General features: G+C 43.1%; 4 protein-coding genes across 9 annotated transcripts in view; all 4 read left to right on the forward strand.

Moving 5' to 3' along the window:
- ACVR1 (activin A receptor type 1) overlaps positions 1 to 27,653 on the forward strand; it is an 84,739-nt gene extending 57,086 nt beyond the window's left edge. For all 4 annotated transcript variants that reach the window (XM_077272922.1, XM_077272923.1, XM_077272919.1 and 1 more), the window contains exons 4-10: positions 1,580 to 1,797; positions 5,294 to 5,393; positions 8,550 to 8,696; positions 12,641 to 12,916; positions 14,690 to 14,887; positions 25,094 to 25,224; positions 26,338 to 27,653. In XM_077272922.1, coding sequence (XP_077129037.1) covers positions 1,580 to 1,797; positions 5,294 to 5,393; positions 8,550 to 8,696; positions 12,641 to 12,916; positions 14,690 to 14,887; positions 25,094 to 25,224; positions 26,338 to 26,472 — 1,205 coding nt within the window. In that variant the 3' untranslated portion in view covers positions 26,473 to 27,653. The remainder of the gene's footprint in view (positions 1 to 1,579; positions 1,798 to 5,293; positions 5,394 to 8,549; positions 8,697 to 12,640; positions 12,917 to 14,689; positions 14,888 to 25,093; positions 25,225 to 26,337) is intronic.
- Positions 27,654 to 58,218: 30,565 nt separating this feature from the next.
- ACVR1C (activin A receptor type 1C) lies at positions 58,219 to 138,709 on the forward strand. Of its 2 annotated transcripts, none has more exons than XM_077272924.1 (9): positions 58,219 to 58,412; positions 81,751 to 81,981; positions 120,086 to 120,328; positions 128,660 to 128,890; positions 129,263 to 129,430; positions 129,649 to 129,805; positions 132,304 to 132,428; positions 132,788 to 132,918; positions 135,106 to 138,709. In XM_077272924.1, exons 1-9 carry the CDS (start codon positions 58,334 to 58,336, stop codon positions 135,229 to 135,231), a joined length of 1,491 nt encoding a protein of 496 aa, XP_077129039.1. In that variant the 5' UTR covers positions 58,219 to 58,333; the 3' UTR covers positions 135,232 to 138,709. The 2 variants fall into 2 exon arrangements, with proteins under 2 accessions (XP_077129039.1, XP_077129040.1); XM_077272925.1 differs by having other exon boundaries at positions 120,089 to 120,328.
- Positions 138,710 to 145,084: 6,375 nt separating this feature from the next.
- CYTIP (cytohesin 1 interacting protein) lies at positions 145,085 to 206,233 on the forward strand. Of its 2 annotated transcripts, XM_077272926.1 has the most exons (10): positions 145,085 to 145,141; positions 146,287 to 146,352; positions 171,800 to 172,016; positions 181,004 to 181,059; positions 182,340 to 182,394; positions 183,880 to 183,976; positions 187,914 to 188,007; positions 193,083 to 193,149; positions 200,116 to 200,182; positions 204,739 to 206,233. In XM_077272926.1, exons 3-10 carry the CDS (start codon positions 171,843 to 171,845, stop codon positions 205,215 to 205,217), a joined length of 1,089 nt encoding a protein of 362 aa, XP_077129041.1. In that variant the 5' UTR covers positions 145,085 to 145,141; positions 146,287 to 146,352; positions 171,800 to 171,842; the 3' UTR covers positions 205,218 to 206,233. The 2 variants fall into 2 exon arrangements, with proteins under 2 accessions (XP_077129041.1, XP_077129042.1); XM_077272927.1 differs by lacking the exons at positions 145,085 to 145,141; positions 146,287 to 146,352 and having other exon boundaries at positions 171,596 to 172,016.
- Positions 206,234 to 214,774: 8,541 nt separating this feature from the next.
- On the forward strand, positions 214,775 to 236,858 carry ERMN (ermin). The gene is made up of 3 exons (XM_077275160.1): positions 214,775 to 215,208; positions 228,667 to 228,774; positions 235,764 to 236,858. The coding sequence occupies exons 1-3, from the start codon at positions 215,001 to 215,003 to the stop codon at positions 236,162 to 236,164; spliced, it is 717 nt and encodes a 238-aa protein (XP_077131275.1). The 5' UTR covers positions 214,775 to 215,000; the 3' UTR covers positions 236,165 to 236,858.
- The last annotated feature ends 8,530 nt before the right edge of the window (positions 236,859 to 245,388 follow it).

The following is a 245,388-nucleotide window of genomic DNA, read 5'->3' on the forward strand; positions in this document are numbered from 1 at the left end:
CGGCCAGTCCAGGCATCGCAAACTGTACTTGGACTGTGTTTCACGAATGCTTACATGTGGCCTTCAAACCTCAACGTAGCCAGTTTAGGTCTTTGAATTGTCATCTTCAGACAGGTTCGGAGAGAATGTATTGTTATAAGCTCATGCATATCTGACTTGGGGGAAACTTGTGTGTTGACCAATGTGGCAGTCTTTTATCATCCACCTTTTCTGGACTTTTAATGACAAATTATGTGCCTCCACTGCTTATGCAGCGCTGTATCTCCTACTCCATTATTAGTCCATGTCTAAGTTACCGTAAATTTGCTGTTGAGACCACTTGACGGCGACCAACATGCCATTAAAGCCCCAATAAAAGTAATGTTAGATGGTTGTCAGCAAAATGATAATTTGGCTTACAACAGCTGCTAACCCCTTAGTATATGCCCAATCAGGGCTCCGTCACCTCTTTTTATGAATTGAAGCACAAAGATTCTGCAGACTGCGGCTCCTGCTTTGTTGCATTCCACTTTGATTATATATTACATGTGCAAATATATTTTGATATTTGCATTTTTAATTTCCCAGTGGAGCATTGCATGTCCTAGAAGTCTCCTTACAGCAGATTGGCGCATTCTACAAGGAAAACCATTCCTCCTTTTGAGAGCCTATGTATAACATAGTCCCCCATTCATTTCATTGGGCTCTGGTTTCGAGCTCAGAATTGATTATTTAGCATTAGTGATGAGTGAATGTGCTGGGATAAGGGGTTTAATTGGAACTTAATAGCAAAGCCGCAAAAAGAGGACTACAAATCCTCCAACAATTCAAGAATTAATAGAGCAGAAAAGGGGCAGCAGTGTTTACCTGCCCAGGTCTCTGAACGAATGCACACCCCCATGTAGTAAAGATGGTGCAAAATACTAATAAGACCTGTGTTGCCGCCATCTTTACTACATGGGTTTGCTGCATCCTGACATCCTCGGACATATTTTTGGAGCACACCAAAGACGCTCTAACCGCGCATGAGCATGCTCCAATAACATCTCGTCCGAGCACGTTCGCTCATCACTTTCTCAACTTATTATAGGGGTTTCTCTTACGCCAGCTTGACACATCCGGCATTCTTGGTCAGAGTATGGACCGCTATGTACTAACCGGCCGGGGATAATCTAACTTGAACTCGACACCCTCGTATATGCCAGTGACTGTTGAGTTTGGGTCACGAGACTTGCGTCTGTCCTCCGATCATGAATGTTGGAAGGCGCCTTCTCATTCCACACGGCATTGAACGCCGCAGACACTTCATAGCGTGTTCATTGTCCCGTTGCTCTATGTGCTGACAAAAATAATGCAAAAACTATACAAAATATACAGGGCGCACATTCCATAGTAAGGATCATGCATCCCCGACACCGTTTACAAGCCAGCGTCACAGCAATTTTAATGGATAATTGCATTAATGTAACAGAGGTGAAAGCTCGATCTTTCAAGGACTCTTCACTGCTATATAGAACTGTGTGAAATCGAAGTTATTGCGCTCTGTGCCACACGACTTTCTCATACAAAGTCACTGAATATTATTTCCTATTTTATCTAGGGAAGTCGCTGCATGGCGAGGCGTTAAATTACAGCGTGGAGACCCTAGCGATATTTGTCCTGGCTCCTGTCATTGTTCTGGTGGTGCTTTCTGTTGTGGCCCTGCTGGTCTTCCGAAAAATTCAGCAACGTCACATGGAACGATTGAGCACTCGAGACGCAGAGTACGGGACTATAGACGGGCTGATCGCATCCAATGTGGGGGATAGCACGCTTGCCGTAAGTTTTTTTTTTTTCTGGACTCCTAAACTCTGAATTTTCACTTTTGAGAAAAGATACTTGAGCTCATTAGTGGTTGGGTAAAACGCTTCTCTGTGGATGCTGCTAAGAATAGCGGGGGAAGGAAAGCTATAACTGCTGTAAGCACGTTTTAGATTTCAAAAAGTGATTGTCGTTTTCCGACTCATTTTACCTATTTATTTAAAAAAGTAAACTCTCTATTTTTCCTAGAAGCTACTCTGCTCTTACACATTTTCCGTGTAAAAAAATAAATGGATTGTTTTGGTAGATAAACTTTGGCACTCAAAGAATGATTTGTAAAGTATGTTTTAACCAAAAAGAACCAAAAATGGAACAAGGTTCATCCAAAGATAAAACTGATAATATTCACACGCCGTTTCGGCTTAGCAAGGCCTTTTCCAAGAATTATCTGTGTACATAATAGATTAACATAGTAGATCAAAAGAATGTATAAACACTAGAAGCAATTCTAGTGTTTATGTTTATACTTTCTTTTGATCTACTATGTTAATGTGTCAATTTTTTTGTATCTATTATGTACACAGAAATTTCTTGAAGGCCTTGCTAGGCCAAATTGTCCTATGAATATTATATATTTTTTCTTTGGATGAACTTTTGTTCCTTTTTTTGGTCTTTTCGATTAAAAATTCTTTACGAATCATATTCTTTGAATGCCGAAGTTTATCTATTGTTTACATCTGAGCACCTTAAATATTTGTGATTCAGAACTCATTCTGCACCAAAAAAATAAATGGAGTGTGTCAGAACAAAATGACTGTTCAAACCAAGCACAGTTGGACAGTGCACCCTTGGTGTGGCCAAACGGATGTCAATCTTTCTACCTTCACTAAACCTTTTCCATCTATCTCCCTTCTGTGCTTCTCATAAGGCCAGATCTAGGAAGAGAAGGGTAAAGATAAATGGAAAACAAGTAGGTGGGAAAGTTGCAATGAGCCATTAGGCCATGAAAAGGGGGCCCCTGAGCGTCTGAGCTTGCTTTGAACGGTCATTTTGTGCTGAAAGACTCCTTTTAACACCAGACCTATTATAGTGAAGGAGGATGTGCTGTAGTATCAGAAGTAGCCCAATGATGGGAGGCAATTCTTCTAGATCAAATAAAAGCACTCTGGACTAACCCCATAAAGGGATAATTCATATACAGCTGTGTGGAAGTGTTTGCCCCTTTTTCTTATTTCCTATTCTTTTGCAGTTTTCTCACACTTTAAATGTTTCTGATCAGCAAAGAAATTTTAATATTAGACAAATATAACACAAGTAAATGCAATTAAATGAACATCTTTATTAAGGGAAAAATAAATACAAATCTACGGGGCCCTGTGTGAAAAAATGATTGAGCACCTCCCATAAATTAACTGTGTTTTATCATATCTTTGGTAAGCGGAGTTCAAATTCCCTAGCTACACGCAGGCCTGATTACTACCACAACTGTTCTCAAACAAGAAATCACTTAAAAGTGAAGTAGGCCAAAAGTTCCACAAAAGCTAGACATCATGCCGCGATCCAAAGAAATTCTGAAACACATGAGAAACAAAGTACTCTAGATCTATGAGTTTGGAAAATGTTATAAAGTAATTTCTAAAGATTTGGGACTCGAGCGAACCACAGCGCGAGCCATTATCCATAAATGGTAAAATATGAAAGTGGTGAATCTTCTCGGAAGTCACCGGCCAAACAAAAATTACCCAATGACTCATCCAAGAGGTCACAAAAGACCCCACAACAACATCCAAAGAACTGCAGGCCTCACTTGCTTCAGTTAAGGTCAGTGTTGTGTTCAAGACTTCACCATAAGAAAGAGACTGGGCAAAAATAGCCTGCATGGCAGAGGTCCAAGACGATAACCACTCAATAAGAACATAAAGACTTGTCTCAGTTTTGCCAGAAAACATCTTGATGATCCCCCAAGACTTTTGGGAGAGTACTCTGTGGACTGACAAGACAAAAGTCGAACTTTTTGGAAGGTGTATGTCCCACTACATCTGGCGTAGAAATAACACCTAATTTTAGAAATGGAACATTACATCAACAGTAAAATATGGTGGTTGTGTGATGGTCTCTGACTGTTTTGCTGCTCCAGAGTCTGGAAGACTTGCTCTGGTAAATGGAACCATGAACTCTGCTGTCTACCAAAAAACCCTGAGGTAGAATGTCCGGCCATCTGTTTGTAACCTCAAGCTGAAGCGCACCTGGGTTATGCAGCAGGATAATGATCCAAAACACACCAGCAAGTCCACCTCGGAATGGCTTAAGAAAAACAAAATTAAGACTTTGGAGTGGCCTAGTCAAAGTTCTGACCATAATCTGATTGAGATGCTGTGGCATGATCTTAAAAAGGCGGTTCATGCTTGGATACCTCCAATGTGGCTAAATTACAACAATTCTGCAAAAGATGAGCGGCCAAAATTCCTCGAGCGTTCTAAAAGACTCCTTGCCAGTGATCGCAAACGCTTGATTGCAGTTGTTGCCGTTAAGGGCAGCCCAACCAGTTATTAGGTTTAGGGGCCAAACACTTTTTTTTTCGCACAGGGCCCTGTAGGTTTGGATTTCTTTTTCCCTTAACAATTAAGACCTTCATTTAAAATTTTACATTTTATGTTTACTTGTTATCTTTGTGTAATATTTAAATTTGTTTGGTGATCCGAAACATTTAAGTGTGATAAATATGCAAAAGAATAGGAAATCAGGAAGGGGGCAAACATTTTTCACGCAACTGTATTGGAGATTTCTGGCTCCTTGCTCAATGCTTTCCATTCCATACCTCCCATAGCTTATAATGCATGCTTTCAATTCTCCTTTGAAGTTTATGGAAATTGTTCCAACGGGTCTGTATACCCTGTTCTACCGATAGATAAGACAAGAGCCCCACTGGTGGGGCCTCTGTGGATATACAATAAATATTTGGATGGTAAAATCCTTTAAGTATTAATACTTCCTGCTGTAATACCTCCCCCTATGGACAAGAATACGTGCCCGAATGGGTAGAAGAATGCTCATATATAACTGGATTAGCGTGTTTAAATAAGCGATCCATCCTCAATCTAAACATAACACACTTATATGATGGGTGAAGTTTCATCTCTGTAACTTTGTTGTTTATGTAGAGAACGGTAAAATAAACTCTCGAGAAACTAAAAAAAAAATTTTCTGTTCTTTCTAGTAAAATACAAAAGTTAGTTCCTACAAGCCACGCTAGATGAAATATGTGCTAGTAAAATGAAGGAAAAGACGTCCTATCGTTTTTGTCTAATCCTCATCATTTCTAGCAGTTTATTTAAATATTTATGTTAATGTTTTTGTCAAGAGTAGAATGTACAGTGCTGCCGCCTAGTGGCAAGAAAGAATGATCACTCAGTTTGTCATGCTTCTTGCCATTCCATTTGATAGTGACTTTTGTGCATTTTTCTTACTCATCAAATGCAGAAAGCAAAATTTGTCATCTTTAATATTTCTCTAGGATCTGCTGGATCACTCGTGTACGTCTGGCAGCGGGTCTGGGCTTCCGTTTCTGGTCCAGAGAACAGTGGCTCGCCAGATTACCCTTGCGGAATGTGTTGGTTAGTACCTTTTTTTTTTTTTTTCTCTTTTTTTTTTTTTTGGTAATGTTATGGATGAGAATGACCAAGGTCCACTTATTTTTTTTATATTCTCTTTTTTTTTTTTTCTGTATGTTAAATGTGAGACTTTAAAGCTATACATTGGGTGTGTCATAACTAAAAAAAAACCCTTCCCAATAAAAAGTATTTGGAAAAAAAAAAAAAAAAAACCCCTTCAATTTGCAGGAAAACCCAGCAATGTGTGTAATATTCCTATACAGCTGGATGTGCGCTAGCTGAAGTGTATTGCGCCAGCTCCCTGCACTGCGATACACCCTGCCGGCCGATCAGAGGCGGCACGTACCGGTGATGTCATGCGTCACCCATAGCAGGCATGCGCGTAGAATGCAGCTGCCGGCTATAGAAGAGAACGCTGCACGTTGTGGAAGAAGTTACAAAGATTTTTTTTTATTATTTTATTTATTATTTTATCTTTTTAAATGTGTTACAAACTGTTGCAGAACAGGGAACATTATTACAGGATGGGCCTGGGTGATGGACATTATTACTGGAAGGGGCACAGGATGGGGTCATTTGTACATTATAGGGGAGGGCAACACTTTTGTGTATTTATAGGGTTTGGAACGCTACAAGGGCTAATACATCTAACTAGCATGTAGATGGGGTCCAGAATCCATTTGGGTTTTTTTTTTGCATCAGGGTCCATGGAACTCTAGCTACACCACTGGGGTTTGGAGACTGATGGCTGGTCCAGAAATCGCGGTCTGTACACGGACTGTAAAACTAGTGGGGTAATATGGCCTAATGCATAGATATATTGGTTTCAGCAGAAAGATACTATTCATAGTTGTTTTACTTATAAATGGGGTCCTGAATGCTGGGTTATCCTCTATGCCTTAGTAGGGTATTTACTAGCATTAATCACAAAGATTCACTGGATTCTGGTCCTCCGGCCACTTTGGTAGTCTGTGACCTCTGAACCAGAGTCCTGCAAACGTCCTTCTACCTGTTGGCATACCCGGCGCCTCTTCTCATTAGTGAGCCTGATATGAAATCATGCATGGGTCACGTCTAGTGATGAGCCAATATACTCGTTACTTGAGATTTACCGAGCACGCTCGGGGGTCCTCCGAGTATTTTTTAGTCCTCGGAGATTTAGTTTTCATCGCCGCAGCTGAATGATTTACATCTGTTAGCCAGCATAAGTACATGTGGGGGTTGCCTGGTTGCTAGGGAATCCCCACATGTACTTATGCTGGCTAACAGATGTAAATCATTCAGCTGCGGCGATGAAAACTAAATCTCCGAGCACTAAAGAATACTCGGAGGACCCCCGAGTGTGCTCGGGAGATCTCGAGTAACGAGTATATTGGCTCATCACTAGTGATGTCACCGCAATGGGGTTGGTCCAGACCGCCTAATCGGAAGAGGCATCGGGAATACCAGCAGGTAGTCTGGCATCACGTGTGCGAGAAACTCGCACAAGTCTCACATCTCAATTCCTGGGACCGTAGTGTGCGGCTGCATGTATTTCTATGCAGCTGAGCGCTCCAGTCCCGAGTGCCGGCGGCAGTGTCGGGAATTGATGCGAGAGACTTGTGCAAGTTTCTCGTACGTGTGATCTCGGCCGTAGGAAGAGATTGGCGGGAGTCTGATACTGTAGTCACGGATTATCAAAGTTGCCACTAGACCAGGATCCTGCAAATTGTTTATTTTTTGTTAACAAAACCATTTAACCCCATTCAAGCAAATCATTTAGCACTTTTCAAAAGAAAGCGAGATATTTTATGTAAGCATCATACAACGCCAAGTCAATGAAAATATTAATTTAGAGTACAATGTTCTTGAGCCATGGCAAAAAAAAAATTAATTGCGTTTCTATTAAAAAGATTCCAAATTATTGCAAGTTGTGGCTCAGGCAGAAGATATATGGAAGGATGCACTGCTATTTACATACTTCACAGATCTGAATTATCTAAATAGCATTTGGCCTGTTTTTTGTTTTTTTTTAAAGTAAAGAACTTTTAAAATAGTTGTTTTTTAATAGGATAACTTTTACGTGTTCTGGATTTCTGCACGTTGCACCTGAAAGTCCTGATTCTTCATGACGCCAGCCCTAGTTTTAGGTAAAGTCAGAACAAGCGCTGACACAAAAGCTGCATTCTATTCCACCGCTTTATGAAGGACGCGCTGAGCAGCCAAGTCCTGTAACAAAGCGCTGGCACGGTCCCGGCTTCTTTCACTACTGTATACCTGCAAGGATTTTTCTATTGTGCAAAGCTCCAACATTTTAACGAGTGTCAGTTTATAAAATTCTTGGCAGGAGGGTTCAGGGTTTGCTGACACGGAGTGATAATGTAAGACGTATTACCATTCATTGCCTTTTTGAAATATGTGACAGTGCCAAGAGGTTCAGATTACAATGCTGGAGCGCCATTACTGAGGATTGGGTTTCCACTGTTCATAGGAGGTTGAGTTTTTTTTTATTTCGTGTGTCGTCCTGCAGATCATGGCAGAGATAAACTTTTGTTTTAGTGTCACCTAATGCACAAAATGGGGGATGAAGAGGCTCTGACTTTAACTCGGTCTTTCTTCCTTGTCAATGTGCAGCTACTATTGATGAGCGAATGTGCGAAGATAGTGTTAGCCGAGCATCCTCTTGTGCTAGCCGAGTGACTTGAACATATTTTTCAAGCACGTCAGAGTCCCGGTGGCTGTTCGACAGCGCAACACATGCATGGATTACCTGTTTTAGGCAATCCCTGCATGTGTTGTGGCTGTTGAGCAGCCACCGGGACTCGAACATATTCTTCAAGCACGTCAAAGTCACTTGGCCAGCACACGAGCATGCTCGGCTAACACTGTCTTGGCACATTCACTCATCACCAATGACAACCCCTTTTAAGTCCCATAAAACCAATGTCAAACCCTCTGTCTCCATATCTGATGGGTTCTATATGAATGACAAGTCTGATTGACGCTTCATTAACCCTTTTTATGGAAATGGCTTTATTTGCCATATTTGAAAGCTAAAAATGCAAAGCGTCAACTAGATTTAATTTTATGTGCATGGCATTAAATGTGAACCCATTAGGATGGCTCGGTGAGTTGCAAAAAATATAAATTGTTTTTATTTTTTTATTTTTTTTTTTCCAGGTAAGGGTCGTTACGGAGAAGTATGGCGAGGCCATTGGCAAGGAGAAAGCGTCGCGGTAAAGATCTTCTCGTCACGAGACGAGAAGTCCTGGTTCAGGGAGACTGAATTGTACAACACGGTGCTGTTAAGACATGAAAACATTCTAGGTAAGCGTTCCCCGGCGTGGTAACACATACGCTCGTACGCAAGTTCGCTGTCTGCTGCAGACTAAAGGCTTTGCTGCATTAAGTCCATGACATCCGGAATCTTGGACGCGTCCTACCGCCAACTGTAGATGGGTTATTGCGAGTGTCTCGGGATTCTTGGCCTGCTCTTTTGGGAAGATGGTTGAGCGTTCAGTTTGGGAGAGTGAGGATTTAATTAGCAGAAGCCCGTCCTGCATTCTCGCCAGATGGCTATAGCTGATGGGAATGCGAGGCAGCTCCTTGTTTTAGTAACTGTTTAATAGCAACTACTGTTAATGGAAAAGTACCAATCTACAGCTCCCCGAGCCTTGGCTCTGTCAATCTGGTGAGCATTCCGCTTTTTTTAATTGATATGCATGGGCATTGCCAGCTGGAAGCCTCATATTTCTTGAAATAATTTCAGTGAAAAGTAAAAAATTTAGATTTTAATGCCTTTTTTGAAAAAAAAAAAAATATATATATTTTACGGCTTTGGTGAACTGGGTGTGAGCTACGTTTGCCACTTGGTGAACTCAATCCTGCTGCGTTATTCTAAGGTGCAGTACTCCCTACTTCTTGTGCTGCACATCATGACCAGAGAGAACATGAAGATGATAGTAAAAAGTGTTTTTAGGTGTCAAAACCCCCTGCGGTTTAGTTAAAAATGGCACTATGCTTTTCACGGCTTCCCTAGGTCTGCTGTCAGTGAGCGGCTGCAGTGCTGCTGATGTAATGACAGACACCAGGAGCAGCAGCAGGAGCAAACACTGCCTTAGGTATCTTTCACACGTCCTGATATTTTCGGTACTAAAAAAAAGTGTGTTTAAATACATGTGGCAACCAGTCAGTATCACACGTACCATCACCTGGGAATCAGCAGTACTGTTCGCACTGATCCCCCAGCGCTGGATGCTGAAGACAGCTCACATCATTGTTCCCTGCACACACTGCGATCAGCAATAGCAGGGGAGAATGTTGAGAGTTCTTTTCAACTGAAAACTTTGAGAGCAGGCAGCGACTGATGAGAATATTCATCAGCCGCCACCTGAGCTATGAATAAATAAAACATTATGTTGGTTCACTTGTATTTTTGATAACCAGCCTGGCAAAACTGACAGCTGCGGACTGCAACTACCAGCTTTAGCAAAGCTGGTTATCAAGAATAGAGGTGTCGCCATGCTGTATTTTTAATTTTTTGAATAAATAATTAAAAAAATAATGGCGTGGGGTCCCTTCTATTTTTGACAACCAACCAAGCTAAAGAAGACATCTGGGGTCTCTGGAGCACCATAACCACAACAGTTCTTTCTCATTTCTCCAGACTTTGGGGAACCAGCATTCCCATGTCAAGGGTCTCAAAAAAAACCACTGGTAAAATTTTTCAACAAATGAAGGGAGACATAACTTGGATGAGTGACCCGGAGCAATTTAGAGCAGACTTCAAGGACATCCAAGCTCCCCAGGCCACCATAACCCAATAAAACCACCCTTTATTTAAAAAATTAGGGAGGGTGAGCGGGACTGTAAAACTGGTTTCTATGAGCGGGATTGACAAATGCCCTCCCCCTAACCTATCTTTTTATACCCCTTAACTGACCTGCCCCACTTTTCCCTCTAACCCAAGGTCATGTCATCCTCCGCCCATTATCTGGGCCAAGACTCGAGGCTTCTGTTTACTGAACCGACTTCACACCTTCATCCTTTTGTTTAACCCATCCCAGCATTCCAGACATTTTTGTTTTCTTCTCCTTCTCATTAGATTTTCCTTTATTCCCTATAAATATCCTTGCATGTTCAGACAGCAGAGCAGCAAAGCAAGAAATCGCTGCCTGCACTTAGGTTCCGGAAACGTATCATCACCACCCTCCAAAGAAAATCTGCAGACTGGAGTGTCTCCGCAGTGCCCTGGGCTCAGATCTCGCGTTCAGTATAATCTCCGCTCCACTTTGTCGCCCTATTTTACAAGCAGGATCTTACTGTCTGGGCATGATTGTGTACTGCTGCTGGTTCTCACTTTTTAATAGTGGGATTTAGGTTTTAACACCAAGCGTACCAGGAAACGGGAGGCGAGGTGCAGAATGAGTCTGTACTTGAGATTCAGCTCTTAAATATGCCACACTTGGTTACTGAGATTAGCCCAGGGATTAGACGTCTATGGAATAAAATGCTGCTTCTCTTAGGGTTTGTCTTACTTATTTTTTTTTTCTTGTTCTTGTATTTTTGCACTTTTATGGTTGGTTCTGTACATAGATATCCTCTGTTTATGCATTTGCATTATTTTTAGCACCCTGACACTCAATTTGCTACCCCATATGAGAGCAACATGATGTAGGGGCAGATACCCTGATTCCAGCGGATACACTTACTGGGCTGCTTGCTGCAGGTATGATAAAATCCCTGTTTTATCTGCTGCAGATCTATCAGTAGTTGGAATTCTGCCCTCTGGATTACCACGTCCCAAACCATTGCTTGACCGCTTTCTGCCAATAAGTGGTGGAGTCATAATACAGAGCCCATGAATGAATATGGAGGACTACCTGGCTGCAGGGTTACCAGTGCTAGTCATCTCCAGCTGATAAAACTGTGATTTTATCAGAAATAAAGCAAGCTGCCCACTTTGTTTGAATTTTTTGATGAATATTTTTTTTTTTTTTTTTTAGGACGGACAAACATTATTAAAACCATTTTGGAATAGATGTGATGTTTATGATCACTTCTTCTGTGTTTTTTTTTTTTTTTTTTGGGTGGAATTCAGCCCCACCTCCCAAAAAAGGAAAAAAAAATAGTGTATTTTATATTGCGATAGATCAGACTTTTTGGGATGCACTGATACAGAATTTGTTTGAATTTTTTTAATACTTTTAATGAAGGGAAAGGTGGTGGCTTTTATTTTTTAAATATTGAAAACCATGTTTATTTATTTATTTTTTACTTTTCACTTTTTTTTAGTCTCCTTTGAAACACAGTTTCTGGTTATTAACGGGGTGCCACAGGTACTTTTGTAATTGCACCACAGCTCACGGTCATGTTGAACGGTGCATCTCCATGGTGGCACTGTGAATGATGCCATCACAGATTGTGCTCCACCCGCGGCTGTTGGAGGCAGCGATTATCTGCCTGGTATGGAGTGGCCTCCTCTCTGAGCCCGCCTCATACGCCCACTCCCAGCCTTATTAATGGCCCTCTCATCTGTATCCATTGCTGTGTCCACCACCGGTCATCAACATCCAGCATCATGTGAGCGGCCACTCATCAGCTGCAACATTCACTTTTCACCTGATTGAAATAAATCTCATCATTCGTGAAATGTGAATCCCGCGGCTGATCAGAGGATGCTGATTGGCTGCATTGCTCACGTGATGTCACTGCCGGATGGTGATGTCAGGAGACTGCGGGGAAAAACGGCACTGAGCGCAGAGGAGCGGTGCCATTCCGAGAGGCGAGTATCAATTTTACCCTTTATTTTTTTCCCCCACCTCTTTGGGTCATTATTCAGAGCTTGGCCAGTGACGGATTAGCCCCTTTTAAGCTTATCGCGTGCCTGAGAAGCCAATCATATTAGAAGTATAAATGGGGCTCTTTAAATTTTGGAGACTTTTGCGAAGCCCCACAAATGCAAAAATGAATCTCTACATAGAGCCCTATGAATTTGACTCTCTACGATGTCTGTCGAATTCTGCAATGGAAATCAATTTAGTTTTAGCAACGTTTTGAAATGTCAGTAACGGCGCCACCCTTTATACATGGCTGCTTTAGGTATTGCAGCGTAGTTAATGCCGCATTATCAAACACAATCCATGGATAAAAAGTGTAATTGGATGTTGATAAAACAGCCTTTATTTTTTTCTAATCCCAGTAAACTCGTCATACGTGTTGTGAAATAGGATCCCGTGGAATCGTCTGATTCTCGCTGCTTTTCTTACCAGGTTTCATTGCCTCAGATATGACTTCCAGAAACTCCAGCACGCAGTTGTGGCTAATTACGCACTACCATGAAATGGGATCCCTCTACGATTACTTGCAAGTAACCACGTTGGACACGGTGACCTGTCTCCGAGTCGTCCTTTCCATAGCCAGCGGATTAGCACATTTACACGTGGAGATATTCGGTACACAGGGGAAGCCTGCCATCGCTCACCGGGATTTAAAAAGCAAGAATATTCTAGTTAAGAAGAACGGACAGTGCTGCATAGCCGATCTAGGTAACCTTCCCAGGAGTGTGACCAAAATAGTCTTCAAAGTGTGTTTTATCCATTTTGCTATAAGAAGACCAGCTCCATAATTTGCTTTGGATTGTCCCCAGAATAGTTTTGCTCAGTTATGCTGATCAAGATGCAATCATATTGTCAATTAAGCGATAAACCGCAGCTGGGAAAAAAAAAAATTTTCTTCATTATTTTCATATACATTATCTAGTTTTAATACTCTGAATGGCCACTAGATGGCAGTAATTATTCCTGTTATTATGCTTCCTTGGGTTTTGATGATTATAATTTTATTTCTATAGCGCCAACATATTCCGCAGAACTTTACATATGGAAGACCAAAAAAAAACTAAAGAAAAAACAAGACTGTGGGTTCAAACTGACCCTCATGCATCAACAGCAGCTATTTAAGTCTATTTTGTGTGTGCTTTCACTAGTTTGCACCACAATAATCAAAATAGCGCATATTTTTTATGTATTTGGCATAAAAGAAAAATGTGCTCCTGTTTTTTTTTTTTTATTGTAAATGTTCACAATACTTTCAACGAGCTGTAAGATGTTCCAAGTATTCCGCTGCCCAAATAAAAAAAAAAAAAATTACTTTGCAAAAAAGTTGCATTAGTCGAAAACATCTGTATAACGAAAACCACTGTCTAAAAACTAATTGATGGGGATTAAAAAAAAATTAAAAAAAATGGTGTAAAAATAGTGCATAATGAATTTGTTGCAAAAAATAAAAAGTGCTTGAAATCAAAATTTTTAAAACCCTCCCCCAATTAAAGGCACAAAAAGAATCTTGGGGCTGCAAGGTTACCGCAGAGTCATTCCTCTTCTGATGTCTTAAAGGATATAAAAATTGAGATCTATAGTAGAGCATATCTGACAAAGACAAAAACAAAAAAAAAAAAAGGCAGGGGGTAATTTTACGTCACTTAATGTTGCACAAAAAATCCACAGTTTTTTGTTTTATAGAGCTCTTAAAGGGGTTGTCCAGACTTGGGATACAAGTCTGCAGTCGCTCTATGTGACTGCAGACTTGTGAATCCCAGCCTCGCATGCAATACCCACTGTTAGGATTTTCCGTCGCTGGGAGCAGAGGGCACATGACTGCAAGTATGCGATTTGCACACATGTGGTCAGGTGCAGACTAGACTTGTGAGCTCGGACACGTCTTGTCGATATATGATATATGGCCGGATGCAAGCAAGTCGCATACTTGCGGTGACACGACTGTCCGCTCCGGGCGCCGGAGGATCCTCACAGTGCATGTGATGTGAGGATTCACAAGTCTGCAGTCACTTTAAGGCCAGACAACCCCTTTTAATATTTTAGTTATTTTTTAAAGTAATGCTGGTTACCCCCAACATTATCTGTTGGGGGACAGACAGGTGAGATGCCCCCATGAATTTTAAATGTCGGACGATCCCGCTGTTGTTGGAGGGTTTGTTCGACTTAAGTCAAAAGTGGCCTTTAATATGTCCCTTACTTTATTTTTGTCATTTACATTAATTTCGATCTTATTTTATTATACCGTGAAAATTCCTTTAATTCCGCATAAAATAATCTAGAGGGATTAATAGCCTGGCGCTTGTTTCCTGCAAAGACCTGCAATATAATGAATGTAGTGTGAAATCTCGAAAACAATCAGTTTATCGAATATCTGTAACATTCTATTCTCTCCCTCTGTTTCATGTAATCCAATTTTTTTTGTAATCCGCGCCTCCCGCCTCCTTGCGCTCCATTGGCTGACTCCGGGCTCTTCTCTTTCAGGATTGGCTGTGATGCACTCGCAATCAACCAATCAGCTGGACGTCGGGAATAACCCCCGAGTCGGAACCAAGCGGTACATGGCTCCTGAAGTCCTAGATGAGACCATCCAGGTGGACTGTTTTGACTCTTACAAAAGAGTTGATATTTGGGCTTTTGGCTTGGTCCTGTGGGAAGTTGCCAGACGCATGGTTAGCAACGGTAAGCTGCTGTTTCTGTTTTCGGTCTCGCACCACGTGTTGACACTTATTTATTTATTTCCCCCCACTCTGCTGGCTCAGACATTCTCAGAAGCGTTGGCTCACACGGCTATTTTGAACTCTTATAAAATGTTCCTTGTGTTTAATTCGGGGTCGAACTGTCACCCAGTTTTAGGGATTGTGTTACTGTTTGTGTTTTGTTGTTTGTCTGGCGTCTTGATCGTGCCAACTTGTAGAAGGTAGGAAAAAAAATTATTATTTTAGATGTAGCTGGCATGCATCATACCAAGTGAGCATAGAAAATGTATTTCTTAATGGGAAGTGATAATCAGAAAACAACTTATTGTTTAAATCGGGATTTTGATTTACATGTATATTTAAAAAATTGGCGTCTGTCTGTCTCGCGGTCCCAGCCCCAGTGTGAAAATTGCAAGATTTAACATTTTTATTTTTGATAATTGTGACATGAAAAGAAAATGACCAACATTTTTGTTCAAAATACATTTTAACACAAAAACCTGTTTGTTTTTTTTAATTTAAGAAAAGTCAATTTTCTGATGACGTTTCCATTTCAAGATTTACACTATAAAAATGTGTGTGTATAGAGATATAAATTAAAAAAAATAGAAAAAAAAAAAATAAAAATATATATATATATATATATATATATATATATATATATATATATATATATATATATATATATATATATATATATATATATAATATTTATTATGTATGTATGTACTTCCGTCTTCCTGTCTGTCTTTGTCGGCAACTTCCGTCACGGAAAACCCGCGTCTCTAATTGGTCTCGCCAGCTGCCTGTCATGGCTGCCGCGACCAATCAGCGATAGGCACAGTCCGATTAGTCCCTCCCTACTCCCCTGCAGTCAGTGCCCACTGCCCGCATACTCCCCTCCAGTCAGTCAGTCACCGCTCACACAGGGTTAATGCCAGCGGTAACGGACCGCGTTATGCCGCGGGTTACGCACTCTTTCGTTACCGCTGCTATTAACCGTGTGTGACCAAGTTTTTACTATTGATGCTGCCTATGCAGTATCAATAGTAAAAAGATCTAATTTTAAAAATAATAATAAAAAAACCTGCTATTCTCACCTTCCGTAGTCTGACGATGCGCTCGCGCCTGCAGGTTCCGGTGCGAGAAGGACCTGCCATAACGTCACGATCATGTGACCGCGACGTCATCACAGGTCCTGCGCGAGAAGGACCTGCCGTGACGTCACGGTCATGAGACCGCAACTTCATCAAAGGTCCTGCGCTCATACCAACCCTGGGACCGGAAGCTGCCGCGTGCACCGCACACAGGCGACAGGACTACAGGGGGCCCTCGGAAGGTGAGTATATGTTTATTTTTTATTTTTTTAACCTGTGACATACGTCACTGGGCAATATACTACGTAGCTGGGCAATATACTACGTGGCTCTGTGCTGTATACTACGTTGCTGTGCAATGTACTACATGGCTCTGTGCTGTATACTACGTGGCTGGGCAATATACTACGTGGCTGGGCAATATACTACGTAACTGGGCAATATACTACGTGGCTCTGTGCTGTATACTACGTCACTGGGCAATATACTACGTAGCTGGGCAATATACTACGTGACTGGCCAATATACTACGTCACTGGGCAATATACTACGTTACTGGGCAATATACTACGTGGCTCTGTGCTGTATACTACGTGGCTGGGCAATATACTACGTGGCTGGGCAATATACTACGTGGCTGGGCAATATACTACGTGGCTGGGCAATATACTACGTGGACATGCAATGGAATTATATACTTAACAAAAAAGTGTGAAACAATTGAAGTTATGTCTTATATTCTAGGTTCTTCAAAGTAGCCACCTTTTGCTTTGATGACTACTTTGCACACTCTTGGCATTCTCTTGATGAGCTTCAAGAGGTAGTCACCGGGAATGGTCTTCCAACAATCTTGAAGGAGTTCCCAGAGATGCTTAGCACTTGTTGGCCCTTTTGCCTTCACTCTGCGGTCCAGCTCACCTCAAACCATCTTGATTGGGTTCAGGTCTGGTGACTGTGGAGGCCAGGTCATCTGGCGTAGCACCCCAGCACTCTCCTTCTTGGTCAAATAGCCCTTACACAGCCTGGAGGTGTGTTTGGGGTCATTGTCCTGTTTAAAAATAAATGATGGTCCAACTAAACTCAAACCGGATGGAATAGCATGCCGCTGCAAGATGCTGTGGTAGCCATGCTGGTTCAGTATGCCTTCAATGTTGAATAAATCCCCAATAGTGTCACCAACAAAGCACCCCCACACCATCACACCTCCTCCTCCATGCTTCACGGTGGGAACCAGGCATGTAGAGTCCATCCGTTCACCTTTTCTGTGTCGCACAAAGACACTGTGGTTGGAACCAAAGATCTCAAATTTTGACTCATCAGATCAAAGCACAGATTTCCACTGGTCTAATGTCCATTCCTTGTGTTCTTTAGCCCAAACAAGTCTCTTCTGCTTGTTGCCTGTCCTTAGCAGTGGTTTCCTAGCAGCTATTTTACCATGAAGGTCTGCTGCACGAAGCCTCCTCTTAACAGTTGTTGTAGAGATGTGTCTGCTGCTAGAACTCTGTGTGGCATTGACCTGGTCTCTAATCTGAGCTGCTGTTAAAGGGCCACTGTCACCCCCTCCAGCCGTTATAAACTAAAAGAGCCACCTTGTGCAGCAGTAATGCTGCATTCTAACAAGGTGGCTCTTTTAGTTTTAGGTTCAAGTATACCCCCAAAAAAGCGATTTGATACTTAGCCACCATTGCTGTCTCTAGCCAGGGAGGCTGCTCCTCACTCCCCAGCTCGAAACGCTCCTCTGCCGTCACTCACATCTTCTTGGTCTTTCTGCGCCGCCCCCTCAGCGCTGTTTACGTTTTCAAACCGGCGCCTGCGCTGTGTAGTACTGTTCTGCGCAGGAATCCCAGTGCGGCCACCCACCTTTGGAATCCCAGCCCCGCACTGTGCATAATGCATAACACAGTGCGGGCCGCAGAAAGTCCAAGAAGATGTGAGTGACGGCAGAGGAGCGTTTCGAGCTGGGGAGTGAGGAGCAGCCTCCCTGGCTAGAGACAGCAATGGTGGCTAAGTATCAAATCGCTTTTTTTGGGGTATACTTGAACCTAAAACTAAAAGAGCCACCTTGTTAGAATGCAGCATTACTGCTGCACAAGGTGGCTCTTTTAGTTTATAACGGCTGGAGGGGGGTGACAGTGGCCCTTTAACCTGCGATTTCTGAGGCTGATGACTCGGATAAACTTACCCTCAGAAGCAGAGGTGACTCTTGGTCTTCCTTTCCTGGGGCGGTCCTCATGTGAGCCAGTTTTTTGTAGCGCTTGATGGTTTTTGCCACTGCACTTGGGGACACTTTCAAAGTTTTGCCAATTGTTCAGACTGACTGACCTTCATTTCTTAAAGTAATGATGGGCACTCGTTTTTCTTCACTTAGCTGCTTTTTTCTTGCCATAATACAAATTCTAACAGTCTATTCATTAGGACTATCAGCTGTGTATCCACCAGACTTCTGCTCAACACAACTGATGGTCCCAACCCCATTTATAAGGCAAGAAATCCCACTTATTAAACCTTACAGCGCACACCTGTGAAGTGAAAACCATTCCCGGTGACTACCTCTTGAAGCTCATCAAGAGAATGCCAAGTGTGTGCAAAGCAGTCATCAAAGCAAAAGGTGGCTAATTTGAAGAACTTAGAATCTAATATATAATTGCCTAGAATACTACTTCCTGCAATATGTGCCAACTTCCGTGGCTTTGTCCGGAGCTAATGTCCGGAGCTAATGTCCGGAGCTAATGTCCGGAGCTAAGTGACGTCACCAGTGTCCTACACCCAGGCAGAGCACAGGGGCCCCAGGCAGCATATGGGGCCCCAGGCAGAGCACAGTGGCCCCAGGCAGAGCACAGGGGCCCCAGGCAGCATATGGGGCCCCAGGCAGAGCACAGTGGTCCCAGGCAGAGCACAGGGGCCCCAGGCAGCCTATGGGGCCCCAGGCAGAGCACAGTGGCCCCAGGCAGAGCACAGGGGCCCCAGGCAGCATATGGGGCCCCAGGCAGAGCACAGGGGCCCCAGGCAGAGCACAGGGGCCCCAGGCAGCATATGGGGCCCCAGGCAGAGCACAGGGGCCCCAGGCAGCATATGGGGCCCCAGGCAGAGCACCGGGGCCCCAGGCAGAGCACAGGGGCCCCAGGCAGAGCACAGGGGCCCCAGGCAGAGCACAGGGGCCCCAGGCAGAGCACAGGGGCCCCAGGCAGAGCACAGGGGCCCCAGGCAGAGCACAGGGGCCCCAGGCAGAGCACAGGGGCCCCAGGCAGCATATGGGGCCCCAGGCAGAGCACAGTGGCCCCAGGCAGAGCACAGTGGCCCCAGGCAGAGCACAGTGGTCCCAGGCAGAGCACAGGGGCCCCAGGCAGCTTATGGGGCCCCAGGCAGAGCACAGTACATGGGGCCCCAGGCAGAGCACAGTGGCCCCAGGCAGAGCACAGGGGCCCCAGGCAGCTTATGGGGCCCCAGGCAGAGCACAGGGGCCCCAGGCAGAGCACAGGGGCCCCAGGCAGAGCACACACCAAATCTGAGGCCGAGGGGCCCCAGGCAGAGCACACACCAAATCTGAGGCCGAGGGGCCCCGCCCACCAAATCTGAGGCCGAGGGGCCCCGCCCACCAAATCTGAGGCCGAGGGGCCCCGCCCACCAAATCATTCTTACATTTGAATAAATAAAGTATATATGGATTCTAGACTCCCGATTCTTTAGAATCGGGCTGCCATCTAGTATAAGATAATTTCAGTTGTTTCACACTTTTTTGTTGAGTATATAATTCCACATGTGTTAATTCATAGTTTTGATGCCTTCAGTGTGAATGTACAATTTTCATAGTCATGAAAATACAGAAAAATCTTTAAATGAGAAGGTGTCCAAACTTTTGGTCTGTACTGTGTGTGTGAGTATGTGTGTGTGTGTGTGTATATATATATATATATATATATATATATATATATATATATATATATATATATATATATATATATATATATATATATATATATGTATATATATATATATATATATATATATATATATCTATATCTACAAGTTTGCTACTGCCATAATTATAATGACTTTAAGTATCCTATTACATTTCGTTTTTACTGTACAGTGAACAGGATTTGGATGTTTCGCCCCCAGCAGTTCACCTCACCCTCGGGTACGTTTACTTCACCTGTGGGAAGTTATACCATCCAGCTGCCATACCATCACTACAGATGACCCCTTTAACCCTTTACTGACCTCCGCTGTACTTTTACTGCGGAGGTCGGTACCCCCGTTTTGATGCGGGCTGCGGTGGTGAGCCCGCATCCAAGCCGGGACATGTCAGCTGTTTTGAACAGCTGACATGTGTCCGCAATAGCGACGGGTGGAATCGCGATTCACCTGCAGCATTTAACCAACGCTTACAAAAATATAAGTTTTAAATCACCCCCCTTTCTCCCCATTCAAAATAAAACAATAAAAAAAATATCAAACCTACACATATTTGGTATCGCCGCGTTCAGAATTGCCCGATCTATCAATAAAAAAAAAGCATTAACCTGATCGCTAAACAGCGTAGCGAGAAAAAAATGTGAAACGCCAGAATTACGTTTTTTTGGTCACCGTGACATTGCATAAAAATGCAATAACGGGCGATCAAAAGAACGTATCTGCACCAAAATGGTATCATTAAAAACGCCAGCTCGGCACGCAAAAAATAAGCCCTCACCCGACCCCAGATCACAAAAAATGGAGACACTACAGGTATTGGAAAATAGCGCTATTTTTTTTTTTTTTAGCAAAGTTTGGAATTTTTTTTTACCACTTAGATAAAACGTAACCTAGACATGTTTGGTGTCTATGAACTCATAACGACCTGGAGAATCATAGCGGCAGGTCAGTTTTAGCATTTAGTGAACCTAGCAAAAAAGCCAAACAAAAAAACAAGTGCGGGATTGAACTTTTTTTGCAATTTCACTGCATTTGGAATTTTTTTTTTACTGTTTTCTAGTACACGACATGCTAAAACCAATGATGTCGTTCAAAAGTACAACTCTTCCTGCAAAAAACAAGCCCTCATATGGCCATATTGACGGAAAAATAAAAAGTTATGGCTCTGGGAAGGAGGGGAGCGAAAAACGGGAAAGCAAAAACGGAAATTTTAAACTCGTGCTTCCTGTCCTGTAGGAATGACTTTTCAGCAGTCCCATTACCATCACAGACACAGCACTGCAATGACTGATCACACCTCTGTATAAAGTTGATAACACGGAACCTACCGCTCACAATGACGTCGTCCCCCCCTCACTGCATGATGCACTTTGCCCCTATTAGCCTGCTCATTAATTACTTCCAAGACCATTCACTATGGCTTTAGTAAGTTTAATGCTGCTAAGATTCGTGTCCTCAACAGGAGCGAAGAGTCTAATATTTGACCCAATTTGAAAATTGCAAGATTTTTTTGGTTTAAATCTAAATAGCGATATGAAGCACTAAAAGAAGAAAGACATTGAATATTTTTTTAAAGATGCATTAAATGTAACCCCTCCCATAATTTTAAACGTTGGGTTATAGAATTAGTATTTTAATTCCCTTGTTTCCCCGTTGTGATTTGTCCTATCTTTACAATGTTCTGGCTCAGTGTTAGCCTGTCATTGGGAACGTGCGGATTCTATTGTAAATCAATAGTGTTATCTATATCGAATGGTTTTTTCACACACTTGATAGTAGAGATGAACTTTGTCTTTGGTATAAGATAGGAATGATCTATTATATAGCTTTGTAAAACTAAAAAAAAACAATTCGTTTTCTAAATCTTGGCCGCCTTAAAAGCCATTTTTGCTTTGACTTTTTTAGGGTTCTTTTTAACCCCTCTGGTTTCTGGAAATGTATATTTTTCCTCTTGTTGTGCTTCTAGAGTGGGCGGGCACTTCCTGGTGTGCTCTGAGCCAATCAGATGTCTAGCCTTTTCTCCCCTCCCCTCTTATTGCATCTCACTCTTATGGAAGCAATACTGCGGCAGCATCCCCCTCCTATCCCTCCTACCCATGTCTGCTATGTATTGGAGCACACTGGGTGGATTTTTTAGGTGACCAAAGAGGTTTTTTAAATGTTTACAGAGAGTGCAGGCAGGTAATTAGACTACAAAAAAAAAATGCACATCTTCGACGGGCCGGTGGGTATCTGTAACAACGTGTGCTCAGGAGACAAAAAAATAAGCCCTCACCCAAAACCATATCCCTAAAAATGAAAACGTTACGGGACTCAGAAAATGGTGACACAAGCGAAATGTATTTTTGCTTGCAAATTTTCAATTTGATTTTTCACCACTTAAAGGGAACCTATCACCCCGTTTTTTAAAGATTAGATAAAAATAGTGTGAAATAGGGGCAGAGCTGGGCTTTACATTACTGCCTTTTCGGTGCCTTTACACCCCCGTTAGGCTGCCGAAATACCTTTGTGAAGTGGCCGTTTTCTGCTGTCACTCAAGTTGGTCAGGTCGGATGGGCGTGGTCACAGCGCTGTTTCTCCCCCAGATCAGGCTCATCATTACGTTGGTGGCGTAGTGGTGTGCGCATGTCCAAAGAGAAGATCCACTGCCCAGGAGATTCAAAACAGCGCGGTCTTCGCTATTCGCCGTTTACCGGTGGGCGCGGCCATCTTTCCTGTGGCCGCGCGTGCGCAGATGGAGCGCTCTGCTGCCCGGGGCTTCAGGAAAATGGCCGCCGCGATCTCCATCTGCGCACGCGCGGAATCCCGCGGCCATTTTCCTGAAGCCCCGGGCAGCAGAGCGCTCCATCTGCGCACGCGCGGCCACAGGCAAGATGGCCGCGCCCACCGGTAAACGGCGAATAGCGAAGACCGCGCTGTTTTGAATCTCCTGGGCAGTGGATCTTCTCTTTGGACATGCGCACACCACTACGCCACCAACGTAATGATGAGCCTGATCTGGGGGAGAAACAGCGCTGTGACCACGCCCATCCGACCTGACCAACTTGAGTGACAGCAGAAAACGGCCACTTCACACAGGTATTTCGGCAGCCTAACGGGGGTGTAAAGGCACCAAAAAGGCAGTAATGTAAAGCCCAGCTCTGCCCCTATTTCACACTATTTTTATCTAATTTTTAAAAAACGGGGTGATAGGTTCCCTTTAAATAAAAAGAAACAAAACAAACAAACAAACAAAAAACCGATACATGTTTCGTATCCGTGTACTCATATGGACCTAGAGAACCCTATTGCCAGGTCAGTTTTACCATATAGCAAACATAAATAAAAGTAAATAAAAAAAATAAACAAACAATTGCATTTTTTGCAATTTCATCACCCTTTGATTTCTTTTTTTCTGCTTTCAAGTGAATCGCATGATAAGTTGTACTTTTAAATGACACCATTCATTTTATCTCGCAAAAAAATAAGCCCTCATACGGCTATGTGGACGGAAAAATTAAAAGTTATGACTCTTGGAGTAAGAGGAGGAAAAATTGGAAAAATCACAAGTTTGCGAAAGGGTTAAATGGAAAAATAATAATAAAAAAAAAATAAATAATAAAATCCCTGAATATGTCCATATCTTTTAATTCAGTTAGACGGCATTCACCCGTGTTTTGCGTTGGGCCGGCCTCTGAGGCTGCGGAGTTTGGGTCAGGAGATCCGCCGCCGGTCCTCACAGACCCGGGCATATAAATCCGACTTTCTGAAATATGTGACATATACCCAGAGTTTCTATGTTGTTCTGTGCCCACAGGGAAAAAAATAAAAATGTTTGTCTATAGCCAACTGATTGATTTCCTTTGTGGTGAGGACATGTTGTGCTGATTTCCTTCCTCCTACGTAAGGACTGCTTATAAGGATGGCTTCAGGCTGGATTATGACCGTGGCTGAGGAGTATGGTGATCCCCTATGTCTTCCCTATACGAGTGCTTTAGACTTTTACATAATCCAGTAATTTGACATTTTCTATTCACTGAACTTAACCTTATAATTGCCAGATCAGCTTTGTATGCGCATGCGGCATTACGGAGCGGTAATATAGCTGGAACGGACTTCATATTTTACATGGATTTCATCTAGTAATGTACCATGTAAGAAACTCTTCTTGTTCTTACTACTTCAAAGGACTCTAGCTAATAAGTAACAGTAAATCCACAATGTGTAATCCCTGGGCTGTCTCATTAATGAGAATCCTCCATATCGCTGATAGGACTCCTGCTTATCTGCCTCACATTATGTATGTCCTTGAGAAGTCACATTTTTAAATTAAAGGGGTCATTCTCTGTGGCAGCTAATAATCTGGTCTTAAAGGGGTGGTCCTCTTAGGGCATATGGACATCCCAAAAGGAGGTGTCCTGCTAGGGACCCTCTTGTAAAAGCATGAATGTAATGCTGGCTCATCTCGCCCTATTGCATTAAATCCTTTGTCTGAGATCCCTGGCTAAATCTGCTTTTTCCTGAACTGGGACCAGGTGATGGTGACACTATGAATTACACCTGTGCAAGAAAGTGTCAGTGCGGTTAGTAGCTGCCCGATATGATCTCCAGGAAGAATGAGGCAGTGTTCACAAGCAACATTTTTTTCAAAGAGCAAATGGCTGCATATTTTTCAGAAATCTCATTTACTTTTTTTTTCCCCTGTCTGAATTTGAGAATTGCATTTTTCTTACTTTTTTTTTTTTTAGTCTGCAGATTGTCAATTTCTTTATCATTTTTTCTGTGTTTTTTCACTCAAATAAAGCAATGAGAGATTTTGCTGCGTTTTTGATAACGAAATCAAATTTTATTGAACGTGGACTGTAGATAAATCACATGTCTTCCTCACAATACACAGTTTTTACGTAGAGTTTTGGCTGCTGAAAAAAAAAACCCTTAGGCTTACGCATGCTATGACACCCAATTCACGTTGGCTGGTCCTATTGAAATCGGCAATTTTGGCCAACTACTGTGTTTGTCCAGCATTCTAGAGCGGGTGTCCACTTTTACTGATGTGAGGGTCCCCTATAAATCACTGATCAGCTAATGAGATCTCCCAACAATCAGCAGAGATGGCGTTCAATCTCTCTGCTGCGCCACCACCACCGTTATACAATCTGTGGTCATTTTATTAACCCAACATGTCTCCTAATTTCCAGGTATCGTCGAAGATTACAAGCCTCCTTTTTATGACGTTGTCCCCAATGATCCAAGCTTTGAGGATATGAAGAAAGTTGTCTGTGTGGATCAACAAAGACCAAACATTCCCAATAGATGGTTTTCTGACCCAGTAAGTATTTCACCCCCCCTCCTTTTTTTTTTTTTTATGTAGTATGAGTGATTTAGACACCTTCATGGACCATAATTGATAAAATGAGCAGATTTACAGGTATTTTTTGTACACGCTGGGGGCACTTCTGGGTCATCTTAGATGCATGGCAAATTGATTGCATTGCTTGAGAACAAATTGGAAGGACGTGCAATATTTCTTTCCATAGTCGAAGCAAATTTTATTTAATTTTTAAATTTGAACATTTTATTTAATGTAAGGTCTATTACAGAGTAATTTTTGTTAAAAAAATTTTTTTACCTTTTTAGGTGCATTTGGATAAAATCCCCTGTAGCCAAGATAGGAATTTCTATTCATCTATGGCATATCTGTAAGATATAAGTATCTGTAGGTGAGGGTCTCGGAGGTTGGATCGGTAGCTCTCTTGTGAGTGACGCCACCAGGAATGGAGAGGTGCCAACGGCCGCACATGAGTTCTGCGGAAGTTTACAAAATTGCTGAGCATGCTTGCACAAAAATTTTCAGTAAATGGAGAGACCTGCAAATGCGTGGCCAGTCAAGTGATGAGCGAGCGTGCTCAGCTAAGGTGTTATCCGAGCATGCTCGTATCCTAACAGTGTATTCGGCGTGCTTGAGTCGCTGCGCCTACATGTGTCGCGGCTGTTCAACAGCCGAAACACATGCAGGGATTGTCTAACAAACAGGAAATCCTATATGTGTTGCAGCTGTTGAACGGCCGCTGGACATGTAGGCGCGGCGGCTCGAGCATTTTTCTTGAACATGCCGAAAATACTCGATTAGGACACGAGCGTGCTTGGATAACATCTTTTCTGAGCACGCTCGCTCATCACTAGTGGCCACCTCTCTTCCCGGTATCCCCAGATGGGGCCCTGTTGTTGAGATGAAAGTGGAACCCACCACTATGCCCCTCACCTCTCTAATCCCTTGGTTTTCGGGGTAGATGCAGATCCTTTGGATATGCCAATGATGTCAGAGATGGGGAAAACTATTATAATTCTATAATGTAATGTGGTAAAGTGCAATATTATATTTTACACAGGCTTAGAAGAATGTAATATTACTAAATGGTTATTTTTTTTTTTCTCCACTCAGACGCTAACATCGCTGGCTAAATTGATGAAGGAGTGCTGGTATCAAAACCCATCGGCGAGACTCACAGCCTTGCGCATCAAAAAGACTTTAACCAAAATTGACAATTCCCTAGATAAATTGAAATCGGACTGCTGAAATGCCAGTATAAAAGATTAAAAAAAACAGATTCGGATACAGTGCTTGCTTGCCGAGGTGTAGACTTTTTTTAATTTTTTCCAAATTGCAATAGTCGAACTTCTACTGCCTTTTAAAGACAATCCTGCTATTGCCCTTCGGGATACGGCTTAAGGTTCCTCTACCGGTGACATGGCAGGATCTTGGCTATCAAGTTCTTTACAACAAAATAAATCCCTTAAAAACACTTGGAAAGATTTACACCCGTATAAATGAGCATGAGGAGTGGGGGGGGGGGGGTTAAGTTTTTTTGGACCGATCTGGGCATTAAAAGCTACATTTTTGGAAGTGGAAGAAACTGTTTTTACCGTGACGGCCCTCTCCGTTCCCAAGGATTTCACATGGATCTTGGCAGATTTTACTTAGCAATATTTCGTGTGCGTCTCCGTTCTATTGCACTAGAAATTCTTTGCATTCCTTGCTTGCACTGTAACAGTTTAATTTAATGACAGATGCCAAATATATGGTTGGCCGTGTACGGATCTGTGTTCTGACTTACACCAATTTATTTCTGGGGAATGATTTTTTTTTTTTTAAAGCCTGAAATACAAGTTGTCAGCATTAGCTGGATTTTACACGTGTACCGATGTTTACAATAATGCTGAACATAAGAATTTTTTTTTTTTTTGTAAACTATAAAAAAATAATAACTAAATTTATTTATTATTGGCGCACTTAAGTTTCCAAAAGAAAAACTGAACAGTGCAAATGGTTAGCGCTATATTATGTTTTCTTCCAGCTTTTCACAACTCCTTTTGTATCACTTTGATGATGAGGAATAGACTTTTGTTTCCCGTATGATCACGTTGGGATTTCACACTACTATTATTATTATTTCTTCTCCATCCTGAGAAGTGCGTGCTCTTGAGTTTAGAACTCTATATTTGGAATCCGCTGTCGCTCTCCTCATTCCCGCTCATGTTTTACTGACATAGGAAATAAGACATTTATGTTTTTACGTTTTCCATAGCGAAATTCTGGAGACGGGAATAGGAGGGGAGGAAGGTGAGATGCCTTTTTGTTTTAAGCGATATAATATGTCGCATTGTAAACTCTGCCAGAAAATAACTATTTTGTTTTAATCTACTTTTTGTATTTAGTAGTTATTTGTATAAATTAAATAGAATGTTTTGAAAACTAAATCTGTTTTTTTTTTTTTTTTTTTTTTTTTATTTTGCTGTATTAAATAAGAATATTATATATACATTTATTCTATTGCTTTTGTTTCACCACAATAATAATGTTTTGTTGGTTTCCAAATCGAGCAGTTTCTGAAATCCCTTCAATTGTCCAGCTAAGGCAAGGTTCATATCAGCATTACGGCCAGCTGGACTGTTACATATTGTACGTCTATTAAAATGTATGCCTCATCACATACAAGCTATAGAAAAGCATGGGCCTACTTGCCTCATTCCCCACAATAAGTTAAAACTGCTTTTGATGCTCATACAGATCCAGCAACTGCCTCAACAATTATCATGCTTTGTAACTTACCATTAACTTTTTTTTTTTTTTTTTTCTCGTAATCAGTGTTTTGCCAGCACTATAGGAACTGGAACTTCCTTTCTCTTACTGCCCAACATGCATTGCTCTTGCCATTATCCATTGGCTGCCAGCCCTAAATGGAAAGCCTGCCACTGTTATGACTGTAAGATGTTCCCGTTTGTCTAGACAGACACCAAATCTGTTTCTACGTCGTTTGAGACTAATTACACCCAAAGGCTTTGTTCAGACAGTTTTCTAGAGTGAATCCTTCTCAAAACACACTTTAAAAATAATTAAAAACTTCCTATTCATTTTTTATTGAAAATCCACTTTACTATTCATATCAGGAGTTTTTGATAATTTTTTTTTTCTAGGTTTACAAAACGCGTGGTGGAAAAATAAACTGCATGTCCAGTAGGATCCACTTCAAACTAGACACTGTCAAATCCAAAGGCTGAAGAAAAAAAAAAACACTGGGGACTTTCCCTTTAAACACAGAATCCTCATTAAGACGGATACCCCAGCTCTAAATCATCTTAGTCCAATGTGCCAAATACAAAGTAATTTCTTACATCCTGCACCCAGGGATAGATTGTATTGAAGGGAGTCTTGGCTAGCTTCGGGGGGGTCCTATGGCCGGATTGCCATCATTATAGTATTTTTCGCCACCATTGGCAGTGCACGTAGCCGGCAATAGATGGCTACAATGGTAGAATGGCGTCATTGCACTTTCTGATTTAGCTGGTAACCGTCCAGAAGAGAATAGAAGCGTCCCTGCGGAGATCATCTCAAGAGGCCCCATAGATTTAAGGTCAATATATATCCATCTTTAAAATTTAGATTGTTGTAGTCACCATTCAGACATTGAAACATGTCTTCAGATCATGTGAGATGTTTTTACTGCAGTTTACAGAATTCGTATTTTCCACGTACAAGATTATTCTGATCCGACATTGAGAGTGTCGTCTGAGAGTCATCAGATTTTCAAAGCTCATTATCAGACTGTAAGTTCAGGCCACTTTACCTGTGGTTTAAATATGGACACTAAAATGTACCCCCGTTACGACCATCGGAATAATGCCAAAGAATTTGCAACAAGTTCACGGTTACATTTTGACATTCCATTTGTCTGGTCCGTTCTTATGCAGAAAAATGCAGAATAGACCAAGAAAAATGAAACTCAGAAGGCGGCCTGTAATAATCAGTGCCGCGCCTCTGCTTCTATTTGCATCTGTTAGGCCACGGATCCGTTATTGACATTACCGTAATTCTGTTTCTGTTCCTAAAAATGGAACAGTCATATGAAATGTCAAAACGCAAGTGTGAATATCGCCTGATTCCTGCTGCTATTGAAATAGTTGTTAGATTTTTTTTTTTTTTATTATGGCCTGGGGATAACCTGGACCGAACTGACTTTACCCCCCAAAACCCATGGTCATATAAATTGAATCACGAGACATCCATGTTTGGCTGCCAAAAAAAGCAGTCTGCATGTCTTGGTTGTTTTTTTTTTTGTTGTTTTTGTTTCTCAATTCTGCAAAAAAAAAACAAAAAAAACTATATGCTATCTTGACATGAACCTAATATTTTAATATGTTGGATAATAAATTGAGCTCGCTATTTACTCTGCGATTTTGCTTTTCACCCTTCACTGTTTTACTTAAAGCTGCTACATTGCATTGCCATACTTTTTATTGGCTGCCTCATAAAGGTCAGGTCAAGATAGAACTGAACAGTGCCCAGCATCTTGGCAGACAGCACATTATTAATAGTGCAGACAAAGATACTGTTCTAGGTTGTTGCAAAATAAACTAATGTTATGTCCTTGTGTATTGAGAAACTCAGACTTTTATTTAGACCACTTGTAAATATTGCTGGCTTGTCTTCCTTCATTGCAAAATGCAGCTGCAAAATAATTAATTGATTTTTGGAGTTTTTTTTAATTTATTTTTTTACTTTACGTTTAGTAGGAATACCAACAAAATTACAAACTTATTTGTTCAAAATGTATTTTTTTAATATTTGACAGTATTTTTTATTTTGCATTTTTTTTATTTAGTTTTTAATTTTTTTAAGATAATTATAAAGAAATGTAATATTTCCTGCTGTTTACGCTGCTTAGATCCCAAATATATTTTTTCTTTATATTGCAATTTTATTTCCTAGTAATATAAAGTGGATAAGTTATTCTTCCCTGTAGAAAATTATATAATAGAATATTAGTATCCTTTCTAACAATTTTAATATATCCCAACAGAAATGCTATAATGTCTGCAACTCGCCTGGTGCTGCATCCGGACAGGATAAATGCAGCGGTGGCCATGCATGTGCTCGACTCTACATTTACATTTGAGTTATATAGTGTAAAATATTAAACACAAACTGTACTCCAGATATTTGCCCGCTGTGTTTTTGTCTGCAGCAGTGACAGCTCATTACTGCTGCAGTCAATCACTGAGCCCATCGGCTTGTGCAATCTACATCAGCAGAACTGCAGAGCTCTGATTGGCTACAACGATGATATGTGCTGTTGATGTGACTTCACCGCTGCAGCCAAAAACACACAAGCCGGAGGGTGACTATCTTTGCAATTTTACATTCCAGGAATCGTTTGGGGTCTACTTTTCTAAAAGTGGAAAATCCTTTTAAGAATGCAGTCGGGCAAGGGCATGATGTCACGGTGTCACACATCCATTTTTCCGCATCTGCACACTGATTCAAAGTTTAATGGAACCAGTCACACATATACAGTGGCCTGTAAAAGTTTGGGCACCCCTGGTCAAAATTACTGTGATTGTGAACAGTTAAGCAACTTAAGATGAAATTATTTCTAAAAGGCCTAAAGTTAAAGATGACACATTTCCTTTTGTATTTTAGGCAAAAAAACAAGATAGTGTCATGTTATACACTTTAAAAATTACAAAAAGAAAAATATGCTTATGCAAAAGTTTGGGCACCCTTGAGGAACTGTGTACTCAGATATTTTTGACCAATGTTTCAGGCCTTAATTATCTTCTTTAGGGTTATGGCTTGTTCGCTGTTATCATTAGGAAAGGCCAGATGATGCCACTTTCCGAGCTTTATAATAACCCAGCCTCCTCTAACAGTGTGCTAAAAAACAGTAGCCATAGGTTCTTTTAAGCATCTGCCTAGCACTCTGAAAATGGAGGAGGCCCACAAACCAGAAGAAGTCTATAAGAAGATAGCAAAGCGCTTAAAAGTTACTCTTTCCTCAGTCTGAAATGTAATTAAGAAACGGTAGTCAACCGAAACAGTAGAGGTCAAGATAAGGTCTGGAAGACTAAGCAAAATTTAGGTAAGCCCTGCTCATAGGATTGCTAAAGAAGCAAATCAGAACCCCTCGCTTGACTGCAAAAGACCTTCAGAAAGTTTTAGTAGACTGGAGTTGTGGTACATTGTTCTACTGTTCAGAGACATCTGCACTAATATGCCCTTCATAGAAGTCATAAAAAAAAAAACTCCTGCATCCTCACCATAAAATTCAGCATCAGAAGTATGCAAAAGAACATCTAAACAAGCCTGATGCATTTTGGAAGCAAGTCTTGTGCACAGATTAGGTTTAAATAGAACTCTTTGGCCACAATGATCAAAGGTATGTGTGGAGGAAAAAAAGGCACAGAAATTCAGGAAAAGAACCATTTAGTTATGTAGGTAGATCAATAATGCTTTGGGTTGTATTGCAGCCAATGGCACGGGGCACATTTCACTGGTAGAGGGAAGAATGGATTCAATGAAATTTCAACAAATTCTTGATGCAAACATAACACCATCTGTAAAAATAACAAAAAAAGCTGCAGTTGAAAAGAGGATGGCTTCTACAAATGCATAATGATCCTAAACACACGTCAAAATCCACAATAGACAGCCTCAAAAAGCGCAAGCTGAAGGGTTTACAAAGGCCCTCACAGTCCACTGATCTGCACATCATTGAAAATCTGTGTCTAAACCTCAAATAACCAGTGCATGCAAGACAACTTGGGAATATCACAGAACTGGAAGAAGTTCCAAGGAAGAATGGCCAAAAATCCCTCAAAGAAAAATTGAAAGACTCTTGGCTGTATTCAAAAAGTGTTTACAAGCTGTGATGCTTTCAAAAGGGGAGCAACGAAGTACTAACCATGCCAAATCTGCCAATTTTCTTTTTCGTAATTTTTAAAATATGAAAGATTAAAATATACACTGCTCAAAAAAATAAAGGGAACACTTAAACAGAATCTAACCCCAAGTAAATCAAACTTCTGTGAAATCAAACTGTCCACTTAGGAAGCAACACTGTTTGACAATCAATAATTTCACATGCTGTTGTGCAAATGGAATAGACAACAGATGGAAATTATTAGAAATTATCAAGACACTCAATAAAGGAGTGGTTCCGCAGGTGGGGACCACAGACCGCATCTCAGTACCAATGCTTTCTGGCTGATGTTTTGGTCACTTTTGAATGTTGGTTGTGCTTTCACACTCGTGGTAGCATGAGACGGACTCTACAACCCACACAAGTTGCTCAGGTAGTGCAGCTCATCCAGGATGGCACATCAATGCGAGCTGTGGCAGGAAGGTTTGCTGTGTCTGTCAGCGTAGTGTCCAGAGGATGGAGGCGCTACCAGGAGACAGGCCAGTACACCAGGAGATGTGAAGGGGGCCGTGCAAGGAGGAACAGGAGGAGCACTGGCAGAGCCCTGCAAAATTACGTCCAGCAGTCCACAATTGTGCATGAGTCTCCACAAACTGTTAGAAACCATCTCCATGAGGAGGGTCTGAGTGCTGTCATGGTTCCCAATGGCAGGGGAACGTCAGGACACATAAATAACGGACGAGCTCTTGGGTGATGGAATCTCGAGCTGACCGTGAGCTAAACCTACCACACAACTAATAGTGGCCGGGGGGCGTGCCTACGTTTTATCCCTAGACGTCTCTCGCCAGCCGGAGGACTAACTAACCCTAGTAGAGGAAAAAACAGACCTGGCTTACCTCTAGGGAAATTCCCCCGAAAAGGAGACAGAAGCCCCCCACATATATTGACGGTGAGTTCAGAGGAAAAGACATACGCAGTATGAAGGTAGTTTCAGCAAAGCGAGGTCCGCTTACTAGATAGTAGAAAGATACAAAAGGGAACTGCACGGTCAGCTGAAAACCCTTTTAAAATACCATCCTGAAATTACTTTAAGACTCATGTGTCAACTCATGACACCGGAGTGGTAATTTCAGCCCACAAGAGCTTCCAGCTACAGAGAATGATATAACTGTAAACTGGAACAAAAACTGCAAACAAACTTAGGACTAAGAGTCCAACTTAGCTGATCAGTAGTCTAGGAGCAGGAACATGCAACAGAAAGGCTCTGGTTACATTGATGGCCGGCAAGGCAATGGCTAAAGAGCAGGAATAAATAGGAACTCCCCACTACTGATGAAAACAGGTGAACTGAGAAAGAAAACACACCCGAGTCACCAGTACCACTAGCCACCACCAGAAGGAGCCCAAAAGCAGATTCACAACAGAGTGCCCGACGTCCACAGATCGTGGTTGTGCTCACCGTCAAAAACCGTGCAGGACTCTTGGCATTTGCCATAGAACACCAGGATTTGCAAATTCGCCACTGGCGCCCTGTGCTATTCACAGATGAAAGCAGGTTCACACTGAGCACATGTGACAGATGAGACAGAGTCTGGAGACGCCGAGGAGAGCGATTTGCTGCTTGCAACATCCTTCAGCATGACCGGTTTGGCAGTGGGTCAGTAATGGTGTGGGGTGGCATTTCTTTGGAGGGCCGCACAGCCCTCCATGTGCTCGCCAGAGGTAGCCTGACTGCCATTAGGTACCGAGATGAGATCCTCAGACCCCTTGTGAGACCATATGCTGGTGCGGTTGGTCCTGGGTTCCTCCTAATGCAGGACAATGCCAGACCTCATGTGGCTGGAGTGTCAGCAGTTCCTGCAAGATGAAGGCATTGAAGCTATCAACTGGCCCGCCCAATCCCCAGACCTGAATCCGATTGAACACATCTGGGACATCATGTCTCGCACCATCCACCAACGTCACGTTGCACCACAGACTGTCCAGGAGTTGGCGGATGCTTTAGTCCAGGTCTGGGAGGAGATCCCTCAGGAGATCATCTGCCGCCTCGTCAGGAGCATGCCCAGGCGTTGTACAGTAGGGAGGTCATACAGGCACGTGGAGGCCATACACAATACTGAGCATCTTTTCTTTGTCATGAGGCATTTCCACTGAAGTTGGATCAGTCTGTAATTTGATTTTCCACTTTGATTTTGAGTATCTTTCCAAATCCAGACCTCCATGGGATATTCATTTTGATTTACAAGGATAATTATTTTTTATTGTTCTGAACACATTCCACTATGCAATGAATAAAAATTTGCAACTGGAATATTTCATTCAGAGATATCTAGGATGTGCGATTTTAGTGTTCCCTTTATTTTTTTTGAGCAGTGTATATACTCACGCACAGTGGCATGTAAAATTTTGGGCACCCCTGGTCAAAATTACTGTTACTGTGAACAGTTTAGCCCTTTTAGAGATCATTTAATCTTCAACTTGCTTAAGTTTCACATTTCCTTTGTATTTCATGCAAAAAAAATTGTGTATTATATTTTTAACTGCATTCATGTCTTTTCAGTTGGTTGTTTTGCAGATCAGACTTGACCATTCAACTCTTAGTATATCTGCAAAAAACTGAAGATGTCTGTTTACCAATATTTTTCCATGTGTTTTTAACTGATCCATAGCAACAGGATGGTGCCCTGCCACCATACTGAAAAGTGCGGCTCGCAGGAGAAAATTAACTTTGTTCTTCCTGGGAGCCGCTGGCTTTCAGTCATACAGGTGTGTTGGCACTACAGTGCATCAGTGCAGAGCCGGCTGTCATCCACAATGTCGGGTGTGCTTTCACCCGCCATTCATAGGGCTGTGAGCCGTGATTATAGCCATGCCTGCACATCTGTATATCTGAAAACCCAGCAGCTCCCGGCTGCCGCACTATCAGTAGCAGCTGGGCTACTTTCTAATGCTATAAACCTGCAGATTAATCCTATATCTGCAGGTTAATATTGTTATACAATGTGACAGGTTCCCTTTAAACACCTTGGGTATTCATGTTTCAATAAAAATCAGAGTTCCATTTTAGTTAGGTTCCCTATATAAAATGGCATAATGACTGTCCGGCTATCTCATCTTCTTCAACTCAACGAGTACATAAGGTAACAAGTCTACCTATATTGCGCTTAATTGGAATGTGCATTACTCGTAATGTCATAGTTTTCATCCTGAGTTGTATCTGATGCACATTATCTACAGGCTGACTCTAACAATGGAATATAACAAATGCCAATTTAGGGGAAGAACATCAAGCTAGCAAACAGAGTTTTGAGAATCTTTGCAGGTTCAATTCAGGTACAATTTGACAAAAACAACAGTAAAACATTTACAGTCTGAAAAGAAGAAAAAAGAAAAAAGGTATAATAAGGACACAGAGAATACCAAATACTGCCGGGAATATAGATAATATGAGCAATACTGGGTTGATGGATCAAGGATATTGCCCCATAATCAGTAACTGAAATCTAATTAGTACCTATTGCAGATATAGTTCATGCAGTTTAGGAAGTATTAAAATTTACCTTCACTGAAACTAAGGGGCCGTAGGCCGATCACTAAAAACTAATTGATAGCACTATTCCTATTTCACCTAACTTTGCAGCGGGCACAGTGCAGTCGGGGGTGGGTGGTCTCTTGCCATTCACTAAACCCAGACTCATCCATCAGACACTATATAGAGAAGTATGGTTTGTCACTCCACACAACACTTTTAGGCCATGTTCACACAGTGCGTTTTTTACCGCGGAACCGCAGAGGTTTTGCCGCTGCGGTTCCGCAGCTTTTTTCCATGCAGGGTACAGTACAATGTACCCTATGGAAAACAGGAACCACTGTGCACATGATCCTGAATTTCAAAAAAAAAGCCACGCTGAATAGCTGCAGGAAAAAAGAAGGAGCATGTCACTTCTTTGTCCGAAACAGCAGCGGTTCTGCACCCATAGACCTCCATTGTGAGGTCAAACCCGCAGTAAAACCCGCAGATCAAAAATATATCTGCGGGTTTTATTGCGGTTTGTGGTGCAGAACCGCTGCAGCAGGAAGTGCGGGGAAGCGGCCGGAAGTGCGTGGGCGGAAGTGCTTGGGCGGAGAGACATGGAGGCATACCGTCGCATGGGGATCGTGTCGGCCGTTTGATTGATTTGGTATGTGTATGTGTGTCTGTGTGTGTGTGTGTGTGTGTGTCCCCATGCGACGCTAGTGCCACCATTGTGCTAAGTGGCCGTATGGGACTACTACTCCCATCCGGTATTAGGATGGGAGAGTTGTCCCTGTGTCCGGCGACTTAGCACAGTTGTAAAGTTACACAAAACACACACAATACACATACATGACACACAGTACAGTACATACAACATATAACACAGAGTATATACTCACCAACAGCACACTTGTAGGCGAAGCCCTCGATCCTCCAGGAAAAAATCACAAAATAAAAAATAAAATTCATACTCCCTGTCCGCAGAATCCATAAAACGAGTGTCCCACGCCGATCCCCTGCTCTCCGGCGATACACTGCCAGGAGCGAAGCTCCTAGCAGTGTATCGCGTACTGTTCCGGAGTTCAATGGCTCCGGCGTCTCGGTTAACGGCAGTACAGCTGCGTTGAACTTTCCCACGCAGCACTGCCGTTAAGCGAGAGTGCCGGGGTCAATGACCGCCGGTAAACTCGCTCGCGCATGTTCAGTGACACACCGACAGGAACTATGGCTCCTGTCAGTGTGTTATACGTTATATATATGTGTGATACGTGGCACTGAAATACGTGATACGTGGCACTGAAATACGTGATACGTGGCACTTAAATACGTGGCACTTAAATACGTGATACGTGGCACTGAAATACGTGGCAGTTAAATACGTGGCACTGAAATACGTGATACGTGGCACTTAAATACGTGGCACTTAAATACGTGATACGTGGCACTGAAATACGTGGCAGTTAAATACGTGGCACTGAAATACGTGATACGTGGCACTTAAATACGTGGCACTTAAATACGTGATACGTGGCACTGAAATACGTGGCAGTTAAATACGTGGCACTTAAATACGTGATACGTGGCACTGAAATACGTGGCACTTAAATACGTGGCACTTAGGCTATGTTCACATTTGCGTTGTGCGCCACAGCGTCGGCGCCGCAACACACAACGCAAACAAAAACGCAGCAAAACGCATGCACAACGCTGCGTTTTGCGCCGCATGCGTCCTTTTTTTGATTGATTTTGGACGCAGCAAAAATGCAACTTGCTGCGTCCTCTGCGCCCGGATGCGTGCGCTGCAGTGACGCATGCGGCGCAAAACGCAAGTGCGACGCATGTCCATGCGCCCCCATGTTAAATATAGGGGCGCATGACGCATGCGGCGACTCTGCGGCGCCCGACGCTGCGGCGCAGACCGCAAATGTGAACGTAGACTTAAATAGCTGGATAGAGCTGGATCCGCGGGCTGTGATCTGGCCTACGCTCAGCACTCTGCGGAGCGCTGTCATTCAAAACACGTCCACTCATTTTGGTGTTTAGTCCCAAAATGGAGGATGGAAGAAGAAAAGGGTTGGACAAGGAAATGACATCATTTCTTTTTTTTTTTTCCCCCACTGCAGTTAAAGCTTTATTTGTGTCAAACACAGACAACCTGCAGAGAAAACCGCATAAAAAACCGCGCTAAAAACCGCATAAAAAAACGCACCAAAAACTGCACCTGCGTTTTCTGCCAAGAGCTGCGGTTTTTAGTCCTGAAAAAAAGGAGGGAAATCAGGAACGTGTGAACATACCCTTACACAACTCTGGAGTCCAGTTGTACCAACTTTACACTACTCCATGCGACGGTCCACATTGTGCTTGGTGATGTACGGCTGCATGAAGCTCCCAGTGAGGGCACAGGTTTTGTGCTGATGTTAATATCCAAGGAGGTTTGGCAGTTACTGAGTCAGCAGAGCGGTGGTGACTTTTCTGCCCTCCGCTCCTCAGCTCTAGGCCCCCCGCTCTGTAACGTTGCGGGGTCTCCACTTCCTGGGTGAGTTTCTGCGGTTCCTTCCTATTCTCGATAATATCACTCACAGGTGATGGGGAATATTTAGAAGGGAACAAATTGCACTAACTGACTTGATGCAATGGTGGCTCCTTACAGGATCTGTGAGCTCTTTTGGAAAAAAACTTCTTTGTTAATAAAGGTGGACCGCATGATGTGGAAGAGGGACAGAATGAAAAACCTGAATTCAATGATTAGCGTGTGTCCCAATTCTTTTGTCCATATAAAGTACCTATAATATGTATTTACTTTTGCTAAGCTTTGCAAAACAAATATCTTTTTAACTGCAATATGGATCTAAAAGTGTATTCCGGGAACTTTTGGTGTTTTGGAATAACACAGGTAATTCATCTTAACAAATGAAGTAAAAGCTTTTCCATGAAGCGAATAGTTACCAGGGAAACAACCTTCACCTAATATGTGTAAATTGCAAAAAAACAAACTAAGAAGCCTGTTTTTCCTTCTAAAAGAACCAATGACTTAAAAGTGCAATGCACAAAGCATGTAAAATACAGGTCCAAATTAGCAAAGGATATGAGTAGGAAGGTGCAGCAAGGATAGATCAATATATTTTTCTGCCAAAGACAAAAAGATACGCCATTTCATACGTATCCAACATACTCATCTTCCGGCCTCCAACCTCTGACAAAAGACTATATTTAATGCTCATGGAACTTTTTAACAAGGTTTTCAAAGTTTTCATTTTGTCTGATTAGGCTGAAAGTAGAAAACAAGTTTCTGATGTCAGAGCTATAAGAGCATGATATAAAGTACATAATAGAGACTAAAAAACAGAGAAACAAAATATATATATATATATATATATATATATATATATATATATATATAACGTCCCTAATACCCTGCTCTGATTTTTATACACAGACTAACAAACTCTCTTTGTTGTACATTTTTGCCTTTTTTGCTGAATAGTCCTATTCTGATCTGTTAAATCTACATTTTTCAGAGGCAGTTGCTTCTCCTCCTTGATGCATACCCCTTCCTTCTTCTCCTTTGGGCTCTTGACTGGCCCCAACTGTGAATTATCATAAAGCTAAGGACAAATCAACTGTCCATCATGAACGCCTTCTTCCAAAATCAAAAATGGAGACTCCCACACATGGACATCACCGAATGGGGCTTATGAGAAGTAGATTGACTACATACAAGTGCTTCTCGCAAAATTAGAATATCATCAAAAAGTTAATTTATTTCAGATCTTCAGTATAAAAAGTGAAACCCATATATTATATAGTCAATACAAACAGAGTGGTCTATTTCAAGTGTTTATTTCTGCTAATGTTGATGAGTATGGCTTATGGCCAATGAAAACTGAAAAGTCATTATCTTAGTAAATTAGAATAATTAACAAAAAAACACCTGCAAAGGCTTCCTAAGTGTTTAAAAAGGTCCCTTAATTTGTTTCAGTAAGCTCCACAATCATGGGGAAGACTGCTGACTTGACAGATGTCCAGAAGGCAGTCACTGACACTCCACAAGGAGGGTAAGCCACAAAAGGTCATTGTTAAAGAAGCCGGCTGTTCAGAGTGCTGTATCCAAGCATATTAATGGAAAGTTGAGTGGAAGGAAAAAGTGTGGTAGAAATAGGTGCACAAGAAACCCGGGATAATCGCAGCCTTGAACGGATTGATAAGAAAAGGACATTAAAACATTTGGGGGAGATTCTCAAGGAGTGGATTCCTGCTGGAGTCATTGCTTCAAGAGCCACCACACACAGACATATCCAGGATGCGGGCTACAAGTGTCACATTCCTTGTGTCAAGCCACTAGACCACTGACCAATAGAGCCACTGACCAATAGACAATGCCAGAAGCTTCTTACCTGGGCCGAGGAGAAAAAGAACTGGACTTTTCTCAGTGGTCCAAGGTGTTGTTTTCAGATAAAAGTAAATTTTGCATTTCATTTGGAAATCAAGGCCCCAGAGTCTGGAGGAAGATTGGAGAGGCCACAATCCAAGCTGCTGGAGGTCTAGTGTGAAGTTTTCACAACCCGTGATGGTTTGGGGAGCCATGTCATCTGCTGGTGTAGGTCCACTGTGGTTTATCAAGACCAAAGTCAGCGCAGCCATCTACCAGGAAATTTTACAGCACTAATTGCTTCCCTCTGCCGACAAACTTTTTGGAGATGGAAATTTCATTCTCCAGCAGGACTTGGCACCTGTCCACACTGCCAAAAGGACCAATACCTGGTTTACAAACAACAGAATCACTGTGCTTGATTGGCAGCAAACTCACCTGACCTTAACCCCATAGAGAATCTATGGAGTATTGTCAAGAGGAAGATGAGAGACACCAGACCCAACAATGCAGACGAGCTGAAGGCTGCTATCACAGCAACCTGGGCTTCATAACACCTCAGTAGTGCCACAGGCTGATCGCCTCCATGCCACGCCGCATTGATGCAGTAATTGATGCAAAAGGAGCCCCGACCAAGTATTGGGTGCATTTACTGAACATATGGATCGCCCCCACGTTAAGGGCAATGGGGTACTCAGCACTGGGTCCTTCAGTGCTCTGCAGGGATGTCACGGTGGCCCGACCCGGTCCGTGGCCCTTTGGAGGGGCGTCCAATAAATGGAAATAGTTTTTATGATTTTGGGAAAGGTCTTTAAAGGGATAGTTCGTGACGCCACCTGTGGTGTTTGGTCAGCGTGACCGACGCTGCTTAGGGGTCCGCTGGGGTGATGTGATGGCAGCTAGATGGTATACCTTCCCACAGGTGAAGTGTATCCCCAGGGCTTCCCAGAAGAGTAGATGGTGATGGTGGAAGATGTAAGGCGCAGAGAATAACGAGGACACAAGGTTGCAGTCTCTTTACCTTTTACTGGAGGCTTCAGCATCCACAGTCCAGGGCACCGGATCACAGGGTAGGCAGAGTCCGGCCGATCCGAAGGCAAATCCAGAGTCCCCTTATCCAGGTGGAAATCAGTAGCCTTCCTACTAGCGCCTGTGTGTTGTAGTACCTCCCTGCTGAGCTTCCCGGTAAGGTCCTCACAACTCTTGTAGATGTTCTAGATGTTATTTCTTCCTCTCTGTCCCCCAGATGGTGTGGATAGGACAAACCCGTATGACTGATGGCCTGAGGTTTGTTTATAGGGACCCTAGAGACGCCCCGACCCCCACCAGTTGCCACTGTGTCTTCTTAGGTATTAAGGTCGGGCAGCCAACTTGGAATTGACTGTCCTGCTGGTCTCTCTAGTAAGGCATAGATACAATTACTCCCTCGGTGTTCCGGCCACAGGCTACACGCCTCAGAAGGAGGCAGCCTATTTCAGGGCAGAACTCCTCCTGGTGTTTTCTCCTTGTGCTATGACTTCGTTTCTCACCCTCTACAACACAGTTCTCTTCGTGTCCGTTCTCTGGGGCGCTGCACATACATTTCAGTAGACGAACATTTCGGATTTTAAATAATTTTTCAAGCTGGTGTTATAAAGTATTCTAATTTGCTGAGATAATGACTTTTCAGTTTTCATTGGCTGTAAGCCATAATCATCAACATTAACAGAAATAAACACGTGAAATAGATCACTCTGTTTGTAATGACTCTATATAATATATGAGTTTCACTTTTTGCATAGAAGAACTGAAATAAATGTAACTTTTTGATAATATTTTAATTTTGCGAGAAGCACTTGTGTTTGCTAAAGATGGAGGTTGTAGATCATTACCGCAAAAACAAGGCCAGGAGCTGTCTGTGGAACTGATCATGAAAATTTGACAGCAAAGATTAGTGTCAGGCTGCACAAACAGACAAGACAATAGGTTGTTTCCAAGTTTTGTAAACCAATTTATATCACTGGACACTGAGGAAAGAAAGTCTGAGCAATTATGAACACATATAAAGACTATTATTACTGAAAAAGCCAGAAAGACAAAAAAACAAGAGGCGGAAGAGACCCCTCTGCAGCCATGGTTAACATGAAAAACCCTAAAAATCATTGAAGAAATAAACGAATGGCAAAATATAACAAGCTGGACGCAGACAACATCAGTAAAAGACTAAAGACAGCCATTCGAGCAAAGAACTTTATTAGCGAAAGATATGTACAGAGATCGAAAATTAACATCTGAAGAGCAAGACCAGGAAGTCATACCAAAACTGGACAAGACTGGTGTTTTTATTCCTATTTTGTAGAGGGGAGATGCTAACTGTGAAAATTAATAGACAATTACGCTCATACCTAATGCAAGCAAAAAACATCTGAAGACGCTACAAAGACGGCTTACCTTGACAAAGAGCTGCCAGAGGAACAAGCAGGATTCAGAAAAGGCAGAGGAACAGGAGATGTAATTGCTAACATTACATGGATAATAGAAAAGGCCAAATAATACAACAAGGAGATGTATTTTGCTTCATCGACTACAGCAAAGCCTTTGACTGTGTTGATCACCAGAAACTTTGGAATGAAATGGATATGGGTGTGCTGAACCATCTCATCAGCCTCATTAGGAGCCTTTATATCTGCCCAGAAGAAAACAAACCACACTTTGACACAGCCATGGTTCAAAGTAGAGTAATGCGTCAGACGGTAGCAACAAGTGTAGATGGAATGAACGACTTATTACGGAGTGTCAAGATGGAAAGCTAGAACATGGGACTCCACTGAATACAAAGAAGATAAATATATTGACTACTGCCAGATACGACTGGACACAGTTGAGATGGACGGTGATGAACTGGAAGTTGTGAAGGACTTCAACCTACTTGCATCAATAATGACTCAATCATTTTGCTCATTTTTTGGGCGATGTTTACACCTATGAATGCTCATATGCGCTGCCAGTATATGGACAGTGAAATATGTCCTTCTGAACCTAATCTAAAAGCAGGTTATTTTGAAAGATCTGTAAGGAGGTGGACAAGTGAGGAGAGGAGTATAGTTGATACCTAGCTGAGTAACTGCAAATGAACACTGCCACCTGATGGCCAAAGTAAAGGAAGAATTATCTATAATCCCACAGCAATAGTTTGAAGATCAGGTCTGGTGACACCTGAGTCATAGTTACTAATTATAAAAAGCCTAGCCAGACCGAGAAGAGGCAGTTGGAGCCTGAACCTGTACCATGACAGGTCGTGTGGCTGCTAGGTGGGCTTACAGCCACGAACATCATAGAAGGGTTTTAAAGCAATCAGATCCTGGAGAAGGCTTGAGCTGTGAAGAAGATTCCTACCCCACACCAGTAGAAGATCCGTAAACAGCGCCAGTAGTTCCATAAGCAATGCCTGCAGAAGATTTGCACCCCGCACCAGTAGAAGAACGTGACCAGATCCTAACCCAGACTCTGTAGATGATCCAGCTGCAGCAGAGGACCCTTCCTGTGGGCCACTATTTCCAGCGTAGAAGTATAGTAGACCTGTCTCTGTGGTAATTTCCTGAAGAAGCCATAGGCTTTGAAACGTGTTGAATAAACCCCAAAGTGTATTACAACTATATCTGGATTCGTTCTATCACAGCAGCGCGGATATCATCCACTCATAGTTATTATAACAGTAACAATAGAAGTATGGTACAGGGTGTGGGCTGGGGAACCGAAACGGCCAGTGCGACAAACACATTGTATACCCAGTGACTCGCACATAGAGGACTTGTAGCCTAACAGGAAATATCGGTGACCCCCCTAGGGCCAGTGTAACGATCACAGGTATTTGCTGAGACTACGACATGGATTTCCTAGTATTGAGTGATGCCCGTAAGTTGAGGCATAAAGGCAAACAGTCTTTTAACTGCTAGATAACAAGAACAGTGTATGTAATATTATGTTGCATAAATATTGTAATTTTGTAATATTGTATTTAGTTGTATTACTGTCATAATATACTCTATTGACCCTGCTACTGTTACCCCCAATATAGTACTTACTTGTATATACTTATAGATAGATTTTCTTTCTGTGTCAGTTAAATAGTGTTGGTTAAGTACCACCGCCTCCTCGTTGTTATGTGGCACCGGGCGGTAGCGGTGGGCCAACATGTTAAATGAAGGTGGGGATCCCGGCTGGGTGTGTGGACTTGTGCGCTAGGGGTGCAACACCCTTGCAGGCCCCATGTCACCGATGATGTCTGTTGGCCAGGACCAGATATTGACCAGTTCAGTGAGGAAGACCACCAGTCAAAAATACACTTTTTACTGAATGATAACTTTTTGGGGATTTTGTACAGTAGATAGCGGGTACACACCTTGATAAACAGTTCCTTTCTCCTAATGCACTGGATCTCTGCCTTCACCGTTTCACCTTCCTTCACCACAACCAAGCTCAGTACTAAAATTCAGTTAGTGGGAGTCATATCCTTGACCCACGGTTCCATGTCTTCTTCTCCTCAAGGGATATATTTTTCCAATATGGCCGGTATTTATCTTCTTTGCTATTGATGCTTTTGACCTCCCGCCTACGGCATTCTCTTCGTTTCACATTGTTTAATCTTGGCCCGTTATCTTACTGAGTTATAAACCCATGGCCATACCACTAGGCATCCTCTCCCAGGATCTGTCTCTGACCACTCTGTCCTTCTCTTGGCTCCCCTTCATCTTGACTCCGGGTCATGCTAACCACTTTCTTGGTCTCCTCTCACTTCAGGACACCCACGTCATAAGCCACTGCTTGTATTCAGACTTTAGGTCAGTTTCTTATGCAAAATGTTCTACCCAGTGTAGGAAAAATTGGTTGAGTTGAAGATCATGAGTCCCCCAGCAAGACAATGACCCAAAGCTCACATCCAAAAGTACACAGGAATGGTTGGAAAAGAAAAAATGAACTGTTTTACAATGGCCAGCGATGAGTCCTCACCTCAATCCCATTGAAAAACTTTGGGGTGAGCTGAAATCTGCCATTGGGAAAAAGAACCCTGGAAACACTCAAGAGCTTGAACAAACTGCAAAGGAAGAGTGGGAGAAAAGTGTAAGAAGCTTATAGATGGCTACAAGATATGTTTGGAGGCTGTCGTCAATGCCAAAGGGTGTGTAACCAAGTATTAATTAGGGGTGCCTTTATGGCTGCACATGCTGTTTATTCTGTTTCTTCTTTGAAATTGCAACATGTAAGTTGAAAAACAATGTTTTGTTGTATTACTTTGGACCACTAATTAAAAAACCATGAGGATATAACATTGGTACATTTACATTTATTTCTGAAGATATTGTACAGTCTTTGAAAAAATGAAGGGGTGCCAATAATGGGTGACCAGCACTGTATGCAGATTCTTGCCATGTTACTGCATTGTTACTGTTTTGCTCCTAAAGATCTAAATTTTAATTTTTATTATTTTGTTAGTATTTTATAAATCCACCTTTTGGCTTTCAACACTGCCTGAATCCTTCTGGACATGCTCTCGATCGGATTTGAACATGTGTCGACTGAAATTTGATCCCAGGTCTCTTCTACACGTTTCCAAAGTTGGTACATACTGGACTTTCGTGGTATTGCTCCAAATCACCTGTTTCAAATCTTTAAATGTTCACTTTTCGTACTTGTTTGCAAACTCAAGCTGGCACTTTTTATGACGATATTGAAGTTGAGGCTTCTTCACCTTTTTTCGGCCACCATTCCAGAATTGTGTAATGTGCGTTGCTTTGTGCTTACATCAACGTCTATGATCTCACTATTACGAAGCATACAAACCAGCTCCACTGCTGTGTTTGTCGGGCCAGAACTGATAGATCTTGGGATGAGCCAACTTGTCTTTGATATTTTGCCTGGATGTCCACCTCTTGGCTTCTGAATGGATGGACGGACTTAATTTCATGTTCTTCCAACTGTCTTGGCGCTCAAATGATGCAGATTGACTGCTATCGATGAGCTGGATGATGCTGTTTCTCTTTTCTTGGGAAATCTTCTTCATGGCTTCGAACCAGTGACCTTTCGCTTGGGAATTTACCTATTAATACAAATGAGCTATTAGGGAATGTGAGAACAGGGTGTATTTTGTAGCATTCAGAAAGAAAAATATTTTTCCACCACCAGGAGCAAAACAGTAACAATACAGTGACATGACAAGAATTTGCATAATTAAACATATGCTAAATAGTTAAAAGTCAAATTTATGTATGAGATAGCCAAGATGATTGTCAATAAAATGATGGTAGTCTCATGATCAAAGCAGTAGTGGATGGTGAGATATGGAGCCTGAAAGTCAAAAGTTCTAAACATTGTTATCCTTTTGCTCTTCACTGTATGTATAGTCATATTATATTACTATTTGATTTTGGTAATATATCAGAAGATGACCATAAGTCGCCAATTTTAACTCTTTATCTTTGAAAGCATTTTCCTTAAAAAAAGTAACAATCTTACCAGTAAATAGAAGCCCTTGAGTTGGTCTCTTCCATCAGAAGTGTCTGACTGGTGATTTTTCTGCCAGTCTTATGGTTCATTTTTAGAACATATTGATATTTAAAGTTACACTTCAAATGATCTTCAAATGATCTATTGCTCAACATAAACACAAGATGATTCGTATAAATGCCATTCTTAGCAAGCTGCCAAGGATTGCAAGGAGTGTTAACGCAAACTGTTCATGTTCTTGGTCTCATGACCTAACATGGATTTACGATTCACTTTCTTAAAAGGTCTGTGCTGCGCTGGTGTTTTTATTACCATGTACTGCAAAAGAAAAAAAAGAAATAAATACAAAATATATAGCAGAGCTAGAAACGGTGCTTAGTAGCAAGGCCGCACTGCCGCGACACGTAAAAGTATTTGTGACCTAGGAGTGGCGAACCTTATTGCTCCAACTAATGTCATAGAGTTAACTTACAGTCATGCTTTTATATTCTATTTTTATAGAAATTAAAATTTTATTATCCTGCATAGATGTTAGGGGCTCACCTATTGAGGTGGATTCCCAAAAATGTAGGTCAGTGTGAGCATTATGGACAGATACGTTGGTGCAGCGAAGCTGGACTTCTATGGAACAGCGAAGACTAGTAGAGCAGGATAAGCAGGACAGAATATGGATCTATGAAGCTGGAAGTACTAGATACAGCAGAGCCAAATGTGCAGGCAATTGGTTATCAGGTAACTTGATAGCAGAGTCAAAGGTGAAGCCAACTCCAAGATCAGCTGCACTGAGCCTAGTTGCTGGATAGAAGTCAGGAGTAGCTGAGAAGATAATTCGACACCTGGCTGGAGCAGATCCAAATGGGAAGGGTGTCTTGACTCCTGGAAAGCTTAGAGGTAGCAGAGTGATCTACTACCTGAAAGCTCAGCCTAAACTGGCCTTAAATGGGAACTGTACTTTTAACAAACTTAACGTAAATAAAGTAAATATAAGAAACTTTGTAATATATCTAATTAGAGAGATCTGCTTTCTTTCCCACTTATACAGTGGGGCAAAAAAGTATTTAGTCAGTCAGCAATAGTGCAAGTTCCACCACTTAAAAAGATGAGAGGCGTCTGTAATTTACATCATAGGTAGACCTCAACTATGGGAGACAAACTGAGAAAAAAAATCCAGAAAATCACATTGTCTGTTTTTTTTATCATTTTTTTGCATTTTATGGTGGAAAATAAGTATTTGGTCAGAAACAAAATTTCATCTCAATACTTTGTAATAAATCCTTTGTTGGCAATGACAGAGGTCAAACGTTTTCTGTAAGTCTTCACAAGGTTGCCACACACTGTTGTTGGTATGTTGGCCCATTCCTCCATGCAGATCTCCTCTAGAGCAGTGATGTTTTTGGCTTTTCGCTTGGCAACACGGACTTTCAACTCCCTCCAAAGGTTTTCTATTGGGTTGAGATCTGGAGACTGGCTAGGCCACTCCAGGACCTTGAAATGCTTCTTACGAAGCCACTCCTTCATTGCCCTGGCGGTGTGCTTTGGATCATTGTCATGTTGAAAGACCCAGCCACGTTTCATCTTCAATGCCCTTGCTGATGGAAGGAGGTTTGCACTCAAAATCTCACGATACATGGCCCCATTCATTCTTTCATGTACCCGGATCAGTCGTCCTGGCCCCTTTGCAGAGAAACAGCCCCAAAGCATGATGTTTCCACCACCATGCTTTACAGTAGGTATGGTGTTTGATGGATGCAACTCAGTATTCTTTTTCCTCCAAACACGACAAGTTGTGTTTCTACCAAACAGTTCCAGTTTGGTTTCATCAGAACATAGGACATTCTCCCAAAACTCCTCTGGATCATCCAAATGCTCTCTAGCAAACTTCAGATGGGCCCGGACATGTACTGGCTTAAGCAGTGGGACACGTCTGGCACTGCAGGATCTGAGTCCATGGTGGCGTAGTGTGTTACTTATGGTAGGCCTTGTTACAGCTTGTTACAGCTCTCTGCAGTTCATTCACTAGGTCCCCCCGCGTGGTTCTGGGATTTTTGCTCACCGTTCTTGTGATCATTCTGACCCCACGGGGTGGGATTTTGCGTGGAGCCCCAGATCGAGGGAGATTATCAGTGGTCTTGTATGTCTTCCATTTTCTAATTATTGCTCCCACTGTTGATTTCTTCACTCCAAGCTGGTTGGCTATTGCAGATTCAGTCTTCCCAGCCTGGTGCAGGGCTACAATTTTGTTTCTGGTGTCCTTTGACAGCTCTTTGGTCTTCACCATAGTGGAGTTTGGAGTCAGACTGTTTGAGGGTGTGCACAGGTGTCTTTTTATACTGATAACAAGTTTAAACAGGTGCCATTACTACAGGTAATGAGTGGAGGAAAGAGGAGACTCTTAAAGAAGAAGTTACAGGTCTGTGAGAGCCAGAAATCTTGATTGTTTGTTTCTGACCAAATACTTATTTTCCACCATAAAATGCAAAAGAAATGATAAAAAAAACAGACAATGTGATTTTCTGGATTTTTTTTTCTCAGTTTGTCTCCCATAGTTGAGGTCTACCTATGATGTAAATTACAGACGCCTCTCATCTTTTTAAGTGGTGGAACTTGCACTATTGCTGACTGACTAAATACTTTTTTGCCCCACTGTAAGTCCCTTCTTCCTCTACTCTCTGCCTGCTGATCTCACTATCCACTTTGAAAAACAGCTCAAATTCTTCTTTCTCAGACACGATGGACTGATGCTTCACTGTGGTGTCATAAGACATAGCCCATTATACTTTATGGAGAAATGAAGGTGAGGAGGAGTGAGGAGCAGAGTGAGGAAACAGGCAGAGGGAAGCACAGAAAGATCATGAGCATGCTGAGCTCTTTAACAAGTTTTAGTCCCACCAGGGTTGGACACTGACAGCTTGGGGCCCCTATGCAAGACATGTGTCAGGGCCTCCTGCCTTTTATGGCGACAAAGCTACAGATATACAGTATATATAACCGCACACACATACATGTATGTATATTACATAGTCTTCTTTATTATGTATATTGCCATCCCTTATTACACAGTGCCCTCTCTTATTATGTACAGCTCCGTCCTTTACACATTGGATTATATAGAGCCATGTCCTTATTACATACCGTCCTGTCTTGTTAGATACTGTATATAATGCATTGACTGCTGATGCAGCATGGGAAAGCTTTTTTTCTAATGGAGGAGCTGATGGACTTGTCTTCTGGTCACCGGCTGCTCTGTCAGCAGTCATTTTATAGTCTAACAAGAGAAAGGACTATGCAAGAGACAGCACTGTACAAACAGCAGAGGAAGCTATATAATAAGGGATGCACTATATATAGCTAGAGAGGATGATACGCAATAAGGGACAGTGTTATACATAATAGAAGAGGAAACTATGTAACTAAGGACAGCACTATACAGAATAACTGAGTACACTATATACTAAGGGACAGTGCTATACATAAGTGAGTACATATATACTAAGGGACTGTGCTATACATATTAAGTGAGTACACTATATACTAATTGACTGTGCTATACATAATAAGTGAGTGCACTATATACTAAAGGACAGTGCTATACATAAGTTAGAATACTATATACTAAGGGACTGTGCTATACATATTAAGTGAGTACACTATATTCTAAGGGACTGTGCTATACATAATAAGTGAGTACACTATATACTAAAGGACAATGCTATACATAATAAGTTAGAACACTATATACTAAGGGACTGTGCTATACATAATAAGTGAGTACACTATATTCTAAGGGACTGTGCTATACATAATAAGGCTACATTCCTAAATCCGTTTGCAGAGTCGGTGTGCTGCCAGCTTTTACAGACGCATTGAGCATGTCCTATTCTGATACTTAAAATTGGATCAGAACAGGACACTATCTGACCTCATGGATCTTATTCTCAGATCCGTGATTTTCACGGATGTGTGAATGGACCTATAAAACTCTACGAGTCCATGTGCCGGAACATCATATCATACAAATGTAAGAATGTAGAATAAGAGATTTTACAGATAACGTTAATCCAAGTCATACAGAACAGATACAGAATAATAATAATATTTACATCCAGAAACTTACCACTGACGTTTTATCTAATTAGAGCCGCTTTCTGCTGTTTCTTCTCCATCTGGACAGACCTTCATGTCGACATCTCCCAGCCACGACTCGTCACAATGATCTTGAAAATAACAAGGTCACATACATTGTATACATACATGTGTCCCCCCTGAATACAGATCTGTACCCCACCATTAAAAATATAAAGTGATAAACAGCACTTTTCCCTCCATTAATTATAATCTCTGCCGCCCAATTAAAAAAATGATTGCGTCTGTGCCTCTCCCCAATTAACTTTAAGGCTTTGTGCAAATGGAAAATATGCAAGGCTTTACAGTACAGGAAAAGTGAATGAGATCCCTGAAGTCTCATGCACATGTTGCTTATTTTTTTCCTTGCAGATGATTAAAATCTGCATAATGTCAATTATTGCAGCGTTTTTCACCCATACTAATGAGTGGGGGAAAATATGAAATAAAAGCATGGCAAAAATGTGGAAAAATATAAATGTATTTTACCCAGCGTTCTTCCTGCCAACACATTAGGATATGCAGCAGAATTTTCCCCTGCAAACGCAGAATATATGCACATAGCCTTAGTCCCTGTCATGTGTCCCTGTACCCCCCCCCCATTCATTATAAGTACTTGATAGCATCAAAATGAATTTGGGGGTGGAAGAAAACATTATCAGGTACTGAGCATCCTCCACTACCTCCCAATTCATTACAAGTACCTGACAGCGTCTTCTCCCACCTTTCAGTTCATTATAAAGGATCCTTTGCACCTTACCGTCTCTTCTCCCACTCCCCATAAATTTTAAGTCCTCCGATAGCATCACAATGAATTGTGAGATGGAGGAGGACGTTATCAGGGGTTTAGCACCCTACTTCACCACCCGATTAATTTCATATCCATATCTAATGTCCTCCTCCCCATTCCCCTGTTCATCAGTCCATTATAAGTCCCCCTTCCTCACACCCCAATCCCTCAAATCCATCATTGCTCTCTCCAGCACCTCCATCATTGCCCTCTCCACCTCCATCATTGCCCTCTCCACCACCTCCATCATTGCCCTCTCCACCACCTCCATCATTGCCCTCTCCACCACCTCCATCATTGCCCTCTCCACCACTTCCATCATTGCCCTCTCTACCACCCCAATCATTGTTCTCCCACACCACTCACCTTTTTTCAGCATCATCATCACTGGCAGCTTTCTCTCCGACACAGGCGCTCGCTGAATGCTGACGTCATCCAGCAGTGCACCTGTGTCAGACAAAAAGCACCTGGCAGGAAATAGAGGCCTGATCCCTGCCTGCCACACATGAGGGCAATCTGGCCATGGGCCCCCCCCGGACCCGGAGAAACAGTCCAGATTTCCATCAGTATTAGATATCCTGCAGGAGCTCCCCTCCACCTCCGGGTCTGCCCCTGAGTCTCACACCAGAGCTGGATTCATATCTATACTTCTTACTACTGCTGTGGAAAGTAATCCATGTTACTGAGACTTGTCTCAGAGTGTTAACATAGAATGAAGAGCAGAACTCCCTCTTTGTGTGCTGTGCTGTGTACAACATCTGACCTCCTACCCCAGCTCAGGGTAGATAGCAGATTCGTAACAGAGTCTGTAGAAATGAAAACTGGTGAAAATGCAGAGGACAAAGTAATATTTTGGCCACATGTTGTGTTATTCCTCATGTACAGACACAGAATAGCTTACTCTGAATAATTAATTGAAATTTCCATTACAATTTAAAACAATTTATCACAGAACTTCCTTGGGGGCGTTTTCTCTTTCTCCTCGGAGGTGGGACAATCAAACCACGCCCACCAAAGTTCTGTGGTATACGCCCAGTTGGTTGAAGGATAAACTTGCACCATTCTAACTGGGGGCATAACTTTGGAATAAAGGGGCACGGAAGAAAAAGAAAAACTGTTCCAGAATCAGCGGAGCAGCTGCAATTGGACTCGGAGATACTTAGGCTGTCTATTCTTACCTTCTATAAAATACATAAATGGACAAAACTAAAGAAGAGGTGGTAAAGTTGATTGACCTGTAGATATTAGAGACTTGAAGGGAGAGTTCATTTTCTTACAGGGGACACATTTTATTTTGTATTGTTTGTATCACATGTTGAATGTAGACTATGACTGCAGGAATGAAAAATGAATTCACGTTGAAAAGTGAACATGGTCATTTTTCAAGAACAAGAAAAAGAATTGCCAAAGTCACCACTAAACTAGTGAAACCTAACCAAGATATGATGGATGAGAGAATCTAAATTGTTTCTTATGGCTGACTGCTTAAAAAAAAACGTCAGAATGTTTTCTTTTATGAAAAAAAGGAGAATTTACAGATCCTACATGGTAAGCAATGGTAACATTGACCTTTATCTATTTTCCATGCTGACCTATGGGGTCCTTGGCATTTTCACAGCTATGCAAGTTAGAAGTCCGAGGCAGAGAAGCGTTCTTCTTGTCCTACGAAATGTTTTTTGCCAACCACATGACAAATAAACCCCATTTACCATACACTAATGTACAAAAAATGTGAAAAAGTAAGGTGTTAGTCAACAGGGAGAAACTTAGAAAATAGAAAAACGCTTGTTGTATTGCTTAGAACAATGGGAGTGTTCCAGTTCTTACAAGAAATGTGAAATAGGGGTAAGTACAGCACTCAATGATCTCTTTCCTATATGCTTGTCCTACATGCCAAGAATCAGGGGAGAACATATCATTAGTGCAAAAAAGCACAGGGACCCAAGAGGTAAAGGGACCAATTTCCACCACCAAATATGGTGGAACTTTGCATTGTGATAAGCTATTGGACTGGAAAGTGCCCATATACTGTTCCTGCACATGGGCCCGTCTGTATCCGCCAATGCCAAGGATGACATTGGATAGCTATCCATGCCATAAAAGTGGCAGCACTTAATGCTGCTGTCTCCTGGGATCCAAGGACATAATTAGTAAGATTGGGTTGAGGGACATGTGCCCTGAGTACTGAGGGTCAGGTGGGTGCCAACAAGCCACCTGCTTTATTTAGGGTGTTCATGTACAGAGCTTGGGCAGTGAACTTAACAATTGTCCTGGAAAAAGAAAGGCTAGCTACAACTTTGCTAAAAAGTCTTTAACATGCCCCAAGGAACATTCCAGTTACAAGCCTAGTTTTAGTTTAATCAGATTTTATTGGTTATACATAACAAAACATAACCTAAAATACAAATACGGTAGTTTTATTCTTTTAAGACAGTTTAAATAAATCTCCCCAATATATCCTGGTTTAGATGAATTTGTAATTTTTTTTTTCGAGTCATTTTCAGTCTACTTGTCAAAGAGTCTGCACTTATTAGCGGCACTTTGCTCACAGAAGCAGTTCCCAGCTCAGGAATGGCGCAGTGATGGACACAGACAGGGAGAGGTTGAACTCAAACAGCTTTACTTGAAGTGTTTGCAGATTCTCACAAGGGTACAAATATTATGGTTTTACCGCAGAGTTTGTACAGTTTTTAATAGTTACTTATCAATAGAGAAGCATTGAGCTTGGTGGTTACACAATAACTGGAACAATCTCTGAGCTTGATGGTTGCACTACTTTACAGTGGCATAAAGCTTGAGGGTTCCACCACTTTAAAGTGAAAAACAGATTGGTGCTTGTAGCAATTAAAGGCCATCTGTCACCAGGTTTTTGCTATGTAATCTAAGTGCAGAAGGATATATGAGCTGAGACCCTGATTCCAGTGATGTGTCACTTACTATCTCACCACTGGTGGTCTCCTAAGCAGGATGGCACAGTCCATTTCAGGCCACTTTAGGCTGTTTCTCGCAACACTAGCCCATGGTCAATGATTCAGATCAGGTAATTCCTCTGGTTCTGAGATGCCGACATGTTGTCATCAAGAAGCGGTCCACAACCACTCACTATTTCCACGTCACATTCTCTGTAATCACTTTTTTGGCAGTCCTATGCAGGTCTTTTGCCATCTCACTCACCTAAATAACCAACATGCCCTCCGTCTGGCAGGATGCGCTTAGTCGCCCACTTTACCTATCTACCATCTTTTGCTTCTGACCATAAGGCGCCATAACTCCTGCATTATGTACTCTGGACCCATTTAGCACACAGGCGACCTGTGACCTCAAAAAGCCTGCGCACCCACCATACACAATATGCACTGAAGCTTACTTGCATCATATACTGTACGTATACATGCCTTCCCTGTATTACATGTTATGAGCTAATGCAAAGTCATTTAACCCCTTAAAAACACCCGCCAGCAAAGAATTGTGAAAAAAAAATTGACAAAAAAATGTTTTAACACACAAAAGAAAATAAAAAATAATAATGAAAAATGCAACAGTCACACATAAGTTCCAACATACCTATAATAGGTTTTAGGTGTGACTGTTGAATTTACTATCATTTTTTTTTTCTTTTTTTTCTTTTTCTTCACAGTTATTGCTTTAATTTCTAGCGATTGTTTATATAATTTTCATTTCTTTATTTTTATTATAAACTATTTATACGATATTCTTTTGTGGGTCTGGGTTTTGATACTCACCAGTGTGGGGACATAATCATTTCCTTGGATCACGGATTCTTTTACAAGTTTTTTTTATATACTTCTTGGTATGATCGCCTTAGGCTTCTTTCACACTAGCGTCTGGCTCGGCCCGTCGCTGTGCGTCGGGCCGACGTTCCCGACGCTAGCGTTGTCTCCGCCGCACAACGGGGGCAGCGGATGCATTTTTCCAGCGCATCCGCTGCCCCATTGTGAGGTGCGGGGAGGTGGGGGCGGAGTTCCGGCCGCACATGCGCGGTCGGAAAAAGCGGACCGTCGTGAGCAAAAAACGTTACATGTAGCCTTTTTTGCTCCCGACGGTCCGCCACTGCACGACGCATCTGTCGCACGACGGGTGCGACGTGTGTCAATCCGTCACAATGCGTCGCTTAATGTTAATCAATGGCGAAAAAACGCATCCTGCAAACACTTTTGCAGGATGCGTTTTTTCGGCAAAACGACGCATTGTGACGGAATGCAGTTAACGCCAGTGTGAAAGTAGCCTTAGAAAGAAATCAGAACGCGTTTCTGAATTAACACATGTTCATTGTTTTTCTACAACTTTCATATCATTGTTTTCATCAAAAAAGTGCCCACCACGTTTTTTTGGTTTCCCCTTATTTTTTGTCTTGCATCGCTTCTTTAAATTAGTAAAAATAGTCCGCGCCAGAGGTGTATCTAGCTTTTCCTGCACCCGGGGCAAAGGATCAGTTTGGCGCCCCCCCCCCCAACCTCCCCCATTTGAACCTTAACTCAATTGAAACTGTATGACCAAGCCAAGGTACATTCCCGAATCCCCATTATGTTAAAGGGAACCTATCACCCCGTTTTTTAAAGATTAGATAAAAATAGTGTGAAATAGGGGCAGAGCTGGGCTTTACATTAGTGCCTTTTTGGTGCCTTTACACCCCCGTTAGGCTGCCGAAATACCTTTGTGAAGTGGCCGTTTTGTCCTGTCACTCAAGTTGGTCAGGTCGGATGGGCGTGGTCACAGCGCTGTTTCTCCCCCAGATCAGGCTCATCATTACGTTGGTGGCGTAGTGGTGTGCGCATGTCCAAAGAGAAGATCCACTGCCCAGGAGATTCAAAACAGTGCGGTCTACGCTATTCGCCGTTTACCGGTGGGCGCGGCCATCTTTCCTGTGGCCGCGCGTGCGCAGATGGAGCGCTCTGCTGCCCGGGGCTTCAGGAAAATGGCCGCGGGATTCCGCGCGTGCGCTGCGCTCCCCTCCCTGTTATACTCACCTGCTCCTGGCGCGGTGCAGTCCGTGGTTCCCGGCACCGCAGCTTCTTCCTGTACTAAGGCTAGTTTCACACTAGCGTTAACTGCAATACGTCGCAAATGCGTCGTTTTGCCGAAAATACGCATCCAGCAAAAGTTCTTGCTGGATACGTTTTTTCGTCATAGACTAACATTAGCGACGCATTTGCGACGCATTGCAAAATGTTGCGTCCGTTTTGCGACGCTTGGGCGTGTGGTAGCGGACCGTCGGGAAAAAAAAAAGTTACATGTAACGTTTTTTGCTCCCGACGGTCCGCTTTTTCCGACCGCGCATGCGCGGCCGGAACTCCGCCCCCACCTCCCCGCACTTCCCCGCACCTCACAATGGGGCAGCGGATGCGTGGGAAAAATGCATCCGCTGCCCCCGTTGTGCGGCGGAGACCACGCTAGCGTCGGGAACGTCGGCCTGACGCACAGCGACGGGTTGTTCCCGACGCTAGTGTGAAAGTAGCCTAAGCAGTCACTGTTACCGCTCATTACAGTAATGAATATGCGGCTCCACCCCTATGGGAGGTGGAGCCGCATATTCATTACTGTAATGAGCAGTACCATGTGACCGCTCAGTACAGGAAGAAGCTAGGGCGCCGGGGAACCGGAGACCTGCAGGGACCGCGCCGCCAGGAGTAGGTGAGTATCTCAGTGTGGGGGCGGCAGAATGCAGCCGACGAGGAGCCTCCTTGGACCGCCGCATCATCAGGCGGCCCGCTGGCGCCCCCCTGTCGGCTGTGCCCGGGGCACATGCCCCAGCTGCCCCCCTGGATACGCCACTGGTCCGCGCGTACACTTTATCGCCAGCTTTCATGCCCAGAACCCCATTAATCCTGCTCAGACTCCGCTGAATTTGATGGACCTCCTTAGGTAGCCACAGCCAATGTGAGATAATTTGTCCAAAATCATTTAATCTTTTGAATTTGGCTGTCACCTACCAAAATCAGTTAAAAGTGCCCATTTTGATGCCAGCCCAGAATCACTTTGAATTTGATGGGGGTCACCCCTAGCCCTTTCTGGACAGTATTAGATTAGTGACCCAAAGCTATTTAACCCTTTGACAGAACTCGTAATTTATTCATATCAGTAAAAAGTATCCATCTGAGCCTTTGGGACACTGATCTCACAATGTCCAGCACACAGTACAGTCCAGGCTGGTCTATAGTGATTCCGAGCCTAAAAACTGGCATCACAGTAGGGAGATAATAATAGTAATAATTTTATTTGTATGTTGGTGCTATATAAATAAAATTATTATTATCTGCCTACTTTAATGCCAGCTTTTAGGCTCGGAATCACTATAGACCAGCCTGGACTGGACTGTGTGCTGGACATTGTGAGATCAGTGGCGCAAAGTCTTTAATCTTTGGTACAAAAGGAGCAGCACAGTGAACAGTCAGGAGTGAGAATGCAATTTGTTGTTTCCCCTGCTTTAACCCTTGCTTTTACCTGCTCCCCACGAAGAATGATGTCCATGTGTGTGGAATAAAGGACTTTTAATTCAAGGGATATGGGCGAGCGCTGCAGTTCTATCCCTGTTTTGTGAATACATTTTGTGCCAATTCTGTTTCCAGGCTGCCATTAACTTTATTTTCCTGCAGGTTATTGTCACTGATTAGTAAGGTAAGTTAGTGGCAGCTGGTAAATGTGCAAAAAACGTGCAAAAAACGTGCAAAATACGACTCAAAGTTCTGAATAAGAAACTGGACGAATTACAGGGCTGATGACAGGCAGGGGGCTGGTGACAGGCAGGGGGCTGGTGACAGGCAGGGGGCTGCCGGGTGACAAGTGACAGCCCAGACTGGGGAGGCGGAGCTGCTGGATGTGATCACTGCTCGGAAAGTGCCCGGGAGCTCCAGTCCTGCTGCCCCAGCGTCCTGCTCCTCAGCTCGGACACTTCAGCCCACCCGGCCGAGGAAGGCAACTGCCTGCAGATGCGGGGGCACCATGCTGACCTCCGGGCTCCCTCCCCTGCCCCGGGCAACGCTGCTCCTCCTGCTGCTGGGAGCTGCCACCTTGTGCACAGGTACTGTCCCTACTGCTGGTGACTGCGGGTGAGGGGACACAGCTGTGTATATGTGCACACATGGCTGTATAGTGTGTACTTTATATACCTGTGTATGGAGGCTACAGAGAGGCACAGTGTATACACATGTACGAAGCAGGGATATAAAACATGGGCACCACACATATATGGTACTACATAACCATGTCCTGTAGAAAGATACATATATACACTGTGTGTGTGTGTGTATATATATATATATATATATATATATATATATATATATATATATATATATATATATATATATATATATACTGTTCAAGAGAACACAGTCTATACATTTACTGGACAGTGATACACTATACAGTCACTGTACAGCAATAAACTACATGGACATTTACTATGCAGAAGATATAAATATATTACATTATATATACACGTTATATACTCCATATAGTCATATACTATACAGGGATATACTATATAGTCATATACTGCAGATATATTTGTACACATTTGTTCCATATACACATTCTATACATGAGCTATACAAGAATACACTATACATTTGTATACTGTACAGGGATTCGCTGTATACAGTTTTCTATACAGGGATACGCTATATAGTCATATACTGCAGATATATATACTGTATATACACACACATTATATACATGAGCTATACAGGGATATGCTGTACACAATTTTGTATTCAGGGATACACTATATAGTCATAAACTGCAGATATTTCTCTATCATCTATCTATCTATCTATCTATCTATCTATCTATCTATCTATCTATCTATCTCTCTATCGCTTATACATTTGTTAAATATATATATATGTATATATATATAAAATATACATGAGCAATACAGTACGCTGTATACAGTTTTCTATACAGTGATACACTATATATTTACTATTCAGGGATACAGATTACATACATGAACTATAAAAGATTCCATGTGTATACTGTAAACGTATCACTAATGTGTATGTGTGTAATATATATTTACTGTATTGTACTTGCATGTGTAGTAAAGGGATACATTTAATGCATAGATCATGTTTGTATATTCTATACATGGAGACACTATATTTACATATGGCTATAGCATACGTACAACTATATATTATTACACTACATCTATACATGTGCTACAATTGTATATACTATACACACAAGTGTATATATAATCTGCATAATCACATAGATAATACACACATGGCACATGTACATGACTGCAGTCTATTCGTTCCTCTATACATGGAGTATATGTGTTATCATTTTCCTCGGCATGAGCCGTATACGCTGCCTATATACTCCAGTCACGCAGGTTACCTATATGTTGTGGATCCTGTTTCCATCCTGCTTTATTATCTTTCCTTTTTCTTGGCCATGTAGCAGAGTTCAGAATCGCCGTCACCTTTCCTATCACTATGGATTGGTTTTTAATTGCACCTTATGCCTGATGATTGCTTGTTCAGGATTTCTGCGCTCCATTATCGGTATCGGTGAGGGTCCCAGCAGTCAGATTCTCTCCAATACACAAGTTATCACTTATCCAGAGGACTTTTAATGCTGCAAATAGCCCTTTATTGTGATCAGCACCTGCTAGTATATCGATAATTTGTCATGACATACTAATACTGCATTACGTGTGAATATCCAGCTTTCCTAGAGTCCTGAATGCCAAATCCGAAATGCAAAGTGAGGGGTGTTTTTTTGCATACTTACTTATTATTACTCTAGGAAAGCTGTGTGCCACCCATCTTTCCCAGGAACAGAATTAAAGTGGTTGTCCCCATTCAGAAAATCTTGGCCCCCATGCTTAAACAAACAAGTTGTGCTTTACTTACCATCTTTGCTGCTGCTCCTGCGGTCTGGTACAGGCTTGCATCGAGTCGACAGTGCGACAGCCAATCAGAGGCTCTGAGAGGGGTATTCCATGTGCTTGGGCAGGACCCCTCCACTCACTGATTGCTTGCCATGCTGCCCACTTAACGTTAGGTGCCATAGTCAACACCATGCACTGGGAAAAGCGGCAGTGGTGTTGGACCCACTGAGGGTAAGTGAAGCGCAGTTTATTTTTATTATAAAAAAATACATATAAAACAAACATATGTACAACTGTAGCTCCCCAAAAGTTGGGACTCTGCGTTAAATGTAAAGAAGACAAGAATGCAATCATGTGGAAATCTCTTATTGTCACATTTTATTCGCCACAGAACATTGAGCACAGGTCAGAAGATGAATGTTGGAAACAGTGAACTCATTTAGAAACTGAGGACAAAACTCATGTAAAAAAAAAGTTGGGACAGGGGTTAACAAGAAGCTTGAAAAGTAAGTGATACTAAGGCAAAACAGGTGGAGGGTCAATTTTTAGCTGTCACATGACTGTATATAAAAAGAGTATGTTAGAGAGGCAGAGTCTCTCAGAAGCAAAGGTGGTCAGAAGTTCACCAATCTGTGAACATCGGAGTCTAGAAAATGTGGAACAAAAATGTTTCTCAACATAAAATTGCCAAGACTTTGAATATTCACTATCTACTGCAAATAACATCATCAAAAGGTTCCGAAACTCTGGACAAATCTATGTGCATGAGAGACAAGCTCGACAGCCAGTAGTGATGAGCGAACGTGCTCCTATAAGGTGTTATCTGAGCATGCTCAGGTGCTAACCGAGTGTCTTCGGCGTGATTGAGTCCCTGCGGCTGCATGTCTCGTGGCTGTTCGACAGCCGTAACACATGCAGGGATTGCCTAACAAACAGACCATTCCTGCATGTGTTGTGGCTGTCGAACAGTTGTGAGCATATTGAAAGGCACCAGGGTCAGGAAAGGGCCCCTACAAGAACAATATATTGGCCCTTTGAGGCCCAATAGATCATCATAATGCACAATTCCACCTGCTTTGGAGGTAGCAGCGGCCCCTACGTGACCGCTCAGGTTCCACCAAAGATATGTCTGACCCTGAAAGGCACCTGAGCACTATACAGAGGTTTTAGAACAACACATGCTCCATCCAGACAATGTCTATTTCAGGAAAGGCCTTATATATTTCAACAAGACAATACTAAACCACATGCTGTACCCATCACAACAGCATGGCTCCTCAGAAGAAGATTTTGGGTGATGACCCGCCGGTCTCTAGGCCAGACATTTCACCGCTAGAAAATATTTGGTGCATTATGATATGAAATTCCGACAAAAACCCCGAACTGTGGAGCACAAAAATCCTACATAAGACAAGAATGGGACAACGTTCCTCTCCCAAAACTCCAGCAATTGTCTCCTCACTTCCCAGACATTTACAGACCGAAGTAAAAAGAAGAGGAGACTCTACACAATGGTGGACATTGCCCGGCTATAATGGTATAATAAAATATTTTACACAATGGCCCAACTTTTTTTGCAACGGGGGGTGTGTGTGTATATATATATATATATATATATATATATATATATATATATATATATATGTGTGTATAATGTGTATCTATATATACACACTGGTGCGCGTCTATGTGTGTGTATATATATATATATATGTGTGCGTTTATATATTATACCATTATATGCCATCAGTATAATCCACAAGTAGCAGGTTGCATTATGCTGGTGTGGACTGGCATGATCTAGCTGGTATTACTCAATTCATCAGCTTACAGTGCTGGTGGGGGGTGGTCAGTGGGTGATCGCAGCCAGTTGCAGTGGTCACTTCTATTTTTTATGCATTTCAGGCAATTTGCAAAGATCTCCGTTCATATTTTCATTGCTGAATATTTCTTCTTACTTGAACGTTGTGTTTTGAGGCTTTACCGGTGAGCACGAGCTATACATGATTAAATCTAGTGCTGTGGGGTGAACTCTGAGCCATAGTGTAATCTTCTTAAGGGAGAGAGCTTCTAAAAAAAGGTCAGAAACACCCGTGCATGGATGTGGAGTCCGTAGATGTGTGGTTATGTAAACACACAGGGCCTCATGCACCAACTTGTGGGGCGAGAATTGTAAGTTACAATGTTGTAAATATTATAAGAATGTACCAATCTAAGTATAATAATATTTACAACATTGTAACTTACAATCCTGTATCCTCTGTATCATCCTAAGGTATTTGTTCTCCCCCCAATATATCTATGCAGCAGAAATAAATGATTATATTAATATATGATGTTTATAGAGTTGGTGTGAATCAGTTTGCAGAATTTGCTTTATGCGGGAACGAGAGAGTAGAGCTGTTGTGGGGAAAGCACATTCTCCCCACTTTCTCTGCACAGTCGCACGTTTTCTCCCTGTGGTGTCATGTATTAAAGCCCCATAGCATCAGGGATGCAAAAGTTCTTTGGTTCTTCATTTACTAAGATATTTAGTTGGAGTGAGAGTCAGTTTTATCTTTCATTTTCCGACATTTGATAGTTTTTTTATTTTAATTTTCATGCCTCGTTTTAGGTCATTTATTTTTCTGTCTAGAAAGTAACAACTTAAAAGTATTGTCGCTATTTCTATTCTGCTCAGTAGTTAGGCAGGTAAGGCATCAATAAAGGGAATCGGACATCAGAAAATCGTCTGTTAACCTAACTCCATGCTCTTGCAGGCGATTGCATGATCATTACAATGGTGTTTGTAGGTAAACTATTCGTTTTGTGGTTTTTGCTACAGTTCTAAACTAAAAACTTGCTACTGTAGCGCCCCCACCGCCGCAGGGCCGAGGGGTACCCGGTACCGGACCTCGGAGTCTCTGCTCTGGGGTTGTCACGGCGGCTAGGCCCCGGTCCGTGACCCTGCCGTGGGGCGCACAGTTCTATAACAGGTGTGGATGATGTTAGTGGTGATGCGGTGCAGTAAATAACGAGGACACCAGGTTGCAGTCTCTTTACCTCTTTACTGAAGATCTCTGGGTCCTCAGTCCGGAATACGGTTCACCAGGCTGCGCAAGTCCGGCCGGTCCAATGGCACCTCCAGAGCTCACTTCACAGGTGGAAATCTGCGCCTTCCCCCTAGCGCTAGGTGTTGTGGTCCTCCCCTGCTGTGCTTACGGAAAGTCCCCACAACCGTTGTGTCTGTTTCTTAAGTTCCCTCACAACTCGATTAAATGATGTTCTTCTAATCCTCCGTCCCTCCCTGTTGTTCTGGTTGGGACGGCACCCGTTTGACGGGTAGGCTCAGAGCTCTTCCGGGACCCTAGAGTCGCCCCTCTCCACAAGGTGCCCCCCAAGACTTCATAGGTGATTTGTGTGAGACAGCCCGCCTTAGACTGACTGTCCTGCCGCTGTTTAGAGTATTGCCTGAAGCTGAATGTTATGATACTCCCTCGGCGTTCCGGCCACCGGTAGTGCGCCTCAGTAGGGTGTTGCTCCGGTCTTACAGCACGACCCCTACTGGTATTCTCCTATCGCTTGATCTCGTTTCTCACTCAGCACAATCTATCTCGCTTCTTAGTCCTTTCTTGGGCCCCGCCGCTTCCCGGAGCTGGCGCGGACCCGTTACGTTCTTTCCAATGCCAAGCCTCTGTCAGGATCCCACCCCTGACAGAGACCCTACTGTCTCTTCCTCCACAACACCCTCTGCCACCAGGTGTTGCTTCGTCCAATCCAGTCAGCTTTCTGATCTAACTTCCTGCCTGACCCCCAGTTTACCCACTATGGTGGGGAGTGGCCTAATGAATAGCACCCTTAGCTCCCCCCGGAGGCCCAGCTGTGAAATATATTGGTGTCTGTGATACCTGATCCGATGAGCTCCTTCAGTGCCATCAGACGCACCGTAGCTCCCCATAGTGGCGGAGCCACAGTACTGCAACGACCAGGACTCTGGGGCGCTGCACTCCCCCCTGGTTAAACACAGTACTCCGGGACTGGGAAGAAAACAACAATACAAGTTAGCAAAAAGACATACAATTTTGTTGAGTGCAATAACAATAAGTATACTTGAACAGAGCTTCCCTTTATGGGAGGTGAGGACACTTAAACGTTACAAACATGGTTAACATTATAAATTACAGGCTATAACTAACTCCTGTTACCCAACCGGGTATTCTACTAAGTGCAAAATTGTTGAACAATAATTTAACTTTGCCTTTAAGGACATACACTCTTAATCCACTAAAGACCTTCCTATAATCACATTATAAGGTAATTTAACTTTTACATTCTCCTTCTTTAAATCTGCAGGACCGCCTGTCCTATCGGCACCAGACCTACTGCCTCTCCTTTCTGTTACAGGACCGCCCCGTTCAGCCAGGGCCTACTGCCTTTTCAACTACTATACACAGTATAGAACATAACATTACTTTCAGTTTAAGAGCACTAAGTCATCTCTACATGACTCCTATGAGGACTCAGGGTTTACCTTCTATCCTAACTATCTATCAGCATTATCAAAACATTTTCTATTGAACATTAAGCCTTCTCATTATCTTTCTCTCTTTCTTTCTATCATGCATGCTGGACACCACGTCTATCCCTACGGGTCCACCGCATCCTTCTTCTATCTTTCACCTTTTTCCTCTCAGATAACATCCTTAACATTTCTTCACAATTAACCAGTTGAACACATATAACTTTCTCGTACAAACATTATCATCACTTTTCTCTCATCAACATTATTGCTACTTGTCTTAAGCAATATTACTACTGAAGTGCGGCAAATGAACATCCCCTTTAAGAGGGGACCAAGTCTCTGCGAGGTAGCGTATCTTCTCAAGCTACCAGTCCATACTCAGCAAAGGTTCCAGTGCGGTATCTTCGCAAAGAGTCCTTCTTTAAGTAAAACCAGTAGGGAGCGCCTTTAACAAGGTGCAAACTATATACAAGAAGTTCGGATCATGCACTGTTCATGATTTCAGCAGTTTTTAAATAACGTAGAAAAATAGGAAATAACCAAAAACAATAGGGATCCCGGGTCAACAAAGGGATCCCTTTAAGAGTTTACCCTGAACGGGTTTAGCAAAACAACAGGAAAACAGCAACTATTTACAGATTCATGGTATCGAGGTTTATTCTCTTGGTAGGTTGCCAGACATCAGCTGATGGTGGACACCTCCCGACCGTGCAGGCTTCAGCCCTTGGTCCACGGCTGATGCAGCGGTAGTTTGTTCCCTTTCTTTCCAGTCTTTCCATTGTAGGATCAAGTACCGCCTATATTGTTCCCAATTCAGCACGGCAATGGTGTGACCTTCTCGCCGGACTCCATCCAGCCCAATTCGGGGGGCCTCCCACCGGAGGATAACTCCCTCCGGGCTCACATCTACGAACTCCCCCGTCTGGGTCGGTGGCAGAGGTATCAGCCTCCCCGTTGCGCCGGGGGATAATACCCCTAGCCCCGCCAAGAGGAAACGGTTATTGTGGGGGCGGGGATCGATCGCAGGATCGGGATCGGTCGGGGGAGCAGGGACGCTTTCTATACCTGCGTCTGATGTGATTCCACCGATGTCGGTCCGTTCCATTAACGAGGACGCTGGAGTCGGCTGCAGCCCGGACCGCGGCTCCTCCCCGGCAGTCTCCGGATACGGCTCCGCTCCCCATAGCTCTTCTTCGGCTAGTTCCGAGATCGGGATAGGTAGGCTCAGCTCCGCTACCGGCTCCGAGGAACTCAGGTCCTCCCGCTGCGGTGGACGCGGGTCCTCTTCCGATGGATGAGGACAAGCCGGGTTCACCTCGCCGTTGTTCGGGCCCCCGCTGTTCATCGTCGCTGTCCGGCATTCGAGGGCAAGGCATGTATCTGACTCTGCCATTTCTCCAAGGTCGAGCTCCTCCTTCACCTCGTTCCCACCATCGCAAGTCAGGGGGCGGTTCTCTGCTTTGAGGCAGGTCATCGCTTTGCAACAAGAGGCGCAGGGGGCGATCACCGTTTCTGGCGCCACTTCGGTAGTCTCCTCCCATGGCACGCCCTCCTGCTTCTCTGGCGTAGCAATGGCGGCGGTTTTTTTGGCGGGAACTTTTGGCGGTAAATGGCACAGCACAGTCTTTGCAATAAAGTACAGTCCAAGCACAACAAATTACAGTTCCAAGGCACACATGACCTGATTCTTCAGGCTTAAGTAGATCCTGTTCGTGACGCCAAATTGTAGCGCCCCCACCGCCGCAGGGCCGAGGGGTACCCGGTACCGGGCCTCGGAGTCTCTGCTCTGGGGTTGTCACGGCGGCTAGGCCCCAGTCCGTGACCCTGCCGTGGGGCGCACAGTTCTATAACAGGTGTGGATTATGTTAGTGGTGATGCGGTGCAGTAAATAACGAGGACACCAGGTTGCAGTCTCTTTACCTCTTTACTGAAGATCTCTGGGTCCTCAGTCCGGAATACGGTTCACCAGGCTGCGCAAGTCCGGCCGGTCCAATGGCACCTCCAGAGCTCACTTCACAGGTGGAAATCGGTGCCTTCCTTCTAGCGCTATGTGTTGCGGTCCTCCCCTGCTGTGCTTACGGAAAGTCCCCACAACCGTTGTGTCTGTTTCTTAAGTTCCCTCACAACTCGATTAAATGATGTTCTTCTAATCCTCCGTCCCTCCCTGTTGTTCTGGTTGGGACGGCACCCGTTTGACGGGTAGGCTCGGAGCTCTTCCGGGACCCTAGAGTCGCCCCTCTCCACAAGGTGCCCCCCAAGACTTCATAGGTGATTTGTGTGAGACAGCCCGCCTTAGACTGACTGTCCTGCCGCTGTTTAGAGTATTGCCTGAAGCTGAATGTTATGATACTCCCTCGGCGTTCCGGCCACCGGTAGTGCGCCTCAGTAGGGTGTTGCTCCGGTCTTACAGCACGACCCCTACTGGTATTCTCCTATCGCTTGATCTCGTTTCTCACTCAGCACAATCTATCTCGCTTCTTAGTCCTTTCTTGGGCACCGCCGCTTCCCGGAGCTGGCGCGGACCCGTTACGTTCTTTCCAATGCCAAGCCTCTGTCAGGATCCCACCCCTGACAGAGACCCTACTGTCTCTTCCTCCACAACACCCTCTGCCACCAGGTGTTGCTTCGTCCAATCCAGTCAGCTTTCTGATCTAACTTCCTGCCTGACCCCCAGTTTACCCACTATGGTGGGGAGTGGCCTAATGAATAGCACCCTTAGCTCCCCCCGGAGGCCCAGCTGTGAAATATATTGGTGTCTGTGATACCTGATCCGATGAGCTCCTTCAGTGCCATCAGACGCACCGTAGCTCCCCATAGTGGCGGAGCCACAGTACTGCAACGACCAGGACTCTGGGGCGCTGCACTACCGTGTGCATAGAACCGCTACTCCGAGTTGTCAGGGCGCTATTGTATCCCAGTTGAGTCACTGAGTCACTTTCGCCCATTCCCTTTGATTGATTACTCCAGTCTGATGACATTTTTTAAATCCACCGGCGAGATCTGGGCTCAGATCGCCTCTATCATGAGCAATCAGTCAAGATTTATAAACCTCACCAAATTCATTGTGCATTAATTTTTTGGAATGGATGCTGTTCTGCAGTAGCCAGCAGCGGCTGCTACACACTGAATTCAGCTGCACTTTGCAGATACGCTCAAAGTGTTTATATCCTGAGTACAAATTACAGCTGATGAGTGGGGGTGCCCGTTGTCGAATCCCACCAATCTCCTGTGGATAGGTCAGCAATATGTTGTGCCCGGACAACCCCTTTATTGATCTGGCTGGCGTCTCCATACTGTCTCCATGCTGAGTCTACTTCGTAAGGTCAATAGTTAACTACTATAAGTTTACTGCTTAACGTAAAATGTCTCACTTCTGTTGTGATCATTGCATTTTTTATAATCTGAATTATGTGGTGGTTTTGCAACGTGTTCTCCCTGGTGGTCTAGTAGGTTTAGTATAATGTTTTCCGTCCCTTTGGGCATTGATGTTAGTTAAGTAGGTGTAAAATTCTCCTGGGTAGTCCAATGAGTCTAATTGTTTCCCTTATTAAATTATTAATGATGGTCTAATGGATTTAATCTTACTCCTGGAGGGCCAGTGGATTTAATCTTACTCCTGGTGGGCTAGTGGATTTAATAATTATCCAATTCGCCTGTGAATTTCATGACTATCCTTGTGGATTGGTGAGTTGAAAGACATTTGTAGCATACTACATAAAAGTCTAATGTTTTGGTTTACGGCCACTTGGAAATCAGAAGATTTACATTTTTAAACAAATTTAACCAAGAAAAGAGAAAATATTTCCTCCTGACATTTAGGCTATGTTCACATGTTGCTTTCTTTGCTGCTATTTTTCTGCAGCAAAAACCTGATCTCTTGGCAGTAAAAAAGCTGCAGCCAAAACGCCGGCTTTGCTGCCTATTTTGCTGCTTCTCTTGCTGCGTTTTTGCTGCATTTTTCAGCTTTGCTTCCACCTTGTAAGCATGAACAGTCGAAGGTGTTAAGGTACCTTCACACTAAACGACTTTGCAACGAGAACGACAGCGATCCGTGACGTTGCAGCGTCCTGGATAGCGATATCGTTGTGTTTGACACGCAGCAGCGATCAGGATCCTGCTGTGATATCGCTGGTCGTTGCTGAAAGTTCAGAACTTTATTTGGTCGTCAGATCGGCGTGTATCGTCGTGTTTGACAGCAAAAGCAACGATGCCAGCAATGTTTTACAATGGTAACCAGGGTAAATATCGGGTTACTAAGCGCAGGGCCGCGCTTAGTAACCCGATATTTACCCTGGTTACCATTGTAAAAGTAAAAAAAAACCACTACATACTCACCCTCTGATGTCTGTCACGTCCCCCGGCGTCCGCGCTGCTGCTCAGAGCTTCCTGCGCTGAATGTGTCAGTGCCGGCCGTAAAGCAAAGCACAGCGGTGACGTCACCGCTCTGCTGTTAGGGCCGGCGCTTACACAGTGCAGGGAAGCTGAAGGCGAGGGACACGACAGACACGGCAATGTAAGTATGTAGTGTTTGGGTTTTTTTACATTTAACACTGGTAACCAGGGTAAACATCGGGTTACTAAGCGCGGCCCTGCACTTAGTAACCCGATGTTTACCCTGGTTACCCGGGGACTTCGGCATCGTTGGTCGCTGGAGAGCTGTCTGTGTGACAGCTCTCCAGCGACCACACAGCGACGCTGCAGCGATCGGCATCGTTGTCGATATCGCTGCAGCGTCGCTTAATGTGACGGTACCTTTAGACCACCATTGCAAGACGTATATGAAACCATAAACCTTTTTGGAAAAAAGGGCAATTTGATCCAATTATGTAGGGGAAAAGGTATTTTATCTTTGAAAAAAAATAGTGTCTTCTGAAAAAAATGCTGGATTCATGTATGAAGTGCAACCGTGAAGTAAAGTTACATGAGATAATGAAAAAATACACAATTGCAAATGTAAAAACAGTGGGGGAAGTTGAATTGTGAGGGCATTGTTAGCTTAACACATTGGTAGGGCATTGTGTTGGTCAAGCATTGTTTACTTTTACACATTGGTCAGGCATTGAGTTGGCAGGGAATTGTTCACTTTCACACATTAGGGCATTGACAGGGTAGGACATTTTTTTTATCTCCAAACATTGGTAGGGCATTGAAATGGTAGGACATTGTTACCTACACACATTGGTAGAGCATTGAGTTGTCAGGGCATTGTTCACTTTCACAGATTGGTAGGGCATTGAGATGGTAGGACATTGTTTACCTACACACATTGGCCGGGCATTGAAATGGTAGGACATTGTTTACCTGCACACATTGGTAGAGCATTGAGATGGTAGGACATTGTTTACTTTCACACATTGGTAGGGCATTGAGATGGTAGGACATTGTTTACCTCCAAACATTGGTAGGGCATTGAAATGGTAGGACATTTTTTACCTGCACACATTGGTAGAGCATTGAGATGGTAGGACGTTGTTCACTTTCACACATTGGTAGAGCATTGAGATGGTAGGACATTGTTTACTTTCACACATTGGTCAGGCATTGAGTTGGCAGGGCATTGTTCACATTCACACATTGGTAGGGCATTGAAATGGTAGGACATTTTTTACCTGCACACATTGGTAGGACATTGAGATGGTAGGACGTTGTTCACTTTCACACATTGGTTGGGCATTGAAATGGTAGGACATTGTTTACCTGCACACATTGGTAGGACATTGAGATGGTAGGACGTTGTTCACTTTCACACATTGGTTGGGCATTGAAATGGTAGGACATTGTTTACCTGCACACATTAGTAGGACATTGAGATGGTAGGACATTATTTATCTGCACACATTGGTAGGACATTGAGATGGTAGGACATTGTTTACCTTCACACATTGGTAGGACATTGAGATGGTAGGACATTATTTATTTGCACACATTGGTAGGGCATTGAGATGGTAGGGCATTGTTTACTTTAACATATTGGCAGGGCATTGAGTTGATTGGGCATTGTTTACTTTCACACATGGGTAGGGCACTGAGTTGGTCACCATTGTTTACTTTCACACATATCACTAATTTAATTAAACTGTACTAGTATTAACAACCATGCTCATGTGTGGACACCAGGAAATTATGGTAAAATTTAAACTTGAGAAAATCACAAAAATAAATGCGTTTCACATACTGCTGTACCTGCATTTTTTTCCCCAACAAAAATATTGCAAAAATTGATAGCAGAGTTTTTTTTGCATTTTTTTATCTTACTAATTGCTTTCTATTGATGAAACAATGCTGCAAAAACACTGAAAGGATTCACATCCTACAGTTTTCAAAAACGCAGCAGGTCTCCAATTCAGTCAGGAAAAAAAACAATCATATGCATGAGATTTCTGAGATCTCATTGCTTTTGCTTGTACTGTAAAATGCAGCTTTTAATTTGCATAAAAAGATGAAACAAAAAAGGCTGTAAAAACTCACTGTGTGAGCATAGCCTTAGAGCTTAATAAGAGCTGTTCCTTGGATTTGGATCAGGAGTCAAAAAATGCACATACCGTAGGTCTGTGAGTAATAATAACATATGAAAAGGCTGATTTTAGCTTTGCTCAGTGAACATGTGGGAAATTGGACTTATAATATGGACATCAGAAGTCATAAAGATCTTTCTCTTGTTTGAGTATCACTTACAGAAAATTACTCCAGAGCTGCTCAACTTTTTATTTAGCCATAAATTCCTATCTAGAGTTTGCTCTTGTAAACACCCGCACAATGTGATGGCTATAGGGCACAGGGAGTGTTTTCTATGTGTCTTCATCTCCATGATATATACTTAGGTTGACTCAATTTTGCTGGTCCTGATCTCTATTGCCCTTGACTAATAACTACAGGGACAGAATCAGATGAAAGAGGCCCCTTGTACAAGACAGTATATGGGCCCCTTGCAGTGCAAAAGGTCATAATAATGTACAATTTCACCTACTTTGGAGGTAATAGTGGCCCCCTGACCTCTCAGACCCCTGTTTTGCTGCACAGGTTACATCATTCGTATGTCCGACCCTGAGCAGCTTTTATGTCAGCCATACATGGCACAAACATACAAAATGTATTCCTGCTCTCCAGCCTCTTTATACAGGTGCTTGTCACAAAACTTGAATATCATGAAAAATTAATTTATTTCAGTTCTTCAATACAAAAAGTGAAACTCATATATTATATAGAGTCATTACAGAGTGATCTATTTCAAGTGTTTATTTCTGTTTATGTTGATGATTATGGCTTACAGCCAATGAAACCCCAAAAGTCATTATCTCAGTAAATTAGAATAATTAACAAAACACACCTGCAAAGGCTTCCTAAGTGTTTAAAAAGGTCCCTTAGTCTGTTTCAGTAGCTCCACAATCATGGGGAAGACTGCAGACTTGACAGATGTCCAGAAGGCAGTCACTAACACACTCTACAAGGAGGGTAAGCCACAAAAGGTCATTGCTAAAGAAGCTGCCTGTTCACAGAGTGCTGTATCCAAGCATATTAATGGAGAGTTGAGTTGAAGGAAAAAGTGTGGTAGAAAAAGGTGCAGAAGCAATCGGTATAACCGCAGCCTTGAAAGGATTGTTAGGAAAAGGTAATTAAAAAATTAGTGGGAGATTCACAAAGAGTGTACTGCTGCTGGAGTCATTGCTTCAAGAGCCACCACACACAGACGTATTCAGGACATGGGCTACAAGTGTCGCATTCCTTGTGTCAGGCCACTCATGACCAATAGACAACGCCAGAGACGTCTTACCTGGGCCAAGGAGACAAAGAACTGGACTGTTGCTCAATGGTCCAAGGTGTTGTTTTCAGATGAAAGTAAATTTTGCATTTCATTTGGAAATCAAGATCCCAGAGTCTGGAGGAAGAGTGGAGAGGCCACAATCCAAGCTGCTGGAGGTCTGGTGTGAAGTCTCCACAATCAGTGATGGTTTGGGGAGCCATGACATCTGCTGGTGTAGGTCCACTGTGTTTTATCATGACCAAAGTTAGCTCAGCCTTTTACCAAGAAATTTTAGAGCACTTCATGCTTCCCTTTGTCAACAAGCTTTTTGGCAATGGAAATTTTATTCTCCAGCAGGACTTGGCACCTGTCCACACTGCCAAAAGTGCCAATACCTGGTTTATAAACAACCGTATCACTGTGCTTGATTGGCCAGCAAACTTGCCTGACCTTAACCCCACAGAGAATCTATGGGGTATTGTCAAGAAGAAGATGAGAAACACCAGACCCAACAATGCAGACAAGCTGAAGGCTGCTATCTAAGCAACCTGGGCTTCCATAACACCTCAGCAGTGCCACAGGCTGATCGCCTCCATGCCACGCCGCATTGATGCAGTAATTGATGCAAAAGGAGCCCTGACCAAGTATTGAGTGCATTTACTGAACATACATTTCAGTAATCCAACATTTCGGATTTTAAAATCATTTTTCAAGCTGGTGTTATAAAGTATTTTAATTTACCGAGATAATGACTTTTGGGTTTTCTTTGGCTGTAAGCCATAATCATCAACATTAACAGAAATAAACACTTGAAATAGATCACTCTGTAATGACTCTATATAATATATGAGTTTCACTTTTGTATTGAAGAACTGAAATAAATTAACTTTTTGATGATTTTCTAATTTTGTGAGAAGCACCTGTATATACCCGTGTTAAGATACTTTTTGGTACTTTTGGCGGTGTGGACATGTGCCAAATCCACTTGGAGAATGAAAGGTGCTTCATGCATTTGTATAAACAAGCATACGCAAGTACAAACAAGATGGAAATGTCCAGCCATCATACTGCTCAGGAAGGAGATGGGTTCTGTGTCCCAGAGATGATCATGCTTTGGTCTGACATGTGCCTATCAATCCAAGGACAAAAGCAAAAGACCTTGTGAAGATGATGGCAGAAGTTGGTAAGATTGTGTCAATATCCACAGTGAAACGAGGACTGCATCAACATGGGCTGAAAGGCCACTCTGCCTTAAAACATAAAAAAGCCAGATTAATGTTTGCAAATGCACACAGGATCAAAGACCTTAATTTTTAGAGACATGTCCTGGGGTCTGATGAAACTAAAATTGAACTTTTTGGGCATAATCGCTGCATTTGGAGGAAAAAGGTAGAAGTTTGGAAGACTAAGAACGCCATCCCAACTGTGAAACACGGGGGTGGCAGCATCATGATGTGGGGTTGTTTTGCTGCAGGAGGGACTAGTGCACTTCACAAAATTGATGGCATCATGAGAAAAGATGATAATGTAGCAATACTGAAGCAACATCTCAAGACATCAACCAGGAAGTTAAAGCTTGGGCGGAAATGGGTCTTCCAAATGGACAATGACCCGAAACATACTGCCAAAATGGTAACAAAGTGGCTTAAGGATTACAAAGTCAATGTTTTGGAGTGGCCATCACAAAGCCCTGATCTCAGTCCTATTAAAATGTTTGGACAAAGGAGAAAAGGCAGGTGCGAGCAAGGCGACCTACAAACCTGGATCGGTTACACCAGTTTTGTCAGGAGGAATGGGCCCAAATTCCGACCAACTATTGTGAGAAGCTTGTGGTAGGAGATCCCAAATGCTTGACCCAAATCATTCAGTTTAAGGGCAATGTACCAAATACTAATGAAATGTATGTCAACTTTTGACTTTGCAGTAAGTAATAAAAATGCCTTAAAACATTCTCTCTCTCTCATTATTCTGGCATTTGGCAAATATTAATAATTATGGTAATCCTAATTGACCTAAAACGGGAACTGTTTATTCTGATTTCATGTCAGATATTGCCAAAAACATGCAGATGTGACTTTTTATATAGTGGATGGAAACTTCTTATTTCAACTGTATGTAAACATGATTTTGTCTTTAAATTATAATGCTGACTTTGCATGAAGTAATTGGCTAGGGCATTGTGGTGTTTTTTTGACAAACCACAAGGACATTGCTCCGAGTATGGGGTCAAAACACAATGGTGATATTTAGATCAGATTTCTCTTCGGTGTCTGTATGACTTGTATGTTCTGTGCCATCTTATAAACTGAACATTGGGTCATTGGGTGATGAGGCCAGCTAGGCAGATTTGCCATTTGTGGTCACCCTACGTCCCTTCATATTTCCTCAGAGAATCCTAGACTATCCTAGAATAATACTATAACTGGCATGTTCTGTACGATGGAAACCTCTGACCTTTACCCTTGTACTCTACAAGAGCTAATAAACTGGAGTTACTTATCAGCTCGCAGCAGCTGCAGTATTTCCATATGTGCTGGTTTGGAAACATATTTTCACAATTTGACATTTAGGGATTTGCAACCTATAGAAAAATCCCAAATGTCCTTCACTCAATGCGAAAAGCCTCATTGCACAATTAGACCAAGTGCCAAAGGGCGTTGCGAAACTAATCACTCCCCTATATGTCAAAGTGAGGTTCATGAATTAATTGTGTCATACTATATTAACTGGTGTTCCCTTCATTACTGGTCTGTTAGGAGTGGATGAAATCGCCGAGATATTCTTCATGTGACATTCATGTATTTTTCAGTGGATTCCCTCTTTTTTTCAACCTTCACAGAAGAAAAAAAAAGTTTGTCCATTTTAACCCTTTCAGGATCGGGATATTTTTCATTTTTTTTCTTTCGTTTTTCCTTCCTCTTTTCCCAAGAGCCATAACCATTTGTATTCCTCCGTTGATATAGCCGTACAAGGGCTTCTTTTTGCGGCACAAGTTGTAGTTTTTTGAGTGACGCCATCCATTTTATCTATATAATGTACTGAAAAATTAGAAGAAAATGCCTGTATGAGGGCTTGTTTTCTATGTGGTATGCGGTTGTTTTTATATGTAGTATTTTTAATTACATAAAACGTTCTGACCACTTTTTGATGCATTTTTGAGGAAGTGCAGTAATCAAAATTTGGGATATTTGATTTTTTTTTTCTTTACACGGTTTGTCACTTTGGTTATCTTATTTTATATTTTCATAGTGCAGACTTTTACGGATGAATAGTTACCAAATATTTATTTTTATTTTTTATAATTTCTTTATTTTTTAGTAAAATAGGTCATTTAAACTTTTTTTTTTTAAATATTTACATTTTTTTTAATTTCCTTTATTTTTTAGTTTCTTTAAGGGACTTGAACCAGTTTGATTACCTATGCTGCAGACTGCAATATTTCCATATAGTATTACGTTGTGAAATTGATGATGGCCTATAAAGCCCATAGGACAGTGACAGGGGGATTCAGTAGGCGATCACATCCCTGAGGGGGCAATGGGTGCCATTACCTGCGCAGACCAGGAATCCAAACAGTGAAGTCCTCTGTCAGTAATTGACAGCAGCATGTAAACGTGTTGAAGTGATTGGCACGCAGTCTGGGCGCTGGTGTTAGCGGCAGATGTCGGCTGTGTCACACTGCCGGCACTTGTCCTGTATGGAGCAGGTTCAGCTTCAGAGCCCGCCTATACATACATATCCTGTGTCACACTAAGGGTTAAAGAGACTTTCTGTGTATATTAGTCTCACCGTGATTACTGTACTTTGTTTTGATCGGGGCAAACTATTGTGTTCCAAAGAAATGTCCTAAGATGTCTCTGTTGCCCATAGCAACCAATCAGAGTGCAGCTTAGATTTTATCTGAGCAGTTTAAAAAATGAAAGCTGAGCTCTGATTGGCCGTTATGGGCAGCAATGACTGTTTTAATACACGTGATCCATTGTGTATTTTGGGACTATCCCCAGTCAGAGCCTCATTAAAGGGGTTTTCAGCTACTTTTTTAAGTTTAAAAAAGGTAGGGATCCTTATAAATGAAAGCAAGAAAACGGGAACCTGCACCAGTCCACTGACTGATGAACAGACCCTCATCACATGAGATGTGATGACCTTCAGACCACCAGTCACTTGACCATTGAGGCCACCGATGGGCCGCAGAATCAGGTAACTGGTGGTGACAAAATCATCACCTCCAGTCCCAGTGGCGTCTGTCAGAGGAGCGGCGCTGTAAGCGGGTGAGGGGGATTCCAGGGATAAGTATGGCTTCTGTCTTTTATAAGAATCACCCCATATATAAAAAGTGGCCAAAAAAATCCTACAAAGCTACTGTACGTGCGCATGTCGTCTAGATCATGCTGCTTGCGCCCGGAATCCGCCTTAAAAAGCGTCGCAAAAGTGCACCCATAAAATCAGTATAGTGCACAGCAATGTCAAAACCACACTGCTGTGCCCGTGCTCCGTCTTCTGTCGGTTTAGAAACCCCAGCATGCTCATTCTTTGTGTGGGCACATACTTTGCCACCTTTAAACACAGCAAAGGTGAAATTTACAGTGAATCGTCAGTAAAATTTCTGTGTAACACGCGACATATTTTTTCTGTTACATGTGGACGTACACTTAGGCTATGTGCACACACTTCTTGGAAGCTGTCAAAAATGAGGTTTCTGAGTGCAAACCATTTCAGGAAAAAAAACTCTTTATTTGGGCAGATTGTGGAGCAGTTTTTCATTTCCTGAAGCGGTTTTGAAAAGGTTTCGGAGCATTGTGGAACAGTATTCTTCCTAAAACATTCTTTTTACAAACTTTTGACTTATTCAGAGTAGTTTTCAAGAGCTTCTTAAAAGAAGTGACATGTCTTTTTTTTTTCCCACCAGAACTCTCAGGAAAGCAAAACGAAAAGTTTTTTTCCAAGCTGATTTGAAGGAAGATTTTGCAGCATATCAGCTCCAAAACAACTCTTAAAAAATCAGTGTGAACATAGCCTTAGAGAACACTTAGGTTATGTTCCCATGATGAGTTTATGACGCTGTGTGTTTTTGAAAAAAATCAAGTAACCGATCTTATTTGATGGATGCAAAAATGTTGCAGAAAGTTTGCAACATCAAAAATGCACCAAAAGCTCATTGTGGGAACTTAGCCTTAGGGGTATGTGCACACGGTATCTTTTTTACGCAAATTCCGGATTCAGAATGACATCATTGCTGGTCACATATTCATCCTATGTCACTTATTCTAATCACTTCAGTGTTCAGAAACCATCCGCTCGCTATAAATAACGGTATAGAGCGAAAAGCCATCAGGGGACCTGCAAAGAAGTCGCCTAAAGAAACGACCACTGGCACTTTCCTAAAGGTTCTTTGCCTGGGAAAATTGAAGCCAAAGCCGTATGCACATGGCCTATACTTGACTGTGTACTACCAAGAGTGTGTTCACACTGAGTCTTTTTGCTCAGTTTATGCATCAGAAACTCTCCAAAATCCTCCTTTAAAAGTTTATCTTGATTAATCATTTGTGTTTTCTTTTACGCCAATTTTTTTTTTTGACTTGTGTTTTGCGCCGACTTTTTTTTCACCGAATTCTTAAAAATGGTGTACGAAATTCATGAATTTTGGGCAATGCCCCAAAACTATCTTCTAACTGGTTTTGTCACCTGTTAGTGGAATAAGTCGCACATTTCGCAAAATGTTGCCAGAATGTGCCAAAAATAGAGCTGTACATAAAATCATTCTGGTGGGGAACTGGAGTGGAATCGCAGCAAATATTGCACTTTTTTTATGAAGCTGTCCAAGAAAATTGGAAAAGTCACAAAGATGGAAAAGTCAGAAAACTAATTAAACCGCGAAAGACTACTTGAAAAAAGGAGCAAATCAATTGATGAATTTGTCGGAATTAAAAAAAAGTAACCAATTGAGAGGTATTCATGCCGAAAACCTGGTGGGAATCCAATGATGAATCGGGTACTTGGGATTTCTGTTAAGTTTCTGCTCTAAAAATTGCAATGAGACGCCATGTACACATAACCTAAAAGGTCCAATAAAACCAGTCTGGAACTTGTGATTAATAGAAGCTTTGATAAGGCTGTGAGCGGCAGAGGTGTCATTTACTTACTCATATCTGCATTATTGTAAGGTTCCCCCTATTTACGTCTTATTTTGTTACAGTTAATTGGCGCACTTGATATATAATAGGTTTTATGTAAGGAGCAGGAGGCTATAAATATTGTAAAGACCTGGCTGAAAGTTAAACATTAACTGACTCCATGTGTTAATGACATTTCATTATCTGAGCTCGTCTACAGTTCAGTTGCTGCGCAAGAAAAGTTACATCAGGACAACACAGAAAGTTTAAGAGTAAAAGAGAAAACTCTTAATATTTTATGTAAAAAAAAGTTATTAGTTTTGCAGAACTACAAGTTCACAATCAATGAAGTCTTCATAAAATATAAAATACTTCTTAAAGGAGCTTCTTAATAATTAAAAGAGTAAACTAGGATTGGAAAGTAGCGCCACTCTTGTCCAATGGCTGTGTCTGGTAGTGCAGCTCAAATCCATTTATATGAATGGGACCACTGGTGGACGCAGGCAGAAAAGGGCCCATATGCAAGAACAATATATGGATCCTTTACAGTCCAATAGCTCATTCTTTGAAGGTAGAAATGGACCCGTTACCTCTTGCACCCCCGTGTGGCTGCACTGTTGCACCAATGATATGTCCGCCCCTGAATTGGACTGAGTTGCGATACCACAATAAACTAATGGACAAGAGTGGCGCTATTTCAGCAGTGAATGGGAGATGATGTGCAGTATTCCATCCTGTGTTGTGCTGTGTTCTATCTTGTTCATAGCTTAGTTCTGACTGATGCAATTTTTAGCTGACCGGTGGGGTTTTAGTGGTCAGACCCCCCTGTTCTCATGTTGATGACCTGACCTATAGATAGGTCCTCAATATTTTATTCCAGGACAAACCCTTTAAAGGGGTTGTCCCACAAACAAAGTAGATCTTGGAATAATAATAATTTCCACCATTGGATGTGATTAAATAAAATGTTCATGTGCTGAGATAATCTTATAAATGTGACCCTACTGTGTAATTGCTGTGTCTGACCGTGCAAGAACATGGTCTGATCATACCACATCTCCAGGTTAGGGGAGGAAGCAAAAGAGAATATACAGACATTTCATGACAGAATCGCGATTTCCAGACACAACCTGACAAATTGTAACATTGGAAGCTTGAGCGTAAGAGACAGCTTTCAACAGCTATTAAAGCAACACGCCTGTACTGAGAACACGCAAACCTCTGTCTATGAAAGACGTGACGGAGAGCGTTGGGTGTCAGACATATTATATTGCTGGAAGTGACATGTCTGCAGACGATACATTGCTGGATTTTCCATAGAGGGTGCGGTGAAGGATTAATACCACAAGCGTCTTCACTTTTGATTCCCGACTGCCAAAATGTCTTAATAATAAGACTTCAGTTTTAATTCTTTCATATATTTGTCTTTCAGTTATTCTCTTGTGTCAAAAGGTCATCAGCACTTTCCTTGCATCCTAAATAGAATCTGCATTCTACCATCCTTTTTTCTTAGCCAAAAAAAACCAAACAATAATTGGAAATCCTTTTCTTGGAACCGTCAGCCATCAACTGTGGGGGAACCCAGCAGCAACATTGCCTAGGGAGACCATTTTACAAAATACTTCTTATATCAGTTCCTCACTGTTTTCAATATCTCTGCATCGTAAACTTCATGTGATGACTGTACTGTAACGCATACACCTGTGTGATCATTGCATAAATAAGACCCATTTTTATCCACTGGAAGTAAATTCTGAAGATTCTTAATGAGTGACAGGGAGCTGAGATCTTGAGAATCACGAGGAATATATGATGAAAAATTATTGGAAAAAGGCCACATCTGTTCTAATTTTTTAATGTTGTCACTTGTATAATTTCCACAAAATCAACATCCTTGTAAATTTGGGCAACACTTACTGATGTATTTGCAAAGACTAGGTAGTGTGTGAGTTGAACAGTATTTAGGGATACATGGAGAAATTTGCTGAAAGCATCCAATATGTAGTTTATTGCTGTTTACTATCTAGCGCCCACAGTTGTTTTGTCATCAACATAATTATCAGAGCAATGGTGCAAGAAAGGGAACAGTAATGGGGTCAAATTTTGCCCCTTGAAATATGATGAAGAGTAATGGCCACCGGTACTGGATCTTCTGTGACAATGCTGTATGTAAAGCTATAAAGATAAATGAAATCATGTTATTGTTGTTATTATTCTTGCGTTATTATGGATACATCACATGTGATAATGTAACATAGGCCTAAATGATCATAAGCATTCTTTGATAAAATCTTGAGTACATTATTTCATTAAATGAAGGCAAGCAATCTAATATGTAGTGCATCTGTGGTGTCAGGTGACTTTTCAGAACAAATCGTCATGTGCGTGTTCACAAGGAATAGGACTCTTTCTGGCCATTTTATGACTTTGTACCTTGCTTTTTTTTACCAGTTTTTCAAGCCTCTCTTATTTTCAGTTCTCTCTGAGCTAGTGGATGGAAACTTGTTGCTATGATGTCTCCCATGCACAGTACACACAAACATGAGGGATTCAAGTTCAGAAGCAGCAGCAGAATGGAGGACATTACAAAGCAGTTCCGAGCAGTGTAGCTTTTAATCCAGAACTGAAGTGAGATAAACACTTACTAGAAAGCAGCAGTTGGATATGGATGTGTTTCCCTCTGCCTGTTCTCTCACTCTGCTCCTCCATTATATCTTTGGTGTCCAAACCTTAGGTCATCACTAGGAATTACTTTAAATTGTTGAGGTTACTTTAATTTGGGTAGTTTGTTACAATATGTCCAAAATTCTCTTTGTAAACATAAACTTTTTAACTGCAAGAAATCTCTCCTAGATGGAGTTTACTAAAGATTGTTGCATTATCAAGTTCATTATAAAGCAGTATCGACAATTTGGGGTATAAATTAACGCATGACATCGTCGCACAAAGAAAAAATCACAATAGGCTCAACAGATATATTTTTCTCATCACACAGCAAAACAAAATTCCTTGGTCATCTGGCTGATTGAATGTTATTTTGACTGATGTTAATAAATTGCTTCTTTACAAAGAACATAATATGAATATTATATATGTTTGTGAATCGTATAAATCAACCCCCAAAAAAATCTAATTGAGTTTCTTTTTCTTAATTTCAAGGTCTTAAGTGTGTGTGTCTGATGTGTGAAAGCACCAACTATACCTGCCAAACAGAGGGAGCTTGCTGGACCTCAGTGATGCTTACAAATGGCAGAGAAGAAGTCATCAAGTCCTGTATTTCTCTTCTTGAGTTGAAGGCTCAAGTTTACTGTCACAGCTCAAACAACATCACCAGGACGGAATGCTGCCACTCCGATTTCTGTAATAATAGAACACTCCGTTTACCTGCCGGTGAGTTATGTTAGGTTTCTGCAGTCTTCGTCCAGCACTTCTATGAGTCCAGCTGTAGCTCTAGTTGGGTTGGACTCATAAAATGTTCAATATCAGGCTTATAAAACCATTTTCATATGTATTTTCAAAAGAAGTACACCAGCCTCATCAGGTTGAAGAGGTCTATGTAACTTATTTCGTTTGTACTGTAATATATATTTTTTATACTTGCGTTCTACTTTTAAGTTGTACCTCTAAAGCTGGAGTTACACTAAACGACTTACCAACGATCACGACCAGCGATACGACCTGGCCGTGATCGTTGGTAAGTCATTGTGTGGTCACTGTGGAGCTGTCACACAGACAGCTTTCTCCAGAGACCAACGATCAGGGGAACGACTTCGGCATTGTTGAAACTGTCTTCAACAATGCCGAAGTCCCCCTGCAGCACCCGGGTAACCAGGGTAAACATCGGGTTACTAAGTGCAGGGCCGCGCTTAGTAACCCGATATTTACCCTGGTTACCATTGTAAAAGTTAAAAAAAAAAAAAAAAAAAGTACATACTCACATTCTGATGTCTGTCACGTCCCCCGCCGGCGTCCACAGGGTTAAAACTGCTTTCGGCAAGAGCGCTGCTAATATGCACGCGCTGCTGCCGAGAGCTTCCTGCACTGACTGTGTCAGCGCCGGCAGTAACAGCGGTGACGTCACCGCTGTGCTCTGCTTTACGGCCGGCGCTGACACAGTCAGTGCAGGGAAGCTCTCAGCCGGAGCGCATTAGCAGCGCTCTTGCCAAAAGCAGTTTTAACCCTGTGGATGCCGGGGGACGTGACAGACATCAGAATGTGAGTATGTACTGTTTTTTTTTTTTACTTTTACAATGGTAAAAGCGATGACAGCGGGTGATCAGCGACCAAAAAATGGTCCTGATCATTTCCCAACGACCTACGATCTCCCAGCAGGGGCCGGATCGTTGGTTGCTGTCACACATAACGAGATCGTTAACGGGATCGTTGCTACGTCACCAGAAGTTTGACGTTGCAACGATATCGTTAACGATATCGTTATGTGTGACTCAGCCTTAAGAAGGATCTCTTGATGATAATAAGATTGCCAAATTTTACAGCAATTTTTCACTTCCTTTACAGCTTTTAGAAGGTTGGAAAAGTGTCTGTTTTAACTTTTTTTGCAAGTAAGCTGTTGGGTCAGACCGCCACCGCTGCCATTGTGCATTGCTTTCCTGTAACACCATGTTGGCTTCATCTCATGTTTTTTGTTATAATACCTGTGTATAAATAGGCACTTACATTTTATATCTTCTGCAATGTGTGTGCTTTATGGGGGTAAATTCACTGGAATATGGGGTGACTGGTGTGATATGATGGGAGGGTATCCGGCTGGAGAATGAAAGATCAGTCCAGGAGGAGAAAGAAGCAGATTTATCTGTTAAGATATATTGTAAAGATTTGTATTTTCACGTGTACTATTGATTTATAAAAACAATAGTTTCTTATTAAATGGAATCTGTCATGTAAAATAAAGCGATTACCCTACAGATATGGGGCTACTCTGCAGGTTAATAGCATCCCGACACCGTGCGGTTCTGACACTGAAAGCCCCACTGCCAGGAGGAAATTAACTTTATTCCACAGTGTTCGGCTCCCAGTCACAATGGTGCAGTTGACGTGGCTTTAGTCACCGTGTATAGAGTGGCAGCTGTAATTGCGTCCCTGGCACTGACTGACAGCCAGCCTTACTGCTGAGCTGCTGTCAGTCAGTGTCGGGGAGCCGTTATAACCGCTACTGTCTACACACAGATCGGTGACTGAAACCGTGCTGACGTCACCCCTATGACTGGAAGCCAAACGGTGCCAGGAGGAATAAAGTTCATTTTCTTCTGGCAGTAGGGCGACACATGGTGTCAGAACTCTAGTAATCTGCAAATTAACCCCCAAATCTGCAGGTTAACAACGTTATTTAACATGACAGTTTTGATTTAAAGAGTACTTATGAAAATAAAAAACTTTGCAATATTCGACCAATATTCTTTCTTTCTCCTCCTGGACTGATCTTTTATTCTCAAAATTCCCAATTCATGGGTAAAATCAGTCTTCTGTGAACACAGATTACTGAGATAGAAGATGGCTGATGCTCTGTTCTGTGGAAAGCTGTAACTTTTTATGGTTTTTACCAAGGGGCGTGACTCACAGAGTAATAATGCTGAACAGTCTAAAGACACGCCCCCAAGGAGTCGTTTGAGCCACGCCTCCTTGGAAAATACCATAAAAATTAGCACTAAATAATAATGCAGATATCTCTGGAATCATATTGCGGATTTACAAAAAAAAATCGGAATACTCAGGTTAGCAGGGGGTATAAAATAAGAGCTACAACTGGACACTTTTGACCTGGTCCACTTTAAGAAACATTTAAGCGAATAGCCTCAGTTTGGAGGAAAGTTTTAATATAACATCTTGTCAATTTGGAGGAAAGTGTTAATATAACATCTTGTCAATTTGGAGGAAAGTTTTAATATAACATCTTGTCAATTTGTACATCGGGTACGTGACTTTTTGTCGGTGAGCCGGTTGGAGGTCTAGTCTAGGGCAAATGAAGCGTTACACTCAGGCCCAAAGCGGGACCTTCTCTGGTGACAAAGAAAAGAGGATCTTGAACAGACGAGTTTTCAATATTGACTCACAATTTCCTAACAGGTTATAGGAAAATGTTTTTTGTTCTAATCCAGACAACAATCATATAAAGTTAGTTACTATTCTAATCTTGACACTTCTTTAATCACTTGACTCAACTGTAACTATTGCAGAAAGTGTAGTTGACGTGTAGATTTTTCTTGCATAGCAATGGAGCAAAGATTAAAAGCACTGATGATACAATTTCATGGTTTACAAGCATAGAAACAATCTAAACAAAGAAATACAATCTTCCATCTTCTATATCATTTTTCTCCCTTATGCCCTCGGTGGGATTGCACAAACTGCTGTATTCCTTTTGCCCTACTGATTTGATGAAATGCTCATTAATTCCCAAAGCAGTGACACAGATGACTTGTTGTTTGTTTTTTTATATTGCACAAGGAGCAATATTTGGGTAAAAGTGAAAAAGGATACAGTTACCAAAGCAATGAAATGTCATCTCTCTTCAGGCCTCATGGACAAAAAGTTCTGTAGATGTGACAACAGTTGTAGTTAGGCGTAAAACAACTGTATGGAAAATCGCCAAATAGAAATTATTCTATGTACTCAGTGATGTTATCAAGGTGGTTGTGAGGAAGAGGGCTATCATAGTTACATAAATATACAATTCCATATATACTGTATATATATACACTGCTCAAAAAAATAAAGGGAACACTTAAACAACAGAATATAACTCCAAGTAAGTCAAACTTCTGTGAAATCAAACTATCCACTTAGGAAGCAACACTGATTGACAATCAATTTCATATGCTGTTGTGCAAATGGAATAGACAACAGATGGAAATTATTGGCAATTATCAAGACACAATAAAGGAGTGGTTCTGCATGTGGGGACCACAGACCACATCTCAGTACCGATGCTTTCTGGCTGATGTTTTGGTCACTTGAATGTTGGTTGTGCTTTCACACTCGTGGTAGCATGAGACAGACTCTACAACCCACACAAGTGACTCAGGTAGTGCAGCTCATCCAGGATGGCACATCAATGCGAGCTGTGGCAAGAAGGTTGGCTGTGTTTGTCAGCATAGTGTCCAGAGGCTGGAGGCGCTACCAGGAGACAGGTCAGTACACCAGGAGACGTGGAGGGGGACGTAGGAGGGCAACAACCCAGCAGCAGGACTGCTACCTCCGCCTTTGTGCAAGGAGGAACAGGAGGAGCACTGCCAGAGCCCTGCAAAATGACCTCCAGCAGGCCACAAATTTGCATGTGTCTCCACAAACGGTTAGAAACCGACTCCATGAGGATGGTCTGAGTGCCCGACGTCCACAGATGGGGTTATGCTCACAGCCCAACACCGTGCAGGACGCTTGGCATTTGCCACAGAACACCAGGATTGGCAAATTCACCACTGGCGCCCTGTGCTCTTCACAGATGAAAGCAGGTTCACACTGAGCACATGTGACAGATGTGACATAGTCTGGAGACGCCGTGGAGAGCGATCTGCTGCCTGCAACATCCTTCAGCATGACCGATTTGGCAGTGGGTCAGTAATGGTATGGGGTGGCATTTCTTTGGAGGGCCGCACAGCCCTCCATGTGCTCGCCATAGGTAGCCTGACTGCCATTAGTGTTATGTACCTGGTGGTTAGGTGCACCCGGAATGACCTGATGGTTAAACTAGGAATCGGGACAAGCTCTGGGGAAGTGGGAACTCTGCTGACCGCAAACCCTACTCCTATCACACACACTCAGAGGCGTAGCTAGGGTTTTGGCTCAGGGGGGGCGAAACTTCTCAATGGGCCCCTAACCAGGTAACCTTCATTACAATTCGGTGACGCACCCTAAGGGTATGTGCACACGCTGCGTATTTTGCTGCGGATCCGCAGCGGTTTTAACGCTGCGGATCTGCAGCTGTTTTCCATGAGTTTACAGTACAATGTAAATCTATGGAAAACAAAATCCGCAGTGCACATGCTGCGGAAAAAAACGTGCGGAAATGCTGCGTTGTTTATTCCGTAGCATGTCAATTCTTTGTGTGGATTCCGCTGCGGTTTACACCTGTTCCACAATAGGAATCCGCAGGTGTAAAACCGCAGGTGGAATCCGCACAAAAACCGCAGTAAATCCGCAGTGCAGTTTACCTGCAGATTTACAAAAACAGGAGCGAAAAAATCCAGAGATCCCACCTATGTGTGCACATAGCCTAATAGAGGAGGAGAACCTCAGCAGATGAACGTGCTGCTGCTGAAAATAATCTCTATACAAAAAGCAACACTGATTGACCATATGGCTGTACTGTGGTAAATACCAGCCCTACAGAACATATTATTCATTTTTCATGTCAAGAGAAAAGAAAAATATGCGGCACTCACCCAGCTTGCGTGATATTGTAGCCTTTAATGCACCAAGATTTCGGTTACAAACATTTCATTCAGCTCGGCAGGTTACGTGGGGGTGCGGGGAGTGTGGAGGGGACGACGGCCGTTTCGCGCGATCAGCGCTTCTACGGGTCCATCATACAGGAGACCCGTAGAAGCGCTGATCGCGCGAAACGGCCGTTGTCCCCTCCACACTCCCCGCACCCCCACGTAACTTGCCGAGCTGAATGAAATGTTTGTAACCGAAATCTTGGTGCATTAAAGGTTACGATATCACGCAAGCTGGGTGAGTGCCGCATATTTTTCTTTTCTCTTGACATGAAGATTGAATAAACTACTTGCATATATGCAGAGCACCTTACTACCAGTGGGGCGTATCACCGCATGTCGATAGTTGGATCCGACAGAAAGGGTATCCTCTCCTCGGGACTGTGCTCCTTGTGCCATTCATTTTTTGTCGCCCGTATTATTCATTTTTCCGTATGTGTCCCTATTATTGCCCGATACCCCAATACTGAGCCGCTGCTGCCGTACAGTATGTGTCCCTATTACTGCCCCTGATACCCCAATACTGAACAGCTGCTGCCGTATGTGACCCTATTACTGCACCTGATACCCCAATACTGAGCCGCTGCTGCCGTACAGTATGTGTCCCTATTACTGCCCCTGATACCCCAATACTGAGCCGCTGCTGCCGTATGTGTCCCTATTACTGCACCCGATACCCCAATACTGAGCCGCTGCTGTTGTATGTGTTCCCATTACTGCACCTCCTGTGTGGTTCTCTGTGCCCTCTAAATTCTAAAGCACCCCTCTATAATATAGTAATGCCGGGTGCAAGTGCCCTAGAAAACAGTGCCCACATTTTGCCCCCTAGAAAGTAATATTGCCCTGTGTGCCCCTTTGATAGTCACAGTAACCTGAGTTCCCCTATAAGAATAAGTGCCCACTTTACATTTAATAAAGTCCAGAGTATCCCCCCTTTACAGCTCCTCTATACACAGTATGATGCCCCCTCACTGTATATACTGACCCCTTAATATCCCCCAAACTGGCTCCAGCACTGTATGATGGCCCCATCACTGTAATCTCCACACTGAATGATGGCCCCCTAGATAGCCTCGATATAGCATAGTACACCAGATAGTCCTCAATATGGTATAATACATTCCCCATAGGCCTCCATATAGTATAATGCAGCTCCCCATAGGCAGCCTCTATAGCGTAATGCATCCCCATAGGCAGCCTCTATATGGAAGGCTGTAAATCTGTCCAAAATCCCCTCTGCAAGGCATAAAAATGGCCTCTCATTATACTCACCAACGGCGCTCACCAAGGCATAACTGGTCTTGACTTAAGATCGCCATCCTCCATTATTGCTTCATCTGGATGACACGCCCTACGTCATCCACACAGTGTCACCCATTGCGCTCCTGTGCAGGCGCACTTCTCTCTGGGCTGCTGAAAGCAGAGCCAAGTACTGTAGTGCATATGCGCTGGCCAAAGGGCGCTGATTACCTGGAAATAAAGCTGGCGCATGCGCACTACAATACTTTGCTCTGAGATTAGCAGGGCAAAGAGAAGTGCACCTGCACAGGAGTGTGATAGAGGACACTGACTGCATGATGTAGGACGCATCTTCCACACGAAGCGGGACAGCGATCACAAGAAGAGGGATGGTGCCGGATCAAGACTAGAGACGCCCGGACCGCACCATCCGTGAGTAATATAAAAGCTCTTTGTTGTGCCTTGCATAGAGGATTTTGGAGGTATAGAGAGCATTCTAGAACACTATGTGAGGGCGTACAGATGCCGGACCTTATATGGTGACAGGCTCCCTTTAAAGGGAACCTGTCACCCCCAAAATGGAAGATGAGCTAAGCCCACCGGCATCAGGGGCTTATCTACAGCATTTTGTAATGCTGTAGATAAGCCCCCGATGTATCGTGAAAGATGAGAAAAAGAGGTTAGATTATACTCACCTGGGCGGGTGGTCTGATGGGTGTCGCGGTCGGGTCAGGGGCCTCCCATCTTCATATGATGACGTCCTCTTCTTGTATTCACGCTCCGGCGCAGGCGTACTTTGTCCTGTTGAGGGCAGAGCAAGGTACTGCAGTGCGCAGGCGCTGGGCCTCTCTGACCTTTCCTGGCGTCTGCGCACTGCAGTACTTTGCTCTGCCCTCAACAGGGGAGACAGAGTACGCCTGTGCCGCAGCGTGATGACAAGAAGAGGACGTCATCGTAAGAAGATGGGAGGACCTGGACCCGGACCGCAACGCTCATTGGACCTGGGTGAGTATAATCTAACCTCTTTTTCTCATCCTAGCTCACCTTCCATTTTGGGGGTGACAGGTTCCCTTTAATGTAAGTTAGTGGATGTATATATAACATAACCCCCCAGATGGGGCTTGCATGATAGGCAAAACCTATAAAACTGAAAAGCAAGATGGTTACTGAACTTATATGCCTATACACAGATCAGATATATCTTTTTATGCTTTGATTTGCCTACATATAATAAATGTCATTTGCCAAGATACTTGTCAGTCCACATGTCAGTCTTTCAGTGTTATCATGTCAGGCAAGAAAGGTTCCAAAAACTAGAATGTGTATATTCCCACCTACAGATCTAATATACCTTTGTGCTATTGTAAACACATGAAATAAATTACATGTGCCAAGACACACATTGATCAGCTTTCAGAGTCTGTCCAGCTTGCAGGTTAAACAAGACATACAAGTGTAAGAACCTTTATTGCTTTATATACTGTGCCTGTATGTATGTATTCAAAACAACAGTTCAGACATAGCACCTAGTAAATGCCAAGTGCCAGAATACTCCTCAGTCCACATGCTGTGTGGAGTGTGTCCTCTGGTCCTGGCTGCTGCTCCTCGGCTCTCAGGCTCCTTCTGGTCAGATGCAGACATGTGTAGATAGTGAGGTCCCCTGTGTCCTGGCTGCTGCTGGTGCTGATCTCTTCTCTGCAGCAGGGAGCTTTGAAGCACAGCGCGCTCAGCCGGGATTGGGTGAGTGACCTCCCTTCCCCCTCTCCTCCACACAGACTGCAAAAGAGCGATCACATGACTCACTCCCTGCACTCTGATTGGAGGCCTTATCTTCCTTCTCTATCATGATCTCTGCAGGCAGAGATCATAGCAAGCCTATAGAGGGACAAGCTCTCGGAAGATGGAACTATACTGACCATGAACTAAGCCTGCCGCGCAACTAGAAATAGCCAGGTAGCATTTCCTATTTATCGCTAGATGCCCAGCTCTGGCCTAAGACCTAAATAGCTAGCAGAGGGAAATATAAGACCTGGCTCACCTCTAGAGAAATATTCCAAAGAAGACAGTAGCCCCCCACATATAATGACGGTGAGTTCAGATGAAACAACAAACGCAGCAGGAAAATAGTCTTAGCAAATTTGAGGTCCGCTTACTAGATAGCAGAAGACAGATAGTATACTTTCATGGTCAGCAGAAAAACACTAACAAAACACCATCCAGAGATTACCTTAAACTCTGGCATTAACTCATAACGCCAGAGTAGCAATCCCTGATCAACGAGAGCTTTCCAGACACAGTAACAAAACTTCAGCTGTGAACTGGAACAAATAGGCAAAACAAAACATGGACAAAAGTCCAACTTATCTAGTAGTTGTCTAGAAGCAGGAACAAGCACTGAGAGGCATCAGATAACATTGATGACCGGCAAGAAACCACCAGAGAAATGAGCTTAAATAGCGACACCCACTACTGATGGAATCAGGTGAAACAGGAAAGAGGATGACAAGTCCAATTCCACAAGCGGCCACCGGGGGAGCCCAGAATCCAAATTCACAACAGTACCCCCCCCTCAAGGAGGGGGCACCGAACCCTCACCAGATCCACCAGGGCGACCAGGATGAGCCCTATGGAAGGCACGAACAAGATCAGAAGCATGAACATCAGATGCATTGACCCAAGAATTATCCTCCTGGCCGTAACCCTTCCAGTTGACCAGATACTGGAGTTTCCGTCTGGAAACACGAGAGTCCAAAATTTTCTCCACAACGTACTCCAACTCACCCTCAACCAACACCGGAGCAGGAGGCTCAACTGAAGGTACAACAGGTACCTCATACCTGCGCAATAACGACCGATGAAAAACGTTATGAATGGAAAAGGACGCAGGGAGGTCCAAACGGAAAGAAACAGGATTAAGAATCTCCAATATTCTATAAGGGCCGATGAACCGAGGTTTAAACTTAGGAGAAGAGACCCTCATAGGGACAAAACGAGAAGACAACCACACTAAATCTCCAACACAAAGCCGAGAACCAACACGACGATGACGGTTGGCAAAACGCTGAGTCTTCTCCTGGGACAACTTCAAATTGTCCATAACCTGCCCCCAGATGTGATGCAATCTCTCCACCACCGCATCCACTCCAGGACAATCCGAGGATTCCACCTGACCGGAGGAAAATCGAGGGTGAAACCCCGAATTACAGAAAAACGGGGACACCAAGGTGGAAGAACTGGCCCGATTATTGAGGGCGAACTCTGCCAATGGCAAAAAAGCAACCCAATCATCCTGGTCAGCAGAGACAAAACACCTCAGATATGTCTCAAGGGTCTGATTAGTCCGCTCGGTCTGGCCATTAGTCTGAGGGTGAAAAGCAGATGAAAAAGACAAATCTATGCCCATCCTAGCACAGAATGCCCGCCAAAATCTAGACACAAATTGGGTACCTCTGTCAGAAACAATATTCTCAGGAATACCGTGCAATCGGACAACATTCTGAAAAAACAGAGGAACCAACTCAGAAGAAGAAGGCAACTTGGGCAGAGGAACCAAATGGACCATTTTAGAGAAACGGTCACAGACCACCCAGATGACAGACATCTTCTGGGAAACAGGCAGATCTGAAATAAAATCCATCGAGATGTGTGTCCAAGGCCTCTTAGGAATAGGCAAGGGCAACAGCAGTCCGCTAGCCCGAGAACTACAAGACTTGGCCCGAGCACAAACGTCACATGACTGCACAAAGACTCGCACATCTCGTGACAGGGAAGGCCACCAGAAGGATCTTGCCACCAAATCCCTGGTACCAAAAATTCCGGGATGACCTGCCAATGCAGAAGAATGTACCTCAGAGATGACTCTGCTGGTCCAATCATCCGGAACAAACAGTCTATCAGGCGGACAACGATCCGGTCTATCCGCCTGAAACTCTTGCAAGGACCGCCGCAGATCAGGAGAAACGGCCGACAAAATTACTCCCTCCCTAAGGATACCTGTGGGTTCAGAATTACCAGGAGAGTCCGGGTCAAAACTCCTAGAAAGGGCATCTGCCTTAACATTCTTAGAACCCGGTAGGTATGACACCACAAAATTAAAGCGAGAAAAAAATAAAGACCAGCGCGCCTGTCTAGGATTCAGGCGTCTGGCAGTCTCAAGATAAATCAAATTTTTGTGGTCAGTCAATACCACCACCTGATGCCTAGCCCCCTCGAGCCAATGGCGCCACTCCTCAAACGCCCACTTCATGGCCAAAAGCTCCCGATTCCCAACATCATAATTCCGCTCTGCGGGCGAAAATTTGCGAGAAAAGAAGGCACAAGGCCTAATGACGGAGCAGTCGGAACCTTTCTGCGACAACACTGCCCCAGCTCCGATCTCCGAAGCGTCAACCTCAACCTGAAAAGGCAGATTCACATCAGGCTGACGCAACACAGGGGCAGAGGCAAAACGGCGCTTAAGCTCCTGAAAGGCCTCTACAGCATGAGGGGACCAATTAGCAACATCAGCGCCTTGTCTGGTCAAATCAGTCAGTGGTTTAACGACATCCGAAAAACCAGCAATAAATCGGCGGTAAAAGTTGGCAAAGCCCAAAAATCTCTGAAGACCCTTAAGAGAGGAGGGCTGAGTCCAGTCACAAATAGCTTGCACCTTGACGGGATCCATCTCAATGGAAGAGGGAGAAAAAATATACCCCAAAAAGGAAATTTTCTGGACCCCAAAAACGCACTTAGACCCCTTCACACATAAAGAATTAGACCGCAGAACCTGAAAAACTCTCCTGACCTGCTGGACATGAGAGTCCCAGTCATCAGAAAAAATCAGAATATCATCCAGATATATTATCATAAATTTATCCAGAAAATCGCGGAAAATATCATGCATAAAAGACTGGAAAACTGAAGGGGCATTAGAAAGACCAAAAGGCATGACCAAATACTCAAAGTGGCCCTCGGGCGTATTAAATGCGGTCTTCCACTCATCCCCCTGCCTGATCCGCACCAAATTATACGCCCCACGAAGATCAATTTTAGAGAACCACTTAGCACCCTCTATACGAGCAAACAAATCAGTAAGCAATGGCAATGGGTATTGATACTTAACAGTGATCTTATTCAGAAGCCGATAATCAATACATGGTCTCAAAGAGCCGTCTTTTTTTGAGACAAAGAAAAACCCAGCTCCCAAGGGAGAAGAAGATGGACGAATATGTCCCTTTTCCAAAGACTCCTTTATATATTCCCGCATAGCAGCATGTTCCGGCACAGACAAATTAAACAAACGACCCTTAGGATATTTACAACCCGGTATCAAATCTATGGCACAATCGCACTCACGGTGCGGAGGTAACGACCCAAGCTTGGGTTCGTCAAAGACGTCTTGATAATCAGAGAGGAACTCAGGGACTTCAGAGGGAATGGACGACGAAATAGAAACCAAAGGTACGTCCCCATGAATACCCTTACATCCCCAGCTCAACACAGACATTGCTCTCCAGTCCAAGACTGGGTTGTGAGACTGCAACCATGGCAATCCCAGTACCAAATCGTCATGTAAATTATACAGCACCAGGAAACGAATAATCTCCTGGTGATCCGGATTGATACGCATGGTTACTTGTGTCCAGTATTGTGGTTTATTATTAGCCAATGGGGTGGAGTCAATCCCCTTCAGAGGAATCAGAGTCTCCAAAGGCTCTAAATCAAAACCACAACGATTGGCAAAGGACCAATCCATAAGACTCAGAGCGGCGCCAGAGTCAACATAGGCGTCCGTGGCAATGGATGACAAAGAGCAAATCAGGGTTACAGACAAAATAAACTTAGACTGAATGGTGCCAATGGAAACAGACTTATCAAGCTTCTTTGTACGCCTAGAGCATGCCGATATAACATGAGTAGAATCCCCACAATAGAAACACAATCCATTCTTCCGTCTAAAATTCTGTCGCTCGCTCCTGGACAGAATTCTATCACACTGCATACTTTCTGGCGTCTTTTCCATAGACACCGCCAGATGGTGCACCGGTTTGCGCTCCCGCAGACGCCTATCAATCTGAATAGCCATTGTCATGGACTCATTCAGACCTGCAGGCAAAGGGAACCCCACCATAACATCCTTAACGGCATCAGAGAGACCTTCTCTGAAAGTTGCCGCCAAGGCGCACTCATTCCACTGAGTAAGCACAGACCATTTACGGAATTTTTGGCAGAAAACTTCAGCTTCGTCTTGCCCCTGAGATAGTGCCATCAAAGTTTTTTCTGCCTGAAGTTCCAAATGAGGTTCCTCATAAAGCAAGCCCAAGGCCAGAAAAAACGCATCCACATCGCGTAACGCAGGATCCCCTGCTGGCAATGAGAAGGCCCAATCTTGAGGGTCACCCCTGAGCAAGGAAATCACAATCCTAACCTGCTGAGCAGGGTCTCCAGCTGAACGAGACTTCAGGGACAAATAAAGCTTACAATTATTTCGGAAATTCTGGAAGCTAGCTCTATTCCCTGTGAAGAACTCCGGCAAAGGAATTCTCGGCTCAGATACCGGAGCATGTACCACAAAATCTTGTAAATTTTGTACTTTCGTGATGAGATTATTCAAACCCGCAGTTACACTCTGGAGATCCATTATTGTCAGGTGCACACAGAGCATACAGAGATTAGGAGGAGAGAGAGAAAAAAGACTGCAGCAAGGCAGACTGGAGGAAAAAAAAAAAAAAAAAAAAATTCCAGCAGACTTCTATAACTCTCCTTTCTCAACCTGGGTCTTTAACACTTTATTGGCCGGTCAAACTATCATGATCTCTGCAGGCAGAGATCATAGCAAGCCTATAGAGGGACAAGCTCTCGGAAGATGGAACTATACTGACCATGAACTAAGCCTGCCGCGCAACTAGAAATAGCCAGGTAGCATTTCCTATTTATCGCTAGATGCCCAGCTCTGGCCTAAGACCTAAATAGCTAGCAGAGGGAAATATAAGACCTGGCTCACCTCTAGAGAAATATTCCAAAGAAGACAGTAGCCCCCCACATATAATGACGGTGAGTTCAGATGAAACAACAAACGCAGCAGGAAAATAGTCTTAGCAAATTTGAGGTCCGCTTACTAGATAGCAGAAGACAGATAGTATACTTTCATGGTCAGCAGAAAAACACTAACAAAACACCATCCAGAGATTACCTTAAACTCTGGCATTAACTCATAACGCCAGAGTAGCAATCCCTGATCAACGAGAGCTTTCCAGACACAGTAACAAAACTTCAGCTGTGAACTGGAACAAATAGGCAAAACAAAACATGGACAAAAGTCCAACTTATCTAGTAGTTGTCTAGAAGCAGGAACAAGCACTGAGAGGCATCAGATAACATTGATGACCGGCAAGAAACCACCAGAGAAATGAGCTTAAATAGCGACACCCACTACTGATGGAATCAGGTGAAACAGGAAAGAGGATGACAAGTCCAATTCCACAAGCGGCCACCGGGGGAGCCCAGAATCCAAATTCACAACACTTCTCTCTGACTCCCTGTGATCATGTTTGTACCGTGCATGTTACTTTAGCTACATACACAGTACAAACGCAAGGGGAATAAAAGATAATCATTGACCGGAGGCAGGGGCCCCTAACGCCGGCCCTGACAGTAGCGTAGCTCCGGGTGGGCCCCCTCAGCGCACAGGGCCCGGGGCGACCGCCCCCTCTGCCCCCCTGGTAGCTACGCTACTGCACACACTAGAAATAGCCGTGGAGCGTACCTAACTCTCCCTAGACGCCTCTTTACAGCCTAAGAGCTAACTACCCCTAAAGATAGAAATAGAAGCCTTACCTTGCCTCAGAGAAATTCCCCAAAGGAAAAGGCAGCCCCCACATATATTGACGGTGAGTTTAGAGGGAAGTCACAAACATAGGAATGAAACAGGTTTTAGCAAAGGAGGCCAGTTTTCACTAAATAGTCAGAGGATAGAAAAGGGAACTATGCGGTCAGCACAAAAAACTACAAAAACCACGCAGAGTATGCAAAAAGACCTCCACACCGACTCACGGTGTGGAGGTGCAACTCTGCACTCCCAGAGCTTCCAGCTAGCAAGGAAATATCATGATAGCAAGCTGGACTAGAATTAGCAGTACTAAGAAATATATTCAGGAAGCAGTAACAACAAATGAACTAGCAGGAACTTAGCTTCTGCTGGAGTAGACAGGTCATCTGAGAAGTCCAAGAGAGATCTGAACCAATACTGAGACATTGACAGCTGGCATGAAGTAACGATCTGAGTGGAGTTAAATAGAGAAGCCAGCCTAGCAATAAATGAGGGCAGCTGAGCAAGCCAACCTCAAGGACCAGCAGTTCCACTCAAAGCCACTAGAGGGAGTCCAAGGACAGAACTCACCAAAGTACCATTCATGACCACAGGAGGGAGTCCGAGAACGGAATTCACAACAGTACCCCCCCATTGAGGAGGGGTCACCGAACCCTCACCAGGGCCCCCAGGCCGATCAGGACGAGCCAGGTGAAAGGCACGAACCAAATCGGCAGCATGGACATCGGAGGCAACAACCCAGGAATTATCCTCCTGACCATAGCCCTTCCATTTAACCAGGTACTGAAGCTTCCGTCTTGAAATACGAGAATCCAAAATCTTCTCTACCACATACTCCAACTCCCCCTCGACCAACACCGGAGCAGGAGGATCAACGGAGGGAACCATAGGCGCCACATATCTCCGCAACAGCGACCTATAGAACACATTATGGATGGCAAAAGAAGATGGAAGGACCAAACGAAATGACACAGGATTGAGAATTTCAGAAATCTTGTAAGGACCAATGAAACGAGGCTTAAACTTAGGAGAAGAAACCTTCATAGGAACATAACGAGAAGACAACCAAACCAAATCCCCAACACGAAGTCGGGGACCAACACAGCGACGGCGGTTAGCGAAACGTTGAGCCTTCTCCTGGGATAACGTCAAATTGTCCACTACGTGAGTCCAAATTTGCTGCAACCTGTCCACCACAGAATCCACACCAGGACAGTCAGAAGGCTCAACCTGCCCTGAAGAAAAACGAGGATGAAAACCAGAATTGCAAAAAAAAGGCGAAACCAAAGTAGCAGAACTAGCCCGATTATTAAGGGCGAACTCAGCCAAAGGCAAGAAGGTCACCCAATCATCCTGATGAGCAGAAACAAAGCATCTTAGATGGGTCTCCAATGTCTGATTGGTTCGTTCGGTTTGGCCATTTGTCTGAGGATGGAAAGCCGAAGAAAAAGACAAATCAATGCCCATCTTCGCACAAAAGGACTGCCAAAACCTAGAGACAAACTGGGAACCTCTGTCTGACACAATGTTCTCCGGAATGCCATGCAAACGAACCACATGCTGAAAAAATAATGGGACCAAATCAGCGGATGAAGGTAATTTAGGCAGGGGTACCAAATGGACCATCTTAGAAAAGCGATCACAGACCACCCAGATGACAGACATCCTTTGAGAGACAGGGAGATCAGAAATAAAATCCATGGAAATGTGCGTCCAGGGCCTTTTCGGGACCGGCAAGGGCAAAAGTAACCCACTGGCACGAGAACAGCAGGGCTTGGCCCGAGCACAAGTCCCACAGGACTGCACAAAAGAACGCACATCCCGTGACAAGGAAGGCCACCAGAAGGACCTAGCCACCAAATCTCTGGTACCAAAAATCCCAGGATGACCAGCCAACACCGAACAATGAACCTCAGAAATAACTCTATTAGTCCATCTATCAGGGACAAACAGTTTCGCCGCTGGACAACGGTCAGGTCTATCAGCCTGAAACTCCTGCAGCACCCGCCGCAAATCAGGGGAGATGGCAGACAGAATTACCCCCTCTTTGAGAATACCAGCCGGTTCCGGGGCTCCCGGAGAATCAGGAACAAAACTCCTAGAAAGGGCATCAGCCTTCACATTCTTAGTACCCGGAAGGTAGGAGACCACAAAATCGAAACGGGAGAAAAACAGCGACCATCGAGCCTGTCTAGCATTCAACCGCTTGGCAGACTCGAGATAAGTCAGATTCTTGTGATCCGTCAAGACCACCACGCGGTGCTTGGCTCCCTCAAGCCAATGTCGCCACTCCTCGAATGCCCACTTCATAGCTAGCAACTCCCGATTGCCAACATCATAATTACGCTCAGCAGGCGAAAACTTTCTAGAAAAGAAAGCACATGGCTTCATCACAGAACCATCAGAACTTCTTTGAGACAAAACAGCCCCTGCTCCAATCTCAGAAGCATCAACCTCGACCTGAAAAGGGAGTGAAACATCTGGCTGACGCAACACAGGGGCCGAAGAAAAGCGATGTTTCAACTCCTGAAAAGCCTCAACGGCCGCAGAGGACCAATTAACCACATCAGCACCTTTCTTGGTCAAATCAGTCAAAGGTTTAACCACACTAGAAAAGTTAGCGATGAAGCGACGGTAAAAATTAGCAAAGCCCAGGAATTTCTGAAGGCTCTTCACAGATGTAGGTTGAGTCCAATCATAAATGGCCTGAACTTTAACAGGATCCATCTCGATAGTAGAAGGGGAAAAAATGAAGCCCAAAAAGGAAACCTTCTGAACTCCGAAGAGACATTTAGACCCCTTCACAAACAAGGAATTAGCACGAAGGACTTGGAATACCATTCTGACCTGCTTAACATGAGACTCCCAATCATCCGAAAAGACCAAAATATCATCCAAATATACTATCATGAATCTATCCAGATACTTTCGGAAGATGTCATGCATAAAGGACTGAAACACAGATGGAGCATTAGAAAGCCCAAAAGGCATCACCAGGTACTCAAAATGGCCCTCGGGCGTATTAAATGCTGTTTTCCATTCATCGCCCTGTTTAATACGCACAAGATTATACGCCCCTCGAAGATCTATCTTGGTGAACCAACTAGCCCCCTTAATCCGAGCAAACAAATCTGACAGCAGAGGTAAAGGGTACTGAAATTTGACCGTGATTTTCTTGAGAAGGCAGTAATCTATACAGGGTCTCAGAGAACCATCCTTCTTGGCCACAAAAAAGAACCCTGCTCCCAACGGTGATGAAGACGGCCGAATATGCCCTTTCTCCAAGGACTCCTTTATATAACTCCGCATAGCGGCGTGTTCTGGCACAGATAAATTGAAGAGTCGGCCCTTAGGAAACTTACTACCAGGAATCAAATTAATAGCACAATCACAATCCCTATGAGGAGGTAGAGCACTGTATTTGGGTTCATCAAATACATCCCGGTAATCCGACAAGAACTCAGGGACTTCAGAAGGAGTGGAAGAAGAAATTGACATCAACGGAACATCGCCATGTACCCCTTGACAACCCCAACTAGATACAGACATTGATTTCCAATCCAATACTGGATTATGAACCTGTAGCCATGGCAAACCCAACACGACCACATCATGCAAATTATGTAACACCAAAAAGCGAATATCTTCCTGATGTGCAGGAGCCAGTCCAGTACTGAGGTTTATTCTTGGCCAAAGGCGTAGCATCAATTTCCCTCAATGGAATAGGATGCTGCAAAGGCTCCAAGGGAAAACCGCAGCGCCTGGTAAACTCCAAGTCCATCAAATACAGGGCAGCGCCCGAATCCACAAATGCCATAACAGAGTAGGACGACAAAGAGCAAATCAGAGTAACAGACAAAAGAAATTTAGGCTGTACAGTACCAATGGTGACAGACCTAGCAAACCGCTTAGTGCGCTTAGGACAATCAGAGATAGCATGACTGGAGTCACCACAGTAAAAACACAGCCCATTCTGACGTCTGTGTTCTTGCCGTTCAGCTCTGGTCAAAGTCCTATCACATTGCATAGGCTCAGGCCTCTGCCTGATCCACTGAATTCGGTTCGTCATAAAGCAATCCAAGCGCCAGAAAAAACGCATCTACATTAAGCATGCAGGATTTCCTGGCGCAAGGGAGAATGCCCAGTCTTGAGGGTCGCCACGTAACAAAGAAATAACAATTTTTACTTGCTGAATGGGGTCACCAGAGGAGCGGGGTTTCAAAGCAAGAAACAGTCTACAATTATTTTTGAAATTCAGAAACTTAGATCTATCCCCAGAAAACAAATCAGGAATTGGAATTCTAGGCTCTAACATCGGATTCCGAACTACATAATCTTGAATGCTTTGTACCCTTGCAGTGAGTTGATCCACACTAGAGGACAGACCTTGAATATCCATATCTACATCTGAGTCCTGAACCACCCAGAGGTTAAGGGGAAAAGAGAGACAAATCACACTGCAAAGAAAAAAAAATGGGTTCAGAACTTCTCTTATCCCTCTTTTGAGATGCATTAACACTTTGTGGGCCAGCTGTACTGTTATGGACCTGGTGGTTAGGTGCACCCGGAATGACCTGATGGTTAAACTAGGAATCGGGACAAGCTCTGGGGAAGTGGGAACTCTGCTGACCGCAAACCCTACTCCTATCACACACACTAGAAATAGCCGTGGAGCGTACCTAACTCTCCCTAGACGCCTCTTCACAGCCTAAGAGCTAACTACCCCTAAAGATAGAAATAGAAGCCTTACCTTGCCTCAGAGAAATTCCCCAAAGGAAAAGGCAGCCCCCACATATATTGACGGTGAGTTTAGAGGGAAGTCACAAACACAGGAATGAAACAGGTTTTAGCAAAGGAGGCCAGTTTTCACTAAATAGTCAGAGGATAGAAAAGGGAACTATGCGGTCAGCACAAAAAACTACAAAAACCACGCAGAGTATGCAAAAAGACCTCCACACCGACTCACGGTGTGGAGGTGCAACTCTGCACCCCCAGAGCTTCCAGCTAGCAAGGAAATATCATGATAGCAAGCTGGACTAGAATTAGCAGTACTAAGAAATATATTCAGGAAGCAGTAACAACAAATGAACTAGCAGGAACTTAGCTTCTGCTGGAGTAGACAGGTCATCTGAGAAGTCCAAGAGAGATCTGAACCAATACTGAGACATTGACAGCTGGCATGAAGTAACGATCTGAGTGGAGTTAAATAGAGAAGCCAGCCTAGCAATAAACGAGGGCAGCTGAGCAAGCCAACCTCAAGGACCAGCAGTTCCACTCAAAGCCACTAGAGGGAGTCCAAGGACAGAACTCACCAAAGTACCATTCATGACCACAGGAGGGAGTCCGAGAACGGAATTCACAACACATTAGGTACCGAGATGAGATTCTCAGACCCCTTGTGAGACCATATGCTGATGCAGTTGGCCCTGGGTTCCTCCTAATGAAGGACAATGCCATACCTCATGTGGCTGGAGTGTGTCAGCAGTTCCCTCAAGATGAAGGCATTGAAGCTATGGACTGGCCCGCCCGTTCCCCAGACCTGAATCCGGTTGAACACATCTGGGACATCATGTCTCGCACCATCCACCGACTGTCCAGGAGTTGGCAGATGCTTTAGTCCAGTTCTGGGAGGAGATCCCTTTGGAGACCATCTGCCACCTCATCAGGAGCATGCCCAGGCGTTGTAGGGAGATCATACAGGCACGTGGAGGCCATACACACTACTGAGTATCATTTCCTTGTCTTGAGGCATTTCCACTGAAGTTGGATCAGCCTGTAACTTCATTTTCCACTTTGATTTAGAGCATTATTCCAACTTCAGACCTCCGTGGGATATTAGTTGTGATTTACGTTGATCATTTTTAGGTTTTATTTTACTCAACACGTTCCACTATGTAATGAATAAAGATTTACAACTGGAATATTTCATTCAGTGTTATCTAGGATCTGGGATTTTAGTGTTCCCTTTATTTTTTTTGAGCGGTGTGTGTATATATATATATATATATATATATATATATATATATATATATATATATATATATATATATATATATAAAATGTATATATATATATATATATATATATATATATATGTATATATTTGTTCCAGAAAATAAAGTATTTCTACCAGAAAATTATTGCAATACACATGTTTTGTTGTACACATGTTTATTTGCTTTGTGGGTATTGGGACAATACTAAATAAGCTGAAAAAAAAAAAGGCAAATTGGATATAATTTTATACAAAACCCCAAAGATGGGCCATAAAAAAATGTTGGCATGTTAACACCTTTCCAAAATTGTGGCTAAACAACTTTCTTTCATGCATGTGATGCTCATTCAAGCTTACCCGTGGCAAGTAACAGATGTGGGCAGTATATGAAAATCACACCTGAAACCAGATAAAAAGGGGAGAAGTTGAATCAATCTTTGCATTCTGTGTTTGTGGGTGCCACACTAAACACGGAGAACAGAGAGAGAGGAGAAGAGAACTGTCTGAGGACTTGAGAACCAAAACTGTTGAAAAATATTAACAGTCTGAAGGTTACGTTCTTTGTCCATGGTATGCATCATAATCGTGAAGTTTACAACCCATGGCACTGTAGCTAATCTCCCTGGACGTGGACGGCAGAAAGAATTTGATGAAAGTAAAAAAGAAAAAATGGTCAGCACTCACCATTCCCGATGCTTAAAAAGTCTTTATTAGAACATGGACACGGACAGGGAGAGCATGGTGTCCAGGGATGACAGCTGTTTCGCGCTACATGCGCTTCCACAGATCCCGAAGAACATCGGGATCTGTGGAAGCGCATGTAGCGCGAAACAGCTGTCATCCCTGGACACCATGCTCTCCCTGTCCGTGTCCATGTTCTAATAAAGACTTTTTAAGCATCGGGAATGGTGAGTGCTGACCATTTTTTCTTTTTTACTTTGGTCATATGTATATCTTTTGGTTGAAGCACCCCATAAGCCCATGCATTGAGTAGTGGGAATAGGAGCTGGTACAGCACATCGTGGCGCGCCGTTAGGTGATCGCAAAAAGCAGCAGTGCGAGTATTTATTCTTTTTATTGGAGAATTTGATGAAAGGTTGCAACACAGGATAGTCTGAATGGTGGGATAAGCCCCAATCAAATTCCAAAGAAATTCAAGCTGTTCTGCAGTATCAGGCAGCATCACTGTCAGCACAAACTATATGTCGACATTTGAATGAAATTAAACGCTATGTCAGTAGACCCAGGAGGATCCCACTGCTGCCTCAGAGACATAAAAAAGCTGGACTGCAGTTTGCCAAAATGTACGTGTGTAAGCCAAAATCCTTCTGGGAAAGCGTCTTGTGTACAGATGAGACCAAGATAGAGCTGTTTGGTAAAGTACATCATTCTACTGCTTACAGAAAACGGAATGAGGCCTACAAAGAGAAGAAAACAGTACCTACAATCAAATATGGTGGAGTTTCAAAGGTTTTTGAGAGTTGTTTTGCTGCCTCTGGCACTGGGTGCCTTGACTGTGTGTGGCATCATGAAATCTGAAAATTACCAAAGCATTTGGGTCACAATGTAGCACCCAGTGTCAGAAAGCTGGATTTACATCCTAGGTCATGGGTCTTCCAGCAGGACATTGACCCCAAACAGACATCAAGAAGCACCCAGAAATGGATGGAAACAAAGCACTGGGGAGTTTTGAAGTGGCAGCAATGAGTGCAGATCTACATCCCATAAAACATCCTATTAAGAAATCTTAAAATTGCTGTTAGAAGGCACGCTTCAAATATGAGAGACCTGGAACAGTTTGCAAAAGAAAGGGGTCCAAAATTACAGTTGAGAAGTGTAAGAAGCTTGTTGATGGTTATAGCAAGCTATTAATCAAGAACTGCACCTCAAAAACATTTCAAGAATTTGACCTTTTCTTACTTTCGATTCTGCAAAAACTCCTATGGTTGCTCTTATTCATTCTCTGGGCTGTTGTAACTGTCTACTAATCAGTCTTCCTCTTACCAAACTCTCCCCTCTCCAATCTGTCTTCAATGCTGCAGCCAGGATCATATCCCTCACCAGTCGTTACACCGGTGCCTCTACCTTGTGCCAGTCATTACACTGGTTACCCAATCACCTCAGAGTTCAATATAAACTTATCACTCTCACCCACAAAGCACTCCACGGTTCAGCACCATGCTGCATCTCCTCCCTCTTCTCAGTCTACCACCCTACTCGCGCTCTCCATTCTGCTTTAGACCTGAGGTTAACATCCTCAATAGTCAGAACCTCCCACTCCCGTCTCCAAGACTTCTCACGTGCTGAGCTTATTTTTTGGAATGCACTACCCAGGACACTTTAATTAATCCCCAATCCGCACAGTTTTAAGCGTGCCCTAAAAATGCATTTTTCAGACTGGCCTACCGCCTCAACACATTAACCTAACTGTCCCTGTGTTGCCCATTCAATTTTTTTTTTACTATAACCAGGTTCCTCGTATCATGTTCTCACGCGCTTTATGCGGTTAATAGCCCTCTGTGTCTGTAATGTTACATTTTAAGGCTGATAACCAGTTTATGCAGCTTTACATGAACAACCGATTTATTACATTACTAGATGGTGGCCCGATTCTAATGCATCGGGTATTCTAGAATATGCATGTCCACGTAGTATATTGCCCAGTGACGTAGTATATTGCCTAGTTACGTAGTATATTGCTCAGCCACGTAGTATATTGCCCAGTGACGTAGTATATTGCCCAGTGACGTAGTATATTAGCCAGTGACGTAGTATATTGCCCAGCTACGTAGTATATTGCCCAGCCACGTAGTATATTGCCCAGTGACGTAGTATATTGCCTAGTTACGTAGTATACAGCACAGAGCCACGTAGTATATTGGCCAGTGACGTAGTATATTGCACAGCCACGTAGTATATTGCCCAGTGACGTAGTATACAGCACAGAGCCACGTAGTATATTGACCAGCCACGTAGTATATTGCCCAGTGACGTAGTATATTGCCTAGTTACATAGTATACAGCACAGAGCCACGTAGTATATTGCACAGCGACGTAGTATATTGGCCAGTGACGTAGTATATTGCACAGCCACGTAGTATATTGCCCAGTGACGTAGTATACAGCACAGAGCCACGTAGTATATTGACCAGCCACGTAGTATATTGCCCAGTTGCGTAGTATATTGCCCAGTTACGTAGTATATTGCCCAGTGACGTAGTATATTGCACAGCGACGTAGTATACAGCACCGAGCCACGTAGTATATTGCCCAGCCATGTATGTCACAGGTTAAAAAATAAAAAATAAACATATACTCACCTTCCGAGGGGCCCCTTGTAGTTCTGTCGCCTGTGTTTGGTGCAGGCGGCAGCTTCCGGTCCCAGGGTGTGATGACGTCGCGGTCACATTTCCGTGACATCACGGCAGGTCCTTCTGGCGCAGGCGCGCAGGGCCTGTGATGACATCGCGGTCACATGACCGTGACATCATGGAAGGTCCTTCTGGCATGCCATCCTTGGCACGGGAACATCGCGAGGAGTGGGAAAGGCGGCAGAAGGTAAGTATATAATGATTTTTTATTTTTTTTATTATTTTTAACATTAGATGTTTTTACTATTGACGCCGCATAGGCAGCATCAATAGTAAAAACTTGGTCACGCAGGGTTAATAGCGGCGGTAACGGAGTGAGTTACCCGCGGCATAACGCGGTCCGTTACCGCTGGCATTAACCCTGTGTGAGCGGTGACTGCGTGGAGTATGCTGACTGCAGGGGAGTAGGGAGGGACTAATAGGACTGTGGCCGTCGCTGATTGGTCGCGGCAGCCATGACAGGCAGCTGGCAAGACCAATCAGCGAATGAATAACTGTGACGGAAGTTGCCGACAGACAGAAGGACGGAAGTGACCCTTAGACAATTATATAGTAGATGGCTGGTTAGAAAAATGAAAGTAATTGTTACCGTCCACCTCTCGTGTCTCCCCCTTTTCCTCATAGATTGTAAGCTTGCGAGCAGCAGGGCCCTCATTCCTCCTGGTATCTGTTTTGAACTGTGATTTCTGTTATGCTGTAATGTCTATTGTCTGTACAAGTCCCATCTATAATGTAACGCAGTGCGGAATATGTTGGTGCTATAGAAATAAAATTATAATAATAATTATTATTATTATTAATAATTGCAATTATTTATTCCAAAGAGTGTGCAACCAAATAATAAGTTAACCCCTTTCTGACCTCGAACGGAATAGTACGTCCGAGGTCAGAACCCCCGCTTTGATGCAGGGGTCCGGCGGTGAGCCTGCATCAAAGCCGGTACATGTCAGCTGTATTGAACAGCTGACATGTGCTCGCAATAGGCGCGGGCAGAATCGCGATCCTCCCGCGCCTATTAACTAGTTAAATGCCGCTGTCAAATGCTGACAGCGGCATTTAACCGGAGCTTCCGGCCGGGCGGCTGGAAATGAGCGCATCGCCGACCCCCATCAGATGATCGGGGGTCAGCGATGCTTCTGCATTGTAACCATAGAGGTCCTTTAGACCTCTATGGTTACTAATCCCCGGTAGCTGTGAGCGCCACCCTGTGGTCGGCGCTCATAACACACCTGCATTTCTGCTGCATAGCAGATATCTGATGATCGCTGCTATGTAGCAGAGCCGATCGCGTTGTGCCAGCTTCTAGCCTCCCATGGAGGCTATTGAAGCATGGCAAAAGTAAAAAAAAAAAGTTAAAAAAAATGTGAAAAAAATAAAAAAATATATAAAAGTTTAAATCACCCCCCTTTCGCCCCATTCAAAATAAATCAATAAAAAAAAATCAAACCTACACATATTTGGTATCGCTGCGTTCAGAATCGCCCGATGTATCAATAAAAAAAGCATTAGCCTGATCGCTAAACAGCGTAGCGAGAAAAAAATTAGAAACGTCAGAATTACGTTTTTTTTGGTCGCCGCGACATTGCATTAAAATGCAATAACGGGCGATGAAAAGAACATATCTGCACTGACATGGTATCATTAAAAACGCCAGCTCGGCACGCAAAAAAGAAGCCATCAACCGACCCCAGATCATGAAAAATGGAGACGCTACGAGTATCGGAAAATGGCGCAATTTTTATTTTTTTTTTTAAGCAAAGTTTGGAATTTTTTTTCACCACTTAGATAAAAAATAACCTAGTCATGTTAGGTGTCTATGAACTTGGAATGACCTGGAGAATCATAATGGCAGGTCAGTTTTAGCTTATAGTGAACCTAGCAAAAAAGCCAAACAAAAAACAAGTGTGGGACTGCACTTTTTTTGCAATTTCACCACACTTGGAATTTTTTTCCCGTTTTTTCTAGTACACGACATGCTGAAACGAATGATGTCGTTCAAAAGTACAACACGTCCCGCAAAAAATAAGCCCTCACATGGCCAAATTGACGGAAAAATAAAAAAGTTATGGCTCTGGGAAGGAGGGGAGTGAAAAACGAACACGGAAAAACGGAAAATCCCAAGGTCATGAAGGGGTTAAGGGTGCTAACAATTTTGTGTGGCCTATTTTTTAGGTTTTGCGTGAAATGATGTCCAATATGCCTTTTTTTTCTACGATTTGTTTTGTGTTGTTCCAATGCACAAAAGAAATAAAATTGTCTAACAAATCATAATAATTGTAATTGCAATAATTTTCTGGAAGTAACACTTCATTTTCTGAAGCAATTTCAAGAGTGCCAACACTTTAGGCCATGACCTGTGTGTATATATATGTATAATGTATATGCACATCCATGACAGCGGTCTGTGACTGCTGGATGGGACCACCGAGAGCCGCCACCTACCGCACCGAGAGCCGCTGGATGAAAGTCCTGCAAATCTTGCCTAAAACGTTTGCACAGTACTGTACGTACACTCATACAAAATACAGAAATAAACAGAATACATCAGTGAATTACTCAGTCCCTTCTGAAGCAAAACAGAGAAGTTGGACAAATTAGTATTTGCCAGACCCCTTTAGAAACTCCTACCACCACCTGCCAGTACAGGAAATGTGGGCAGGAACCAGGGGACAGAGTAGCTACATGGGGGGGAATACACTGGAGGTGATTTATACTAGGAAATTTAATATTTTACCTTTTTGATGCTGATTTACCTTTTTTTTTTTTTTCTTGAAAAATGATTTAAAAGGGAGTCTGTCATCAGATTTTACCTCCATCAATACCATTTAAGTAATTAATGGGGTAATATAACTGAGACTGGGGAACTGTTAAGCAATGGAAGAGAAAGTATTAATATTTTACATTTAAATTTTTTTTCTATAATTATTTATTTTTTCGAAAATTTTTATTTTTGGAATACATTTTTTCACTCTTTAGGCCGGTTTCACACGTCAGTGGCTCCGGTACGTGAGGTGACAGTTTCCTCACGTACCGGAGACACTGACACACGTAGACCCATTAAAATCAATGCATCTGTGCAGATGTCATTGATTTTTTGCGGACCGTGTCTCCGTGTGCCAAACACGGAGACATGTCAGTGTTCGTGGGAGCGCACGTATTACATGGACCCATTAAAGTCAATGGGTCCGTGTAAAACACGGACCACACACGGACCTTCTCCGTGTGCAGTCCGTGTGGCGTGCAGGAGGCAGCGCTACAGTAAACGCTGTCCCCCCCACATGGTGCTGAAGCCGCCATTCATATCTTCTGTGCAGCAGCGTTTGCTGCATAGAAGATATGAATAATAGTGTTTAAAAGAAAGATCTATGTGTCCGCCGCCCTCCCACCCCCTGTGCGCCCCCCCCGCTGTTCTGAAAATACTCACCCGCTTCCCTCGTTGGCTGTCGATGCTTCCTGTCCTGACCGCCCCTTATGCGGTCACATGGGGCCGCCGATTAGAGTCATGAATAGGCGGCTCCACCTCCCATAGGGGTGGAGCCGCCTATTCATGACTGTAAATGAGTGGCCCCACGTGACCGCATACAGTAGAAGGCGCGGTCAGACCAGGAAGCATCGACAGCCAACGAGGGAAGCGGGTGAGTATTTTCAGAACAGCGGGGGGGCGCACATGGGGTGGGAGGGCGGCGGACACATAGATCTTTCTTTTAAACACTATTATTCATATCTTCTATGCAGCAAACGCTGCTGCACAGAAGATATGAATCGGTGCTTCAGCACGATGCAGTGTACCACACGCGTGGGTACCACACGCTCCGTGTGGTACCCACTCGGCACACGGGCGGCACACGTGTGCCGCACGTATGGCCTACGTGAGCTCACGGGCACACGGACACGGATAACTCCGGTACCGATTTTTCCCACCTGGACGTGTGGGACAGCCCTTACAGACAGTTAAGTACATATATATTTGGACAGAGAGCTGAAACTCCTAAACCCTTCATCCAATGTTAATGTGGATACCCTCAAATGAAAGCTGAAAGTCTGAACTTCAACTGCATCTGAATTGTTTTGTTTAAAATTCATTGTGGTAATGTCTATAACCAAAATTAGAAAAATGTTGTCTCTGTCCAAATATACACTCACTGGCCACTTTATTAGGTACACCTGTCCAACTTCTTGTTAACACTTAATTTCTAATCAGCCAATCACATGGCGGCAACTCAGTGCATTTAGGCATGTAGACATGGTCAAGACAATCTCCTGCAGTTCAAACCGAGCATCAGTATGGGGAAGAAAGGTGATTTGAGTGCCTTTGAACGTGGCATGGTTGTTGGTGCCAGAAGGGCTGGTCTGAGTATTTCAGAAACTGCTGATCTACTGGGATTTTCACGCACAACCATCTCTAGGGTTTACAGAGAATGGTCCGAAAAAGAAAAAAAATCCAGTGAGCGGCAGTTCTGTGGGCGGAAATGCCTTGTTGATGCCAGAGGTCAGAGGAGAATGGGCAGACTGGTTCGAGCTGATAGAAAGGCAACAGTGACTCAAATCGCCACCCGTTACAACCAAGGTAGGCCTAAGAGCATCTCTGAACGCACAGTGCGTCGAACTTTGAGGCAGATGGGCTACAGCAGCAGAAGACCACACCGGGTACCACTCCTTTCAGCTAAGAACAGGAAACTGAGGCTACAATTTGTACAAGCTCATCGAAATTGGACAGTAGAAGATTGGAAAAACGTTGCTTGGTCTGATGAGTCTCGATTTCTGCTGCGACATTCGGATGGTAGGGTCAGAATTTGGCGTAAACAACATGAAAGCATGGATCCATCCTGCCTTGTATGGAGCATCTTTGGGATGTGCAGCCGACAAATCTGCGGCAACTGTGTGATGCCATCATGTCAATATGGACCAAAATCTTTGAGGAATGCTTCCAGCACCTTGTTGAATCTATGCCACGAAGAATTGAGGCAGTTCTGAAGGCAAAAGGGGTCCAACCCGTTACTAGCATGGTGTACCTAATAAAGTGGCCGGTGAGTGTATATGGACTTAACTGTGCATGCATATGCTCTGGTATGAACAAGATCTGGTCTCATTTCCTCGCTCAGTAGACATTTGGAGACAGCGACTGTGTTAGTTGAGTTGCCCGCACTGTTCTCGGGTTCCAAATTAGCTGTCCCACTTCAGGAATGTATAATTATATCACAGGTGGGTGCGATCTCCGGATATTTTCCTGACGCTGCACGTCTTACATGATGAGGTGAAACAGTGTTCGGAGCTTCCATTGAGGCTGTATGTCCTTCTTATAAAGTGATGCCATATGTCTAGGATATGCCACTACTTTACAATTGTGGGGGTCCAGCATTCTGAGACGCCCACAATCCCAAAAATGAAGGGGCATAGTGCTGATTTCGTGACGCACCTCTTGCTTTTTTCCCGCTCTTCTCTGTTATGGACCTGGTGGTTAGGAGAACCTGGACTGACCTGATAGTCAAACTGCAAAATAGGACGAGCTCTGGGAAGTGGGAGCTCTGCTTACCGCAACCCTAATCCTATTATCACACACACTAGAATTAGCCGTGGATCGTGCCTGACTCTGCCTAGACGACTCTTCACAGCCTGAGAGGTAACTACCCCTAAAGAGAAACAAAGCCTCACTTGCCTCAGAGAAATTCCCCAAAGGAAAAGGCAGCCCCCACATATATTAACTGTGAGTTAAGAAGAAGGTACAAACACAGAGATGAAAACAGGTTTTAGCAAAGGAGGCCAGTCTTACTAAATAGACAGAGTATAGATAAAGGGATCTTTGCGGTCAGCACAAAAATCTACAAAAGCCACACAGAGAGAGCAAAAAGACCCCCGCACCGACTCACGGTGCGGTGGCGCCACTCTGCCACCCAGAGCTTCCAGCTAGCAAAACAAAATCATGATTACCAGCTGGACAGAAAATTAACAAGTACTAAGGAATATATTCAGTACACAAATGAACAACAAATGAGCTTAGCAGGGACTTAGCTTCTGTTGAAGTAAACAGGACATCAGAAAGATCCAAGAGAGATCTGAACCAGTACTGATACATTGACAGCCGGCATCAAGTAATGATCTGAGCGGAGTTAAATAGAGGAACCAGCCCAGTCCTAAACGATGCAGCTGAGGAAGCTACTTCCAGACCAGCAGCTCCACTTTCAGCCACCAGAGGGAGCCCACGGACAGAACTCACAGAAGTACCATTCCTGACCACAGGAGGGAGTTCGAGAACGGAGTTCACAACACTTCTCATTCTCATCCAGTTCCACCATTCCACGTCCATCTACCCCTGTACGCCAGAGGATAAGGCACTCTTCGTAGTACCTGTATCGAGCCATGAACTTCGGATGTTGCAGAAATATCCACAAGGGATTCCAGTAAGGCCTCCCACTGCCCCAACAAACAGGTTCTTGCTTCCACTACCAGCCCACTGCAACTCGAACTTGACCTTTGTTAACAAAGTTCCCTATCTGACCACGTATCAAGAAGCAGTCCCTCTTTGATGGGGCTTGCCCTTCCCATTATGGGCTAGTCCCAAACTTTAACTATGTCGGTCTTTAGGTCTGTAGATGACATATCTCCTTCACAAATGGTACGCATTATATTTACATAAATTAAAAATATTACCCTTATAATGCTTACCAAAGTCTATCTTACACTACGGTCACTACCTTTTGTCTTACTCTATACTTTATACGTTACCATGTCACAGACACTATCACAATACACACTACAAAACACAGGACATAGTTCACACAGGGGTAGGAATGTGATAGCATAGTCCACCACTGCATGCAGCCCTACATCACCAAGCACAATGCCGTGGGTCGGATGGAGTGGTGTAAAGCCGTCACTACTGAATGGAAATTCTATGGAGTGATGCATGACCGATTAATATGCAACCAACATTTATCGATTGAGTAAAAACGGGTTGAAATCCTTATAAAATCCTGAGTTCATGGTTAAATTACTGATTGACGCTTCTGTTTATTTCGTGAAGGACCCACAGAATATATCTTATGGTGAAACAGTATTTAAATTCATTTTTGGTTTATTTTGACAACTGTTTATTTAATCTCTGTGAGAGGAATTGCAGCTGACATATAATTTTATATCTAGAGATGAGCGAATTTGCCGGAATTTGATTAGATCAAACTTTGCTGGAAAATGTGATTCCAGTTGAGTTTATTCGACACATATCGAATTTCTTGTAAAAACCATTTGTTATACTCGGAGGTCTCTCCAGACCTTACAGTATAGTAGATGGAGGGGTTAAAACATATAAACTAGCTCGCTTCCTCCCTTTGTCTCCTCGTTTTTCTCCCAATCTCCGTTTTTCTTCACCTTTGTGGTGGCACGCACTAGTCCTCTTTCAGGTGGGTGGCATCACTTGAGGACTAGCTAGCACTGGAGGCATCGTAGAATGAAGACCCTTTTCTTGGCCCTAAAATCTATCCAGCAAAATGACGTCCAGATGGCCAAAATTTTCCTCAATTTGAGAGAATCGGAACACAAAAATATTCAGGTTCTAATGATTCAAAATATTTTGTGAAATTCAAAGTGAAGTCAATGAGTCCATTGAATGTGATCTGAGTTGCGGTAGCTGTCCCACTGTCCTGGGAGGTCCGCAGCATGTCATGCTGTATCTCCATCTGTAGGGTTCACTATGATGGTGGAGCAGGGAGCTATCCGCTCACCGGTATTATCTAAGGCTCGGCACAGGAGACATAATGATGCCATTACATTGTGCCCAGTACACCCAGGAGACGGTGGTTCTGGGTCATTATAATGTTTGAAGGGCATTGAGGGGGCATTAAATTGTGTGAGGGTCACTGTGGGAGTAGCATCATAATGTGTGTAAGGGGGCATCATGCTCTGTGTCGGAATCACATGGGCCATCATGCTGTGGGGGCAGCATTCTGTGTTTAGGGGCACTGTGGGGGCATTATAATGTGTAAAGAAGGGATTGTGGGGGCATCATATGTGGGGGTACTGTGGGGGCATCATATGTGGGGGTACTGTGGGGGCATCATAATGTGTGGAAGATGCATGGGTTTGGCTGTAATGTAGGGGCACTTTGAGGGCATTATTGCATGTGTGGAGGCATCATTGGGTCATCACACTGTGTGAGAGACATTGTAGGGCTCTCATACTGTGGGGGTAATACAAGGGGTATCAGACTGTGTGGGAACACTAAGGGCTTCATTAGGGGCAATATTTTGGTATGGGTGCACAGAAAGGGCTGGCAAGGGCTAGGGATGTGGTTGAACTGTAAAAATTTGCTGCAGGTGTCCCACTTTTGTATCTTTAAACTTGGGAGGTTTGTTGTACCCGATCAAGTCACTAAAGGCATGGGGTGATGAGTTTGGATGTGGAGGAGCCTGAGTGATTTTATATATTACTTTTTTCAACTCTATAAAACATATTGGACCATCCCAACATCGCTGCAAATTCTGAATGCGCTGAATAGGCGCAAATTCACACTCCAAAATCTTACGTAAAATTCTCCCGATAAACGTGGAAAATCTTACAGCTACAAACCCGTATGCCAGATTCATGCCCATTGATTGGGACGTCCAACAAGCTCAGATACTGCGTGATAGAAACGGGTTCACATACTTATGGTATAAAAAAATTGTATGTGAATGGAAAATAAAGCCTGAAATATAAGGTATATTTCTAAAACGTTTGTTAATTTTTAGTGTAGATGTAACAAAGTCTGAAGAAGATTTAGGCTTTAGTGCTGTTACTTTCCATGGAGCCCGTTCTTTACCTGTCTGCCCAGCACAGTGGCTCTTATCAGCGTGGACATTGCCCTGTGTTGGATCAGACATAGTACATGGAGGTGGAAATACAGAGATGTGGGGAGATAATGAGTACAGTTTATACCATAGGATGAAGAGTGAGGGTAAAGATCACATTCGCATTTATCTCATATACTGTGTATGACCGACACCTCCTCCTCCAGGGCCGGCATCATCCGGCGCACACTGGCCCAGGACCCTGGACTAACGGGGGGCCCACTCGCCATCGGGGACACTGGCACACAGCGCTGGCATCGGGCCTCTCCCTCAAATACTCACCTCTCCCCTTTCCATGCGGCTCCGGTCTCTACAGCGTCTTATGACTCTCTGTGACGTCTCAGGGCCGAGCAGTGCCGAGTCAGAAAACGCTGAACAGACCGCAGGGAATGAGGAGAGGTGAGTATTTGATTATCGTTTTATGTATTGAGCAATATATTGGGCCATTATATACTGTATGGAGCAATATATGGGGTTATTATATACTGTATGGAGCACTATATGAGACTATTATATACTGTATAGAGCAATATATGAGGCCCATTATACTATATGGAGCACTATATGGGGCCATTATACTGTATGGAGCACTATATGGGGCCATTAAACTGTATGGAGCACTATATGGGGCCATTATACTGTATGGAGCACTATATGGGGCCATTATCCTGTATGGAGCACTATATACACATGCTCACTACTGCACTAGGAGTGGACATACCATTGTTGCGGCCTGTGCAGCCGCCTGCTACAGGTACACATCGTGACCATCTTGGTACATTAATTATTTTCACTCTGTACTGCAATACTCTGTTATGTAATTGTAGGTTCAAGTCCTCTAGGAATTGTAAAAAGTAATAAAAAAAAACTTCAAAAAATATTGAAAGCATTATATTTAATACTTAAGAGTTGTAATAAACAACTAAGATCTTGAATCACTCCCTATTTGCACAACAAAAATAATAAATAAGCAGATTTGGTAAAGGTACAATCTATCATAATATACATTTAACTTATCAAGTAAATGCTATCAAAAAAAATAAAAAAAAATCCAGAATTGCTGTTTTTCAGTCGCCACACCATCCCACTAAGAATGCAATAAAATGCCATCAAAAAGTTCTATGTAAGCTAATAAAAACGAACATGCAAAAATTAGTCCTCATATGGCTGCTACGACAGAAGACTAAAAAAAGAAATTGGGTCTTGGATTGGATTTTGGATTTTTCTAAATAATTGACTACAAGTATGTAAATTAAATATGAGCGGTCATGTGACCCACCACCTTGAGTTGGAAATAGAGGGGAATCCTGACAGTGTGCACATTGCACCCTGTAGCGATTCAGGAATCTTGGATTAGATAGAGATAATGCAGAAATTTATGTTAAGTCTGGAAACCCCCTTAAAAATGACTTTTAGAACATTCTGTAGTGCACTACCACTACTACTACTTTTTTTTTCTGTGCTATGTTGTGCATAAATATGTGATTCTTCAGAATTTGTATTAGTCTATGCCTGATGAAGAGACCTGTGTAGTCTCGAAAGCTTGCAATTTGTTACCATCTTTTCAGTTAGCCATTAAAAGGTATCAACCACTGAGGACTCTCAATTCTAAACATTTTTCTACCACTACTAGACATAGGAGGAGACCAATAAATGTGGACCCTAGTCTTGACATTGTGGGAACCTTTCCAAAATAAGCACTCACTTGAGGATTTATGGGTGCAGAATGGGAACACAGATATTGATAATTAATTTCCATCAGGATCACAATTACTGAGGAATCCAATACTAACCTAATTATCCGCATTGCCAGATAAGATAGTTGTGATCTGGTCACCATAGTCCACATAATGGAACAGTGACCCCTACTGGGAGCTTCATGCTATATCATCATGGTTGCACATCACAACCTTCCTGGCTCTGCTGTTCCATTTTTTGTATAGAATATAGTATAACTGATTGTTGCAGATTTGGCTGATTTGTTACAGAAATTTGTAAGGCTGAAAGTCAATTTTATATCAGTGAATTGGGTTATTTTTATACCTGGTGCATGCATTTCTTCAAGCCCCATTCAAGTGACTAAAACAATCCAAGTGTGCAACAATTCTGCTGTGTGTGTAAATTCACTCGATGTTCACATGTTACGTTTTTGCTGCATTTTTTTTTCTGCAGAAAAAAACCTGCTCTCTTGGCAGTGCGTTTTTTTCCTCGCTGGAATCAGTGGCTCTGCCCCTACATTATGCAGCTCTCGGATTACATATAAATGCAAAATCATGAAGCAACACGTTATGTAGTACTGGAGAGAAAATCACATAAGCTCTCCCTGCACGCCCACCAGGCGCTAGCCAAATCGGATAGCTCCAAACAAAGCTTGTTGACAAAAAACAGAGCAGAAATATCCATAACACCATAATTTTATCTAAAAGGTATAAATTTTATTCAATAGTTTATCCTAAACAACATCAATACTAATACTGCAATAAGTGCTGTAAGCACTCTGCACAAACAGTGAAGTTACAAAAAGGAGACATGATGGTTTACCAGACACCAGAAGGGAGAAGTGCTATGTAATACGCCTCATATATACCTATGTCACTAGAGGCTATAGCCCATAAATAATCCTATGCAAGGTCCTACCGGTATCCCCTTGATATAGGTGACTGCGCTAAGACTTCATGACATATAAGTTACACCATGTGTATACTCAGGCTTACCCATTCGTAGTTGGCTGAAAAGAGGTTCCCCCTCCTGGTGTGGCCCCCCTGGACGCGCGTTTCGCGTTCTCGCTTTTTCAGCATATATATTCAGTATATAATTCCACATGTGTTAATTCATAGTTTTGATCCCTTCAGTGTGAATGTACAATTTTCATAGTCATGAAAATACAGAAAAATACAGAAAAATCTTTAAATGAGAAGGTGTCCAAACTTTTGGCCTGTACTGTATGGCCTGAAGAACAGAGAGGCAGAACCTGGCACAGAGGGCCATTTATAGGGTCAACGTGTTGGGATTATTATAATCTGAATGATAACATTATAAGAAAACAACAGCTGCATATGGCACTATTATAGAAATATTATACAAACATTGTGAACATCCGGCCGCAGCAGCTGATTGGTGGGGGTGATAGGTGGGTTTCGGACCGCCGGAGATCTGATTTTGCTGATGGTTTATCAATATTGTAGTTCTTTACAAACTCTTTAACGTTATGCCACTTCTCGGTTCGCTTACTTTAGACCAATTTTTATGTACCAAAATTTTGGTAAACTATAATGTTTTTTTTTTTTCCTTCTTTCCCCATGCCACAATTTCTATCGTATAACTCGCACCTCTTTGTCTGACAAGGCGCAGTACATAATAAATCAGATGCGCGACGTGTATAGCAGGTTTTTTTGGTGCACGTTGGGCCAGAATCTTGTCGCATCCCGCTCCGGAAATCTGCCCATTGTAGTTGTGATGTGGCTGATACAATTTTACGACCAGGTATTTCTATCTGCTACAAACGTTTCTTTTTCTTGCAAATACAATTAACAGAACGATGTCAGCAGCGCCTGACGTCCGAATAAGTGAACGTCCCACTGATGCTACCAATTGTCATTATCAGACGACCCGTGCTGCGGTTCCTGAACGCCAAGGAAGATGGTGACCGGCCGCTCTGCTCTGCTCATGCTTAGATACAGAACTGATGGATCAAACGGAATGTTTTATCACGGGAGAATTAAATTCCACGGATGCAATGACCTCTAATGTCCAGTAGAGGATGCTCTCGTTCCAGTAGCGTGTGACTTGCCGTGCTACTTTGGCTAGTGTGGATATCTACGAGAACTCGTTACTTATTATTTATTATTATTATTTTAGCGGCATTTATTCCATGTCGCTTTATACATGCATGTTATTCGCACTGATCAATGTTTCCCAATACGTTGCTTATGAAATATGAACAGGAATGGCCGTCAATGACCATATGTAGTTACGGATTATAATACGGCGCGCACTTCTGATGCATTAACCCTTGCAGAGCTGACACTCATTGTTCTGCTTGGTTATTCATTTTTTGAGTTGATTTCCTCGGGCTTCTCGTAATCCTCTCCAATGACACGTGTCAGTATTTGCCTCCGTTTTTTGGCTTCGGCCACGGATCCTGGGCTACTTCGCTTCTGCATGAAACCTTGTATACTAGTTTTTGCAGGAATGGGAAATGGGCTAACATGAGAATCTTTGAAGAATTTTTTTGTTTGGTTCTAAAACCAGAACATTTTGATTTTGTAAGCTTAGGGCTTAGCCGTATGTCACTTTACTTTGAGGCCACTTAGTGTGCCCCTCTTATGGGGCTGTTGGTATCATGGAGCCGTTTATGTACCGCCTCAGCCCCTACCCTGACTATCCTGGGAACATCTCAAAACATAGTGGGGCTCCATTATTTATTCTTTATGCTTTGCTTAAATAGCACCATCATGTTCCTCCGTGCTTTACAGACATTATCATCCCTGTCCCCATTGGATCTCACCATCTAAATTCCCTATCAGTATATCCCTGGAGTATGGGAAGAAACACGGGAAGAACATACAAACTCCTTGCATATTTTGTCCTTGGTGGGATTTGAACCCAGGAAGACCCCAGTGCTGCAAGGCTACAGTGCTAACCACTGAGCCACCATGCTGCCCTGTTCCATAAGCCCCCACCCATCCCCTTTAAGCAAGGGACATCCCCATAAAAAATAAGAATATATTGAAAAATTTAGGCTATCATGGCAAATTTTGGACTGTTGACAGCTGTGTGCTCTGTGAGGCCTTTGTACAGCACGTTAGTGCAAACAGATAGGGAGGTATAGCAATGGCATATGGAGAAGCCTCGGATCCCAAATGCAAGATGTGACATAGAACAAAAAAAGATATCACATGTATTTTATAGTATTGCTCCTCTTATACGTGACACCGTGTAACGCTGGTTTCAAAACTTCTATGAGAGTTTTTTATGAATCTCTAATACAGCCATGCATTTGCGCCCTTTGAGTATAAAGTATATTTTTTTGTCATTTGCATTGAAATTGCAAAATTATGGTAATTTCCTTTTTAAAAATTGCCTATTTTGTTGTTGTAGAGTCTGTGCATCTCCTTTGTATAGTCGGCTGTGCTGCTGCTTCTGTCATAGATGCTGAGAGCACAATTGCTCCTGGCTGCGGAAACGATAGGAGGGTCTAAAGTAGTGGAAAGTGGGAGGAAAAAAGCTACACCAGTGGTTTCACACTCCAGTTTTCATGAAGGCCGTGCAGGAATAAGATTCACCGAATTCAATATTGGGGTGTATCTTGGAGTAACATTTCTAGTATAAGAAATGCTGCTGAATTTGAGAGGCGGCGTAGCCATGCCCTGTCTCACTTTGACTTAATGACTTTTCAAAGAGTTTTATGTCAGTTTTCTGGCAATAAACACTTTAATGATCCGCCCCTAGGAATCTGCAGGGTGAGGTGGAGAGATTACACCGTCGTCATCAATGTCTGTGTCTGTGCAGGGGAGAGGAGATGTATCTTGGTCGCTCATATTAGTGACATACACTTTTTTGGCATGGTGTCCTCCTGGTAAATACCAGATTAAATACATTGGTGGCATATTGCTTGGATATGACCGATTTTCACAATGTAGTGGCAGCATTTAGCAGTTTTTGCAGGCAGTATGTTCAGGCATTAACTATTGGTGCAGCCTGTAAATGAATACCTGTAATCCTAGTGACCTGTGAAGGTGATATGCTGTAGATTCCTGTGAAACGTCTATACTATTAGTAATCATTTGCATTTTCTTTTTGATCAGCAGCCTCTTCAAGTCCATCACATTTCGGTCATGTGGAGCTTTGGGTAATGGTCACCATTCCAATATGTGTCCTGGCAATAGCCATTATGCTTACAGTCTACACCTGTCAGAGGCGGTACGGTGCCTACAAGAGAACCCGGCGGCAGTGCATAGAGGAGCCGTTAACGGAATGCAACTTAGACCCAGATGGGAAATGCTTGAAAGATCTCATATACGATATGTCAACGTCAGGATCTGGATCTGGTAAGTTCAATCTCCTACATCCTTACTAGCAAAGCAAAAAGTTCTAAAAAGTCTACCTCTCCTACCGGCTGTCATCTCCGTTGCCTCTTCTGATTACCAGGCTCAGTGTGATGCATACGTAACGTCATGTGTGCCTGCAAGTCAGAAGAGGAGGCAGTGATTCCAGCAGGTAGGAGGACACTCACAAAGCTCTGGTCTGGCAGATAAGGTCTCTCTATATAGTTGCTGAACCAGGCTCTTTTGAATCTTTTTTGCTTAACTCTAGTATCAACTCTATTTTTTTCAATTACTTAAATGCTTGTATTTGGGGTAAAAACTTATTTTTGCAATTGGGTTTCAGTAAAATTTTTTCCATGGCCCTTTACATGTGAGGAGGGGTATACATAACAAAAAAAGAAGCACAATGATCTAAAATAATACAAGTCACAACTGGTACAGGAGGAGAGAGGACCCTGCCCGCGAGGGCTCACAATCTACAAGGGATGGGTGAGGATACAGTAGGTGAGGATAGAGCTGGTCGTGCAATGGTTTGGTCGATCGGTGGTTACTGCAGGTTGTAGGCTTGCTGGAAGAGGTGGGTCTTCAGGCTCTTTTTGAAGGTTTCGATGGTAGGCGAGAGTCTGATGTGTTGTGGTAGAGGGTTCCAGAGTAAGGGTGATGCGCGAGAGAAATCTTGTATGCGATTGTGGGAAGAGGAGATAAGAGGGAAGTAGAGTGGAGATCTTGTGAGGATCGGAGGTTGCGTGTAGGTAAGTACCGGGAGACGAGGTCTGTTGTGAATTCTGCTATTGGGTTCCCTCCGGTGGTTGTTGGTGGTAATACAGTTGTCCCTGGGTTGCAATCATGGGCAGGTGTCCCTGCTGATTGCAGTGCTGACTGGGGTATTTAAGGTTGCAGGATTCATTAGTCCTTGCCAGTTGTCCATTGTTCTTGGAAGTTTTGGATCTCAGTCTGGTTCCTCCTGCCCTGCTACCAAATCAGCAAAGATAAGTTTCTGGTTTTTGTTTCTGCTGCACACATGCAGTGTGCTTTACAGATCAGTGCTATTCATTGTTTTTTCTTGTCCAGCTTAGACTGTGTCAGGATTTTTCCAGTCAAGTTGGATTCTCAGGAGATGCAGAGATACGTTCCATGTCTTTAGTTAGATTGTGGAATTTTTGTCTTATCTGCTGTGGATATTTTTAGGGTTTTAATACTGACCGCTTAGCATTCTGTACTATCCTTTCCTATTTAGCTAGAGTGGCCTCTTTTGCTAAACCCTGTTTTCTGCCTGCGTGTGTCTTTCCTCTAATACTCACAGTCAATATTTGTGGGGGGCTGCCTATCCTTTGGGGTTCTGCTCTGGGGCAAGATAGGATTCCCATTTCCATCTATAGGGGTATTTAGTCCTCCGGCTGTGTCGAGGTGTCTAGGATTGTTAGGTACACCCCACGGCTACTTCTAGTTGCGGTGTCAGTTTAGGGTTTGCGGTCAGTATAGGTTCCACCTTCTCCTGAGAAAGTCTCATGCGGCTCCAAGGTCACCGGATCATAACAGAGGTCACAGATGTATGGAGGAGACAGGTTGTGGATGGCTTTGTATGTCATAGTAAGGGTTTTGAACTGGAGTCTCTGGGCAATGGGGAGCCAGTGAAGGGATTGACAGAGGGGAGAGGCCGGGGAATAGCAGGGGGACAGGTGGATTAGTTGGGCAGCAGAGTGTTGGATGGATTGGAAGGGTGCGAGAGAGTTAGCGGGGAGGCCACAGAGCAGGAGGTTGCAATAGTCAAGGCGGGAGATGATGAGGGCATGGACTAGGGTTTTTGCAGATTCATGGTTGAGGAATCTGAGGATTAGGGAAATATTTTTGAGTTTGAGTAGGCAGGAAGTGGAAAGGGCTTGGATATGTGGTTTGAAGGAGAGATGAGAGTCAAGGGTTACTGTCATGGTTCTCAATGGCAAGAGAACATAGTAAAGCATACAAAAAGGACTAGCTCTTGGAAGATGGGAACTCGAGCTGACTGTGAGCTAAACCTACCGCACAACTAACAGTGGCCGGGTAGCATGCCTACGTTTTATCCCTAGACGCCCAGCGCCAGCCGGAGAACTGACTGACCCTAGCAGAGGAAAATACAGACCTGGCTTACCTCTAGAGAAATTTTCCCCAAAAGGCAGACAGTAGCCCCCACATATATTGTCGGTGATTTCAGAGGAAATTGACATACGAAGTATGAAGATAGGTTTAGCAAATTGAGGTCCGCTTACTAGATAGTAGGAAGACAGAAAAGGGAACTTCACAGTCAGCTGAAAACCCTTTCAAAACACCATTCTGAAATTACTTTAAGACTCTAATATCAACTCATGACACCAGAGTGGCAATTTCAGCTCACAAGAGCTTCCAGCCTCAGAAATAATCAATCGCAGAGAACTGGAACAAAAATGCAAAACAAACTTAGGACTACAAGTCCAACTTAGCTGATAGTAGTCTAGGAGCAGGAACATGCAACAGAAAGGCTTCTGGTAACATTGTTGGCCGGCATAGAAATGACTGAGGAGCAAGGTTAAATAGAAAACTCCCACATCCTGATGGAAACAAGTGAACAGAGGAGATGAAGCACGCAAGTGCAGTACCACCAGAAACCACCGGGGGAGCCCAGAAACCAAATTCACAACAGTACCCCCCCCCCTCAAGGAGGGGGCACCGAACCCTCACCAGAACCACCAGGGCGATCAGGATGAGCCCTATGAAAGGCACGGACCAAATCGGAGGCATGAACATCAGAGGCTGTCACCCAAGAGTTATCCTCCTGACCGTAGCCCTTCCACTTGACCAGATACTGAAGTCTCCGTCTGGAAACACGGGAGTCCAAGATCTTCTCGACAACGTACTCCAACTCACCCTCAACCAACACCGGAGCAGGAGGCTCAACGGAAGGCACAACCGGTACCTCATACCTGCGCAACAATGACCGATGGAAGACATTATGAATAGAAAAAGATGCAGGGAGGTCCAAACGAAAGGACACAGGGTTAAGAATCTCCAATATCTTGTACAGGCCGATGAACCGAGGCTTAAACTTAGGAGAAGAAACCTTCATAGGGACAAAACGAGAAGATAACCACACCAAGTCCCCAACACAAAGACGAGGACCAACACGACGACGGCGGTTGGCAAAATGCCGAGTCTTCTCCTGGGACAACTTCAAATTGTCCACCACATGCCCCCAAATCTGATGCAACCTCTCCACCACAGCATCCACTCCAGGACAATCCGAAGACTCCACCTGACCGGAAGAGAAACGAGGATGAAACCCCGAATTACAGAAGAAAGGAGAAACCAAGGTGGCAGAACTAGCCCGATTATTGAGGGCAAACTCCGCCAAGGGCAAAAAGGCAACCCAATCATCCTGATCCGCAGACACAAAACACCTCAAATAAGTCTCCAAGGTCTGATTACTTCTCTTGGTCTGGCCATTAGTCTGAGGGTGGAAAGCAGACGAAAAAGACAAATCAATGCCCATCCTAGCACAGAACGCTCGCCAAAATCTAGACACGAATTGGGTTCCCCTGTCAGAAACGATATTCTCCGGAATACCATGCAAGCGCACCACATTTTGAAAAAACAGAGGAACCAGCTCGGATGAAGAAGGCAATTTAGGCAAGGGAACCAAATGGACCATCTTAGAGAAACGGTCACACACCACCCAGATGACAGACATCTTCTGAGAAACAGGGAGATCAGAAATAAAATCCATGGAGATGTGAGTCCAAGGCCTCTTCGGAATAGGCAAGGATAACCACAATCCACTAGCCCGAGAACAACAAGGCTTGGCCCGAGCACAAACATCACAAGACTGCACAAAACCTCGCACATCTCGCGACAGGGAAGGCCACCAGAAGGACCTAGCCACCAAATCCCTGGTACCAAAGATTCCAGGATGACCTGCTAACGCAGAAGAATGGACCTCCGAGATGACTCTACTGGTCCAATCATCAGGAACAAACAATCTACCAGGCGGGCAACGATCAGGTCTATCCGCCTGAAACTCCTGCAAGACCCGTCGCAAATCTGGGGAAACAGCAGATAATATCACTCCATCCTTAAGGATACCTGTAGGTTCAGAATTACCAGGGGAATCAGGCTCAAAACTCCTAGAAAGGGCATCCGCCTTCACATTTTTAGAACCCGGTAGGTAAGAAACAACAAAATTAAACCGAGAGAAAAATAACGACCAGCGCGCCTGTCTAGGATTCAGGCGCCTGGCGGACTCAAGATAAATCAAATTCTTGTGGTCGGTCAATACCACCACCTGATGTCTAGCCCCCTCAAGCCAATGACGCCACTCCTCAAAAGCCCACTTCATAGCCAAGAGCTCCCGATTACCAATATCATAATTTCGCTCAGCGGGCGAACACTTACGAGAAAAGAACGCGCAAGGTCTCATCACGGAGCAGTCGGAACTTTTCTGCGACAAAACCGCCCCAGCTCCGATTTCTGAAGCGTCGACCTCAACCTGAAAAGGAAGAGTAACATCAGGCTGACGCAATACAGGGGCGGAAGAAAAGCGGCGCTTAAGCTCCCGAAAGGCCTCCACAGCAGCAGGGGACCACTCAGCAACATCAGCACCCTTCTTAGTCAAATCAGTCAACGGTTTAGCGACATCAGAAAAACCAGTTATAAATCGACGATAAAAATTAGCAAAGCCCAAAAACTTCTGAAGGCTCTTAAGAGAAGAGGGTTGCGTCCAATCACAAATAGCCTGAACCTTGACAGGGTCCATCTCAATGGAAGAGGGGGAAAAAATGTACCCCAAAAACGAAATCTTTTGAACCCCAAAAACGCACTTAGAACCCTTTACACACAAGGAATTAGAGCGCAAAACCTGAAAAACCCTCCTGACCTGTTGGACATGAGAGTCCCAGTCCTCCGAAAAAATCAAAATATCATCCAGATACACAATCAAAAATTTATCCAAATATTCACGGAAAATGTCATGCATAAAGGACTGAAAGACTGAAGGGGCATTTGAAAGACCAAAAGGCATTACTAAATACTCAAAATGGCCCTCAGGCGTATTAAATGCGGTTTTCCACTCATCCCCCTGCTTAATTCGCACTAAATTATACGCCCCACGAAGATCAATCTTAGAGAACCACTTGGCCCCCTTTATTCGAGCAAACAAATCAGTAAGCAGTGGCAAAGGATACTGATATTTAACCGTGATTCCATTCAAAAGCCGATAATCAATACACGGCCTCAAAGAGCCATCTTTTTTAGATACAAAGAAAAAACCGGCTCCTAAGGGAGATGACGAAGGACGAATATGTCCCTTTTCCAAGGACTCCTTAATATATTCCCGCATAGCAGCATGTTCAGGCACAGATAGATTAAATAAACGACCCTTTGGAAACTTACTGCCCGGAATCAGATCTATAGTACAATCGCACTCTCTGTGCGGAGGTAGTGAACCAATTTTAGGCTCCTCAAAAACGTCACGATAATCAGATAAAAATTCCGGAATCTCAGAGGGAATAGATGACGAAATGGAAACCAAAGGTACGTCCCCATGAGTCCCCTGACATCCCCAGCTTAACACAGACATTGCTTTCCAGTCGAGGACTGGGTTATGAGATTGCAGCCATGGCAATCCAAGCACCAACACATCATGTAGATTATACAACACAAGGAAGCGAATAATCTCCTGGTGATCCGGATTAATACGCATATTTACTTGTGTCCAGTATTGTGGTTTATTACTAGCCAATGGCGTGGAGTCAATACCCTTCAGAGGTATAGGAACTTCCAGAGGCTCTAAATCAAACCCACAGCGTTTGGCAAAGGACCAATCCATAAGACTCAAAGCGGCGCCAGAGTCGACATAGGCGTCCGCGGTAATAGACGATAAAGAGCAAATCAGGGTCACAGATAGAATAAACTTAGACTGTAAAGTGCCAATTGAAACAGACTTATCAACCTTCTTAGTACGTTTAGAGCATGCTGATATAACATGAGTTGAATCACCACAATAGAAGCATAACCCATTTTTTCGCCTAAAATTCTGTCGTTCGCTTCTGGACAGAATTCTATCACATTGCATAATCTCTGGCGCCTTCTCAGTAGACACCGCCAAATGGTGCACAGGTTTGCGCTCCCGCAAACGCCGATCAATCTGAATAGCCATTGTCATGGACTCATTCAGACCTGTAGGCACAGGGAACCCCACCATAACATCCTTAATGGCATCAGAGAGACCCTCTCTGAAATTCGCCGCCAGGGCGCACTCATTCCACTCAGTAAGCACAGACCACTTACGAAATTTTTGGCAGTATATTTCAGCCTCATCTTGCCCTTGAGACAGGGCCATTAAGGCTTTTTCAGCCTGAATCTCTAAATGAGGTTCCTCATAAAGCAACCCCAAAGCCAGGAAAAACACATCCACATTGAGCAACGCAGGATCCCCTGGTGCCAAAGCAAATGCCCAGTCCTGAGGGTCGCCCCGGAGCAAGGAAATTACAATCCTGACCTGCTGTGCAGGATCTCCAGCGGAGCGAGATCTCAGAGACAAAAATAATTTACAATTATGTTTGAAATTCTGGAAGCGAGATCTATCCCCGGAGAAAAATTCAGGTAAAGGAATTCTAGGTTCAGATATAGGAGCATGAATAACAAAATCCTGTAAACTTTGAACCTTCACAGCGAGATTATCCAAACCTGTAGCTAAACTCTGAGGATCCATATTAATCAGGTGAAATCAGAACCATTCAAGGATTAGAAGGAGAGAGAGACGAAGGCTGCAGTAAGCAGAGATGCAAGTGAATCAACTAATGAGCAAACTCAGGAAAAAAAAAAAAAAAAAATTCTCTGCAGAGTTATTTTCTCTCCTTTCTTCTGCCAATTATTTTAACCCTTGGCCGGCCAAACTGTCATGGTTCTCAATGGCAAGAGAACATAGTAAAGCATACAAAAAGGACTAGCTCTTGGAAGATGGGAACTCGAGCTGACTGTGAGCTAAACCTACCGCACAACTAACAGTGGCCGGGTAGCGTGCCTACGTTTTATCCCTAGACGCCCAGCGCCAGCCGGAGAACTGACTGACCCTAGCAGAGGAAAATACAGACCTGGCTTACCTCTAGAGAAATTTTCCCCAAAAGGCAGACAGTAGCCCCCACATATATTGTCGGTGATTTCAGAGGAAATTGACATACGAAGTATGAAGATAGGTTTAGCAAATTGAGGTCCGCTTACTAGATAGTAGGAAGACAGAAAAGGGAACTTCACAGTCAGCTGAAAACCCTTTCAAAACACCATCCTGGAATTACTTTAAGACTCTAATATCAACTCATGACACCAGAGTGGCAATTTCAGCTCACAAGAGCTTCCAGCCTCAGAAATAATCAATCGCAGAGAACTGGAACAAAAATGCAAAACAAACTTAGGACTACAAGTCCAACTTAGCTGATAGTAGTCTAGGAGCAGGAACATGCAACAGAAAGGCTTCTGGTAACATTGTTGGCCGGCATAGAAATGACTGAGGAGCAAGGTTAAATAGAAAACTCCCACATCCTGATGGAAACAGGTGAACAGAGGAGATGAAGCACGCAAGTGCAGTACCACCAGAAACCACCGGGGGAGCCCAGAAACCAAATTCACAACAGGTTACCAAAGGCAGCGAGCTTGCAGGACTGGGGAGAGTGAGCAGCCATTGACTTTGATGGATAGGTATGTTGGGGGGGGATTTTGGTTAGTAGGGTGGTGGTATCTGTGTGTCTTCAGCATAGAAGTGATAATGAAATCCGTGTCCCAGGCCGAAGGTTTAGATAGGGAAGAATAGGGGCCCTAGAACTGAACCTTTGGCAACACTGACAGGGGGCGAGATGACGAGGTGGTGTGTTATTGTGAGTTTTACAGACTCTTTTGTTTTCCTGCAAATTCAACTTTCATGTGGTCTGTGGTCATAAAGCAGCAGAGAGGAGCCCAGAAAAAGACAGATAAAAAAGAGACTAATTCTCCTGTCAGTCCGAATGAGCTCACTGAGAACCATAAGAAAGACCGCCTTTAACTAATCTAATTCTGCCTGCAGCCTCCACAAGAGGGCGCTGACACTATATGCCAGTATGCAGTCAGCTCATAGGCTCCCTCTAGTGGCTGCTGCAGGCAGGCTGCACATGATCTTTTCTGTTAAGAGGAGATTTGGAGCATTGTAGAACAAAGCTCCAGCCGTGATAAGTCTTTATTAAGCTTTTGCTATTTTCTATCTTAAAAATAACATTGTGCTAAAAGACGGACAATCACTTTAAAGCATCCACTGGCCCAGCAGATTTCTAACAATATATCATCTTGATTTCTCGATAGGTTTACCCTTGCTTGTCCAGAGAACCATTGCCAGAACGGTTATTATTCAGGAAGTGGTCGGTAAAGGACGTTTTGGAGAGGTTTGGAGGGGAAAATGGTGCGGAGAAGATGTTGCTGTAAAGATATTCTCCTCTCGAGATGAAAGGTCATGGTTCCGGGAAGCAGAAATTTATCAGACCGTGATGCTGAGACATGAAAATATCCTCGGATTTATAGCTGCTGACAACAAAGGTACGAGAAGACTATAGCTACTATCTATCTATCTATCTATCTATCTATCTATCTATCTATCTATCTATCTATCATCTATTATCTATCTGTCTATCTATCTATTATCTATCTATCATCTATCTATCTATCATGTATTATCTATCTATCATCTATCTATCATCGTATATTATCTATCTGTCATCTATCTATCATACAATCTATCTATTATCTATCTATTATCTATCTATCATATATTATCTATTATTTATCTGTCATCTACCTATCGTCTATCTATCTATCTATCTATTATCTATCTATCTATCTATCTATCTATCTATCTATCTATCTATTATCTATCTATCCTTCTATCCTCCTATCTATCTTTCCTTGCAGATAACGGCACGTGGACGCAGCTCTGGCTCGTGTCTGAGTACCATGATCAGGGCTCACTCTATGATTTCCTGAATCGTAGCACAGTAACTATTGGGGGAATGATGAAGTTGGCGTTATCCGTTGTCAGTGGTCTGGCTCATCTTCACATGGAAATAGTTGGAACTCGAGGTACATACTTATGTAAAAACACAAAAACATTTTTTGATCTCTATAATGGCAAAAGCATCTATGATTTTAAAAGGCTCTTTTCCTTGAGTTTCACAAATGTCATCATCGACCTCCTGCTAATATATCCATCTGTAACAAGAAGCGCGAGCTCGGGATGTAGCAGTAATACCACGATACCTCTGTGATATTAATGCAGTCGTGATTTGATCTATTTCCAGGTAAACCTGCTATTGCACACAGGGACCTGAAATCCAAAAACATTCTGGTGAAGAAGAATGAGACGTGCGCCATCGCTGACCTAGGACTGGCAGTGAAACATGATTCCATTACCAACACAATAGACATCCCGCAAAATCCAAGAGTGGGGACCAAGAGGTGAGAACCAATGTATTAAAGTGTATAGTCCCAGGGAAAATCTGAAAACAGGCTTTAAAGACAAATCAGTTCTGGTCGGTGTTCCTTCATTCTCAAGAACGGTGGGGATCCCAAACAAAAAGGGATGACATATCCTAGAGAAACGCAAGAATATAGGAAAAGATTTGACTGAGCACAAACTAACTTTCTATATATACAGGTGCGTCTTAGAATATCATCAATAAGTTAATTGATTTCAGTTCTTCAATACAAAAAGTGAAACTCCTATATATTATATAGAGTCATTACAGACAGAGTGATCTATTCCAAGTGTTTATTTCTGTTAATGTTGATGATTATGTCTTACAGCCAATGAAAACCTCAAAACTTATTATCTCAGTAAATTAGAATACTTTATAACACCAGCTTGAAAAATTATTTTACCATCCAAAATGTCGGCCTACTGAAATGTATGATCAGTAAATGCACTCAATACTTGGTCGGGCTCCATTTGCATCAATTACTGCATCAATGCAGCATGGCATGGAGGCGATCAGCCTGTGGCACTGCTGAGGGGTTATGGAGGCCCAGGTTGCTTTGATAGCAGCCTTCAGCTCGTCTGCATTGTTGGGTTTGGAGTCTCTCATCTTCCTCTTGATAATACTCCATAGATTCTCTATTGGGTTAAGGTCAGGCGAGTTTGATGCCAATCAAGCCCAGTGATACTGTTGTTAGTAAACCAGGTATTGGCACTTTTGTCAGTGTGGACAGGGGCCAAGTCCTACTGGAGAATGTCATTTCCATTGCCAAAAAGCTTGTCGGCAGAGGCAAGCATGAAGTGCTCTAAAATGTCCAAGTAGACGGCTGCGCTGACTTTGGTCTTGATAAAACACAGAGGACCTACACCAGCAGATGACACGGCTCCCCAAACCATCACTGATTGTGGAAACTTCACACTTGACCTTGGAAATCAAAAATGATGAATCGGGCCCATGGGACATGTACTGTAGGTGACATCACTGACTTTAGCGTTGAGTCTTGTAAGGGTCTTTTTGTATTCGTTACCTTTTCTTTTTTTGCACGTGATTCGTCAAAATGGCGCTCGCAGTTCATGAGTTTTGTGCAAAATCAAAACAGCTTTTATTTTAGGTCTTTACATTTTTTTTGCAACTTTTTAGTGCAATATGTTGCATATGTTGCAAAAATTGCTGGCGTACAAAAAATCGCTGCGGGGGTGAAAAAGGGGGGAATTGGAGTAGATTTGTGCAAAAAAAGTTGCACTTTTTGAAGTCGCACACAGTGGTGAACGATAAACAAACAGATGAATACATAAAAATGTGTTTTTAAAAAAATGAAAAACAGGCGAGAAATACACAAAAGTAGACAAAAAAGGTGCAAAATGAAAGATGAATTGGTCCCATAGAAAAGCAAGTATAAAAGAGTAACCTGCATGTCGGCTGTGCCGTGGAGGAGGCAGTCTTACATTCCCCACAGACGAGCACGTTACATTCAGTTTCGGTTCTTTTTGGAGTGTGGTAGAAAATGATTGTCAGAAGCCTGCATTCTATTGCAATTTCTATAGGGTTTTTGATGACGATATCTGATGTTTTTGCCGTTTGCCCACAATACTTTCAGTATGAGTAAACTGCTCCTGAGCCCAAAAAATGTGTCTGCCGTCTAACTCCTTGTGATATGACCCATTAATTGTAACCAATGAAACTACAGTAGTTGCCAAAGGTATCATGAGAGTTAACTTTTTTTTATTTTTTTAGAAACAGCGCCACTTTTTAACCATAGGTTGCATCTGGTATTGCAGCTACGTGATGGTATATGGGGCAAATTATCCGTCAATGATCCAAGATTAATAATAAACTCACCGAGCGTAATTAGATCTCAACATTTATTTATGTAAATAAACTTTTGATATCTGTTTACATATATTGTAAAGCGCTCCATTTTTTCGATTCAATGATCCAAGATTACGTTTCCCAAAAGAAAGTTGTTGTGTCACCCCTGATGCGTAAGGTTGGTAGTAAGACTAGTAGGTTTCATTCACATGGACGTAGAAATACTGTAGTCATCCAATTTTTATCCAGAAAAAACGGGATTTTTCATCTATATTGTCATCCTTATAGTGCATCTGTCTTTATACATCGTCAGTGAATAAAATTTATGAGACCAAAAACAGTTTAATAAGTCTCATCCAAAATACGAAAGAGACTAGTGCACACTGCGTGTTTTGTTTTTTTATGTGGACTTTCGGTCCATCTGAAAAAAAAAAAAAAAATCCAAAACTGTGTCCTAAACAGCCCTATGTACCTTTAATGTAAATTTTAGATGCCTGTATTATTGGTAAAATATCTTTTATATTATCTAAAGTTCCCAAGGAAAACCCAAATCCAAGCTGCCTAATATGTGTCTGAAGAGCCTGTAATGCTTTTATCCAATTTCCAACCTTTCTTCTCTAACTCGTTTGTTCCGTCTTCCGCCGTAATATCTTGTTTTTCTTTTATGAAAAGGTACATGGCTCCGGAATTACTCGATGATTCGATAAGCATGCAGCACTTTGAGTCATTCAAATGTGCAGACATCTACTCCCTGGGCTTAGTATACTGGGAAATAGCCCGGAGATGTTCGGTGGGAGGTTGGTATCTACGCTTTATTTTTTCCTTTATTAGGTAATTTGATTTATCATATATTAATTAAGTTGTTTCCGTTATTTTACATCATTCACGTAATATTAAAGAAAGCCACAATAACCTCCTTATCCTAAACGCTTACTAGGGCATTCCGCTACTGTCTAGTCATAGGGTCTTCTTTGGAATTATGCCCATGTTATAGCGGCCGGTAGGTAGTGATGAAAGGGAACTGAAGTGTTTGCATAAATATGGTCGTATATTTTTGGAAATTTTTAATGGAGCTCCCTTTGTGAGGAAGTGGATACTGTGTGCTACAAATATCAGAAATGTATCATTGACCCTGCAGTTTCTTGCTTTGCTCCAGGTGTTGTGGATGAATACCAGTTGCCTTATTATGATATGGTGCCTTCTGATCCTTCACTGGAAGACATGAGAAAAGTTGTTTGTGACCAAAAATTGCGGCCCAACATACCAAACCAGTGGCAAAGTTTTGAGGTACCAGTATTTAATAAATATGTAAAATAAGTGCGAAACTAAAAACAGTATTAGGACTCATTCAGACATCCAATTTTCTCACGTACGAGAAAATCGGAGCCATTATTCTGATCCAAGCTTGATCTGACTTGGATCAGACTTGGATCAGACTTGGATCAGACTTGGATCAGACTTGGTTCAGACTTGTTTCAGGCTTGGATCAGACTTGGATCAGACTTGGATCAGACTTGGTTCAGACTTGGATCCGACTTGGATCAGACTTGGATCAGACTTGGATCAGACTTGGTTCAGACTTGGATCAGACTTGGATCAGACTTGGATCAGACTTGGATCAGACTTGGATCAGACTTGGTTCAGACTTGGATCAGACTTGGTTCAGACTTGGATCCGACTTGGATCAGACTTGGTTCAGACTTGGATCAGACTTGGATCAGACTTGGATCAGACTTGGTTCAGACTTGGTTCAGACTTGGATCAGACTTGGATCAGACTTGGTTCAGACTTGGATCAGACTTGGATCCGACTTGGATCAGACTTGGTTCAGACTTAGATCAGACTTGGATCAGACTTGGTTCAGACTTGCATCAGACTTGGATCAGACTTGGTTCAGACTTGGATCAGACTTGGTTCAGACTTGGATCAGACTTGGATCAGACTTGGTTCAGACTTGGATCAGACTTGGTTCAGACTTGGTTCAGACTTGGATCAGACTTGGATCAGACTTGGTTCAGACTTGGATCAGACTTGGTTCAGACTTGGATCAGACTTGGATCAGACTTGGTTCAGACTTGGATCAGACTTGGATCAGACTTGGTTCAGACTTGGTTCAGACTTGGTTCAGACTTGGATCAGACTTGGATCAGACTTGGTTCAGACTTGGATCAGACTTGGTTCAGACTTGGATCAGACTTGGTTCAGACTTGGATCAGACTTGGTTCAGACTTGGTTCAGACTTGGTTCAGACTTGGATCAGACTTGGTTCAGACTTGGATCAGACTTGGTTCAGACTTGGTTCAGACTTGGTTCATACTTGGTTCAGACTTGGATTAGACTTGGTTCAGACTTGGTTCAGACTTGGATCAGACTTGGATCAGAGTTGGTTAAGATTTTTATAAGACTTTGATCAGAGTATGCTATGAGTTTCATCCGATTCTTTTGTACATGGAGAAATAAAAGAAAAAATTCTCCATCTTCTCCACTGACAGTTCATCCGAGTGCTGCCCGACTCTTTTCGCAGACCCATTGACTTGCATGGCTGATTTTGATCCGACCCTCAGATCAAAATCGGAAAGAGCAGGTTCTACTTCGAAACGCGTTGCAATAAGCTATTCGTTTTTCATACTTACCGCCTGGATTAACCTTTGTTAGCGGCTGCACTCAGAATCCACCGCACTCCTCTCCTTTATTAATTTTGCTTATCTGTGTAGTGTCAAAATAACACTGCAATTCCTACTAATAGGTTAAGGAGCGGTATCTTCTGCCTTTTCATAGGGTCGGGTATTAAGTGTGGGATTAGGCTACAAAACATAAAACTGACCACTCAAATGTGAATATAGGTGCAAGCTGCAGTGACTGCGATACTATACAAATAAACAAGTGCCGCAGCCACTGTGTGCACTTAGGTCTATGTGGTCAGTGAGTATATTAATGCTGACCTGCATTACTGCTCTGTGCTCTGTAATGGGCTGTGCGCTCGTCCCATCCGTCTTAGAGTGTGTGCAGATGCGTCTTATGGACGCCGACATACCCACGTTTTCCAAGGAGACAGAGCTCACAGATCCTCTGGGGCGTGTCTCACTGATCCTCTGGGGCTTGTCTCACAGATCCTCTGGGGCGTGTCTCACAGATCCTCTGGGGCGTGTCTCACAGGTCCTCTGGGGTGTGTCTTTAGGCTGCTCCATATAATTACCTTGTGAGCCACGCCCCCTTGCAAAGACCATAAAGATTAACCCCAAATATAAAGACCCATATCTTTGGAGCCGTATAGCTTATATGGAAAAAATAAAACGTGGCACACTCTGGGGAGCAGCGAGAATAAAATAAGAGCAAAAACTGGACAGTTTTGACCTGGCAAAAGGTCCTCTATGAGGTACCTAAGAATCCCTATAGTGGAATATATACATAGAAATATGATAATTTTGTGTCGTGAAATGCAGCCATGTTCTCTAAATTCTGACTTTGTTCTAGGCTCTCAGAGTCATGGGCCGGATCATGAGAGAATGTTGGTATGCCAATGGCAAGGCCCGCCTAACCGCGCTGAGGATAAAGAAGACGCTGTCTCAACTCTGCGTGGAGGAAGACTTCAAGCTTTAACGAGACCACAACAGTCACAAAGACATAAGAGGGATTTGGTCGAAGTTGTGTTTGCTCTACCTCAAAAGTAACAAGTGCCAGACTGGAGAACTGAGGATAAATGGACCCTTGGCTTGTGGTGGTTTTCTAAATGACAGAGCTGATTGGCCCATCTTTATTATGAGGTCCCATGTGTAAAAAAACCTGAGAAAAATAATGCAGCGTCTATGTAGCACCAATTGGGTGGTCTTTGGCAGTCTTAAAAAACATGCTATATACCCTTGCCCGGCTCAGGATGGAGTAGCCGGGAAACCCACTGTGACTTATTGCCTATGGCTCCCATGTGCCTAGTGCCGGTTGGGCCGCTTTTCGAAAGTCAGCTCTTGCCCGCTAAAAGTTATATATATACAGTGATAAAATCCATTATTTGAATGACAGTATAAGCTTAGAAACACTAAAATATTTCATTTTTATAAAAACAGATGTAAAACGTCCAGGTCACAAGACACGCGTGGTCTACAGATAGAGAAGGACAGATGTATTTAATAGAGAACGCGTTTCGGTAAAGGGAACAGTTTTCGCTCTCTCTAACTATTATGTTCAGCCTTCTCGTGTCATAATCCAAATGGCAGTAGATAAAGCTATATATTTATAGACAGTAGATATATTTGTGTGTATAGTCGTTGGTGCGTTTTACATTATCGCTTACTATAGACAGCGCGTGAACCATCGTCGGCACCAAAGTTCTAAAATGGAATGTTTGAGATAAGAAAATAAAAAGAAACAACGCCACCACTAATCCTCTTAGAATCTGGTTGGTATTGCACTCACCTTCATTCGATGGGTTGCAATACCACTACAACCTGTGGACCACAGTGGTGCTGTTTCCACAAAAAAATTCTGTTTTTCTCAAAACGAAATGTGTTTAAAGGGAAACCTTTTGTAAGATGGTGATGGGACCACATCTGTCTGTAAACAGACAATTGACTCTAACCAAAGATAAAATAGTACATTTTTCGCAATTTGTACTTGAGGTCAGCGCAGAAATGAGGTTGATGACCTTTTATGTATTTTTTTTTGCCTTTTTCTTTGTTTAGTTGCACTATGTTTGGATTTTTTTCTGGTTGGCTTCATACATAGGGATTAAATTGGTCTCATGTTTCAACTTTAGCTTCGAGTTAAAGGGGCTTTATGGCCAAGGGTCGACCAATCAGAGCTGAAGCTTTATTTTTGAACCTGAATTAAAACAAAGATTCTAAGATAGTTGTGAAACATAAGGTTTAGGCTGGGCTCACACATCTGTGTTTGGAGGACCAAGAACTAATCGTGGGACGCCTAACCCAAGGTCAACAGCCAATCCTATGAGATGTTGAGTTTGGGCCAGAAGATCCGTGGTTGGTCTGTCCATCGTTGACTTTACTTGGACTGCGAAACCCGGATGTATAAACCACCTTAAAGGGAACCTGTCACATTGAACATGCAATCAGATTGGCCAGGGTGGGAGGAGCAAATTGATATATAGGTTTGTGGGAAAAGATTCAGTGTAGTTAGTAATTTGCTTTTTATATTCTTAGGAGTCCAATGGGTGGTCCTAATCAGTGACAGACTTATCCTTTTATTTATGATCAGGCAGCCATGGTGCCGCCCACTGGACTCCTAAGAATAGAAAGAGCTGGTAACTTAACCAATCAGTTATAAACTATGAGCTGAATTTTTTTATCAATCTGCTCAGCTGTTCATGCTCTACTCCATGGTGCGGGGAGATCGGATAATCTGTACTAGGAGTGCGTATGGCCTCATGGGCCTCCATACAGTCTTCTACGTGAGGTTCTGCCGTAGAATTGGAGGTATTTCCTATTGTCGGTTTCTTTACATTTTTTGGTAGGAAGGGTTGTAGGTTTTGTTTTCAGCTTTCAGGAGTTTATTAAAGGGTTTGTCCCAAAAAATCCTCATCAATCAAACCTAGTCTGATTGGTTAAGACCTAGTAGATGAGACCACTATTAGTCCTTAAAATGGCACTGATCTCCATCGATAATCAATATAGAACTTTCCACTGCTCCCACTGATGTCAATAATCTCCCAAATCTGTGGTTACACATTTAGTGTTGTCAAGATTAGGACCCTACTTGGCAAATTCCCTACGCTCTACTTTTGGGAGTTTTGCGAATCTTTGGCAACTCCTCCAGAAACTTTTCCGGAGTCTCCCAGATGTTCTTGGCAGTGGTGTAACTTGAAGCTCAAAGGCCCCAATGCAAACGCTCCAATGGGGCCCCCAATTATTTCAAGTCCTTAGTAGCATTGGTCTTTTCATATAGGTCAAATATGAATATCAAATATTTTGGCCCACCTAGGCTCCAGGGCCCAGGTACGATTGCCACCCCTGCACCTATTATAGTTACACCTCTGGTTCTTGGAGAGTTGGCGAGTGTGTCCTGGACAGTGTTTCGACTGGTTGGTGAGGCCTGCAAAGTAGGACCCATCAGACTTGTATGCTAAATACGACTGTCATATATGTTTATTTTGGGACAAACCCTTTAAAGAGGATTTCTGCTACTAGACAACCCCTGATTAATGTGTCCAGTGAGGTGAAAAAAAAAAATAAAGAAAATAAAACTTGCCTCCCCTACGTGAGCTTCTGATTGGCTGCAGCATACACAATATGTCAGAGAGGAAGAAATAAGTCTCAGATGAAAAATTAAAAATTTAGTTCTGCAGCTGATCAGTGGCTTCTGATTGGCTGTAGTGATCACGTGATTTCCCCTCCAGTGGTTGATACCAGGGAGCAGCGCTGACTATGGAGGAGTGGTGCCAATCCTAGATGTTTTTATCACATTTTTTTCACCTCCTTGGGCCTTTCTTGTTAAGTTTGTATTCATTATGTCACATTGTGCCTTTTGTAAACCACTTCCTGCAGCGCTGACGTCATGTCGGCAGCACTGCAGCCAATCAGTGAGCTCAGCTGCTTTGAGTGACTTGTGCCGTCAAATTGGGCAGAGCCGTAAGAGCTCACTGATTGGCTGCAGTGCTGCCGACATGATGTCAACGCTGCAGACAATATCGGACACAGAGGGCAGTGGCAGTAGACTCGGCGCTGGACCCGGGGAGGGTGAGTAAAGGAACATTTTAAACAATCAACACCTGGAGGACACAGGCTTTCTAAACCCAGTAAAATCCATGAAAAGCGTCACTACCACCACGGGATAGGACAGGTTCACACATACTGTATTTGAGTATTTGGTGTGGGATGTAGCATCTGTGCTTATAGGGGGTTGTATGAGAGTAAAAATGATTTTCTGCTTTTTATATTCCCAGATACAGCGCCTCCAGTGTCCATAGGTCGCGTCTGGTATTGCAGCCATTGAGTTAAAAGTAATACAGCTGCAATTCCAAACGCAGGACTTGAGTGCTGCAGTTGCGAGAGCAAAAAAAATATTGTATTTTTTTTTTTACTTTCAAAGGACCAGTTTGCTATTCAGTTCCATCAGTAGAACTCCTTACCACCTAGGACCGAGGTTTTGCTGGTGCAGTAAGAATCTTGTGAAATACAGTACAGACCAAAAGTTTGGACACACCTTCTCATTTAAAGATTTTTCTGTATTTTCATGACCATGAAGATTGTAAATTCACACTGAACGCACCAAAACTATGAACTAACACATGTGGAATTATATACTTAACAATAAGTGTGAAACAACTGAAATTATGTCTTATATTCTAGGTTCTTCAAAGTAGCCACCTTTTGCTTTGATGACTGCTTTGCACACTCTTGGCATTCTCTTGATGAGCTTCAAGAGGTAGTCACCGGAATGGTCTTCCAACAATCTTGAAGGAGTTCCCAGAGATGCTTAGCACTTGTTGGCCCTTTTGCCTTCACTCTGCGGTCCAGCTCACCTCAAACCATCTCGATTGGGTTCAGGTCTGGTGACTGTGGAGGCCAGGTCATCTGGTGTAACACCCCATCACTCTCCTTCTTGGTCAAATAGCCCTTACACAGCCTGGAGGTGTGTTTGGGGTCATTGTCCTGTTGAAAAATAAATGATGGTCCAACTAAACGCAAACCGGATGGAATAGCATGCCGCTGCAAGATGCTGTGGTAGCCATGCTGGTTCAGTATGCCTTCAATTTCGAATAAATCCCCAACAGTGTCACCAGCAAAGCCCCCCCCACACCATCACACCTCCTCCTCCATGCTTCATGTTGGGAACCAGGCATGTAGAGTCCATCCGTTCACCTTTCCATTCCTTGTGTTCTTTATCCCAAACAAGTCTCTTCTGCTTGTTGCCTGTCCTTAGCAGTGGTTTCCTAGCAGCTATTTTACCATGAAGGCCTGCTGCACAAAGTCTCCTCTTAACAGTTGTTGTAGAGATGTGTCTTCTGCTAGAACGCTGTGTGGCATTGACCTGGTCTCTAATCTGAGCTGCTGTTAACCTGCGATTTCTGAGGCTGGTGACTCGGATAAACTTATCCTCAGAAGCAGAGGTGACTCTTGGTCTTCCTTTCCTGGGGCGGTCCTCATCTGAGCCAGTTTCTTTGTAGCGCTTGATGGTTTTTGCCACTGCACTTGGGGACACTTTGAAAGTTTTCCCAATTTTTCGGACTGACTTACCTTAATTTCTTAAAGTAATGATGGCCACTCGTTTTTCTTTACTCAGCTACTTTTTTCTTGCCATAATACAAATTCTAACAGTCTATTCAGTAGGACTATCAGCTGTGTATCCACCAGACTTCTGCACAACACAACTGATGGTCCCAACCCCATTTATAAGGCAAGAAATCCCACTTGTAAACCTGACAGGGCACACCTGTGAAGTGAAAACCATTCCCGGTGACTACCTCTTGAAGCTCATCAAGAGAATGCCAAGAGTGTGCAAAGCAGTCATCAAACCAAAAGGTGGCTACTTTGAAGAACCTAGAATATAAGACATAATTTCAGTTGTTTCACACTTTTTTGTTAAGTATATAATTCCACATGTGTTAATTCATAGTTGTGATGCCTTTAGTGTGAATGTACAATTTTCATAGTCATGAAAATACAGAAAAATCTTTAAATGAGAAGGTGTGTCCAAACTTTTGCTCTGTACTGTTTATATATTTTATCCTACCGGGGTTCTATATAAGCAGTGTATGGGGCATTTAGCTGCTCCGGATGTCCTTCCTAACGATCAGTGTTGCCGTTTGGGTAATGGTACGTAACCAGACGATGCCAAAATATTGAATTTCTTGAAATACTATTACTAATTCATTGCTAAAACCAAATTTCATTCCAGCTTCTAGTTCACACTACAATGAAGGAATCACTTTTTATTCTGCTTTGCCAATATATATTTTTATTAACCCAATATATGTGTAAATATCAATCTGTATTTTTTATTTTGTGTTTATACCATATGTTTCTAGACCCCTGTTTTGGGGTTTGGTGGCACATGGAGTCCCCACAGTGAGGACCTCTATGTGCCGCTTTCTGATGTTTCTCTACACAGGACCGGCTTTAAGACACATGGGGAAATGTCCTGAGGCCTCCACCCCCTTGGTTGTCCTCCTTTATCCACCCCTGATGGCTGTTCAGTAGATATGAACAAATCAATTCTATTTCAAACTTGCCAAATTTTTCCCAAAATTTTGATTTACGGCGAATCGGAAGTTCTGCAAATCTTCCAATTGCCCTTATACCTCATGTGTAACACTCTGAGCTCTCCTAGGACTGCACTGAAACTCTTTCATGCTCTTTAATGCAAACATAGCCTTATTAATGTCATAGTGACCTCCACTTTGGTAGCTCTTTATCACTACTGTGCGGTCCGTAATGTTTGTTCATTGTTTTATGGCTTTCTCTCTGTATCTCTAGTCTATGGCATAGCTGTGAGCTGTGACGTCCTCTCACTGTTCAGATTCATATACTGGCCGCTGCATTCCCTTCCTCTGCTTTTATACTGGTTATAATAGTCCCTCCTGATTGGTTGTGCTATAGCATGTGATGTGATAGCTGAACCGCAGTATGGGGAATCCTGACTGAGGTCATAGGATCCTTCTTTGACTGATGCATCCTTCTGCAATATGTAAAATGGAGGTGGTCATTTTAGGAAATCCACACAAAGCGAATCACAAAATTGTTCGACCCTACATGTGGGACTGTTCCCAGAATGCCCTCTTGTGGTCATGGTTTTGCTAAACCAAGTACCGTTTCCATCCAGTTTGCTGCACTGTCCCTGTTACTTTGTGATTAGCAGCGTCAGGTAAAACATGTCAAGTTCTTCTTATGTGCAGTCATACTCCCTGGTGTTCTCCGTTTGCCTCCTGCTATCTCCTCTGCTCAAATCTGCATACCTTTCCTCCTGCTTGCAGGAGGTGTGCCTCAGTGGTATGTGGATTCAGTGGTAACTCTAAGGGCCCCTTCACACTGGTCGATTCTGCTACGATTACGACGCATTTGCGTCATATTCGACATCGCAGTACGAGCTCGTAGCCAGCGGTCACACTCTACGATGTTAACGCTTTTTCTGACGTAGTTGCGATGTGAACGTCACGCGTCGCAATCGTACGCTACCCTTCACACCGCCATAGTCCTACGACTCCGAGCGTGACGTATTACCAGCATGGGCGTGCTAAAACGTCACGCCCAATCAGGAGACAGGTATGCGGAAGCCCAACCCACGTAGTCGCATTACGAGCTCGTATGACCGCCGTCACATACTACGATTTCGACCGCCACAGCGAGACATTTACGACGAAAGAAAGTTCTGCTCTTTCTTTCACATCGTACGATGCTGGGCTGCGTCGCAGATCGTAACGCCATGTCACACTTTGCAACCTCGGAACGAGGACGGATAAACGTCACAAATCGAACGCTCGTTCAGACTTTGATTGCACAGTGTGAAGGGGCCCTAAATCATGTCTTTCCCATCCTATCCCACAGCCCTGGAACGGCAGGGAAGGCATGGCGTAGCTTTACCAGTGCACTCCCAATGCCGCTGAACCGGTCATTGTGGAAGCAGGAGGAAACGTATACCGATTTGAGCAGGAGACAGACAGAGGACACTGTACATAAGAATTGTATAGTCACTTTTTAGTGCCATGATTGACAACCTGAGCTTATTTGGGATATTACTTAGTAACAGACCATGCATGAGGTGGGTGACACAGCCGGCTATTTACAATGGGTGTCACCTGCAGACAGGTTGCAGTGCCACCGCTGGAAGGTGGCCCCCAGCGCTGAATACAGTGCATTCTATTACTATTTTCTTTTCCAGTGCTGAACACATTGTGATTGGTTGGGGGGCACTTAGCCTCCTGGTGGGAGATCTGTTTTTCTTATGACAAATACTGTGATTACAATTCATTCTATATAGTGAAATATTCAATCCACTCACAAGCCGCGGTTGAATATGTATGTTTTATGCTTTCAATTCCAATCTATTGTTTTATTATCCATTCCAGTTGTGTTCGCTTTGTTTACTGTATCTCCCTTGTTAATAGTCAAAGATTGAATTATCTCAGCTCAAGGAAACTTCGGGCGCGCTAATTATCCGCCATCGAAATCTGCCTAATTAATGCCTCATCTTTTAGGGGGGTTAATATGACACAAATGAAATTATTTTCTGCAGAGCAGGCAAACAAGCCATGCATCGGCAGAAGTACAGAATATATTAATTGCTTTTCATGTTATACCAATTTATTCCATGGAGTTATTAAAGTATTCATTATTAGTAATAGAAATATTGACATGTAAGTCATGGACGAAGTGTGAGAAACTACCCGTGCTCTGCGGTTGGTTTGCATATTTTTCTCCTGAGCTCTTTTTGCCTAAAACAGAGCTTCAAATCCCCTGCAAAGCCATAAAAGTAACAGAAAACACGTGGACTACCAGCAACTACCACTAGAGGGAGCACTCAGATTACTATTATTCAGACAGTATTCAATTAGCTCCAGAGCTCCCTCTAGTGGAGGCTGAAGGCAGACAAATAAAAATAGATTTTAATCCATATCTATGCAGATGATTTGGGCATCAGAAAAACAAAGTGCAGACTGCTATAAAATCATTCTGAGCCTAAAACTTATAATAAAAACAGGGATTTAAATAAAAAAAGGTTTCAAATCAGAACATAATATTGGCCATATATTAGTAAATCAGAAGTTAAAGTACAAAGTTTAGCAATTCTGATTTCTACAAAGATATTCTCGAGCACGCCGAGGACACTCGGTTAGCACACGAGCATGCTCAGATAACACCTTATCCGAGCACGCTCGCTCATCATTAGTAACTAATTAATTAATGAGTTTTATCTAAACCACAACCTTCTTCGGAGGTGAAAAAAAAAAGGTGAAGACCCCAAAACACGCTTTTTTTTTTTGTTTCCTTTGACTATAAACAGTTTTTTTTCTGTATAGTATAATGTATTATTTTTTTGTGATGTACTGTATATTGTATGCATATGTTATACATACTGACATATTATGTAGGATGTACACGGCGCAACCAAAATCAACATCACATGCACATTGTGTATATCAAAGAATACAATGTCAAACATTGGGCTTATTAAGTATATCTGGACTTTTTAATGTATTTTTTCCATGCATCATTTTTATGAACATGTATTGTTTTGTAAAGTGGTAACTATAGTCAATTCTATCAGTGTTTCATTGAAATCGAAATATATATTTTAAATAAAAAATGAAAAATGTAGTTTTTGTCGAGTTCATTTTTTAATATTTTTTTTTAAATAAATTGTGGCAATAGTGTGATCCGATTTTCCCGGATGAGTAGAAGATATAAGAAAATTTGTCCATCTTCTCCATTGTGTAAACCGTGCAAATCAAACTGCACTCAGATGTCATACGAGTGCAGTCTGATGTTTTCTATCATTAACTTGCATGGCCGAATATTGGGTGCAAGTTGTGCATTCTGTGATTTTTTCCTAGGATCGGCTCAGTCCGAGAAAAAAAATCAAACATGTCCAAAGCCCCATAGAATATCATTGGTCCAAGTGCGATCTGATGTTTCATCATAAAGCACCTGGAATGATAATACACGCTCGAGCCCTAAGCTCTGATAAGAATGCTCTATAGAGCTATGGTCTATATGGTCATGGCTACGTTATTCATACAGCTGCTTCTTGGTCATGATCTACCCACTTATGTCCCAAGCACTGTGCAGAAAATATTTATAGGGAGCCTGTCAGCACAAAATGACTGTTCAAACCAAGCAGAAGTGCTCATTAACTTTTGGCGTTGCCAAACCGTTCAATGAACTTTCCAACCTTCTTGTTTTCCTTCTTTCTCTTCCTTCCTCTGGCTCCTGTAAAGCCAGAACTGTCAATCAAGGAAGAGGAGGCATGGATAGATGGAAATTAAGTAGGTGGCAAGGTGCACTGAACTGCTTGGCTACGCCAAGGGTGCACCGAGCGCCTGTGCTTAGTTTGAACAGTCATTTTGTGCAGACATGCTCCCTTTATTTTCACCTCCTTTTTTGCACAGTTTATCTCTGCTTACTCATATCACAGCCAGCCCTATTGTAGAATCCTGTTCCTGGTCCTGTAGGTTCGCTATTCAGCTTCCTTCTCTAGTAAGATAATATTCTTCCTTGTAAAATCTTGTAACAAAGATGAAGCACATCGAGACGATATCACGATATATTACATCATGTATAGGGTCAAAAAAATTCATGTATGCATTTAACTCTTCCACCAACTGAAAAATAGCGCAAAAAAGTTCCAGATAAATGCAAAAAAAAGTTTATTAATTTACGCAATAGTAATGAATGTTTGGCAGACTTGGCATATTCTGGAACAATCTGATTTATCTTGCCTGTTTTTTTTAAAGTTCCAAAGAATATTGGGTCATGGATGTAATGCTGAGGCTCTGAAAGGTTTATATCCCTAGCCGGACCTGCTCCAGTGACGTCTTCCTCTGCCATCAGGCCATATTACCTCGGTGCGCGATACTAGTAATGGATGAGGCAGCATTGTTATTATCACTGAGCGGGGCCGGCGCTGTCCATCTAGGAATACTGGGGTAGCTGTGAGGGTTTATGTGCTGTCCGACTAAGGAGTAATCCACTCCCTGCTGTTTCCTTTGGGGCAGCGCCATGCCCGATTTAAACCTCCAGCAGTTTGCTAGGAGTTGCCAGTTATTGCATTTGGTTTTCTGTCTTGCTGGCAGGTTTTTCATATTCTGCTACTGATCCAATACCAATTACATCTTATCCCTCACCTGTCTGACTTTGTTTTTGACTGGCATTTTGGTATCTTACCCTGGCTTTTCTCCTGACAATGGTTTTGTCTCTTGATTCTGTCCCTGGTTCTGTTCCTCCAGTTACTGACCCGACTAGTCTTTGTCATGATCCAGTCCGGGGTTTGTTTCTGATTATTCCCTCCCCGGGATGGTCATGCGGGGGCTAATGTTCCTTGCATCATTTTGGGATCTGTCTGGCTATTTCAGTCCGCTGTTACCTGCAAGCAGTGTCAGTTATAGTTCCGGTCTCTGGCTTGAGCAGCTGACCCGTTATGCCTTGATTTGTCCTCTGCCCGTTTCTGTGTTCCCCTGTGACTTCACTTGTTGTAGTACTCGCCCTCTGTGTTGTGACCCCTTGGTATTTGACTCGGCTTGTCCTCTGACCTGTTTGACTGCATTGCGTCTCTGGCTTTCCTGCTCCCAATTGGCTTTGACTTCTTTGGCTTGTTTTTGACTGTGTATTGCTGTGACCTCTGGTACTTAGTTCCCTCTCTGTTGCTGACCTGGCTTTTTCTGACTACTCTCTCGCCACCTAGTGGCTTCTGCCTGCTGCTCTGTGATTTCACTGTGAGTGTACCTGTTTTCCTTCACCCGCACCCCCTGATGGAGGTTGTGTGCTACTGCGCTGCAGCAGGCATTATAGTTTGACTTTGTCTCTGGCTCCCTCCTCCGGTCAGCAGCTATTCGGAGGTTAAGATTGTGAGCCCATATTCTGTATAGTGGTTAAATTGCAAACGGGGTTCCTATGAGACCTGTTAGATTGGGTTGTCCCAAGCCTTTCTGAGATTTTCTTTTTGAGCAAACATCCTCAGACTGACTACACAGAAAGTAACCTTTTCTTGCAGATCAAAAGAACAATTTCTAGAGGTTCAGATTAATTTGATGTGCCACCATATGTCGCCTCTCTAAGGGTAAGTGCACATAGTGTTAATGCACTTAATCTACAGTATTTTCTTTTCAACCTATCCTATAATGTGCCCATTTACAAGATAAAGGACAAAAGTGTGTTGTTTCAGCCTCCGGACAGCCGGAATGTGTCTGCATACCATTTATTTTCATAGGAAAGCGCAACAGACAGCGCTATTCCATACAGAAGGCTACTGAAAAGTGAGGCGAACCATGCAGTATGATTCTTTACAGTAGGTCCCTATAGGGGACGGATGCATAGAAATACACTATCCTGACGGTATGCGGCTGGCGTGGGCACAAACGCAGTCTGCAGCTACCCTAAGCATGGCTTGCAGGAGAGATTAGGATGGCTAATAGAATGACGCCATTATACCATTTTTCTAGCAAAACCCTTGTGAACAAACCCAAAGATAAGCCGTCAAGAAAAATCAGAGAAGCAATGTATGGGGCCGTACATTTTTTTTATTCTTGCTTTCATAAAACATAAGCAGGACAATGCAGAAAATTCATGCTGATTCTGCAGACAGAAAGTATCCCTTACATCCCCCATACGTAAACAGATAATGCATGGTTCTAATGACATATCTGCTTCTTTACGATCTTCCAGTAATCGAATAGTCTTCTTATAGATGGTTTTCTGTTAAAAGACAAATGTCATTGTTATATCTGTGCGTGGTTTCACCCACATCTGGCTCACAGAGCGTCTTCGCACCTATGCAAAATTGTGGGTGCGGCAACCAAAGATTTCCTGTGTTCACAGAGAAAAGGATGACGGTCGTGTGTTTTTCACAATCATCTGCAATGTGTATTGTATGTATGTATATATATATATATATATATATATATATATATATATATATATATATATATCTAATATATAAAGCTGAATGTGTGTATGTGTGTATGTCCGGGATTGGCATCTGAACCGTCGCAGCTACAGCCACAAAATTTTGCACAGTCACACGTCTGGACCCCGAGAGCGTCATAGGCTATGTTGTGAGGTGAAATTTTAACCCCGCGCTTTCCAATTCACCAAACAATTTTGCCCCTATCTACATAATGGGGAAAAAATGAAAGGAAAAGTGTTGGAGGCAAATTAACAGCTGCCAGATGTGAACAAGGGGGACTTAAAGAGTGAGTGCGATGGCGCCAAAGAGTATATACCGTACAGTTGCTAAGATGGGGCCCCGACATGGGATAATCACCACACCACCACGGGGATGAACACACACACAAAATGCGCCACACACTACCACGTGCTCGAACACATATACCACCCTCAGCGCACATTTCACCACACATACACCAACCTCACCACATAAAAGTAGAAACACAAAAGTCGCCGCTCAAAACTCGCCACGCGCAAAACTCTCCACATGCAAAACTCGCCACACGTGCAAAACTCACCTCATGGAAAACTCGCCACACGCAAAACTTGCACACGCGGAAAAATTGTCACATGCACAAAAGTTGCAACACATGCAAAAGTTGCCTCACACAAAACTTGCACATACTCAAAAGGCACCACACATAAAACTCGCCACGCGCAAAACTCGCCATGCGCAAAACTTGCTGCACACAACTTGCTACACTAACCTGTCACATGCAACTCGACACACAAAAAGTTGCTACACGCATGTCGCCACACAAAACTCATCTCACAAAAGTCCCTACATGCATGTCGCCACACGCATCTCAACACACACAACTTGACACACGAAACTCGCCCTAAAACACACACAAGTCTGGTATTATCCTTCAAAAATAAAAATCTGATTAATAAGCAGACAAACTACAAGAGCAACAAATGTACCATATAGGAATCCGGCAGCTGTCAGTCACATGACCAGTCTATTATGTGTATGTGTGAGCTAATATATACTGCCAGGGGGTAGGGCTTACTGCTGGCTGGGGATTTATCAGGCTGCCAATTTAGCTTACAAATACTGAGGTAAAAATACTGACCAAATAACGTGTGAACGAGGTCTAATACAGGAGGAGATGACATACAGATATATACTATTTACAGGGGATATGACACACAGGTATATACTATATACAGGAGGAGATGACACACAGGTATATACTATATACAGGAGGAGATGACACACATATATATACTATATACAGGAGAGATGACACACAGGTATATACTATATAGAGGAGGAGATGACATACAGGTATATACAGGAGGAGATGACATACAGGTACATACTACATACAGGAGGAGATGACATACAGGTATATACTATATACAGGAGGAGATGACACACAGGTATATACTATATACAGGAGCAGATTACCTACAGGTATATAGTATATACAGGAGGAGATGACATACAGGTATATGCTATGTATAGGAGGAGATGACATACAGGTATATACTATATACAGGAGGAGATGACACACAGATATATACTATATATAGGTGAGATGACACACAGGTATATACTATATACAGGAGATTACATACAGGTATATCTAATATATAAAGCTGAATGTGTGTATGTATGTATGTGTGTATGTCCGGGATTGGCATCTGCACCGTCGCAGCTACAGCAACAAAATTTTGCACAGTCACACGTCTGGACCCCGAGAGCGTCATAGGCTATGTTGTGAGGTGAAATTTTAACCTCGCACGTTCCAATTCACCAAACAATTTTGCCCCTATCTACATAATGGGGAAAAAGTGAAGGGAAAAGTGTTGGAGGAAAATTGACAGCTGCCAGATGTGAACAATGAGGACTTAAAGAATGAGAGCGATGGCGACAAAGAGTATATACCGTACAGTTGCTAAGGTGGGGCCCCGACATGGGATACTCACCACACACGGGGATATGAACACAAACACAAAATGCGCCACACACTACCACGTGCTTGAACACATATACGACCCTCAGCACACATTTCACCACACACACACCAACCTCGCCACATAAAAGTCGAAACACAAAAGTCACCACTCAAAACTCGCAACGTGCAAAACTCGCTACATGCAAAACTCGCCATATGCAAAACTAGGCTCATGCAAAACTCGCCACACGCAAAACTCACCTCATGGAAAACTCACCTCATGCAAAACTTGCACACACAGAAAAATTGCCACATGTACAAAAGTTGCACCACATGCAAAAGTTGCCTCACACAAAACTTGCACATACTCAAAACGCACCACACATAAAACTCGCCACGCGCAAAACTCGCCATGCACAAATCTTGCTGCACACAACTTGCTACACTAACCTGTCACATGCAACTCGACACACAAAATGTTGCTACACGCATGTCACCACACAAAACTCATCTCACAAAAGTCACTACATGCATGTCGCCACACGCAACTCAACACACACAACTTGACACATGAAACTCGCCCTAAAACACACACAAGTCTGGTATTGTCCTTCAAAAATAAAAATCTGATTAATAAGCAGACAAACTACAAGAGCAACAAATGTACCATATAGGAAATACGGCAGCTGTCAGTCACATGACCTGTCTATTATGTGTATGTGTGAGCTAATATATACTGCCAGGGGGGAGGGCTTCCTGTTGGCTGGGGATTTATCAGGCTGCCAATAGCAACCAATCACAGCTCAGCTTCTATTTTGCTACAGTTAATTAACCTGAGCTCTGATTGGTTAATATAGGCAACTAAGACATTCTCAGTATAACAAAGCTAATATATGTTGTGAAATTCTTCTATTAGCTTAGTTTTTGCCTTTTAATAATTACATTTCTATCTATTTGTTTTGTGGTTTTTGTGTGCAGAATAAATTTTTGTTAACACATTCTATTTTGCTAACAGCAGTCATTAACCCGGGCGAAGCCGGGTAGTACAGCTAGTATATATATATATATACTGTATATAAAGTCAACCTGAGGGTTGAGTACAGATTATATGTATGTATATACTGTATACACATTTCATCTATACCTATATACACTACCGTTCAAAAGTTTAGGGTCACTTAGAAATTTCCTTATTTTTGAAAGAAAATCACAGTTTTTTTCCAATGAAGCAAACATTAAATGATTCAGAAATACACTCTATACATTGTTAATGTGGTAAATGACTATTCTAGCTGCAAACGTCTGGTTTGTAATGCAATATCTTCATAGGTGTATGCAGGCGCATTTCCAACAACCATCACTCCAGTGTTCTTATGGTACTTTGTGTTTGCTAACTGTGTAAGAAGGCTAATGGATGGTTAGAATACCCTTGAAAACCCTTGTGCAAGTATGTTAGCACAGCTGAAAACAGTTTGGCTGATTAGAGAACCTATAAACCTGACCTTCCTTTGAGCTAGTGGAGAATCTGGAGCATTACATTTGTTGGTTCCATTAAACTCTCAAAATGGCCAGAAAAAAATAACTTTCATGTGAAACTCGACAATCTATTCTTTTTCTTAGAAATGAAGGCTATTCCATGCGAGAAGTTGCCAAGAAACTGAAGATTTCCTACAATGGTGTGTACTACTCCCTTCAGAGGAAAGCACAAACAGGCTCTAACCAGAGTAGAAAGAAAAGTGGGAGGCCCCGCTGCACAACTGAGCAACAAGACAAGTACATTAGAGTCTGTAGTTTGAGAAATCGACGCCTCAGAGGCCCTCAACTGCCAGCTTCATTAACCCCTTTGTGCCATGCGCCGTACTAGTACGGCGCTGCCGGCACTGCATTAGTGCCAGCCGCAGTACTAGTACGGCGCATCGATCACCGCGGTCTCGCGCTGAGCGCCGCGGTGATCGGGTGCAGGTGTCAGCTGTATATGACAGCTGTCACCCCGCAGCAATGCCCACGATCGGCGCTATCGCCGATCGCGGGCATTTAACCCCTCTGATGCTGCTGTCAATAGTGACAGCGGCATAGAGGGGGATCGCGCAGGGACGGGGGCTCCCTGCGCTCTCCCACCGGAGCAGCGCGATGAGATCGCGCTGCTCCGGTGACCTGGAAGGAGTCCCCGGATCCAAGATGGCCGCGGGACTCCTTCCGGGTCATGAGGTGACCCTGCTTGCCGGCGCCTGCTGAGAATTCCTCATAGCAGGCGCCGGCAAGCCTCTGCAAAGTGCCTGTCAGATCGGTGATCTGACATAGTGCTGTGCACACTCTCAGATCACCGATCTGTGATGTCCCCCCCTGGGACAAAGTAAAAAAGTTAAAAAAAAAAATGTCCACATGTGTAAAAAAAAAAAAAAAAAAAAATTCCTAAATAAAGAAAAAAAAAAAAAATATTCCCATAAATACATTTCTTTATCTAAATAAAAAAATCACACAATAAAAGTACACATATTTAGTATCGCCGCGTCCGTAACGACCCCACCTATAAAACTATATCACTAGTTAACCCCTTCAGTGAACACCGTAAAAAAAAAAAAAAAAAAAAAATCGAGGCAAAAAGCAACGCTTTATTCTCATACCGCCAAACAAAAAGTGGAATAAAACGCGATCAAAAAGACGGATATAAATAGCCATGGTACCGCTCAAAACGTCATCTTGTCCCGCAAAAAAAAGCCGCCATACAGCATCATCAGCAGAAAAATAAAAAAGTTATAGCTCTCAGAATAAAGCGATGCAAAAACAATTATTTTTTATATAAAATAGTTTTTATTGTGTAAAAGCGGCAAAACATAAAAAATTACATAAATGAGATATCGCTGTAATCGTACTGACCCGAAGAATAAAACTGCTTTATCCTTTTTACCAAACGCGGAACGGTATAAACGCCCCCCCTAAAAGAATTTCAGGAATTGCTGGTTTTTGTTTATTCCGCCTCCCAAAAATCGGAATAAAAAGCGATGAAAAAATCTCATGTGCCCGAAAATGGTACCAATAAAAATGTCAACTCGTCCCGCAAAAAACAAGTTCTCACATGACTCTGTGGACCAAAATATGGAAAAATTATAGCTCTCAAAATGTCGTGATGCAAAAACTATTTTTGCAATAAAAAGCTTCTTTTAGTGTGTGATGGCTGCCAATCATAAAAATCCGCCCAAAAAACGCTATAAAAGTAAATCAAATCCCCCTTCATCACCCCCTTAGTTAGGGAAAAATAATAAAATTTTAAAAAATAATGGAAATATTTATTTCCATTTTCCCGTTAGGCTACTTTCACACTAGCGTCGGTACGGGGCCGTCGCGCTGCGTTGGCCCGACATACCGACGCATACTGTGCAAGCGCCGCACAACGGGGGCAGCGGATGCTGTTTTTCCACGCATCCGCTGCCCCATTGTGAGGTGCGGGGAGGTAGGGGCAGAGTTACAGCCGCGCATGCGCGGTCGGAAATGGTGGACCGTCGGCACAAAAAAAGTTACATGTAACGTTTTTTGCTGCCGGCGGTCCGCCACAACACGACGCAACCGTCGCACGACGTTTGCGACGTGTGTCAATACGTTGCAATGCGTCGCTAATGTTAGTCTATGGGGAAAAAACGCATCCTGCAGATGATTTTGCAGGATGCGTTTTTTCGCCAAAACGACGCATTGCGACGTATGCAAAAAAACGCTAGTGTGAAAGTAGCGCTAGGGTTAGGACTAGGGTTAGGGCTAGGGTTAGGGTTGGGGTTAGGGCTAGGGTTAGGGCTGGGGTTAGGGCTAGGGTTAGGGCTGGGGTTAGGGTTGGGGTTAGGGTTTCAGTTAGAATTGGGGAGTTTCCACTGTTTAGGCACATCAGGGGCTCTCCAAACGCGACATGGCGTCTGATCTCAATTCCAGCCAATTCTGCTTTGAAAAACTAAAACAGTGCTCCTTCCCTTCCGAGTTCTCCTGTGCACCCAAACAGTGGTTCCCCCCAACATATGGGGTATCAGCGTTCTCAGGACAAGTTGGACAACAACTTTTGGGGTCCAATTTGTCCTGTTACCCTTGGGAAAATAAAAACGTGGGGGCTAAAATATAATTTTCGTGGAAAAAAAATTTTTTTTTATTTTCACGGCTCTGCGTGATAAACTGTAGTGAAACACTTGTTGGTTCAAAGTTCTCACAACACATCTAGATAAGTTCCGTGGGGGGTCTAGTTTCCAATATGGGGTCACTTGTGGGGGGTTTCTACTGTTTAGGTACATCAGGGGCTCTGCAAATGCAACATGACAACTGCAGACCAATCCATCTAAGTCTGCATTTCAAACGGCGCTCCTTCCCTTCCGAGCTCTGCCGTGCGCCCAAACAGTGGTTCCCCCCAATGTATGGGGTATCAGCGTACTCAGGACAAATTGTACAATAACTTTTGTGGTCCAATTTCTCCTGTTACCCTTGGGAAAAAAAAATTGCAGGCTAAAACATCATTTTGTGGAAAGAAAAAATGATTTTTTAATTTTCACAGCGCTACATTCTAAACTTTAGTGAAACAATTGGGGGTTAAAAGTGCTCACCACACATCTAGATAAGTTCCTTAGGGGGTCTTCTTTCCAAAATGGTGTAACTTGTGGGGGTTTCCACTGTTTAGGCACGTCAGGGGCTCTCCAAACACGACATGGGTTCCGATCTCAATTCCAGCCAATTTTGCATTGAAAAGTCAAATGGCGCTCCTTCCCTTCCGAGCTCTGCCATGCGCCCAAACAGTGATTTATCCCCATATATGAAGTATCAGCATACTCAGGACAAATTGCACAACAACTTTTGGGGTCCAATTTATCCTGTTACCCTTGGGAAAATAAAAAATTTGGGGCAAAAATATCATTTTTTGTGAAAATTATTATGAATTTTTTTTTACGGCTCTACATTATAAACTTCTGTGAAGCACTTGGAGGTTCAAAGTGCTCACCACACATCTAGATTAGTTCCTTAGAGGGTCTACTTTCCAAAATGGTGTCACTTGTGGGGGTTTCCACTGTTTTAGGCACATCAGGGGCTCTCCAATCGCGACATGGGTTCCGATCTCAATTCCAGCAAATCTTGCATTGAAAAGTCAAATGGCGCTCCTTCCCTTCCAAGCTCTGCCATGTGCCCAATCCATGGTTTACCCCAACATGTGGGGTATCGGCGTACTCAGGACAAATTGTACAACGACTTTTTTGGTCCAATTTCTCCTGTTACCCTTGGTAAAATAAAACAAATTGGATCTGAAGTAAAAATTTTGTGAAAAAAAAGTTTAAATGTTCAATTTTTTTTAAACATTCCAAAAATTCCTGTGAAACACCTGAAGGGTTAATAAACTTTTTGAATGTGGTTTTGAGTACCTTGAGGGGTGCAGTTTTTAGAATGGTGTCACTTTTGGGCATTCTCTGTCATATAGACCCCTCAAAGTCACTTCAAGTGTGAGGTGGTCCGTAAAAAAAATGGTTTTGCAAATTTTGTTGCAAAAATGAGAAATCGCTGGTCAACTTTTAACCCTTATAACTCCCTAACAAAAAAAAATTATGTTTCCAAAATTGTGCTGATGTAAAGCAGACATGCGGGAAATGTTGCTTATTAACTATATTATGAGATGTAACTTTCTAATTTAAGGGCATAAAAACGAAAAGTTTGAAAATTGCTAAATTTTCATAATTTTCGACAAATGTTTGTTTTTTTCACAAATAAATGCAAGTCATATCGAAGATTTTTTACCACTATCATGAAGTACAATATGTCACGAGAAAACAATCTCAGAATCAGCAGGATCCGTTGAAGCCTTTTAGAGTTATGACCTCATAAAGTGACAGTGGTCAGAATTGTAAAAATTGGCCCTGTCACTTAGGTGAAAACAGGCTTTGGGGTGAAGGGGTTAAATAGTACGCGCAAAACGCCAGTGTCAACGTCTACAGTGAAGAGGCGACTCCGGGATGCTGGCCTTCAGGGCAGAGAAAAAGCCATATCTAAGACTGGCTAATAAAAGGAAAACATTAATATGGGCAAAAGAACACAGACATTGGTCAGAGGAAGATTGGAAAAAAGTGTTATGGACAGACGAATCCAAGTATGAGATGTTTGGATCACACAGAAGAACATTTGTGAGACACAGAACAACTGAAAAGATGCTGGAAGAGTGTGACGCCATCTGTCAAGCATGGTGGAGGTAATGTGATGGTCTGGGGTTGCTTTGGTGCTGGTAAAGTAGGAGATTTGTACAAGGTAAAAGGGATTTTGAATAATGAAGACTATCACTCCATTTTGCAATGCCATGCCATACCCTGTGGACAGCGCGGGATTGGTGCCAATTTCATCCTACAACAGGACAACGACCCAAAGCACACCTCCAAATTATGCCAGAACTATTTAAGGAAGAAGTCAGCAGCTGGTATCTATCTGTAATGGAGCGGCCAGCGCAGTCACCAGATCTCAACCCCATTGAGCTGTTGTGAGAGCAGCTTGACCGTATGGTGCAAAAAGTGCCCATCATCCAAACCAACTTGTGGGAGGGACTTCTGGAAGCATGGGGGGAAATGTCTCCAGATGACCTCTGCAAATTAACTGCTAGAAAGCCAAAAGTCTGCAATGCTGGAATTGCTGCAAAGCGAGCATTTTTTGACGAAAGCAAAGTTTGAAGGAGAAAATTATTATTTCAATTAAAAATCTTTGTTTCGAACCTTGTCAATGTCTGGACTAGATGTTCAATTCATTTGGCAACTCATTTAATTAATAAAAGTATGGGTTCTCATGGAAAACACAAAATTGGGTGACCCTAAACTTTTGAACGGTAGTATATATATATATATATAATCTATACCTATCCCAACTCAAATCACTAAGCTTACAAATAAGTCTATCTATAACTAGAACATACTAAACTTAACCCCTTCATGACCTTGAGATTTTTCGTTTTTCCGTGTTTGTTTTTCACTCCCCTCCTTCCCAGAGCCATAACTTTTTTATTTTTCCGTCAATTTGGCCATGTGAGGGCTTATTTTTTGCAGGACAAGTTGTACTTTTGAACGACATCATTGGTTTTAGCCTGTCGTGTACTAGAAAACAGGAAAAAAATTCCAAGTGCAGTGAAATTGCAAAAAAAGTGCAGTCCCACACTTGTTTTTTGTTTGGCTTTTTTGCTAGGTTTACTAAATGCTAAAACTGACCTGCCATTATGATTCTCCAGGTCACTACGAGTTCATAGACACCTAACATGACTAGGTTATTTTTAACCTAAGTGGTGAAAAAAAACTCCAAACTTTGCTTAAAAAAAAAAAAATTGCGCCATTTTCCGATACTCGTAGCGTCTCCATTTTTCATGATCTGAGGTCGGTTGAAGGCTTATTTTTTGAATGCCGAGCTGGCGTTTTTAATGATAGCATTTTGGTGCAGATACGTTCTTTTGATCGCCCGTTATTGCGTTTTAATGCAATGTCGCGTCAGCCAAAAAAACTTAATTCTGGCGTTTCGAATTTTTCTCTCACTACGCTGTTTAGCGATCAGGTTAATGCTTTTTTTTATTGATAGATTGGGCGATTCTGAATGCGGCGATACCAAATATGTTTAGGTTTGATTTTTTTTTAATTGATTTATTTTGATTGGGGCGAAAGGGGGGTGATTTAAACTTTTATATTTTTTTTAATTTTTTTCACATTTTTTTTAACTTTTTTTTTTTTACTTTTGCCATGCTTCAATAGCCTCCATGGGAGGCTAGAAGCTGGCATAACACGATCGCCTCTGCTACATAGCAGCGATCTGCTGTTCGCTGCTATGCAGCAGAAAATCAGGTGTGTTGTGAGTGCCGACCACAGGGTGGCGCTCACAGCTACCATGCATAAGTAACCATAGAGGTCTCAAGGACCTCTATGGTTACAATACTGAAGCATCGCCGACCTCCGATCATGTGACGGGGGTCGGCGATGCCGTCATTTCCGGCCGCCTGGCCGGATGCGGTAGTTAAATGCCGCTGTCTGCGTTTGACAGCGGCATTTAACTAGTTAATAGGCGCGGGCAGATCGCGATTCTGCCGCGCCTATTGCGGGCACATGTCAGCTGTTCAAAACAGCTCACCGCCGGAGCCCGCATCAAAGCAGGGGAGCTGACCTTGGACGTACTATCCCGTCCGAGGTCAGAAAGGGGTTAAAGATGGTACTTGTATTCCTTCCTTATAAAATATATTTTTTTTCCAACTCTGCTTTGTGCTGTTCCTCAGTTATTCCTTTTGAAAATGTATAATTAGATTGATGTTGGTTGACATTGGATTAATCTCTGTTCATCCGTTCGACAGTAAATATATATTTATTCAGTAACACGGATTACAACTGCTATTTCTTATAGCTTAGGATCTTAGCACCTTGGCTGTTAGCTTGCAAAGTGAAAGTGTGCTCCAGCTACACAAACAGTGAACAGGGACTTCCTGGTTCCTTTTTTTTCAACAATGCTTTCCTGGCAATATAACACTATTGCTGGAGACATAAACTCTTGCACTATTAAAAAGTAGTAAATAGTTGGCTTACTTTTGTCAAGGTTAGAGAGGAAGCTCCTGTCATTAGTCGTATGACTAGTTGCCCCAGAGTCTATACACCATGTATGCTTTGATGTACTTGCATTAACAGTAAATATAGCTTCAGTACTTGAAGTGTCATATTCTTCATTAATGGAACCTTTAACTCTTTGATGATTATTTTGCTTTTTCAGCTGATTCATTCTACCTTTCCAGACCCTTCAACCTTTAGGTGCCCTGATTTTATGCAGACAAAACTTGTGTGTTTCCTTCAAATTACTTTTATTTTTGGGGAGATCTTGGGGTTTTAAAGTGGATTCTGTTTTGGATACCCCACTGCTAATTATACTTTCTTTCTTTTACTTATGCTCATCTTCAAGCTTTCCTCTGACATATTCTAATGTAAATTCATAACCTGGGTGTGCATCTAATGCAGTTACAAGTGTGTCGTAGCTTTCTGGTAGACCGCTTAGTAGTATTGTAACAACATGGAAATTCTTTAGATCTTCCCCAATGCCCCCACAGGCGCTCCACAATATCTAGAGTATTTCTTATGTAATCCTGCATATCTTGGCCCTTATTTAGCCTAGACTGATATAGGTTTCTCATTAAATAGAGTTTAATGCTGAGATTTATCCTTTCATGCACTTTCTGCATCTGTTCCCACATTTCTTTTGCCGTTTCACATTTACATACATGCACAATCTGATAATCATCCATACTGAGGTAGATCCTTCTCTACCCAGTCTTCTGGTAGTGGGTCAGGTCTAGACACCTGAGTGTATTTCCAAGTACCATCTCTTATCAGCAGCATTTTACCTTGAATTTCCAGGATTGGTAGTTCTTTTCTAGTCCGATTGGCACTGTGAACTTTACAGAGTTGCTGCTGGTGGCCATCTTTGGTTCTTCTTCTTAGTATACTGTTGTTCTCTCTCCTCTGGGCTGTTCTCTGGGTCTTTGGTTTTCTGGGTCCCTGGCTCTCTGGACCATAGCAAAATCTTCCTCTAAGCTCAAGTCATCGATATTCCTCTCAGTTCAGGCATAGCTCAGACCTTATCTGGGATGTGACCACTCTCAGACCCTCCTGTGGTGATGGTGGCTGAAAGCCCACTTTGCTGTCACACAACTTGCATGGTACAGGTTCTGGTGCCAACTCCTCCCTTCTCGGCCCAGCTAGGCCTTTTTATATTTAGATTCTGTGCCAGAGCTGTCACCTGACCCGGTGTCTTCTCCAATCTCCTCCCTGTGGGAACATGTACTTCACTCTTGGGTTCCCACTAAACAATTATTTTTTTATGTTTACTTTCTTCTTCGCCTTTGACTAGTAGTTTTTTTGAGTATGCTAGGTGATTTGTTGACACTGATGTGGGCATATTCTATGATTTGTTGAGGATGTTGTGGGCATGCTCCTTGACTTGTTGAAACTGTTGTGAGCATGCTCTGTGATTTTTTTGAGAAATCACCATGCAGGAAGGGGGAAAAAAGAAAGAACTGACAATCCTTATAGTACAAGTACATTGTCATTGTTGTGATTCTATATTTTAGACCTCAAGCTTTTGCTATAATACGATGACCTCTGAAGAGTGTCAGTCAATGGCGAGGGCATGTACAACGGGATAGAAATTTCAGCAAGACTGAAAATGCTACTGATATACTATTGTACATAGTATGATCAAAACTATGCCTCCTACGCTTCTGCCTTAGATAATTGGAATGAAAAGTTTTGTTACAGATAGAGACAAATCATTTTCCGAGGCTTTACGAGCTGAAGTATAGCTTCATTTGAGCAGATAGTTTCCGCTTTAGTATTGAATATATAGAAGACTTTTCTGTTGAAACATTAGTAGGTATCACTGGGAATTGGCAGCTCATAAGTACTAAACATTAATTGGAAATATATAAAAGCAACATAAGTTCAAAATGGAAAAAAAGTGGTAGACATCCATAATGCACCAGACATAGTATACCCAAGGCGAGATCAAACCGCTCATCCAGAAGATTGTATAATGAAAGGGGTCGATGAATAAGACGAGGCGGCCGAGGAGGCTAATAATTAGTGCAGAATTTATGAGTGAGATGGTAAGATTTATCAAACGTAATGGTGGATGAAAGTCTTCAATATTTCAGAGTAAAGAGATTGTCTCGAACTTCATTTATGGGCCACTTTCCCAACAATTTTAGCATTTGAAGTCAATCATTAATATTAAGAATTACAGAAGATCATAAGCCGTAAATTGTGATGCCCCAGAGATGCACTACAGAGCCGAGAAGTTAACACAGAGACTGAGACTCAGGAATTTGTCAAACTTTTTTTTTTCTAACTCAAGATATGTAATCAAGGAGTGTAAAAGCTTCAAGGGCCAAGAGAGTCAGAAAATGCATTAGGACCACGGCTGTTGAGATTTATCACTCTTATGGCAAATGCTAGTCATCAACGGAAGGATTTATATGACCAAAAAGACCATGTTAGACTATTTCTTGGGGTTCATTGGTGTCTTTCCAGTAATGAAGGCAGATATCTGTTGTTTTGGATTATTTCTGTCCATATCAGCATAGTTAGATTTTGGTTGGTTGAGTGAAAAGCCATGTATTCTTGTTCTAGAAGATACTGATTTTTCTTGCTGAGATGCAGCTGCTGGGAGTAGCAATGTACCTAAGCTTGGCGAGGGGTGAGGGGTTTTGGCAAGTTCTGTAACCCAGGGTGCATTAGTGGGACTTATCTGGAGCCGTTTCCAAAGAAGACCAATGCAGGGAAATTCTGGGGTGAATTCTTGTAGACCACAGGGGCAACACCCAGGGCACCAACATCTCGATGCAGGAGACTCAATTACATCACTACATTGTGTTGCCTGTATTTGGCTACTAGATATATAGGAGAAGATGCGGTTGCTATGGCCATCAGGGGAAAAGGGTTAGATGCCTTGGATTCTTTTTGGTAATCCATTAATCATGGTATTGGGCCATTATGCTTTTGGTATGGAGTGAGGAATAAATTGATAATTTTGTAGGTGAATTAGATGAGCATAACTTTTATTTTTTAGTAGGGAATTATCACTTTTTGAGAGAGCACTCAGGAATATTATCACTTTTTTGGGGGGCATGCAGAAAACATAATTTTTTAAGTGGGCACTCAGGGGGACATCTTACCGTTTATACAGGGGACATTGTTTCTCTCTAGGAGTTAAAAAGTTGGAACTATTACTTTCATGGGCATACATAGGTATCATCATTATTACTGTCTACAATACGCACATGAACACTTTACTGGGGTCATAATCAGGACATTATTACTTTGTAGGGGGCACAATGGTGGACGTGTTACTGTATCGGAACACCATTACTCTTTGAAGGTACAGAGAAGACAACTTTAACTCGTGAGCTCAACTTTCCTGTTAAAGGGCACCTGTCACCCCGTTTTTTCGGTATGAGATAAAAATACTGTTAAATAGGGCCTGAGCTGTGCATTACAATAGTGTAGTTTGTGGACCCCGATTCCCCACCTATGCTGCCTAAATACGTTACCAAAGTAGTTGTTTTCGCCTGTCAATCAGGCTGGTCTGGTCAAAAGGGCGTGTTGTCTTCCCCCAGATTTTGCGTAGTTTTCCGCTGGTGGCGTAGTGGTGTGCGCATAAGGTCCCGAATCCTCTGCCAGGGGATTTAAAAGAGCACGCTGTTCGTTATTTCATTGGTGATCGGTGGGCGCGGCCATCTTCCTTTGGCCGCGCGTGCGCAGAAGCGGCGCTCTGCTGGCCGCGGCGCTCTGCTGGCCGCGGCTTCAGGAAAATGGCCGCCGCGATATCCATCTGCGCACGCGCGGCATCCCGCGGCCATTTTCCTGAAGCCGCGGCCAGCAGAGCGCCGCTTCTGCGCACGCGCGGCCAAAGGAAGATGGCCGCGCCCACCGATCACCAATGAAATAACGAACAGCGCGCTCTTTTAAATCCCCTGGCAGAGGATTCGGGACCTTGGGCATGGGCACACCACTACGCCACCAACGGAAAACTACGCAAAATCTGGGGGAAGACAACACGCCCTTTTGACCAGACCAGCCTGATTGACAGGCGAAAACGACTACTTTGGTAACGTATTTCGGCAGCATAGGTGGGGAATCGGGGTCCACAAACTACACTATTGTAATGCTCAGCTCAGGCCCTATTTAACAGTATTTTTATCTCATACCGAAAAAACGGGGTGACAGGTGCCCTTTAAGTCCTGCCTGGACTCTTATTTGATATTAGTATCTGTTTGTCACTATTATTTGGGGGGGAGGGCACTATGTCAATATTTTTGAGGAGTAATTATGTCAATAGCATTATTTCTAAATTACAGAATTAGGGAGCACAGTGATATAGAGTACTGTATGTGGCGTAAAAGGGCCAAATGATGCAGCAACAGGAAAACAATTAAAGGGAGTCTGTCACCTCCAAAATGTGTTTTAGATTAATTATACAGGGTGGGCCATTTATATGGATACACCTATATAAAATGGGAATGGTTGGTGATATCAACTCCCTGTTTGTGGCACATTAGAACATGGGAGGGGGAAAACTTTTCAAGATGGGTGGTGACCATGGCGGCCATTTTGAAGTTGGCCATTTTGGATCCAACTTTATTTGTTCCAATGGTAAAAGGGTCATGTAACACCTCAAACTTATTGAGAATTTCACATGAAAAACAATGGTGTGTTTGGTTTTAACATAACTTTAGACTTTCATGAGTTATTTACAAGTTTATGACCACTTATAAAATGTGGAGAGGAGGAAAAGATCCGTGCATACAAGGCGCACACCCAAAATCACAAGACAATGTTGAAATTATGTGCAATATTTATTAGTAGACAAAATAAACAGACATATATATGCTGCACTTTGCCTTGATATTGTATTGTTATGTCATAGTCATATGGGACTTCTGGCTATGTGTTTTGTCTTTTAATGGTTTTACTAATAAATATTGCACATAATTTCAACATTGTCTTGTGATTTTGGGTGTGCGCCTTGTATGCACGGATCTTTTTCTCCTCCTCTCCACATGTTTCCGTGCTCGAGGCAGCAGCCCCATTCATATTAGTCCTTATTTAGACATGCCCTATAGTAGTGCTCCCTACCTTTTTTGTTCTTGACACTTATAAAATGTGTTCAATGTGCTGCCCATTGTGTTGGATTGTCAATGCAACCCTCTTCTCCCACTCTTGACACACTGATAGCAGCACCGCAGGAGAAATGCTAGCACAGGCTTCCATTATCCGATGTTTCAGATGCTGCACATCTCGTATCTTCACAGCATAGACAATTGCCTTCAGATGACCCCAAAGCATCTGAAACAAAGGATACTGGAAGCTTGTGCTAGCATTTCTTCTGCAGTTTTGCTATCAGTGTGTCAAGAGTGGGAGAAGAGGGTTGCATTGACAATCCAACACAATGGCACCACTTTGAACACATTTTATAAGTGGTCATAAACTTGTAAATAACTAATGAAAGAATAAAGTATGTTAAACCCAAGCACACCATTGTTTTTCTTGTGAAATTCTCAATAAGTTTGATGTGTCACATGACCCTCTTCCCATTGAAAAAAATAAAGTTGGATCCAAAATGACCGACTTCAAAATGGCCGCCATGGTCACCACTCATCTTGAAAAGTTTTGCCCCCTCCCATATACTAATGTGCCACAAACAGGAAGTTGATATCACCAACCATTCCCATTTTATTTAGGTGTATCCATATAAATGGCCCACCCTGTACAGTTATATAGGGGACTTCACTCCTATAAAAATCATACTTGCACTGTTCCTGGTACTAAAAATAACTTTTAATTCATGTGCAAATGAGGGGGTTCAATGCACCCATGCCGATGAGCTGGGTACACCATCTGCCCCCTCAATTTGTGTCTTGGTGATTGCCCTAGCTGGTGAAGAACAGCGACCATTCCTAGAGCAAACGCTGCCCCGCATGTGTGCACATGCTCACTGATACTGGCTGTGCCGGTCGTGCGTGCGCATAGTGACGCATGCGCACTTGTGTCTTCTATACTTGATAAGTGTAGCACTATAGTGGTAGGTTTGTCCTTTCTGGAAACAAAAACTATTTTTTTAATACTTTCTTTCCCTTTTCAGGGAACATTTCACTAAAGACCCCCCACCTTCTGGATCTCTGGAAGAAGAATCAGTAGATTCCACGGGAATGTTGTGCTAGTGCCATTTTTGAGCTGAATATATCTTGCCATAGACAAATTTGCACAGTTGCACCCTTCCTGTGTGGGCACTTAATAAAGCGTTTAGCTGCACTGAGAACATAAGGTTCAGCATTTTCCCACCAGTATAACTTTTACGAATTTCTACCGAGGATAATTTAAATTACAATTTCCTACATGCAGACGTAGCAGCTGCCGACTTGATGGGTTGCGACACACTATAGCGTAGGATGCCACTGGTATATGAGAGCCACCAAACAACACAACCAGTACAGTATATCATGGTAGTTAAATCATGGAATCATAGAATGGTAGAGTTGGAAGGGACGTCCAGGTTCATCGTGTCCAACCCCCTGTTCAAAGTAGGATTCAATAAACCATCTCAGACAGATGTCTGTCCAGTCTCTGGTTGAAGACTTCCATTGAAGGAGAACTCACCACCTCTCGTGGCAGCCTGTTCCACTCATTGATCACCTTCACTGTCAAAAAGTTTTTTCTAATATCTAATCTGTATCTTCTCCCTTTCAGTTTCATTCCATTGCTTCTCGTGCTTCAATGTGAAAATGAGAATAAGGTTTTGTGTCCACGGTCAGGATGGCCGGCTGTATCGTCGGAGCGGCAAACCCGCTCGGCACTAATCCCCGCCCCCTTCTGGGACGCGATGATGCCGGATGTGTTCATTGCACACATCCGGCATCATCGCACCCCACGCATAGGGCCCTGTGTTATTCCTTGCGGTGGCGCAGCGTCGCCGCAAGGAACACGGACATGCTGCGATCTTAAAAGACGTGCAGCATGTCCGGAGTCGCAGGGCTGACGGATGCGTGTTTCCACGCATAGTGGACACGGGATTTCATAAAATCCCCTCCACTATGCTGGAACATCTGGACGCTGCGTGTTTGACGCTGCGGCCCCACCCACGCGTCATACACGCACCATTTCCTGAACGTGGACACGAACCCTAAGGATGATCCCTCTACACTGTGACAGCCCTTCAGATATTTGTAGACTGCTATTAAGTCTCCTCTTAGCCTTCTTTTTTGCAAGCTAAACATTCCCAGATCCTTTAACCGTTCCTCGTAGGACATAGTTTGCAGTCCGCTCACCATCCTGGTAGCTCTTCTCTGAACTTGCTCCAGTTTTTCAGTGTCTTTTTTAAAATGTAGTGCCCAGTTACATCCCTGCTCCCGATTCTCCAGATGTTTTTATTTTGTTCCTGTGTTCTCTGTTCCTGAGATATGGCCTCTCCTTTCCTGTTTGTAAATCTCAGGTTTTTTTTACCAAGTGGGTGAGGTCATCAATTTTTTCTATCAGAAGCTTTTTTGAGGGCCATGCCCAGTTGGATAAAAAAAAGACAAGATTTATACACAGGGAAGAGGAGGCCATATCTCCGGAATGGAGAGGCCCAGAAACTAAAAAAAAAAAAAAAACAGTGCTGGATTCAAGAAAACTGCAGCATTTACACCAGGTAAAAAAAAAATCGTATTTATAGGATGTCAAAGGGCCTCTTTAAAAAATAATATCTGGTTGTTATGGGTACGGAAGACAGTTTTTCTTTAGAAAACTTTAATAAATGAGCTTTATGGTCTTTATGGTTCAGTGCTCTGTTTCTTCATTTGTCTGATTTTAGTCAGTAATTTATTTATCTCAAATTTGCTATAAGGACAATCTCGTCTCTTGTATTTCCTGCGCGTCTGACTCATCCGCAACGTTCCCATAGTCTCAGTAATAAAAATTCATTCAGGTTCTTGGAAGAATAGATGATGTTTTACCAATCGCACAAGATTCCAACCACAATCACAAAAAAATGCATTAAATAAAAATGCTTAATCTTAATCAGGAGAATGAACTCATTTCATTATTGAAACTCTGACTCAGAATCACATGCGTCGTTTGCCAAGATTAAAACTTGTAGTACAAGCAGGATCCAGGTAATCGCTGTGGATTTAATAGAAGATGATTGTATTCGTCACTTAATATTTCAATAAAAGCTGCAGTCACAAGTCTTTATGGTCATTCCAAATCATGGTATAACGATCACTTTAGAGAGCAACCATCTAATTAATAAAAGAAATCATAAATAATTATCATCTGCACCTTTTTTTTCAGGAGTAAAAATAGTACTAATAGTGACTTTTATACCTGGCTTTATTTTATTATTCGACAATGAGGCCATGGTTTCCCTTTTCTAGATGTTTTAGCCTAATTCATTATTTTGCAAATTCTTAAAATGCTGAAAATAATTTGTGCAATTATACTCCAGCGCCCTAATGGAGTACAAAATCTGGCGTGCAACATTTAATGTATGATGGGACTTTATTTTCCTTTTAAAAAGTGCAAAAAGAGGTAAAAGACGAAAAAGGAGCATCGTAGATTTTGCACAAAAATCAGCCATTTTGAATATCAACAAAAGAAACAAGAAAAGTCAATTAAAAAATGCAAATGATTAATTGGGGACAATGTTCTTTAGAAGTGTAAAGGACAGCTGCTGGCCATCAATGCAAAATCAATAATAGGGCTGCTGCCTATCACACTTCATTTATAGCACTGGTCTCCTCATAGGGGACAAAATGGCCTTTGGTGTCATGTTAGGTTCCAGGGAATTGGGTGCAACTATAACTTCTGTACTGCCTTGAGAAACACATTCTACTAAGATGTTACTAAAAAATCTGTAGTGCCTAAAAATAAGTAGTGCCTAAATATAAGAACTGCTGTAATATGGAAGCGTTATAATAAATTTTAAGTTTTATTGTTGGAACTGAGGTCAAAGTTTTGAAAATTGATGACTTACCGTAAAGGCCCGCATGTACAGTTAGGTCCATATATATTTGGACAGAGACAACATTTTTCTAATTTTGGTTATAGACATTACCACAATGAATTTTAAACAAAGCAATTCAGATGCAGTTGAAGTTCAGACTTTCAGCTTTCATTTGAGGGTATCCACATTAAAATTGGATGAAGGGTTTAGGAGTTTCAGCTCCTTAACATGTGCCACCCTGTTTTTAAAGGGATCAGAAGTAATTGGACAATTGACTCCAAGGCTATTTCATGGACAGGTGTGGGCAATCCCTTCGTTATGTAATTCTCAATTAAGCAGATAAAAGGCCTGGAGTTGATTTGAAGTGTGGTGCTTGCATTTGGAAAGTTTTGCTGTGAAGTAAACATGTGGTCAAAGGAGCTCTCCATGCAGGTGAAACAAGCCATCCTTAAGCTGCGAAAACAGAAAAAACCCATCCGAGAAATTGCTACAATATTAGGAGTGGCAAAATCTACAGTTTGGTACATCCTGAGAAAGAAAGAAAGCACTGGTGAACTCATCAATGCAAAAAGACCTGGGCGCCCATGGAAGACAACAGTGGTGGATGATCGCAGAATAATCTCCATGGTGAAGAGAAACCCCTTCACAACAGCCAACCAAGTGAACAACACTCTCCAGGAGGTAGGCATATCAATATCCAAATCTACCATAAAGAGAAGACTGCATGAAAGTAGATACAGAGGGTTCACTGCACGGTGCAAGCCACTCATAAGCATCAAGAATAAAAAGGCTAGACTGGACTTTGCTAAAAAACATCTAAAAAAGCCAGCACAGTTCTGGAAGAACATTCTTTGGACAGATGAAACCAAGATCAACCTCTACCAGAATGATGGAAAGAGAAAAGTCTGGCGAAGTCGTGGTACAGATCATGATCCACAGCATACCAAATCATCTGTAAAACACGGCGGAGGCAGTATGATGGCTTGGGCATGCATGGCTGCCAGTGGCACTGGGTCACTAGTGTTTATGGATGATGTGACGCAGGACAGAAACAGCTGAATGAATTCTGAGGTATTCAGAGCCATACTGTGTGCTCAGATCCAGCCAAATGCAACCAAACTGATTGGTCGTTGTTTCATACTACAGATGGACAATGACCCAAAATATAAAGCCAAAGCAACCCAGGAGTTTATTAAAGCAAAGAAGTGGAATATTCTTGAATGGCCAAGTCAGTCACCTGATTTCAACCCAATTGAGCATGCATTTCACTAGTTAAAGACTAAACTTCAGACAGAAAGGCCCTCAAACAAACAGCAACTGAAAACCACCGCAGTGAAGGCCTGGCAGAGCATCAAAAAGGAGGAAACACAGCGTCTGGTGATGTCCATCAGTTCAAGACTTCAGGCAGTCATTGCCAACAAAGGGTTTTTAACCAAGTACTAAAAATTAACATTTTATTTAAAATTATTGAATCTGTCCAATTACTTTTGGTCCCTTTAAAAACAGAGTGGCACATGTTAAGGAGTTGAAACTCCTAAACCCTTCATCCAATTTTAATGTAGATACCCTCAAATGAAAGCTGAAAGTCTGAACTTTAACTGCATCTGAATTGCTTTGTTTAAAATTCATTGTGGTAATGTCTATAACCAAAATTAGAAAAATGTTGTCTCTGTCCAAATATATATGGACCTAACTGTACATTAGGTCAAAGCCAATCGAGTCCGCTGACCGTCTGCTGTGCATTGAGGCCTCGGAAGAGGCAAGGATGGGGCAGTTGGAATTTCAACACCCGATCCTTTTGTTTTTTAGGGGAGACGCTGCTAGAGCAGTCTGGCAACAGCTTGCCTCTCTCCCCATTGACGGGAGGGAGGGGAATCAAGAGAGATATCTTTCTGATGAACAAATGTTCGTTTGACAGCTATTTTGTGTGTATGGACAACTTTAAGAATGTCTGTCAAAATTAAAGGGTTGTCCTCTTTTTGATTAAACCCTTCTTAAACGCGGTAGACCACTGTGTAAACTGAAGAAAAACCCTATACTCACCTTCTGCACCAGTTCCATTCCAGTGATGTCAGTACAGGATCTCCCTGTACTTGTGTGACATTGTCATGTAAGCACAGTAGCCAATCCAATCAGTGACGGCTAATGGACCTCAATGCTCACACCTCAACCGATTGTCTGAGTTTCATCCAAAGGAAGTGTGAACGAAACAGCCCATTAGTGGCCGCTGATTGGCCTCAGGGCTCACGTGGCATAACAATGTCATGCGAGCACTGGGAGACCCGGTGACAGTTTTCTTTAAATGTCACTGTGGAAGGTATTGCATATAGAAGCTACAGAAGGAAGTGGACAACCCCTTTAAATCAGAGGGGGGTTCAGACTATTGGCACCCCTGTAGATCTGCCGTTTGAAGGAGCTGTAGCACTCATGTAGCACTGCAGTCACTTCATTATTACACTGCATACATGTAGTAGCGGTCGTCCTGGGTATCGCAGCCTTGTCCTTTTCAACTAAGCTGTTCAGAAGGATTGCTATGAGACAGATTCCCAGTGATCTAACGATAGACCATCGAATTTATATCAAGGCTATCAGAAAAGGGCAAAAATGTACAACTTTTTCTAGTCTGTGGGCCATATTTTCAAACTGTATCACATCCAAGGAGCCTCTCCTCTGCTCTAAAGTGATAGCTCTAGAGGTCTCCTAGATGGACGTTTAAGCCGCCCATCAGTCAAGCAACTAGTCTGACCATCCACCTAGATATGTTATAACTCATTTATAACTCACCTATTTGGTTCTCTCATCAGTTTTGCAATTCAAATCTACTAACTGTCTGGGTCTCTTTAATGTATTTGGCCAGTGTTACAGAAGAAGGAGGACAATCAAGTTTAAAGGGTTTGTACTCGGTATGGAAGTTATCATCTGTACATTGGATTACTCGTAGAGTCCAATTCTCAGGATTGTTGGGGGTCCTCCCAGCTATCAGATGCCAAGCGGTGATGAAGTTATATCCTACCCTTTAAGGTACAACCAAAACGTAACACAATCCAGTGGAAAATTTTCTCCCAAGGATTGTGTAGTATGAGGAGAAGAAAATTCCTACTTCTGGATCAACGCAGCAATCAGCTGACTATTTTGCTTTCAGGCAGTGGCCCAAAGCCCACAGCCAGTAAACAGTTTCCATTAATCTAACTTATTAACCCAAGCTTAGAAAAAGAGATTTAAAATAAGGTCTGGAAGAAAATAGTGAGTATTGGGCACTACAGGTTGAGGAAGTCTGGACAGAATGAGAAGTGGATTGGCATGTAGTTTAAGTGAATATTGTATTGTTCTAAATTATGAAGATACTGGTTCAGCATTGAAACTGTGCCCTTTACCTCCCATTTCATAATTTTTTTTTATTTTTTTTTCCATTGAGTAATTTTTTAACAATAAAATACTCATTTATTCTACATCCCATTGGATCCACTTCTCATTCCATCCAGACTTCTTCAACCAGTTGCACCTAAGGATCAAGTATTTTCCTCCAGATTTTATTTTAAGTATTTTGCATGGATGCCTAGACATCACAAGCGTTCCTGAGCGACTGCTGCAGCTAGTTCCTTAAACACTCGGATTTACACCATACTTTGACCCCCAGTGTTGTGCCTGCTCCCAGCACAACCTCCTAAGATGAGATTCTGGGTGGATTTCCACTAGTCTGGTGATACAAACCCAACTTAAGTTTGGAAGCACCGTGTTTTTTTTTCTTTTTTTCTCTACAGTCCAGTAGATACATAGACTGGTATGGAACTCAGATCACTTTTAGTAAACCTGTTGGTGAATTTGATGGCTTTATGTCTTCATTCCTTTTGACTATGCAAATTACATTCAAATATAAAAATATATATTTTGGGGAAAAAATCACATACATTTTATATACATATATAAAGGAAAGATAGATAGCTTTGTACCTTGTTAGCCAGTAGATAGAAAAAATATTAAGATTTGAGAGTCCTTAGTAGTTGTTAACTAGAAAACTGATGAAGAGACTGGAGTAGTCACGAAAGCTGCAATTTGTTATTATCTTTTCAGTTAGCCATTAAAAGGTATCAACCACTGAGGACTCTCAAATTTAATATTTTTCTGTACATGTATAAAATTCTTCTTCTGAATGTTGATCTACTCGATGGCCATTCTGGATCAGACAAAAAATATGCTCTTTAGAGCAGACTGGATCATGCACCTATACACCTTCCTTTTATCGTTTTTCATCCCTCTGTTGAACTTGATGGATGAATAATTTTTAGCAACTGTACTAAATATATGTTCATATTTTTGTGAGCTTCAAGAATTCTGTGCCAAGGCAGATACACCCCTGAACTCCTCTGTCGAGACCTGATAAACCACTTTTCACTAAACAGACATAAGTTAGTGGTGGTATCTGATGGCTCCACCGAAGGACGAAACAAACGTGCCACCTTCTTTGACTAGGGGGGTGAGAAGTTGCGTGGATGTGAAGGCAGTAGAGGAAGCGTGGTAGAAGAGCGAAAAACACATCTGTGAGTAGAATAAAAAAGGAAGAACATCCTATCAGCTGGGTAAGGTTAAAGACAACTGAGGAAGCAAAGAACACTGAAATGGTTAAAAACCAATGAGGATTGCAAACCCAAAGACTAATGGAAAAGACGAGACGATTCAAGATGAGGGTTGAATTTGAAAAGCCAAAAAATTCTGTCACATATCCCTCTCCAAAAATATCATTCTGGGACTCTTAGACTGAAATGAACACTTGACTTGGGTCATTGTTCTCCTTTTAACTTGATTTCTTTAGCTTAGAAACTAACTTTGACGAAAACTTGGACATGACTATGCCCACCAATCGAGGAATCCTTAGGAGCCAATTAAGCCCATCAGAATGTTTTTTAAGAGTGGGAAGAAATCAGATTTTTTTCTTTTTTCATAATGTTTCGTAATGAGTTTTAAGAAACTGTTTTGCACTCTTCCTGTGCACACATTTTTGTCAATGTTCTTCAGTTGTCAGGTGTAAGAAAAATTTGTTAAGCAAGAGTTAATGTAGACACAAATGCTCCTCTTGTATCAAAAAAGATTTACGAGTTTTACATAGGAAAACCACAAGCACTATATTTCCGTTCTCATTCGCAACAGGCAATGTATTTTCTCGTTTCTAAGCAGATATGAAATTTCTGTGAAGGGAATCGGCTGATAGACCATCATCATGTCTGCGATGAGGCCCCGGACACGGGAGAAGTGTGGATCTCAGCTGGAAAACCTTGTTCTTAGCGGCTTCGGAGCTTCTTCCAAAACATTATGGAATAACGGCTTGGATGGTCGTAGAGGAAGTCATTGTTTGGTAGGGGCCTTAGCAACATTACCACGGAGCCACAAGCAGGTAAGTGTCACTTCTAAATAATTCTTTTTGAACATGAACTTCACATAAATTGGGGAAACTATAGAACTGTGAACATAAATGAGAATGGCTTATAGTGCAAAAAAAAGATCCAAGTTTTCAGATAATATAGAATCAAGGAATGGTAGAGTTGGAAGGGACCTCAAGGGTAAGCGTGTCCAACCCCCTGCTCAGTGCAGGACTCACTAAACCATCTCAGACAGATGTCTGTCCAGTCTATGTTTGAAGACTTCCATTGAAGGAACACTCACTAATATATAGAACATGTTGGAAAAATTGAAAAGACATTAGATTGGAGACAACAAATATGACAGCAATAAGATACAAAAGCCCACCACTGTCACAAGTAAAAACAACATATTTTTTGAAAACTTTATTTTTTTGGTGCTTAGTGGTTATAGTGAAAAATGGGGAAAAAAATAATTTTTGGTGTTTTGCAATTACAGATTATAATTTATCTACCATTTTTTGGTGCAACTTCTCCATCCTCTTTAGGTTAAAGGGACACTGTCACCTGAATTTGGAGGGAACAATCTTTAGACCTAGGGGCTGGGTTTTCGGGTGTTTGATGCAATCTTGCCTTGTGCAGGCATGTACTACGGAGGACAGAGAATGAACTTCAGTCCAATATTGCAGCCAGCATGCAGCCGTCGGGTAAGGAAAGGGTGCATCAAACACCCGAAAACCCAGCCCCTAGGTCTAAAGATTGTTCCCTCCAAATTCAGGTCACAGTGTCCCTTTAAAGGCTGGCTTATGAATTGTCACTCTTAGTTTAGTCTTCCACCCCTTTGGCTTTAGCTCTGTGAAATGCTTTCGGGAGTTTAGATTGTGTGAATGTATTCTCAAAAGAAATAAGGAATAAAGCTGCTGCCAGGCATTCCCTTGAGAACAAGGGAGTGGGCATATTGAAATTCAACATTAATTAGTTGGCCAGAACCACTGAAGTTAATGGGTTTTGATGACCATAGTCTAATGTTTATGGCCCCATAAATGTCTTTTTTAGGCGATCATGTAAGGTAGACTATCTTTCTAACGTAATATTTTCCACAGCTCTTGCAGTGAAGAATCCTTGCCTTTTTCCCTCCTCTGGATTAACATGTTAGGCTATAGGTTGAACTTGATGGACTTGAAGTAAACCTGATAGGTCCCCCATGCCCCCAGAACCACCAGCAATGATTGCTACCTATCATAATACCCTGCTTACCAGCCCCTCTATTACATTGGACACATAAACAGATCTTTAGAAAAAGTCTTTCTAAAATCTTCTTATGATAAGAAAATGAACCCTTTGAGTAGTCAATGCTGCGTTAGTTTCCCCAGACTAGTAGACCCACTTAGCATATTATTATGCCCCCGTGGGTGTGGCATCATCGCCAGTGCTATACAATTCTCGCGCATGTGCGTGACTTTGTTCCCTCACATCATTGAGCCTCTGAAGCCTGGTGTACGCGTCCCGACTTCAGAGAGGCGCACTGCGCATGACTGGAGGTGCAGAAGACTTCCGATCATGCGCAAGTGCAGCTCTCTGAAGCCGGGGTACATACAGTACATCGGATTTCAGAGGCTCAATGATGTGAAGGAACAAATGTGTGTGAGATTTGCATAGCACTGGCATCATTGCCAGTGATGCAAGTCTTGCTGTCAGGCCCACAGGGGCATAATAACATGCTAAGTGGACCGACCAGTCTGGGGAAAGTAACGCCCCCTCGACTATTTGAAGGGTTTATTTGTATATCATTATTTACTTTAGAAATACTTTTTCTACAGATCTTTTTAACGCCAATGCTGGCATCCCGGCATGATTTCTTTCCCCACTTACGGCAGGGACGCCAACATACTCACTGTTTCGGCTGCTTGGCGGTGTCCCAGTGTTCTGCTGTAGCTTTCTGGTTCCCTGGGCCTGCGTACACTGTGTCCCGGTGGCGCATCTAATGTGTGTGCCCGCTCCCTGAATCTTAAAGGGGCAGTGAGCATGCCTTGGAAATATCCCCAGCCAATAGCTGGTAGGCATCAGGTATATAAGGCACGCTCCTCTGTTTGGAGGTGCCTAGTTATTTTTTGTTGTACAACTTGTCAGTTGCCAGGTCCCCTGTCTTGTCTGAATTAGTACTTGTTTCAATATTCCTTGTAATGTGAACCTGATGCCGCTCTGTGGGTAACTGAACCCAAAGCAGCTCCGGCGATAGCCTGAGTCTGAATCCAATCTGAACATACCTGAACCCGAAGCCATCTGACGGTACCTGAATCTGAAGCTGCTCTGAAGTACCTGAGCCTGAAGCTGCTCTAAAGTATCTGAATCTGAAGCCGTTCTGAAGTACCTGAGCCTGAAGCCGCTCTGAAGTATCTGAACCTGAAGCCGCTCTGAAGTACCTGAGCCTAAAGCCGTTCTGAAGTACCTGAGCCTGAAGCAGCTCTGAAGTACATGAGCCTGAAGCCGCTCTGAAGTACCTGAGCCTGAAGCCGCTCTGAAGTACCTGAGCCTAAAGCCGTTCTGAAGTACCTGAGCCTGAAGCTGCTCTAAAGTATCTGAACCTGAAGCTGCTCTGAAGTACCTGAGACTGAAGCCGCTCTGAAGTACCTGAGCCTGAAGCCGCTCTGAAGTACCTGAACCTGAAGCCGCTCTGAAGTACCTGAGCCTAAAGCCGTTCTGAAGTACCTGAGCCTGAAGCTGCTCTAAAGTATCTGAACCTGAAGCCGCTCTGAAGTACCTGAGCCTGAAGCCGCTCTGAAGTATCCGAACCTGAAGCCGCTCTGAAGTACCTGAGCCTAAAGCCATTCTGAAGTACCTGAGCCTGAAGCAGCTCTGAAGTACCTGAGCCTGAAGCCGCTCTGAAGTACCTGAGCCTGAAGCCGTTCTGAAGTACCTGAACCTGAAACCGTTCTGAAATACCTGAGCCTGAAGCCGCTCTGAAGTACCTGAACCTGAAGCCGCTCTGAAGTACCTGAGCCTAAAGCCGTTCTGAAGTACCTGAGCTTGAAGCCGCTCTGAAGTACCTGAGCCTGAAGCCGCTCTGAAGTACCTGAGCCTAAAGCCATTCTGAAGTATCTGAACCTGAAGCCGCTCTGAAGTACCTGAGCCTGAAGCCGTTCTGAAGTACCTGAGCCTGAAACCGCTCTGAAGTACCTGAACCTGAAGCCGCTCTGAAGTACCTGAGCCTGAAGCCGCTCTGAAGTATCTGAGCTTGAAACCGGTCTGAAGAACCTGAACCTGAAACCGTTCTGAAGTACCTGAGCTTGAAGCCGCTCTGAAGTACCTGAGCCTAAAGCTGCTCTGAAGTACCTGAGCTTGAAGCCGCTCTGAAGTATCTGAGCTTGAAACTGCTCTGAAGTACCTGAACCTGAAACCGTTCTGAAGTACCTGAGCCTGAAGCCGCTCTGAAGTACCTGAACCTGAAGCCGCTCTAAAGTACCTGAGCCTAAAGCCGTTCTGAAGTACCTGAGCTTGAAGCCGCTCTGAAGTACCTGAGCCTGAAGCCGCTTTGAAGTACCTGAGCCTAAAGCCATTCTGAAGTATCTGAACCTGAAGCCGCTCTGAAGTACCTGAGCCTGAAGCCGTTCTGAAGTACCTGAGCCTGAAACCGCTCTGAAGTACCTGAACCTGAAGCCGCTCTGAAGTACCTGAGCCTGAAGCCGCTCTGAAGTATCTGAACCTGAAACCGCTCTGAAGTACCTGAGCCTAAAGCTGCTCTGAAGTACCTGAGCCTGAAGCCGCTCTGAAGTATCTGAGCTTGAAACCGCTCTGAAGTACCTGAACCTGAAACCATTGTGAAGTACCTGAGCCTGAAGCCGCTCTGAAGTACCTGAGCCTGAAGCCGTTCTGAAGTACCTGAGCCTGAAGCCGTTCTGAAGTACCTGAACCTGAAACCGTTCTGAAATACCTGAGCCTGAAGCCGCTCTGAAGTACCTGAACCTGAAGCCGCTCTGAAGTACCTGAGCCTAAAGCCGTTCTGAAGTACCTGAGCTTGAAGCCGCTCTGAAGTACCTGAGCCTGAAGCCGCTCTGAAGTACCTGAGCCTGAAGCCGCTCTGAAGTACCTGAGCCTAAAGCCATTCTGAAGTATCTGAACCTGAAGCCGCTCTGAAGTACCTGAGCCTGAAGCCGTTCTGAAGTACCTGAGCCTGAAACCGCTCTGAAGTACCTGAACCTGAAGCCGCTCTGAAGTACCTGAGCCTGAAGCCGCTCTGAAGTATCTGAGCTTGAAACCGGTCTGAAGTACCTGAACCTGAAACCGTTCTGAAGTACCTGAGCTTGAAGCCGCTCTGAAGTACCTGAGCTTGAAACCGCTCTGAAGTACCTGAACCTGAAACCGTTCTGAAGTACCTGAGCCTGAAGCCGCTCTGAAGTACCTGAACCTGAAGCCGCTCTAAAGTACCTGAGCCTAAAGCCGTTCTGAAGTACCTGAGCTTGAAGCCGCTCTGAAGTACCTGAGCCTGAAGCCGCTTTGAAGTACCTGAGCCTAAAGCCATTCTGAAGTATCTGAACCTGAAGCCGCTCTGAAGTACCTGAGCCTGAAACCGCTCTGAAGTACCTGAACCTGAAGCCGCTCTGAAGTACCTGAGCCTGAAGCCGCTCTGAAGTATCTGAACCTGAAACCGCTCTGAAGTACCTGAGCCTAAAGCTGCTCTGAAGTACCTGAGCCTGAAGCCGCTCTGAAGTATCTGAGCTTGAAACCGCTCTGAAGTACCTGAACCTGAAACCATTGTGAAGTACCTGAGCTTGAAGCCGCTCTGAAGTACCTGAGCCTAAAGCTGCTCTGAAGTACCTGAGCCTGAAGCCGCTCTGAAGTATCTGAGCTTGAAACCGCTCTGAAGTACCTGAACCTGAAACCGTTCTGAAGTACCTGAGCCTGAAGCCGCTCTGAAGTACCTGAACCTGAAACCGTTCTGAAGTACCTGAGCCTGAAGCCGCTCTGAAGTACCTGAGCCTGAAGCCGCTCTGAAGTACCTGAGCCTGAAGCCGCTCTGAAGTACCTGAGCCTAAAGCCGTTCTGAAGTACCTGAGCCTGAAACCGCTCTGAAGTACCTGAACCTGAAGCCGCTCTGAAGTACCTGAGCCTGAAGCCGCTCTGAAGTATCTGAACCTGAAACCGCTCTGAAGTACCTGAGCCTAAAGCTGCTCTGAAGTACCTGAGCCTGAAGCCGCTCTGAAGTATCTGAGCTTGAAACCGCTCTGAAGTACCTGAGCCTGAAGCCGCTCTGAAGTACCTGAGCCTAAAGCTGCTCTGAAGTACCTGAACCTGAAGCCACTCTGAAGTACCTGAGCCTAAAGCCGTTCTGAAGTACCTGAGCCTGAAGCCGCTCTGAAGTACCTGAGCCTGAAGCCGCTCTGAAGTATCTGAACCTGAAGCTGCTCTGAAGTATCTGAACCTGAAGCTGCTCTGAAGTACCTGAACCTGAAGCCGCTCTGAAGTACCTGAGCCTGAAGCCTCTCTAAAGTATCTGAACCTGAAGCCGTTCTGAAGTACCTGAGCCTGAAGCTGCTCTGAAGTACCTGAGCCTGAAGCCGCTCTGAAGTACCTGAACCTGAAGCCGCTCTGAAGTACCTGAACCTGAAGCCGCTCTGAAGTACCTGAGCCTGAAGCCGCTCTGAAGTACCTGAACCTGAAGCCGTTCTGAAGTACCTGAGCCTGAAGCCGCTCTGAAGTACCTGAGCCTGAAGCCGCTCTGAAGTACCTGAACCTGAAGCCGTTCTGAAGTACCTGAACCTGAAGCCGCTCTGAAGTACCTGAGCCTGAAGCCGCTCTGAAGTATCTGAACCTGAAACCGCTCTGAAGTACCTGAGCCTAAAGCTGCTCTGAAGTACCTGAGCCTGAAGCCGCTCTGAAGTATCTGAGCTTGAAACCGCTCTGAAGTGCCTGAACCTGAAACCGTTCTGAAGTACCTGAGCTTGAAGCCGCTCTGAAGTACCTGAGCCTAAAGCTGCTCTGAAGTACCTGAGCCTGAAGCCGCTCTGAAGTATCTGAGCTTGAAACCGCTCTGAAGTACCTGAACCTGAAACCGTTCTGTAGTACCTGAGCCTGAAGCCGCTCTGAAGTACCTGAACCTGAAACCGTTCTGAAGTACCTGAGCCTGAAGCCGCTCTGAAGTACCTGAGCCTGAAGCCGCTCTGAAGTACCTGAGCCTGAAGCCGCTCTGAAGTACCTGAGCCTAAAGCTGCTCTGAAGTACCTGAACCTGAAGCCGCTCTGAAGTACCTGAGCCTAAAGCCGTTCTGAAGTACCTGAGCCTGAAGCCGCTCTGAAGTACCTGAGCCTGAAGCCGCTCTGAAGTATCTGAACCTGAAGCCGCTCTGAAGTATCTGAACCTGAAGCCTCTCTGAAGTACCTGAACCTGAAGCCGCTCTGAAGTACCTGAGCCTGAAGCCGCTCTGAAGTACCTGAGCCTGAAGCCGCTCTAAAGTATCTGAACCTGAAGCCGTTCTGAAGTACCTGAGCCTGAAGCCGCTCTGAAGTACCTGAACCTGAAGCCGCTCTGAAGTACCTGAACCTGAAGCCGCTCTGAAGTACCTGAGCCTGAAGCCGCTCTGAAGTACCTGAACCTGAAGCTGTTCTGAAGTACCTGAACTTGAAGCCGCTCTGAAGTACCTGAGCCTGAAGCCGCTCTGAAGTATCTGAACCTGAAACCGCTCTGAAGTACCTGAGCCTAAAGCTGCTCTGAAGTACCTGAGCCTGAAGCCGCTCTGAAGTATCTGAGCTTGAAACCGCTCTGAAGTACCTGAACCTGAAACCGTTCTGAAGTACCTGAGCTTGAAGCCGCTCTGAAGTACCTGAGCCTAAAGCTGCTCTGAAGTACCTGAGCCTGAAGCCGCTCTGAAGTATCTGAGCTTGAGACCGCTCTGAAGTACCTGAACCTGAAACTGTTCTGAAGTACCTGAGCCTGAAGCCGCTCTGAAGTACCTGAGCCTGAAGCCGCTCTGAAGTACCTGAGCCTGAAGCCGCTCTGAAGTACCTGAGCCTAAAGCCGTTCTGAAGTACCTGAGCCTGAAGCCGTTCTGAAGTACCTGAGCCTGAAGCCGCTCTGAAGTACCTGAACCTGAAGTACCTGAGCCTGAAGCCGCTCTGAAGTATCTGAACCTGAAACCGCTCTGAAGTACCTGAGCCTAAAGCTGCTCTGAAGTACCTGAGCCTGAAGCCGTTCTGAAGTATCTGAGCTTGAAACCGCTCTGAAGTACCTGAGCCTGAAGCCGCTCTGAAGTACCTGAGCCTGAAGCCGCTCTGAAGTATCTGAGCTTGAAACCGCTCTCAAGTACCTAAGCCTGAAGCCGCTCTGAAGTACCTGAACCTGAAGGCGCTCTGAAGTACCTGAGCCTGAAGCCGCTCTGAAGTATCTGAACCTGAAACCGCTCTGAAGTACCTGAGCCTAAAGCTGCTCTGAAGTACCTGAGCCTGATGCCGCTCTGAAGTATCTGAGCTTGAAACCGCTCTGAAGTACCTGAGCCTGAAGCCGCTCTGATGTACCTGAGCCTAAAGCTGCTCTGAAGTACCTGAACCTGAAGCCGCTCTGAAGTACCTGAGCCTGAAGCCGCTCTGAAGTACCTTAGCCTGAAGCCGCTCTGAAGTATCTGAACCTGAAGCCGCTCTGAAGTATCTGAACCTGAAGCCTCTCTGAAGTACCTGAACCTGAAGCCGTTCTAAAGTACCTGAGCCTGAAGCCGCTCTGAAGTATCTGAACCTGAAGCCGCTCTGAAGTATCTGAACCTGAAGCCGCTCTGAAGTACCTGAGCCTGAAGCCGCTTTGAAGTACCTGAGCCTGAAGCCGCTCTAAAGTATCTGAACCTGAAGCCGTTCTGAAGTACCTGAGCCTGAAGCTGCTCTGAAGTACCTGAGCCTGAAGCCGCTCTGAAGTACCTGAACCTGAAGCCGCTCTGAAGTACCTGAACCTGAAGCCGTTCTGAAGTACCTGAGCCTGAAACCGCTCTGAAGTACCTGAACCTGAAGCCGTTCTGAAGTACCTGAACCTAAAGCAGCTCTGAAGTACCTGAGCCTGAAGCCGCTCTGAAGTACTTGACCCTGAAGCTGCTCCAGTGGTATCTGAACCAACTCAGGCTATGTCAGACCCTGATGCCACCTTGTGGTACCAAATCCTGAAGCTGCTCCGGCGATACCTGAACTTGAAGTCATTCCAGTGGTACCTGAATCTGAAGCCAGTTCTGTCCATTCTGTCTAAACCCGTTCCTATACCTAACCTTCCAGTACTAAGTACTACCTGTCCTGGTCGCACTATCCGAACCACTTCCATTGGACATTCTGTCCTGTATCCAGTGGCCGCATTATCCGAACCAGTCCCAGTGGTCACTCTGTCCCATATCCAGGGGCCATATTATCTGAACTAGAGTCCCTGACGCTTGGAGTTAGCTGCTACTATACAGGACACTGCCCTAGAGTAGTACTTGGTGGCTACCTGCAGCACAAGCCTGACCTCACCATCAGAGTCTCCAGTGAATACCAGGTTGCCACTCAAAGACGCCCCTCCAGGGTAAGCCTGGCCCGTGGCACAGTGGGTCCACGATCCACATGTGTGACATCTATTTAAGTGTTCAATGTAATAAAGGGGCTGTTCGGCAGGGAATTTAGATAGGTAGACATAACTGCTGGTTGTTCTGAGTGCAAGGGGGACCAGTCAGGTTCGCTTTAAGTCTACCTTCAATCTTAAAACTATTGAAACTAAGATATGACTTATACGACTAAAAAATCTTAACAACAATCTGAACAAACATCATCAAGCTTCCATCAGGCTGAGATAAATTGTGCAGGATTCTTTACTGTAAGAGCTGTAAAGCTGTGTAACTGTCACCCCAGGAGCTAGTTTTAGTAGGAACAGCTGATAATTCTCTGATTTTTGGTAGAATTGAATTTTTATGGAATGTAGAAGGCTCCATACGTTAAGATGTGTGTCTCAATGCTCTTCTTGAGAACCCCAGAAATGTCAACATTAACAGATGTGTGAATGACAGAATTTCCATTCTTTACAGCTTATCAAGTCAAGATCAAATTCACTGATTGACTCAACGGGATCAGAACCAAACAGGTTTGTGTATGTAATAGAGTATAGAACATGCTCTTGAAGATAGGCTGTTACTACAAGTTGATAATGAAGTCTTGGTTGCTCTGGTGAAGGGATCTCTGATAGCGAAACGTCGACATTAAAGTCATGTTTATAAAATGAATTCTCAGCCCCTTTTTTTACGGATATTTTTGGTTATTGAGAAAGATGATTTAGAAAATATCTACTATTTATATTCTTTCACATTTTTAGTTGATTATTGGTAAATTATCTCACTATCAGGCTTTAAAAAAGCTGCCAGGGAATTAGAGACAGTTTCATTTAAGAACAGATGGAAGTCCCCATGTTTCTAATCTCTAGCCTAAAATCAATGAACCTTTGACTAGAGCACAGTAAGAATAAAACTCATTCATGTCATTGCGGTTCCTAAACCTGCGAATAAATATTCTACAATACTTCACATTCTTTACAATTTCTGAAAGTAAACCATGCTCTCACATGGGTGTCAATGATTCAGGCTGGTGGTCGTTGTGGAGGATGGTTCATAGAAAAGGGTTTAGGCTAGCCTAAGCTATGAACACTGTGACTTATTTATCAGTACTGTATATATTAAAGGGGTGCTCCCATCTCCAAAATCCTGTCCCAATACATAGTATGTGTAATAATAATAATATTAGCAAATACCTCCTGTTATAGATGTAGTATAGTTCTCTTGATTAGCTATGTTGCTTAACTTATGTGTGGGGCATTGCAGTGGATTAGGTATCCATGGTTACGACCACTCATATAATGACAGTTAGTTGCTAGTGGTCGTAACAATGGATAACTAAACTACTGCAATGCCCTGTACATGAGGTAAGTGACATAGCTAATCAGAAGAACTATCAACATTTCTAATTGGAGGTATTTCCTAATATTATTATTACTACACCAACTACAGGCCTTTCAGGCTAGTCATACCCCTTTCAGCAGAGCAAAGGGGAAAAATTGCCCCAGAATTCTGATGCTTGAAAAATCTGTTTTTAGCCCTTTACTACCTTATAGTATTGCCAAGAGATTGTATTTTCTTCTTTACATACTAATATTTAGGAATCAGAAGCTGCCAACATAATGGTTAAATATCTAATATCTATGTCAACATGGATCTGTCAGCAAGATATTCTTCTTTATGGGGAATATTCTGCTGATGGATCCTTTTTAATATATTTTTGGCAAAATGTAATTTCTCGGATGGATATTCTAACACATCAAATCTGGAGAGGGAATGTAATAACTGAATATTTATCATGTGTTTTGTTTTTCAGGAGAGTAGTGGTTATTACAAAACAGGATAATGAACAATTTGGCTTTGAAATTCAGGTAAATGCAAATATTTTACATAATCTATGCAAATAATAGCAGAACATACGGATAGGAGCGGTTGTATGTTGTACATATACTGTACATTTTACATCCATATTATTGGTACTTGTTAAAGGGGTTATCCAGCCAGAACTGAATAATGATGGCTGAATAATTCAGCCATCATCTGCCGGGAAAGTAGCGGGCTCGGTTTGTGAGCCTGCATCAAAGTCAAGGACACGACATATGATGACGTAGCTGTCATAATTTTACTATTATTTTAGTCTCGGTGTCGCTTTCTTCCTATGTGTCCTTAAGTGAGCAGTAATGGCTTTGCATGTTAGGCAGTGTTCATTTGCTAAGCCAAACCCCTTCTCTCACAACTGGTGCAGAGACAGAGAAAAGGGATGTATTTGAGACCCTGAGCCAGCACCCTTCACACACATCACTAATCAGGTGCCGACACGGAGGGGAAGTAGGGGGGATGGAGAGAACGAAGATCACTTTCTGTGTCAGAATAAAGTCTGGAGTGCAGCAGAACCGGCAGTGAAATTGGGTCACCAGTGCTAAAATAATAATGAAAGTATATTAGTAGGTTAAAAAATTAGCATAAAAAACTTTTTTTTTTGTCTTAGTTGTACAAGCCCTTTAAGTAATCACCAAAAAATGCATCAGGATTAATATCTGAGCACTGAGCCCCCTCTGAGCCCCCTATTAATGAGTTCTATAAATTAGCATTTTACTTTTAATGATTTAAAGTGACATCAAAATTTTTATTTTTGCTTCAAAAATCAATCATACACATGAAAATAAGCAACTTTGTAATATATCTTATCAGAGAAATCTTCTTTTTCCTCCTGAACTGATCATTCATTCTCAAAATTTTCAATTCCACGGTAACATCTGTATTCAGTGAAGACACATTGTTACATTACTGAGAGGTGGGAGATGACGGTTACCTCTGATAACATTCTATGAAGACTCCGACTGCACCTCCTGATCACCTCCTCCCATCTACGAAGGAGATGACAGCTGATAAGAATCTATCTCAGCAATGGAACAATATCTGTCTTCACTGAATACTGATTTTACCCGGGATTTGAGAATTTTGAGAATAAATGATCAGATCAGGAGGAGAAAGAGGTAAATTTATCTGATAAGTTGTATTACAAAGTTTCTTATTGAGATCTAAGGGGTAACGTTTCTCCTTGTGGAGAGTGACATACCGGCTCTGGGAAATGTAATATGCCATGTACTCTCCTATTATTAGGGTCACTATATGAGAGTATTCGTTAGGCTCCTAAGCTCCCTCTAGTGGTGACTGCAGGACACTGGAATTTTCACATTCAAATCTTATGTCCTGTATGTGGAGGGGATTTGGGAGTTCTGTATCAGAAAATGGAGCTGATCTTTTAGTTTTCTGAATAAAGTGACTAAATTAAACATTCAGCCTCAATGCTTTATCCGGACATGCTCTATGTTTATTCATGCCTCGAATTACAGACATACAAGCTGCAGCATCTACGCGGGATAGACATGAGGACATACGTGTACAAAGTGCATGAGGACAGCCCATCGAGCCATGCTGGACTGAGAGCCGGTCAGTGTCCACATCCTTCTCCCTTAGTAATCATATAAAGGTGACCGTATTCTGGAAGAAAATATGGAGGAATTCATGCATTTACCTGGCAGCGGTGCCATAAGTCAGAATCACACCCATATTGTTTCTTGTCCTAGGGCCAACAATATATAGCCCCTGAAAACTCTTAGGTGTTCAGTGCCATTTTTTATTTTTTTTTAAAGAGCACACAAATGTAAAAAAATAACAAAAGGAGTAAAACTCATGCATGACCCGTAGTTCCCACGCTGATGGTTCCCTGTTCCACCGGTTTATGTTCACTCAGCTCTAGTAATGTTGTTTTGCAATGACGTGATCGTTGCAGCCACAGCAATGACCTCAGTGGTGTGAACATGGTGACAGTGACTGGCTGCAGTGTTCATGTGTCAGCATGCCTTACTCCTTTAGTTTTTTCATTCCATTAATTATAAACAATGTAACAGGACTAGAAAACCTCTATACTGTATTTGGTAAATGTGGGAACATATAAGAAAAAAAAGAGTATTACACCTGAGCCAAGCGATTGACTCCCCCAGAAGAAGGCACGCCCACCAAAACGCGCGTCGGGGAAGTGGCACCATCGCTTACCACAGGTAAAATACTCTTGGCTCTTACAGCATGCTTCTTATTGACTGAACCATGATTGATTTGCTGCCTATTCTCTGTCTCCAATATGAATTTCATTCCACACAGGACATTTTAGCATATATGTATGGTCAATAATGGTTTGCAGCAAATCTACATTATTTGTGAACGACTTAACTGTATTAATTCATGTTGTATTTATTGTGAACCTTTCCAATCTGTGGTGCCACATGTCATTGGCTACTCACCACATAGCCTCTGCCCATTTTTTTTAACATTTTGTAAAAATTGTTGTTTTTACTTAGTTCTGCATGTACTTTTTTATCTTATATGTTCCCATGTTCTTAATTGCACTTTACTTTTTACAGTATTGGTCCTAGATATGGGTAGCTAATAATGTCTATTTGATAGTCTTACTTCATATTTATTAACTTAGTACCCTAACCAGTGACAATATTTTGATTTATCTATCTATGTAATTGGTAAACGTATATCTATGTCCAAAGTTGCGGTTGCATGTCTCCTGCTACATTTGAAGTTTTCAAGCAATATAACAAAATAGAGAAAATATCATTAGAAATAATTTCCAAAATACCTTAATTAGAAAATCATGTTCATTATGTAAGCAGCCTCTTCTTACATCAGCACCCCTGGTATCTCCAGTATTAGATCAGATAGGCAGGGTGGACAGCAGTGTGAGCAGCCTCTTCTTACCTCAGCACCCCTGATATCTCCAGTATTAGATCAGATAGACAGGATGGACAGCAGTGCGAGCAGCCTCTTCTTACCTCATCACCCCTGGTATCTCCAGTATTAGATCAGATAGACAGGGTGGACAGCAGTGTGAGCAGCCTCTTCTTACCTCAGCACCCCCGATATCTCCAGTATTAGATCAGATAGACAGGGTGGACAGCAGTGTGAGCAGCCTCTTTTTACCTCAGCACCCATGATATCTCCAGTATTAGATCAGATAAACAGGATGGACAGCAGTGTGAGCAGCCTCTTCTTACCTCAGCACCCCTGGTATCTCCAGTATTAGATCAGATAGACAGGGTGGACAGCAGTGTGAGCAGCCTCTTCTTACCTCAGCACCCCCGATATCTCCAGTATTAGATCAGATAGACAGTGTGGACAGCAGTGTGAGCAGCCTCTTCTTAACTCAGCACCCATGATATCTCCAGTATTAGATCAGATAGACAGGATGGACAGCAGTGTGAGCAGCCTTTTCTTACCTCAGCACCCCTGGTATCTCCAGTATTAGATCAGATAGACAGGGTGGACAGCAGTGTGAGCAGCCTCTTCTTACCTCAGCACCCCTGATATCTCCAGTATTAGATCAGATAGACAGGATGGACAGCAGTGTGAGCAGCCTCTTCTTAGTTCAGCACCCCTGATATCTCCAGTATTAGATCAGATAGACAGGGAGGACAGCAGTGTGAGCAGCCTCTTCTTACCTCAGCACCACAGTTATCTCCAGCATTAGATCAGATAGACAGGGTGCAGAGCAGTGTGAGCAGCCTCTTCTTACCTCATCACCCCTTGTATCTCCAGTATTAGATCAGATAGACAGGATGGACAGCAGTGTGAGCAGCCTTTTCTTATCTCAGCACGCCTGATATCTCCAGTATTAGATCAGATAGACAGGGAGGACAGCAGTGTGAGCAGCCTCTTCTTACCTCAGCACCACAGTTATCTCCAGCATTAGATCAGATAGACAGGGAGGACAGCAGTGTGAACAGCCTCTTCTTACCTCATCACCCCTTCTATCTCCAGTATTAGATCAGATAGACAGGGTGGACAGCAGTGTGAGCAGCCTCTTCTTACCTCAGCACCCTTGGTAGCTCCAGTATTAGATCAGATAGACAGGATGGACAGCAGTGTGAGCAGCCTCTTCTTACCTCAGCACCCCTGGTATCTCCAGTATTAGATCAGATAGACAGGGAGGACAGCAGTGTGTACAGCCTTTTCTTATCTCAGCACGCCTGATATCTCCAGTATTAGATCAGATAAACAGGGAGGACAGCAGTGTGAGCAGCCTCTTCTTACCTCAGCACCACAGTTATCTCCAGCATTAGATCAGATAGACTTGGAGGACAGCAGTGTGAGCAGCCTCTTCTTACCTCAGCACCCCTGGTATCTCCAGTATTAGATCAGATAGACAGGATGGACAGCAGTGTGAGCAGCCTCTTCTTACCTCAGCACCCCTGGTATCTCCAGTATTAGATCAGATAGACAGGATGGACAGCAGTGTGAGCAGCCTCTTCTTACCTCAGCACCCCTGGTATCTCCAGTATTAGATCAGATGGACAGGGTGGACAGCAGTGTGAGCAGCCTCTTCTTACCTCAACACCCCTGATATCTCCAGTATTAGATCAGATAGACAGGATGGACAGCAGTGTGAGCAGCCTCTTCTTACCTCAGCACCCCTGGTATCTCCAGTATTAGATCAGATGGACAGGGTGGACAGCAGTGTGAGCAGCCTCTTCTTACCTCAACACCCCTGATATCTCCAGTATTAGATCAGATAGACAGGGTGGACAGCAGTGTGAGCAGCCTCTTCTTACCTCAGCACCCCTGATATCTCCAGTATTAGATCAGATAGACAGGGTGGACAGCAGTGTGAGCAGCCTCTTCTTACCTCAGCACCCCTGATATCTCCAGTATTAGATCAGATAGACTGGGTGGACAGCAGTGTGAGCAGCCTCTTCTTACCTCAGCACCCCTGATATCTCCAGTATTAGATCAGATAGACAGGGTGGACAGCAGTGTGAGCAGCCTCTTCTTACCTCAGCACCCCTGATATCTCCAGTATTAGATCAGATAGACAGGGTGGACAGCAGTGTGAGCAGCCTCTTCTTAGCACATCTTCCACATGAATAGAGTGGCGGATCTTCCTACTTCACATGCTTAAAGGCTTCTGTCTTATTACCATGCTAGAACATAAGCGTGAATTGCTAATTACAGGTATTTAGGCATTTATTTAGAATTAAACATCTTATTTTTTTTTCTATTTCTAGAGAACCTCTTTAATTCCCCCCCCCAAAAAAAAAAAAAAAAAAATTGCCTTCTAACACTATCTAGATACCTTATTCTAGTATTTGACCTTAAGATAGAAACTTACACATTAGGAGACCAATCTTACAACCAGATTTCATAGATCCATTCATTCATTTTTGAGTTACAAATTTGAAATTACACTTTAATATCTTACCACTACCAGATACAAATTTCCATCATTCATCTTTGTAAACAATATACAATACTGTATATCTGCTCATGAAGAAGTTACCGATAATTATTATTATATATTATTATTGTATTTTGAATGTTTCAGGTGACATGATCACTAATATTAATGGAGTAGACGTGGAAGGATTCAGTCATCAGCAGACAGTGGATCATATCCGATCATCTGAAAACTTTCTCAGGTAAGCATTTGTGTACAATGCTCATTCCAATAGAAACCATGGGCAATATATGGGCAGCTTTATGCCATACCTGTGAGTATGGGACACCATTTTGGAAACCTAGTGCAAAAATGCAACATGTAGCACATGCAAATGTACCATTTCATAACCTGAAGCACATACAGTACCATGAAGTAGCAAGATACCTAGATGCAAAAACTTACGTAGCTTTACAAGTTCAATAGATTGTGCTGTGTTAAAGGGGCTTTCTGATAATATTAACCCCTTCACGACATGCGCCGTACCTGCAATGCACATGTCGTGTCCCCCCCTTTGATGTGGGCTCCGGCGTTCTTGTTCCCGGCTGGCTAATCAAAAGAAGAGCTGCATGTGTTGGCAGGTAGTAGGCGGTTCTCAAGGCTCCTGTCCAACAGAGAGATATTACTGCCTTGGCTGCTGCACTCGAACATGCAAATCGATTTGCACCAACTCTAAACTCATTTATTCGATTACCGGGCGGCCACCTCTGCGATTTAGCAATTTCCCGTTTCTAAGGCTAGAAGTGCAAGCTTGTAAGCTCTTTGCTTTAAAGCTTGCAGGTGCCGCTGTAAAAGGCTTGTCTCATGTTTTTTGCTCAGAGGCATACCGCTCCTCTGCGTCCTGACTTCCAGACAATTTCAGTGCCCTGTATCCTTGTATGCTGCAGGGGCAAAGCTGCCTCTGCTTTAAGCATGGAAGAGCACACAATTCAAGCCAGCGACGTAATCATGATGACGTAAACATTGTTTTTTCTGCCTCATAAGCTAGTGGACAGCCCCTTGAAGAAATATACAAAAATATATGTTAGCTTTCAAAATCCATGACCAAAGTAATAACTAGTCTGAACTGATGCATAACCAAAAAAGACTTACATAGCAAATAGATCAATGGCTGCACTCAACTGTACTAAGCAAGGAAATGTGCGATACATGAAATGTGAATAGCTTTATGGCTTGTGAAATCTATGAAAAAACACATGAGATGCTTAGCACAAGATTTGGCCAAAAAATGTGAGCCCATCCACCAAACGTCAAGGTAATCTCAGATCGGATGGGTCCCTGACCTGACTGCCTAGTGTGAACACTTACCTATGGCTAATAACATGGTAAAGCCTGCATTTATAGGAAGGTCGGAACCAACTGTGTTTGGATGTAATTAAAATCACAGCATGGTGAAGGGCGGGCGTTCAAGTCAGAAAAAATAGTACATAGTAAATATAGGAAAACTGACTGAACAGCAATCTAGTCTGAACTGGTGCATAACCAAAAAAGACTTACATAGCAAATAGATCAATGGCTGCACTCAATTTTACTGTACTAAAGCAAGGAAATGTGCGATACATGAAATGTGAATAGCATAATGGCTTGTGAAATCTATGAAAAACACATGAGATGCTTAGCACAAGATTTGGCCAAAAAATGTGAGCCCATCCACCAAACGTCAAGCCATAAAGCTATTCACATTTCATGTATCGCACATTTCCTTGCTTAGTACAGTTGAGTGCAACCATTGATCTATTTGCAAAGTAATAACTAATCACCATCCAGATTATCCAGATTACGGTTAAATCTAGTCTTCTCACCCATAAAAACCATAATATTCACCTTGGACCTCATGTATGAAGCTAGAAAACAAAAAGCTGGAAGAGACAACCATAGCAACAAAATAAATCTGTTCTTGGGAAGAGATCACTTCTTTACCTCCATCCCCTTCATACCTATACATGTCACAGATTCAATCTAAATCTTGAGGGATGTGACTCAAGAGATGTCACAAAACTTTATATTCATTTTTTACCCCATGAAGGATCCCGTTTCCCACCAGTTCCCACTGGATCCCGTTTCCCACCAGTTCACCTGCTGCTGTGGCAAGATAAAAACTCACCTTCTACACAAATGTGTAAAGGGAAGTGTGATTATAGGGGGAGTGTAAAGCTGTTCCAGGCATAGAATCTCTGTAGAGGATACATGGGCTAATCTGCCATGACTGAGGGGGTAAGGTTCAAGTTTTTTGTGATCTGCTACAGACAGTACAGAAGGGAAGGTTCATGCTTCAGCCGGTTGTCATACAGCCAGACACAGGACAATAAAGAGGAAATGGAAGGCAGTGTGAGCTCCGGGAACATGCAGAGAAGATTTGTCAGTTTCTAATACACAATAAAATAGGATCAAAGGGAAGCAGGGGGTTAAAGGGATTGTCCACTTTGGGAACTTTTTTTTAATGCCTGAGATTGGTAATCAAAATAATTTTTGCAATTTTTTTTTAATAAATATTTTTCACTGTTTGCCTTCTATAGCATCTGTGTTGCACTTTCTATTGTTAACTGCAGAACAAGTAGTTAACTGAGGATTTGTCCGTCAGCCCAATATAGTCTCACAGTTTTTAAGGTTGAAGGTAGACAAAAGTCCATTGAGTTCAACCTATAAGAAATGTCTGGCTCAAAAGGCTGCCTCGGACAGACTTGGCACAGGGAAATGCCAATATCCTTTAACCCCTGCACAGGGATCTGGTTTTACAATAGGACCCAGTGGAATGCTACCATGGAAGGGTTGCCGTCCGTCTGTAGGTAGGGATGGTCGCCAAGCGGGGTCCAACCCAAGAGGTCACGTCAAGAACAAAATAAGAATCCGTAAGAATATTCAAAAACAATTCAGGGTCAAAACCGGAATACACTAAACCAAACAGGAGCAGAAGAGGCACACCTAGCCAGGGAAACACTAAGCTATATCTGGCAGCTTCCAGCAGTAAGCTGGAAGCAGCTTTAATAGGGTGTGGTGCTCTCCAATTGGCTGGAGCAGAGAGCTGATAGCTTCAGCTGGACAGCACACACACCCATATTGCCAGACTGGACAGCACTACAGGTCGCAGACACTCTAATATTAGAGCTTCTGATTCCGACATTTCCTCTATCACCAGTGCCCCCCACAGAGTAAATATGGCAGAGCCTGGTGACAGAAGCAGAAGTCGCAGGAGCAAGTTCTGGTGAAGACAAGACACTATTGCCGAACATGTTGATCCAAATGAAGGCAAACCCCCATGAAGATGCTAATAGGCCCATAACAGGGGAAAAATTCCTTCCTAGCTTCACATACGGCAATCAAACTGGTTTCCTGGATCAACACTCTATCACAGAATCTAATACCCATAACTTGCAATATTATAATTTTCAAGAGAGGCATCCAGACCCTCCTTGAATTTTACTAGTGAATTGACCATTACAACATCATGTGGCAGAGGTTCCATAGTCTCACTGCTCTTACAGTAAAGAATCCATAGTCTCACCACTCTTATAGTAAAGAATCCATCGTCTCACTGCTCTTACAGTAAAGAATCCATCGTCTAACTGCTCTTACAGTAAAGAATCCATAGTCTCACTGCTCTTACAGTAAAGAATCCATAGTGTCACTGCTCTTACAGTAAAGAATCCATCGTCTAACTGCTCTTACAGTAAAGAATCCATAGTCTCACTGCTCTTACAGTAATGAATCCATAGTCTCACCGCTCTTACAGTAATTAATCCATAGTCTCACTGCTCTTACAGTAAAGAATCCATCGTCTAACTGCTCTTACAGTAAAGAATCCATAGTCTCACTGCTCTTACAGTAATGAATCCATAGTCTCACCGCTCTTACAGTAATTAATCCATAGTCTCACTGCTCTTACAGTAAAGAATCCATCGTCTAACTGCTCTTACAGTAAAGAATCCATAGTCTCACTGCTCATACAGTAAAGAATCCAAAGTCTCACTGCTCTTACAGTAAAGAATCCATAGTCTCACCGCTCTTACATTAATGAATCCATAGTCTCACTGCTCTTACAGTAAAGAATCCAAAGTCTCACTGCTCTTACAGTAAAGAATCCATAGTCCCACTGCTTTTGCAGTAAAGAATCCATCATCTAACTGCTCTTACAGTAAAGAATCCATAGTCTCACTGCTCTTACAGTAAAGAATACATAGTCTCACTGCTCTTACAGTAAAGAATCCATCATCTCACTGCTCTTACAGTAAAGAACCCACAGTCTCACTGCTCTTACAGTAAAGAATCCATAGTCTCACTTCTCTTACAGTAAAGAATACATAGTCTCACTGCTCTTACAGTAAAGAATCCAGTCTCACTTCTCTTACAGTAAAGAATACATAGTCTCACTGCTCTTACAGTAAAGAATCCACAGTCTCACTTCTCTTACAGTAAAGAATACATAGTCTCACTGCTCTTACAGTAAAGAATCCATAGTCTCACTTCTCTTACAGTAAAGAATACATAGTCTCACTGCTCTTACAGTAAAGAATCCAGTCTCACTTCTCTTACAGTAAAGAATACATAGTCTCACTGCTCTTACAGTAAAGAATCCACAGTCTCACTTCTCTTACAGTAAAGAATACATAGTCTCACTTCTCTTACAGTAAAGAATACATAGTCTCACTGCTCTTACAGTAAAGAATACATAGTCTCACTGCTCTTACAGTAAATAATCCATAGTCTCACTTCTCTTACAGTAAAGAATACATAGTCTCACTGCTCTTACAGTAAAGAATACATAGTCTCACTGCTCTTACAGTAAAGAATCCACAGTCTCTCTGCTCTTACAGTAAAGAATTTGCATCTGTGATTAAACCTGGATATAGAGGATGAACCTTGTCATCGTCACAGGCCTAGGCCAGTTTTTCACCGTATTTTTCTGAGCTCCTCTCAGCTGATTTATGACCAAAGACCACATCAAAGTTGAACATGCAAGGAAACAAATAGCCTGTATAAGCCAAAAGGTGCAACATTTTTAATTAAACCCAATTGCAAAACTGATTTATACCCCTAGATACATGCATTTAAGTAATTAAAAATAGGTTATCCCCCAAAAAAGGAAAACCCCTTTAATATTTACTTTATTCATTGTGTCTTAATGGATCTAATTGACAATAGATCTACTACAATGCCATAGCTCCTGCCAGTGACAGAAATTACGATGCTGGTATGAACAGAGCCATATTGGTAAGTGGTGTAAATGGCAATCTTGGTTCTGATCATGGCACTCACATATAACATTTCTTCCTATTGCAGAATTGAAACCGAATTTAGTACCAAGATTAGACAAGCAGAATTACAAGCTAAATTGCTCATTTTAAAGGTATGTTACAGTATTTATTGTATATGATGCACATGTAAAAGTAGGAACCGAGGTTTCTGTTCAAATGTAACCCCTGAAAAGTGTAAAAGAAGATTGTTGCCATGTTTTATAGAAGACACAAGACTCCAAATTGACTTTTAGATTTCAATACTCCTCTCATGAAAGTCCTTCCCGAAAATATCTGCCGTTGAATACATTCAATATATCTCCTGTAGTGGAAAGGTAGTATTACAAGGCGCTGAATACAATGCAATAAGTGGTTGTCAGAAAGTTTTATGCAGCGCCCCAGAGTCCTGGTCGTTGCAGTAGCATGGTTCAGCCACTAAGGGGGGCCATGCTGCGTTCGATGGCACGGAAGGAGTTCTCTGAGCAGGTATCACAGTCACCAATACATTTCACAGCTGGGCCTCCGGGGGGAGCTAAGGGTGCTATTCATTAGGCCACTCCCCACCTTAGTGGGTAAACTGGGGGTCAGGCAGGAAGTTAGAAGAGAACGCTGACGGGATTGAACGGAGCAACACCTGGTGGCAGAGGGTGTTGTGAAGGGAGAGACTGTAGGGTCTCTGCCAGGGGTGGGATCCTGGCAGAGGCTTGGCATTGAAAGAACGTAACGGGTCCGCGCAGGCTCCTGGAAGCGGCGGGACTCAAGAAAGGACTAGAAGCGAGATAGATTGTGTTGAGTGAGAAACGAAATCAAGCGAAAGGAGATACCAGTGAGGGTTGTGCTGAAAGAGGCAGCACCTTACTGAGGCGCACTACCGGTGGCCGGAACGCCGAGGAGGTAAAGAGTTTCAAGCCATACCTCAGACCTACGGCAGGGCAGTTAGCTTTAGGCGGACTGTCTCACGCATCACCCAGGAAGGCAAAGGGGGGTACCAACAGGAGAGGGGCGAAGATAGAGTCCCGGAAGATCTCCGAGCCTCCCCGTCATACGGGTGCGTTCCTACCATAGTATCTGGAGGGACGAGGAAGATCATTGCGAATTAAGTTGTTGTGAGGGAACACGAGAAACAGACACAACAGTTGTGGGGTACTTTCCGTAAGCACAGCAGGGAAGGACTGCAACACATAGCGCTAGAAGGAAGGCACCGATTTCCACCTGCAAGGAGAGCTCTGGAAGTGCCATTGGACCGGCCGGACTTGCGCAGCCTGGTGAGCCGTATTCTGGACTGAGGACCCAGAGAGCTTCAGTAAAGAGGTAAAGAGACTGCAACCTGGTGTCCTCGTTATTTACCGCGACCTGCACCCCACAACTGCACCGCTACAACATCACTTATTGCACCGGACGTCCCCCACTGACAGACAGGGCCACGGACCGGGTCTAGCCACCGTGACAACCCCAGGACTGAGACCTAGAGGCCCGGCTCCGGGTACCCCTCGGCCCTGCGGCGGTGTGGGGGCGCTCCAACTTGGCGTCACGAACAGGATCTACTTAAGCCTGAAGAATCAGGTCATGTGTGCCTAGAGACTGTGATTTATTGTGCTTGGACTGTACTTTATTGCAAAGACTGTGCTGCGCCATTTACCGCCAAAAGTTCCCGCCAAAACCGCCGCCATTACAGCGCTGAGGAGAGCGCAGGAGAAGAAGAAGGGCGTGGAAGTGGGCGTGAACAAGCTGAAGAGCGCGAAAGACAATGGCTGCCCAGTCTAAATATCTCGGCCCCTTGAGGACGTGTCCGTCAGCAGCCGAGATCCGCCTCCTGATCCTTAATAGTGGGCAGAGACAACGAAAACGAAACCGCCCACGAAGAAGGGAGCGGGAAAAGGACCAGGAAGAAGGAGCGAGCGACATGGAGGACGCCATGGCGAGCCGCCCGGAGCCGGAGCGTGGGGTCGGAGCAGAGGACTCCCCCAGCCACCCGGAGGGGCACCGCAACCAGGCCTCCACCGCTGATGCTGAATTCCTGCAGGCCGGAGTGGACGAGCTCAACGACCGACCCCGGCGGACGCAGCTGAGCACCGAGGCCGGGTGGAAGAAGGCCATCATCAGGAGCCTCACCGGACATCTGTCAGCAGCCTCATCTGGTCCGGAGCAGGGAAGAAGTCCCAGCGCTCCGAAGCTGGAAAGCAAGGCCCTGCCGGAAAGCGAGGTGCTGCAAGCAGAGATGACAGCGGCGCAGAACAAGGCCCTGCAGCCAGCGTTCCAGACCCCAGCGGAGACGGAGCAGACCGGCACCGGAGGGACCGCATCTGAAGCAGGTAGGAAGAGCCACCCTGCCCTGACGACCGACACCACCCCAGCGACTGCTAGTGCCACAGCTGCTGACTCCGTTCCAGTGACTGATCTTGCAGCAGCCGCTACCTCTGCTGCAGCAGATGCCCATACTCAAGCTGCGCAGACCTCCATCGCTGCGCATGATTTAATCGTACATGAAAGACGGATTGACGGCGTTTGTCCAGCACTGGGTGTAACCCTGGACCTCACTTTGCCCAGGCCAAGAAGGGTTAAGTGCCAGGTGCAGCCCTGGAAGCCGTCCAACTAAACCTCGATACCATGGAAAATGTAAATAGTTAACTGTTCATTCCTTTAACTGTTCCTGTTTGCTACTAAACCCGTCTAGGGTTAAAGGTGACCCCTTGTTGATCCGGGGCCACTATTGTTGTTCTCAAAGTTTTGCACAAGTTTAAAGAAAAAAAAAAAAAAAGAACTGCAGAAATCATGGACTGTGCATGATTCGAACTTCCCTTGTAAATAGTTTGCACCTTCTTAAAGGTGCTCCCTACTGGTTTTAGCCAAAGACACTTTGCGAAGATATTTGCCCTATTGGTTTGAGCCAAAAGACACTTTGCGAAGATTCCTTCTCTACTGGTTTTAGTTAAAGACACTTTGCGAAGAAACCTTTCCTACTAGTCCTAGTTAAAGACACTTTGTGAAGATCCCGGGCTGGAACTTTGCATAAGACTGGTAGGCTGAGAAGACGAGCTACCTCAGAAAGACTTGGTCCCCTCTTAAAGGGGATGTGACGAAGTAAATTTGAAAGAGATACTGTTACCGAACAGTAATGTGATAATGATGCCTTGAAAAAGAAAATGTAACTGTTTTACATGCCGAGTTATATGTGTTGAAGTTGTTGAAATGTGAAATCTGAATAATGTTTTGTAGAAAGGAAAGATGCAGAGAGCCCGTAGGGGTAGATGTAGAGGTCTGCATAGTTGAAAGTAAAAGAAGTAATAATGAGGGTGAGGATAGAAGGTAAACCCTGCGTCCCCATTGAAAAGTTACTTTATTGCTAAGGACAGAGAGTGAACCCGTAGGGGTTAGAGAGTGAGTCCTTAAAGGGGCCGAGTAGAGCAGGCTCAGAGTTCTTCAACCGAAAGGAATGTTATGTCTATACTGTGTATAGTAGCGAAAGGCAGTAGGCCCTGGCTGAACGGGGCGGTCCTGTAGAAGAAAGGAGAGGCAGTAGGCCTGGTGCCGTAGGGACAGGCGGTCCTGCAGGTTCACAAGAAGGAGAATGTAAAGTTGAAATGCCTTATAATGTGATTATAGGAAGGCCTTTGATAGACTAAGAGTGTGAGTTTCTTAAAGGCAATGTTAAGTTATTGTTCCAAAAATTGCATTAAGCAGAATACCCGGTTGGGTAACAGAAGTTATTTATGCTCTGTAATTTATAATGTTGATTATGTTTGTAACGTTAAAAGTGTCCTCACCTCCCATAAAGGGAAGCCTACTTAAGTATACTTACTGTTAATTGCACTCAACAAAATTGTATGTCTTTTTGCTAACCTGTATTGTTGTTTTTCTTCCCAGTCCCGGAGTACTGTGTTTAACCAGGGGGGAGTGCAGCGCCCCAGAGTCCTGGTCGTTGCAGTAGCATGGTTCAGCCACTAAGGGGGGCCATGCTGCGTTCGATGGCACGGAAGGAGTTCTCTGAGCAGGTATCACAGTCACCAATACATTTCACAGCTGGGCCTCCGGGGGGAGCTAAGGGTGCTATTCATTAGGCCACTCCCCACCTTAGTGGGTAAACTGGGGGTCAGGCAGGAAGTTAGAAGAGAACGCTGACGGGATTGAACGGAGCAACACCCTGTGGCAGGGGGTGTTGTGAAGGGAGAGACTGTAGGGTCTCTGCCAGGGGTGGGATCCTGGCAGAGGCTTGGCATTGAAAGAACGTAACGGGTCCGCGCAGGCTCCTGGAAGCGGCGGGACTCAAGAAAGGACTAGAAGCGAGATAGATTGTGCTGAGTGAGAAACGAAATCAAGCGAAAGGAGATACCAGTGAGGGTTGTGCTGAAAGAGGCAGCACCTTACTGAGGCGCACTACCGGTGGCCGGAACGCCGAGGAGGTAAAGAGTTTCAAGCCATACCTCAGACCTACGGCAGGGCAGTTAGCTTTAGGCGGACTGTCTCACGCATCACCCAGGAAGGCAAAGGGGGGTACCAACAGGAGAGGGGCGAAGATAGAGTCCCGGAAGATCTCCGAGCCTCCCCGTCATACGGGTGCGTTCCTACCATAGTATCTGGAGGGACGAGGAAGATCATTGCGAATTAAGTTGTTGTGAGGGAACACGAGAAACAGACACAACAGTTGTGGGGTACTTTCCGTAAGCACAGCAGGGAAGGACTGCAACACATAGCGCTAGAAGGAAGGCACCGATTTCCACCTGCAAGGAGAGCTCTGGAAGTGCCATTGGACCGGCCGGACTTGCGCAGCCTGGTGAGCCGTATTCTGGACTGAGGACCCAGAGAGCTTCAGTAAAGAGGTAAAGAGACTGCAACCTGGTGTCCTCGTTATTTACCGCGACCTGCACCCCACAACTGCACCGCTACAACATCACTTATTGCACCGGACGTCCCCCACTGACAGACAGGGCCACGGACCGGGTCTAGCCACCGTGACAACCCCAGGACTGAGACCTAGAGGCCCGGCTCCGGGTACCCCTCGGCCCTGCGGCGGTGTGGGGGCGCTCCATTTACATATGGAAGTAGTAGTGTATGGCTGTGGAGGCGCTTGTCCTCCTATAAAAATGATACCTTTTTTGTAGAGATCAATTGTGTCAGTCATGACAAATCTAGTGTAGAAATCAAACAGGTAGGAGGCACACCCAGTGAATTAGAGTTAGCTTGAGAGCCAAACACTGAGGTCCTCTAGACCGATAGTAGACAGAGTAAAGGAACTGCAGACCTAAAGGCACGTGGAGACTCATCAAATAGGACTTATTGACAGCTTTGTATATCCATTAGTTTCATCACACTAAGTACAACATTATGTAATGTTTCGGTTGAAAAACCCTTCATGAGCCATATAGGCTCTGTACACTGCATATAGGTCAAGAGGATCCAGGTTTCAGGGCGGGTTTGCACCAAACAAGGACAACCTGGACATCAAACAAGGGGATAGACTATCTATCTGTCTCTAGAGAAAACTTTATGGAAGGAAGGCAAGAAATCAGTTGGGATTGGAAATCCAATAGGTCCTTAGCAAAGCTCGTATAGGCTATGTTCACTGCATATATTGGTCAAGAGGATCCAGGGTGCATGGCAAGCCTTCCCCAAACTGGGACAACCTGGACATCTATGAAAGAGATAGACATCAAACAAGGGGATCAACCTGGACATCAAACAAGGAGATAGACTATCTGTTTCTAGAGAAAACTTTATGGAAGGAAAGGGTGAATTCAGTTGGAATTAGAAATCCTATAGCCTATATGGGCTTTGCTAAGGACCTATTGGATTTCTAATTCCAACTGATTTCTTGCCTTCCTTCCATAAAGTTTTCTTTAGAGACAGATAGATAGTCTATCCCCTTGTTTGATGTCGAGGTTCATTCCCTTGATTCATGTGTATCCCTTTCACAGATGTCCAGGTTGTCCCAGTTTGGGGAATGCTTACCATGCATCCTGGATCCTCTTGATCCATATGCAGTGAACATAGCCTACACGGGCTTTGCTAAGGACCTATGTTCACCGCATATGGGTCAAGAGGGTCCAAGGTGCAGGGTGAGCGTTCCCCAAACTGGGACAACCCGGACGTCTACGAAAGGGATAGACAATCTGTCTATAGAGAAAACTTCATGGAAGAAAGACAAAAATTGACTATGAAGTGGAAATTTGATAGGTCCTTAGCAAAGCACATATAGGCTAGGTTTACTGCATATAGGTCAAGAGGATCCAGGGAGCAGGGTGAGCTTTCTGAGCCTTCCCCAAACAGAGACAGCCAGGATACCATTATATCAAGGCACAGGGGGTTTTCTGTTGGGAAAAATAAATCGTCTATCCTCTTCCTTGATGTCCACGTTGCCCTCTTTTGGGAGACGCCCATCCCGCACCCTGGATCTCCTTGACCTATATGACCTATATGGCGTGAATACAGTCTATATGGGCTCTACTAAGGATCTATCAGATTTCCACTTCTAATTCAATTCTTGCCTTCCTTCCATAAAGTTTTCACTTGAGACAGGTAGATCGTCTATCCTCTTCCTTGACGTCCAGATTGTCCCTGGATTGGACTCCATCTCTACGACTTCTGTACAATTCCTGCACTATAAAATGTTCTCTTACAGAAATTGTATCTACTGTGTACAACAATGGTAATTCACCATTGAAATGAAACAAACAAACCGGAAACAAACAGACAAATGATGGCTGATAAATTATTTACAATGTACCCAGGTTGCGTGCAAAAAAAGTAAGATGTCTAGACATATATCTGTACTGCGGCTTGTGGATCATTTCCTTACATTTAGCTGAAAACGCAACAACCTGCATACAAGCCAGCACGTGCCTCCGGTGGTGCACAGGTTGTGGTGAAGACTGTCATTTGTGTGTAATTGCATTTTGCAAGAAAATAAGTTTCCATGTTTGTCTAATGAGGTACTTTCCACACACTGACTGCAGAGATCTGGTTTCCTGTGCTGCCCGTTCAGTCGTTATACAGTAGCTGCTTTTCTCTTGCCCTATAAAGTTCTGACTGTTCATTTGTCTAAATCCTTAAGTTAAAAATATAATATTTTCCAATATTTACAGGATGATTTACGATCAAAATGGAAGGAATTGCAAAGTATGTTACAAAAAGAGCATCAGATGCTTCATGGTAAATATGATCCTAAATTATAATGTGACATCATTGTAAAGTTACATCAGCAACAGAAGAGTGCGGGCCGGATCGTATAAACCACGACATAAATCAGAACCAATGCGAGATTTACTCATTTTCATTGTGGGTTGACTCAGGGATGTTCTCAGCTTTAAACAAATTTAATTACCAAAGAAAATGTAACTTTCTTTAAAAGTCCATTGGGCGGAGGTGAGCTGTGACATCACCTATTGTGAATGGTGGATCCTGTGTTATCTACTGTATATAGAGGTGTTATCAGTCATTGTACAGGAGGAGGTGAGCTGTGATATCACTATTGTGAATGGTGGATCCTGTGTTATCTACTGTATATAGAGGTGTTATCAGTCATTGTACAGGAGGAGGAGGTGAGCTGTGACATCACCTATTGTGAATTGTGGATCCTGTGTTATCTACTGTATATATAGGTGTTATCAGTCATTTTACAGGAGGAGGAGGAGGAGGTGAGCTGTGATATTACCTATTGTAATTGGTGGATTCTGTGTTATCTACTGTATATAGAGGTGTTATCAGTCATTGTACAGGAGGAAGAGGTGAGCTGTGATATCACTATTGTGAATGGTGGATTCTGTATAGTCTGCTGTATATAGAGGTGTTATCAGTCATTGTACAGGAGGAGGAGGTGAGCTGTGACATCACCTATTGTGAATGGTTGATCCTGTGTAATCTACTGTATATAGAGGTATCAGTCATTGTACAGGAGGAGGAGGAGGTGAGCTGTGATATCCCTATTGTGAATGGTGGATCCTGTTACCTACTGTATATAGAGGAGTTATCAGTCATTGTACAGGAGGAGGAGGAGGTGAGCTGTGACATCATCTACTGTGAATGGTTGATCATGTGTAATCTACTGTATATAGAGGTGTCATCAGTCATTGTACAGGAGGAGGAGGTGAGCTGTGACATCACCTATTGTGAATGGTGGATCCTGTGTTATCTACTGTATATAGAGGTGTTATCAGTCATTGTAGAGGAGGAGGAGGTGAGCTGTGACATCATCTATTGTGAATGGTGGATCCTGTTATCTACTGTATATAGAGGTGTTATCAGTCATTGTACAGGAGGAGGTGAGCTGTGACATCACCTATTGTGAATGGTGGATCCTGTGTTATCTACTATATATAGAGGTGTTAGCAGTCATTATACAGGAGGAGGAGGTGAGATGTGACATCATCTATTGTGAATGGTGGATCCTGTGTTATCTACTCTATATAGAGGTGTTATCAGTCATTGTACAGGAGGGGGTGGTGAGCTGTGACATCACCTATTGTGGATGGTGGATCCTGTGTTATCTACTGTATATAGAGGTGTTATCAGTCATTGTACAGGAGGAGGAGGTGAGCTGTGACATCACCTATTGTGAATGGTGGATACTGTGTGTGTTATCTACTGTATATAGAGGTGTTATCAGTCATTGTACAGGAGGAGGAGGTGAGCTGTGACATCACCTATTGTGAATGGGGGATCCTGTGTTATCTACTGTATATAGAGATGTTATCAGTCATTGTACAGGAGGAGGAGGTGAGCTGTGACATCACCTATTGTGAATGGTGGATCCTGTGTTATCTACTGTATATAGAGGTGCTATCAGTCATTGTACAGGAGGAGGTGAGCTGTGACATCACCTATTGTGAATGGTGGATCCTGTGTTATCTACTGTATACAGAGGTGTTAGCAGTCATTGTACAGGAGGAGGAGGTGAGCTGTGACATCACCTATTGTGAATGGTGGATCCTGTGTTATCTACTGTATACAGAGGTGTTAGCAGTCATTGTACAGGAGGAGGAGGTGAGCTGTGACATCACATATTGTGAATGGTGGATCCTGTGTTATCTACTGTATATAGAGGTGTTATCAGTCATTGTACAGGAGGAGGAGGAAGTGAGCTGTGACATCACCTATTGTGAATGGTGAATCCTTTTTTATCTGTTTTATATAGTTTTGTTATTAGAGATACAAAGGGGAGGAGGTGATTGGGACATTACCTTTTGTGAATTCTTATTTCCTGTTTTATCTGCTTCACATGGATGTGTTATCAGTCATTGTACAGCAGTGGCAGAAGGTGGTGAGCTTTGACCATCAGCTAATGTGAATTGTAGATCATGTGTTACCGTCCATATTCAGAGGTGTTACCTTTCAATCTGCGATGATAATGAGACTGAAGTCTTCTGTGCAGATCAGAAAGCATAATAGTGTAACTGTAGGCCCAGTGGCCAGTGGGGAAATTATAACAGTTGAATTTTTTATACATACTGTGAAAATTTGAAAAAATAAACAAACAAACAAAAAACAGTATTTTTTTTTTAATGGAACCCTGATTTAAACAATTGGTTTTATGATGACACATTCCCTTTAACTAATTGAGACATCTGCAAACTTATCACCAAAGCGAGGGAAGGTTGGAGAACAACACAGTGCGAAACTGTGCTCCAAAGCCCAGGAAAACATTAAGGCTATGTACACACGTCAGGATTTCTTGCAGAAATTTCCTGAACAAAACCGGACATTTTCTGCAAGAAATCTGCATGCAGATTTTTCTCGTTTTTTTTGCGTATTTCTAGCGTTTTTTTGCGGATTTTTTGCGTTTTTTTCCGGAGGTTCCCAATGCAATAATATAGTGGGAAATCCGCAGAAAATCGGCAAAATTAATGAACATGCTGTGTTTTTTCAGCGATGCTTTTTTTCGCGGAAAAAAAACGCAACTTATGCACAAAAATTGCGGAATGCATTATAAATGGTGGGATGCATATGTATGCATGTTTTAAGCATTTTTATAGCAAAAAAGCACGAAAAAAACGCAAAAAATCAGGAACGTGTGCACACAGCCTAAAGATTCTTCTTCCCTAATTGAACCCTTGCCACCTAAGGTTCATTTTTGATTTTTTTTTGGCTTCAGAATAAAATTATTTAATCTACAATTTATGGTTTACATCATAGTAGCTTTGTTGTGTGGTGGTTGGTCATCTATGCTTTTTAGAAGTGACGCACAAAAGAGCAAAAAGTCATATTTTGTGCAAACTCCTTACGCCAATTTTTTTTTTGCTTTCGTTGCCCCCCAAAATGAGTAGGAATGATAAACTTCTCTGCTCGGTTTTCATTGCCTAAATAAGGAAAAGATTGATGTCTTGAGCGGTAAAGGAGGTTAATGGTAAAGTCCCTTGGGGTTCAGGAAGGTTGCAATTTCTAATTTAGGGTTGCTGAGTATTAAGTCTTTGGATACAACATTTTTATCCTCTTAATATCAATCATCGTATTATATAGCACTGTGTACTTACAATTGCTCATTTTTCCTTTCTACCCAGATAATTCTTCTCTTTTCCATTAGGACTATGACATCACATGATTAAACACTGACTAGCTGAATCCTTCTAAGCTCTATGTAGAAACCAGAAGCCTCTTTTCACTGTGTGTCATCACTGCAAAAGTCCCTAATAGGGGGAGGAGGGAGCAGCAGGGTCAGGAATTAAAGAGGGGAATGATAAATGCAGGGAAAAGAGACTTCCTGTTTCGACATAGAGCAGAGAAAAGAGAAGAATTAGCTGGGTAGAAAGGCAAAATGAGCAATTGTAAGTACACAGTGCCATATAATATGATGATTGCAATATATAAAGAGGATAAAAATGTGATGGGAGGAGGAGTGCTTCTTTAACCCTTAAGCAAGGCATTGCAGCTGTCATATGGCAGAAATAATGGGTCTACAGACCTGTGGGATGCCAACCACTCGTAATTGATTGGTATCCATCTGCACAGGAACTATGTAATTCAGCGTTGACTATTTGCCTATCTAGAGCCCAGATATTAGTAATGGTGGTGCTGGGAGTAGCATACACAACGTAGTGAAGTGCTAAAAAGAATTATTATCTATGTGTAGTTTGGCATTCAGAGCTTTGACTTGATGGCCTCCATTATATTTACACAAAATACCCTAAAGGTACCTTCACACATAACGATATCGTTAACGATATCGTTGCAACGTCACGCTTTTTGTGACGTAGCAACGATCCCGCTAACGATCTCGTTATAGTGTGACAGTGACCAACGATCAGGCCCCTGCTGGGAGATCGTTGGTCGTAGGTAATGATCAGGACCTTTATTTGGTCGCTGATCACCCGCTGTCATCGCTGGATCGGCGTGTGTGACACCGATCCAGCGATGTGTTCACTTGTAACCAGGGTAAATATCGGGTTACTAAGCGCGGCCCTGCACATAGTAACCCGATGTTTACCCTGGTTACCCGGGTGCTGCAGGGGGACTTCGGCATCGTTGAAGACAGTTTCAACGATGCCGAAGTCGTTCCCCTGATCGTTGGTCGCTGGAGAGAGCTGTCTGTGTGACAGCTCCCCAGCGACCACACAACGACTTACCAACGATCACGGCCAGGTCGTATCGCTGGTCGTGATCGTTGGTAAGTCGTTTAGTGTAACGGTACCTTTAGTCTAAGAAAACTTATCTAAACCAATTGATTTTGTAAGGAAATATGTACAATCATTTTTTTTTTCTGTCTCTAATTTCAGCAGGGGCTATAAATGACAGCAAAGTACAGGAAGAACTGGACTCCATTTATTCCAAGATCTTTGGAAACCCCGCACCCGGTTCCTTCTTAAATAAGCACAGATTGTCAAGCTCGAGCAGTGGGAAAAGCCATTTGAGCTCCATTTTACTAAATGGTGAAGATGGACTTGGCTCAATGTCCGAGCTCGATGAAGACTCTGGAACAGAGGCTTGTTTTAGTCGTCAGTCTAGTACAGAAGAAGACTTTATGTATAAGTTTAACGGACTTTCTTCGATGAGGTCTTCACTATCGCGTCACAGAAGCATCAGTGTGACAAGTAGTGAAAGTGAACCTATGTCACCAAACTGGGACTCTATAAGTCTATCAAATATTTTTGGGACATTGCCACGTAAAAGTAGAAGAGGAAGTGTCCGAAAGAACTTCTTGAAATTTATTCCTGGTTTGCACAGATCGGTAGAAGAAGAAGAATCTCAACTGTAGAAGTAATTTCACTGATACACCATCAGCATTAACATGAGACCTTGTGGAATGTTCCTGTACACGTACAGTTTATTGGAAGACATAATGGGGGAATATTATGTAGAAATAGAAGGAACTCTGAGAAAGCACTCGGCAAACTGACCAATGACAAGATGACTAGTGGTTTGACCTTTCGAGCTTTTGGAACAGTTTTAATCTGAAATGACCTCTGAATGATCTTAGCGATCTCCCAGAATCACAATTTGACCCAATGTAACTGACTTAACACTGACTCCTCCTAGATTTTGCATCAAAAATTACCTCTTTTTCACCTTCAGCTCAGTTTGCCTTTGAGATGAAGATCTAAGTCATCTAAGACCAAGTGGTTGCTTGGGATTTAATTCCTTACAGCCCCATTTAGAAAGCTGTACCTTTAAGGCATTGCATCGCCAGTAATGAATTAACATTGTTTGAACGACAATGAATTAAGAAACTTTTGCCAACATCTCTTCTCACAGTTAGTTCACTTATTAATTAAATATAAAAAACCCCACCATATTTAGGCAAATAATCTCTTTTAAAACTATGGACACTTTTGCACTGATTTTTCTTTAATTGTTCATTTGCGCCAACTTCCATTATCCAACTTTTTAAATAGTTTTCATTGAAAATATGCAATCATTTTGTTGTTGTAGAGTCTGTGCAACTCCTTCACATAGCTGGCTGCGCTGCTGCTTCTAACTTCAATCTGATAGCAAATTTTTCATGGCTGTTTTCTTTCGCTCTCTATCCCACTAAAGGTACCGTCACACTAAACGATATCGCTAGCGATCCGTGAAATGCAGCATCCTGGATAGCGATATCGTTGAGTGTGACACGCAGCAGCGATCAGGATCCTGCTGTGATATCGCTGGTCGTTGATTAAAGTTCAGAACTTTATTTGGTCGTCAGATCGCCGTGTATCGTTGTGTTTCACAGCAAAAGCAACGATACCAGCGATGTTTTACAATGGTAACCAGGGTAAATATCGGGTTACTAAGTGCAGGGCCGCGCTTAGTAACCCGATGTTTACCCTGGTTACCAGTGTAAAATGTAAAAAAACAAACAGTACATACTCACCTTCGAGTCCCCCGCCGTCCGCTTCCTGCACTTTCTGAGTGCCGGCCGTAAAGTGAAAGCACAGCACAGCGGTGACGTCACCGCTCTGCTGTTAGAGCTGGCACTCAGTGCAGGAAGCGGACGGCGGGGGACTCGAAGGTGAGTATCTTCTGTTTGTTATTTTACATTTTACACTGGTAACCAGGGTAAACATCGGGTTACTAAGCGCGGCCCTGCGCTTAGCAACCCGATGTTTACCCTGGTTACCCAGGGACCTCGGCATCGTTGGTCGCTGGAGAGCGGTCTGTGTGACAGCTCTCCAGCGACCAAACAGCGACGCTGCAGCGATCGGCATCGTTGTCTGTATCGCTGCTGCTTCGCTTAGTGTGACGGTACCTTAACTTTTCACAAGTTGTACAAAGCAGATCAGATCAGATCGCAGAGAGGGTGAAAATCACCAAAGTTATCAGGAAGATTAGCTTTCACTGGTTGTGCGGTATCAGAATGTAGATAGGGAAGAAGGAAATGAGGAAGAGAATGAATGGCTGACTTTGGAGAAGAGGAAAGCATCCCTATGTGTCAACATAATGGAAAAAAAGATACAGTACAGAATATAAATTGTGCTGATACATGAGAGCTAGTGAAGAAAGCAGAACTCACGTCCACCATGTATTACTGGGAGGGACGTGGAAACAAATCTGAACTTAGCAGTATCTGCATGCTTAGATGCTTAGGCTACTTTCACACTAGCGTCGTGCACTGCACGTCGCTATGCGTCGTTTTGTAGAAAAAACGCATCCTGCAAAAGTGCTTGCAGGATGCGTTTTTTCTCCATAGACTAGCATTAGCGACGCAGTGCGACACATTGCCACACGTCGCAACCGTCGTGCGACGGTTGCGTCGGACCGTCGCCACCAAAAAACGTTGCATGTAACGTTTTTTGGTGCGTCGTGTCCAGCATTTCCGACCGTGCATGTGCGGCCGGAACTCCGCCCCCGCCTCCCCGCCCCTCACAATGGGGCAGCGGATGCGTTGAAAAACAGCATCCGCTGCCCCCCGTTGTGCGGCGCATTCACTGCTAGCGTCGGTACGTCGCAACGACGCAATTCATCGTGCGTCGTACGACGCTAGTGTGAAAGTAGCCTAAGGGGTCTGAAAATAAAGCAATGAAGATTGCAGCTTGCAATTATTATAATTCCAAGTCAACCTTTCTTTTTTTCCAACTCAAAGATGACCATAGGCTTTAACCTCCGAATCACGAATTATTTGTCATGTCACTGTGTCTATGAATGTTATGAATATAATATTAAATCTATATAATACCCACTGCATTTAATCAGAAAATGGCGCCAACTGACATCAATACATGACTTCATATTAATACCTGCTTGCCCTACTGTAACACCTACCTGTAAATCTGCTTCCTTAGGGGGCTGGTCAGCCTATACGGCCGCTAGGTGTTGGGGTTTGGTTATAATTATGTTTGAAGCCAGAAAGTTTGTTCTAACCTTTCTGCTGTCTGAGGTAGAAAGTAGACTGGTACCAGTACCAAATCTGACCTAGCGCAAATGCAGAAGTGGACTATACATTTGCTAAAACTAAATACTGTGCCGCTATATTTAACATACACTGACGTACATACGGTATAAATTTGTGCCATTTTCATTTTACAATTCTGTATTGTTCTAGGTATAAATTAAATTATGTATATTGCATGTTCCACATTGTAAATTATGCTTAAAGAGAAAATAACTGAAAATCACCTATTGTTAAAATCAGTTTTTGTGTTATATATATATATTTCTTTACATTTTTGCATTTTTTTTATATCATGATTTTTATTAAAAAAAAGGAAAAAATTAGTAATCTTGTGATTTTTACAGTAGTCATTAGAATATTTTTAGTCTCATATTTCCTGTCTTTTCAGGGAGAGTTTACAGCAGTTTTCTTATCATCAGAGGCATGTTTACAGTGACAGATAACACCTCTATATACAGCTGATTACACGGGATCTACCAATCACAGTAGGTGAAGTAACAGCTCTCCTACTCCCCCGCAATGATTTTTTCACATGCTCATTAGATGCTCCAATACAAAAGATAGGGACAGAGTCTGTTTATTGTGCTTAATGTACATGTGTTGTTTCCTGAAACAACCAGTGTGAAAATGGCAAGACTTCTAGTTATTTTTAATATAGACTGTAATATGCAAAAAAAAAACCTAGCACAAAATCCTGATTTGAACTACAGTTCAATTTCTGATTTTAGCGTCCCTTAAACTTGTAAGATAACATCATTTATAAACATACGCCTATTTTTTTTTAGCCATCTAACACCTTAGTTGCCACATATAATAGATATCATGGAATTTAAGCAGTTGGACATAAGAATATATCTACCACCCACACTAAGTGGGGTGGCTATACTCAGTCAGGTGCCTAATGAAGACCCTCGGGTTTGCCATCCTAAGGCAGGGCATAATATGAGAAACCTGACAGGCACAATACACTGCAATACCACTAGTATGGTAGTGTATTATGCAATAGGTTGTAAAATACACAATGTAAAAGAAAAAGTTTATAAAAATTTTCAAAAATGTGGTATGAACCCCCTCGCAATTGATAAAAGCACCAAATAACCCATTTTCTGTTTAGTATGTAAAAAAATCTGTAACAATTTTAACTATTAAAATATTATATTTTCTGCATGGCGAAGCCTTAAAAAAAATTCTGTTTTTTTTTTTGTCACCCCTAGAAATGAGCAGACACTTTTAGGTTCGAGCAAACTTTATTTCAAAGTTCGGTTTGGGCAATAGAACTGTACCCGAATCCGAACCCCACAGAAGTCAATGGGGACCTGAACTTTGGTGCTGGGCTAGGGGCCTGCAAAAGTCTCTCTATCTTTGTTTTAGGGAATTTTCATTTTGTAAAAATAATTAAAATTAATAGAATATAGAAATTTGGTATCAAAGTACCGTAATCATACTAACCTGCTGAATAAAGTTAGCGATCACTGCAACCCTAGATGAATTCATTGAGAGGTGCAGTTTGTAAAATAGATATTTTTTGCACACAATAAATATCATAAAACAAAACACAAACAGTCTCAAATATTATCAGGATTGTTTTTTTTTTTCCCAGCATAAGTTTTTCAGTAGATCATATAAGGTATTTAGAAAACAATTTTCTGGCAAATAAAACTATTATACAATGAAAACAAAATAAGATGATAAAACTACTTTTATGTAAAAATAATAATAAAAATAAATATTTTAAATTTTTTTTTCTATTTTTCATATCGTTGACAATATTTTAAAAAAATTCAGCTATTGCATTTTTCACTCCGATCAGTGTGCACTCTTTGTGCTGTGAGCAGTCAGGATTTTAAAAGCCATCAGGTCCAGAAGAAAGCCAAAGTACCAGCGCAAAATCCAGGCAATCACTGGGAGAACAAATAAACATCATAGTAGAAATCAACGAATTGATTTCCAGGACCTTGGCCCCGTGGCCACGTTAGCGGTCCATAGCTGCGGAATGGGAGCCGTGTATATTGCCTCTTACCCGATGGAATGCCTGGCTCCTTCTTAATAAGCTAGGCATAATGTTATTGTTACGTCCCATCAGGTCTACTAATCAGAAGAAGGATTATCAAAAAAAGGGGTTGGTTCGCACAGCCTCTGTCTGGTGATCATGAACCAATGATGTGGCCATTGGAAGGAAGGTCTTCCATATCGATTTGCTTACTCCACCCAGACATTGCCCCTGTTCCAATGTTGGAGTACATTAATCTTTTCAATAACATCAAACAAGGGACCATAATGAATAATTAGGATACACGCACGTCATAAAGGGGGTCTCCTACCCAGGACCTCCCACTAATAATTTGAATGGACACCATGTAATACTTCATTTCACCTGTAGTGGCTGCTGTAGTGAAAAGGTGTGACTTGGTTGGCAAAGCTGGACCTGCAGCGATCAGCTGATTGCAGCCTGACTTCACTGTAAGAAGTTGTTGTCTCCTCAAGTGTATTATTCGGTGGGTAGCATTCTAATATGGAGTGATTTTATACATAGAATCTCTTTCCATACAACATTAATTAAAAATCTCCTGGTAGACGACGAATAAATGCTTCCCAATCTCTTTCACCATCTGCAAAGTAATCAAGTTTTACATGTGATTAATATTAATTACGAGCCTTCCATGAGTCATCCTTTGGCGCTCATTAGTCTCTGTAATTAAGAACATGTTTTGGGTGAAGATCAAATTAACTTTTTGTTAAAATGTATTAAAAATAGAATGATGGGGGTGACATTTTCTAATAAAAGCAATTCAACGCAAGTAGATGGTTCATTAATTATGTATAACAGAGATGCGATGAGTGAATTATTACAATCCACCTTACTAGGAGGAATAGTTAGTATTTTACGATGATGTGAGATGTACCATATGTACCATGAGTTGTCTGCTTTGGACAATTATTACGTGCTTGAAGGGTCCCTTGATAATAAAAATATCCCAAACTGTCCACCTTCTGGGAATAGTAGATATCGACTGCAATCCTTGGCAAACTTGTCATTAAGTATGTACCGTAATTTCCCTGCAGCACCTCCGCTGGAGAAGTGAAGCATTGCACATATTCCATTCAATGTAATGAATCTGTATGATGTAGGACAGGACAGGTCCTCCAGAATGAAAGAAGCTCTTTGTAACCGCTCTCCACTTGGGGAAAAGCGATGAGTATCTCTTCAGTATTAGTATATGACACTCCCAACCCCAAACTTTGCATTTGAGGAGCTGAAACTTGTTTATGATTCATTCTTCTACACCACTTAGGAAAGAAGGAAAACTTTTAATGTAATCAAGATGAAGCCTTGTTGTGATGGATGACACCGACAAGTCATGTCTCCCTGAGTCTCAAATCATCATTATAATATGTATGTCTGGAAGAGTGAAATTACTACAAATAAACTAGTACATTGAAAATCCATGCCTTGGAAGCTACTACAATATGGTGACGGCACCATTTCATTTATGAATTGTGGGTCTTGGCTTCCCAGCACCTTGATGTCTTCTATGTCCCACAGGAGCTTCGTCTGGTCTTGTCTCCGACTTTTTGGACCATTTCACTTGTACACTGTTTTGCAGAGTTTCCTGATCCTACTTTCTAGGCTCCACGGTGTTTACTAGTGACCTTCTGTCCTTTGGATTTAAGCCCAGTTTTGGCCCAACCCTGTTCTTGGATTGTTGTCTGATACTTTTTACGACCGTCTTTGTTACTTTGGACTTTATTTAACTATACTTAGTCTGTCTTGTCCAGTATTCCTGTTTTCCTGATACAGTATACCTGTTCCTTAAATTATCTCTTTTCTTGGATTTCTGGTCTTGTGTTCCAAATACAAATCTTCTCTTTGTTTTCTTTTTCGGTTGTCTATCTCTTGCCACCATTGTTACCTGATCCTGTATGTTTGTACCAAGATACTTATGAAGGTGGCTCAGGGTCGGTTTGCTGTAGGCCGGAACTGAGTTCTCTTTGCCCTGAAACCCCTCTTCTAAACAGGAATCAGACAGGTGCAGGGTGTATTGCTGTGAAGTTCATGCTTTGCTCACTTTTCGTTTGGGAATACTTGTTAACTCGATGTCTAGGGAACCGAATCTGGCTACAGATTTGACAGGAGACCTTGAGGACGGTTTAACAGGTTTACCTTTACAGTGCAGTTCGGTTACACATGGCTGTAGCATACAGATTGAGAGAGTCCCTTTTTGGTGATGTTCCCTTTGTTCTGTGCACTATCAGTTCTTGCCTCCATTCTGCCCAACCTGCCCCTGCCTCAACCTTCACTGTTGGTACCAGGGACTTCCAATCCAGCAGTACAGTTTTCTTGAGGCCTACCATCCTTTCCTTTCGCTGAGACAGAGATATGGCACTCAATACCTCTTCCGGACCTTAGGCCCAAGAATGCCTCAACGTCCTCAGGAACCTTCAGATGTGTCCTCATACTGTTGGGAGACTTGGCATTGAAGGAACCTTTTCTCCTCTGCTGCATGCACTTTCTTAGTACCTGTTGACACTTTCTAGCCTTACTCTGAACTCCACTTCCACACCTGACTCTGAACTTGACAAGACTCCAAACACTACTCTCTACTCTCTAGAAGCAGGAAGAGCTTCTCCTAGTAACTGATCTAACCACTCCCAACATTAACCCTTTGGTTGCCACGACGTCTTCAGTCACTCTCCTACACTTACACCAACTATTTATGTTGGTAAAACATTAGACATATTTTCTAATATTGCTTTTGAATCCCTTTCCTCTACACTGGATAGGTTTTAATGGGTATGTGTGACATCTGTTAGAAAAACGGATAGAACACATACTGCAAACATGTGAAGGCGGCCTTAGAGCAGAGTGCTGCCAACAAAAGAGCAGCTGTCGCTCTGGCGGACCTTGCCTATCTCTGCTTATCTGAATGACTGGTATTTAACATTATATATCCCAGTGGTGGCCATTTTAAAGAGAACCTGTCATCAGGGTCAAGCATTATAAACTAAAGGTATGTGCATAATGGCGCTGTGCTGCTGATTTAATACGTACCTTGCCGGTAGAAATCAGCTGCCTGATTATTTTTTAATCAACATTAGAAGTTTGGGTGGAATATGCTGATAGAACATTGGTGCAGACCTCTGGTGTGGGACTGTGGGTAGCGTCTTCATCTGTGCATTGGCCCCTCAGCTACCTCTGGTGTAAGTATCTTCATACTGTTTAAAATTCTGTGCCGGCGCCTGCCTAGCCACAGGCGGCCCTTGCTCAGATTGCGCTCATTGCAGGCTTTAGTAAAATGGCACTGGTTTCTTATTTCATGCGTGCTATTAATTTCTGGAAAAAAGCAAATAAATAAAAGAATGTTACTCTTGAAAGTTTGGCTATTGTATTGATTTATTTGTCTGGGGGTGTCACCAGTAGCATAACTAGAGTCCAGTGGGCCCCGGTGCAAAATTTGGACCAGCCCCCCAGCATGTTGGTTAGATGTATGGGCCATTATAGCCTTCTAAATCTTATAGATGTGAATACTTTTCTGCCCAATGATGACAGAAGTATTCTAGGAGTGATACCTTTATTGGCTAACCAGAAAATAATATGTTTGCAGCTTTCAGAGCACAGTGGCTCCTTCTTCAGGCAAGATTACAAATAGATTAATAAGAAACAAGCACAACATTTAAAGAATACTACAGGAGGACATTTGTTAGGGGGTGGGAAGTGTGATGAGTCCATAGATAAGCTAAGGTAATCCCACCCCCTAACAAATGTCCTCCTGTAGTATTCTTTAAATGTTGTGCTTGTTTCTTATTAATCTATTTGTAATCTTGCCTGAAGAAGGAGCCACTGTGCTCTGAAAGCTGCAAACATATTATTTTCTGGTTAGCCAATAAAGGTATCACTCCTAGAATACTTCTGTCATCATTGGGCAGAAAAGTATTCACATCGATTTTTCTGGCTAACACGGTACCACAATACAATTTGTTATTGTACATCATAAATCCTATAGACACATGTGTGTCCCCCCCTTCATTATGTAGCAATGTCTCCCATTCCACGTATGAGTCCTATCCTGGGCTCTTCATGGGATATATGTCCCCCTCTACTGGGCCCCTTCCTGGTATATATGGCTCTCGTTCTGCCACTGCATGAAAAAAACAGATTCTTCCCACCTTCCTCCGATCCCACAACATGCGGAGTCCTCTTCTGTTCCGGTGCAAAGACTGGCAGCTGATATCAGCATGTCTTCTATGGGGACACACGGCATCACTGCCATGCACCGCCAATGCCTGGCTCATTGACGTCAGTTGCCGGCCTCTGACTAGCCAATGGCATGTATTGCAGAGGGTCTCTGAGTTGCAATACACTTGAGCTGGATGACGTGCACCGGCGGGTCCCCCCTCTTGCAACAGCAGGGTGCGTAAAAAACCCATCACATATATGGGCAAAAATGTTATTCTTGTATCTCCTGAAAGAGTCATTACTCAGCTAAACTCTAAACTACAAATCTACCTAGTTTTAGGATAATACATACCCCCCTCCATTATCACCGCGTAACTAGACATCATGAACTATTGATATTCATTAGTGATTTTTTTCTTTCCAGGTTAATTGAGTAGGAACAATTATATCTTTTATCAAACGTTTACTGGTACCACTGGAATGATTAGCTTTACAATCATGAATCCCTTGTCGACTGACGTTGCTGGACGGATTAATAAAACAACGTAACCAGTGTGAATTATAAGCCTGGTGGCTCACCACTTAATGTGACCAGCAGTGGTCACTTGCTACGGATTAAAGATTAAGAACAATCGGTGCCGCTGTTTACAAGGAAGGAACAAACGGGCCTTTCTTGTAAGAATAGAAAATCTCTCATGGTCAGAAGGCTGTAGAATAATTACGGGCTGCTTAGACAAAAGCTCGATTGGGCTACGTGTTCCCCCTCTATAAGAAAGGCTAATGTGTCCACTAGAATTCATAGGCGACCCTACGGGTGGAGGACATCTCCGCCAGACAAATATCACCCAACATCTGAGGACCCTCAGAATGTCATTGAGCTGTTGTTTTTCCAACCTTACGCTCTCGATAGAAGAGTATTAACCCCGACACCCAGAACCATTTATTGCAATTTCCTTTTATTACTTGGATTTACAATTATCTTGAAGGCTTTGATGATGGCAGAAGAAGCTCAGGCGCCTGAATATAACGGGACTGAAAATCCTGAAATAATACCGGTGCAGATAACCGATGTGGTCGATCAGATGGATATATCCATCGTCTGTGATACAAAGCAACGCGATTCAGTCTTTACAAGTGGAAGTCCCGAGGACAAACTTACTGCTACGCCATCTTTGGACCTAAAAGACAGAAATGACGAAGGTAGAGTATCTGGTTCTATAGAGAATGTCTCCAGTAGAATGCTTTATACATTATACCTCAACCATGTCCTTCTAGCATAGGTTTAATTAGTATGTGTTAGAGGGGTTGTCGGGGACATTTTTTATTTTACTTCAATGTACAGTATGTATTCCGGACTAAAAATCACTTTTGCGATTGGGTTCAATTCAAAATTTTTCACCATTAGGCTTTTACAGGTTATTATATTTCAGTGCTCATTCAACGTTGGTGTGGTCTGTGGTCATTCATCAGCTGAAAGGAGCTCAGAAAAAGGCAGATAAAAGAGTAAAAATACCCTCTCAGGCTCACTGACTGATCCTCAGTTAACTCATTCTGTAGCCAAAAATAGACAGTAAAACATGGAGGGTATAGAAGGCAAACGGTGCAAAATTTTTGCTAAAACCCAAATGCAAAAATTATTTTTTTTGCTCCCTGTTACATGCATTTAAATAAGAAAAAAATGTCCCCAATGTTGGACAATCCTCAGTTGATTTTATTGTATGGCTATATATTAAGCAAGCTACGGTGAATATGCACCACAAATCCTAGTGCAAACCGAGACTCTTAAGACTGAGGCCATGTCACTATTAATTGAATGCCTTGTAAAGTACAACTTTTGTATTCTTGCATTTTTTTTAAAAAATGTTTCATTCCCGCTATTTTTTGTGGAAGAGTTTATCTCTGAAAATAATGAAAATATTATTTTTTTGCTACTTTACTAAATTTAGACAGGATAAAAGTAGATGAGAAAAGCCGATATTTTATGCCTAATAAATAGCGTACTCCATTATTTAGTCTGGTGCTGTTTGCAGCTTCTTTGAGACGTCCATTGCTTTCTAGTCACTTCCCAATTGTTAATTAGGTGTAAAAAAGTGTGTAAAACACACAGTAATAAGGCACGTGGATGGGTCATATTAAGGCACGTGGATGGGTCATATTCAGGCACATGGATGGGTCATATTCAGGCACATGGATGGGTCATATTCAGGCACATGGATGGGTCATATTCAGGCACATGGATGGGTCATATTCAGCCACATGGATGGGTCATATTCAGCCACATGGATGGGTCATATTCAGCCACATGGATGGGTCATATTCAGCCACATGGATGGGTCATATTCAGCCACATGGATGGGTCATATTAAGGCACATGGATGGGTCATATTCAGCCACATGGATGGGTCATATTCAGGCACATGGATGGGTCATATTCAGCCACATGGATGGGTCATATTCAGGCACATGGATGGGTCATATTAAGGCACATGGATGGGTCATATTCAGCCACATGGATGGGTCATATTCAGGCACATGGATGGGTCATATTCAGCCACATGGATGGGTCATATTCAGGCACATGGATGGGTCATATTCAGCCACATGGATGGGTCATATTCAGCCACATGGATGGGTCATATTCAGCCACATGGATGGGTCATATTAAGGCACGTGGATGGGTCATATTCAGGCACATGGATGGGTCATATTCAGGCACATGGATGGGTCATATTCAGGCACATGGATGGGTCATATTCAGGCACATGGATGGGTCATATTCAGCCACATGGATGGGTCATATTCAGCCACATGGATGGGTCATATTCAGCCACATGGATGGGTCATATTCAGCCACATGGATGGGTCATATTCAGCCACATGGATGGGTCATATTAAGGCACATGGATGGGTCATATTCAGCCACATGGATGGGTCATATTCAGGCACATGGATGGGTCATATTCAGCCACATGGATGGGTCATATTCAGCCACATGGATGGGTCATATTCAGCCACATGGATGGGTCATATTCAGCCACATGGATGGGTCATATTCAGCCACATGGATGGGTCATATTAAGGCACATGGATGGGTCATATTCAGCCACATGGATGGGTCATATTCAGGCACATGGATGGGTCATATTCAGCCACATGGATGGGTCATATTCAGGCACATGGATGGGTCATATTAAGGCACATGGATGGGTCATATTCAGCCACATGGATGGGTCATATTCAGGCACATGGATGGGTCATATTAAGGCACATGGATGGGTCATATTCAGCCACATGGATGGGTCATATTCAGGCACATGGATGGGTCATATTCAGCCACATGGATGGGTCATATTCAGGCACATGGATGGGTCATATTCAGCCACATGGATGGGTCATATTCAGGCACATGGATGGGTCATATTAAGGCACATGGATGGGTCATATTCAGCCACATGGATGGGTCATATTCAGGCACATGGATGGGTCATATTAAGGCACGTGGATGGGTCATATTCAGCCACATGGATGGGTCATATTCAGGCACATGGATGGGTCATATTAAGGCACATGGATGGGTCATATTCAGGCACATGGTTGGGTCATATTCAGGCAAATTCTTCTAAGTCAATGCCCCCCCACCCCATAGTGTTAAAGGGGTATTTTGGTTAGAACAAGTAATCATTTATCCATAGGACAAGCTGTTTTGTTGCCCAAGTTATGGGTTTAATGGACAATCCATACAAGTCTGCAGTCACTCTATGTGACTGCAGATTTGCGAGTCCTCACATTGTGCACCCTGCACACTGGGAGGATCCTCCGGTGCCGGCGCTGAGAGCGGGCGGTCATAATACTGCAAGTATTCGATTTCAATACTTCTAGTCGTATTCAGACTAGACTATTTCCGGACTCACTCAATACACTTTCATTGAGAGGCCGTGCCCATCTAGTTGGCATGTGACCATAGGCATGGAAATCACATACTTGCGGCCATGCACCCACCGCCAGCACTGGAGAATCCTGACAGTGTGCACAATGTGAGGATTCACAAGTCTGCAGACTTATTGACTGATTGCAGACTTGTAGCTTAGATCAGACAACCCCTGGACTTGGGATACAACATGTGCCTGGATTGCTACAAGTCCCATTCAGATGTATAGGACATACTGAGAATTTGCCTTTCAGCCATAGATAAACAATGTCAGGCTTGGTAGTATTTTTGCAGTCCATGCCTTTTACTCCTGACCCCATCACTGGAGTGCTCAGTAGCTCCGATCTTTAACCTCAACACACAATTACATTTTTCAAACCACATGCTGCATCAAATGTACCTTTATGACTAAAATTGTCTTCTGGGACCCAAATTTCTGTGGTTTTTTTTACACTTTTTTGACTTTGATCACAATAGTTGTAAAAATACAAAGCAAAGGTAAAAACAAAGGCTCGGGCATGTGACCGTATTAGAGGTCTATGTGCGATCCGACAAAACATCGGAAAGCACTAGGACCAATGTTATTTTATGGAGACGTGCACGTGTCCGATTTTTCCCTTGGACTGAGTCGGTCTGAGGCAAAATCGCAGGTTGCCCAAGTTGGATCCGATTATCAGATCACATTCGGCCACACAAATCAACGAGTCCATGGAAAATATTGGATTTCACTTGGATGACATCTGAGTGTGCTGCGATTTTCACTGACTGACAGAATGGAAAAAATGGAGAATTGTAAGAACCGGCACTATTTTTGGGAACAAATTATTACTGTACGTGGTATTCCTGCCACGACATGTGAGTACTCAAATATAAGTACCTAATGAGTAGCACAAGTCATATTCTCTAATTGTTTTCTAAAATTGGTGTAATTTGTAGCACTTTTCCCTGACTCATTAATTCTCATTAGAACAGATCAGAATCTCCCCATATTCTGTCACTTCTTCTGGTCACTTTACCACTCATAATAATTACTGTCAGACTTTGTTTCATTGTCACTCAGACATAAATGACCAATTGTATAGTTACTACCATGTGACAGAACGGCCGGTGGTGCGGAGCTCACTGATACCGGCACGGTCCTGTAATTGGAACCACCTTTTCCCATAGATCCTTTGACAATTCTTTTGCTTTCCCCATGATTCACAATCCAAAAACGTCAGTGGCTGGATGAAAGATGCAAGAGTCTGTTTGGGTCCCAGAAATTCACTCAGCTTTTATGCACACACACTGATTACAAGCAAACAGGTCACACGTGAGGATTAGTGATGAGCGAGTGTGCTCGTTACTCGAGATTTCCGAGCATGCTTGTGTGATCTCCGAGTATCTTGGGCGTGCTTGTAGATTATGTTTGTGTCCCCGCAGCGGCATGATTTCCAGCTGTTAGACAACCTGAACACATGAGGGATTGCCTGTTTGTTAAGGAATCCCCACATGTATTCAGGCTGGCTAGCAGCTGCAAATCATGCAGCTGCGGCAACTCAAGCATAATCTGCAAGCACGCCCAACATATTCGGCGAACACCCGAGCATGCTCGGAAATCTCAAGTAACGAGCACACTCGCCCATCACTAGTGAGCATGTTACCTTTAGTAGCCATTCAAACCCATTTGTGTCATCTTCTGTGCATGTTATCAGGCCCAAATCACCTGGGTATGGGAACTTTTGATCAGGGTCATTTGGATGTTTTGGGTTGTCATTGTGATATAAAAAGAGAAAACACAGTAGTTTGACAACAAATGGCTTCACCCAACCACTAACCATGAGTGGAGAAAAAGTTTTGGTGTTATCATTCATATTCTCTAAAAAAAGGTTAAGAAAGCAAAAATTCTGCCAGGGGTATGTAAACTTTTGAGCACAACTGTATGTCAGTATTTCTAAAAAGGTTCTTTTTTTCTTAAAAATATCAGTCAATAAGCCGTGCCTGTTATTACACCAACCCATCACAACAAGCCCTATCATTAATTGTAAATTTGTGTATGTCATTTTTTTCACTATAATTATAAAATGTATAATCCAAATATATGGAAACCGTTGTGACCTTTTTTCCTATACACAGCCGTATAAAGGAAGAGGGCCTGTCAGATCTCTTGACATATTTGTTTCAGTAAATACCTGTATAATAGTAACAATAATATTTCAATTCCAGAGTATTGTGTGTTGCGTATTGTATTGTGTGAGCTGTGTTTCGTTCCTCTGTTATTGCTTTTAGAAGTTTATAAATAAATTGACAACTGGGCGTTACCAGATAGGGGTGTGCCCCTACAAGGACACTGTCCTATTAGTGCTCACTGTGTAAGGCCACACCCCTTTGACAAGGAGAATGGTAACACCGAGTTGTCATAGGTCCTATTTAATACTTCGGATACTTGAGCCACCAGGGGAACCTCTTCAATTTTTATTTTTGCATTTTATATGTACATGCAAAAGAACATTAGAAATCCCGTGCCCGGCCTCCATGGAGTTTTAATGAGAGCCACAGAGCAGATGAAAGAGCCTCACATACAACCCTCCGTCAACAATTTTGCACCATTGTTTCTTACAAAACAACAGAACAAAGACCCGTTTTAGACTTCTTGACCACTGCATTGTTTCCAATGAAAATAAAATCAGTGTTCTGAAACAACTCCCAATATCTCAGTTTCCGGCATTCTGCAGGGTAAAATCACAGCTAATGTTGAGAGAATATATATATGCAGTGGGTGAAATAAGTATTGAATACGTCACCAATTTTCTAAGTAAATATATTTCTAAAAATGCTATTGACATGAAATTCCCAGATGTCGGTAACAACACGTCCAATCCACACAGGAAAAAAAATCAAACAATCAAATATAGTAAGTTATGTGTAATAATGAGAAATGATACAGGGAAAACGTATCGGACACATGAAAAAAGAGAGGTGCAAAAAGTCATGGAAAGTCATCATGACACCAGATGAAATCTATCAGTAATTAGAAAGCAATCCTGCCATTTAATGAAAAAAATATATACTGGATCAACCGATGGACTATTAAAAGGTATCTCATTACCAAGGTGCCTCACAAGAAACATCTCATAAAGGGTAAAGCCAGTGAGATGTCTCAAGACCTTTGTATTCTTATTGTTGCAAAACATACTGATGGCATTGACAAAAGAGTTTCTAAACTACTGAAGATTCCAGAGAACAATGTTGGGTCCATAATCCAGTAGTTGAAAGAACACAATTTTGCTATAAACCAGCCACGAACAGTTGCTTCCCATAAGATTTCAGAGGAGTGAAAAGAATTATCAGAAGAGTTGTCCCTGTCCAAGAACCAAGGACAACCTTTGAGCAAATAAAAAAAATCGGAAAGACAAATAGCGCAATAGGGTCTTATCTGGAAAATAGCTGCTTTAGATCCATAATGCAGAGATACTTAAGGCCCCGTCTCACATAGCGATTTACCAACGATCACGACCAGCGATACGACCTGGCTGTGATCGTTGGTAAGTCGTTGTGTGGTCGCTGGGGAGCTGTCACACAGACAGCTCTCTCCAGCGACCAACGATCAGGGGAACGACTTCGGCATCGTTGAAACTGTCTTCAACGATGCCGAAGTCCCCCTGCAGCACCCGGGTAACCAGGGTAAACATGGGGTTACTAAGCGCAGGGCCGCGCTTAGTAACCCGATGTTTACCCTGGTTACCAAAAAAACAAACAGTACATACTCACCATCTGATGTCCGTCAGGTCCCTTGCCGTCTGCTTCCTGCTCTGACAGTGCCGGCCGTACAGTGAGAGCAGAGCGCAGCGGTGACGTCACTGCTGCGCTGTGCTCTCACTGTACGGCACTCAGTCAGAGCAGGAAGCAGACGGCAAGGGACCTGACGGACATCAGATGGTGAGTATGTAGTGGTTTTTTTTTTTTTGGTAACCAGGGTAAACATCGGGTTACTAAGCGCGGCCCTGCGCTTAGTAACCCGATGTTTACCCTGGTTACCAGTGAAGACATCGCTGGATCGGTGTCACACACACCGATTCAGCGATGTCAGCGGGACCTCAACGACCAAAAAAAGGTCCAGGCCATTCCGACACGACCAGCGATCTCACAGCAGGGGCCTGATCGCTGGTACGTGTCACACATAGCGAGATCGCTACTGAGGTTGCTGTTGCGTCATAAAACTTGTGACTCAGCAGCGATCTCGCTAGCGATCTCGCTATGTGAGACGGGGCCTTTAGAAAGAAGGAGATAAGTGGGTTAAAATCCGATCTGCCAGTGGCCCAGAGATGAGCAGGAGACAGGAGTAGAAATGCTGTTTATTAATCAACACACTACATCACACTTCTTCATCAGTGCAAACCACAATGATCAAGGACCACCTGTGGAGAGCTACCAAAAGACCTGGAATTAGCAGGTACAATTGTTTAATAGAAAATGGTAAGTAATGCACTCAACCTCCATAGCCTGTATACACACTCACCACCCAACCTCCATAGTCTGTATACACGCTCACCACACAACCTCCATAGCCTGTATACACACTCACCACACAACCTCCATAGCCTGTATACACGCTCACCACACAACCTCCATAGTCTGTATACACGCTCACCACACAACCTCCATAGCCTGTATACACACTCACCACACAACCTCCATAGCCTGTATACACGCTCACCACACAACCTCCATAGCCTGTATACACACTCACCACACAACCTCCATAGTCTGTATACACGCTCACCACACAACCTCCATAGTCTGTATACACGCTCACCACACAACCTCCATAGCCTGTATACACACTCACCACACAACCTCCATAGCCTGTATACACGCTCACCACACAACCTCCATAGCCTGTATACACACTCACCACACAACCTCCATAGCCTGTATACACGCTCACCACACAACCTCCATAGTCTGTATACACGCTCACCACACAACCTCCATAGCCTGTATACACACTCACCACACAACCTCCATAGTCTGTATACACGCTCACCACACAACCTCCATAGCCTGTATACACACTCACCACACAACCTCCATAGCCTGTATACACACTCACCACACAACCTCCATAGTCTGTATACACGCTCACCACACAACCTCCATAGCCTGTATACACACTCACCACACAACCTCCATAGTCTGTATACACGCTCACCACACAACCTCCATAGCCTGTATACACACTCACCACACAACCTCCATAGTCTGTATACACGCTCACCACACAACCTCCATAGCCTGTATACACACTCACCACACAACCTCCATAGCCTGTATACACGCTCACCACACAACCTCCATAGTCTGTATACACGCTCACCACACAACCTCCATAGCCTGTATACACACTCACCACACAACCTCCATAGCCTGTATACACGCTCACCACACAACCTCCATAGCCTGTATACACACTCACCACACAACCTCCATAGCCTGTATACACGCTCACCACACAACCTCCATAGTCTGTATACACGCTCACCACACAACCTCCATAGCCTGTATACACACTCACCACACAACCTCCATAGTCTGTATACACGCTCACCACACAACCTCCATAGCCTGTATACACACTCACCACACAACCTCCATAGCCTGTATACACGCTCACCACACAACCTCCATAGCCTGTATACACGCTCACCACACAACCTCCATAGCCTGTATACACACTCACCACACAACCTCCATAGTCTGTATACACGCTCACCACACAACCTCCATAGCCTGTATACACGCTCACCACACAACCTCCATAGTCTGTATACACGCTCACCACACAACCTCCATAGCCTGTATACACACTCACCACACAACCTCCATAGCCTGTATACACGCTCACCACACAACCTCCATAGCCTGTATACACGCTCACCACACAACCTCCATAGCCTGTATACACGCTCACCACACAACCTCCATAGCCTGTATACACGCTCACCACACAACCTCCATAGCCTGTATACACACTCACCACACAACCTCCATAGTCTGTATACACGCTCACCACACAACCTCCATAGCCTGTATACACGCTCACCACACAACCTCCATAGCCTGTATACACACTCACCACACAACCTCCATAGCCTGTATACACACTCACCACACAACCTCCATAGCCTGTATACACACTCACCACACAACCTCCATAGCCTGTATACACACTCACCACACAACCTCCATAGCCTGTATACACGCTCACCACACAACCTCCATAGTCTGTATACACGCTCACCACACAACCTCCATAGCCTGTATACACACTCACCACACAACCTCCATAGCCTGTATACACGCTCACCACACAACCTCCATAGCCTGTATACACGCTCACCACACAACCTCCATAGCCTGTATACACGCTCACCACACAACCTCCATAGCCTGTATACACGCTCACCACACAACCTCCATAGCCTGTATACACACTCACCACACAACCTCCATAGTCTGTATACACGCTCACCACACAACCTCCATAGCCTGTATACACGCTCACCACACAACCTCCATAGCCTGTATACACACTCACCACACAACCTCCATAGCCTGTATACACGCTCACCACACAACCTCCATAGCCTGTATACACGCTCACCACACAACCTCCATAGCCTGTATACACGCTCACCACACAACCTCCATAGCCTGTATACACGCTCACCACACAACCTCCATAGCCTGTATACACACTCACCACACAACCTCCATAGTCTGTATACACGCTCACCACACAACCTCCATAGCCTGTATACACGCTCACCACACAACCTCCATAGCCTGTATACACACTCACCACACAACCTCCATAGTCTGTATACACGCTCACCACACAACCTCCATAGCCTGTATACACGCTCACCACACAACCTCCATAGTCTGTATACACGCTCACCACACAACCTCCATAGCCTGTAAACACGCTCACCACACAACCTCCATAGCCTGTATACACGCTCACCACACAACCTCCATAGCCTGTATACACACTCACCACACAACCTCCATAGCCTGTATACACGCTCACCACACAACCTCCATAGCTTGTATACACGCTCACCACACAACCTCCATAGCCTGTATACACGCTCACCACACAACCTCCATAGCCTGTATACACACTCACCACACAACCTCCATAGTCTGTATACACGCTCACCACACAACCTCCATAGCCTGTATACACACTCACCACACAACCTCCATAGCCTGTATACACGCTCACCACACAACCTCCATAGCCTGTATACACACTCACCACACAACCTCCATAGCCTGTATACACACTCACCACACAACCTCCATAGCCTGTATACACACTCACCACACAACCTCCATAGTCTGTATACACGCTCACCACACAACCTCCATAGTCTGTATACACGCTCACCACACAACCTCCATAGCCTGTATACACGCTCACCACACAACCTCCATAGCCTGTATACACACTCACCACACAACCTCCATAGCCTGTATACACGCTCACCACACAACCTCCATAGCCTATATCAGGTACGGACAGGGGCTGAAATTCAATCCTGGCATTTGAAATCACACAGGCCCATGTTGTCCCCGTCCTCATGAACCAGGTGGGATATATTACTAATATTACCCTGGATGGAGGAAAGGAAGATTTACTACAAGACACAAGATACCTTTGACCTGCTGGGGTAAGTGACGGAGTCAATGACTTTGTGCTCCCTGACAACTCTTAACAGTGTGGGTGTCTTGAAAACACCGATTTTTCTAACAACATAGTAGACAAGGCAGCCCATGACCAGACAGGCCCTTCTGGCATGTGCCAGAATTTCTAGATGGCCAGTCCGGCCCTGGCCTATATGCACGCTCACCATGCAAGACTCCATTGATGGACAAAAAACATGATCAAGTGTGTTTAAAGTTTGCTGAACAACATTTAGACAAGCATTTTAAATACTGGGAGAATATAGTCTAGTCAGATGAGACCAAAATTGAACTCTTTGAATGCCATAATAAACACCTTGTTTGGAGGCCAAAAGGTACTGCATATCACCCCTAAAACCACCGTACCAACAGAGAAGTTTAGAGGTGGGAGCATCATGGTGTGGGGCTGCTTTTCAGCATATAGCACTGTCAAACCTTAAGTGATTGAAGGAAGGATGAATGTACAGATGTACTGAGGCAGTCTTGATAAGACATCAACCAGGATTATAAAGATTAAATGAGGGTGGTCACTTTGACAAGATAATGATCCCAAACACACAGGCACGGAAACTGTAAATTTTCAACTGAGAGAGAAAATAAAGCTCTTAGAATGGCCCAGCAATCACCGGACCTGTACCCAAAAGAGAATTTATGGAAGCAACTAAAGCTTAGAGTTCATAGAAGTAGTCCATGGAAGCTTCAGGATGGTTAAAGTGTGTGTGGAAGAATGGGCCAAAATAACACCTGAGCGATGCCTGCGACTAGTTTCTCAACACAGGAGGCTTCTTGAAGCTTCATCGCCAATAAAGGCTTTTGTACGAAGTATCATATACATTTCAGTCAGCGTTTTCAATACTTTTACCCTGTGTTATTTCTCATTTTTATGCAGAAAATGAGGAATACGGTGGTTCAGAGTCCATGCTGCCCAAGGTTCAAAGAGGCAGTCACACACGTCACGACCAAAGCCACAATGAGTGGCTGCCCCTTTTTTGAGATAGAAATTTAATTTATATAACTTTCCATGGCTGAGTGTCTGACCAGCTGGGCCGCAGTCATGTTCAGCAAAATTTACATTGAGGTCGTCAGACACTAGGTGAGGTTTTAACATTAGAGAATAGTACCGTCCTGATTTGGCGCACCTTGTCACGGTCGGATGGCTTTTACGTATTTTTTAAATCAAAAACAGTGTTTACTAAGCACCCTATATTATTTATATGTACTATTACTATTTGCTTGCTTACAGCAGGGTATAGGCTCATTTTGTTTCTATCTTAGCTTTTGTCTGTTAAATGGCCACAGTGTGAATGTACAGTGGGTAAAATAAGTATTTGATGCACTGCCAATTTGGCAAGTTTTCCCACCCACAAAGAATGGAGAGATCTCTAATTTTAATCATAGGTACGCTTCAACTGAGAGACAAAGTCTAAAAATAAAAAATAGGAAATCACATTGTATGATTTTCAAACAATGAAACTGAATTTATTGCTTGAAATAAATATTTGATCACCTACTAACCAGCAAGAATTCTGTCTCTCACAGACCTGCTTGTTTTTCTTTAAAGCGAACCTGGAAGCAAGATTTTGCTAAGTAAACTACAGGCATTGTCAGGTTGGTGCTGTTATACTGATTAAAATGATACCTGAGGTGAAGAAATCGGTCTTGTGGTTCTTGTGTAATCAGTGTAAGAGTTTTTCAGCTAATGATATGCTTGTTCTCTGGGGCTGCCTATAAGCAGAGTCTTATCTTCTTGGTCTAAGCCAGAGAAACCAAGGAAAGCCCTGCCCACAGGCCGCCCCGAAGCACAGACATGATCCTCATCATAGAGAGAGAGACAGACTGTTTGTGCTTTGGGGTGGCCTGTGGGCAGGACTTTCCTTGCTTTCTCTGGCCTAGAGCAGGAAGATAAGACTCTGCCCACAGGCCGCCTGGAGCACGGGCATCTCATTAACTGAAAACGTCTAACATTGATTACACAAGAACCACAAGATAGATTTCTTCACCCCAGGTATCATTTTAATTAGTATAACAGCAGCGACATCACAATGTCTGTAGTTTACTTAGCAAAATCCTGCTGACAGGTTCGCGTTAAGAGGCCTCCTACTCTGCACTCATTACCTGTATTAATTGCACCTGTTTGAACTTGTTACCTGTATAAAAGACACCTGTCCACACACTCAATCACACTGCAAACCCTCCACCATGGCCAAGACCAAAGAGCTGTCTAAGGACACCAGGGACAAAATTGTAGACATGCACAAGGCTGGGATGCGCTACAGCACAATAGGCAAGCAGCTTGGTGTGAAGGCAACAACTGTTGGCACAATTATTAGAAAATAGAAGAAACACAAGATGAATGTGAATCTCCGTCTGGCGCTCCATGCAAGATCTCGCCCCGTGGGGTAAGGACGATTCTGAGAAAGTTCAGGAATCAGCCGAGAACTACATGAGAGGGCCTGGTCAATGACCTGTAGAGAGCTGGGACCACAGTCTCAAACATTACTGTTAGTAACACACTACGCTTCATAGATTAAAATCCTGGAGAAATTGATGAAAATTGGACCAAATTCAAATGAAACTCTGATGAAACTGGGACCATTTTTCTTCTACGTGAAAAAAACTGACATCTGAATGAGCCCTAATGCAGCAGAAACATGGCTCCAGTTGTGCTAAGAAAAAATAATACCCGCATGAGCCATGTTCATAAATTGAGGAGAAATTACATTGTCTAAATAAGAGTTGGGATTGGTAAAAATTTAGCTTAATAACCGTGGATGAATATCACTTTTATCAGCCCATAGCTTCCACTTCCTACACAGGATGACATTGTCATTGACAAGAGTAATGGTTATAAGAAGAACGGAGAATTTTAATAAATGACGATCCAGAATTCTTTCATGCCAAATACAAACATGGCCCATAAAATACCCAATTCCTTTTTACCATGTAAGTCGGGAATCGTCAGAGACGCCTCTGATCTCCATTGTATTTTTTCTTTGCAGATCGAAAGGATGAGAATAATACTATTTTGGAAAGAGTACCAGATGTGCTGGACAACCATGAGAAAGAATTCGGAGACATCAAGGAAGACGCATATGAATCAAGAATAGGTATGTGTTGTGATCCTAATGGCAGAGGATCTCAGGGTCTTCAGCAAAGTCTGCAAACATAAAAACTAGCTCTTAGGGAGGTGGTAACTGAGCTGACCACATACCTGATCCTAGCCCACAACTAATAGCAGCCGGGGAACGTACCTACGTTGGTTCTAGACGTCTCGCGCCAGCCGGAGATCTAACTAACCCTTTCAGAGAAAATACAGACCTCACTTGCCTCCAGAGAAAGGTACCCCAAAGTAGATACATGCCCCCAACAAATAATAACGGTGAGGTAAGAGGAAAGGACAAACGTAAGTATGAACTAGATTCAGCAAAGAGAGGCCCACTAAATAATAGCAGAAATATAGAAAGCGGACTTATGTGGTCAGCGAAAAACCCTACAAAAATATCCACGCTGAATATCCAAGAACCCCCGTACCGACTAACGGTATGGGGGGAGAATATCAGCCCCCTAAGAGCTTCCAGCAAAATCAGGAATCACATTATGAACAAGCTGGACAAAAAAACAGAATAATACAAATAAACAAAAAACAAGAAAGCAGGACTTAGCTTATGTTGCAAAAATCAGGACCAGTAGACAAGAGCAACCAGACAAGGACTGATTACATGGATGCCAGGCAATGGACTAAGACTCCAGGAAGTTTAAATAGAAACACCCAGAGTCTTAACGAACCAGGTGACTACCAACCTGGGGAAAGAGTATCCAAGAGCCATACCGCGAGTGACCACAAGAGGGAGCCCAAAAGTATAGTTCATAACAGTACCCCCCCTTTAAGGAGGGGTCACCGAACCCTCACTACGACCACCAGGGCGATCAGGATGGGCAGCGTGAAAGGCACGAACCAAATCGGCCGCATGAACATCAGAGGCGACCACCCAGGAATTATCCTCCTGACCATAGCCCTTCCATTTGACCAGATACTGAAGCCTCCGTCTAGAGAGACGAGAATCTAAGATCTTCTCCACCACATACTCCAACTCGCCCTCAACCAAGACCGGAGCAGGAGGGTCAACAGCAGGAACCACAGGCACAATGTACCGCCGCAACAAAGACCTATGGAACACATTGTGAATGGCAAACGACACAGGAGGATCCAACCGAAAAGACACCAGATTAAGGACCTCCAAAATTCTATAAGGACCAATAAAGCGAGGCTTAAACTTAGGAGAGGAAACTTTCAGAGGGACAAACCGAGAAGACAACCAAACCAAATCCCCAACACGAAGTCGGGGACCCACACCGCGGCGGCGGTTGGCAAAACGCTGAGCCTTCTCCTGTGACAACTTCAAGTTGTCCACCACATGATTCCAAGTCCGCTGCAACCTATCAACCACAGAATCCACCCCAGGACAGTCAGAAGGCTCAACATGACCCGAGGAGAAACGAGGATGAAAACCAGAGTTGCAGAAAAATGGTGAAACCAAAGTAGCGGAACTAGCCCGATTATTGAGGGCAAACTCAGCCAATGGCAAGAAGGTCACCCAATCATCCTGATCCGCAGAAACAAAACATCTCAAATAAGCCTCCAGCGTCTGATTAGTTCGCTCCGTTTGGCCATTAGTCTGAGGATGAAAGGCAGACGAGAACGACAGATCAATGCCCATCTTAGCACAAAAAGATCGCCAGAATCTGGACAGAAACTGGGATCCTCTGTCAGACACGATATTCTCAGGAATGCCGTGCAAACGAACCACATTCTGAAAAAACAAAGGAACCAGATCAGAAGAGGAAGGCAACTTAGGCAAGGGCACCAAATGGACCATCTTGGAAAAACGATCACACACCACCCAGATGACAGACATTCCCTGAGACACCGGAAGATCTGAAATGAAATCCATGGAAATGTGTGTCCAAGGCCTCTTCGGGACGGGCAAGGGCAAAAGCAACCTGCTGGCACGAGAACAGCAAGGCTTAGCCCGAGCACAAGTCCCACAGGACTGCGCAAAAGCACGCACATCCCGTGACAAGGAAGGCCACCAAAAGGACCTAGCCACCAAATCTCTGGTACCAAAAATCCCAGGATGCCCTGCCAACACCGAGGAATGAACCTCGGAAATAACTCTGCTGGTCCATTTATCAGGAACAAACAGTCTATCAGGTGGACAAGAGTCAGGTCTACCAGCCTGAAATCTCTGCAACACACGTCGCAAATCAGGAGAAATGGCCGACAAAATCACTCCCTCTTTAAGAATACCAGCCGGCTCTGAGACTCCAGGAGAGTCAGGCACAAAGCTCCTAGAGAGAGCATCAGCATTCACATTTTTCGAACCAGGCAGGTATGAGACCACAAAGTCAAAGCGGGAGAAAAACAATGACCAACGAGCCTGTCTAGGATTCAGGCGTTTAGCAGACTCGAGATACATCAGATTTTTGTGATCAGTCAAGACCACCACACGATGCTTAGCACCCTTGAGCCAATGACGCCACTCCTCAAATGCCCACTTCATGGCCAACAACTCCCGATTACCAACATCATAGTTCCGCTCAGCCGGCGAAAACGTCCTGGAAAAGAAAGCACATGGTTTCATCACAGAGCAACCAGAGCCTCTCTGCGACAAAACAGCTCCTGCACCAATCTCAGAAGCATCCACTTCAACCTGAAAGGGAAGTGAGATATCAGGCTGGCACAAAACAGGCACCGAAGTAAACCGGCGCTTCAGCTCCCGGAAGGCCTCAATGGCCGCAGGAGCCCAATTAGCGACATCAGAACCTTTCTTGGTCATATCCGTCAGAGGTTTAACAACGCTAGAAAAGTTAGCAATAAAACGACGGTAGAAATTAGCAAAACCCAAAAACTTCTGAAGACTCTTAACAGACGTGGGTTGAGTCCAATCATGAATAGCTCGGACCTTGACTGGGTCCATCTCCACAGCAGAAGGGGAAAAAATAAAACCCAAAAAGGAAACCTTCTGCACTCCAAAGAGACACTTTGAGCCCTTCACAAACAAAGCATTATCACGCAAAACCTGAAACACCATCCTGACCTGCTTTACATGAGAATCCCAATCATCAGAAAAAACTAAAATGTCATCCAGATAAACAATCACAAATTTATCTAGATACTTCCGGAAGATGTCATGCATAAAGGATTGAAACACTGAAGGAGCATTAGAGAGCCCAAAAGGCATCACCAAGTACTCAAAATGACCTTCGGGCGTATTAAATGCAGTTTTCCATTCATCTCCCTGCCTAATGCGCACAAGGTTGTACGCACCACGAAGATCTATCTTGGTGAACCAACAGGCACCCTTAATCCGAGCAAACAAGTCCGACAATAGTGGCAAAGGGTATTGAAATTTAACCGTGATTTTATTCAGAAGCCGATAGTCTATACAAGGTCTCAAGGATCCGTCTTTCTTGGCCACAAAAAAGAATCCCGCACCAAGAGGGGAAGAGGATGGACGAATATGTCCTTTTTCCAAAGACTCCTTTATATAAGAACGCATCGCGGCATGCTCAGGTACCGACAGATTAAATAATCGTCCCTTAGGAAACTTACTACCAGGAATCAAATCTATAGCGCAGTCACAGTCCCTATGAGGAGGAAGAGCACTGGACCTGGACTCACTGAACACATCCTGATAGTCAAGCAAATACTCAGGAACTTCTGAAGGAGTGGAGGAAGCAATAGACACCGACGGGGAATCGCAATGAATTCCCTGACAGCCCCAACTTGACACAGACATAGCCCTCCAATCCAGAACAGGATTATGAGCCTGTAACCTTGGCAGACCCAAAACGACCAAATCATGCATTTTATGCAGAACAAGAAAACGAATCACCTCCCGATGTTCAGGAGTCATGCACATGGTCACTTGTGTCCAATACTGTGGTTTATTCTCCGCCAATGGCGTAGCATCAATACCTCTAAGAGGAATAGGATTTTCTAAAGGCTGCAGGACAAAACCACAGCGCTTGGCAAACGACAAGTCCATAAGACTCAGGGCAGCACCTGAATCCACAAACGCCATAACAGGGTAGGAAGACAATGAGCAAATTAAAGTCACAGACAAAATAAATTTAGGCTGCAAGTTACCAACGGCGACAGGACTAACAAACTTTGTTAGGCATTTAGAGCATGCTGATATAACATGTGTAGAATCACCACAGTAAAAACACAACCCATTCTGATGTCTATGATTTTGCCGTTCAGTTCTAGTCTGAATTCTATCACATTGCATTAAATCAGGCGTCTGTTCAGACAACACCGCCAAAGGATTAGCGGATTTGCGCTCCCGCAAACGCCGATCAATCTGAATGGCCAGCGTCATAGAATCATTCAGACTTGTAGGAATGGGAAAGCCCACCATCACATTCTTAATGGTTTCAGAAAGGCCATTTCTGAAATTTGCGGCCAGAGCACACTCATTCTACTGAGTAAGCACGGACCATTTCCGAAATTTTTGGCAATACACTTCGGCTTCATCCTGGCCCTGAGAAATAGCCAGCAAAGCCTTCTCTGCCTGAATTTCAAGATTGGGCTCCTCATAAAGCAATCCGAGCGCCAGAAAAAATGCATCAATATTCGCCAATGCCGGATCTCCTGGCGCCAATGAGAAAGCCCAATCCTGAGGGTCGCCCCGCAAGGAGATAACAATTTTAACTTGCTGAGCTGAGTCTCCAGACGAACGAGGTCTCAAAGATAGAAACAATTTACAATTATTCCTAAAATTCCTAAATTTAAATCGATCTCCAGAGAACAGCTCAGGAATAGGAATCTTAGGCTCTGACATAGGACTGCTAATAACAAAATCCTGAATGCCCTGCACACGAGCAGCAAGCTGATCCACACTAGTAATCAGAGTTTGCACATTCATGTCTGCAGCAGAGTTTCAAGCCATTCAGAGATAAAGGGGAAGGAAGAAAAAAAAAACAGAAACTCAGAACTTCTTTTTCTTTTAATCCCACTTCTGCAATGCATTAATTATTCAGTGGCCTGGCATACTGTTGTGATCCTAATGGCAGAGGATCTCAGGGTCTTCAGCAAAGTCTGCAAACATAAAAACTAGCTCTTAGGGAGGTGGTAACTGAGCTGACCACATACCTGATCCTAGCCCACAACTAATAGCAGCCGGAGAACGTACCGACGTTGGTTCTAGACGTCTCGCGCCAGCCGGAGATCTAACTAACCCTTTCAGAGAAAATACAGACCTCACTTGCCTCCAGAGAAAGGTACCCCAAAGTAGATACAGGCCCCCAACAAATAATAACGGTGAGGTAAGAGGAAAGGACAAACGTAAGTATGAACTAGATTCAGCAAAGAGAGGCCCACTAAATAATAGCAGAAATATAGAAAGCGGACTTATGTGGTCAGCGAAAAACCCTACAAAAATATCCACGCTGAATATCCAAGAACCCCCGTACCGACTAACGGTATGGGGGGAGAATATCAGCCCCCTAAGAGCTTCCAGCAAAATCAGGAATCACATTATGAACAAGCTGGACAAAAAAACAGAATAATACAAATAAACAAAAAACAAGAAAGCAGGACTTAGCTTATGTTGCAAAAATCAGGACCAGTAGACAAGAGCAACCAGACAAGGACTGATTACATGGATGCCAGGCAATGGACTAAGACTCCAGGAAGTTTAAATAGAAACACCCAGAGTCTTAACGAACCAGGTGACTACCAACCTGGGGAAAGAGTATCCAAGAGCCATACCGCGAGTGACCACAAGAGGGAGCCCAAAAGTATAGTTCATAACAGGTATGGGTCTTATCTTAGGGGGAAGAATCTCCATCTGATATTTTCCTAATTAACGTTTCAGAAAGGCATCCAACCTTCTCCTGGCCTCCTTCACAGGAGTAACAATTTCACCATCTGGTCATATAGATTCCCATGGATTGCTTTTGCAGTACAGAAGCGCTATCTACCGTATATTAATGTAGAAATTTTCTTTTCTTTTGACAATGTTCCTTAGACAGAACTGCACTGTCCAGTCATATATTCGGACATAGTTTTTAGATTGTGATTTTTGTCCTAAATATATAATTTTGTCACTGTAATTCACCCATTCCCATAATCGTTCGGTCACCCTACAGGGTCCAGGCACGGTCTGACTATTGACTTGTATAACGAGAAAGCTATGGTCATGCGTTGCACATCTATCCTTCTTCTTTTACATTCCATGGTTTTGTCTGCCTTTGCAGCAGCTGCCTGACTCTGATACTAAAGGGTTGTATTTTACTCATGGGCAGACATGGTCATCCATGGACCCTGGCCTCTTCTCCGCACTACTCGACATGTCTCCCGATGGTCTCCTTGATTCCTCTTCTGGCAGGGGATGTCACATTGTCACTGCTGTCAATCAGTGGCAACTGATCGGCTGGCGACTTGATGTTTGGCGCCGGAAGAAACCATCTCCTTGAATACTTTTCCAAGAGAACATCAAGACTGTGGCCAATCAGTGGCTGCAACATGACATCCCCCACTGGAAGAGGAAGCAAGGAGACCAACGGAGAACATGGCCTCTATAGAAGGGCGGCAGTGATTTGAAAGGCGAGTATATTTCTTTCTTATAATTTAAGACCACCATGAGCCCAGTTATAAATTAGAATTTTGTAGTGGACAATTCGTTTAAGTCTACAATCCACCAATATAACTTCATTGGTCACCTTAAAGTCGTTCTCCAGTGATAACTGATTGACCGGTAGGGGTCCATTTGTCGAGACCTGCACCAATTGGCAGAAACATGAATCTGTTAGAATCGATCGGCAGTACGCATGCTCAACCGCTGCTTCATTGACTTCCTATGGGGCTGCCAAGCGCTGTGCTTCTTCTGATGGCCCCATACAGAATGAATGGAAAGGCGGTTGGTACAAAGCTCTTTTTTAAGACATGACGTAGCATCCCATTCCATTGCATGCTTTCACTACACTAATCGTAAAGAATCCTTCCCCACTGTACATTGATGTTTACATGTTCATCTAAATTAGGAAACAAACACATTCTGTTCTTTAATGATATTCCATTTTTACACAGAAGTAGATAGTGACAAGATTCCATCTTCAAGTCCAGAAGACACAAGTAAGCAAGACAAAGATCAAGACGGGAATAAATCTGAAACACCAGATATATTGTTGTATCAGCAAAGCCACCATCCAAATGCTACTGGCACAGACAACATCCTGATTGAACCAGAGGAAGAGAATACATCCATAGAGACCGACATCGACTATGGGGATGGGTCATATGAGGAGCATGAAAATGGAAGAATGGTTAGTCCGAGTGGCAGACATCTTGACCCCGATGAAATGGCTGGAAACAGACCAGATATCTCCAGACACAGCTACTCCAGATATGACACAGTATCATACCGCAAAATCCGGAAAGGCAACACGAAACAGCGGATTGATGAGTTTGAGTCAATGGTTAATCTGTGATATCAAGGCTGAATGCTCCATACGTTTATATACGCACCACCATGTCGGCCAATAATCCTAAGTACCTTCACCCCGATGTGCCCAAATTTTACCCCAATACATCGACTGCATTCAAAGCAGGAAATAAATCAACTGTTGAACTTTTCAAAATGGTAAAAATGCACAAAAACAAAAAACAAATAGCGACTGTAACAACAAGCACCATATTGATAAAACCAACGCACCATTGTCTTGAAATCTATCGACAGCTTCAACCATAACGGGATCATGAGACTCAAGGACTGTTGGGCGACGCTCAGCCGCTATTCATACAGGAAACATTTCGCTTTGTAGTTTTCTAACATAAACTTCCCATTTTGATATCTAAGGAGAACAAAGTCTATTAACCTCATTTATATAACCAGAAATTGGATGCAATATTTGTAACCCGGGTTTTGTGGTCTATAATATTATTTCCTGTTTGATTAAGTTATGAGAAGGCAGAGAAGCTATTACGTCTGGGCTTTTACTTTACATCTTTATACGTGGGCGTATAAGCTGCTTACATTTACTGTTCCTTATTAAAAAGGAGATAAGAATGCAGAATAAAATAATTAAACTATATAAATATACGTTATGTATGAATGTAATACTAATGTGCAAACGGATCAAATAAACTGCCCTGCAGCACCTGCATACAGGTTGTGCAATTTCATTATCTGTGTATGTTTCTGTTTTTATGTCTTTCTCTTAAAGTCTATGGACACCATAGAAAAATTATTTTTACATGTTAGGGGTTACTTTTAGTTTATAAAATTAAACTAAACGTCACTCTGTAGTCTTCATTTCTGCATTTTAAGTCCCCCCGATAAGCAGTTTGCAGTTTGATCCAAGTTTCAGATAATTCTCTAGTGGGATTGTCTCTCCCAGTAATGCAGGCTGGATCTGAGTTCTCATATATTAGTGTAGATCCAATACTGTAATTTTTTCCTCTTGAAAGGAACCTGTTCTCTGATTCCTGCTTCCTAAAGCATAGGCAACATGAATCAGAGCATGGTTGTACCATTGCAGACACGTTTTTCTCGGAAGAAACATAGGTTAGTTTGAAGAGCCAACCGGTGAATACAGAAAGAGACGTGATTAGTCTGGTGCAGCCACCAGCTGGCTTCTCCCTGCACCTGCTTCAGGTCTCTTTCTATGTACACATACGATAAATAAGTCAACAAATAAGGTGGTGCAATGAGAACCCAATCAGTGGCAGTGCTGGACTAATTACGTCTCATCCTAGGGTCCACGGACGACTCTTTGAAATACATACCGGCCTGTAATCATGCAGCCGGGCTTTGATTCATGCTGCACATCGTTTGGGCAGCATGAATCAAATGACAGGTTCCCTTCAATGTGCCTTTCTATTTGTCTACAGTCTGTTTTCTCCACCCTCCCCGAGTTACTTTCTCCCCTCTCCACTGCAGAGCTGTGTTTCTCACTCTCCCTCCTGCTTTCACTAACACTAACAGGAGGGATGAAGACTGGAGCGAGACATCAGCTGCAGGAACAGGAGCTTTAAAGGATTTATATCTTTTTGCAGATCGTTCAGCTACATAAAGAACCTACAGACAGGAAATTGATAAAAATTGATAAAAAAGTTCTAATGAAGACTATTTAAAATGCTACAAAACTTTGCATTTAGTATGCAAATTAACAGAAAAAATGACGGGGTCTGGCTTTCTCTCTTCTCATTGCTAAAATTAGACGGTCGATAGACACAGCTGTCAATCAAACTAACGTTTCGCCAACAGCTAGCAGGAAATCAACGACTTCTAATTCTTCATCTCTCGGGGAAGACCAATATAGCAGCCATTGCTGTAACCGCAGGAATTAGAGAAGCTGAGCGTGCCTCATTTTCTTAAAAAAATGTCTAAATGGCAGGAAATGTCTTAAGATGTTGGTCAGCCAAAACCCTCCAGTGTAAATTTTCATGCGTAACATAATCCTAGATGTTATGCCTAGACAGCATTTAAAGATGAAAATCTGAGAATTTACAACAGCAATTTATTTGCCTTATATTCTTCATAAAGTCGTCTTTCTTCGCTCTTAGTGCTGTAAACAATCAGAGTTTTTGTGTTTTTTTTTTCCTGTTTTCTATCGAGCACTAACAGAGCTGCATTGATTGTAGGGTCCTGAATAAATGTATCTTCTGCCAGCGGAACAGCAGTCTCTTTGTACATACGTGGAGCCAGAAGCTGCGTGCTTACAGCAGTATTATGTTAATGTGGACGTGATTTCGAAGGCCGATGCATTTTCCAGTCTTGGCCTCAAGCAGGAAATTAATTTCTCCCCAAAGCTTACAACCTAACAATGTGTCCTCCTAAGGATAAATGGTAAATCTACAGTATGATCGCTAGGGATCCCAACTGATCACCAAGTCCAGTTTTCCAATTTAAAGAGAATCTGTCAGCAGGTTTTTGCTCTGTAACCTGAAAGGAGCATGATGTAGAGACAGAGAGCCTGATTCCAGTGATGTATCACTTAGTTTACTAAGTGAAGCAGTTGTGATAGAATCACAGTTTTGTCTGCTGCAGATCTAGGAATGCTGAGCTGTGTATAACCCCGCCCACACCTCTGATTGGCTGCTTTCTGTGTATACTCTATATTGACAAAAAGCTGCCAATCAATGGTGGGGGCGGGGTTGGACTATGAGGCATGAGACACCTAGTCCTGGAATGATAATCTTCTGCTGATAAAACTCAGATTTGATTGAAACCACAAAGCACAGTCTAGTAAGTGACACATAGCTGGAATCAGGATCTCTGTCCCTATATCATGCTGCTGTTAGGGGTTACAAGAACTGTGTCATATTGCACCCCTTAACCCTTTAATATGTCTTCATTAGTAATATATATATATATATATATATATATATATATATATATATATATATATATATATTTTTTTTTTATAGGGACAGTGCAGTTCACAGTCCAGACACAAGATGGGGGCACAGAGTTCTTTAGTGTTAGCTCCCTGTAGATAGTTTACATAGGAGGGGCTAGCTAGGGAGTAAGATAGCAGGACTTCCTGAGTTTTAGTCAGTCAGGGCGGGTAGCCCGTAGTGCTCAGGTGGGCTATATGCCCGAGCCACGTAGCACCCCGTAACATTTGAAGCAAGAGCCCAGCCATCCAGAGACAGTGGGTCACACAGCAAAGTGCCAGAATACCGTAGATATTGGGGGAACAAAGAACGGAGGTCCCAAGGAAGAATACTGCAGCATGGAATGTGGCAGGACAGACGGGCGGGTCACTCAGTATGTGGAGATTACTAGCATGGGTGGATCCCCTAGTTGCCAGTGCGAAACGGCTGAGGGATCCCCTGTATACAGTGAGCACACATGACGAGGATGCTGGGAAAATGTACAGAGAGGTACGACCCGATCTCGAGCCGTGTGACAGGGAGAGAAGAGAAGAGAGAGACGCAGTATCCTGTACCATGGAAACTAACGTTGTTGATGGAATGTATCTGGATGGGCTGTGAAGATTTGAAAGTAAAGTTTTGCATTTTGAGTTATACTTGGACTGTGTCTCAGTTATTTTACAAAGGACTGGTGCAGTTCGCTGGGAACAGAATTGTAGACCGGCCCGTGCAGAGAATGTAAGAGCAGGTGAGCTGTTAAAAGGACATAATGTTTATGTAGAGGGAGGCCAGAGCCTGCAAAGCTCGAGTAATTCAGCCATGACTACAAGCCTGGCACCCCTCTACACTGCTCTCATATTACATAGCAAAAAAAAAAACGGTGACAGATTCCCTTTAAGTAGAGCGGTAGTAACCCATGTGTGCTGCTGCTCCAGTCACTGCTTCGGGGACTAAGCAAGAAGTGGTCAGCTCTCTGTGTTCCGGGGTGGTGCTCGTGGAGGAAGTATAAATGGAAAGGCAAAGAATCCCGGCACTCACGTATTGAGTAGTAGCTGCTTTATTGCACTCAAAGCAAATCCATATGTTTCTGGGACTGGCTAGAGAGCAGAGTTGCTCAGCTATCTTCACCCTACACATTGTGGGCCCACCCCTTTAATTCAAGACTAACTCTACAAATCTGTATATAAGAGCTCACCCGAGTAGCTAATGTCTTATCTTTTATGTTGGGATGACAGGGATTCAGAGCTCCATATCTGAAATCCAGAGCTCTGACCATACCAAGATGTATGACACAGGTTCAGGTTGCATGTTGTGTCCACTGGGCCCATGAACGGTTCAAGGTAGAACGCGGTCCTGAACATACTATGAACGAGAAAGGAGAGACGTCACTTACAGAGGACATATTACCAATCTGGGGCTTCCCATTTTATTTAATAACAGATTGGGCAGCCCCAGACTGGTGATTTTCCCCAAATATTCACCAGCAGCAAAATGGCTCTGAACGCTCCATAATGTCACCTGAAAGTGCACCACTTTCTAACAAAAGTTTGTGAAACTTATGGGTTGTGGAATCTCAGCACTGACAGTAGGATCCCACAACGCTCTGGTCTTCCTTGTTCTGAAAGCAGGAGATCTTGAGAGATCTCGCTCCTTGCGCTAACGCAACCTTTACTAAGTGGCGACCAAACGGTAATTAACCATCACTAGAGCGTCAACGGCTTAGTAGAGTACGGGGCAGCGCTAGGTTAATGCCAAGAGCAAGCTCTCGCTCTTTCACTGTGAGATCCAGCATGGAGTTTCGGGATCCTGCTCTGCTTTCCATAAATCTACCCCATGAGTGAAAAAAATATAAGAGTAGGTATATAGATGGCACCTTTGTAATAAAGGGATTGGGTGCTCAAGAAGGGTTCAAACCCAAGCACATGAAGTAGATAGGAGATACGTGGCCCTCCAAGTGATGTAACAAATCTTTATTCAGGCAATCCAAACAGTGAGTCATTAACGTTTCGGCTGGAGATACGGGCCTTCATCAAACACGGATTGCAACAGGGGCAAAAAGAAGTACAGGGGAAAGGAATCCATGATATCGAATGACGCACCAGATCGCTTGGTGTTTTGCGTGTCTGATGAAGGCCCATATCTCAAGGCCGAAACGTTACCGACTCTATTTGGACTGCCTGGATAAAGATTTGTTACATCACACTTATCTTCTACAAGTGAAAATCGTGTTACATAACATATAAGAGAAATGAATTCACAACAATTTCTGTCCAAAAATAATTTATTTAATCTTTTCCCCAATTTATACATTAAAATAAACAAAGATATTAAAAGACACAATTTTTTTGGGTAACCAAAATTAATATTCCCTTCATATCGACAAGGTCCAATCAAATGAATCAGGATGGGATTAGAGGATTTTGGGACTGTATATACTTTACAAAAAAATAAGTTATGGTTCAGCCTAAAGTCCATAAAAAATGGGGTGTGGGACCTATTCTTAATATGGAAGTCCAATATTACACTTTAATGATCTATCTTACTAAAGTCCTGGAATAGTTTCTACCAAAGTCTGTACAAAATTCATTTTTTTTTCATTGTAGGTTGCAATGATTGTGGGGTCACTTTTGGCTCTTTGCCCCATTAAGGAATTGCTAAAGTTCCTTTGTGAGTCAGATGTTTCTGGAATGCTCAGTTGTGATGTCGGCCCAGCATTAGATCTAAGGAACCTTATTGTGTGGTTATTGTGCAACGCCTTTGAGACAACAATACGAAATTGCATTGCACATGGTTTTGTAAAGGGTGGTCTTCCCGAAGAAGATGGTCAATGTAGGCAAGATACAATAGAATTGAACGAAAATCTAACTGGCATGGTTCTTTTGGAGATGTTTCACTACGTCTATAGATGGTCAAAAACAGACAGATCTCATACTCGCCCCAATGGTCTGTAGACCACATGCCCATTCTCAAACCCTTTAAACCGGTTGTCCTATCTCAGATATTTAGGCAAGTCATATAGAAGTGAATGGGGAGAGCTATGCTTGCTCCACCACCTCTACATTCTCCATGGTGGAAGAATGGACCCACAAGAGCTGGGACTTCTATCGGGAATTTCCTGTGGATATGACGTAAATATCCAAGATGGGATCACCCCTTTAAAGGGTTAGTGAGGCTCCACTTGCTTCCATATTGAGAGGCAAGCAGGATAGGGAACGTCATTTCTACCAATACCTGCCAGGATGTCCATTTGATTGACTGATGGATTTAACACTGGAATGGGAAAAGGGCGCAATACTTGTCGATCACCCACATCGTGGCAGTTGACCGCACATGCCTCAATGCAAAAGTGAGAAGAGCAAGACTAACCCATTAAATGGTGAACACTCACCCACTAGTGAAATTCAAGTTGTTCTGTCTTGCTAAAACTTGTGTGTGTATAATAGTCTTAAAGCCTCTTTTATCGATCACCACGATTTAGCAATACTAATAACAGTTGATCATATCATTGTTAACGAGAAGTTGAATCAATGGCTTAAAGGGTTTGCCTGCCTTTGGGGATTGTTTATTATTACTTAAATGCAAGGTATTTTTTTTATTTGGTTTCATTAAAAATGTTGCACCGTTCACTTTCCACAGCTGCTGTATTGCACTGTCTGATGCTGGCTGCATAATGGATTAAATGAGAATCAGTCAGTGAGTTCATTCTGAAGGTTCAATGGGGGACTTTGTAACCCTTTCATCTGTCTTTCATTTTTTAGCTCCTTTCAGCTGACTTATGACAATATACCAGAATACAAAGAACACGTTAAAGCAAAACCAGTGCAAACTTTTTTTTAAATGTAAATTGAATTGAAAAAAATAATTTTTAACCCCAAATAAATGCATTAAGTTGAAAAAAAAAAGTGTTCCGAGAGGTTCCATGTATGTGAGCACTGCCAGTACTAGAAATCTATACAGAGTATGTAGACCACAATAAAAGCAAATACCTCCCACTCCAAATCTACCGTTCATGTGTGTCCGTTTTTGGATTTCCTCTATGTGTTTCCTGTTTGCCACGGTTAAGGCTTCTCAATCTTTGTTTGTATTATCAACCATTGCACAACATACAATTATGTATTATGCAGACAGATGTGACAGCTCAGCTTTCTTTACCTTTTTAGCATTTTTCTACTTTACGAGTCAGTTCATATTGTAATCTGCAGCTGCTTTTCTCAGCCTGTGGGACAATCGGCTGCTTGTGTTCCTGCTTCTAACCATATACAAACTATAATCTAACCCGTACATGATCTCTTTACTGTACTCTATATCTGAGATAAATGTTTAAAAGGAAAAATATTTATGAACCATAGATGTAGTGGATAAATAAAGCCCTGCCTGGAAGAATCAAGATACAGGAGCTGTAACAGGCACCTCACTATCTCACATGGGTGAAAAATAATTAATACTTACTTAGTGGATAAATAAAATCCTGCCTGGAAGAATCGGGATACAGGACTAGCAGGAACTGTAACAAGTAAGCTTCACTTATATTGAATCTGGATTAAAATTTAACATGGATGATCATAGAGTATGTGGAGCATGATAAAAGCATACTATGTAGTGGATAAATAAAGACCTGCTTGGGAGTATCATAACACAGGACCTGCAGGAGCTGTAACAGGCAGTACACTGCTGCAGCTGGTGGATTGGAATCTAACATGGGTGAATGGGGAGTACATGAAAGTTGGAAAAATATTTAGTAACTATGTAGTGGATAAATGAAGCCCTGCCTGGGAGAATTATGTGCAGGAGCTTTATTTAACAGGCACTATACTCCTGCAACATCTGGATTGGAATATAACATGGACGAATGTGGAGTACATGAAACTTGGAAAAATAATTGCTAACTATGTAGTGGAGAAATAAAGCCTTGCTTGGGAGTATCATAACACAGGACCTGTAGGAGCTGTAACAGGCCCCATACTCCTGCAGCATCTCTATTGGAATATAACATGAGTGAATGTGGAGTACATGAAACTTGGAAATATAATTAGTAACTATGTAGTGGATAAATGAAGCCCTGCCTGGGAGAATTATGACACAGGACCTACAGGAGCTGTAACAGGCAGTTTACATCAGTAAAATCTGGATTCAAATTCAACATGAGTTAATATATTAATTCTTTACCGTGTTTCATGTACTCTATATACCAAGCCCTTCTTGGGAAATTGATGATTAAGGACTTGCAGGAGCTGTAACAAGCACTTCACTTCTGTAACATCTGGATTGGAATAAAACATGGAGTACATGCAACAAGCAAAAAGTAACTACGTAGTGGATAAATAAAGCCCTTCTTGGGAGGATCATGATACGGAACCAGCAGGGACTGTAACAGGCACTTCACTTCTGTAACATCTGGATTCAAATTCAACATGAGTGAACATAGTTTTCATGTTTCATGTAGTCTATGTAGTGGATACAAAAAGCCCTACTTGGGAGAATCATGATGCAGAACCTGCAGGAGCTGTAACAGGCACTTCACTACTGTAACATCTGGATTGACATACAACATGGGTGAGCAGAGCACATGGAAAACAATAATAACTACTCACTGGATAAATAAAGCCTTGCCTTAAGGAATCAAGATACACAACCTGAAGGAACTGTAACAGGCACTTCTCTTCAGTGACAACTTGATTGGAATATAACATGGGTGAACACATGGAAGGTGGAACGTGGGAAAAAAATACTATGTAGAGGATAAATAAAGCCCTGCTTGGGAGAATCATGATACAGGACCTGCAGGAGCCGCAACAGGCACTACACTCCTGCAGCATCTCTACTGGAATATAACATGGCTAAATGTGGAGTACATGAAACTTGGAAAAATAATTACTATGTTGACGATAAGTTAAGCCCTGTCTGGGAGAATTATGATACAGAACCTCCAGGAGATGTAACAGGCACTTTACTTCTGTAAAATTTGTGTTGGAATATAACAGGCGTGAACGTGGAGTACGTTGTGCTAGGAGGAAGAAGCAAAGACTGCTAGAGAAATAATGGATGGAGAATACCAAGTATTCAAAAAACCCATAGGAATCTCCTAAAGAGGAAATCTTTCGCTAGACATGGCTTCCCCATTTTAACTGTTGATCGCTGAGGGTTATAAAAATTGCTTCAGAATTGATCGTTTTGAAATGATCCCTTTAAACGGTCATTGCCATCTTCATAAATGAGTCTTTGCAATTTACTGCTTACTAACATTTGTAGCTCTTCTTGAGATATTAACACTTCTCTTTTCTTCGTTTGTAATTTGTCGCCTTGGAAACCGACCACCACTGCTAGACAGCAGAAC

This window comes from Ranitomeya variabilis, chromosome 7 (assembly GCF_051348905.1).
Source record: "Ranitomeya variabilis isolate aRanVar5 chromosome 7, aRanVar5.hap1, whole genome shotgun sequence".
NCBI lineage: Eukaryota > Metazoa > Chordata > Amphibia > Anura > Dendrobatidae > Ranitomeya > Ranitomeya variabilis.

Bases quoted from the DNA above. Each gene is read 5' to 3' on its own strand.
- ACVR1C (XM_077272924.1), top strand. From the start codon at position 58,334: ATGCTGACCTCCGGGCTCCCTCCCCTGCCCCGGGCAACGCTGCTCCTC. The intron at 81,982-120,085 runs GTGAGTTATGTT...CTTTTTGATCAG, and splicing joins AACACTCCGTTTACCTGCCG to CAGCCTCTTCAAGTCCATCA. The intron at 128,891-129,262 runs GTACGAGAAGAC...CTTTCCTTGCAG, and splicing joins TATAGCTGCTGACAACAAAG to ATAACGGCACGTGGACGCAG.
- ERMN (XM_077275160.1), top strand. From the start codon at position 215,001: ATGATGGCAGAAGAAGCTCAGGCGCCTGAATATAACGGGACTGAAAAT. The intron at 215,209-228,666 runs GTAGAGTATCTG...TTTTCTTTGCAG, and splicing joins AAAAGACAGAAATGACGAAG to ATCGAAAGGATGAGAATAAT. The intron at 228,775-235,763 runs GTATGTGTTGTG...ATTTTTACACAG, and splicing joins CGCATATGAATCAAGAATAG to AAGTAGATAGTGACAAGATT.
- CYTIP (XM_077272926.1), top strand. From the start codon at position 171,843: ATGTCTGCGATGAGGCCCCGGACACGGGAGAAGTGTGGATCTCAGCTG. The intron at 183,977-187,913 runs GTCAGTGTCCAC...TGAATGTTTCAG, and splicing joins CCATGCTGGACTGAGAGCCG to GTGACATGATCACTAATATT. The intron at 200,183-204,738 runs GTAAATATGATC...CTCTAATTTCAG, and splicing joins AGAGCATCAGATGCTTCATG to CAGGGGCTATAAATGACAGC.